The 280,308-nt window shown below is 38.3% G+C and overlaps 3 protein-coding genes across 3 annotated transcripts; 1 reads left to right on the plus strand and 2 right to left on the minus strand.

Annotated features, from left to right (window-relative positions):
* Nucleotides 1–29,778: 29,778 nt before the first annotated feature.
* Nucleotides 29,779–36,174, plus strand: LOC134529545 (uncharacterized). Its single transcript, XM_063363747.1, has 5 exons — nucleotides 29,779–30,364; nucleotides 30,894–31,036; nucleotides 32,403–32,612; nucleotides 32,877–33,007; nucleotides 35,782–36,174. Exons 1-5 carry the CDS (start codon nucleotides 30,141–30,143, stop codon nucleotides 35,893–35,895), a joined length of 822 nt encoding a protein of 273 aa, XP_063219817.1. The 5' UTR covers nucleotides 29,779–30,140; the 3' UTR covers nucleotides 35,896–36,174.
* Nucleotides 36,175–51,614: 15,440 nt separating this feature from the next.
* On the minus strand, nucleotides 51,615–138,160 carry LOC134528943 (anoctamin-7-like). The gene is made up of 18 exons (XM_063362611.1): nucleotides 138,125–138,160; nucleotides 137,821–138,035; nucleotides 132,313–132,442; nucleotides 125,840–126,130; nucleotides 123,767–123,877; nucleotides 118,399–118,535; nucleotides 116,643–116,811; nucleotides 108,827–108,995; nucleotides 104,298–104,555; nucleotides 94,363–94,583; nucleotides 86,960–87,155; nucleotides 81,472–81,638; nucleotides 76,514–76,642; nucleotides 72,473–72,563; nucleotides 69,937–70,142; nucleotides 58,918–59,142; nucleotides 54,184–54,315; nucleotides 51,615–52,236 (listed from the first exon to the last, which is right to left on the minus strand). Exons 1-18 carry the CDS (start codon nucleotides 138,158–138,160, stop codon nucleotides 51,982–51,984), a joined length of 3,138 nt encoding a protein of 1,045 aa, XP_063218681.1. The 3' UTR covers nucleotides 51,615–51,981.
* Nucleotides 138,161–162,439: 24,279 nt separating this feature from the next.
* On the minus strand, nucleotides 162,440–189,926 carry LOC134529547 (uncharacterized). The gene is made up of 2 exons (XM_063363752.1): nucleotides 188,471–189,926; nucleotides 162,440–163,472 (listed from the first exon to the last, which is right to left on the minus strand). The coding sequence occupies exons 1-2, from the start codon at nucleotides 189,537–189,539 to the stop codon at nucleotides 163,189–163,191; spliced, it is 1,353 nt and encodes a 450-aa protein (XP_063219822.1). The 5' UTR covers nucleotides 189,540–189,926; the 3' UTR covers nucleotides 162,440–163,188.
* Nucleotides 189,927–280,308: the final 90,382 nt, after the last annotated feature.

Consider the following 280,308-nt stretch of genomic DNA (forward strand, 5'->3'; position numbering starts at 1 on the left):
TGGCACTGCGCAACTAGGTAGTCTGTACATGCATTTAATAAAACAATCAAAAACTAAAACTTTTAAAATAGCCAATAATTATTGTTAATTAACTAATCATTTTGTAAACCAATATCGTTCACAAAACTGGCCGGAATCATCTTCCCGCGCTCCGCAGTTTCCCGCGGAATTTTCCCCCTCCCTGGCCCCAGTGGCCAGGAAGGTTAGTCAGTAGTGATCTAGCTCTCACCTGGGCCGGCAGCCCCGCGGACGGGGAGCACTCATCTTTCGCGCCATCTCCACGTTAACAGCAATAGGTAATTATCTTCAAACCTTTTCAACAGCTCCCCGGTCGGCCCGAACCGGCCGTAAGACATTTCGTGTGGTCTTTCGTTAAAATGTGTGACTCGCCAGCGAGTCTTTCCAGTGATACGTATGTGTAATTGTTTAGGTGGCCCGTCGTGGCGCCTGCACCTCACGCTGTTAAAAAACTCCTCGGGGAACTAGTTCATAGCCCACGTGGGGCGGCACAGTGCCGAAAGCGAAACAGAACTTAATAACGATTCATCACCTGGGATGTGCAACGGTCGCGGACGAGATATCCCGCATGATTCCACCGCGCCCGTTCCCAGCATAACGTGGCCCTCGCCATCACGCGGAGTAGCCGCCTTTGTGTGACCACCTGAGTGGGACACTTGAACTTTGCCCGAACTCGGACTAGCCCTTAGTGACTCTAAAGTAATGTTCCTTTGTTAAGTGACCTTGTATAACCAGTCGTTAGCGTACCTCGTGTTACGTCCCACACAAACTTTCACGTGTGCAGAAACGGGCTTGCTGCTCACCCGAACATTCGTCTCGCAACTCGCCGGGTAGCTACCCCTCTTAAAGTACTAGCCACCGGGCTACCGAGCGACCGTAAAGAGTACCGGCAATTGAGGGTGGTGTAGGCTGAGCGGAGGTCGACGATGATGCGGCCAGTCGCGTGAGAGTGCCATATGTGACGTAGAGAAGTGTAACGTGTGTGACGTAATAAATCTGTTAAACGTACGTGTGTGTTTTCTCTAATACTGCGTCCTGGGAGGCCATAACAGCCCGGGGAGCCCTTTGCCGACGCGTCCCTGTCTGCAGCTACGAGGCCAGGAACCCCGCCCTTGAGATCAAAATTCTTTAAAACCTTTTTAATTAACGTAATTTCAAAACATGCAGCGGGGACGGCGTCAAACTGATTCCTTATTCTTTCTCTGAAATCGGTTACTAACGATTCTGAGACTACCAAAACCACAGATTTAACTAAAGAAATTTAGTTTTGTCCCGAATGATATCAGTATCTAGTTCTCTGTCAGTATGCTCGGGTTCAGGACTTTTTAATATAATATTGTCTAATTGGTATTTCCATTGACGTCAACCCAAGTGTCTCGCCGGCTCCAGGCCGTTATGCCTCGCCAGCACCCTCTCTTGCATTATAAGTGCACCGGGAGTGTGGTTGGTGCTGTGCGACGCGCAACTTTCTGTCAAGGATTTGACTTTATTTTTATTGTATATATTTTTGGTTTTATTAATCGTAAATAACTATTCCATTTGAATTTTATGTGTCATTGTTGTATTTTTTCACCGGGCACCTAGGCCGTGGTCTCCGTTTGTGACCAATCCGCGTGTTCCGCGGGCTCGTGGGAGAGGGGGAAGACACGTGCGCTCGGGCACGCCAGGCGGAGGAGGAGAGTAGTCATGATCTGGACTCGAGAGACAGCGATCACGGGAGCGGCTTCGCTCCACGCTGGTGGGAGCGCAGTCGTGGACCCGGCACGAGAGGCAGCGGACGTGTGAGCGACGTCGCTCCGGGATGGTAAGAGAGGACTCAAACGGGCGCGGTATTATCAGTAGCCTTGAGCTGTGCCTTGCGGGAGTAACCACAGTTTTCGGTCGCATAGTTTTCCTGTCGCGTCTTAGACATAGTCATTTTCTCACGCGTGTTCTCAACACAAGTTTTGCGAGTCGTGGATTATTTTTGTAAACTGGACGTTAGCCGTCAAAAGTATTGTTTTCTTACATGTCTCCCGAGTCAATCTGTTGTACAGTTGGACAGTTATCATATTGAACGCGAGACATTGTGTATTTAAGTCTTTGCTGCTTGGGTATTTATCGTCACGGGCGGGACGTCCCATATTTCAGTATAATAAAAGTGCGCAGAACTGGGCTACCCCCTATAGAGATTGTCACAGGCGGATCCGCCGCAGCCCCATGTAAAGTGTTTGCCCTAATGTACATAAAGGACCTGGAAACTTTATTAGATTTTTTTTTAAATTCTGGAGACTAGATCCCTCGGCCACGCGGCCCGAACCCCCCTCTACCGAACCCCTGAGTAGCCAGCAATTCCGAAGCAACTTCAGGGACTAGTCCCCAGCATACACTGTGTCTTGATATTCATTACAAAAAAATAAGGGTTTTCATAAGATTTTATTAGAGACTAAAGGTTGTGACGTGTCCCGGCAACAGCATCCAGTGGTGGAGTGGTGTGAGGTGGGATGAAAGACCCCTTGGGTGTAGTGCACTCACACATTGTCGCCGAACAGCTCCTGCAGGCAGGTAGTGCCCAATGCTGAAAGGGGCTATGGAGGGGAGGGGTCAGGTAAGGAACAGGGAAGGGGTGTCAGTCGGAGCCCTAGAGCGAGCTCCCGAAGGTTTGCTCCAAGGGGGTGGAGAGGTAGGAATCCTAGAGCGGACTCCCAAGGGCCGCTCTAGAGGAAGGGGGAGGGAAAGGATTTTAGAGCGAGCCCCCGAAGACTGATCCAGAGGAAGGAGGTTAGGATTTCTAGAGCGAGCTCCCGAATGGTGCTACAGAAGAAGGAATGAGAGCCAATAACTTTTCCCCTACAATATTTTCGCTCTATCAAGTTTATTAACCAATTTTAATTGGTGAGAATATGTCTCCGCTGCCGATCCATCATATTGCCATCCGGGGCAGTTAGTGTGTGCGAGACCAGAAACCGAAGTTTCTATAACTCGCTTAGTGCACTGTAAATCAGGTGCACCCTACACTTTTGTAAAATCACTTGGATGAACGGGCGGAGCGCGTGTCTTGTTGGATAAGTTTGGCACACGGGCCTGTGTGTGCGCTGGTAGGTTGTGTAATGCTATATAAATTACGTGTACCTAATTCGGCGGGGGAGAGAAGCTCCCCACCAGCTAGATGGGCTAGCTGGCGTGATGTAGTGTCATGTTGGTGTGCATTAGAGGCTTGATAGTGTGCTGTAATTTCAAGTGACCTAGTTAAATTCGGGTGTGGCATGTAGTGTAAAGCTGTGCAAGACGCTCCTACGAACCCCTGGGAACACAGAAACATGCTAGGGTAGTTAGCCTAGAGGTGGGTCGAAAAGTATCAACCTAATACTTTGTCACTGATACACGCCTATATCAGGAATGGCAAACGAGTACACTTGAAAAGTATCAAGTACTTTAGTATCAGTTCAGAATTCGCCTGGAACAACACCACGGCCAATGTGCGCAGAACCCGATCGCAAATGACGGTCACTTGGGCGGAGCTTGTGAAAGGGGAGGGAGCAGGAACGACGAATAAGGGATAAAGAAGGGAAATAATATAGGGGAGGAAGCGCAGGGGAAGGCGTTGAAGGAGAGGCGCAAAGCGAAATTGTTACGAGTCGTTTGGTTATTGTCCCACATCAAAGTATGCTCAGGGCGCAGTGCGTGCAGTCTCGTTTAATAATAAAACTAATGAAATTTTAATATTAAAAAGTACATTAATACAAGATATAATATTTATATTTGTGTACCTAACATCTATGAAAATGCAAATAAATTCTCAGTTGACAATAATAACAGATGTAATCAACATATGGCCTTTTTTTTTTCGAAAACAATTAGTAACTAGTGTTTTCATACATTAAAAGATTACGATTTTATCAAAAATTAAAAATAAAAAAAACAGATACGTACATTAGTGAGCATACTATATCAATTTTTACGTTTCAAATGTTTCTTCAGATTAGTCGATGATGATTTATAACTCAGTTTTTGTTTACACAAATTACAATTAGCAAACTCATTATTTTCCATAAAAAAATTCCACACAAATGAAGTCTTTTTCCTGCACTTATCCATTCCTTATTTCACTATAAAGATACTAACTACAAAGCATGACAGCCCGCAACAATGTACATGGTGGTAATTAATAGACGGCCAGGACGAACTGCAGTGAATGTTGAACTGATTGATACTGGCTGTATCCGGCGGGCATGAGAGTAACAGAGGTAGAGAATTACCGGGCGTGATGAATAATGTATCAGAAACACCGATACCTTTTTTCGCTGGTGATGACAGCAAGGAGGATGTGTACCCTGTAACGAGAATGCTGATACCTTGACGCTTCCTGGGACCGCTACTTCTCTGATACAAAAGTATCAGATACTTGTACCTAGGTACATTACTGTATCAGTATAAGGTTGGAACAGATACCGAAAATTGCTGTAACAACCCACCTCTAGAGGTGGGTCGAAAAGTATAAACCTGATACTTTGTCACTGATACGCGCCTGTATAAGGAATGACAAACAAGTACACTTGAAAAGTATCAAGTACTTTAGTATCAGTTTAGAATTCGCCTGGAACAACACCACGGCCAATGTGCGCAGAACCCGATCGCAGATGATGGTCACTTGGGTGGAGCTTGTGAAAGGGGAGGGAGCAGGAACGACGAATAAGGGATAAAGAAGGGAAATAATGTACGGGAGGAAGCACAGGGGAAGGCGTTGAAGGAGAGGCGCAAAGCGAAATTGTTACGAGTCGTTTGGTTATTTTCCCACATCAAAGTACGCTCAGTACACAGTGCATGCACAGTCTCGTTCAATAATAAAACTAATGAAATTTTAATATTAAAAAGTACATTAATACATGATATAATATTTATATTTGTGCACCTAGCAGCTATGAAAATGCAAATAAATTCTCAGTTGACACTAATAACAGATATAATCAACATATGGCTTTTTTTTTTCGAAAACAATTAGTAACTAGTGTTTTCATACATTAAAAGATTACGATTTTATCAAAAATTAAAAATAAAAAAAAACAGATACGTACATTAGTGAGCATACTATATCAATGTTTACGTTTCAAATGTTTCTTCAGATTAGTCGATGATGATTTATAACTCAGTTTTTGTTTACACAAATTACAATTAGCAAACTCATTATTTTCCGTAAAAAAATTCCACACAAATGAAGTCTTTTTCTTGCACTTATCCATTCCTTATTTCACTATAAAGATACTAACTACAAAGCATGACAGCCCGCAACAATGTACATGGTGGTATTTAATACACGGCCAGGACGAACTGCAGTGAATGTTGAACTGATTGATACTGGCTGTTTCAGGCGGGCATGAGAGTAACAGAGGTAGAGAATTACCGGGCGTGATGAATAATGTATCAGAAACACCGATACCTTTTTTCGCTGGTGATGACGGCAAGGAGGATGTGTACCCTGTAACGAGAATGCTGATACCTTGACGCTTCCTGGGACCGCTACTGCTCTGATACAAAAGTATCAGATACTTGTACCTAGGTACATTACTGTATCAGTATAAGGTTGGAACAGATACCGAAAATTGCTGTAACAACCCACCTCTAGAGGTGGGTCGAAAAGTATAAACCTGATACTTTGTCACTGATACGCGCCTGTATAAGGAATGACAATCAAGTACACTTGAAAAGTATCAAGTACTTTAGTATCAGTTCATAATTCGCCTGGAACAACACCACGGCCAATGTGCGCAGAACCCGATCGCAGATGATGGTCACTTGGGTGGAGCTTGTGAAAGGGGAGGGAGCAGGAACGACGAATAAGGGATAAAGAAGGGAAATAATGTACGGGAGGAAGCACAGGGGAAGGCGTTGAAGGAGAGGCGCAAAGCGAAATTGTTACGAGTCGTTTGGTTATTTTCCCACATCAAAGTACGCTCAGTACACAGTGCATGCACAGTCTCGTTCAATAATAAAACTAATGAAATTTTAATATTTAAAAGTACATTAATACATGATATAATATTTATATTTGTGCACCTAGCAGCTATGAAAATGCAAATAAATTCTCAGTTGACACTAATAACAGATGTAATCAACATATGGCCTTTTTTTTTCGAAAACAATTAGTAACTAGTGTTTTCATACATTAAAAGATTACGATTTTATCAAAAATTAAAAATAAAAAAAAACAGATACGTACATTAGTGAGCATACTATATCAATGTTTACGTTTCAAATGTTTCTTCAGATTAGTCGATGATGATTTATAACTCAGTTTTTGTTTACACAAATTACAATTAGCAAACTCTTTATTTTCCGTAAAAAAATTCCACACAAATAAGGTCTTTTTCTTGCACTTATCCATTCCTTATTTCACTATAAAGATACTAACTACAAAGCATGACAGCCCGCAACAATGTACATGGTGGTATTTAATACACGGCCAGGACGAACTGCAGTGAATGTTGAACTGATTGATACTGGCTGTTTCAGGCGGGCATGAGAGTAACAGAGGTAGAGCATTACCGGGCGTGATGAATAATGTATCAGAAACACCGATACCTTTTTACGCTGGTGATGACGGCACGGAGGATGTGTACCCTGTAACGAGAATGCTGATACCTTGTCGCTTCCTGGGACCACTACTTCTCTGATACAAAAGTATCAGAGACTTGTAACTAGGTACATTACTGTAAAAGGTTGGAACAGATACCGAAAATTGCTGTAACAATCCACCTCTAAGGGCCGATATTATGACCTCCGGCTAAATCCTCAGGTTAGCTAGCCTTCAGGTTAGGCTAGCCTCCGGTTAACGAACGAGGGGTGTATTATGACCCATACTTAGCCTGCGGTTGGCTAACCGGAACCTGACGAAGCATGTGGTGTAATAATGGGTGTGTTAGTAATGAAATAAACCAGAATTTGGTAACTTTTGTTGCAAGACAGTTTTTTTTCTGGTAGAATGTTAGTCAGCTGTTTGTTTGTATTGTGATTCGGAATGTTTACAGCTGCAGTAAAGAAATATGCCGCGAACTTTATCTTGCAACAGATATAATTAAATTAACCAAAAACTACTTCGACGTCAAAACTGCTTTGTATTAAACAATAAAATTACAATTTACGATTCAAAACCGTGTGTTTTCAACTTTACTCTTGTATTGAAACTCATGATTTTGTTAGGTTATATATTAAGCCAAAACTAACGAAGTAATTCTATACAAACAAATAAATAGGGATGACATTTTTGCTAGAGAACACTTATTTCTTTCATAAATTTATTTCATAATCAAATAATATAGACCCTGTTTCGGGAAAATACCTACTTGTAGATTTTCATTTCACTGGTGTAAGTTTCATTTTTGTACTAATTGTTTCGTATCACGTATCCAAATTAATCCGATCCTGATGGAATTAGTTTGTGGTATAGGATGCTTGCTGTTTTAATTTAGTAGTTGGATAGATCCTAGACATATTCACTGGGGAAATAATTATGATTGTAAAATGTATACGAAAGAAATATATTTTTACAAGACCTGACATAATTTGTTTGCATCGTGATATGTTAGGTATTTTGTGATATGTACAGGATTTTTCAACATTCTAAATTAAAACAGCAAGTCTAATGTAAAACAAGACCAACATATAAAGGGTCATGCCGATAGGATCAAGGGATAAACTTGGATACGGGAAACAGAATAATTCCAGTGCTGTTTTCGTTTTGCACTTGCGTGGCAGGTAGATAATAAGTACCTAAAGGTTTGTAAGATAGAGAAGGGATAATTGGGTAACATTTATTTTCACATTCAATTGTATTCATTGAATTAGAACCACGTCTGAAGTCGTATGAAGTTCATTTCATTCCCGGCATATGTCCACTGAATTACGAATAAAAATTCACAGATACAACTTCCACGAAAACACGCATTTTATAGGTAATAATAACCCTCATTTTGCAATTTTAAAATTCACTTATTTACACATATTCTTAAGCAGGAACATTTAAGTTTATATACATTGCATACATTTATGTACTTCATGATCAATTAAAGTCAAATAATAATACACGACTCGACGAGAATAGAAAAGCGTGACTACACTTGACGTCGTCTGGCCGACGACCACCCCAGAGCCCGACCTGCACCCGCCAGTATACGCTCCCGCTAACGGAACACACCCCTGGCCATGGCCCAACCGAGTCAGGCGACCCGAACAGCAATTAAAGGCAAAGCCGCAGAAACCTGAGTAGACAAGAGAAGAACCGTACCCATTCCTCCTGAAACATTAAATTAGGATTTTAGCGACAATAAAATCTCTTCCAGACACACCCGTTTGGAGTCTAGCGTAATGAGGTCACGCCTGGCGCGAGAGAGGCCGAGCCTCCCTCGGACGCCATGCCAGTTCGGCAGTTCAGCGCAGCTCACGGACCGGGGCAGACCTACGTCCCACGGAGAGGCAACATCCTTTGTCTTCATCGAAAGTAACGTCCGGTAAATATAGTCACTAATTAACAGAACCCCTTTTATTGCTTAACCTCTCCGTGAGTACCCGGTCCCTTTTTTCGGTCCAGGACCTAATCCGGCCGCATCAATTTAAAGACACCCCGCACCACACTTGGTCAGCGGGGCTGCTCTTCAGTATACGGCACGGGCCGCCTCCCGCAACTTAAAGAACTTTATTTAAGGTCACGCGCACGGCGCTGACCACAAACCCGCAAGGGAACTTGGACAAACTTAATTGCGGTGCGTGTTTCACCACAGTGGGCACAACACCCGCGCCGAGACATTTGCATACGGGATTGGCCGTCTCCAATCGTCCACCCCCTTAATTCAGTGTATTTTTGTATCCCGTATTTTGTATTGCTAACTTACGTTACCCGAGTAACGAGTGCCACGTAACTTGTGCGCGCCCCCTTAATTCAGTGTATTTTTGTATCCCGTATTTTGTATTGCTAACTTACGTTACCCGAGTAACGAGTGCCACGTAATTTGTGCGCGCCCCCTTAATTCAGTGTATTTTGTGTCCCGTACTTTGTATTGCTAACTTACGTTACCCGAGTAACGAGTGCCACGTAACTTGTGCGCACCCCCTTAATTCAGTGTATTTTGTGTCCCACCTTTGTGTTACGAAATTACGTTACCCGTGTAACCAGTGAGACGTATGAGACGTAACAGCGTCCGAGGCCACGTAACACGGAACACAAACCATACGGCGCCACGGAATAACGTGTAAAACCCCCCCGGGGACCTCTGTAGAGTGTTGTATTGTGTACGACTCGTTCCTATGAATAAAAGGTACGACACCACCAACTCAACTCCACGCCTATTATTTAAAATCATCTCACGCAACACCGCCGCCGGCCATAGTGGGCCACGCAGGGGCACATACATCCACGACCCCAAACTCACGACTAGAACCGAGCTAGTCTGGCGCCCACCCGGACAACACGTAGCAAGAACCGCCTTTTCCCACTAGGAGCCACACCGGGACTCGAGCCCGAGATCCCGGACGACGGCACACTTTCATGCCATGTAATTTTTAATAAAACTTTGACGAATACGGCGAAGCATTTTATATTTAGTAATAAATTATTCCATCGCATCCTGTAAATATTCAATAGAATTCCTCAAATAGTCATCATCACTATCAACAACTAACCTCGCCTGATACATCGCCATTTTATTTTCTGTTGCTTAGCGGCCGGTTCATCCACCCGCTAGGTTAGCCGGAACTTTAACTGGAAGGTAGACATTAACAGGGAGTCATAAAATCTAAATAAGATCTAGCCTGCAGTTACATTTTAGCCGGGGGTCATAAAACCAGCCCTCAGTTGTCCTATTATTGCATGTAACAGGTAATTCAGACTGTCACTTGTACAGGCATATCATCGTGCTGTTGTGTTGGTAATACAGTAAAGGAAATTACATAGATTAGTTAGCCACTGGCCATTTTAAGGACCGAACTATTACATTTCGATAATGTTCGATCTAAGTTTATACCTAGTTTAAATACAACTCCTCCATACAATAGTTACTGATACAAGCGATAGACATTATAAAAAAGGGTCATCATTTGTCCCTCCAGTAACCCGCAAGCAAGGACACTATTTAGTTATTACGATCACATAGCACTGACATGCATCTTACATTGTACATCAATTATAAAATACATACGCACTGTAATAAATGTCAATAATGCTTGATGCAACATAGGTTTGGGTTACAGTACCACTCGTCGCCTATACACCAAGGCTTGCGTAGAGAAGCCTGTGGGATACTGCTTTCTTTGGGAGGCGGCCATGTTGGTTTCAGAGAGGAGCATGTCGCACTCGCACAAGGGGCCGAGGCCAATTGCAGGACACGACAGTTGTGTTCATTGACAGTCTTAAAAAACGATAGGTTAACCTAGTTTTTTCACAATTCATAACCATTTTACCTCCTAAAATCGCCGTATTAATTTACATACATGGCTATCTAATGAAATACACAGAAATTGTCTTTATTTAAAGTGATAACTATAAATAGGTACTGCAAATACACAATTAGGAATGTACAATAATTATTAGTGCCTTCAAAAAATCAACTGTTCTATTCTAGCATACATGGGTGCACAAAAATTAACAAGAATGGTATCTAAACTAAACATATCTCGAGGCCTAAACATTTAAGGTGCTACACTTGATTTAATAGTTATTCATCCTATTTATTACCTTTAGTACATCTGACAGGCATCAGGACGATTTGAAAAAAACAAGAACTCTAACCTGAATGTAACCTTTGTTGATTCGCATCTTTATTTAAAAAAAAAATCATTAAAATTGTTTCCTCAACACTAAAATGTTGTACGAGTTAAAATAAACATATTTAGAAAATAAAATTACATTTTGTTCATGAATCACATTATTAAAAAATTTATAATTTAGCTCTGAATTTAAAGGACATTCTAATGTTGGTAAATACGATTATTTAGTGTTGAATAAGTGCATTTTAGGCCCTATCTAGTGACATCCCCCTGCTTGTGTTGACGTCGTACCGACCATGGCCGTTAAGCCCGTGCTCCGCACCACCAGTACCGTATCCCGTTTTCGGAGCGCGCCCCTCGCCCAGCCGGATTGAGTCAAGCGAGTGCCCCGGGCGTGACCTCAATTAACTGAATTAAAACAACAGGACACGAAACCCCGGGGGGCTCGACTACGTAAAACAATGCTCAAACAAGGCATTAGGACGAAATTAAGTAATCACATGCAGTGAGCAAGTGCGTCGTAGAGACTCCGCGCGTGCACGGCTCGCACGGAACAGAAAACAACCCTCGTTACTAGCCACAGCGGCTACGGGCCTTGATTAATTGGCCTATGATAGTGGTCTAGCCAAACTAAGGGAATTCAAACCCAAACAGTGCACATTGAGACAATTTGTAGTTAAATTTACAGTCGCCAACTTGGTGCCGCTTTTTAAATTAATTATTCAAGTAAAGCAATTGTTAAGCCTTAGGCAAATATTTACCAGGTGCAAAGTTTTAATCAAGCACCTGGAGCATGACTTTTACTCATCATATAATCAATTAAATTATTATAAGTTTTTGGTGCCGACTCACAAAGAAGAGAAAGTTTTTCTTCTTTGCGAGGCGGCCATGTTCAGCAGTCTCCAACCACTCCGCGCCGGGAACAGACATGTGTCCGTGGGCAGCATTCAAGTTTATTTCATTGATTATTTTTATTCTGTACTACATCTTAAAATTTAAATCCTTTTATTAATTCACCGCTGCCCACGTCGACTCAGCGCGTATTTTGCGGAACCGGGCCTATCCCGACCATCTTCAGTGTGATACCGCGCTACGTATCGGATCATGGAACGTACGGTACTGGCCGACTTCAGCGAAAGTATTTTTAATTAAGGACGCCGTGCATATGCCTGCCGGCTGCACTCACGTGTTTCTCCGAACTTAGGAGCCCGCTTATCGAGCCCCCCCTGCACCCGTTAACTTTCGGCGCTGGCCGTCTCCAGCGAGCATCGACCCACATCCCGTGAGACTGCCGCGGTAACATTAGTGTCGCGTAGTGTTGTGTTTTTTCGTGTTAATTGTGTAACCGCTTGACGTCGCCAAGTGTTGGTGAGAGTTTTTGTAGCGGGACTAAATTAAAGGTAATTCTCACCAATTCGTGTACAATAATTTTCCGTAGTCTCCCGTCCTCCACATGGCCGAGCGGCCTTCACAGTCAAGGGAGAACCATTCAGGTTAGATTCAAGCCGTGTACCTGGCGGATCATGCGGAAGCAAAGTACCCACGACCCAACATCAACGGCCTAGCAGTCCGCTAGCCTGGCGCCCCTCCGGACAACAGCAGCATCGCGACGCCCGTAGCGCCCGTCAGGTACCCCCTGGACCTTTCACAGAGGTCGGGTGACGGCAGTTTGGCTAGTGTGGGCAGTCATCTGCTGGTTGCATGCGCAGATGGAAGTGGCACATATTTGCTCTGCGACTCGCATCCTTCTGCGCTCGTGGATACCTGTTTTGATGGTTAATATCGCATATCTTCTGTTTGATTGAGTTTACTCCATGCTAGGTTTTTCGGGTTGTTATAGTACGAACTAATTCAAACTATCACTGCAAATTAACTGTGTATGCATGTGTGTGTGAGTGTATATATATATATATATATATATATATAGTAAGAGTTATTCAAGGATATTAATGTTATTAGTGCAAGTAGCGACGACATTATTTAGAGTCATTAAATAAGAATTTTATATTCATTGTCATATATTTATTCAAAGTATGTCTGAAAGTCTACAGTCAGCTTACCCTGAGTTAACATTAAAGCTTTTCAGTGGCCTGTTACTGGACTCGCGCCTTAGTTAGTCTGCCACATTCAACAGCCCTTAGAGCCACATTTGTTAACCCACCCCCTGAGCTGGTGCCTGGAATTAACTTTCCAATTGCACAAGCTGGCACTTAACACTTTCACCCTTACATTCCCCACTTTCCAACAACCTTAACCTAATGGGAGTGGTATATTCCTGATAACTACTGGAAGATATGTTGATTGTTCACTTAATGTGATGATATAATAATCCTGAACTGATTTTGTTATTGCGATTCTCATACTCTTGACTCTCGTTATCTTCACCAAGATCGTTTGTAATTGAATTTAAGATTGTGTGGCACCATAAACATTATTCATTGCCAGACTGAAGCTATCTATCCACCAATTCTTGTTCTTGGGTGAAATAAATTTTAGTAATGGGTGAGTTACTGTTAGTTACTGTTGAGAAGTTCAGAAGAATTACTTTAGCCACCTAAGTATCACCATGGAGGTCTGCGGCTTTTTGCTTTACTGTCCTGGAACTGGATGACCTCTTCTGTATTCACAATATGCTACAGTAATTAAAGTCCCTTGACACCAATGTGGCTTTTGTGAAAGTCACACATAAGGAAGTGCTTTGTCAGGATATTAAAATAGGGAGATAGATATTGCATTACATTTCCATGTGTAAGACTAGATAACTACAAGGTCAAGAATGGCAATGACATCCTCGCCAACGTACCCATAATTGTAATTCCTGACTATCATGATTTTGAAAGTCGCTGGTGTATTCACCATGTAGAACAATACGGCTCAAAGCACCCACCTGGGATGTTGAATGACCCTTTTTGATGGAAGTTGGGGTATACTAGAACCTGCCGATATGCAGACTTAGGATCGATTAAGTAATATAAGTTAGTAATAAACTAATATAATATATGGTAATCAGTTGTTATTTTATGTTGATAAAAATTGTGGTATTAAATGTTAACATAACTGATTGATTTAAAGCACACACACTTGAGGAAGTTACCCTTATTTGTGGTCTAGTTATGGACATTTGTAATTACATTTTTTAGGCCTTATGACAAAGTCAAAACATTCTGGTTACTTACTCCGAATGGTAGTCAGTTCACAAAGGGAAAAGGTGAAAATAATGGTGAACAGCTGTTTTAAGAAACAATGGAAAAAGCATTTTCAGTTATTACATTCCTGCACATCACCCAGTTTTTCCACTACCTGGGGATGTTAAAAATGGGGCGTGATAAGGGCTCACATTAAGTTTGTAAATACACGAAAGTAAATACTAGGCAAGGTAACGGAGTAGTATAAAGTAAGGCCTGGTAACAACACTAAGAAATAAATTCATAACAAAGGGGACATTTAAACTTTTCTTTACTAAGACTCTTCTTATTTCTCATCAAGGTTTCAACAACAGGGAATGCTAGAAACGATGGCATATACAGGTAGGTACAGACTAGTTACTCACACTGGGAACACTTATTTTTTTCGAGACTAGCACCTCACTCTAACAATTTACCAGAGCTAGTTTTTCCCTTATCATATAGCAGGGCTGCCACAATACTACCATACACATGTCATAATATTACAACCTTTCGCATGAGGTTCCATAACATACATCCAATGCCAAAATCACATAAACAAATATATAGGTACACAAATATTTATACAAAAATATTTAACATTCAGAGGAAAGGCTTTAACAGTATTTATCATATTAAATAAGCCTCTGTACACGAAATCAATACAATTAGGCTTCATATGGTGCATAAATATATTGCCTTACACATCCAAGGGGTATTAATTCAAGAAACAAACCGGTACTTAATACTCAAAAGGTACAAATTGTCGCCCAATAATATTATGGCAATACTTGATTTTTACCAATGACATTGTAAACTGACGTCGTCCGACCGAAGGCCACCCTAAAGCCCGAGCTGCAACTGCCAGTATCCGACCCCGCTAACGGAACGCGCCCCTAGCCATGGCCCACCCGAGTCAGGCGAGCGCCGCGGAGTAAAGGTAAACCCAACGCCCATGACTTAATCGACCAGACAATGCGATGTACGCACATCTTAAATTCAATACACATTAACGGTCACATCATTTTTAATTAACAACCCCGTACAAGGGAAGTGCGACGTAGAAGTGCCTGGGTCACTCACGTGTGGTTTTTTAGTAATACAGTTGTGAGTGCTCCCCTTGCGGCCTTCAGCCTAATTTCGATAACGTAATGTGTAATTTAATTAAAACCGCCCCAAATTTCCGTGTATCATTCGCCACTGGAGCAGTCATCAAGCGACCAACAGTCTCCAGTGTGACCCAGATTATTTAAACTTATTTCATATAAACTTGTTAAATCTAATTTCCATAACATATATATGTATTAGTTTAATTGTTAATTTTTAATGTGGGAATTTAGAGCCTCTTACAATCATTTGTTTATATAATATTTTACGAATAACGGAACTTTAGAAACTCTGGCGCGACAGGATGCTCACCCCTCCCCTCGCGCCAGGGCCAGACGCCAGTACAGCGCGACTCGCGGACCGGGATGGACGCACGTCCCACGGGGAGCCATCATCCCTTATCTACACTAAACTTCATTCTGGTAAATATAGTCAATCTTCAAAATCTTTTTTAATTACTCCCCGTGTGCGCCTGGTCCTTTTACGGCATAGGGCCTATCCCAGCCGCGTAAATATAACACTCCCCGCACAACGCATTACGCGGGGCAGTGCAATATACAGCACGGGCCGACTCCCGCAACAACCGATTTTCAGTTAACTGCCGCAGTGCACAGGCACCGGCCACACCTAAGTGAAGACTTTAATTAACTTCATAGCGAGCCGCGGTCCACACAGGTGGGCACGCGCGTCGCCGTTTGCAAATTACGGGATTGGCCGACTCCAATCAGACTCTCCCCCTCAACCTCGACTGGCGTGAGGACTTAACTTTAGTGACGACGCGTCAGAGCGTCCAGTGTACTCGTAGTGTACTTTGTGTAGGGAACTGTAAATGCAAGTGTAGTTACTGACGTTAATTAAACATCCACTCCGCACACTCTGTGCGCGACGTGTATGCAAACCAGACTCATGTGTGTTATTTGTGGAACCTCCCCAACCCAGTTAGGGATCAGCGTGCTATGCTGTGTAGGGCCAGTAGTGCAGCAGTAACTAGGGAGCCCTAACACCACGACAACCGCCTCCGTTCCTAGTGGGCCATGAAGGGGCTATCGTACCCACCGACCCATCTCGTGGTTAACCTGTTATAGGTGGGGGCCTATTAGGGTTGGAGGGAGACCAAAACCTGGCTAGGACTGGGGTTTACGTGACTGGAGCAGTTAGGTAAGCAAGGTAAATGGTTTCAGGTACACAGACATTTTATTCAAATTCAATATTAATTCAAGATTAATATTACGTTAACATTTATGATAATGTTAAGTTTAAACAATGCAAGGTTGAATACATAAGCATGAACAAATTCTGACAAAGCGAGTTAGTTGACAATTATAATTTGAATGGGTAAGCCGGCTACACAGTAAGCGATTCAATCAACGATCGTCAAAAAGAGACATAATTTCCACGAATGAAGATATATTAAAAAAATTGAATTTACCAAACTACTGCAAAGTGCAGGTACAAGAAAGAAAGAAGTTACATTATTCTTTAAAAAAACTTTAACAAACAAATATGTGCAACGACGTCTCAGGGGGAGACAGTTACAAACAGAAAAACGGAATCGAAGGTTAAGTTAAATTTAAAGCAAATAATCCAAACAATTTTTGATGGTGGCGGCCGAAAAGAAATTTAGACAAATTCAAACATAATTGATTCTACATTAGGGTGAGGGCCACCACCTCACAGACGACTCGATCCAACTTACATTTCTCCCCTGAGGTCGCACATGCACGAAGTAGAGGCTCTCGGACTACATGCTAGTAAAATAACAACAGGTCAGCTACTGCTGACAACCAAGCCTGACCAAGGCAACCAGTAGAAGAAGGCCCTCTACATGGCTGCAGCTGAATTTATAAACTCGCGCCGCAGCGCGCGCATGCGCATATTGAAAGGGTGGGGGAACGAGTACAAAATTGAACAAACACTAGGAGGGGGGAAAAGGAGGGAGAAGGATGAGGGGAGTGGAGTGCCGGAGGCCCGCGATGACGCGCGCAGTTTGAACGTGGCGGGCGTAAACGCTACAACTCCCCTGCCCTTAAACCACAGTACCCGCCGCCTTTTCCAATGTCAATGTCACTGTTCAATTTTTAGGACAAACACACAATTATTGTCAGTACAAAATTAATATGCCGTATATATTGGCCAAGGATTCTTGAAGGATTACAAAGGTCAAATACAAAGACCAAAGGGAGCATCTTCAGCGTTGAAGACTTTTCTTGATCTTGAGGGACGTCCCAGGAAAGTTCACTTTTGGTTAGTATATGTAGCAACGAGCTCCAAAGCTCGTACGTCGACAGACAGACGCAATTCCGGACGTAACCACTGCAGGCGTCCCCGCAACAGCTGATGCCGATGGCGCCTGGCAGGATCGACTCTTCACCAACTCCCCTGTTGAGCGGGTTGCATGCTCACAGGGGACGAAGGCTTCCAGGTGCCATTGCGTGCATCGTACAGGCTCGCATGCGGCATGCATCACGGCTCCAGACTGGCGGGACGAAGTCTAACGCCAACACGCCGGCACACCAGCACGGCTGAGCAGCCGGCCGCTCGCTCACCGAGGGACAGCATCCATCAACCGCGGTGACTTCAGTAGGCGCCTCAGGGCGAGCCATGGAAGAGCCGCACAGCAGCATGCTGATGCGGAACTCCGAATGACGGAGTCGCATGGACGCATCCACGGACTCAGACAGCGAAAGAGGCGGGCTGCCTCGTAGACGCAGCGAATAGCGGGCGGGCACCAGTGACCACGACGGAGTGGGCAGGCGGAGGAGCCTCAGGTCCGAAGCTGCGTAGATCCTCTTGGGGGCACGGCATCCGAAACGTGGAAGGAGGGGGGAGGAACGATAACCAAACCAAACTGAAAAAAACAACACAAAACCAGACGCGCACGCCAGAACAACAGCAAACCCTCTAATTAAGTATTAAACTTTTTTAACTGCGAGACATGAGCCTTTCTAATTTTTTTAGAACCATTCGTACTGTGCAACAACACAGTATTCTCTCTAAGAAACCTATTAATAATAAAGGGTCCCACAAATGGTGGAATTAATTTAACATTAATCTTTTCAGCTAAATTAGGTAGCACAAAATTCTTTACTAGGACCAACTGTCCAACAGAAAAATCATGGGGCTTCCGGGAAGCGTTATATGAACTAGCCACTGCTTGACGAGCCTTCGTGAGATTGCAAGCCACGCTATCCAGCACGGCCTCCAGTGACTCGTCATCCGAGGCATCCTCCAGGGGTGGCAGTCCCCACAGGTTAAGGAGGGGGTGGGTAAGCTCCCTACCTAGAAACGGAATTGAAGGAGGTAATCGAGTAGCGGAATGCACAGCTGAATTAAGCCCTACGTTGATAAAATCAAGATCGCTGTCCCATAGCGACTGATCATCCCTGTAGAAAGCAGTAAGAATGCTCTTAAGCACTTTATTGACTCGCTCGGATTGGTTTCCCTGGGGACAGTAAGGACTACTGTAAATAGGCTTAATGGCCCATTGAAAACACATGTCTTTGAACAGTACAGAGCGGAAGTAATGTGCGTTATCACACGTGAAAATGGCCGGAGCACCAAAAAATTTCCATACCTGATCTCTTAAGGCTTTAACAATACTGTTTGCTTTCATGTTCTTTAAGGGGATGAGCAACACAAATTTCGAAAAAATATCCAGAATAACCAAAATACAATTGTTTACTTTTTTAGAACGTGTTAGGGGACCAAAAATGTCAATGTGAAGCACATGCCAGGGGGCAACAGGAGCATCAGCACAATACAGGCCGACTTTAGCACATTGCGGCGGTTTCGAGACTTGACAATCTCGACAAGTTCGCACGTATTTTTGTACATCAGCTACAATTCAGGCCAAGCTAAATGTGCAATAATTGGACGGAACGTTTTGTCCATGCCCAACTGTGCACCCAATAAGGAAAGGTGAAAATACTTTAGAACCATAGGGCGTAGGGATGCAGGAACAACAGCCTTCCTTTGTCTACCAGTTGTCCCGGTATAGTAAACAACACCCTGTTCTTCAAAATATGGCACGGCTTTACCGGCACTCAAATCCTTCCTGATTTGAACACACAAAGGATTCTCCTCTTGACACTGACGAATGCTAAGAAATGATTCCGGAAATATTTTGCAAACAGCTGCACAAATCGGCTGTGTTTCATCCGCGGACGAAACACGAGTCGCAAATTCATCGGGCGAAAACATTCGCGAAAGCGCATCTGCCACAACGTTGTCACTACCCTTAATATGATGCAGTTTGAATTTGAAGCGGGACAGTCTTAACACTCAGCGCCCTAGTTTACCGAGCTGATTCGGATGGTTTAGCAGCCAACTGAGCGCTTGATTGTCCGTAAAAAGATCGAACTCTTGACAATCGAGATATGACGCGAATTTCTCGATGCCAAACAAACATGCTAAGGCTTCCTTTTCATAGGTACCCAGACGTCGTTCCCCGTCAGTAAGTGTTCTACTGGCATAGGCAATAGGGCGCAACCTATCGTTTTCAATATGCCCCAATACAGCACCTACCGCGATGCTTGATGCATCTGCCTGGAGGGCGAACCTGCGTTGAAAATCAGGTAGAACCAAGACAGGGGGAGAAGAGATTAAGGCCTTAAGACTGTCAAAGGCCTTCCGTTGAGCGTCGCCCCATTTAAAAACAACATTCTTTTTACGTAAATTATTAAGTGGACCACATACTGCGGCGTAATCGGGGATGAAACGATAATAATATCCCGTCATGCCGAGAAATCTCTGAACTCCTCTGACATTCCTAGGAGGAGGAAAGTTTACGATGGGTGAAACTTTATCGGGATCCATTATGAGTTTGCCTTGCGAAATAATGTAACCTAAAAATTTTACGTAATCTTTTCCCAGATGAATTTTGTCGGGATTAACTGTCAAGTTAGCGGCTCTGAGACGATCAAACACTTGACACAAATGTTGCTTGTGTTGTTCCAGGTTATCACTGTAGACGATAATATCGTCAATGTAATTGAAGACTGATTTAAATTTTAAGTCGCTTAGAATGTGATCTAGCACTCGGCTCATAGCCTGGCTACCAAAAGACACACCCATAGGCACACGATTAAATTGAAATTGCCCCCACGGGGTAGAAAATACAGTATATTTATGACAATCAGGATGCAACAAACATTGGTGGAAACTAGCATTTAAATCAATGACGGAAAATATTGCGGCTTTCCCTAAATGTTGAAGCGCGCTCTCTACGGTCGGCAACTCGTAGCTGTCCTCCTTAATTTTGTCATTCAGTTCCTTGTAATTGTGTACCAGCTGGAATTCCCCCGCTTCCTTTTTAGGGACTAAAAAGGAAGGCGAACAGAAATCGGAAACAGAGGGAGCAATAACTCCTGCTTCTAGGAGTCGATCGATAATGTTTTTCAACTTTTGCAATTTGGGAGGAGAAATTTTATGTCCTTTAGCCCTAACAGGAGTCAGGTCCTTTAAATAAAATTAATAGGGCATGACGTCACACCTGCCTATCCGGTTGTTAATTACGTCAGAAAACCTGTTCATGACGTCAGCAATGACCGTGTCCCTACTAATGACGTCAGTCTTGTCGGCGCACGACATGACAATAGGAGCAGAGTCATGATGAATAAGTTTAATTTTACGTGTAGGATGAAAACCAAAAACCAGTTCCTGGTTAGCGATGTCTAGCAAACATCGCGTCTTTCCCAGAAAATCTATACCTAGAATAAGCGGGTGACATAACCCGGGAACAACATTAAAGTGCCAGTTCCAAGAGAAACCCGCGATCTTAATGTGCATTTCAACTTCTATGTCTGACATAACAATTACGCCGTTGGCGACACAAATTTTCACGTCAGAGCCGGTACAAACACGGCTTAACAAATACGGATGTTTGATGCAACATGCATCGAACAATTCGGAACTAATCAAGGAACGGGTAGCACCGGAATCAATTAAGGCCGGAATATTATTTCCAAAGAGACGAACGTGTACAAAATTATTGTACGAGTAATGAGCGGCTTTCCTCAAGCGACGACCGTGGCGACCACTCGCACGCCCGGTCAAGGCCCGTTTCCCGGACATTGATTTCTGTAATGCCCAGTGCGCTTGCAACGAAAGCATTTTCGCTGCTCACGGCTCACAGCGGGCTGCGTGCACTCAGACACCGCGTAGCCGTAAGTACAGCAGTTGGCACACCTGGGACGGTTGGAGGACAGGCCGGGCGCATTAGCCGACTCATTACGTCTGCCGGCGGCAAAACTCGCCCCGACAGAGGGATCACTTACACTAGCCGCACACTCAACGGGCCGCGATGCGCGCACCGCGCGAGCGGGTACGGTGTTGACTTGAGATGTAAACTGAACATTAGGAGAATTTAATTTAGAATTAGAATTAGAAACAGGAACAAAACTACCTGGAGAGGCCTTGGAGTGAAAATCCTCGTGATATTTTTTGACAGCTAGCAATCTATTTTCCACTTCTGCGCTCCACTTATGGAGAGCACTCAGACTAGAGGGAGGGCTAAGCATGGCGCTATGCTGTAACACTAGCGGAGACACGTTGCTAACAATAGTTTGCGTTAATTCCGCCTCAGGGAGGTTCAACTCCAGTACCTCAGCATAGGCCGCAACAGAATTAATGAATTGCAACAAGGGCTCCTCAGGCCTCTGAAACCGGAATACAAGTTCACGTTTACACGCTTCTAGCACACTAGACGGACAGGCAAACTGTAGCACAGACGTCTTGAACTGTGCGAAGGTCTGATTCTGATTCATGACGTCAGTGAGCAGTGGCAAAAATGCCGGCCCACACAGGCTCAGGAGAGCTTTCAAAAACTCCGCCTCACTGACTAACTTTAAACCAGCTAAATGTGCCGCGGCACTCAGAAAATCAAGAAATGCACGCGGTTCACAACTATCAAGACATGGTTTCAAATTAGAAAAAAAAATCTTTTCATTAAATCTAGAATAATTCTGAACTGGATTAGCGGGGGTGGGGACTTGCCGAGACATTTCCTCGTCTGACGACTCCCAGGCGCCACGCACGTGCCTGACCAGCAATCCACGAAGGGTCGCCACATTTGCGTCCTCCTCGAAAGGAACGGCTTCCTACGTCAAAACCTGGATGAGGTCGTCTCTCCGCAAACGGTAAATCCACCCAGTTGCCGGAGTCCCCATGGTTCATGAAAAAAAGAACAGAAATATGTAAGTACACACAGTCCTGCAGCAGAGTTGCGCAGTTGTAATAAGTGGGGGCCTATTAGGGTTGGAGGGAGACCAGAACCTGGCTAGGACTGGGGTTTATGTGACTGGAGCAGTTAGGTAAGCAAGGTAAATGGTTTCAGGTACACAGACATTTTATTCAAATTCAATATTAATTCAAGATTAATATTACATTAACATTTATGATATAGTTAAGTTTAAACAATGCAAGTTTGAATACATAAAGCATGAACAAATTCTGACAAAGCAAGTTAGTTGACAATTATAATTTGAATAAGTAAGCCGGCTACACAGTAAGTGATTCAATCAACGATCGTCAAAAAGAGACATAATTTCCACGAACGAAGTTATATTACAAAAATTGAATTTACCAAACTACTGCAAAGTGCAGGTACAAGAAAGAAAGAAGTAACATTATTCTTTAAAAAAACTTTAACAAACAAATACGTGCGACGACGTCTCAGGGGGAGACAGTTACAAACAGGAAAACGGAAGCGAAGGTTAAGTTAAATTTAAAGCAAATAATCCAAACAATTTTTGATGGTGGCGACCGAAAAGGAATTTAGACAAATTCAAACATAATTGATTCTACATTAGGGTGAAGGCCACCGCCTCACAGACGACTCGATCCAACTTACATTTCTCCCCTGAGGTCGCACATGCACGAAGTAGAGGCTCTCGGACTACATGCTAGTAAAATAACAACAGGTCAGCTACTGCTGACAACCAAGCCTGACCAACGAAACCAGTAGAAGAAGGCCCTCTACATGGCTGCAGCTGAATTTATAAACTCGCGCCGCAGCGCGCGCATGCGCATATTGAAAGGGTGGGGGAACGAGTACAAATTGAACAAACACTAGGAGGGGGGAAAGGAGGGAGAAGGATGAGGGGAGCGGAGTGCCGGAGGCCCGCGATGACGCGCGCAGTTTGAACGTGGCGGGCCTAAACGCTACAAACCACCGAGTTAGCCTGGCGCCCTCCCGGATACGTTTCATGTAATAAACCAACCTTCCCGCTAGGAACTACGCCGGATCTCGAACACGAGAACCCGGGCGACGGCAAAACACATTCGGGTAAATAAACATACCTATCAATTAAAAATTAAAATTTTATTGTAATTTCTCTATGCCCAAACCTAACATTCTTACTCACAGAGGCAGCTATCCCTACACAATTATATGATCGATTTCAAAATATAAACATATGTACTCTATACACCAAATTGTCCACCATTACTATTAAAGAAAACTAACATGTTTCAATAAAAATCTTGGGAATCCTCACCTACCAACATTTTACCATACAATGTTTTGTTTAGTACTGGGCCAACACCAATAACAAATCAGGAAGCTATATCAACCTATATGCTAAGTTATTTAAAGACAAATCATACTAGCATATTCAAAACATAGAAATTTCAAATAATTTATAAATATGAATAATCATATGTATATATGATGTATACAATTTTTGGATTGATAACTCACTATTAATATTCATCATACTCAATAAGTATTTCGTATCAGAATATAATTGTTTGTTACCTCAAATAGTAAATTTAACTTTTTGGAAATATTTTCGCTGTCAGCATTATATATATGAAACAAATATAAATACCAAATTCTAATAAATTACAAAGCTGGCAATTGGTGTGCCTCATACCTACTGTACTAGCCTTTTTTATATTTGGGCGAGAACAGAACAACCCCAAAGCAAAATGCAATAATATTCCAATTGTACCACATAAAATGGGAAAGCAGCTTGGAAAATGTAGAACACCCCCCCAAAAAAAATTACAACAGCAGGATAACTTTCGCCTGTGGTTGTGGGGGGGGGGGGGGGGTAGGGGGAGAAGCATCACTCTCATGCACGTCATCCTGTAATATAATCTGCTGGGCCATACTCATAGTTCACACAAAAAAGGAGAAAGACTTACAGTTGGTTGACTGGAACAGAAGTTTCGTAAAATGAAAAATAATTACGAGAGGTAAATTCTCTCGCACACTGGGTCAGCTATCATTCACAAAGACTTTGTTACCTACTTCTATTAGCAGTCAAATGGGCCCAGAACACAGGCAACTGTACAGGAACCTCAAAGTTTTCGTAGCTGATGACATCTTGCCTTCTACATCCCTAATCTTCACAATACATTGAGGCTAACTTGCGCATATTTTTCACACATCTAGTATAGGCTTAATGGCTCACAACTTCAACATCAAAACTCTATAGCACACCAACCGTGTTCGATAATCACTATATGCCACCCTATATCACCATTGACATGGAAAAATACCAGAGCTCAGTAAGACCTTCTCACGCACAAAGGAAAACCATCGCAATAACTAGCATCACCAATAAACCTTTAACTAGCTTTGAAGAAAGTTACTTCGCTTTCCTACACAGCTAAACCTTTTCCCAGTGTGCTCAATGATTATGCTACGACACAATAGCATTCGCATAACACACAGTCAGCTGTTCCTTCCAACCCATGTTCAAACATCCTTCCCATTGTTCTTCTTGACCCACACACCGGTAGACAGCAACCCTTCTCTCCTCCCTCTCTCTCCTCCGACTCGGTCGCTTCTTCCCAGTCTATCCCATCCTTAGTGGCAGGAAATTCAACAAGCCTCGCCTGCCAGCCTAGCATGCTCGAGAGTTGCTGCACTTTTTGCGTCCGCCTGCCACACTATCAGCACTCTCAGAGGAGCCAAATTCAGACAAAATATACCAGCAGGCAGCAGAACAACCAAACGAACAAACTATGGCTTACCCGGCCGCGGGAGTGACACCCCAACAAACCTCCAAAAAGTGATGTGACGAAAGACATGTCATACAGTGTTACTGATCAAATGGTACATCAATGAGGTGGTAGCACTGGGGGACACATAATTGCAGAAGTTTGCAAGTTGGAGAAGTGGACCTTGAGGGTGAATGTCAGTCATTCATGCCATAAATTGAAATGCATATTCTCCTCCTTTATATCGATGGTGACATTCTCTTTTATGATCTCGGAGAAATGCAGTATAAGCTTATTTTTGAGTAACTTCCACAAATAGGGAGCTGGTGGGAATAAGCTGATCTTGGACATTCATGAGTGCTACATTAAATCTGACAGAAGTGGTGATAGCATCGAGGGTCGCCAGCTCACTGGCCTTACCTTGACCACCAGATCAGTCTCTGGGATTAAGTGATGATTGCGTGGCGATGTGCAATCCATTCAAAATAATAGGGTCTCTGTCCTGTTTGCCTGTCTCTGGCCTTTTTGCCTGCCTCTGGCCAAACACTTCTTAAGTGTGGAAAGTTTCGCATGTAAGCAAGCATTGGGGTCACAGATTGAAGCAGTGCGGGTACTGCTTAGCGTTCCTTCCCCTCCTTTCCCCTCCCCTATCCTCCTTTCGCCTTCCTCTCCAACTTCCCCTTCCTACCCCCCCTCTTCCTCCCTTCCCCGCCGCCCACCAGCGCACTCTGCCGTGTATTGTTCCCGGTTTATATAACCTCGGCACCCGGGCTATTTGCTGCAGTCTTCCGGTCATTTGACACGAGGACTGTCACTTGGAGTTGGCGTCGTGTTGGTATGTACTCGGCTGTGAAACTTAACGTCTGTAATTTTCAGTAATTAGTATGATTTCTTGTTCTTGCTTGCGCGTCGTGGCCGTGCTTTCACTTTTTCATTTTTGCCATGTTTAGTAATGTTTGTAATTTCTCTTGGACCCTTCAGATCAGTGCTTAACTGGATTCTTTGCCTTAGTTTCTTTTGATCACGCCGAGTACTACCGGTAGCTTATGTAACAGTGTTTTTCTGCGGCTGTATATGAGCATGCCATGATGGCTTTGGACACTTCCTGTCACGCCGCATCGTAACGGTAATTGTAAATGTAATCTCTTTCTTTCTTTCTTGTTGTCGCCTAGCGGCCCATATGATTGTGCTACGTTAAACGCGTCGTCAGCTTGCCCCATTTATCGCACCGTTGTTTTAACCTGTATTCCCGCGGGAATAGAATTGTTATACGCATATTATATGCATTGTATGCATTGTGATTAATAAATTGGATTGCTTGTTATTTCGTATTTTTTGACTTTCTTCTTGTAGCACAGCGAATTTCTGCCGTTGGTCGTACTGGAACGACCCTTTGTTGTTTATGTTGTTTTCAGTTGTAGGTGCGGCTGCAAGATGATGAAGACTAGTGATGAAACGGATAGCTGTTTTGCCGGATACCAGTTACCATATATCCGCATAAACTGGAAACAGGATAGTCGGATATCCGGTGGCTAGGTCTTAATTGATCTATGCCATGATATTATTCATTAATAATGAATGAAGCATACTACCCTTCCCCTTAAAGCCAACCGAAGGCCTTCTTCTCTTGCGACAACAAGGAATCATTCTGCATACGAAATAAAAATTAAACTGTACTACATATTTACTTCAACACAACATGTGGTGACATCTCGTAGTAAGAATCGGAACTATCTGGAATATGTTTCGTACATGAGACAATACATTCTCGCCAATGAAATATATATACCTATATTCACAGGTATAAGAATATAATCTGTAATGATTGAATTTATTTAAATAAGTAAGGAGCTTACGATGATTAATCAAGAACAATCAGTGTGGCACATAAGCATCAACTGTGTCATTTTTACCATAAATATGTCGGTAGGTACTGAGGCATTTCGTTCATTAAAACCATCAATGATCGTGGTCGTGAGAAATGACACTGTGCAAAGAGATCTAAGTAGAAAATGCTAAGTTGTGATTAGTACTGTGGTTAGTTTGGGCAAGTGGTAATTAAAAACACATAAAGACTTGTGGAGGTGCAATTTATTCGTCTCCTGAAACAATGTTAGTTTTATATCGGAGTCTATGTGGAATTGTAAAAAATCTTCACACTTGGTCATCTACAACATCTACAATGATAGGTAATGAGATTCCAACACAGAATAAATTGAAGCAAGACACTGTACTGTGCCGGAAATTAGGAATTTCGACACGTTTTTTTTCTAATTTTATATAATTTTACATAATTTTTGGAAATTTTATTTGCTCTATAATCTGGTTACTAAAGGGTGATTTACACTTTGTTAGGCTGGTGTACTCACCTAAGTTAAACTTTGTGCCAGTAGTCTGAAGCACCTTTCCCAGAGACGTATCGGATCTTCTGCAGATCTAAGACTTTGTTGGCAGCCCGTTTAACATTTCCCTCGCTTACAGGCACGTCCCAGGCCTGTAACGTTACTTCACTTCATGACTAAAACTGCATACAACAGCTCTGGACGAGTTGTTACCATTTCTCAGAGACGAGCTGACCGTAGCCTTTACCGTCACGCAAACGTCTTAGGTTCACTCCCCTGGAGTCACGTCATGGACGCTAGTTCCCAGCGTCGTTGCGCTTTTGTCCACCCCCCTCCCCTCTTCAGTTCTTATAATTCGCCTAAGACCAATGACCGGTCATAAACCCCAGCAGACAGCGACCGTCTCCAAGGGCGACTGGCATAAAAAAATGTGTGTGGAAAGATGGACCACACATGACATCTAGCGGCAAACTCGCTAACCGCCCAGCCAACTTACCCTGTAGGCCGCCAGAGCGCAGCACCTGACTGCCCCTTTATTCCCTTGTTAAAGCAGATGCCTTGGGCGAGTCGATTCTTTTATATTTCAGACACCCCTCAACAGGTAGCGCTAAGGTCGGCCAGTGCTACCAACTTCGAGACATCAGTTAGAGTTTTTTTATGATGCCCACTCGGGGAACTTCGGAACCTTTCGGTCCAGACGTCCCAGTCCCTCCCACCACTTTTGATTGAACCTTTACTTTTAATAACGAGACACGGTTCTTCGCGTGACACTTCGCGTCGCGACTGCAGACGGACCATTTGCGATTATCGGCGAGTCGACGAGACACTGCAAGACTTCCATCCGGCTGCAACCGACTATGTAGTCGCCTAAATAAGGGATGCTATCCCTATAATCTTTTTCAAGTAGTTTAGTCCGTCTGCGTAGTACAAAGAGTAATAGTTATTTTTCTTTTAAATATATTTTTTTGAAATAATGAAAACATCCACGCCCAGCCGCGCATTCGCGGGATCCAGTTCCTGGCTGGCGACGCATCGGTAAATAGAAGCCAACTCCCCTGTCTGGTGAGTGACGATGCGCGACTTTCCTCAACCTCCCCTTAACTTTTCCGGGCATTTTCTGCCCCGTATACTGTCTGTGTACAAGTTCTGATCAGTTTTGATTTGGACTGTTCGCAGACAGGGTCCGAGAGCCGGACGCCGATTTGGCATTTTCATCTCCCTTCCTCAACGGCACACAGGCGCCCTGGCATCATGTTCCCGTGTGATCTCCGGGAAACGAAGCCCCGACCTCCGGCGTTACTGTTTCTTTCAACCTTTTTTTTGAACTTTCCTAAATTACGCCGTCAGACGCAGTTCATCATATAAACATAATTTCTGGACTTTCAGAATACTGGGATGGTTTAAACATATTTGTATTTTTTTATTGATTTATGTATTTTTAAATGAAACCTTTTTATAATTTCAATTAGGGCTAGCCCATATTTTTTCTTTCTGAATATACCTGATATATGTTTAAGTACGTAATTTATATTGCATGTTTTTATTTTTAATATCTGTTATAAATTTTCCTTTAATAAATTTGACGTAATTATATTCAGACGGAATCACACCTTGTTTCTGTTCATTTCTAATAACTATGTGAAACCTAAAAGATCCTCAGCACAGTTCTATAGAAAGAAATTGTGATAGGCTTTTTAAGACGAAATGTGAAGGAATCGGCCTTTGTAAAGAAATTACTGATTGTTTTTTTGATGCAGTTTAAAGGATTAAGTAATACATTAAACTATGCCAGCAACAGTATTACAAAAAATGAGAGAAGCATGTGAGGCTGACAAAACAGAAGACTGTAATGAGGCTCTAAGATCAAAATGATGGAATCATCGCGATAGATTAAATGGTAATTATATTGGTCATGGTCATAATGATCATTGGAATAATGGCAATGTTAAAGCCAAAAATGCTAATGATGTGATTTTCATTATGGATGACACCTTGGATATCTGTAATTTTTAACATAGAAATTTGGAAAAAATTTCTAAAATTATAGTAAAATTTTATTAATAAAATTTTAATAAAATACTATTTAAAACACACACACCTTGATGTCCTCGGTTCGAACCCAGTAAGAGCAAAAATAAAAATAATGTCGATAGATCCTTCTTCCATGAAAGCCACCTGCCGACTAACCCACCAATACCAAGGTATATATCATTATAGTCCATCCACGGTAACCTCCTACTTTTTTAAACGAACCTTTGAAAAAACACACCAGGATGCAGCATGTTTGGTTCGTTTGCAAAAATACTTTCCGTCATATGCATATTAAACATGCATTAACACTAAATTACCGTATAATGATGTTAAATAAAATTTTACAAAAAAAGTAACTATCTATGTACAATATTATTAATATTAATGATCTCGCATGTGTGTAAATGAAACAGTAAGAGAAGTGGTGTGTTGGCAATGATTAGAACGAAATAGTTCCATAGCCAAAATATATATTTTTTGACTTTCCGCGTGTATTTAAGAATTTGTGTGGGTATTTGTTAAGTTTGAACATTTTTTTAAATCTCTGGTGAAATAAAAACGTTATGTTAACGGTAAAAAAATATTACGTGCCGAAACCGTGGTCGCGCATTAATAATGTTAATAGTCACTTGATTGTTTTCTCTTTCAGCCGTTTGCAGTCTGCACAGATTACGCCATATTGCAGTGTGTTTTAATATATTACTGACCGTGAAATAACGTACAGTTTGTGTTTCAGGATTTTGTGTTAATATTGTGTATTTTAACTTTGTTATATTATTTATTATCTACTATTGTAATGATGGAATTTGTTATCGTTTTGATATTTTGTGTGGTTCTTGTGATTGCTGTAATGGTAATTGGTTCCGGAATGGGGAAAGCTACTTCTTCGCAGCGTCAGATGGACATCATTAACGTCGCTCAGAACTTATATGTTTTAATTAAAAAAGGCGACTTGAAGAAATGTGACGTTACGCAGACGACCGCGTTTCTTCTCAACATCGCAAAGTCAACTGTTCTCAAGTAAGTAGGCTTTTTTCGTTTTCATGCACGTAAAAAAAATATCGACTGTGTCCTAAGTATTGTCGGCCTGTGTTTTAACTCACGAGGTTTTTTGTGTTTTATTTCCAATTTATATTTTTTGGTGTGAGACAACACCGCCATGTGGCGTCTCTGTTGAAAAGTTAACCTAAAATCATATTAGGCCTACTCAGGTCCTAACAATAACAATATAGGCACTTTCAAGTATTTTTATGGGTGTGATACACGTTTGCTTATAACGATGTTTATAAACTTTATGATAGGTTTAACTATAACATAAGGGAGTGATTTTATAATTTGCATTTAATTAGTTTTTCATCTGTTTGGGAGATCAAAAAATAAATAAAAAAACACTTCATTAATTTCGTGGACAAAGTCTGTCATGTTTCCATTTAGTGACCACAAAGCAAATATTTGTGACAAAATGCCATATTTGGAACACTGCCTAACTGCGTATTGTGAACGGGTCCCCGGAAAAGTGTTATGACAAATGTTTTTTTTTTTTGGTTAGGTACTACAAGAAAGACATTGAAGAAGTTTCAACACCAGGAAAAAAGAGGAAAAAAAGGCCACAGGAAGGAAAGTCACTTGACACAGTCGACGATTTCACAGTAAATGCAATCAGGAATGCAATTTACAGGATGTACGCTGAAGGTAAAAATTTGATACTGAAGAGTAGTTTCAATATCACTGGGGTAGGCCCTACTTAATTGTATTCATTTCATATATCCATATGCAGATTGACCGGTTCAGTTTTTTTCCCGATATCATCTGTCCTTTAAAAATACTTAACATTTTTGAGTGGTTTGTTAGGTTTCTTTATTGATATGGTATTGATATATAGAATATTGTGCAACATATGAAATAGGTACACGTCCTTTTAAGGTTAGGTTAAAGATAGAAAGAAAATTGTTACATTCTAAAACTACAAGTAATGTTTATATTGTTATACACAGTATACATATTAAATAACCTCAACTTTTATGATGTATCAGAAGGTTAAATAATGACTATTTCCAGTATCAATAATATCCAGTTGTGCGCTTTAGCAGTAATTGGTTACAAATTAGTGAGTTGTGGTCTAAGCAAGCATGGTTATTAAAAAAAAAATTGGGATACTTAATTGGCTAAATTGTACTGTGTGGCAGGGTCCAGTACAATGTATATTCTATTGCAAAATAGTGTCATGCCCCGCCTAACCCTTTAGAAAATATAGGGGTATTGTTATTTTATAAACAATAGGCCTACTTCATTGTAATGAAGTATCATATGAAAACACAACTTAGCCAGACAAACTGTGTGTTAGTGTATGAAGTAACAGAAGGTTATAAAACAGAAAAAGTTTAGTATCGCGTATCCGATTCGATACATTGATCCTGATCGCATGATCCTGCAAATATTGATCCTGTGATTGATGATGCTTGCTTTTCTAATTTATTACGTTTAAAAATCCTGTACAAAACCAAAACTAAAAACCTGTGATGTAGTAATGAGTTATGATTTAAAGTTGAATAATAATGAAAATATATATGTTTTATTAAACTTATGATAATTATTCTTGCTATACCACAATATTTGATTATGTTCAGGATCTTTGATCTGAATAAATGAAAAAAAGCATGCACCACACGATCAATAGGATGTACAGGTTCATGCATAAAGATCTAGGGATCACATGGGATACACGATACAAAACATTTACCTATAACACAGTGTAGAGCTTGTAACTTATTGATTGCTAAATTGAATGCTGAAATAATAATGTTTTACACAACTTCAATACAAACGCGCAATATAATCGTCATATCATTGCAGACAAAAATACTGCAATGTAGAATTCCTCTAAGCAAACTACAAAATTTAAATTAATTTAAAAGTATTTTTGAAATGTAAGTTTATTAAAACTATTTAATAAATGTAAATTGTGCACTTAAATTACCTTCTACGGGGTTGTGGTTTCGCTTAGTTTTGTGTACCTCTGTTATTTCATGTATTGTTAATGTATGCAATAAATTTACAGGTTTGAATGTTACAGTCGACACCATTTTGAAAGAAATCAGGGAAAGACAAATAGATTATTATGGTGGAAGATCAAGTCTTCATAAATTGTTAAAGAAGATGGGATTTTCATGGACAACTGTTGATGGACGAAAAGCTTTGATAGAGAATGAAAACATAGTATTGAAGCGAATAGATTTCTTGAGAAAGTATAAAGAAGAAAAAGAAAGAGGTGCCAATTTCATATTTGTTGATGAAACATGAATTTTCCAGAGAGGCAAGGCATTAATTTATTTGAAAATTTGTTCTGTGGTCCAATACAAAGTATTTCATTTCCATTTCATATATTTTTCAGGAACTGTATCAAAGTCATGGCAGGACAAGAGTCTACAATCTGCGAAGAGACGTACTGTTGGAGATGGTAAAAGGTTTATTGTTGTTAATGCTGGAGGGCGCACTGGCTTTGTGCCAGGAGCAGGATTACTTTTTGTTTCAGGTCAGAAGACTGCAGACTACCATGGCGAGATGAATGGGGAAACTTTCTTGATGTGGTTTGAAGACATGTTGGTGCATCTGGAGGAACCCAGTGTCATTATAATGGACAATGCTTCATATCACAGCACCCAGGTATGTGCAATGGTAAAGCAGTGTCTTTTTATTGCTCAAATTGTAATGTGAAAAATTTACATGTGTATAAGTACGAATATTCGAGACTAATACATTTTGCCAGCAATAATTGTTATCTTAATAGTATGCCTACACTACATTTTTTTAAACTATAATGTTTGAGCTGAAATTGATTACACACACACACAGAGATATATATATATATATATATATATATATATATATATATATAATGTAATTGAATTACATCATAGTGCAAACTAATTTAGTAGAGGGTTTGAAATACCAAATAAAATTTTTTTATTGCAAATAGCATTTGAAAATGACATAATTACTTGTTTGGTAAAAGGACCCACTTTATGAATGCTCTGTTGCCCTACTTAATAAATTAAAATAATATTTTCAAAAAAATTTCTAGTCACTAAACTAACATGCTTTGTTAAATTTAGAAATTCATTACGACAATATGCCAAAACACATGTTTGCTTTGCATAAGTACAGTAGAACCCTGTTATAATTTGTTTTTAAGGGGCTACAAGAAAAAAAAAACATAAACAGGAAATTCAATTTAGTACTTTTTAGTGTGGATTTATTGCCAATGGACTCAACAAGCTGCATAAAGATATATTTGATGCTCCAATTTGCTTGTAGCAAGCCAAAAACAATTTTTCTTTAACATCATAGTGCTTCCAGCTTCTATCTGCTTTGTCTTTACTTACACATTGTCTCATTGCTGTAAAATTGTCTCATTTCTGTATAATTGTCATAATTCACGACAGTGTTTACAGTGGAAATGCTTAAGTCCAGTTCTTTTGCCACTTGAACATGTGATTTAAGTGAATACATTTGAAAACACACAGAATGGCTAAAAATTTATGAATTTATTTGTTTTCCAAGGGTGTCAACAGGCAGTTAACTGCTAACATACACATATACATAGACAGTATAGACAAAGGCTTTTAATTTTTTTCGTCTTCTAAAATTTTATGAAGTGAACATTACAAGCACGAAACGCATAATTTGTGAAACATTATATCCAGGAATTAAATACATTGTCCTTATAGGGAAAATATTGGACTTGAAAAATAATACATTATAGGCAGGAAAACTTTATAAGCAGTAAAATTGTAACAGGGTTCTACTGTCATGAATTCTTATCAGCTACTTGAGTATTTAGTTAAATGTTGGCATAACGTAGGTTGAGAAAACACCTACAACAAACTGGACCAAGGATGCACTGATCGCGTGGCTGGAGAAGAATGAGATAAAACATGAAAATAATTTGTTGAAAGTGGAGCTGCTGAGAATAGCTAAACAAAACAAGCCCCGAATACGGTATATTATTTCGTTTTTTTACAGCATTTCTTTAAAAGTGAGATAGTTGCAAAAAATTACGTATACGCCTTGTTCTAACACACTTTTCAGATATGAGGTAGACGAGTTGGCTTGTAACTATGGCCACAAAATTCTACGACTCCCACCCTATCACTGCCACTATAATGCAATCGAACTAGTTTGGGCTCAATGTAAACACCATTACAATAGTAACGTGGGGCGAGCCAAGAGATTTGACAATGATGCAGTTGCAGCCATCTGGAAAGAGGCTCTTGATGCTTCCACACCAGAGAGGTATTTTCATGTTGCATGACCAATGGGGTATTCCTTTTGAAGTAGAAATTGTTTTATTTTCCTGTAGAACATTCCTCAAGCTTCAGCAAAAACCTTACCATACATTTTTACATAATACGTAAGTATTGTTGCCTAGCAGCCTGGTCCTACCATTCCTTTTGATAACTTTGTGTGCTAGTGTGTGTATAGTGTGATTATCATTTTGTGTATATTCATATACCAGTAATACAGTTTTAAAACAATTGGTAAAAATAAGTGGTTTGAATTTGTGTAATTGTCGTTTTGAAAATGTGTTGCATGTATGTGTTTGTGTTCGTGTTTGTGTTTGTAATTTTATTCCCATGTGATTCATACATATTTGTGTAGTTTCTAGATCTAACAGTGGTGACTTATTTGCAAGGTTTTTTTTTTGTAATTGCAGTCCATTTGCAATTGTTTCATTTCCATAAATAGTTTTGTATTTATTAGTAATTGTGATATTACTTTCTGTTATGCTTAATCTTGTGTCAATGACTTTAAAGTTATGGTGGGTTCAGTGCTGTAGGCAGATTTCAATATTCAGATAAAATTTCAACGTAGAGAATTTTGAATATTTTCATCTAGCGAACTTGAATAGGTATTTACACATGTAGTTCTTGCACATTAGTATTTTCAAAAGTTATGTTATTATAGTGAAATACATATACAGTAAATCATCAAAACTATTCAAAAAATTAAATTTTCGCTATATCTCACTGTTTTTTTCTGGGACAAATTTTAACCAAAAACAAACACAAAAGTTATGAAATAAATATTTTATCATATGCATTCTAAGCCTTTATTGATAACATAGAAAATATTTACAGCTTTATTATATCTTGAATAAACCACTCAAATTTTTTTTTTCAGATAACATAAAACAAAACATGTTACTTCAAGTATTAAATAATAGCTTTGATAGTTGAGGAAAACACATTAAATGAGTTTTGTTGTGTTTAAAAATAGTTTCTTGTGGAGTGAGTTCAAAATTGTATGTAATAAAGAGCATGCCATGCATTGTTTACTATGCCGTTTTGACAGAAACAAACATATTTTGTTATAGAGTGGTTTTTGCTATAAACAGGTCATTTATATAGAGGTTTTACTGTATACATTAATTTTTTTAGATGGGCGAGGTGTGTGGATCACGTGGAGAAGCTAATTCAAGCAGACTGGGAGAGAGAAGTCCACATAGACAGCGGCACCATTCCTCCACTCATCATCCACCTCGGCGAGGATAGTTCAAGTGAAGACTGTGACAGCGAAGAATTTGAGGTTACGACACAGCAAGTAGATGGAGACAGTGAAGTACTGGCAGTTCCTCTTGATGATTTACCCGGGTGTTCTTATTGAGGTCTGTATGTAATAAACATCTGGGCAACTGTAAGTATTGGGGTTTGAAACATTTTTTTTTTCTTTTATGCATTCCCATTAAGTATGTTGATTACTGGAACTTTATGTATTAACTTTATATTACACATATTATAAAATTAATAATAAATTTCATTTCTGGATTCGTATAGGTGTATGTGAAACATTTTATTTTGTTGTGTCTCTTCATTTTTCAGTGAACTTACTTGGAAAACAAAAAGCCAGTCCCCATCCAGGGCCACAAATAAATAATGCATATAAGTGGTATAGAAATTACTGTCAATTCTTTACCACAATTTTACTGTTCATAAAATTATGATTTTGTCTAATAAGTATACTCAGGAAAATGTATATAACCATATTTTTATTTGTGGCCTTAACCGGCAAAATGGTAGGGGTTTATTAAATAAAAGAAGAAAATTCATTTTTAAATGTTTTCATCTGAATTTGTTAATTTTATTAAACCTTCAATCTTTAGTCTTTTCCTGATTGCTTAGATGGACAGCCATATGTATAATTTACAATACTTTTTTTTTCAGATGCAGAAAACTGTGTTGAACTGTACTAAAGGATGATATTTACATTTATTTGCTTACATAAATGTTGTAAATTTATATGTTCTCCTAAAAATTTACTTTAAATTATATGTTATTTCTTTAGCTAACAAACTTATTTTTTAATATTTTTACCATTGGGTATCATAAATGTTATGCACATATACATGTATACTTAGATCATATTCAAATTACTTATATATATATATATATATATATATATATATATATACATACATACATACATACATACACACACACACACACACACACACACATTGTTTTGACAGCTGGTGATTGTAAACAAACCATTTGACATTTGTCACATGGCAATGTTTTTGTTTACATACGGCGGAAGGATACATAGTGACATTAAAGTAGATCCGGTGAAAAGCAGGGCTTCAGAAAAGTAGGAGGTTACCGTGGATGGACTATATCTGGTATGATGTCATGTCCGCCATATTGTCTTCGTCTGCTGGAGGCAACCATCTTGTTTTTGGCTCCTAGAGTGCGCTGATGCCGTGTTAGTGTAATTTTTACCCACTAGAGTGCAGTAAGAATTTATTATTACCGTGGCACCCATCATCTTGAAATTTGGATGCCATATTAAAATAATGTAATTATTTAGCTAGAAATTCGGGAAAAATTCCAAAATTCATCAAAAAATCACACATTTATATACTGATTGATTCGATCAATATCCGTTCCTGGTTCGATCTCTGAACGAAGCTAAAATAAAATTTAATTAAAATGCCAGAATAGTGTGAGGTTCGATGAATTAAACACCGCAAGTTATTTTACAAACGTAATATTTGATTACATAATTTATATTCTACTACAGGAACATTTGCGATAGTTATCAATTTTATAATCATTTAGGCCTGCATAGGCGTGAAATGACTAATTCATAGCTCCAATCGGTTTGTACCAGATTCTTTACAGACATAGTCCTCCTCTTCTTGACAGAGTTTCTGGATACCGTGTTTATCAGTTTGCTTCGCATCGTCAGAACTGTAAATTACTGCAGCCGATATCTTGAATTCACACCTCTTCACTTTGTCATCGAACGGATATGGCTTTCCATTTATACAGTCCAAACACAAGTTATATTTGAAAGGTCCGTTTGTTACTACGTCATCAGTAAGCTGATTGATTATGTTCTGTCTAATATCGTCAAGAAAATTACAAATGTCTTTTGACTCACTAATCGTATTTAGATAATAGTAGTCCTTCAATGTTCCACGAAATGCAGACTGCGCCAAGTAGAAGCCATTATCATTCACCTGTAGAGCACCAATAACAGTCTTAGGTTTAGTTTCACGTCCAGACGTCATACCAATCGGATACTGCCCATCTGTTTTTTTGCTTGTACGCTCACGGGTCTTCAACCTAAACCGAGGAGTCGAAATTTCTGCAGGTAGTTCATCAGGAGGCACGCGGACTTTACCGTTGCATTTTTTCGCATGTCGTCGCAAACTATCAATTCGAGAAAACCATTCATGGCACTCATCGCAACGAAATTTCATACGAGAAGGTTTCTTCTTGCATTTACTCCGTTCATGTCTCCGTGTATCATGGAAAAATGCGAACGTCATATCGCAGTAGCTGCAAGGATACCGTGCTGATGAAGACGAACATTCCAGACCCGAACCAGATGACGATGTTACTGCATTTGTACCATTTCCAGAAATACTCTTATGCACATCAATCATTAGATGTTGTACCGAAACCTTTACTTTCTGCCGCGCAGCTGGACCTTTGCATGTCTTCACATGCGTTTTCATATTATCTTTTCTGGCAAACTGCTTATGACATTTCTCACAAACAAACATTTTACGATATAGGTTATTGGCACATTCGCTCTTCTCGTGTCGTCGAGCATTGCTGTTGTTTGAGAAAATCTTGTCGTAGTAACAGCACCTTTGTTCGTTAGTTGTTGTCGAATCAGCAGCCATTGAATTCTCCATCGAGGACGAAACGTCGTTCATCGCGGTTTCCTGCACAGCCAGCTCTGAAGTCATTAAGCTCTCTTCTGCTGGTGGTACCAAGAACGATGAAGTCTCCTCCAATGTTGATGTCGTCGTTGCCAATAGGATCTGCACCTTCTTCGTCGTCGCTGACGTCATGGTTCCCGTAGACGATAGTACAACGTCCATCAAGTTCGTCGTTAAAGTCGGTAAAGATGCCATCGAGTTCACAAGAACATGTAATTACGTGACTTATGTACTAGATGAAACAAACTAGGTCATCCTTACACCGTCGATGTCAGTAACAAACTGAACGGTCTGCTGTATAGGACACGCTTATATACATGCACCCGATGGAATAATACACTAGTCAAATCAAGAACTATTTACTATAATACACGAGTCAAAACAAAATTTGAAAAAACGATCATATTATCGAAAAAATTCGATGAGGTGTGATACCTTCTCGTCTCATGAATTTGATCTCACCCATATGCGCTAGGCTCCAAGAGCTTCAATTCGTGCCATCATACCCATCTACATTTGGCATCAAGGGCTACAGTTCGCGCCATGAGATCCATGTACATTTGGCTCCTATGCTCCAATTGACCATCAGCTTCAAGTGGTCCAACAGCTCCAAAAGCTCCAAAGATCCAACACGCAATGTACGCAATGTACGCGCAATACACGCAATTTTCGCGCAATAAATGTAATGAACACACAGTACACACAGGAAACGGAACGAACACGTAATGTTTTCGCAATTGACGCACAATACACACAAAGTACACGCAATGTACGCAATATACGAAATGTACACACAATGACTACGCAACGTTCGCGCAGGACAAGCATTTAATAAAAACGAAGCACGATTTGGTCGGAAATTCTACAAAAGAAAGCTCATTTAACAATAAGGAGGCGCAGTCCCTCGTTCATTCAACTCGGTAGGATGCGATAGTCAATGATAAGTTAGGATATAATGTCTCCAACAGTCTATGAATCCAACAGTTTTTAGTTCCAAAAGTCATTGGCTCAAATAGTCATTGGCTCCATCTGTCATTGACTTCAATAGTCTTTTGACTCTAAAAGTCATTGGCTCCAACAGTCATTGGCTCCAACTGCCCTTTGCTTCAACAGCTCCAATGATATTTGGCTAGAATGCTACGAGTCTAAGAGGCTATGAGGTTACAATTCTATGAGTATACAAGGATCTAGCAGGTTACGAGTTATACATGACTGCGAGACTGCATGGCTAAAAGGCTGCGTGGCTACAAAACTACATGGCTATGAAGCTACATAAATACAAGTCTACTCGTCTCCAAATGACTGCGAGGCTACTTGGCTACAAGGCCACTTGGCCACAAAGCTTCAATTCTACTAGTCTACAAGTCTCCTCCTACTGCCTACGAGTCTACAAAGCTCCAACTGCTCCAGCAACATTATGCTAAAAGATTACAAGGCTACTTGGTTACGTAGCTAAAAGTCTATGAGGCTACTTGCTTATGTAGATACAAGTCTACGAGGCTCCAAAGCATCATGACTACCTGACTACCAGCAATGAGGTTACGAGACTACGTGACTACGAGTATACATGTTTACGAGACTGGGAGGCTACAGAGCTACGAAGCTTCTAGAACACAAGGTTACGAGACTGCGGGGATACAGTATTACAAGTCTACAAGATTACTTGGTTACGTAGCTACAAGTCTACGAGGCTACTTGGTTACTTTGCTACAAGTCTACGAGGTTCCAAGGCATCATGACTACGCGACTACGAGCCATGAGGTTACCAGACTACATGACTACGAGTCTACAAGTTTACGTGACTGCGAGGCTATGAACTACGAAGCTTCTAGAACACAAGGTTACGAGACTGCGAGGATACAGGACTACAAGTCTACATGAGTACTTGACTACGAAGCTACAAGTCTACAAGGCTCCAATTGCTACATCTGTCTAAGGCTGAATTTTCTATTTGGCTCCAACTGCTCCAATAGCATTATGTTATAATATTTCAAGGCTACTTGGTTACGTAGCTACAAGTCTACAAGGCTCCAATTGGTGCATCTTCAACGGAATTTTCTGTTTTGCTCCAACTACGCCAACAGCATTATGTTATAGGATTACAAGGTTACTTGGTTACGTAACTATAAGTCTAAAAGGCTACTTAGTTACGTAGCTAGAAGTCTACATGGTTCCAAGGCATCATGACTACACGACTACGAGCCATGAGGTTACGAGACTACGTGACTACCAGTCTACAAGTTTACGAGACTACGAGGCTACAGAGCTACGAAGCTTCCAGGACACGAGGCTACGTGGCTTCGAGACTACATGCCTCTAACTGACTACAATAGCACCATTCAGTGGTGAGAGTTAATTTATCTCATGTAAAATAACCCGTTTAAAGTAGTGTCGATTCTTGGCAACAGATGACACCACATGTTGCTTATAGGTAAATATGATTTCTTTCTTTTATGTGAGATGCAGGATGCTCACTAACGATCGCAAAAGACGGATGGCTTCACCAAGCACCAAGGAGAAGGAAGTTTGTCTTGCTTATTAGTGATTCTCAGATGTCTCAGAGCTTATTATTATATATGACTGAGTAATGGTATTTTCGTTTGAATTCCACCTGATAAAAATATTACAAGTGATGATTTAGTAGCAGAAATTCAATTAATTAAATTTAACACTGAATAAATTGAGATGACTCATTAAGTAAAAAATCCTTCATGCTTAGATCGGTTTCTCAGAAGCAACCAGGAGCACACGGAGAAAACCAAATATTGACAAGAATAATCGGGAGTACACGGTGAAAACCGACATACACATTCCTTTGATATCAAAAAATCACAGAAAAATATTCAAAATAACAATAAAAAAAAATAAAAAATAAAAAAAAGATAAAAAAATTACAAAATTTTTTGGCTTGTGCTAGAACTCTATCCTTGTTCAACAAATGAGAAGTTCACAAGCTGTCACCTGTCAATTGGAGCCTTGAAGACTTGTAGCTACGTAGTCAAGTACTCATGTAGACTTGTAGTCCTGTATCCTCGCAGTCTCGTAACCTTGTGTTCTAGAAGCTTCGTAGCTCTGTAGCCTCCCAGTCTCGTAAACTTGTAGACTCGTAGTCATGTAGTGTTGTAACCTCATGGCTCGTAGTCGTGTAGTCATGATGCCTTGGAGCCTCGTAGACTTGTAGCTACGTAACCAAGTAGCCTCGTAGACTTGTAGCTACGTAACCAAGTAGCCTTGTAATCTTTTAACAAAATGTTGCGCAGGAGCAGTTGGAGCTTTGTAGACTCGTAGGCAGATGGAGGAGTCTTAAAGACTAGTAGAATTGAAGCTTTGTAGCCAAGTGGCCTTGTAGCCATGTAGCCTTGCAGTCATTTGGAGCCGAGTAGACTTGTATCCATGTAGCTTCATAGCCATGTAGTTTTGTAGCCACGCAGCCTTTTAGCCATGCAGTCTCGCAGTCATGTATAACTCGTAACCTGCTAGATCCTTGTAGACTCATTGAATTGTAACCTCATAGCCTCTTAGACTCGTAGCATTCTAGCCAAATATCATTGGAGCTGTTGAAGCAAAGGGCAGTTGGAGCCAATGACTATTGGAGCCAATGACTTTTGGAACTAAAAACTGTTGGATTCATAGACTGTTGGAGACATTATATCCTAACTTATCATTGACTATTGCATCCTACCGAGTTGAATGAACGAGGGAATGCGCCTCCTTATTGTTAAATGAGCTTTCGTTTTGTAGAATTTCCGACCAAACGTGCTTCGTTTTTATTAAATGCTTGTCCTGCGCGAACGATGCGAAGTCATTGTGTGTATATTGCGTATATTGCGTACATTGCGTATATTGCGTGTACTTTGCGTGTATTGTGCGTCGATTGCGAGAACATTATGTGTTCGTTCCGTTTACTGTGTGTACTGTGTCTTCATTTCGTTTCCTGTGTGTTTTGTGTGTTCATTACATTTATTGCGCGAAAATTGCGTGTATTGCGCGTACATTGCGTACATTGCGTGTTGGATCTTTGGAGCTTTTGGAGCTGTTGGACCACTTGAAGCTGATGGTCAGTTGGAGCATAGGAGCCAAATGCACATGGATCTCATGGGGAGAACTGTAGCCTTTGATGCCAAATGTAGATGGGTATGATGGCACGAATTGAAGCTCTTGGAGCCTAGCGTATATGGGTGAGATCAAATTCATGAGACGAAAAGGTATCACACTTCATCGAATTTTTTCGATCATATGATCGTTTTTTTCAAATTTTGTTTTGACTCGTGTATTATAGTAAATAGTTCTTGATTTGACTAGTGTATTATTCCATCGGGTGCATGTATATAAGCGTGTCCTATACAGCAGACCGTTCAGTTTGTTACTGACGTCGACGGTGTAAGGATGACCTAGTTTGTTTCATCTAGTACATAAGTCACGTAATTACATGTTCTTGTGAACTCGATGGCATCTTTACCGACTTTAACGACGAACTTGATGGACGTTGTACTATCGTCTACGGGAACCATGACGTCAGCGACGACGAAGAAGGTGCAGATCCTATTGGCAACGACGACGTCAACATTGGATGAGACTTCATCAGTCGTGGTACCACCAGTAGAAGAGAGCTTAATGACTTCAGAGCTGGCTGTGCAGGAAACCACGATGAACGACGTTTCGTCCTCGATGGAGAATTCAATGGCTGCTGATTCGACAACAACTAACGAACAAAGGTGCTGTTACTGCGACAAGATTTTCTCAAACAACAGCAATGCTCGACGACACGAGAAGAGCGAATGTGCCAAGAACCTTTATCGAAAAATGTTTGTTTGTGAGAAATGTCATAAGCAGTTTGCCAGAAAAGATAATATGAAAACGCATGTGAAGACATGCAAAGGTCCAGCTGCGCGGCAGAAAGTAAAGGTTTCGGTGCAACATCTAATGATTGATGTGCATAAGAGTATTTCTGGAAATGGTACAAATGCAGTAACATCGTCATCTGGTTCGGGTCTGGAATGTTCGTCTTCATCAGCACGGTATCCTTGCAGCTACTGCGATATGACGTTCGCATTTTTCCATGATACACGGAGACATGAACGGAGTAAATGCAAGAAGAATCCTTCTCGTATGAAATTTCGTTGCGATGAGTGCCATGAATGGTTTTCTCGAATTGATAGTTTGCGATGACATGCGAAAAAATGCAACGGTAAAGTCCGCGTGCCTCCTGATGAACTACCTGCAGAAATTTCGACTCCTCGGTTTAGGTTGAAGACCCGTGAGCGTACAAGCAAAAAAACAGATGGGCAGTATCCGATTGGTATGACGTCTGGACGTGAAACTAAACCTAAGACTGTTATTGGTGCTCTACAGGTGAATGATAATGGCTTCTACTTGGCGCAGTCTGCATTTCGTGGAACATTGAGGGACTACTATTATCCAAATACGATTAGTGAGTCAAAATACATTTGTAATTTTCTTGACGATATTAGACAGAACATAATCAATCAGCTTACTGATGACGTAGTAACAAACGGACCTTTCAAATATAACTTGTGTTTGGACTGTATAAATGGAAAGCCATATCCGTTCGATGACAAAGTGAAGAGGTGTGAATTCAAGACATCGGCTGCAGTAATTTACAGTTCTGACGATGCGAAGCAAATTGATAAACACGGTATCCAGAAACTCTGTCAAGAAGAGGAGGACTATGTCTTTAAAGGATCTGGTATAAACCGATTGGAGCTAAGAATTAGTCATTTCACGCCTATGCAGGCCTAAATGATTATAAAATTGATAACTATCGCAAATGTTCCTGTAGTAGAATATAAATTATGTAATCAAATATTACGTTTGTAAAATAACTTGCGGTGTTTAATTCATCGAACCTCACACTATTCTGGCATTTTAATTAAATTTATTTTTAGCTTCGTCAGTGATCGAACCAATCAGTATATAAATGTGCGATTTTTTGATGAATTTTAGAATTTTTCCCGAATTTCTAGCTAAATAATTACATTATTTTAATATGGCATCCAAATTTCAAGATGATGGTTGCTACGGTAATAATAAATGATTACTGCACTCTAGTGGGTAAAAATTACACTAACATGGCGTCAGCGCACTCTAGGAACCGAAAACAAGATGGTAGCCTCCAGCAGACGAAGACAATATGGCGGACATGACATCATACCAGCTAATGATATATATATATATATATATACACACACACACCTTGGTATTGGTGGGTTAGTCGGCTGGTGGCTTTCATGAAGAAGGATCTATCAACATTATTTTTATTTTTGCTCTTACTGGGTTCGAACCAAGGAAATCAAGGCGTGTGTTTTAAATAGTATTTTATTAAAGTGTTATTTATAAAAAATTTTCTATAATTTTAAAAGTGTTTTCTAAATTTCTAGCATAAAAATTACGGATTTCCAAGATGGCGGCCGTAACCGAAAGTGCAACGGTGTTTTAAAGTTTTTTATTTAAATTTAATTAATACATTTTTTATAATTTTTAAATGTTTTCCTTATTTTCTGGTTTTAAAATTACGGATTTTTAATATGGCGGAAATGATGTCATACTAACTGATGATATATGCTATGAAAAGTGGTGGGGGTCAGTCTGCCAGTAGCCACCATGAGGGAAGGATCAGTCGCCATTTTTATTATTTTTTTGCTCTCACCGGGTTCTAACCGAGGACTCCGAGTTCCATGTCGTAAATGTATGTTTTTTTGAAATATTTTTATTAAAATTTTATTATTGAATTTTTTTATGAATTTCAATTTTTTTCCATTAAAATTGGATAATAAATAAAGATTTTCAAGATGGCGGCCGTAACAGAAATTGCAACGGTGACGTCATACTCCTAGATGGCGTCTGCGGCTTAGAGCGGCTAGCTCTTAGAACTTTTAAGCCGCTTATACTCTTTTAGGAATTTGTGTTCTTTCTAAGACATAAGTATTTTGAGGTTTTTCGAAATCAAAATTTTTGAAATTTTGAGGAAGAAAACGAGAAAGTTTTCCTCGAAAAGAGAAGTTTTTAATTTTTCAAATCTTTTGAGAATTTCCGACGGAATTTTTTTCCAAAAAACTGGAAATTTCGGCTAATTTTGGCTAATTTTGCCAAATTTTGAAGGTCAAATTCAAGGTCAAGTTCACGGTCAACCAACATGGCCGCCGTGACGTAAGAGCAATCGGCCGGCTCCACGGCTCCAGCTCCACACCCTGAACCCTATGCCTGGAGGAACCAAACTATACTACTTACAATCAATGTTATAAGATAGGATATGTTGGGATATGATGGAATAATATCAATGGGATACGATGGGGTATTCTCGATGGTATAAGATGGGATTCGATGGGAATTCTCGATTGTATAAGATGAGATACAATTTTTGGGATACGATGGGATACTATCGGCGGAATACTATAGGAAACGATCATATACACAATGGTATGTGGATCTATGCTAATTAGTATGCCTGCAATCTTTAGTAGTTCAACTGTCATTGCATTTTATTAACTCACTAAAGTGACAACTGTTGATGGAACCAGAATGATTAAGTAAGGGAATTGGAAGCAGGTGTTGGAGAGGGTTGCGGATGCAACAGATGGACTGGATTGGCATTTTATGATAAAACTATGGAAGGAAAAGAAGAGAAACACTTGCTGGCTGTGGAATCGGCGCCCCTGCATGGGTTCGGTGCCGGGTACTAGTAATCGTCCTGTCACCGGGGACATGCGGGGTGATTCCACGTGGATTGATGAGGTAAAAGTTTTTATATATCCACCGCCGGTTTATATAATTGTGGACACAAGAAATGCATATATATTTGAAAATTTGACAAAGCTATAACCTGGCTGCAGCGCCGGCGGTGAAAACAGGTTGGATAGGTTATTCTGGTTAATGGCCCTCGAGTGACGAAAATCAAGTCACTCAATGGAAACATGGGAATATAGGCCAAAAAATTGGGAAATTAAAGTAGTGCACTTGGTACACCCCTACTGGGGTTTAGTTCCAGGTGGAGGAGGTGGTGAGGCTTGGCCGGGCTTTTGCCCAGAATAACTTGTCATTGCTAGGTTGTTTTAAGGTCTTAGGCTATAGTAATTATAATGAAAAACCAATGTGGTAACTAAAGGCTCCAAATTCTGAGACTGTGGTTTATTTTGGCTTAATATATCATATATGATCATATATGGTGTGCATAATACATAACTAGTATGGCTGGCTCAATGGTATGTGTAGTGTGTAGCCAAAAGTTTGTTACTTTTCTTTCGTTTGTATCCTTGCATACTTACTTGGATCTGATGTTTCCATGGTTCAGGGTTTTTTGGCCCTATAGTTATTGTAAATAATGTTGAGTATGATTAATTTAGGAATCTGATTGAATATAATTAGTGAATTATCAAAATATTGTCTATAGGTTTAGCCCTGTAATTCATAGAAATGGTCCTAGATGTTTGAGATACACCTTACAGTATTCGTTAAGTATATCAGGTTTTGCCTTTACTGTAGGTCTGGCAATTCAAATACTCTTGTCAATATGTTTTATGCTTTTAGTAAGCATAAAGCATATTGAGTAACTCAGCACAGTAGGCCTTCTGGTACAGAGACTCTCGGCCTATTTTTTGACATTAGTCATGACCTGGTTGAAAGGCTTGGCCTATATGCTTGTATTTGGTACTGTTGTAGTCATAGGGTAAATCAAATAAGCCTCCATGGTAGGCATAATGATAGTAACATATTTATTCAGTCAGGTAATTATCTTGTATAGAAGCATTGCTTGTAGTGAGAATAATTAGTATGCTCGTCCAAAGATAATGGGGGAAAAAGAGTTTTAATAATTACTCAGGCTTAAACTACATTTTTGATTGATCAAGGATCTAACCAAGACCACAATCGCTCAAATTAATCAATATATTAATAAGTTTTAATAATTAATTTAATTTTTTACGAATTTTTCTTGGTAATTACGAATTTTAATAATGGTGGCCAAGATCGCTGACAAAATTTCAGACAATATGATAGCTATCTGATGATTAACACTAGTACACTCTAGCGGGTAACAAATGAAGCAATATGGAGGTAGTGCACTCTAGCAGACAAGATAATCCAATATGGCAGCCATGATGTCACCTCGGTTGAAGAAATATATGTCATAGTACAGAGGTTGGGGTTCAGTTGCCTGGTAAATATTGCAGAGTAAGACTCGAACTCAGTATCTCCGAAATACATGATGTAAGTTATTTTAGGTATTAACAATTTTTATATATTCAACATTTTTTTAAAACTTTTTAATAATTTTATTAAATTGGCCTTGTTGGGTAAGAACTGGTTACTCTTTACCCGATGGTGTACGAAAGAACTTTTATTTAAATAAGTTTTTATATTTTTAATATTTTTATAAAAATTACTTTTTAATTGTTTGGTAAAAGGGTAATTGGGGGGACCAATTTAATTTGGGCTATCAAATATCACTCGTGGTCAAGGTTTAAATGTCAAGGTCATGACAGAGTAGCTTAAATTTTTGATTTTGGGGAGTAATAAGCCTCTTTGGGGAACAAAATGGGAAAAATTTTTTCAGAAAGAAATTGGGAAGTTTGGGACATTTTAGGGAATTTTGAGTAATTTTTGAGGAATTTCGAAGGTCAAAGGTTTTCATAGATGATGACTGTAACATCATTTATGGTAACAGCCGGTAACGGACCGGCACCACACTGCACCAACACTTTTAAATCTCTGTGCCAGAAGATCCTATGCAGTACAACACCACACTTTTTTATTTTATGTATCAGTCTGGAAGTTAATTGTGCAAAATTACAGCAGTTTACTTGTTTATAGTTTTAATGTTTATAAAAAAGGTAAAATGTATATGTGCAAGTATGTGTACATTGTGCAAGTGAAATTTTTTCAGTGCCGCAATTTTAGGTACTCCTTTTTTCAGAATATGCGTTGGTGCTTCAGTTCTTTTGTTACATGGTGGCGCAAACTGATTATGGCAGGGCCTGTTATACGAATACTTGACGTTCCGATGTCTGGTGTTGGCTCAGCGGCTGGCTGGCTGGCCGATGTTATTGGTGTCGCTGTGGCGAAATCGTTGGCGCTACACCCACATGCGCGTGCGAAATGTGATCTACTCATATGACCTGAATTGCGGTTATGAAATTTGTGTTAGGTGGCGCTGGACTGCTCTGGAAGGATGGGTGGTAGGGTTTTGAGCCGATGAGATTCTTTGGACGGAGGTCACTAGGGTGCAGGAGGCCCGTGGTATCATGATCAGGGATCGAGGTGGCAGAATACAAGATGTAAATCGTGTAGTTAGTAGGGCTCATTTGGCGCGCGTGGCTCCCGAGGTAAAAAGTTGAAGTTCGTGAAGTTGAACCTCATATATAATTATAGTCTATTAGGTACTCAGTGGGAGAGGCCCCTCTGATAGCATGTGAGGAGGTTCATTCGGGAATGAAGGCCCGCGCCAACAAACACGTTGTTCCAAACGTATAGGGTGCTAACATCGTTTAACCCTAGGTTTTACGTCCTTCAATGAAGACTGGCTTCATTGAGGAGGATTAAATGTTTAAATGAGTTTGTAGCTGGAAGATAATTTTAAGTTTTCGCCTTTGAAGTTAACGACAGCGGTATTGGCCAATTCTTCTCAGGTTTTGGCATTAAGTTTAGTTTTTAAATGTGGTGATTACATCGGAAGATAGTTGGTTATTTGGAAAATAATAAGAGTTCTTGAGTGGCAATGGCAATAACGTTTATTTGTAATGTTAAGGTTTTGGCTGATTTTTAATGAATATATATTTAATAATTTAGCTTATAATTAGTTATTGTTAGTTAATTTAATATTTTGACCTTCCACCAAAATCAATCCGTATGGGATGGGAAACTATTCGACCCTATAAGTCCTATGTTTAGTAAGTGTTAGATATCTTCCTGCACGAGTGCTCTTATGAGTTACCTACTTAACACTTCCTTCCCCTTACACTTTCCAATTCATTGTCAGACTTTATAACTTCCACATCATCATTGAGACCTTTTGTAAAAAAAAACACACACACATATATACATTTGAATGTGTAAATAAACTTTTGAGTCAGTGATGGTTTTGAGTTGTATGGACCATGAAACTTAAAACTAAGTAGACATTTTCCGGAAGTCGGAAGATTATAAAGACTGCAATAAATGGTATATTTTCGAAATCCACCTAAAACCTTCCCAGATGGCTTGCATACGTGAGTGTGTCTTTTCTTTGGATCCTGCGTGGAAGCTCTTTTTATGGGGAGTTCTCCTTTGGGGAGGACGGAGATTTGTAAATAAATGCGGGTATATTTAGTTTTTATTTAAATGGGAAAATGTAAGGAGTCAGGTGTCTACCTGACGCGTGTAACGTTTTACACTTAGAGATTATTTTGGTCCGTCTGTCCTTAACATTATGAATACAACTACAATCATACAGTTTTACGTCAATTCAAAACTAATTATGACATTCACTAGATCAAAAGATACTCATTATTGAATTTGTTAATACTTTTTTTTATGGTTTTATTGTATCAAGGGTAAGAAACTCTCTATGATTATTATTTTGTTTTGATAGGGCATTGTTACGTTGCAAGGTTAGCAAAACTTAAGACAACGGAACCACCAAGAAAATAGTCGGCTACTAACTCACTTGGATACTCAGTGCTCATGAATATGTGTCTGTCAGTTGTTGGGACCCTCGCCTCAATGAGCGTGACGCCTTAGCGACTACGGCCACCGAGGAAACTTGAATCTGTGGTTCAAGTGCAATTTCTATTAAAGTAATTCATAACGGTTCAGTGACAACGCCATTATCAATAAAGCGAAAGGTGAGTGGCGGGGGTTGGGTTTGGGGAATTCAGTTCCCCATTCCTGCTAGACGAGACGAGGGGAAAAAAAAACTGAAACTGGTCTTAGCATCTGAACATTACCCGTCACTACTTGAACGAGCTCAATCATCCGCTTCTCCCCAAGGTGAAGTGAACATTTTACTTGGACTGAGAAATCTACGCCAGAACGAAGTAGATTGAAAGAATGGCCTATCTGAGATCCAAAGGGGCTGCGGTGACTGAGTGGTCAGGTGACTCGCCTTCCACCAAGGCGGCCGGGGTTCCAACACCAGCGGGGTCCAACACGGAACACTGGCAAGCGGGGAAAGTGGCCGACGCTGCAGTAAGCTGGTGGGTTTTTTGGGGTACTCCTGCCTGCCCCTGTTCGTGCATTCCATAACTGCTCCACTCTCACCTCATTGCCTTTCGTCATCTCTATTGTGCCCGAAGTCTACCAGATGTTAACCACATCGATCCTGGATGCACCGACCGTCGACTGAAGCCTTCATCTGCATGGCCACGCGGTTAAGTCTAACTTTTGGCGAACATCTACCACCAAGTCAAATCAAACTATTTATCTAGGTATTAAATTGCTTCATTGCTTCACATGTACAAATATTATTTTATTGTTTAACGACACTTAGAGACAACAATTAATGCTCAGTGCTCTTATCCGACACAAAGGTAGCTTTTTTAAAAGACATTTAAAATTAATCAATTTTTTTATAATGGGCATAGAGACAAGTAAAAAAATTGTAATTTGATACACCGTATGTGTATTTAATTGTTTTGTTTACGTTATTAGGTAGAAATAATTTAAGTCTGTTCTTAACGTGAAACATCACAAAACCTTGAAACCATACATAATGTTTACGTTTTATTTCGCAATGATTTTTCAGTATTTTCGAAGACACAAAACACTTATAAACTTGTGGCTAAATGCAAACGGGCTTCTAATATCAGAAAATAAGCAAAAAAAAGTGTTTTTAAATTGTAATGATTCTGGAAAACTTCCATAAGACTGCACTTGCTTCATCATTTATGTGGTGGCTTTTCTAATTCTTCACACGCTTGCATTTGACTGACGCAGACTGCGTTCCATAACATAAGAGTCCTGGGAAATGATAACATGTGATGTACTCTGTTTTCTATTCAATGCATTGCACTAACAAGAGGTGGACAGGATGTCAAATATAATATTAAAATATTATTTTTTTAAATCTTTTATTGGCTTCATCTAAACTCTCGTAGAAAATTAGAACAGCTTTACATTGCAGCAATAAACTTTTCGAATTATTTCACTGAAGGCCGCTCACATACTGGGAAAACATTTTCAACATTTTTCTATCACCATTGTTGCCAAAATAAATAGAATTTATAAATGAACGATGATTTTTAAACTGTGAGGGATAAATTGGAATAAGAAGCGTAATCAAATACCCTACATTCAGCTCGCGAAGATTTGACAGTAACATTTTCGAGACGTAGTTGATTGGAAGTGCTAGAAAGATACAGTTATTGACTCTTCAAAGGCAGTAGTAGACACCAAACATTCAAAGGACGGCACGATGACATCATGTACTGTTCTGGCCGGCGTCACTGGAATCTGTGTTCTTGCGGTGGCGCGCCACGAGTTTCGGAGTCGCCGAGGCCTCCGTGAAGTTGGTGTTCTCGGAGTCTGTGGACGTGGTGTTCTTCGTGTCAAAAATGTAGCTCGAGAGACGAACAGACGACTGGCTCGTGGCTTTCCCGAGGTCTGACGTCAGGTCGAGTATCATGCCTTTGCTGCTCTCCAAGCCTTCGCTATTGCCGACTTTCTGGTTCGCTACCTGCGAACAAAACCAACCAACAATAGACGTTATGAGTGAACGTTATAGTTTAACAACACGTCGTGGTTGGTTTGTACGAGTTCCGGAGACAATGTTTATGCACAGTTGAAAGACAGATATATTTATACACCATGGTATGTATGAGCACAAACCACGAGTAGGAGTTACACGCCAAACTTCTGCTGGAGACACACAGAATAATAGAGAAGGAAAACTAGAGATGGAAAAATAAAAGGATTAAAAATAATTTTTATGTTTAGCAACAGAAAACATTTTATCATCATTGTTATTCAATGTGAACTCACTGAAAAAAAAAACACGTTAAAACTAGAAAGTAATTACACTGAAGGATGTAGTGCCATATCATTAGTTTACAGGTCGTTTGGAGACTCAAACGAAAATATGTGTTTCGGGAGGTGATAACTTATGGGAACTTAAGTAGAGTTTATAAAGGTCACTTACAACCTAGCTCAGTTCATTATAAAATTATTATTTTTTATTTCTGTAAAGTATCGAAACCTTCAAAAGCTACAATTCCGTGGACAATGTTTTATTGTATGGAATTTATAATCCTTGTGAAAATTTTTTGATGAAAATCAGAAAATAATAATATGAGAAAATAATAAGGGGTAGCAACATATTATTACATTCCTATATGTTATGGATATTTGATGCCATTTTTATTGAAAACTAGACTAGCTGCGCCCGAATTTCGTTCACGTAGAGTAGTTTCAGAGCGATGCATGCGAAAATAAAAGTGTGCACGATGTAGCACATCATAGTGATGAATTTCGTGAATATAACTTCACGACACGTATTAAATCGTGTTAAATTTCCTCAAAACCAATTGGATAATTTCAGCAAAATTATGTACCGAATTGAGAGAAAATTTATTTAAAATGTGGCTTCTGCCCGTGTATTACTTTTTATTACCGATACTGTTACTATTAAAAAATGTTCCACGTAGTGACACTTCTCCCTTAAATTTTTATTACTTTTTATGTATTATGACCTAGAGAACAAAAGTACCTTTAGTTGAAACTGCTTGAAAGACACAGTTTTTTTTAGGGACATGTGGAAACCAACAGTGGCATGAATTGTCTGCTCTGTTTTCATAGTCATCCTAGAGGCGAACACGCTCAAGATTTCTAGTTTTCCAGTGTTTGAAGTGAAAATATTTCATTGGAGTAAATATTATAAGATTTATTTATACATTTTAATAATACTTTTTTCAATATTCTAAAGAGCTCTTATACCCTGAAACATAATTTTATTGAAGTTCTCCTTCATTACCTTAGTTCTTGCCCAACAAAGTTCTTTTTAATATTTGCATGCATCTTGGCAGGTAGTCAAGGACAGAATCATAAATGTTTTCTTAGTAGTCCAATGTTACGTGTTTTGAAGAGTCACACGTTTCTTAAATGCGTGTAGTGTGTAGATATTGTAATAGTAACTTGTTTTATCCATGTCACTTTCGTTCACAATTAGGTAAGTTTAAAACTCTTAATTAGTGCTCTTAATCAGGCACTCATTATTTTGAAATACACCGGATCTTCTATACTGGATGTAAAATAAACTTTGATTACATCCAGACCAAACTGCACAACCTTCATTTAACATCGCCAGCACATTCATCCAAGCTGAACGCATGTACAGATGCTGTGGTATACCCATGATAAAAGGCTGATACAACAGTATAAATTATGGTAAGCAAAATCAAACACCACAAATATAATTATAAAATCTCTTAAAAATTAGATAGTTATATAATGGACATTTGTTTTTAGCAAAGTATTGATAAATACACATTTTAATTGTCAGTTTTAATTAAAATGATTAAGCAGCATTTAAAAGCTAATTGACATTATGAGCGTTCTTGCAGGATAACTTATCTATACCATTCTTGGTTACACATACGTACAAGTGAAGATATTACTTACTACTTACTTTCATGATGGCATCGGAATCTTGCAGTGCTTGTTTAGCTAAATACCGTTCCCTCTTAATTTTCAGTTCCAGGCTCTCTGGTATGTCAGGCACCAACACATCAATCAGTCGGCACACTCCAAATACGACATGCTGTAGAGAACAAATAGAAACAAAAACTTATATTTGCTGACGTCCTTGCTAGGCTACGGGAATACGAACTCTTGAGTTATTGTGATTGAATGAATTTGGTTATACCTATTGAAACAAAATGGTTTACACAGGAAGGCTTCACATGTTCGACAAGACATTCGGTTAACAGCTAGCTGTCTTGAAACCACTAGGCTATAGACGCGAAGATTGAAATCAGAACCATGAAGGTGGTGTAGAGGATAAAGTCAACCACATTGAATTAATAGCTGGCTTGAAACAATTAGTCTACAGAAGTAAAGTTTCAAATCATAGCCATGAAGATGGTATAGTTGATAAAGCCAATCACACTGGATTTGCTGACTTGAATCTACTAGGCAACATACACAAAGTTTCAGTTCAGTGTTATGAAGGCCGTGCAGTTAATAAAAGCAATCCCATTGAGATAACAGCTGGCTATAAACCACTGGGCTACAAATGCGAAGTTCCAATTACGAGCTATGAAGTGACGTAGTGGACAAAGGCAACTACACCGGGTTAACAATTCGCTTGAAAACACTAAGATACAGATGCGAGGCTTTAATTACGATCCATGTGGTGGTGTAGTAGATGACAATCATACTGGGTTTGCTACTCGCTTGAAAACACAAAGCTACAGATGCGAGGCTTTAATTACGAGCCATGTGGTGGTGTAGTGGACAATGCCAATCACACTGAGTTAACAACTCGCTTGAAAACACTAAGCTACAGATGCGCGGCTTTAATTAAAAGCCATGTGGTGGTGTAGTGGATAATGACAACCATATTGGGTAAGCAGCTGGCTTGAAATCACTAGGCTACAGACGAGTACGGAAAATATTATTTAAACTGCGGCATCAGACGCAATTCACGAGCGCTCGGTAGAAGTGTTTCAAAACATACCTACTGTAACACTGAATATCATGTCGTTAGGGGGCCTTTTGTGATTTAACAAGTGACGTATTACACAATTACATGAAAACTGAGAATTACTTTCTCGCCTTAGTCAGAGACGGGCACGTCTTTAATGAAAAAGGGTAGGGGGAGGGGTGCTCACTTTCCATCCCACCATTTTCAAGCTTTTATGGAAAGGTAGCATAAATAATAATTAAAATTAACTTATTTGATATTTTTAAGTTAATAATTTTGTGCAACCTGAACAATGTACAGAAATGAGATATCTTTGGTGACAAATACAGTGTATGTATTACATATGAGGCAATATCTAAAATGTAAACCACATGTTTGGTGTATCATATACCGTGCACTTGATATATCGTGTGTAACTACTGTTCTTACCAAACATCTTAAAGAGTCGCTTTTATATTGCCTAGTTTCCCCCTTATCGTGACGAACCACCCCGGTGGTGAAACCACGCCCCTACACAATAACATGCCAGTAGGTTAACACCTGTCCTGCAAACATTAGGCTGCTAAATTCTAACTTAAACTTACGTTAGGCCTCTTCATTAAATGTTATTATTACCATTATAATAACGGTTCTAATTTACTGTATATAAATCTATTAAATCGCTTTGGACGTTTGTCACTACATTATTAAAAACGATAAATGAAGCGAGATGTTTTTAGAACAGCACGAAGTACTGAGGCGGTGCGTGACCAAATGGTATTCCTCCCCTACTTCTCCACGAACCCCTTTAAAGATGGTCTTCCTCACCCTCGCATTAAAAACTTTTACGACTCGTAGCAACAACAGTACATTCTGACTAATACCTTCCACGTAATTTTCTATGCTGTCTATGCATTTCTGACCTCTGCTGATTTTGGCTTGTTTTCTGTGTGTTTGTGTAGTCATATTCAGTGGCGTCCCTGGAATTTGCGGGGCCCTGGGCTATTTACTTTTATGGAGACCTTCCTGCCTGCGGAAAATTAAAAAAAAAAAAAAAACTCTTTCAAACAAAATATTAAGCCATCCGATAACTTGAAATTTGACGATGGTTTTGCTAATTTATCTGAAGAAAGGTTGATATTCTTTCCTAATAAATTATCCTCGGGTCGGTCTTATAATGCTTACAATAAAATTCCGGTGGAATAGCGTAATTATATGTGGCAACAAACACTTAGCAAGTTTTTCTAATATAATCTCATGAATTGAAATTTTTATTGACCAACACTTAAGTTTCATGTTAATGAAATTTTATTTTCACTTTTGCCATTAATGTCTCTATTTAAGCAAGACATTGGACAAACAAATTTTAAAAAAAATTAAAAATTGGCGTGGAGCCCCGACTGTAGCGAGGCCCTGGGCGATTGCCTGGCTTGAACTGCCCTGGAGACATCCCTAGTCATATTTTTTGGTCAATTATTGAGATTTCTCTATGACATACATTATAAGCCAGTAATGGCACTTGTTCAAAAAAAGTTTTAAATCACTCTTCCCCACTGCAAGAACCTTTTAAAGAACGTAAACATTGTCCACTGAAACGGCTCAAGCGATAAACAGAAGAATTTCTGAGCATATGTGTACTTTAACGGGGCATACGCCCGTTACAGTAACACCATCTCCTGGCCAATTACACATAGTTTGTGAAGTATAATAAGCGGTAAATTGTTGAAAACTCGCTTTGTGTAATCCAAATTTTAATGTACTGGAATCGAAACAAATAACTCTAACGTCATCAGGTCGGCAGGTATGAGTAGCCACCCAGCCAGAGGTCGAGCAGCCTTTGAAAAAAAAGACATACGAGACTCCGACCCAAGGAGATGGACTCTGCAGGGCGTACATGTTGTGAAACATGTTATTTTTTAGTGCCTGGTTTCTAAAGATGGTTTTGTCTTTTTCTTTAGTTTGAGGTGCTGCTGGAAGCTGGGTTGCTGGTGAATGCAGCCATCCACCATCAGGGGCGCTAGCGTCCATGGTTATTCAAACCCAGAACTGGATAAAATACGAAAGCTGACCTTGAGTCTAAGTTCCCCCACCCCCGCATGGAGGACTCTTTTCTACTCTGATCAATTCTTCATCCAGACCATCCTTTGTTTCATGTAATCTCCTACACTTAATGCATGCAAATTTGCACCCCGCATGTCTGTGCGCAGGGTTTTCCTTGTTCTATGCAGGTTTTACCTGTGCCCAATTTAACCAGTTATAGTCTCTAGTTACGAGTTAGGGGTGCTAGTTATGGCATCAATCGCTGTCATGGCTGGCCAATCCCCTCCTAGCACACGATGCATGCGACCCTTCCCTGTATGGCTAATCCCAGCATGACTAGGCATGTAGGCTTCAACTTGAGACGCACCTAGGTCCCTCCCTAACCCGGACCCCTTTTACAAATACACTTAGTTTCTTGTTAGGTTAAGAAAAAGCGGCCAAGGAGCCATGCAGGAACGACGAGTCGCCAACGAACAGCAGGCTGGCGGGCATCGCGATCAAACCACTGCAGGATAATTTAGTCGGGATCCCCGGACTACTCGTCGAGCGAGTGCAGGAGTTGGCATGGCAAGTGGAACTGCGAGTGTGACTCGTCCCTGCTCGCTCCTGTCCCAGTCGAGCCTGGCTGGTTGGTCGGCGCTGTCAGCGAGCCCGAACGCCAGTTTTCTCGGTCAGCGAGTGGGCACTGGCAAAAGAAATACAGTAATTGAGGATGACAACACGAGAAACTCGCACTCGCCCAGCAGGTTTAATCACGTGGGACGAGCCACCAGATCGAGAGGACAGCCTCTAAAGGGGGCTACCGGGATGGTGTGGACTAGGTGAGTGGCGATTTGCCCAATCCAGAGGGTGAATGGAGGAGAGCAGTGAACTCGCTAGGTGAGCCGAATCAGCGCCGAACAGCTGAGGGACTCGCTGCAAATTCCGCGTAGACCCAGTGAAGGAGCCAACTCACCCAGCCAGGAGAACCTGAGCGGAGCAACCGAGGAACTAGCCGCGGAAGGCGGGAGATCAACGACGGAGCAGCAGGTGGGTGCAGGCAGGCCAACATAAGGCGAGTAATCTTCTAGGGTAAGTCCATGTAGTCGGTGGGGAATTCAGCACTACTAAATAATTGGCAAAACTGGCAGTTGAATTTAAACACACAAATTGTATAGCTTCTGTTGACGAGAAACTTTGGACATCAGGCCTAGTTATTGTAAATATTATCAAAATAAAGTTAAGTTTTGATACGAACCAAAGATTTCAGAGTAGAAGCAAAATGTGATAAAGTACTGTTTTCCTTCAGCTTATCTCCGTTGAGAGCATGTAAACTTTAATCTTACTAAGTCGTAATGTTTATTCAAGGTAAGTTCAAAACATTGCCGGCTGCCATTTAGTAAATATTTGTGTCACTTTTAGTGTATGTGTAAATAATCAAACTCAATATTTGTCAATGTCCTGTGTGCGCTTTGACAAAGGTTACTGACGGGGATTGTGTTGTGTGCCAACGAGATGGAATTTAATGTATTATTATATTGTTGGACGAATATATTAACAATCTTACTTATTTTATTTTAATTTTGTTGGCAATAATCCCAACACATGTTCTGCGTATTATGTACAAATAGTTTGGCCATGTATTTTTGACACCTGCATTGTGTTTATACCTATGTTATAAATATATCAGGCTCGCCACCACCGCAAAACTAAACTCACTTCAAAGATGATGACGAAAGCCAGGCGCACCGCCAGCAGCCGCCAGAAGAAAGACGTGTGGTTGCCCTCGTTGTCACGAAGGCCCCTGTAGCGACACTGCTCCTTCATGGTGTGGTTCGGGGCGTACGCCAGGGTGAAGTTGATGTAGCCGACGAGGTTCCAGTCGTACTCGTACTGGTACAGAAGCTTCGGCAGGAACTCGGACGTGAAAGCAATCAGAAACGCCTGCAAACCAAATATCATTCATAAGTAGAGTACTGTAACCAGGATAGACTCCACGTTCTTGTACAAAATCCGAAAAGTATAATTTTTTAATTGGCTGCTACCACATCGTACCTTCTATCGAGATTGGTTAACACACTGTTTGCCAATTTGTTATTGACTTATTGTCATTCAGGGAGCGTCAAATATACCATGGACCAATGCAGAGGTCATTAAATGTATCAGTTTTTTGCAGTCTAGTCTTTTGCCAAATAATATCTCGAAATGTTCATGTCCTTCTGAGAACTGGTTCAAATAGAAGCCCAAACAGTGTTTTTCGGCATCGTTAAATTAGGGACTTAAAACCAAAATAAAATAACGATGATTGTATTTTGGGGTGCTGTTTGCGTTCCTTAAAGAACCACAAAAAGCGCCATTGTTTTTCATTCTGACACATCTCTCCTCCTGCCCTTGAGTCAAAATATTTGCCACTCTTCTTCTCCAAACATGAACAGAGCGAAACAAGATGGCAACAGCCTCTCTAGCAGACAACATATTTACTATGTAAAACTAGCGCTCCTGGAAGTGAGTATTCAAAAATAAAAGATGGCGGTTCGGTCTAGAACAGGTGAAACCTACTCAACACACTTGTTGCTGTTGGTTTTCACCGTTCGCAACGTAATAATGATTCCGACGATGTTTTGGAAGTTAGTCTCTAATCATGATTATAATGGCAGAACAGCGAGAAGTTTCTGGTGGCCTACCTTTCTGACATGCATCATCTACAGCTACCTCAAGGCTCTTCCGAGTCGTGTGGGTGGAGAGGGAACCACGTGCTTTGTGACCTGAATTCATCACCCCTCCTTCCTCCCGCAGAGGGGGGAAAGTAACTTAATACTTCTGGATGGTTCGACAACGAAGTGGATAACAGCCCAATGAGTATATAAAGTCCAGGGTGTGCTCAGAGTGCTCAGAGTGCTCAGAGTCTTCGGAGCGGGGGATGATGAAGCTCTCACACCCGACACCCCCGACACCACCCTGCTGTCAGGCTGTCCGTCGCCACATCAACCAGGAACGTCACTCTGCCCGACACTACACTGAGCTGTATGTTGGACTTAGCCTCAGAAGTGGGTAAGCTGGACTTTAACTTTTTTTGCTAGTGAGTTCGGACTTATCTCGATCAATGTCGAGGTGCCAACAGGAGATAGCCGAAAGAAGAGGTAACATGTCACTCGTTCAGAGACTATTCGATGCTACTCACAGATCGAATAGTTATTCGCTGAGCGAGAAATTACTGAAAAAACCACTGAGTGGAATTGCGACATTTGGGTAAGGGCAAGTTGCAACCAAGGTACGAAAATACTCGTCGACGACTTATTTGTTACTCGTCGAGGGAGTGCGAGTGAGCGAGTGGAAGAGATTATTTATTATATAAGGGCACATGTCGCCGGGGGCTATAAAGATGACTTAGTGTGTGACTTGGGCTGTGGCTGACATAAAATGGCAGTGCAATAATAACGCGATTTTGACTTTAAAAAATACTTTGAACTTGGGTTTTCGACGAAGTTGAAACTGGTGAAGTGTGACGAGTTCATGTCACTGTCAGAGCTTCGAAAAAGGGAACAATGTGAAGGGGTTTTCATTATGGTCATTCTCCAATATGAGTGTGACAGGTCACGTGAAGAGTGGGGCGTGGCTGCTCTTTCGCCCAGACATGGAAGTCATCTTCGGAACTTGGTGTTCCACACTTAGTCCATGCCACCAAAGTCCACGTTGATCGTCGGTAGGTAGGAGTGCGCTACACGGCAGTACTACGACTACGAGACGACTCGCTGCAGTGGGGCCCTGGAGTGGAACCTGAATTTACACGATATTTAATGCGAGTGTCCAACGAGTCACCACCCGGTTAACCGAGGGGTTCACGTTTGTGTAATTTTCGTTTTCAAATCATACATATCTAATATGAGCTAGTTTGATAAAGGGTGCAATATAACAAGTGTTTGGTGTAACGAACGTGCAGAATTTTAATATTTCAGTAACTATTAATACTTTGTTGTTTCAGAGCCACAGTCACCAAGTTGCTTTAAGGCTCCATTAAGACTTTTAGGAGGATAGTTGTAATTTTTTTACTATTGTATTAATTGAACTTTTTCACTTCACGATGACGAACCAATCAGGGCCGGCGCGACCATATAGGCGAACTAGGCAACCGCCTAGGGCGCCAAGTATCTGGGGGCGGCGCAGCACGACACATAACAGCTGATATAATATGTTTAACGATTTTTGAAACTACATGAAAAAGGATTTTTGTAACAGTTTGGAATGTTTATATTGATATAAGTAATTATTTAAAGTCCACGGTGACCTGTTTATGATTTGTAATAAGTAAAAGAGTAAAAAAAAACACAAGCCTGCTTACATTTGATTGTTGACAAAATCTTAGGCTTACGTGATGTATTTTGAGGCAAGTAAATTTTTTTTGTGGTGTCCGTGGAGGGGGGGGGGCATTAAGGTTTTTCGCCTAGGGCGCCAATTGACCTAGCACCGGCCCTGGAACCAATATAAGTTTTCATTTTAGAATTGTGTAGATAATTTGTTTGTATTCATGATAAGGTTAGACACTCTGTTGACTTTAACATTACTTTGTTTAAGTTTGTGGAAAACTCCCAGTAATCGCACGCATCTGTACTTATCTTCAAGAATACACGAGTGGTCGTTTATTTGACTTTGTAAACATTTCGTGTTTTTCTCACAACACTGTTTAAGTGTTCGCTCTAATAAGGCCTTCTTCAGGTTACCTCTATAGGGGGGCAACACAAACATTGTTTAAGACTACCAAGTGAACCAGCATTTGCAGTATCTTAAACCAAACACTGACTCACCTTAATACACAAGTTGTGTGAACGAGCATGTACAGTAGGTTGTACAAAACACCGACCCATCTAAATCACTGCATATGACCGCCAAGTTCCAGCTTGTCCAGTATTGTGAACCAAAAACCGACCCACCCTAATATTCACGTTGCTTATGACCACCAAGTGCCGGCATGTGCAGTATGTATAACCAAACACCGATCCACCTTATGCCAATAGTGTTAGCAAGCGCAGTATATTGTACCAACCACAGACCCACTTTATAACACATTTTGCTTAATATCGCTTATTGAGCCATAATGTACAGTATTTTAAACGAAACACAACTCACCTTAAAACTCATTTTGCTTAAGACCACCAAGTTTACCAAACATGTGTAGAATTTTAAACCAATCACTGACCTACCCTAATACTCACATTGCTTATGACCATAAAGTGGGTCGGAATTCGCTGTAAATTGGGGTGCTTAAGAAGTCAAGATTAATGTTTGCTAAAGTTTAATGTATGAACAACTGCGTCATGATTACAGCTTATTCCAGCACAAAAGGTTTACGACCACATTTTGCAATTTGCACATGACACCCAACCTTCATTTTATGTTTGAGTAAAAGTACCCACATTAGGCCTAAGGATAAGTAGTTTCTTCCTTTTCTTCGGTATTGGTATTATTTTTCTGAAGGGCAAGGATTAATATTAATTTCCTTTTTTTGGCATTGTCAGTTTTTTCGCTAGTCTATGTACTTTTTCTTCTTCTTAGCATTTCTCTTGTCTTTTAATGATCTTGAGTTAGAAATAAGTTTGGCATTTTCTTCCATCTATTTTTTAAGCATCTCTGTTATAAATAGACTATTACAAATCATTTATGCATAGAGAAGAAACAAGAATTGCAGGTTTTCTTCTTTTGCCATTCATCCTTTTTGTATTTTGCTCCACTTTTGTTTGGAACTGGCAAATGCATCTTGATAACACGGAAAGAAATGCAGAAGTTTTAACAACCATCAACAAGGGAGTCTCTGGCATCCGTGAACGTTGTGGCTCAACAGGAACATCTTCAACTGTGGAGTTATTTTCCTCGCAACTTTCCACATTAGCACTTCCTACAGCTTTGATTTCTGTTTCTGGAGGACGGTGGGCCTCTGGTAATGGTATACCAGCTGTTGCAGCTGGAAAAATGTACTCTGTGAAAACACTCATATTTTTAGGCCAAATTCCTCCTTATTTTCGAACACCATGATGCCTGTTTCATCGAAGCTGCGTGAACATGAGCAGTACCAAACAGGGATGAAATTTAGCACATGTTATGACTTTTATGGATTGCACCTTAGCCATTTTATAACCTCTTCTTCATAATAGAGACTCAAAGGTTTCATGAAAGCGACATGTAAGGTTTGCAGCTTATGTAACACAAGTGGAGATAAATACAGCAGAACTACACACTTTTCCCTGGTCATGTCTTTGATTTGAAGATTTCTTGTGTGAGCTAGTGACCCCCCAGAATGAGGAGAACAAGATACTTTTTGCTGGCATTAGCTAACTTTACAAAACTTATTGAACCACAACACAAACAATTCCGAAGTTATCCAGCCTCAATCACTTGCATCCGCCCATGAACCAGATAGCAAGTCTGTCTTGAACTCTTTTCGGTTTCTTTTCTTAGGGAAAATCAAAACTGATGCAGAAAAACTTATTTCTGCAGTTACTGTTTCCTCATGTTCTGTTAGCGTCACTATCATAACTTACCGCTGGCTTTTGGTAGCAATAACCTTAGAGTTTGCTTTTGGATTGCCAGTTATGCTTGGTTAATCGACTTTAAATATTTGGGAAGCTGTTGCCTTGTACTTATCAATAACATCTGCCGGAATACTGAAAGAGTTTCCTACAGCTACTTTATTAAATACCATAGTTCTAACTCTTAAAGTTTATATCACAGAAATCTTTTCACCCAATCTTGGCCTGCCATACCGTCCAAGCCAATGAAACGATTGCTCATACCATTACATTCCACTAGCTGGTACGCAAACAGGCGCAGTTCTTTCATGATTAAACAAAAAATTATTTTTCCATGTTTTTATGATAATCTACCAACTCTAATGCCCGTTCGTTAGAAAAAAATCATTCACAAATTTTTGTCCCGACATTTCTAAAAAAATAGTCTTTATAAGTTTTTCTCTTTTTATGTAATTTCCTAAAGTCGACAAAGGCACATAAAACTGTAGTACAGCATTTTTGTAGCCCATTTCACCAGAAATTACTGATGTAACAGCATTATTCATGGATTATGATGATTTAAGCTGTCTGTTTGTCTATCTTACATATATTTGAACCATATATAAATGTTAAATAAAATCTATTTCTACAATGCTCAAATATTACTCCAGGCAGAATGGGGTTCTACCCCGTTTTGCCCCAACCCAATGTGCGCCAGTTACATGAAAGAGGTTACAAGCAGATAACACTTCCAATACACCACATTCTGTCTTAAATTAATACGTTAAAATATTGCTTAAGGTAGGTATTATTTATGCTTGCTATCCATGAGAGAAATAAATTTTGAGACTTACTCAGTGGCGCAGCGAGGGGGGGTTTTGGGTGTTAACCCCCCCCCCCCCAGAGCCAAAATAATAATGGTAAAAAACTATTAATGCCGAGAAATCAGTACGTCTACAGTGCTAACAGGCTACATTATTTACAGTCATTAAATAAAAATCCAAGATGGCGGATATTCATCCAGCTTAACAGAGTAGAGTTGGCTGGTCTTTGTGTAGCAAGTGTTTGCTAGCCGTAGTTCAATATATTGCCAATAGATGGTGAGCGAATGCACTTGGCGTCGCTAGGACAGCCACTGATATTGTTCATTCTGTGAGCATCTTCTAACAAACTGTTATCTATCTGCAATCTCATATTACACTGATGGTTTTATCACTGTTATAATCATGTACAAGTTTTTAATAAAAGCAAAAAAATGCAAAAGAGAAAACATTGATTCAGCCGCAACAGCATCAGAAGCCAACCCTTTAGGAATAGCGATCGTAAGTACCTAGGCTACTGCTACTGCAGTTATAAGTTGGTGTCAAATTTTGGTTGAAGGATAAGTTATAATGTTTTTAGATTGTAGCATTTGGTTACCGAAAATTTATTATTATAATTATTTTATTGCATTTTCTCTCATGTGATAGTTTATTGTGTTATTTAAAACGAGACTCTAATCATCTTGTTAAAAATACTTTTCAATGTAAAATTAATCAGGTTAGTTATTGAACGCCCAATAGATAAGCCAAAGTTTTGTTATTGTAACCAAGTTAGGTTAGGACGAACATCCTTATTATTTACTTTGTTTTCTTGTTATTTATATTATTATAGCTTCACATATTATTCTAAATTCCATCGCAAATAATTGTAATTAATATATTTAAGTTTTGCATAAAAATTAATATAATCTCAAACCCAGACTGCCGATGCGCGAGTTTTTGTTGTTGCTGGCAAACGCGGGGGTCGGAGATTAATAATATTGGGCGCGTTGTTCAAAATTACGTCATTGAAAATGTTTGAAGTCCATCATAGATTAATTCTTTTGAGGAAACACTATGGAAGTGGTTTAATTTAATATTTTGATGCGACATTTGAACTACGCTACAGGCTTGGAATATTGGTGTTTTTCTTTGTCCATAGGATTCTAGAAATGAACACATGGCCATGACATCTACAGCCAACATTGAACAGCAGAAAGATGTATCGAGTATCAGCTCCTTTCCACATGCTAGCACATCCAAGTTTTCGAACGAAAAAATGGACACATCTCAACTGGGGAATTTATTTGCCCCATCTTCAAAGGATTTTGGACTAGCCATGAGCAAGCCTGTAAGTACTATTTTATTTTTACATTTTTTCTGAGTATTTTTAATTGACATGAACATTATGTCCAAATATTTATATGTAATATTTCAGATGGATGATGCAACTAGGAAGGATCTATTAGAAAGCCCATGGACACCAGACTTCAACTTCAAATTCAAACCATCAGGAAAACGCAATCTGAAATTCCAGCTGAAGTGGATGACACAGTGGAGATGGTTGGTCTACTCACCAGAACAGGATGGTTCATACTGTAAGTACAGCAGCTTATTTGCTACTACTGTAGGGCATCAGTCTTCATATGCAGGACAATTAGTGAAAAAGCCATTCAGAGATTGGAAGGATGCAAAATCTGAATTTAACAAACATGCTAACACTCGGTATCATGCACAATGTATGGAAAGAGCTGCCAACTTTCTGGCAACTTACACAGGTTTGAAAGAAAGTGTAGACATTAGTCTGGACAGAGAACTTAAGTCACAGATTGAAAGGAATCGAGAGTGCCTTAAACCTATTATTGAGACTGCTATTTTCCTTGCCAGGTTAGGCATTGCATTTAGAGGCCATCAAGATTCAGGACCCCTTAATTTGGAAGAGCCTCCTAAGAAAGGTGAAGGTAAATTTAGGTCTCTTCTAAAATTTCGAGCTGAGGCTGGAGATCAGGCATAAAAGGAACACCTTTCAATAGGAGGTTCAAATGCCACATACATAAGCTGGCAGTTGCAGAATGAAATTATATCATCCCTGAATGTCATAATTCTAAATAAATTGGTTGAAAGAGTTAATCAAGCTAAGTTTTTTTCAATAATGTGTGACGAAAAAACAGATGTAAGTGGAACAGTTCAACTAGCAGTGTGTGCAAGATTTGTAGAAAATTTCGTAGTTCATGAAGAATTTCTGCAGTTCATCTCAGTAAAGGATTGTACTGGGGCTGGCTTAGCAAACACAATTTGTACAACAATGGATGAAGTGGGGCTAGAAACAAAAAAGTTGGTCGGCCAAGGTTATGATGGGGCAGCAGCTATGAGTGGTGCTTTGAGAGGTGCCCAAGCAATTGTTCAGCAAAAACACAAGAAAGCCCAGTATGTTCATTGTTCTTCGCACTCGTTCAACCTTGCACTGTCTCAAGGTTGCAACTTACCACAAATAAGAAATTGCATGGGAACTATTGAAACTGCATGGAACTTTTTTAAATTCCCAAAAAGGCAGAATGTACTTCAAGACGAAATCAATAAAATGCAAGAGATGCCTAGGGCACAGAAACTGAAAAGAATGTGTCCTACTCGATGGGTTGAACGACATGATTCTCTTCGCTCCTTTATTGAATTGCTTGAGCCTATGTTGGCAGCTCTGGACGTGATTGCAGGGTTATGGAGCGACAGAAAGACAGCTACAGATGCAAGGATGCTTGCATGTGCGATATGCAATTGTGATTTTCTTATTGCCTTGTATGTAATAGAGTCTGTTTTTGAAATTACATTACCACTCAGCAAGTACCTTCAAACTGTAAATTTGGATCTCAGACTTGCAGTAAACTCTGCAATGAGTCTGAAGGCCTCACTGGAAAACATGCGCCAAAATGCTGAGGAATGTTTCCACACAATATTTAAAAAGGCTTCAGATGTCTGTAGAGAATTTAGTGTAGCAGTTGTGCAGCTCCGTGTTGTAGTTCGTCAAATGCTAAGGTGCAACACACCAGCTGACACTCCAGAGGAATATTACAGGAGATCATTTTATATTCCTTTTTTGGATGAGACGGTGTCAACCATTGATGACAAATTTCTTTCTCACAAAGAACTACTTCAACCTTTTCAGTCCCTTTTAGCTGCAGTAGGTCCTGGTACAGCAGGGTTTCCCATTCCAGATGAAACTGTCAGAGAACTGATGAATTTGGCTGAATTTTATGATCTTCCTACTGATATCAAAGGGGAGGTCATCCTATGGGTGCACTTTGTTCAGAGTTTGAAGCAAATTCCACAAAGTGCCATTGATGCATTGCAAAAATGCAATGTAAACATGTTTCCAACTGTGCACGATCTTCTCACCATAATGGCCACTCTCCTTGTCACAACATGCACTTGCGAAAGGTCATTTTCAACATTAAAATTATTGAAAACTTACCTGAGAAACACAACAGGAGAAGATCGTCTGAATGGGCTCGCTTTGATATACATACATGACAACATTTCAGTATCGGCAGAAGAGGTACTTGACAATTTAGCCAAAAAACCAAGGCGTCTTAACATCCGACTGCGGTAAAATCTGCAATGTATGTACTCAAGTTTCTTAATTTGTCAGAATCATAACAGCAGCTAATAATTTACTTCAATAAAAAATTATCTGTTGTAATGATTTCAAGATTGGTTTTTCATTATTGGAATCCTAAATCCTACGTTTTAAATTGTAATTATGTTATAATGTTTTCAGGTTTTTGTTATTGGTATACTATGTGATATATTGTAATGTATATTGTAATGGTTTATGTTTTATTTGTTGGTATCCCATGTGATAAATTGTAAGAATGTTATAAAGTTTTTATTTTTTTCCTTTAAAGGTATCCTAAGTGTTAAATTTTAATTATAAACAGTAAATTGTTTTTCTTTATTTTGTCTTGAAAATGAAACCCCCCCCCCCCCCCAAAACCCAATCCTGGCTGCGCCACTGACTTACTGTATATAAGATTATCTTGAATATTGCAACTAAACATAGAAAACTTGGTGAACACTAAAGAACTGAGAAAAAACACAGGGTTCAGCGAAAAACTGACCTTTGTCAAAGCAAGAGGACAAGTTGTTGCAGTCTCGGAAAATTCCCGATAGGTTACAGCATTCTACAGCCGAGGTTAGTACTAGATCCCGTTATGCTCCGCTACCCCCTTCCAGCCCGAGTTATCCTTTGATGAACCAAACACCAACCTAACCTTATACACACACAAGCTGCCCGACCCGGCATCGCACGGCTATACTAATGAAAAAAATTAAGCCACATCTCCCATTTACAGTAATGGTAAATTAAAAAATTTCTGTGAAAATTTATTACAATGCTGTATAATGTACCGGAGAGAAAATTAACAGCACCGATGGTTTCCCGACTCGTGCACGCAACGTACAACTGATATACCCGTACTTCGCTACGGCAGTCTACAGGCAGATCACTCTTGCGCCGCTCATTATACATGCCCCTCCATGTGGGTACGCCACTGCCGCGCGATGCCCGTTGCCATGGAGACGCAGAAGGCATGAACAATGCAAAATCCTGTTCTCATGCAGATAAAGTACCCACTGTTGCCTGGTTTTAACCACCCATGGGATCTAATTTTCGGAAAATGTCATCCTGCGTAACATAAGGAACATTACTGTGAAGTTTCAAGTCTGTAAAATATATATACTTGAAAAAAGGGCAATAAAAAACAAATTAAACACAGAGAGAGGAAAAAAAAACAATAGTTTAGATTTGCGATTTAAAGTGATAAAAATTATTTATTTACTAATTGAACTCTTATGAGGGAACTGATTGCTTCGTTGTTAATATCACATGGGTGTTTTTTACTTGTATAGGAAAATTAAGAATGATAAGGCATCTAGTGCATGGCAACGATATTAATAGGCAATAGGAAATAAACTTATAGCTCCTGCGGCATTGTCAACACACACTTCGTACGTGTATTGCATGTTGTATCTAACCCCCTCCAACGCATTTGATTCTAAATTGGACTTTTATTAAGGATCCCTTATGTTGTTGATAATATAATATAACCTATAGCCTTCCTCGATAAATGTACTATCCAACACTGAAAGAACCTTTCAAATCGGACCAGTGGTTCCTGAGATTAGCGCGTTCAAACAAACTCTTCAATTTTATAATATTAGTATAGATTGTTGTTGATGGCCAAGTGGGCCAGTATGTGTAGTATTTTTAATAAAACACCGACTTACCTTTATCAGCACTTTGCTTATGACTGCCAAGAAGATCAGCACGTGCAGCATGTTGAACCGAACTCTGACCCACTCTTATACACAAATTGCTGACGACCGCCAAGTTGGCCAGAATGTGAAATGTCTCGAAGCGAACAAGGACCCACCCCAATACTCACGTTGCTTATGACCGCCAAGTGGGCCAGCATGTGCAGTATCTTGAACCAAATGCCGATGTTTTCGGCACGCTCGGGAACCACGCGTCTTGTTTCGCAGACAAACTTCTGCGCGTCGAGTCGTATCTCCACCCAGTTGTTGAGGAGGGCGAACAACGGCGCCAGCGGGAAAGCTGCCACGAAGATCGTGATGAACCCGAACTGAAGAACTGGAAAATAAACAAGAAAAGTCGCGCCATCTTCATTATCATCGTTGGTCAACTGTTTAATCTATACATAATCATAATACGTATTTTCCAATCTATATATGTGCTTCTTTTTCAATTAAGTATGTATTCTATAAATGGGAAAGGCAATAGGAATAAGACTCAGGAAGGATTTTAACAATTGTATTAGTTCGATAGCACTAATGTTAGATTATGAATATGCCCCAAATATTTATGGAAAGCTATAAGATTTGGCGTAGTCAAAATTGAGAAAATTTAAAACCAAGCAAGTTATGGTACTCAACATTTTGAGACATGCCGATAGATGGGGCTCATCTTGAGACATACACCACAAGATAGACACTAAGACATATCGTATTGCTAGTGATTTTCATTTCTAACGAGGTATCCAGTTGTCCATTGTTGAATTAATTTAGATTGTTTAAGAGCTTATTGAAATTTCTTTGAATAGTGACAATAGGCATTTAAAAGGCAATTTTTAGGTATTTCTGACGTCAAGAAAAATACTCAAAGCTATGATTTAATCTTATTATTTAGTTGTGCTAATGTTTTAAAATAATTCCACAGAGAACTATGGCAAAAAAATGATATATATAAATATTATTTTTGAATTGAAATGAATTTAAATGACAAGTGCAGCCTGAAGTAGAAGGATTTTAATACGTTATTATTAACTCGGTTTCTTGTATGTCTGTTCGGTACAAATTTTACGATCGATTTTAAAGTAACTTCCTAATGAGCTTAGGACTTGAAACTTTGAACATTGCTCAGAAATGGATGACAATGCAATATTATCTCGGTTTCTTTTCTGCTTGTTTGTTTATTTTCTCAGTAAAAATGTTTTGGTTTTGTTTAACAATACCCCCGGATTCGTGGCGTTAGGCTACGAGCAGAACAGTATAGTGTTGCAAGTTGAATAACGCAGCACACCGCAGGCGATGCCTACATCACCGACTGCTCCAGTCAATATGTTTGAAATCGATTGCAAAATTTCACACACACATGACTAAAAAGCAGTAAAAATTATTTTAAAACATTTTTATCATTTCACATTTTTAAATGGAACTAAAATTTATAAAATAATATCTCCTAGCTCCATACAGATTTATAACTACATTTAAAACGAAAAACAAAGGGGGGCGCATGCAATAGGAATTAGCTTTCGTTGAGAAAACTCACACAACAGTTCATAACATTGGCAGTGAAATAAGATTGTTAGTGACTTAGGTGATCTATTCGTGCATCAATGATCGATTACATGGGCCCCACTTTTTTTGTTTTGTTTTAAATCTTCCAAGTATTTTCATAGCTATTAAAAAATTCACAATCATAAATTTTCAGGACAATCTGTATTGGGGTTAGGAATCTATATGGGGTTATAAATCTGTATGGGAAGAGGATAAATTATTTTATACTTATAGTCCGTTTTAAAAACGCGGTATATTAAAAAAAAACCGTTTGATTATTTTTGCCATCTCTTCAGCTTGTTAATTCTCGGGTGTTAGGAGGGGGGAATGCCTCCCTCGCCCTCCCACGGGACCCCAACTGCTTGCGTCGAGAGCCGGCGCGCAGCCAATCACACCACGGAGCTTGGCACGGGACATGGAAACACAGAGAGTGAGTCTGAATTCGACCGACAAACTTTCGCTGTAGGTTTATCACGACGAAATAAATAAAAAAATAACACAATAAGATTTATGGTCTAAAGTGGTTCCCAAGGCTGGTATACGTCTTTGAAGTTGGCGCGGAACAATAATTGTGGTAAGTTATATAGAAAGTATTTTATATGGAACACTCAGCGTCTGGGCTACGTTTAGTCGAAGGGATTTCTAAAGCCACCGGGAAATTTGTGGCTGTACCAATATTGTTTCATTGAAATAATTGGAGTAACACCTTTATTTTACACATATTTTTGAGGCGTTTTACTACCTCTAATGATTTCAACGCAATAATAATTTTCCTACAACGACAAAATTCGCGGTTTTTTAGAACTCCTTCCAATGAAAGATAATCCAGACGTTCAGTGATACATGTTAAATAAATATTTTTTATCATTTATTTAAAATTAAAATGTTGTTCAGCTCCATATTTGAAGACATACACCACCCTTGAGAAGCACTTTAGAGTATAAATCGTATTATGTTTTGAAGTTATTTTGTCATGATGAACCTGCAGTCCAAGTTTATCGGTCGAATCAAGAACTCACACTGTATGGTGTTTACGTTAATTTTTGGACGAGAGCCAGCTCTCTACATGTTGGTTCTCTCTCGAGGAAATTGTTTCGCACAGTTAATGCGAACACCTTTACGTACCCATTTCGAGGTATTCTTGAAAAAGCCCTTCACTATCAATCAGCTGATAATCTTCTTCCCAACGGTTTCTGGGGTTTTTAGACAGCTTTACCTGTGGGAAAAATTTCGAACAGACATGAGTTTACACAAGGCAACTACAGTAAGAATGATTTAAATTTTACATTCTTCTAATGTTTATAATTAAATGAAAGCACGCAGTATAGAATATTGAGAAGTAGGTAAAATAAATATAAACTGATAAAAATAACCTCGAATGTGTACAGCTCACAAAGTTAAAAAATTAACATATTTTTCTTGTTGGAATGTACACACGCGCACAAAGTTTTGTTTGTTCGTACCGAAAAAAAAAAAAAAACGAAAAAAAAGTTACAAAATCAAGCTAGTAAGTCATACAAAAATACATTCGGCGGGATCAGTTTTCGGGGGGGGGGGGGGGGGGGAAGAAATGAGTTGCAAATGTAAAACAAGCTCACAAATGTTTCTTTGATCGAGAGAGTCACTCACATTACAAAATAATATTCATCATCACGGAGCACACAATTTTTCAGACATATCCGAAAAAAATGTCAACTTCCTGAAATATTGGATTATTTCTGCAATGTAAATAAACAAATTTTCTAGCTTTAAGTAATTTTTTATTGAAGTTCTGATGCAAAAAATAGACGTGGGCCTTTCAAACTTGACGATAAAATAATTACACCCGCTGAGTAGAAACGTACTCTTCATTAGGGCACTGGAAAAACTATTTTAAAAACATCACAAAATATGTTGTCAATATAAACGCCATAGTATATTTTTTTGGTTTCAGCCAATTAATTTCGTAGTCTCAGTTAAAATATTTATAACTGGGAGCAGAATTTTTCTGTCAGTAAGTAAGGCACTTTATGTTTACTATAGAATTATTTTGTTGCCTTCACGGTATTTGGTAGTAACTATTTTGCCGAATATTTCATGACTGCCAAAACGCATTTTTTTAAAAATACAGATACTCAGTAGTTGTGTCTGTATGATTTATATATGATAATGTAGGAAATATATAAAATTTTGGCAAAATTATCTGGTCTCATTTTTCCAATTTTTCCCCTCTATTGAAAGATTTTATTTGACAAATTTGTTTGAAAGGAGGTAAGCGGAACTGTACAATGTTATCGCGAATTTATCAAAGTTCTTTATTTATCATTTAATTATTTTTCATGACAGGGAATAAATAATTATTTGCTCAGTTTCAGACGTTATTGCGGTGGTAATTTTCTGAAAAACTTCCGACCTGCAATAGCCAGGACAAAATATTTGATTTCGACATGTGATATCCATCACAGAAGCGTTCGAATGTTGGCTTTATAAAATTCTAAAGAAGTTCTTCCAAGACTCGAAGTGCGATGCCAAATCTGTATTGCAAGTGTTAACTAATTATTTGAAATAAAGTTCAGGAGAGTGGGGATTTAATTGCTCTTGGCGTTTTTATCACATTTTAACGTGCTGCTTTCAGCACGTTCCGCACTGATCACTCCTGTAGGGATACACACTAGACCAGACTGTAATTATTATTGCGCATTGCAGTGATGGCTTGAGGTAAAGCGAGTTAGAGATTCCGATGTTGTGTGCGAAAAAACAATTCATAAATCACCCTGGACCAGACAAGTTCCATATCATTCGATACGCTGACACCATCCATGCTCTAGATGCCCATCCTTTTAGCACTCATGTTGACATAGGCCTATATAAAGCATTTAATTTTTTCTCTTATTGGCATGTTTTTAATTTTTAGTTAGCTCTAGAGTCCCGGAAATTTCGCGGATTCATCTGGCCTCAGGATAGAATTCAAAGTTATAGGTGTGCTCGACCCATGTTTACTTTCCCATTAGTTGATTTCTTAGCGAGAACATTTTTATCCTTGTTATTTGGCACTACCTGATTCGCTTACTTCTCTCCTAGCTGGACATCGTTGGCTCACGGTCGTAGAGGGGCGTGTCCAGATAACTGCGGTCCAATCATGAACACAGTGCGACAGTGTGAAGGTTTGCATTCTAGCTTGCGACTAAATTAATGCGCGAAAATTCCGTGGCTCTACTCATTACTAATTTTTGGCGGCATTAGTGCATCACATTTTTCTTCTTTCTTCTAAGATAAATAAATCCGCCAATAAATCATTTTATAATATCTTAGTACTATTTTTTTGTACGGATATTGGCTATTACTTCATTACATCCTCGTTCACACTTGTATTCACCATATCATCCCCCACTCTCTTCTTACTTGAGTAATAAGATCACGGTGTTTTCCGATTCTATGATCGCCCTCAAAGTAATGTCTCTCTACCCCATCCCGTTATTAGGTGGTGCAGCAAGAATCTCAGAGTGAATGCAGAGGTAGATACCGGGCGAGTCTGTAATGTACAGTAATTTTGTGGCCAACATCTACCATACCTACAAACACGTGACGAATTCGCTTTACCAGTCAGCATTAAAGATGTTTGTCGCAAAATAAAATGGCTTTAAACATTTTTTTCGTCCGTGTAAACACAACCATGCCAATACAACTCAGCCTGTACATTAAAGCTGCTTAATACGTATTATTTCACCTCATGTTAATATTTAATCAGAAGAAAAAAATCATATATACTAACACCCAACACCAAGGAAAAAAAACTGTTGGAAACCTGGGAAATTCCATACATGATTAATTTTGTTTTTAATTTCTAGCACTTGTAAACGGAATACACCACTACGCGTGTACGAAGAAAATAATACGTGATTACCTACACAGTTACTCTCATCTTGGCACGGTACACAGGATCCCAAACCCACTCGATGTAGCCTATGTACGTACTCACTCTACAGAGAGAACAGTAGAGAATTCGCATGGAGAAAAATTAACAGTATATCGAACTAAAGTTATTGTTACACTGTAAAACATGCGCTTCAACATCTTCCAATAAATTTGATCAAATAACATTGAAGAGTTATGACGTCACTGCAAACGTCACTAGAACAGCCATGTTTGTTTGACAAGTTAGATTACCATAGTTTCCATAAAATGTTTCATGTAAAGGACTGGCTATAAAGTATGCTGAATTTTTAACGCAATCAGCCTATCAGAATCATGCCCCGCCAAAATGGAAATGACGGACGTTTTCACCACAAAGAATTTTTCAGTGAAAAGAGCATTAATATGTATAAATGCATAAAAATCGTACAGATTTTCCATCTATCACTGTAATGCATTATTTTAATGACGAAAAGTTCAAGCCAGCTCAGTCCAATAATGAACTTTGATAGTGTGACAGAACTTAATATGTGTTTGAGGTTACCTGTTCATATTTATTTGTAGAAAAAAATTACTTAATTACCTAAGGTTTGATATACTAGGTTATGGGTTATTGCTAAACAGTATAGAAATGTTTATAATTTTAATTTTTAATGCCTTTTAAAAATAATACTTCTTCTTATTCTGAAGAGTAAGTTCTCATTGTGAAATTTACGTACAAGAGTACCTATCTAAGTTAATAATATAACAACCAATATAAATTTTACAAAAATATTAATATGGTGGTGTTTATTATTCTTCAAATGTAACCTAAATGTCTCCCTCGTGTAGGGTACGTGAATTGTTTGCCTGCCAGGATTAATATCAAGCCACAAGACTTCTCGAGAATTGTTAACCAGTAACAAAGCCTTTAATTTCTCTTGCTTGGAGCATTCAGAGAAAATGCACTAACAAGAACATTCATTCATCATTTAAAATTGAGGACTATTTCATGGGTTTCAAAGAAATTTTTTATACACAAAATAAGTATTTAAAATGGACTCCTGCTACTGGAGCCGATGTCCGCCATCTTAAATTGTGACGAAACAACGGTTATCTTGGACTTATCGCTATTGAATAATGCACTTATTATGTTTAAGACAAAATATTTTAGTATGTGTCAAAAAACTTTGGAAAATAAAAAAAAATTGCATTCAGCATTTTCATAAAATAAAATGGAAATTTAAATAATAGCTAATGTTGCATGCGTAAGTAATTTAGCCTTGTGATCATTACCTGTTTTTTGTGCCACCATGCTTTGAGTTTAGGCACAATTATTTCTTGCGCATTGTTTATTATTTGTTTACCAATCATGATGACTGCCAGTTGCTGGGCCAACTCGATCAGGCATCCTCCTGCACTGCACTGGTTCAAACAACATTTATTATTAAAATTTTGCAGCAAATATGTGCACTATTTGAAGAAATGGTCATATTATTGTAAATGATTTACCCATGTTACATTGACAAGAATATTCTAAGCGTTACAGTTGGAAAAATATCGACTAATCAGAAATACATAAAATAGTTTAGATTATGTTTTTTTTTAAATTAATTATTTCCTTGGGGAAAACTGATGTAAAACAGTTTTATGTACATAAGCCATTACAGATTAACACTGAACCTATGTCACAGAAAAACCGTAAGAATGGATAAAAAAAGATAAATATATAAACACCTGGAGAACAGGCCAAAATCAGCTGTGCAAAACTTTATCTAAGTCCGAACATAACTACTGCATCACCAGAAAAGAACTTCCAGCTGTAGTTAAGTACTTGCAACATTTTCACAAGTACGTATATAGGAGAAAATTCATTGTATCCAATGACTATGCTGCACTTTAGTGGCTGTAACAGTTCAAGAACCCAGAGAAAAAACTCGCTAGGTGAATTGAGTAGATATGGCAGTATGATTGCCGAATCGAATACACGAAGAGCCAAGCTCATAGCAATGCTGATGCACTCTCTCACACCTTATGGCTCTTAAAACCTTCGATTAGCGACGAACGGAATGACGAGAAGATGCGACTTGAAGACTAGCTCAACCGGATTTCAGGAAGGCGATATGGTGTGGCTGTACAATCCGCAACAAAAGAAAGGCAGGTGTCCGAAGCTACAAGCAGTGTAGAGAGGCCCATATGGACTGTTAAAATGTATAAATGATGTGGTGTACCACATACAAAGAGGACCGATTGAGGGAATACGCCGGGAGCGACGTTTTACCTGTCCGGGACGAACGTGGATAGTGAATAGGGCAACGAGGCACGACAGCTCACCAACCAGCCCGCGTGTTCGCGTGCAGGTAGGGCCCAGTCCATTACCGTTACACCACCTTATAGGATTAGCAACGGTGCCTCGCTACCCCATCCCTTCTACTTCCCCATTCCTCAGAATATCTGGAGGGTTACATTTCCAGAGCCCAGCCAGCGTAAAGTGGTGTAACTAGAACACGATTGTTCTGGGTGCTTCTGGTGTCAAGTTTATCCTGATAATGCGACATTTCAAAGGGGTGCGATACCATTCTAGAAGGGGGCTGAGGGGTTTAAAAGTAACGATGCCAGTCTCCAAGGCAGTGAAGTGAGGGGGGCGAGTGAATTTTGGTGAGAGAACGCGGACGACGAGAGACGGGCTTCGTGTGCGGAGACTGGTGCATAGGGACCGTGTGTAGAATTTTGACTGTTTTTCTAAATATACTCTAATTGACCTTTAACTTGTGTGTACATATTTGCTTTTGTCTATGACATGTTACTTTACATGATGAGTGTTACAAGTAAATTTAATGTGCACATGACATGCAAATAGTATACTGTACCAAGTACTCTGTCCATCATGTATATATATTCTGTGTGCATACATGGTTTTAACTATTTAATGGTACTTTGTATAAAGAGTGTTACAATAAACAATTTTGTGTACGTAACATGCCTATAATGCATTACACTGAGTACTTTAGCCATAATATATTCTGGTGTACATATTCGCTTGTAACTATTACACGGTACTTTATGTGATGTCACAATTAAACATAGTTTGTGTACTATATAACAAGGACTCTATTTGTATAGTGTATACCAGCTGTGTTTCCGAAATTATACATTCGAGTTTGTATGTTTATTAGCCCCGTACACTTGTGAGCGAGAGATTTCAAATTCAATAACACCTGAAAAGGTATATAGTATGGCCTTGCACTAATGTTACTATTGTTCCATAAGACCACAGAGAGCAGGTTTGATCCTGTCGTCTGTTGAATGTAGGTTTCACTGACAAGAACTCAGGTTGGTACCTGACTGGTAGTCTGTGCACTTGTTACTATAGTTTCCATGGTCGCGGAGCATGGGACTGAACCTACCAGACTAACGCAGGTGTTCTATAGCGAGAGTGCAGGTTGGTACCTACTTAGCATCACAAGTCTGCCAGTGAACGAAGGATTACCATGATGTTAAAAAAATTCTACTTTGTAAAAAAGTATCAATTTGTACTCGCAACACACATGTTGCATAACGTAATGTTCTAAGTGGTAAAATATGGAAAACAGTTTTGTATCTTTAATGTATTATCTTGAAACAAAACAAAAATTGTATGTTGGTAAAGATATAAGAAAATACAAATATGTAAAACACTTGAGTGCAGTTAACTGTATTTTGTTTGCCAGCTACTGTGCTTTCAGGCCCTTTCCCAAGGACTCCGCATAACCAAAATCCATAGAGTCCTCCAGTTCCGGCAGTCAGTATACCTAAAACCTGAACACAGACAAACTTCAGCCAGCACAAAATGACTTTAAATTCTTTAAGCTGTGTAATAATTTTTGCTATGTGAAACTGATGGAAAATCATCTCAAGCATCAGAATATGGAGTTGGTGTACAGCAAAGATCATCTCCGCTAGCTCGTTGCACGCCCCACGTTCAAAGACCGCACCGTATACGATGACAGTCTAGCAATGATTCGTCTCTCCCAAGACACCATAGTTTTTAACAAACCGATCTATTCTGGCTTTGCAGTACTCGATCTGTCGAAGAGCCTTATGTATGATTTTCATCACTACATGATGAAACCAAAGTGATAGGTTTGAACTGACCCATATGGATACTGATGGCTTTATATACAATATTCAGACGACCAACTTCTACCAAGATCTCCAGAACGACTTTGCACTTCTGCAGGAATTCGACATGAGTGGCCACCCCTTTGGTCACACAAGGCACTCGACTGCCAATGCGAAGGTCATTGGTAAGTTCAGAGAAGAGTGTGTTGGGAGGCCCATGACCGAATTTGTTGAGTTGCATGCAAAATTGTATGCCCTTAAGTGTAATGGGTTAATCACCAAGAAAGCCAAACATATTCAGAAGTGTGTCGTCAAGAACGACGATTACATGAGGGCTCTTGGGCAGGAGGCGAGGCCGCGCGTCTTAGTACGTACCATCCGTTCGCGCCAGCATGAAATGTACTCGGAATGTACGAACAAGCTGGCGCTGACATGGACGGATGATAAGTGCATCATCACTGACGATGAAATTGACATACTGCCCCACAGTTATGCTAGCTACTCGCTACAACTGTGTATATATCTGTTTTTGTGCTGTACCTTTTTTGTGTACTTGATATGGTAAGGCCACTTCTTCCCGTCTTCGTTTTCTGTCATACTTTTGTTGTTTTTGTAATAATTGTTGGTATGTTTGTTTCAGCGATAGGAATGTATGTTTATATATTTCCCTTAGTTTATTGTATTTAGATATTTCTCCTTCTCTTGTGTTTGTGTTCCTTATGGGAATTTTCAAATTTTCGGCTTCGTGGAGTAACGGGGCCTTGGATGGTGCTTGGAGCATTGTAATCGGATAGATTATTTTGTTAAGAAATACAAAAGAAAGGCCATTCCCTTGTATAACTCTTCTGGTACCATACTTGCCCAGTGTCAAGCCCGGGGAAATATCGTGTAGGAAATGCGAAGCTGAATTTTTTTTTTCAGTTGTGTGAGGATATGGTGTGCTTGTTACAACTTGTCGAGGCTACAACTTGTCGAGGCTACACGATCGTCCAAGATGGTTGTCACTGATGCTGACACACTCCTATGTGTATCCATGGGCAGTCATCATTCCAGGACGGAGGGGGTTTCTGATGCTGGCATATGATGGCGGCTCTAGGAGACACCTTTAGTATTCAAACCTGCTCTTCACCATGGTCATTTTGATACACAACTCGACACTCTGATACATTTATGACGTAAGTGGAATAGGAGAGCAAGATAAATGTTTTCAAAATGGCGGCTTCCATCTGACCACACTTACTAGCGCACTCTATTAGCGGTGAAACGAACTATTCGTGAATTCATTTGATAACCAACTCGACACTGTCTTATATGTTTATGGTGTAGGATAAGAGAGCAAGAAGATTTTTTCAAAATCACGGCATCCACCAGACCACACTAAATGGTGCGCTCTAGTATCGACAGCACGAAATTTTCGTGAGATCAGGTAAGGGAGTTCATCGTCAGGCGAATTATAGACTCCCCCACTCCTCCCACTGTCCTACCCCTCACCCATTACCCTGCCGAATGAGCACATCAACTTCAGACTCCAGTGCCTGATGTTGAACTGCCATTTTCTATCTACTTCAAATGGGTAACTTAAACGTGTATAATAGTGAAGATTGCATGAAATTGCTGTCAATGTAAATAATTGTCTGCCGTAAACGAATTTCATTGTTTGTAAACCAGTTTGTGTTAGTGCCAAAAGAATTCGGATATCCTTTCACGTGGTTTGATTTTGGATGCAACCTTGAAATTGGATATTTTTGTTAAGGCTGCATCAGTAGAGGTCACATCTTTACAATTCAAACACAGCATACATAGAAAATTATTTAATATAATGGGTTTTAAAATCTAAAAACTAAATTTCTCATAAAATAATTCAATATTTTTGCAAAAGAGATATAGATTTTGAGTTTTAAAGAAAATAACTATTTTAACTACACGTTTACTAATGCACTTAACTTAAACTATAAAATGAACTTATCTTAATGTAACTACCAAATCGAATGACGTTTTAAATAGGTCTAGGCTTATAGTTAGTAAATAAGTAACATGGTTTTAAAAGCAAAAAAAAAAAAAAAAGAGTTTAATATTAGTGTCTATATTTGTAGCGCAGTTTAAAATAACAAAAATCTTAGAAATAAAAATTTAATCTAAATGGTGGTACTTACATCTTCATTTCGCAATCCCAGTATGTGTGTGTATTTGCCTGGATAACCAACAAATCTTCCTTTAAAGAACGCAATATAAAATATCGAGGAGTAAAAATTTACGAACTGGAATATAAAAACTTTGAATGTAAGGTTGTCATCGAATTCTGTTTGTGTGCGATGCATCTCTGAAAAAGGAAACTGGTGGAATTACTGTTGCAAAATAACAATTTAATGGAATAAATTATTACAGGTTCACAACATGCTACTACAGAAATACATGGTAACAAACACGCTAATAATCACTAAATATAAGTTTTTTCGCCAGTGGCGTAGATAGATGATTTATGGTGAGGGGTGGGGGTTCACAATTTTTCACAGTAGGGACCTAGAAAAAATTTGCAAAGCCATATGAGTATAGTGTATATTGGCTGGTTCTGGCGTAGGCTGCAGTTTGAGAAGCGAGTTGCCGGTCAATGATCGGCCGCCATCTTGGATTTTTAAGGAAATTTTCCGGTTTTTTACTCAACAATGACTCAAAAATCTTCTAAAAATGACAACAACTCCTATTTCAAAAGAAAATTTCCTATTTAGAGGACCATTATACATTTTATTCCACAAAAATTCAAAGACATAAAATGTCTGCAAAGTGGCTTGAGACTCTGTAAATTAAATATCGATTTAAGAAGCTAAACCTGGATCTTAACTTTTGAATCACTTGAGGTCTGATATATAACACCTCTTGTGTAATTTGGCTCCCTGATTACATTTCCCCCTTAAAATTCTATCCTAAATTAGTTATAACAATTCTTAAAAATTAAATAAAGGGTATTTTGTACATCATAGAACCCTGGTGTCTTGGGTTCGATCCCGATGGGTACAAAATATATTGAATTTATAACAAATGTATTTATATTACACATTTATTAATATTGTAATTAATAAACCACTTACGTCACGGATTTCAGAGGTACTTTGTTCGATTCACGATGGGAGCACTAGTAAAAAAAATGTTAATATATGCTTCCTCTACAATATTTACCAGGCAGCTGACCCCCACCACTTAAATCAAGGAATATATTATTTCCGCTCTTATAACGTCAGGTCAGCCATCTTGATCTTGATGACAGCGACGTCAACGACCGCGAAGACCGCATGGAAGTTGTACCATCATCACCGACAACACTAGAGGAAACTTTGACGTATGCATTGCCGTCACCAGAGGAAACATTTATGTCACCAGCATCATCAAATAGTTTGACTATGGTGAACCCATCGACGATTGGCACTTCAGGTGCAGCAATGTTTTTCCAATATCTATGTCATTAATGTTGAAATAAGTTCTCGAACAAGTTTGTCGACACGAGAAGAGAGAATGTGTTAATAATTCATCTTGCAAGAAATATAGCTGTCAGAAATTTTGCAAGAGTTTCGCAATAATTTTACATTGAAAAGACACTCAAGACATGGAAAGGGCATGCTGGTTGGCACACAGTGCAGATATCACCTCAACAGTGATACATCAATGAGCTTAAGAAAACACTAAGCATTAGTGCAATAGCAGGAACATCAGCATCTGGCTCTAGCCTTAAAATTCGTATTTAACAAATATACATCCTTACTGCTACTGTGATATGTCGTGTGCATTTGCCCATTATGCATGAAGACACGAGAAGAGTAAATAGGTACACGAAAAGTCTTTCTCGTATGAAGTTTCGCTGTGACAAGTACCATATGTGGTTTACTCGTATTGATAGTTTAAGAAGACATGCAAGGAATTGTAAAGGCGAGATTCGTTCACATACTCTATAACTAACTGCGGACACTTTCAAGCCTCAATTTATTTTTAAGACTCTTATGCCAAAGAGCTCTAGTAAAGAACATGCGTAGCAACCTATTGCGATGATACCTGTACACGAATCTAAACCTAAAACTGCTCTGAGTGCATTAAAGATGTATAATGGGTTCCACTTGGCGAAATCTGCATTTCGGAGTCTGTTTGAAGACTACTATTATTTAAGCAACTTAAGTGGAGCAAAAGATAAATGTACTTTTCTTGACGATACAAAGCAAAATGTAATCAATCAGCTTACGGATGAAGTATTGATGCATGGAGATTTATTATATAGTTTATGGTTGGACTGTATTTACAGTAAACCTGAGCCACATTTGAACCAAGTGACAAAACGTGCTTTCAAGACATTAAACACTGTCATTTACAATTCTGACAATGCAGAGTAGTCTGTATATCAGGCATCGAGAAACTCTGCTGGGAAGAAAATGATTACATAGGAAAAGGATCTGGCTGGACGCTGACTGTGGTGAACCGACTGATGATGAGGATTAGACATTTCGACCCATTTCAAAAGAATATGCATATACTGGTTGGTTTACTTTTTCATTTATACACGTTGTAAATTAGATCTCATGTAATAAATAATGTTTGTAAAATAGTTTATTTTATAACTGGTATTCTCATGTAAAACAACCTGGAACTTTAACTGTATAGGTGAGAAAATATTAAGTATTTTATACATGGACCGGTGGTAGAACCAATAAGGTGAATCTATCGAGTTATTTTATAAAAAGGTAATTTTTAATTTTTTTTTTTAATTTTTCCGAATTGTTTGGATGATAGTAACGAAATTTCAAGACGGCGGCCAAGATGGCCGACATGATGGCTGGCAATATTTGACGTTCTGCTGATTAACGTTAGTGTGCTTTAGCGAGTAATTAATAAACCAATAGGGAAGCAGCCCACTCTAGCAGACAAAAACATCATGGCAGTCAATATGGCTGCCCAGATGTTATAATAATGGAAATAATACATTCCTTGGTATAAGTAGTGGGGGTAAGCAGCCTGGTCAATATTCTAGAGGAAACACGTTAACCAATTTTTTTTAAAATGAATCCACTTGGAATCGAACCCAGTACCTCTGAAATATGTGACGTAAGAAGTTTTTAAACTAAAAATGTTTAATATTTTAAAATATTTAAAAAATATATATTTGGCACCCATCGGGATCGAGCTCATGACCCCAGACTTGATGATGTACGAAATATATAGGCCTATATATATTTTAAAATTTTTTTTAAGAATTTGTTATAACTAATTTTGGATAGAAATGCAAGGGGGAAAAGTAATCAGGGTGTCAAATTACACAAGAGGTGTCATATTTCAGACATGTGGGTCAAAAGGTCAAGATCCAGGCTTAGCGGCATGAATCTCATTTTTGCGGAGTCTTTAGCCGATAAACGTACTTTACAAGCCTTCGATATTTTTATGGAATAAAACGGGGAAATGTTTCCTCGAAATGGAAAATTTCCCCCCGAAATAGGGAAGTTTTGTGACTGAAGAATTTTGAGTCATTTTTGAGGAAAAACCAGGGAATTTTCCCTAAACATCGAAGTTAGCGGCCGGTCATTGACCTACATCTCTCTCCTCAGTCTGAATCTTGCACCATAACCCCTACCCATATGCAAAAAAGGTTACAAATCAAGAAATCTTTCCCATTGTTGTCCTGTACTTACGGCTTACACCATTTCTTTTTGATTTCATCAAGTAAAACTACATTTAGTTAAATATAAGATGAATTGATTTTTAGTCTCTTTATACCTGAGATTTTTCCCCGTTGCTGATCATTAAATACTTTTAGTTCTGAAAGCCTAAACAGGGACGTCTTGCAACATTCACGTAGGTTTAATATAATTACAACAGAGTTGTCACTTTATACGTGAAAATTTTCCCGGTTTGCTGATTATTTCTTTAGTTTGGTTCTGAATGACTAAACAGGCACTCCTTGCAACACTGCGGCAGAGTAGCGTAACACTATAAATCCACGAATCTTAAAATTTTTACATCAAGTGATCAAGTGAACTTGCTGGTATTTTTTTTTTACTCATTGCCAAATAAACTCCCATTCCCCAAGTTTTTTTCCATTGAGTTACCTTTTATCTAAAGCCGTTTTATAAATGAACAAGTGTTTTTCTCAATTAGGTTTTTGGTATTTTTGTTAACTTGGTTGCAAAAATACTTAATAGTTCAGCTCTCGCAACAGTTAAAGCGGCTATGAAATAAGTATAAATTAATTATAACGATATCAACAGTTAAGTTGAGTTAATTTAATGTAAACCGCCCCGAAATGCACCTTACATTGCTAATTGTCAGTTAATTTAAAAGAAAATAATAATTTTTTTTTAAGTTTTAAATAAAATTATCCAGCTCATACATACTATCTCAGTCTATTACTGCTTCAATTTATTTTACGGTCGGAGAGTAAGCACAATTTCATTTTTAGGTTTTTTTTGGGTAGGGGGTGGCAGAACCTTTTTCCTGCTTTTTGCTTTCAAATTCTTCCGTTTGCCTTTTGTTTGTGGGAATGATAGAATTTTTTATGGATTTGTTAGTATTTCGGGAGGGGATACATCCTGCCTTATCCCTCAATGGGCACGCCACTGTTTTACGATAACCACGCAAGTTCTCTCATTTAAATGAACTAAACTTTTATTTTATATAATAATCAACTAAACAACTTTGCTTTGGTTAAGAAAATTTGGTAACGTGACTACTGTATCAATAAAATCGGTCAATTCAAACACTGTGGCCAAGATCACGAGAACTTAAGAGCTGCAAATAAGACGCCGCAAACTTGCGTGATGAGAGAGACATATCTGTACGGGCAGAAATGATTCTACACTTCAAATGTTTTAGGTTCAGCATTGTATTTTGTTGCATATACAAACAATTATTTGTGATTGTGAAAAAAGCTGTTTTTTTAAGTACAGCCATTACGACCGGCCAACCAAACTAAATACTATAAAAGTACAAAAAATTATGGTTCGAAGTCACTTCGCTACTTAATAGAGTCTGTGCAACGAGTCTAGAGTCTAGGCAACGATCAGTGACTATTTTTGTCTGGGATTATTGGGAGGTTGCATGGTTAATTCAGTGCCACGATTATGCTACTTTCTCCCTCAGCTACCTTTCTTCACTTTATTTCTTCACATATGACATAGTATTCAGGATTGCAATATTTATCAGACAGTCTTAACACAGAAAAATGCCAAAATTAAATCTAAAATTGTGCAACCTGCATCAAAGTTGCTTGATTGGTTGCATTTTATTATTATGAGTCATGAGTGCAAATACTGCTAGAACAGTTCACTCATTCGTCATACTTCTCGCAAAATGTTCGCAGAAAAGTCTGAACGAAATGGTTGGTTTTCAAAGGATAAACAAAAAATAAAGCAGCGAATGTTTGTCAGCAAAGCTAACATTTTCCTCACAATAGATTATATCTCTTCACAACACCACATATATTTAATTAAATATTTCAAATATACTTATTTTTTTGTTAACCTTAGAACCTAATTATGCATTTTTTCCCCTGTTATTGGTAATGCTTAAACATTAAAGTTTTACACCACACGTTGTAAAACTAAATCAGTAAAAGTTTAGTGAATTTGATGGAATGTAAAAGAAACAAAACTGCGTTACACTGTTACTCACCCCAAGTGGTGAGCCTGTACGCCAACTTCTCGTACACTCGGCTCATGATCATTATTAATATTAAGTTGACCACAGCTCCGGTGACGTTAGCTATGGCTTGAGCTTGTGATCTGAAAATTGAGTTCTGAAAGAGCGGTATCGAGACCAACACCCTGTAGATGATCACTGCCACGATGAATATTATAACCAGCGACATCTGAAACAATTTACGAAGGAAAGCCTGCTACATGTGACAAGCAATGCGTATGGTATAATTTTGTAAATATAAGAAACACATACTTCAAAATTTCTGGTAAGTTATCACTGAAAATTCATATCAATTAAGCATATATGATTTGTTCTAGATATTTTTAAAATTTTTTTTTGCATTAATGAAAAAATCTAAACTGTAATAATATAAGCCGGTTTAATAGGAGCAACCAAAGTAAATACATCATAAAAAACTATGTGTTTGTGTCATTAAAAGTTAGTAAAAAATTGTGGGAGTTATTAATATAACCTAAAATTAAGGATTTTTCTAAAAAAAACTATTTTTTATTTTATTATTCCCGCGGAGCGTTCTGTCACTGCGCAACGTTCACGCATCCTCTCAGCCAGTAGTGTGTCTCCCTGAAGCCCGCCAAATTCAAATTTTCGCGCTACTGTTCGCGCCTGTAACTTTGCAGGTTTTCGTTTCCAGACTTATGTTACTTAATGAAATAGGCTTATTTTGGAATTTTCTGCTACCAGTTAAATTTGTGCCCCGAAATTCGTGAACTTTCTGCACGATTTTATTTTTGGTATAATTTTTTTTTTAACTAATTTAGTAACTAAACAGTTCACTGTAAATTGAAAAACCTAGAGCTCATTGATTTTTTAGGAGCTGGCGTTATGACCATCACTTTGTTTGGCCTTAGAGAAAGATAATTTTGACAGCGTAATTCTTAAAAATGGTGAATTTGAGTACTGCGCATAAAAAATGTCACACATCGCAAACCAGTTTACTCCGTTTATCTAAGTAATCATTGCGTTAAAAATAAAGCGTTACATAAAAAATAACACTCCATTTTTATAAAAAAAAATTTCTAATTTTTTTAAAAGTAATTATTTTCTAAAAAAACTTACTTTTATATTTTTCAAAAAAAAAGTAAATAATAAAATTGTGTTTCGTGGTTTTAGATTAATTTAATTTTACACGTACTACATTATTTTTAGGGACGCGAGTTAAAAATATATATCAGTTATATCATAGGCTACGATATGGTTTAACATATACGTAGATGTAGGGAATAAATACAATACAAAAAGGCAAACAAAAATAACCTAAATAAATTTAAAGTTTAGTAATAAAATAAACAAGAACTTAAGTTCTTTTAAATTTATAAACACGAACAAACCTGCTATTTTTACTGATCAAATTAATTTTTAGGTTTATGTATTCATCACTTCAAACGCACATTTCACTATTCTCTAAGTCTTCTTTACTGTAAAATTCTAACACTACAATATTATCACTAGTGGATAAATTACCTGATTTAATAAGTGGATCCGGTTTTTATAGCATTAGGTTAATCTTTGATGGCAGACTTGACTTTTTTCGTTTATGTTTTACATGTCTTTATAACACTTTTTCAATGTATTACATAACTGAATGCGCTGTTTTAAGAAGTCGCAATACGGATCGTGTCTAACTTCTGCCACATTCTCAAAGACAATTTTACTTCTGATGGAAATACTTACTGAGGCAGGATATGAATGAGCTCATTATGTATGCAGGGAAAGAGATTTGTTGTTTATTAAATGCTTCTTTGTCACTAATGAAATGCTGTTTTGACACTACTGAATTTTAACCGGGTTACTTAGTCAATAGTCTGAAATACTGTCATTTTATCAGTTTCACTTGCAAACTAGTTAGTTACAAACTGCCAAGAAATAATCAATTTCGTGCATTCTCATCAACCGTTACACCGAAAAGTACCATTAGTTTTATGTTTGGGTGTTTCAAGGTTTTCATCAGCATAAAGAGCGTAAAATGGGGTTGATCATCTTCCACGACAACATTAGGTAGGTACCTTCTATAAATTGCTTTTAAATCTCTGGATAAGATGACTCCAAGTTTTCGATATCTGAAAGATAAAGGATGTATATACGTGCATAGTTCAATCAATAAAATGTAAATTATATTACAAACTCACTTTAAACAGTTTTTGAAAATGAAGCATTAAAAATTTTAAAATTTTGGGATATCAGTTTTATCAGTTTTATATATATATATACACACACTCACATATATACATATATATAAAGTCGAAAACAGGGGAAAAGGGTGAGGATTGATAATGGGGTCAAAGACCAATCCACCATATCGGTTTGTGACGTCACAGTGGCCATCTTGGATTACCTTCACCGTGACCTTTGACCTTTATCTTCAAAATTTGGCAAATTTCGCCTAAATTAAAAAAAAATTAATTTTTATAGGGAGAATTTTCGCAAAACAATTTAAAAATACCTGAAAATTCAAACACCTCTATTTTAGAGGGAAAATTTTCCACCAAAAATTCAAATATTCTAAATTATAAACTTCTAAAAGTATTTTTACCTTGACCCTGGCCGTGATTTTTTATTTCGCCACCCATGTAATTTGCACCATTTTGTTTTCTATTACTCTCCACAAACAAGCATAAAACATTTTTTCAGGGATTCTCGCTTCTAGTAGGTGTAAAACATGCTTAGTTTGTTGGCCTGGTTTCTTGGAGAAGATCCGTGATTCGATTTGCGTGGTCTGTACGCCTGATATTGGAGAGGGTCTGGCCTCGTGGTTCGTAGACACTTGGTTTATATGTCTGGTTTTGGACTTTACCTGGTTGAAGGGCATGCCAAGTACCGAAGAATGTTTCGTGTTTCGGAGACACTTGTTCTATGTGCTCGTCATTGGTTTTTACTTGGGCATATTGCATAATTAGTACTGAGAAAGAGGACCACGTGGTTTGGAGACACTTAGCCTATATGCCTGTGGTTGGTACTCTAGTAAAAAAGTGCACCAATTATGGCCTCCATTTAGGCATAATATCGAATAACATATCTACTCAGCCGGGCAGGAGTCCTTGTTTGCGGTGACGATGATTAATTAAATAAATATTTTAGAGCATAAATTACTTTTTGCATCGACTAAGGATCAAGCCAAGGACTGAAAAGAATCGGACCAATCATTACATTAATAGTTATTTTTTTAAATTTTTAGATTTTTTTTCGAATTTATAGGTTAATAATTACGAATTTCTAAGATAGCGGTTAATATGTTATCATCGGCTTTCTGGAGGCTGATAGATAAGGAGATAATGCCTCTTCTAGAATTTTTTACAGCATTAAATAAGTTTGTTTTTACCTAAAATAAACATTTTTCTATTGAGTAAGGATGTAACCAAGGAGATGAACCGTTCAAATAAATCAGTTTATTATTTGCTGGTTTTTTGATGATATTTGAAATTTTTCCAAATTTATAGCTTAATAATTACAGATTTTCAAGATGTCAGCCAAGATGGCCACTAAGATGGTGGATGTCACAATAGTTAATGCTGCTGCATTCTAGTGGGTAAGAGTTAAACTTATATGGTGACAGCACAATCTAGTAAACGATGTGTGTACTATATGACACTAGTACTCCTAGTATCGAGTACTGAAAACAAAGGTGAAGCAATTATTCCTTCAAAATTAAATAAATTTACTTGTCAAAATATGTGTTATTTTTATAAACATTATTTCTCTGACTGGTAAATGTCTAGATGGCCGTTACATCAAAGGCGTAGGTTTTCCAACCCAGAGGTTCTAGCTGTCATGGTTCAAGTCGCATGACTTTCAATGTATTTTGTATAAAAAAATAATATTAATATGTTAATAAGGGTCATAACAACACTGGCAAGTAATGGAACATCAACCTTACATGCATGAGACAGAGTAATATTGGCACACTGTCGGAACTAACCGCAGAAACCAAGATGGCAGATATTAATTGATTCAAGATGGCGACTTCCAGCATAATAAAAAAAAACATGGCAGCTGTGATTTCATCTAGGATGGTGGCCTCCAGCAGACGAAAACAATATTGCCGCCGCAACATCAGGAGATATGGTGGGCGTATATAAAAATTCCGAAAAGCGTAAGGTTTTACCGTAACATAAATTACAAAAATCGTGGGTAGGGCACTCGATTTCAATATGGCGAAGTTCTAGATGGTAGAATCCAAAATGGTAGACGAGGTTGAGTATTAAGATCAGTGGTGAAGGTCAAATGTCAAGCGCAAAGGTCAAGGTCAAATTTCATGGTCAAAGTTCATACAAGATGGCTACGGTGACATCATAATCAAAGATGGCCGGCATCGGCTTCACCTCGACGCTCCGGGTCCTGTCCTCGGAGGAACATTTTTATACTAGGTACTCTTATTTAATATTTTAAGGTTTTTTAAAATAGGATAAAACATTTTTGAGGAAAAAATTCTGATAAGATAAGTATTGTTGGATTTTTATTACGTATGTTGATTAGGGATGCTAATTAGTTCTTATAATTAATGTTTATCACCCGTTTTTTCACAAAAAATATAGAGCATCGTGTTGAAAATAGACAAATGTATTATTTATTGCTTTGTTTTAGTTAAAAAATATCTAGAAGATTTACTTAAATATATTTTGGATAATATGTGAAAATAAATTCATTACCACATAAAAATATCAAACTTCAAGAGCGATCCAGTCGTTGAACATAGGTTCATATAACTGCCACTGAGCATTGTGGGTTTATATCGACCTAAAGTGTGCAACAATGGCTTGAGTATTGAGACACCATTTTAAAATTATGCTTTAAAACATTTTTAGAAGTATTTGAGTAATTTTTTCTTTGACTATTTGATCCCAATAACCTTACTGTAAGTTGTCCACATCCATAACATTAGTTGAGAAGGGGAAAAGCAGACAGTGAAAACTTTCGTGTGCTCTTGTAGGATGGCAGTTAAACTTGGACTTCGGAAGGGAGGTGGATGAGAGACTAGCAGAGGCGCTGCAGGAAGATCTGAAGGAGTCGTGGTTGGGCAGGGCGACCAGCGGGGAGGTGCCATGGATAGTGGAAGAGTGGCGTAGTGTCCGGAACACGATCCGGAAGATAGTAGCATCGTGGATCAGACACACCTTGGTGACGCCGCAGTTCCACCCGATTCATAGTGAAGGGAAAATGCAAGGACAAAACAGCAAGGGGTCACCAAGTACTTCAACCAGCTCATAGAGGACATGGACTGCGGCACTTCCAAAAAATTGAAGAGACTAAGTCACAAGAATCTCGTGGTCCGAAGAAAGCAACAGTAGTTGGATCCACCTCTTAGATGAAATTTATGACGAAAATTCATATACAAACATCATTTTGACAAATAAATTAACAGGAGGTACCTGTGGATTTATTTTCATAGTACCACTTTAACTCTTCTACACGGAATGCTTGTAAGGAAGCTCTGCACCGTTTGTTGCTGACGAAGGGTTATGTAGGCTCCGATCGTTTTCATTTGTCCATGTTAATGATTGAGTAAAAATGCGGAACAGTGGTTGACAGAACCTGCTGTAGGCCCTACTCCCGTCTCCCACCATGGGAACGGAATAAAAAGACCGGTCAAATAAATATGAAGTAATTACGAAGAGCATTTTATAGCCGCTATGTAAAAATAAATACCAACCATTAGGTTATCTACTAACTCCCAATCATCTTAATAGTTCCTTCGGCAGGTGTTTTAAAACTAGAATAGGTTGAAGTGCTGTAAGTAAACTCCAGAGTGGATAATAAAGTCTACTTAATGTATGTTAGGCCCAAAGGTTCAGCTTCAAGGAACTTCAAATAGATTCATATTTTGTAGAATTCAAAAAAATATGTATTTCATTTCATGCTTCTATTTATTTACTAATGTCCTGGGCACGTTGTACCTTCTGGCCTCGCATACTTCTCAGAGCGGGCCTTCTATAGCGTGTCTATAGAATTTATCATTTACTTTCTTTTTCCAATGCACAATTTCTGCCATTAGCGCTGTAATTATTTCTGTGTGCTCTATTGCCAGATATAAGTCACATATCGCAAAAGTTTTAGACACAACTATATAATGCATTCAATTTTTTAAATCTATTTAAGAAATGGTTTTATGCTAAGTAAAATTTGGAATGAGCATAAGGAAATATATATTATCTTGTAGTAATTCATCAAGAGCATAATTTGATAATAATAAATTATAATTCTGAGGAGTCATAACTGAAATATAAAAATCTTGGTACCAACAGTTTTTCTCAAAAATGATTTTTATATTATTCAATAATAAAAATTTTTGGCCCTGTTTTAGCATAGTACAAATTTAAATAGAACACCTTATAATATAAAAAGTTACGGAATGCTACAAAAAGCTTCTCATTTGAGATAATAATCGGTATTTAGCATAGAAGTTATTTTATTTAGAATGACCTACAACTTCAATAATGCTGTCAATACACAGTATTAAATTATCTTAGAGAAATCAACAAACATAAAAATTAAGATTTTTTTAAAACTTTCTATCGTTTACAATGGTATTGGAAATAAGAAATGTTTATGTTAACAGTGTCGATCTGGCAACAGCGGGCGTTATTTACTCTGAACTGCAAACTAAGAGCGAGACACCCCATAGCCGTAGACCGTCATGATTGGGGAGAGAGAGAGAGAAGATCGTGACTGACCATGAGGGAGATGATGCCGATGCCAGCAGCTACTCTCTTGTGCCGCAACGAGCTGGGGAAGCTGGGCTCCGGTATGCCTGTCACGGTTTTAGAGAGAGAGAGAGAAGACCGTGACTGACCATGAGAAAGATGATCCCAATGCCAGCAGCTACTCTCTTGTGCCGCAGCGAGCTGGGGAAGCTGGGCTCCGGTATGCCTGTCACGGTTTTAGAGAGAGAGAGAGAGAAGACCGTGACTGACCATGAGAAAGATGATCCCGATGCCAGCAGCTACTCTCTTGTGCCGCAACGAGCTGGGGAAGCTGGGCTCCGGTATGCCTGTCACGGTTTTAGAGAGAGAGAGAGAGAAGACCGTGACTGACCATGAGAAAGATGATCCCGATGCCAGCAGCTACTCTCTTGTGCCACAGCGAGCTGGGGAAGCTGGGCTCCGGTATGCCTGTCACGGTTTGAGAGAAAGAGAGAAGAACGTGACTGAACATGAGGAAGATGATGCTGATGCCGGAAGCCAATCTCTTGTGCCGCAGCGAGTTTGTGAGAGAGAGAGAGAGAGAGAGAGAAGACCGTGACTGACCATGAGAAAGATGATCCCGATGCCGGCAGCCACTCTCTTGTGCCGCAGCGAGCTGGGGATACTGGGCTCCAGTATGCCTGTCACGGTTTTAGAGAGAGAGAGAAGACCGTGACTGACCATGAGGAAGATGATCCCGATGCCGGCAGCCACTCTCTTGTGCCGCAGTGAGCTGGGGAAGCTGGGCTCCGGTATGCCTGTGACGGGGTTGCGCCCCATGAACGGCGCCTTGGCGGCAAAGTCGGGTCGCGGCCGTTCCTCCTCCTCTTGGAAACCCATGCAGTCCCAGTGGTGCGCCAGGCAGGCCGACTTGCGCTTCCAGTACTCCAGGAACGTCACCGCTGGAAAACAAATAACGACCCTCCCCGTCACATAATGCGCTCAGCTTCAGTTAAATCCACCTTCAAAAAGAGTATACTCCTAAAACACATTTCATTCATATGTATTTATGTATAAATCATTCAGCATCCACAAATACAGCTTACTATATACAGGATATCCTTAAACTCAACGTCGAGCCGTGAACAGATAAAATTCTAATCAATTACAGTTCAGAATCGAAAAACCAAAAATTAAATATTTCGTAGTCTTCAAGTCATTGACATTTTTCAAAAGTTTTTAAATTCCCACCCTGCACCAAATTATTTTATACTGTGACTAAAAATGTTTGATGTGCAATCATAAATAACCCTTCTTTTTATAACGATTAAGAAATATGGCTAGTTAATCAAATACTTTCTAAGTTACCAAAGTAATTTTTTTTAGTGTCAATAGCAATGTTAGCCGAATAAAAATTTTTGCCCAAATGTCATGCGCAAAGATTTCCCCCTCCCCACCAAAATATAGCATGTTTGATTTTATTATGAATTGTTATCAATAGTAGTTTTATTTATGATTGCGTAGCAAAATATTTTAGTCAGAGTTTCCAATAATTTGGTGCAGGGAGGGGATTTAAATATTTTGAAAAAAAAAAAAACAAATGTCTAGATCTTGACAACTACGACAGTTTTTGAACTTTGTTTAAAATTCAGAACTGTATTTAATTGGTCTATAAACAGTTATCGGCTTGACGCTGAGTTTCAGACACCCTGATGACATTCATCTCTAAAACATAAATAAAACATCAGTAGCACATACACACACAGACATATACATATATAAATTTCGTCAAGGATAGTGTTCAGGTCATGGATGTGGATTGATCTCTATCTTAGACCCATATATAGGGTTATGTGAACTTGATAGTTATATTGAGCCACATTACCCTCAACCAGAGACTTTAAATGAACTGAGTTGTGACACCACTATGACAAAAATTTAAACATTAGAGTAATATCACTCCTTTTAGTTCAGGCCAACATATACATGCTTGAACTTTTCCATTCAACTTCGATCGTAGCCAAAATTTGGTTTATTTATATTAATAAGTTTAAAAAAGTAATAATGTACATAAATTATAATGTTTCTATGAATTAATTATCAAATGTCATTTAAATATTTCACATGTTCTACCATTTGACTTGACCTTCAAGATCATGCTAAAAAATATATACTTACATTATTTATGTCATTTCATTCATTCTTGGATGTCTGCTGCTATTTTGGATTTTTAATACACTTAAAAACAATTAGGTGCTGTTTGACCCTTCAGTCAATATACCGAGTGATTGTTTTGTGTATTTGATACTGAAGCATTTCTGCGCTGAAAGTTTTCGATATTATGGTGTTCAAAAACTATTGTCATTTTGTGTTGTGGTGCATCTCATCTAACATGCTTTCAGGATTATTTTATTTGGTGTCATTGTACATTTGATATTAGTGGTGCCATCTTTTTACCTCCAAGAGAAACAAGAATGATAGGTACAGTTGTGGGGATGATCGTAGTGCGCCTGGCCATTTGCGAGGAAGTGTTATTGCTTGATACATGTAAGTAAAATAATTAATGTCTAAGTTCCGTAGAACGGTCCACGTTGATGAAAACAGTTTATTATCAGTTATTGTCATTTTTTATGTAAGAAACAATGCACTTCACTCGAAATGAATAACAAAACACAATTTAGCACAAGTGATTGCCAAAATTTTGTGGTGCTGTTGGCTTTCTGCATTTTAGTAAGCAGAAAGAAACAAGTAAGAATTAGGTGTGGGTATGTTTTAGATTCCAGATCGCAAATGCACCACTATGCAGAAGTGGAGCCTTAAGTTGGGTTAGTCCTCTGACTGATCCATTTTCTCATCAGCTGGAGAAGCAAAATAGTAAGTTGACGAAGACAGACGTCAAAAGTAGCCAGCGACATGTAACAACCGACATGTAACAACAGCAGAAACAAGCACTAAAATAATATGTATGTAAAACAGAATGGCATACGAATGATGGATCACATAAACTATTTTATAATTGCCTATCACGAACTATGGTAACATAAAGTGACTCGTAGCATAAATAAGTCCAAAAAAATGTGAAATCAATAAACATTACTACAGCTTAAATTTATGGGCCAGTCTCACACGCAATGTAGAATATTTCATTTTCTCGTCAGTACTATTATTCAAGGGCTATTTCCTAAATTCTAACAAAATTATAACACGATATCTCCATTGTATTTGCTTTTATGCAACAAATATTCCCAACAAATATTCTCTGAATGTAACATATTGGGTGTAAAATGTTACGCAAGTTATATAATAATTAGGAAAATTTGCGCGACATTTTACATTCATTATATTACGGTTAGCAAATATCTGTTGGAAATATTTCTGAGAAAACAACAATACAAAGGATATATTTTGTCAAAATTTTGGTTTTAACCCTTAAATAATGATAATGGTTATAAAATAAAAAAGTCTACTTTGTGTGTGAGACCGATCCTTAAACAGCAGACAAATAAAAAGAACGTGCCTAAATAATTACACGGAAGCATAAAAACTTAACAGAAACAATCGGAGCTTATTAATATGATGACTAAGAACAGACATTAAAAACTAAATCCTCGAAATTACCAACAAAATGAACATTATAATATGGCGACCTAAAGAAATATGAAGCAAAGCAGCTGACATAAACGGCAACAAACATTTCTGTCTGACAATTACTCCGAGGTCAACATCACAACCAGTTGAAGACAAAACTACCAAGGAGCAGCATCAAACTAAGCAAACATGTGACAACAGCAGAACAAAGCACTGCATTTTAAATCACCAAAACACTCACGAAAACCACATCATTAAGGACACTAACTCACCAGAGGAAATGAAAACAGGCGCGTTGCAGCTCTGGACCGGCGTAAATGCTGCATTTAATTCCAAAGTTTGCCGACGAGCAGAGATGCTGTTCTCACGTATGTCTCTCGCCGAGCGTATTAGACTTACATTTTCTGAGTGAGGAAAACGAGGAAGTGAAGTGAGGGCAGGTTTCATGAAACCTTTCGCAATGCATCAGCACTAACACAAGACACTATCTTATGTGAAGAAACATAGTTATTTTCACTCATGTGCAGCAAAAACATCTACAAACCTGTGCAAGTAGTATATAATAAGGACTCCGAGCTCATTTTCATGAAGGAGCCGAGGAGCCAACCACCATGTTATATTGTGATTTCACAGCGGCAATCTTTGATGACCTTTACCTAGACATTCGATCTTGACCTAGACACTGGACCACCAATTTAGTTTCCACCAATGTGTTTTCCAGACGATTCCACCATCTTGAATTCCGCCATTTTAAATTCTTGAACTTTAAGCCATTTTGTTTTTTTCTGCTGGAGGTCGCCAACCTTGTTACTACTGTTTGTTCCTAGAGTACACCAGTGTAGCTCTATATCAAGCACATAATTTCTATGATCCATTACCTACCAGATTGTTATCACCCTTAAGGACAAATTAGGTTAAATTCTTTATGCGAAAATACATCGACAGCGAGGTGAGTCGAACCATGACAGGTCGGACCTCTGGTATAGAAAACTTACAACTTTGACAACATGGTCATCGAGACATAGGTAAACCAAACTAAGAATTGTCGAGGGTATATCAAAATATAATAATACATATTCAGGCATGTATTTTTTAAAATGGAGAATTTATAGCAGCTTAAATTTGGCCATATTGTCTACCCTATGGAAAATCCGTAATAATCTAAAACTTCCCAATTCGAGCAAATATTTTCCATTTCGAAGGACGATTTCCCTATTTTTCCCTCAAAACCTTTTTGAGGCTTAGTTTTACACAGAGAGGATTAATTTTTCTCAGTGAGGGTATACTCCTTAAACTGGCAGAAAATCAAGTTTCTGAGGTTATGAACTTGATTTTCATGATCTTGTTATTTTTAAATACAAACTATTTTTTTTAAATGTATATATCATAAAAAATCAATTATTATATCAATTCCTGTGCTTGGTTTGATCCTTAATCGATTCAAAACATAATTTAAGCTAAAAATCGTTATTAAATAAATAATCGACACTACGAACCAGGATTCTATAAAAGAAAACTCACTGACTGAATAAACAAGTTACTAAATACCATTATGCCTAATATAGAGGCTGTATTCGGTGCACCATATGATTACTAGGCTGCCAGTTACAAGGATATAGGCCAAGCGACTTCGCCCACGAAGATTCTTTGTCAGTACTAAGTATGCAATACGCCCAAGTAACAACACATGTGAATCATTTAGGACAAGTGTCTCCGAACCACGAGGCATTAATTTTCAATACTTGGCATACCTTTTAATCAAGTCATGTCCAATTTCAGGCATATATACCAAGCATCTTAGAACCCCAGGTATTCTTTTTCGATTCTTGGCATACCTTTCAACCTTTCAACCAAGTCATATCCAATGTTAGGAATATATGCCAAACGTCTCTGAGGCTCAGGACATTTTATTTCGATACTTGGCATACCTTTCAAACAAGCCATGGTAAATGACAAGCACATAGGACGAGAATCTCTAAACTATCAAGTCTACAGAAATAGCATAACCTAATGTACTAAATTAGTACTGTAAGTTGTATTACAAGCAAATATACCAAAAAATATACGAATTTCAGGGATGTAACTAAAGTAAATACTATTTGAATATTGCTCTAACTAGTCCAATTGCTCCAACTGATCAAACTAACTTCAAATGCTTTTAATTAATACATGACTCAATTTGCTCCTATTACTCCAACCGACTACAATTTATCCACCTAATAAAAGTAGCTTCATTTCATTTAACTAGATATATTAGCGCCAATGCTCCAATTGCACCAATTGCATTTTTCTCCAACTAACTTCAGTGGCCCCAACTGCTCCATTTACTTATATTGCATATGACTCCTATTTACTATATGGCTTCAAATTCTTTAATTATTATAACTAGTTACAAATGTTCCAATTGCTCCAACTAGCTACAATAGCTCCAATTGACTACAATAGCTCCAACTGTCCCAAATGGCTACAATAGTTCCTATTGCTCCAATTGGATACAGTAGCTCCAATTGCTCCAACTGCGATAAAAACACTATCCCCGATCTCGCTAATGATTTGGAATTGAAAGCTAACGAATATTTGGGGAATACAAAAGAAAGTAACATCTTAATGATATAAGAAAAATAGAGGAATTTACACCAAACTCTAGTCACTTCCATTAAATCGAGAACAATATAGAAACACATGCAGCTGCTAAGTTCGAAGGACTGTGATAAAGCACTAAAACCAAAACTACTGAAACGATATGTAAAAATAGATATAAATGATCCTAATCATGGTTTTGATAATGACGATCACTGGGATGATGATATGAGGTTATTGTTAAAACAGAAATCTTTAGAGATTTTTAAAAAAAAATAGTGACAATAAATATGCAAGGAAAACGACAGCAGCAGAAGAGATTTATTACACGTCATGAGAAAATACTAATATATTGGTCTTCTTAAGACTTCAACTTGCTTCGCAAAATGCCGAAAATGTATCTATTACCAAAGAAAAATGGACCATACTTCGTGAACTATAAGATATGCGGGCTACATACAACTAATGACTTGTACGAACTACATTTGAATAAAATTTAAAAATGAATTGTTTTTTTTTTAGATTTTAAAAATGTTTTACTTCTCGTTATATTAATTCTAGCTTAAAGCAGTAAAAATACCACTGTCAATGACTTACAAAACGAGAAATCCAATCGAAACATTGAAACCAGTTGGCTAAATGTGATTGGAACCATATATCCATTGTAGTTAATTGGAGCCTAATGCAATAGGATCAGTTAGAGAAATTAGAGCCAAATGTAATAGGAGCATTTGGAGCTATAAAACTATTTGGATCAAAACTCAATTAGATCAATGAGAAATTGGAGATATTGTAGCCAGTTGGAGTAATTTGAGCTTTTGTAGCCAGTTGTAGTAATTGTAGCTACTATAGACAGTTCGAAAAATTGTAACTTTTGCAGGCAGTTAGAGAAATTGGATCATTTAGAGATAGTTAGATAAGTTGTAGCAGTTGACGCCACCTAGCAAATTGGAGCCAAATTTAATTGTAGCAAATAGAGTAGTTGGAGCTACTGAAGCTATGTTGAGACATATGCAATTGGAGCAATTAGAGCTATTGTAGTCGGTTGGAGCAATTGACGATATTTTAGCCAGTTGGAGCAATTCCAACAATTGGAGCAAATACAGCTACTTGGATAAATTGGGGCCAGGTGGAGAATTTGGGGTGAGTTTGAGCAATTGGAGCAGTCGAAACGATTGAAGCAGTTAGAGAAAATGTAGATACGTTAGAATAATATTAACTCTAGTTATTTACTCGCAGTTCATAGCATTTTTGGGGTTTTTTGCTTATAATACAGCTTACAGTACTCATTGAGCACATTCGGTTAATCTAGTACTGTGAACCTGGCAGTTTATATGTTATCGTCATTTTATGTGATTCACAATAATTATGGCTTGTTTGAAAGATGTAACAAACTTTAAAAAATAAGGCTTTGTGTTTCGGAGACGCGTGCCCAATATGCCTGACATTGGACATGACTTGGTTGAAAGGTAAACCAAATATCGAAAAAGAATAAATACCTCGTGGTCAGAGACACTTGACGTATTTGCTTGCCAATGTTTTTTACTTGTGCGTTTTGCTTACTTAGTAGTGAGAAAGGAGACTACGTGTTTCAAAGGCGCTTTGTCTTTATACTTAGGTATCATTCCCTAGAAATAGGGAAATGTTTAGGTTGGTAATTAAAGATTTTCAATACAGCTGACAAGATGGCAGATGCGACGACACCTGACGTACCGGTGATTGACACTACTGCAATATAGAAGGTAAAAACAGACCATTATGGTGGTAGTGCACTCTAGCAGATGAAAAAATACACGACTACTAGCACTCTTAATAGCAACCACTGAAAACAAAGATGGCAGTAGCGCACTTTAGCAGACTCAGTGTACAATATGTGGCAATAGCGCTTCTAGTAGCAAGTATTTAAAACAAAGATGTAGTTCAGCCTCCAACAGGTGCGGCCATAAATTCTCCAATTTAAAAAAAATGCATGTATGAAGATGTATTATATTTTGATATGCCCTTTACAATTCTTAGTCTGGTACATGTCTCGAGGACCATGTTGTAAATGGTGTATGTTTACCATACCAGACGTCCGACATTTCATGGTTCAAATCACCTCGCTTCAAACATATTTTGTATAAAACATTACCTTGATATTTCTCTAAGTGTCATACTTACACTGGTAGGTAGGTAATGGAGCATCGAAATTATATGTACGAGAGAGAGCTATGCTGGCGCACTCTAGGAACAAACAGTAGAAACAAAATTGGCGACATTGAACAGAAGAAAACAAGATGGTGAAAAGATATATAATTAAAATTGGCAAAATCTAAGATGGCGGAAATTTCTAGGATCCATGAGTGGGATCCAAGATGGCGGAAATTTCTAGAAAACAAAATGACATAATCCATGAAGTTGGCCGGGTCGAGGTCAATGCCAGAGGTAATCTAAGATGGCATCTAGGTTCAAGGACAATTCAAATGTCAAGTTCAAGGTTATCCAAGATGACCACCGTGGCATCACAATCCGAGATGGCAGTTGGCTTCTCGGCTCAACTAAAAACCAGGACTAGAAGGTTTTTTAATACAACTTGTGCACACTCTGAAAAATAAAGAAATTGCATCAGCTCTGAAAACTTAATTGTTTTAGAACATTTTATCAAATATGTCCGCAAAAGTTTATGTTCCATGTATTTCTAGCAGATTTTTCCGAATGTCAAAGCACATATCAATTTTAAATAGTTAACAATTTTTTTTTGTAAACTATGAGCATCATAATATTTGGCTTTCCTTGTTAATAGTGTGGTAATGCGATTGTCACAATGTGAAAAGCCGAAAGTGAGTTTGTCCTGAAATTTTACTTATATTTGGTATCTAGAAGAACTCAAGCGGGTGTTGCAGTGTAAATCCCAGTACGCATAAGTCTCTGTTATAAGATTGTGACAACCTTCTTGTACACTTCGACTTTCAGCGAACGTCTGTCGTGTTATCAGCCACCGAGTAACATAGCGACCTATACAAGGTCAGGTATATCTACTACCTAGTGCTCTAAACTGAGAGTTATATTTTTAACTGTTTTGCTTATACTAATTAAATGTAAAATGAATATTTATCATTTATTTTCATCACATGTTAATTTTTGTCAATTTTAGTAGAAATTTATTCTTACTGTCAAAAAAAAATAAGCACATTAAGTTGTACTTTGAAAATAATTTATTGTGTGTCTTGAGTACTACCTGGAATTGTACGTAGTGATAACTTTCCTGTTCATCACTACCGTGCAAAATTGCAAAAAAAAATTAAGGCCCATGTGTAGACTAAATTAGGTACTATAACGTGAAAGTCATACCATGGGTGCATAATGCTAGGAGACTTAAAGCAGCTCCAGATAGATGTGGGCAAATCAAGAGGTGGAGGATCTAAGAGACCTACCAGCCGAAAATCTGCAGGGGCTGGTAAACACACACCATTTGGCCCTGAGACGCACCGCACATTATTTTTAGGAGGTCCAACTCTGGTCAGAGCGACTTCCTGGCAGGCTACCGTGAAGCTGGGTTGATCAAGAGTAGGTATGAGGTTCTACAAAAATTTAGGCTAGGCCCTGGGGTGGGGGTTTTATTGCATTGGCATCATGTGGTGCCTGAAGTAAAAATTTATCCGGGCTGAACGCTCTGAGATCAACCGGGAAAGCGAAAAAAAAAAAAAAAAAAAAACCTTTACTATATAACCAGGATAATAAAACATGAAAACAGTTTATATTTTTTAACTTTATATTTGATATAATTTTTTAAAATTTGAACATGAAATGCATCCTGAGAAAGTAAATATATGATAGAAATTACAAGTTCGGAAATAATTTTTTGAATGAATGTTATTTGAATGTAAATTTTAGTGTTAATATAATACAATTAGAATTTATTGAAAACTTAAAATTGGTCTGTGATTGAACCTTTATATTGTTTTCAAGATTCCCCATAGCTTTACACATCTACCTTCAGTAATCAACCACTTAAACACTAAAAGTAATCTACTTCAATCTAAAATATGGTTTTCAATGATATCACAATAATTATAAATGTAATTGCTTATCAGATACTGCTTACAGCATTGTTGCACGTCTGTCAAGCAGCAGCTAAACGAGTATTCTCAGAAGTCTTCTGATACATAGTCTACTAAATAACTTGTATATTAATAGTTGATTTTTTTCCCTTGGTCACATTAACAAAACACTTTCATGTAATTTAAAATGGATAAAGAATATAAATTGTAATAATGCATGAATGTGCAGTAATTTTTTCTGTTATACAGCATACATACGAATATATCTTGAGCCAAAGGGTATAATGGTTAAGTTAAAAAAATTTATCGATCTTAATACGTTTAGTCCTTACGTGGAATGAAAACCTGAGGTTGGTAGTACGCTGACCATAACTATTACAGAAGGAAGCTAAAGAGGATTTCGAGTTTCACAGTTAATTTTAGTGTTTATTCACAGTTTAGAGAAGTCATGCATTTTAATTGACTCACCCCAGAATGATACGAAAATAGCGTAAAAAACAGTTCCTGGATGGTCAAAAAGATATGCTAGCTTGGCATAACCACATACATCGCTTAGATCCCAGTAATTGCAGCCGAATGTTTCATTGCATAAAGGGCACATTTTGAACTCCCCATTACTGTTGCAAACTTCAATGGCCAGTTGGTTATAATCCATTGTACAAACGCCATACATGAATACAAGAAGGCCTACAATAGCCGCAGGGAATAACCATCCTGTGTAGAAACCTGTAAAGCAAAGGAAGAAACACATTATTAAAACACTTTAAAATAAATGTTCGTACCATTCTTTGCCAGACTCTATATTTAGCCTGTTGCGCATAGAAATCAAACATACTTTGCATGAATAATAACCATAGTTTAAACTTAGTGGCCCTTGCTCACTGAGGTTGAGAGGGTTCAGCAAGACACATCAAGAAACATAATTTCAAGACGAAACTGGGGCACTGCAGCTATTCCAAGAAAATAAGAAAAATAAAACATACAATAAGTGAGCTGAAGAATTAAAGGAATCTCACAAAAAACGAATGCAAAAATATTGGGAAAAAATTAAACTCAAAGAAACAAACTTGGTTACCAGTTGGCCAAGACGAAGAAAGAAGAAACCGAAATGTAAATTAATAAATGTTTACAATTATATAAATATTTTCTGTGATTTTTTAAAATTATTAATGGGATGCGTATGTAAATTGTAAGAAAAGTGAATTGTTTCTGGGAGCATTTATGAATAAAAGATGTAATTTTAAACATATGGTAAGACTATAACTTATAGGCAGCAAATTGGTCTATATAGTTTAAGCCTACCAAATTTAAAGCACGTAATATGCCTTAAGATAGCTGAGAATCAATATCATGCAAGACGAACTTCCCTCTCCTTGATGTCTAGCGAAGACCTCCTTATCTTGCGATCGTGAGAGAGCATCCCGCATCTCACATGAAATATCGACTGCCTGTACAATACAGTATGTGGCGCCAATTGTTGCAAGAATCGGGACTACTTGCAACAAGTTATATTCATGAGAAAAATTAACTTTGGCTGCTGAATTGAGCTATTGTAGCCAGTTGCAGACTCGTATCCTCGTAACATCGTAGCCATGAAGTCTGGTTTGTTGCCTGTAGCTGTATCAAAGGGACACTACTGTAGATACTGCGGCAATGAGTTTACCTTGAGAAAAAATGCTAAACATCATGAGAGAAGCGAGTGTATTTTGGGTCCTTGCCAAAAACCATTCAGATGCAGCCAGTGTCAAAAATATTTTGGTCGAAGATACTTTTTGAATAGACATTGCAAGACCTGTAAAACTAAGCTGACTAAAGATAATGAGGACTGGTCTACAACACCGAGGAAGAGGAATGAAGGCAACATTTTAGATGACTATAATGATTATGAAGAATATAAAAATGCTAATGCTAATGCTAAAAATTCTATCCCAGTTCTCACTAACAAATTAAAATTTAAAACTAACGAAGAAAGTAGAACCTTCATGGGAAATGAAAAAATATTTACACTAAATTTTATTTGCCTCCATGAAAGTGCGAACAACGAAGAACGACCTGAAGCTGAAAAGATCGAAACATGTGATGAAACATCTGAAGCTGACATGATCGAAGACTATGATGACACATTTGAGGCTGACACGATTGAAGACTGTGATAACGTAACTGAAGCGCACAAGATCGAAAACTGTGATATGCATTGAGACCAAAACGTTGAAAACGATGTGTTAAAATAAATTATTTTGATCAAGCTTGCGATGATCACTGGGTCGATGACGAAGTGGCCTTGAAGCTGATGTTAAAACGGAATACTCCCGAGGTCTTAATAATATTTATTATAAACATGCGAGGAAGTTGATAGAAGCAGAAGAGATTGATTACACATGATGGGAAGATCCTAAAAATTGATCGACAGGTTAAGACATCTACATGCTTCGCTTTCTGCAGGAAACTATTCGCACATCAAAGAAGTAGCCTTCATACACACAGAACTGAGGGAAGCTGGCTATATACAATGACTTATATTACTTGCATGTGTATTATATATATATATATATATATATATATAGGATTTCAAAAGTGATTGTTTTATTTTTCTAAATCTGATTTCTAAATAATACCGAGTTCTCGTAATGCAACTTCTAACTTAATGATAAAAAAATCATCACCAATTACTGACAAAATGGAGAGTAATAATAAAGCATACCAGCAATCAAGCCAAGTTATATTTAAAAATGCAATTGAATTTGATTGGAGCCAAATATAGTTGGAGCAATGGGAAAACTTAGAGCAATTGGAGCACTTGGAGCAACTGGACAGTTGGGGCTGATAGAGCATTTGGAGCATTTGGAGATTTGAAACACTTGAAGCTCTTGGCCAATTTGAGCAATTTGAACGATTGGAGTAATTAGAGCATTGGATCTCTTGGAGCAACTGTAGCATTGGAGCACTTGGAGATTTCAAGCACTTGGACTTGTTGGTAAATTAGAGCAATTGGAGAATTGGAGCCACATAGAGCAATTGAAGCATTGGAGCACTTGGATGTGTTGACCAACTGGAGCATTGGAACTATTGGAGTATTGGAGAACTTGGAGCTTTGGGATACTTGGAGCTGTTGGTGAATTTGAGCAATTGGAGCATTGGAGCTGTGGGTCAATTGGAACAATTGGAGCATTGTAGCTCTTGGAGCTGTTGGAGTCAAAGACAGTTTGAGCCATAGACTGCTGGGGCCAATGATTTTTGAGCTAAAAGACAGTTTGAGCTAAAGAATGTTGGAGCCAAAGACATTTGGTCGCATTGTATTCTACCGCATCTTGCGACTGATCGTATCCTACTGTTTATTCTGGATCGTTATGTCTGTAGTCAAGTCGTTTGGCCTCGTGGTTTGGAGACATGTGGTCTATAGCGTGAGATTTTACATGCCTTGGCCTAGTGGTCCGAAGACACTTGGTCTATATATCTATCATTGTATAAGACCTGGTTGGAAGGTATTCCAAGTTACGAAAAATTAGACTTCCATGGTAGGCACAGCAACAACGTATTTATTTCGTAAAGTAGGTATCTTTTACAGTCATTTTACTTAGAGAGAAACTCCACAATAGGAAATGGGAAACAATTTAAAATTTATTTGAAGCTTTAGTTATTCATATTACCAACTGAGAATTGAACCTGGGGTGGGAATCGATCGAGTCAATCATTATTTTAATGATTAATTGTTTTGATGATTTTTTTAATTTTCCCAGAATTTCTAGCTTAAATAAATACATATTTACATGATAGCTGTCAATAGGGCCGACCAGATGGCAAGCGCCCTGGCAATAAATAATTACTGCACTCTAGTTGGTTACAAATTAAACTAATATGGTGGTATCGATCTCTAGCAGACGAAAATTTAATGTCGGCAGCGACCTCTAACATACGAAAACAATTGGCGGACATGACGTCATACTAGTTGGCGATATTTATATACCATGACATTAGTGGTGGGAGGTCATTCTGTCGTTGGCTTCTGTGGAGGAAGGATCCAACGTCATTTTTTGTTCTCTGAATGATGTAATTGCGTTTTTTATGAAAATTTTATTAAAGTATTGTTTAAATAATTTTATATAAATTTTTTAATTTTCCCAATTTTCCGATAAAAATTACATATTTTCAATATGCCGGATGTGACATATTTTTAAAATGCCGGAAGGGACGTTATAATTTTAAAATTGCGGAACATTTTGATTAAAATTTTTATTAATTAAATTTTTTAAAAAATTAATCTTCTAGAATTTCTATCATAAAAAATAAGAATTTTTAGATAGTTGGGCGTAACGAAAATTGCAATTTTTAAGTAACAATTCTTAATGGCGGCTTTGACATCCTAATGGTAGAGATTATTAGATTCGGTGATTTATGGCGGCTTGCTCATGGGGAATTAAAGCTGCTTTGAGGACGATTTGTTTTTTGTAAAACAATAATTATGAGGTTTTTGAATCCCAAGTTATTGAATATTTTGCGGTTTTTGTCTCGAAAAAGGAAAATTTAAATTTACTTGATTTTTGAGATTAGTGGTCAAATTTTTTGACTGAAAACTGGAAATTTTGGCGGATTTGGGCGAATTCTTGACAAATTTGAGAAAATTTGAGTAATGTTTTGAAATTTTTGGAAAATTTTGAATGTAAACGTCAAATATCAAGGTCAAGGTCTTCCCAGATGGTCGCCGTAACGTCAGAATCAAAGATGGCGGACATCACCACCACCTCCATCACACCCTGAACCCTTTTTCCAGAAATACTTTTATATTCTACTCACTATATAAATAGCTGTTGGATATATTTGTGGCAGGAAAATAAAATACAAGGGCTGTATAAGTTTAAATTTTAAAAATAACCCTTACATAAAAGTAAAATCGAAAAAATAAAAATAAATAAATAGTTTAAGAACGAGCCTTACGATCAACTCAGCTATGAATTCGCGAGCTCATTAATTAATTAAATATCACAATGAATTTTACATACCAAGCCAAGCAAAATAAATCGCTGTTTTCTCTCCAAAATATTCTCTGATATGATCCAATGGCTGATATTTGTTCCATTTCCCCCATCTGGCCCAGTAGTAGTACAGCACCTGGCGTGGGTTCATGGGCGTTTCTTGGACTCCTCGCTTCGTGTTCACTTCAAATGGACCCTGAAAGAGGTTTTTCAGAACTGTATACTTTACAGTGCATACAAAAACATTTCTCAATTTCAGAGCTTGTACTTTTGATAAAAGCGTAAACACAAACAATTATTTTGTGAGATTTCATGAATGTAGAAGATAAAATAGGAGTAAATATGGTTCAAATATTTGGAACATGCGGCTGACTTTTAAAATTTCAGCCTTTAACAATTTATTAACGTATTCGTGATGCATTTTAAACTTTGCTTTTTTAAAGTGAGGGTACTAGCTGATATTTCGGAAGATAACTTATGATTTGTGATTTGTTTGAGAACATGCACTTATATTCTAATGCCAAGTTTAAGTAATGTATTTAACAACATAATAATAATAATGCATGCGTGTTAAATGTCACAAAATCATAACTACTGTACCTGCATGATACATTTTAGAAAAGCCCACAACGTTCAGAAAATAATATATTACCTACATATAACACTTATTATGAAAATAATTCTTATACAAAAAATGTCATAAACGTTAAGCATACTAATTGCACGATATCAACGGACTTAATTCTGTGTCTTAAATTTTGCTTTCTATTCTTCAAAAAAGTCACTTAAGGAGATTTATTTTGATTAATCGAATAACGCAATGAATTTGAGTTCCTAATCAAGAAAATTGATTTATGTTCCTTAGTTTTTTAAATTGCCTGAAAAAAATTGATTTTTTTAATTGAAAATATAACTATTTTTTTTAGATTATATCATAAACTAGCTGCAGTACCCAGCGTTGCCCGGGCTGAACACAGGGTGAAGGGGAACTGTTTAGAGATCAGATGTAGTTAGTAATTGTCTTCTTATTTGAATGTCAAGTGTGCAAAATAATTTATATCACTTTCAGATCCCGACAGACGTTGTTATGCCAGTGTATAGTTATTTACCTGGTATGTATGTAATCTAGACTCTATAACCCAATATAGAAAAAAAAAACTGACAAATAAGGGACTACTAATATTGAAAATATTCCATTATCTAGCTAATGCTCGGCATGAATTGCAATGCCTCATTCAGTTTTGTTTTGTAATATGTTTGAAGTAGTTACACATATACAAATAATATATCCATGTATCTAAATATATATTTATCTCTATCTACATCTATAGTCCTTTATATCTATGTATCTCTCTATCTGTATTTATCTCTTTATATCTACATATATACCTCACACTATCTCTATGTATTCTATATGAGGGTACTGATTGCTTCGTTGTTAATATCACACGGGTGTTTTTAACTTGTATGGAAAAATTAAGAATGATAAGGCATCTAGTGCGTGGCAATTTATAGCGCCTGCGGCATCGTCAACACACACTTCGTACGTGTACTGCATGTTGTATCTAACCCCCTCCAACGCATTTGATTCTAAATTGGACTTTTAGTAAGGATCCATAATGTTATTGATAATATAATATAGCCTATAGCCTTCCTAGATAAATGTACTATCCAACACTGAAAGAATTTTTCAAATCGGACCAGTGGTTCCTGAGATTAGCGCGTTCAAACAAACAAACTCTTCAGCTTTATAATATTAAGTATAGATAAACTACAAACTCTTGAGTTTTATAATATTAAGTATAGATAAACTACAAACTCTTACATATATGTCAGTATTAAAAACTACAAATAAAGCTGTGACAATTCCTACGAATTGGCGAATTGATCCAAAGGGTCAAGAACAAGTCAGCAAGTAAAAATAGTAACAATTTGTGTGAACTTATTTATGTCATTTAGATAACCGTGTTGAATGAAAGAAAATGACAATTTTTGGTAGTTATTTAGGTAATTTTTGTGCTGCAAGAACCTAACAATATATGTGCCAATATAAAAACTCTCTCATTATAATGTTTCTGATTAATGATGAGACAAATAAATGTCAGTTAAACATTTATGAAATTTATATATCAAAAATGAGAACAGCAATTACTATCCTTTGTAAATGAAGCATGCATTAAACGAAATACCATTCTGATGATGAATGTTTTCAGTTATTCCAGTAATTTAACGTTAAATAAGTTCGTTAGCAATCTACTTGCATATGAATTTTAAGAGATCTAAAAATTATAAATAACATAATGATTTAAGGACAATAATTAATTTTTCATTAAAAAACCTTTATGTGTTTAATAAAATAAGAGGAGAATATATTCCTCTTAACATTGTTTACCCATTTAGTTGAAATCATGAGCAAAACCGTACATAGTTCTTGCCATCAATTTGTTAGCTATAGGTTTCACACATTTTTCACACATTCTTTTTAGTCACACGCAACTCTCATAATAACAATATTAATAATAAGAATTACCCATATTGCTATGTGTAAACTTAAAAATTTAAATTCGTTTGGCACTCAATTAACTTGTCTCATATTTAGGTACTCAGTTCTTTGGTGATATACTGTATTCTCTCTTCAGACGCTTAGTATTCAGATTAATCTCCATCAACAGCTTAACGAATTATTTTTACTCATTTTCTAATGTACCTAATGTGTACCAAGGCACACCATATCCGACATCTGGCAGACAACTGTCTTTCAGAATCACTTGAACTTTTTTTTTACCATTTTACAGCAAAATTAACAATTATCTTTGAAGTGGCCAATGTCGCAACAAATGGAACATTTATTTAGTTACTAAGCGAGGGGGTTAAATTTATTGTAAAGAACGCGTGTAGTATATGAATGGGACTCCGAGGACATGTTCCAGGACGTGGTAGTGGAGATGTATGCTGCCTTGTAACCTACATTTTGAGTCATGATGTAACAGCCGCCATCTTGGAACCGAGCCCTTCACTCACGAACGTTGCACTTTTTCGTTACGCTGACATTGTGAATTTTACGTCATGGCGGACATATTAAATGACACTGACATTTGACCTTTACCTTTACCTTGACTTTTACCTTGACATTTCACCTTGACTTTGAACTTAACCTTCTGGACTATGAACTTTACCTTGACTTTTACAGTGACCTTTGATCTTAGTCGCTATGTTGGATTCCGCCATTTGAATTACGCTAGCTTTAAATCAAGTGCTCCACACATGATCGTTGCACTTTTCGTTATGGTAGAACCTTCTACCATATTTAATTTTGACATCACATCCGACTTATTGAATTATGCCATCTTGAAATCAAGTACCCCACTTACAAATGTTGCAGTTTTCGTTACGCTAGAACCTTCCGCCATACTGAATTCTGACATCACAGCCGCCACCTTGAATTCTGACATGACAGCTAATTTTTCGAATTCTGACGACACAACAGCCTTTTGTTTTCCTCTTCTGGAGGCGACCATCGTAGATAATGTCACAGCCACCATCTGATTTGCTTCATACATCTCACAATCACATCAGGTTAAAAATGAACAGACTAACATCTGCTATCTGATGCTTTTCCAGTTTTCCTCCGAACCGCTAATATCCACTGACTATTTAATGATTTATCCAATGGAAACCCGTAAAAATATTTAATTTAGGTGTAATTCATATTAACTGAATGACGAATACTTAAAATGTATTCAATACCCGGCTCAGTTTTATCTCAAACCTTTATGTTGGTTTTAAATTTAGTTAAACTATATTTAAGTATTAAAAACAGAAAAAGTAAATCAAATCACATAACTTGGCTGTTTTATATATTTTTGAAAAAAAAATATAATGGACATGAATTCACAATACATTATTTATTACTCAAATAAGCGACATTGACAATGTTTTGGGTATAATTGGGGGTATGGCACATGCTTCACATATCCACCGTTAGGGCGCCTCCTCCCTACTCCTTGGGTTGCACGGATAAGTGTTGCAAAATAGCGGGGTTTGTTAGTTGCGTATGCACTCCGGGTGTGGCAGCACCCAACACTGCGCGGACGGATTGTTTTTTCTAGTAACTAACTGTTTGTAAAACTTTCAAAATTTTCCCGTCAGAAGATTTTCCCCGTCGTTGTTTGGGGACGGAAGGTTGGTTTATAAGCGGTCTTTAGAATACCTCGTGGTCTTTTTTCTACATTGGAGACAGTGATGCTGTCCGTCAGCTACGAAGCTACGAAGCTACGAGGCTGCATGGCCACGAGGCTACAAGGCTACGAGGCTAAAGGGCTGAAGGGATAAAGGGTTAGGGGATAAAGGTCTACATGATAACAAGGCTACATAGTTGAAAGACTGGAAGGTTAGAAAGCCTCAAGGTCCCAAGGCCACACGGCCACATGGCCACAAGGCCACAAAGTTACAAGGCCACAAGGCCACAAGATGGCGGCTGTGACATCAGAATATAAAAAGTGGCTGTTACATCATAATCCAAGATGGCGGACGTGACGTCAGAGTTCAATATGGCAGAAGATTATACTATAACTAAAACTACAACGTATATGAGTGGGGCAATCGATATAAAGATGGCGGAATTTAAGATGGCAGAATCCAAGATGGCGATTGAGGTTAAATTTTAAGGTCAAATTCGAGGTCAAGGGTGAAGGTTAAGATCAAATTCAAGGTCAAGGGTGAAGGGAAAGATCAAAGATAAAGATAGTCAAGGTAATCCTTCGCCATATGGCCGCTGTGACGTCAAGGTCACCATGTAAGCGTAACGAAAAAAAAAAGGTTCGTGAGGTGCTCGATTCCAAGATGGCGGTTGTGACGTCATGATTCAAAATTTAGGTTCCAAGGAAGCCGTCACCACCACCATCCAATTCCTGGAACCTATCCTCGGAGCCCCATTCATATACTACTGTCACGTCACAAAACGTTCGCTTCCAACACATTCCGATATGTTAGTCCAAATAATGTTGAAGGGTTATGACGTCATCGAAAACGTCACTAGCGCAGCTATGTTTGTCTGACTACTTGGATGACTTAAGTTGCCATAAAATATTTTGTATATTAAACAGGTACTTAAATATGATATATGTTGAACGGAATACACCAATGAGAATCGTTCTCAGCGAAAACGTATGTAAATGGTGTCTGTTTCCTGGAAATGGCAAAGAGCATACGGACGATTTAAGATGTTGTATAGAAAAACTAAAATAATAATAATATGAATATCGTCTGTAAAATAAATTTATATTAAAAAAGATAATAATATTTCTATTACTTTTAAAAATAGTATAACTTTAATTTTATTTTGTAACGAGCATTACGGCGTTTGAATTGATTTTTTGTTAAGAAATGGACAAAAATCCGAAATAGATCAAATTTTCTATCCGTTTACGTGATTAACTATTTATATTTCAAAATAAGATTAATGATTAAAAGTTTGAGCTAGCTCAACAATAGTAAACATTGATAGTGTGACAAGACTTAAAATATATGTTTGTGAATATAAGTACAAATTTATTTGTTTGTTGAAAACGGAAGCTATTTTTTTTCCCTACATTTACCCTCCAACTCTGTTGTCAAATTTGGCAGTGCGGCAGGGCCTTAAGATGTTGGAGTCACATTTGGGATGGCTCATGTTTCCCGTGGTTTCCCCGGCATCTCTACACTGGGATGTGTCCTTGTATAGTTGTATAGGGCACAGGACCGGGCTGACCCCTTCCTCAGAAGTACCTGATGACGCGCCTTCGTGTGTGTACGTATGTCGTGACCTCGCCGCCGTAAGGCGAGAATCGCTGCACTATATATTTTAGATTTGCCCAACTTTTTAATTTGTGTTCCGTTCGGTCATTACAAAAAATATGTAAACTTTCCAATAGCTTATGGTATGTGGGGATGCATTGGGATTAGTCCTTGTACGAATTGTGATTTATGAATGTTGGGTGAGTGAGCTTATAATCGACTTTTGGCTATGCTTTCGTTTCATAAGCCTCGCTGGACTTCTGGTTTCAATGTTAATGCAGGATAACTATACCGACAATTGACTTTGAAGAATGCTGATATATTAGTCTGTGTGATATAGTTAAGGAATAAGATAAGAATAATTAGAGGATCAATACAGAGGCTATGCTTAAGATACAAAAGGCTAAGCTCGATATTGACATGAGACGGGATATGGCGTCAACAGGCCAGATCACAAAAAAACATACACGAACAGTCCTCTGGCGTGGTGTACGAAGTGTGTTCATAAAGTAACTGGAATTTTATAATTTCGCGGATTGTATTTGTTTTACTATCGAACTTTTTTTGTTGCTTGTTGGTTAACATGTATGAAAATTATATGCTCATTGTTAGCCATATTAAATGTTGAGTTTGTTGTGAGCTGCCAAAAAGTTTAAATGTGTTTTGGTACCATCGGCGATTTGTTATTTTAACTATTTGTTTAAGAAAATGGATCAGAAAATTTGCATTGAATGTTGTTATAAGAATGTAGTAATGTGTAGCGATGTTTTATAAATGTTTACTATTGTTTTTGCAACATGAACAGCTTCAGACGAGAGCTCAAGTCCGAGAAGCAAACGCAGGGCACGCGCCAGCAAGTGCGGCTACCAGCAGAGTGCCAGCGTGCGACGGGAAGTCGCCAACCAGGGGTCCGGCCTGAGATGAATTTTTTTTGTTAGTGTTAAATTATTACGTTCTGACTGCAAGAAGAAAACTCTCTATTTATATCTGTGTGTATGTTTGTTTGATTAGAAACTGATTTAGCTTACAAAAAAAATTACGATATCACAGCAAGTGACAAGACAATATGATGTAAACTGGTAAGATACAGCGTAATAAATAGTAACATGTTTTAGTCAATTTTTAAAATAATACCATCACAAAATATGCAGATAATTAAATATGATGAATGAAAGGCAATTCAATTCCAAAACCATATTTTTTTTAAAATATTGTTTAGTTTTTGGATTTTTCTGAAAATTCCAAATGATTTAGTGCTAAAGTTAAAGCTATGTGTGTGTCAAATATATGGTTGTGTCAATATTATTTTTAACGGAACCCTTTTATTTGTTAACTACCAGCACATAAAGAATACGTTAACTCCTACATAGATAAAATGTAATTTTTATGATATAGAATTTGGCAATTCACCCTGCTTGCTGAACCACCAAAACATTCTACTAACAAATTTATATAAACTGTTAGGGATTTATTTTAAAATAAGCTTTCTTCAATAAAAAATAGGGGTTGTCTGTAAAGTCGGTTTACGGACGATAATTTTACGTGATAACGTCATAAGAAAACATTGATAAAAAATTGCATACTTTTTAATTTTCAAACATTATTTACAGTTTTTGCAAATTTAATTAAAATAATTTGTTTAAATATAATCAAGAAAAAATAGTTAAAAAGACCGCCTTAACCGTTTTGATGTTATAGAAGATTTTCTCGCACGGTGGTTGGCCGGTTCTTGCAGGCTCGGCTCAGGCGGAACGTGACACTTTTTCGTGCGTGCAGCCGGCGTTCATCGATTTATAAGACGTTATCACGTCAAAAATACGCTTTACACATTTTACAAATGAATCACTGTATACTGTTAAAATGGCAATAATTCCACTTTTGTTGGAATATTGTTTACCGAATTTTTTTTATTGATATGGTACTTCAAAAATAAGAAACTAATCTTGTTTTTGCCATCTGCAGCTCTGATAGCATTCTACGGATGTGACACGGACACACTTGAACACTGCGAAGACACAGCTGAAGGTGAAGTCAACGAGGCCAGTGCAGCTGGCAGCGGGCCACTCACGTCGTGAAGAGGGAAGGCGGCCGTGTAAGCTCCTTCCTCCACCAGCCGGTCAATCCCCACCTCGCCTTTCTTCTTCTTCCCGAAAATGGCGGTGGACAGTATCTCGAACAAGATGCGACTTCTTTGGCCGTTGTTGAAATACGTATCCGGGTTGTCGCTGCCAAGAAACCTATAGAAAAGTGAGAAATTTTTTTTATGCGGGACTTGTTGAGCTCCGCACACCACGCTGCTGCCAGTCTGGAAGACAAAAGAAATAATAAACACGATAATCTGTTGTGCGCTGCACTACGGAAACTTGGATACGCGCTGCTGTTACAGGAGTCTAAAAAAAATACAGAGTCTCTAATTTATAATAATATTCATATTTTTAAGTTTAGGCCTATTGTAGAAATTTCTTAACAACAATTTACTTAGTTTGCCATTGCTACAGGAATTGTTATTTTGTTCGTAACGGTTTTTCAGGTCAGTATAGTACCTGGCTCGCAGTCACCTCGAGGTATCGGAGAACATATATTTTCTAATAACCTATCACGAGCAGCTGTCGTCACGGCTCATTGACCGATGAACACAGAAGTGTCCTCCAATCCACCGGCCAATCACAGTCCACCGTCAACTTTCTCTTCTCCCTGGTAACAGCAGTCCCGGGGCCGAGATCACTACTTTAGTTATGTCTTAGGTCACTTAAATATGACATTTGTTGCGAACTTGGGAGGCAAGGGCGTAACGCACGCCAAGTGCCTGGCGGCCCCGCACGGCCAATGACGTCATGTGCGCATACCTTCACGGATTATAGCGGCCCGGCTTCGCCATCCCCCTGTCCCCGCGCCACCTTCCTCGGCGCTGTTATCTATCCCTCAGCGACCTGGGAATTCCGCATGGAGTGGTGTGAATAAGCACCGTTATTCTGGATGCTTCGAGCGTCGTGTTGGCCCGAGATGACGCACAACCACACCAGTCGGTTCCAGAAAGACTGCCAAGGATATAAAATCAGTGACGCCGGCCTCCGCGGGAAATCCGGGAGTTCTGAAAAAGCGAGTTGAGTGAAGCGTGAGTTTGGCGAAGACGAGAGACCCCAATTGCCAGCGGCGCGACGAAGGAGCGACGAGACCATGCGAGTGCGACTGAGTGGCGTGAGGCTGTATGTGGACAGGTGCGAGGTAAGGGGCGAACCACTGTTGAGCCTAGCTCCAATGAGGAGTGTGAACTGTGGACTGGACAGATATTTAGTGATTAATGAACATACATGTTTAAGTGCAAGTGATTTGTGAACAGACATTAAGTGCGATGATTGAATTAGTAATGTAAATATTAGTAGTAAATAAAACTGTAAAAAATTAATTGGCCTATTTTTAGGCACCCTTTTTCTCCACTAATCACACTTTAATTCCCTTGCACGGAGGGTAGGAAATTATAAATTTGATCATTTAAATATTATGGATAATATAACACTATTAACATTTTATAGTAGGTACGTGAGGTTTTGGAAACTTACAAACTTTTAAAATTTTTTTTTCAGAAATTATTTATTGGTGGTTGTGTTCGATCATGCCACTGGTAACCATGCATTAAATGTGAATACTGTATGTAATAACTTCCAAACTAGAAGAGAAATCCGCATGAGCAGTAAAAACAAAATGGGCTGTATAAAATACTTAAAATATAGCTTAACAGAAATCTGTTGTAAAACCTTTAGCTGAATAACTTAAGAGCCGGGTTTTGTTACAGACTACATAAATATGCAATAGTTATTAATTACCTGTCAATTTTTGACTTCCTGAAAGGGCATGTGTAGTAGTTGAGGGGCTTGTTGGGAACTTCTTCGTACATGATGTTTGGAATTTTAAACGACCGCAGCAGAACATCAGACCAATTTATTGAAGGATTCGGATGTGCCTGTAAAAACGAATAGCAGGAATTGAGTTACACTGAGAAAACGTTAAAAACAAAATTTTCGAAAAACATTGCTACGACATTTTAAAACTACCACGTACGAACCAATAAAAAAATGTTGAAAATGCAATTTTTTAGAAGCATTCAGTGAACACTTTATTTCCCTGATAAGTTTGAACAATTTGTTTAAAGCACGTCATTTTGGGGCCCAAGTAACAGTAGATTACAGTTTGAGCCAATCATTTTATGTCAACATCAACAACGTTTTAGGCACCTTTATTTGGATGTACACCATTTTATTAGCATGTCCTCAACTCTTGTATATTTTGGTTGATTTTGCATAGAATTGTTTTTTTATTATTTTTAGTAATCGTGTTTCTGTCCGTGCGTCTGTGTGTACGTAGTCTACGTAGAGTATACATGTGCATTGTGCATATGTATAATATTTCTCATTGCATATTTTCCTATCATTTAAACGAATAGAATAAATTTCCACAACAAAGAGATTAAGATTTGACCTCTGTACCTCTTTTTTAAAAAAATGGTTTGGAAACATATTTCTTTTACTTTGTCATAAATTATACATTTAAAAATATGGGTCTCATAAAAATAAATACCTAGAAAACAATTTTCTCTTGTTATTTGTCCATACATATAATTTAAAACATTTTTAGGAATTAAAATAATTTCTACAGATTTTTAATCCTCATATGATTTTTTGTATTGTATTAAATTAGAAATGTAATAACTTGGAAATTTTTCTCAATAAAAATAATTATTTACAAGCATTTGAAAACCACTAGCTCCTTCGTAAATCCATAAATTCCATAATTTACAATAATTCCAAAAATGTTCATGGCAATAAAAAATTATAGTTATGACAAAAAGTGTCTAATTATATTGATTGCTGTAGTAATACAGAAACTTTGTTTAATTTTTGATCCATTAACCTCGCAGACTAATTTCATTAATTAAAACGTTCTACTTAACTGATTCGCATACACTGCAATACCTTCCAAATAAGCATATTAGTTAATGAGTAAACAATAAAAGTTGTTATAGCTTTGATTGTATATGAAAATAATATAATGCGATTTTTAATAATTCGCATGTTTGATTAAAATATATGAATACGTTATTGTAAAAACGTAGGGCCTAGTTGAGAGCCATTTAGGAATATGTGTAAACAAATTGAAAAAAAAAACTGATTTACAAAAAAACTTTTGGTCTTATCAAGTTGACATGTCAACACAAAAAGAGTGTCTTTTATCTCAAAAGTTTAATTGGAAAACTCAAAATGTCATTATTTTTAGCAAATTCTCATATTTTTAAGCAAAGATCATATTGTTATCTTTAAAAGATTTGTGCAATGGGAGTGCATGACTTGATGTAAGTTTTTGGACATACGCCATTGCTAAGAACTTTTTCTGTTGAAGAAAAACTAATAAATAAAATAAATAAATAAAAATAAAAATAAAAATACTCAAAAAAAGATACAAAAAACACACAAAATTAAGCAAACAATTGCTGTTGTCAACAAGGATATGAACACCACAAAATATTCCGAAACAGGAATATGGTCAGCAAACAAAGAAAAAACAAAGAAAAATGTACTAAGAGAACGAAAAAATCCCCACAAATGATGACAACACAAAAATATTGAAACCCAAAATAATTCAGCACAACAGTTGAAGCGAGACAAAAAACATGACAAAACGAAAAAACAAACAAATACAATAGTTTTACCTAAACAGAAACAAGCGACGTTTCGGGAACTGCTATCTGCTCCCGTCCTCAGGCAGAGACGCACATGGTACGGAAACACAGGTGCGACTGTGTTTCCGTACCATGTGCGTCTCTGCCTGAGGACGGGAGCAGATAGCAGTTCCCGAAACGTCGCTTGTTTCTGTTTAGGTAAAACTATTGTATTTGTTTGTTTTTTCGTTTTGTCATGTTTTTTGTCTCGCTTCAACTGTTGTGCTGAATTATTTTGGGTTTCAATATTTTTGTGTTGTCATCATTTGTGGGGATTTTTTCGTTCTCTTAGTACATTTTTCTTTGTTTTTTCTTTGTTTGCTGACCATATTCCTGTTTCGGAATATTTTGTGGTGTTCATATCCTTGTTGACAACAGCAATTGTTTGCTTAATTTTGTGTGTTTTTTGTATCTTTTTTTGAGTATTTTTATTTTTATTTTTATTTATTTATTTTATTTATTAGTTTTTCTTCAACAGAAAAAGTTCTTAGCAATGGCGTATGTCCAAAAACTTACATCAAGTCAAAGATCATATTGAAATTTTGGTGTTGGCAAACCTCTTTGTCAAATATTTGGCTTAAATTACACGACTTTATTTGCAGTTACTTAAAATATGTTGTGCGTTCAACATTTACAGACTATTTTTTTTCAATCCTTAAAATTAAAATTTTTAATTTTTTTAAATATCTGCATACCATTCAATTAAATTTTATATATTATTTTTAATCTATAAAAAGATTTAAAAAAATACAAAATTTATCTTATTATCAATAAAAATATCCCTATTTCTTGATTTACATTGGCAATTTAAGTAATATTTCTATGTAAAAATTACACACTTAAAAAACCATTAACTTAATACAAAATGTATTATGAAATCAAGACTATTAAATTATTTACAAGTTTAGTAAAAAAAATTCTTTCTTTTTAAAAGCCATATTAACATTTTAAATCAAACTTTTTTTTGAATAGTGATTTTTTATTGATTTTTTGAATTTTGGTATGTTACAAAATAATTTTCGAAACAATTTTTTTTTATTAAATCACTTAAAATTTGAAATAGGAAACGAAATACGCCATTTGTTTCAACAGTTTTTATGTCTTAACAAATTTATATCGTTTAATTTTGCAAATTTGCCATTGTTAAGAGAGCGATCACGCATTAAGAGATATAAAAAGCTAATAAGATTGTAGTCATTGACAACGATTAAAGTTGTGTTAATTCTCAAAAATTAATGAAATACCAAAAACCAATGACTTCACGCGGGAATATGGTACTTCACTGTCCTTCGGATCCGCTTCCAAGACCCGAGAACAAGGAGCTGGCGAGGAGCCGTGGTGGCTATGCGGAGGGGGTGATGTCTATGAGGAGTGAGTGGAGGCTACGATGAAAGGGTGAAGGCTATGAGGCAGGGGTGAAAGCTGTAAGAGGGTAGTGGATATGAGGAGGGTTGGAGGCTATGAGTACGGGGTGGAGGCTATGAGAAGGGGTGGAGGCTGTGAGTATGGGGTGGAGGCTATGATGAGGGGTATATGCTATGAGGACGGGGTGGAGGCTATGAGGAGGGGTAGAGGCTATGAGGATGGGTTGGAGACTATGAGGATGGTTGTAGATTATGAGGAGTGGGTGGGTTATGAAGAGCCATGGAGGCTATACGAAGGGAGGTTAACAAACACAGGAGTAGCACACCGATGCAGGCAACGTCTCAAAACTAGAGGTCGTTCGCTTCTCTTGCACATCTTGTTTTCACGGGAATGAGCCACGAACATTAGGCACAAAGTCAATGCGTTCAACATTTCATGTGAATTGGCGTGTCTCGCTCTGTTCGGTGTCGTGGATAACTACACTAAGAGAATGAGAAGAGTATTAACAGAACATTAGTCGCACTAAATCAACTTAAAACAAATATTGTGGATCTTTTGTTTGTAGTACGATTTATTAAAATATTTTCAGTTTTAATATCTCAAATAAATCTTATTTGCACTAAGAATAGTCTGTAAACCGGGTTTCAACCCAATGTCTGTCTCTTGTCCTAACATACGTCAGTAGCATAAATGGTAACCTAAAGATACGACGCTTCTGTGCCATTATGGTGAGGAATTATTTTGCGACACTTCCAAGCTTTATATGATGCTAGCTAAACAAGAAGTGCCTGAGCGGTTAGAATGGTATCAGAATTTTACAGACACGCTAGTTATAAGGCATCATAAAGTACTAAAATTTTCTTTTTCTAAACGAACGCCTGCCACACAGCTCGAGAACTTGTATGGATGAATGTGGCGGCCGATAAACTTTTTCCCATTCCCTATGAATGGTTGGACGAAGAATAAAGATGTGATTGATGTAAAATCTAATAATCAAACAGGTTTTGTGTCACTATTACAATGCACAGCAGTCGTAGAGAACAATTAAAGGTGTAAATATGACAAGGACGGTGGAACAATTTGTTCCCTAGGGTGTACATCAGCGGTCCAGGGAGAGCAAAATATGTGTGTTTTAATGGTGAAGGTATTGCTACCTCCATTTCACTTTTATGCAAATAAAACCTTTGGTGCCCAGATATTTAGTTACATAGAAGTTAAAATCAATCTAAAATACTAATTATATAAAATTATAAAAAATATAAACAAATACTTAAGTTTTGTTGAAAAATAGATATTTTTAAAAAATGGTTTTGAATTGTACTTCCTTGGGAGCGTTTTTGGGAGGGAAATTTTAGCTTTTGGCTGCTTGCGCGTTTGCGCGAACGGAAGTACTGGCGAAAGGAAGTACTTGCGAACGGAAGTTACACTTTAGGGACATAAATCTTGAAAAGAAGGTTGGATCGGCGTGATTTATCCGTATATATTGCTTCCGTGAAAATCACAGAACATACACATCCTACAATCATTAATAAATAAAACTTCATAATCGCAAAACAATCATGTAATACTTTTTGTTATAATATAAAGTCATAACAAGAAATAATGGTAACTTAAAAAGTACGTTAGAATGCTGGCATTAAAATTAAATAATCCTGTAGTAAACATCATAAGTAAGAGATAGAGCAGCATTATCATACTGTAGAGACTCAAGGAACTGTTATATTTATTCTACGCCTATTTGAATGAAAGAATTCCGTGATGACATTTTTTGCGTTTAATCCTCAATGTTCAGTCAGCTCAATAAGGTTAAGGTTTGTTTGTAGGAAGTATTTACAGCCTGATTTAAGTCACTTAAGCAAACACAAATACACAAACATAAACCTAGTGATATAGTATGTATTTTAAAATATTTCAGGTTAATTTTTTAGTAATGACATAGAAGTGTAACTTCTAGCGCGTGTACACAAGTACGGCTTTATATTACCACATACCCATAATCTATAACGTATTATTGATAATGTTAAAGGTTGCTTACTTAATAAACATGTATTTGACTATTTCATTTGATAGGCACTATTCAACAAGCAAAAACACAGAAAAAAAACAAATAGTACCTGTAATGGTGCTCTCATATTCAGGTCCTCTGCATAGTGACACAGCACAGACCAAGGCGCATGTAGTTTAATGAAATGTATTAGCTTCTTATTACCACATTCCACTATATCCTGAAAAAAATGTTCCATGAATTAGTATATTTACAGACAGAACACTTACGACAACACATATTCAGCGCAAGTGCAAAAGAATCCAAAAATATGTGTTGAATGTGACACAAGTTTAAAAGCTCTAAAGCTCAGGCCTGAATGTCGCTGCTAAGAACGAAGAGACTGTGGCTGTCCTACGCGATGTTAAATAAATATCTCGTATCAATCTGTGTAATAGTTTAATTGCTATACTATGTTCAAGTAAATTAAAAATGATCAATCTCTGTATAGCAGTGGATGTTTTATCAATACATTTAAATAGATTTCATATATTTAATAAATACCTTTATTAATAGGGGGGGGGTGATAGGAACAGTTAACCATCTAGGTTTTAATAATTTTAAGGCCAAACCAATTATTTTTTAAATTTAAATTTTGGATATTTGGACCCGTTAAAGCATAGAAAGTACACAATTGAATGCCTGAAGCTAACAGTGACCAGCTACTACAAATAGTTGGTCCCGTGAGGTCACTGGAATTTAGTAATTAATTTTTTTCTTTATTTTGAAATGACTAAAACTGAAATAACTACCCCAATAAGGACCCTGTGTTAACGCTCTGAAGATATTTCAATTGTGATCCCTGCCGTAACGAATCCAAATTGTGAGTAATAAATAAACGATACTATTTTTTGAAGTGAAACTTCTTTGGGCGCAATGAGAGTAAAATTTCAAGGCCGAATTTGAAGAATTTGAATGTAACTTATTCGTGACACATTGTTTTGCCACGTTTCTGACGTGAAAACGACAAGAATATTATGTGAAATGGCATTTCAACATATTAAGTATTTTACCAATAATTAACAGTTAAATGATTTAGTTAGGTCAGGTAAATGATATTTAAAATACGATAAATTTGTGTAAATGCTCGGTTAGGTTAGATTATAAACGTTAAAAATATTGTAAACAAAGTGTGAACGGTTGCTTACGTACATTTCATATTTTGGTTTCCATGAAGCTATAATATCAATATTTGTGTAAATATCGAGGAAATAAATCCCTAATTTAACTGATATTTTTGCTATAATGTTTTCATTTTGATCCTTTAAATACTTTCCTCAAGTCCTATTAATAGTATAAGTTATCTAGAAAATTGTCTGTGTTCACTCTTTCTCTTTCTCTTTCTCTTTCTCTCTCTCTCTCTCTCTCCCCCTCCCTCTCTTCCGTTTTACCCCTTATATAATTGCGAGTCGAGATTTGAATTACTAAAGAAGTTTCACTTCTACCACGTGTACTGAGTTACATGCGCTCTTTTGTAATGGACATAATAACTCTTGAAACCATTGTGACATCTTTATGTTCTTATTTCCCCCTTAGGACCGCTTGTGTAAATTCCTTCGTGTTTTAAAATGTCGTAATGTAATGCGGATACATACTTAATCAACATAAAATACAATGAATACATTTAGATTTACTAGGCTTAAATATCCTATTTATTTATTTAAATATATTATAACTTGTCTCACTCGCATAATACTAAAATAAATCCACTGTTGAATAAAAGTGATTTTAAAAGTGAAAGTATATAATATTTTTAATTTATTTTATTTTAATGAAAATTCCACGTAAAAATATCGCAATTAATGTTAACCCTTTTTTATTGTGATTCATAATTTTTTGTAATGTATATAGGTTTCACAACATTTTAAAATTTTTAAAATTATACGCAGAAGAGCCATATGTGCTTATTAAGAGGATTTTTCAGTGATCTAGAATAGTAATCCAAGGTTTTCTCACTAACCTGCTTTGTTTCAGAATAATTTTGTCCAAAACAAAACTTACAAAAATGTTCAGAATTCAACAGTAAAGCGGCATACGGTCCCACAGAAGAGAATCAAAGATAAAACCCCTGAAGATGAATCTAACACACAAGCGTTCACCACAAAGCGCAGGCAAGTCGGCGCTAGTATGCTGCCAGATGTACCTGCTCCATGTCCAGGCCAGCCTGCACCAGGCTCTGCATGAAGCGGCACCTCCACACGGTGTGCTTCTCGCTGCGCTTCTTCAGGCACTTGTTCGAGCCGACGCCCTGCACTGCCTCCACGGCCACGCTGGAGCGCCGCCTGGCCGCGCCCTCGCCGCGAGCGCACGTCTCCTCGTACACCAGCACGAAGTCCACCTTGCGGCGCCCGTCGCTCAGGTACGTGCTGCGGTCCTCGCGCTGGAGCGGTAGCGAGCTGCCCATCACCAGGCCCTGGTCCGAGTCCTCTTCATCCTGCGGAAACAAACCCATCTGACTGCCGCTCAGGAATGAGGAATGGTCCTCGTGCTGGAGCGGCAGTGAGCTCCCCATCACCAGGCCCTGGTCCGAGTCCTCTTCATCCTGCGGAAACAAACCCATCTGACTGCCGCTCAGGAATGAGGAATGGTCCTCGTGCTGGAGCGGCAGCAAGCTCCCCATCACTAGGCCCTGGTCCGAGTCCTCTTCATCCTGCGGAAACAAATCCATCTGACTGCCGCTCATGAATGAGGAATGGTCCTCGTGCTGGAGCGGCAGTGAGCTCCCCATCACCAGGCCCTGGTCCGAGTCCTCTTCATCCTGCGGAAACAAACCCATCTGACTGCCGCTCATGAATGAGGAATGGTCCTCGTGCTGGAGCGGCAGTGAGCTCCCCATCACCAGGCCCTGGTCCGAGTCCTCTTCATCCTGCGGAAACAAACCCATCTGACTGTCACTCAGGAATGAGGAGTGGTCCTCGTGCTGGAGCGGCAGTGAGCTCCCCATCACCAGGCCCTGGTCCGAGTCCTCTTCATCCTGCGGAAACAAACCCATCTGACTGCCGCTCAGGAATGAGGAATGGTCCTCGTGCTGGAGCGGCAGCGAGCTCCCCATCACCAGGCCCTGGTCCGAGTCCTCTTCATCCTGCGGAAACAAACCCATCTGACTGTCGCTCAGGAATGAGGAATGGTCCTCGTGCTGGAGCGGCAGTGAGCTCCCCATCACCAGGCCCTGGTCCGAGTCCTCTTCATCCTGCGGAAACAAACCCATCTGACTGCCGCTCAGGAATGAGGAATGGTCCTCGTGCTGGAGCGGCAGCGAGCTCCCCATCACCAGGACCTGGTCCGAGTCCTCTTCATCCTGCGGAAACAACCTCACATGACTGCTGTTCAAGTATGTGGTGCAGTCCTCGTGCTGGTGCAGCAGCGAATGGCCTATCACCATCCGTTGTCCTAGTCATTTTTATCATGCGGAAAAACCTTATACAACTTTCACTCAGGTAGGTGGTGCAGTCCTCTTCCTGGGGCGATAGCCTGCTGTCTATCAACAGTCACTGGTCTGAGTGGTTTTCATACAAAGGAATAACTTCATATGATTGCTCTTTAGGTATGAGGTGCGGTCCTCGTGCTGATGCGGCAGCGAGCTTCCCATCACCACGTCCTGTTCCTAATTCTCTAAACCCTGCGGAAACAACCTCACATGACTGCTGCTCAGGTAGGTGGTGTAGTATTTGTGCTGGTGCGAGAGCGAGCTGTCCATCACCAGATCTTGATCTGAGTACTAATAATCGTGCGGAAAAATGTATTTTTAATTGAGTTACTGCAGTCTTTGAAATATATAGAAGGGAGCTTGGTATAACTTGTGCATAGTGTGATCATGAAACTAGAACTTTGTACACTTTTCGCAACTCTTCATATTTTGATTATGCTGCGCGTCGCACCTCATATTTTTACTGGGCTATAAATTTCTTCAGGCACCTGCTAGAAACTAAAATATGATAGTTTTTCGTTAATAATTGTACACCTAACCCATTGGGACTATGAGTAACGTATCATTTGGTCTCAATAATTCTAAACAGACGTGTCAGTTACTAAGATATTGAAGAAATAAAATGTAATGGATTATATAATTCTGTAATTATCGTTTTGGTCTGTCTTAATCAGGGTGGAGTATTTCAAGCAGGTGTTGACACTCATGTTCTTTCTTAACGATTGAATAAGCATTTTGTAAATAATTTGGTATGCGGTTGTAGGTTAATGCATATAGAAAATATCAACATACTTATTTGGTTTTTCGCTGGTACAAAATTCAATAGTTAAATTTCTATTTATTAAAAATCTGTTTCTTAGGACTAGAGTTGTTCGAAACGAAATAAGTAACAGCTTAAACCTTGGGAAATGTTAATATAAAAAACTTTAAGAACATTTCCACAAAATTAAATTTACCTTCAAGGTAACAAAATGACAAAAGGGACATAAAAAATGTCAATTTTTTTAAAAGTTTTTAATATTAATTCAAATTTATAATAGTTTTCATAGTGATATTATTGGTATTTTTATGTAGATTAATACTGATGCATGTTTTTAATAATATTAATAGTAATAAATTTTCCAGTTTTCAGACATTGAATGGATTCATGAGGACGAAGGCGTGGTTGTCCAGGCTCCCTTCCATCGGACGGTGTCTGGCCTCACGCAGCAGTGGGCCTCTGCAGGCGCCTACCATGGTGCAGGTCTCGGGCGATGGCGCAGAGGCGACCCGGTGGTAGTTGGGAATCGGCTGTCAGTGGAATGTGGAAATGAGATAAATGGTGGTAGGTGGTAGGTGGAAATCAGATGACTGGTGGCAAATAGGTATCAACAGAGCTGTGGCACATGGGAATCAACTGAGCGGTAGCAGATGAGAATCGGCTGAGCGGTGGAAGATGGATATAAGTTGGGCAGTGGCAGGTAGGCACCAGCTAATGGGTGCCAGGTGGAAATCTGCAGCTGAACTGGGATGGATGGAAATCGGCTGAGCTGAGGAAGATGGGAATCAGCTGAACAGTAACAGGTGGGAATTAGGTGGGCGGTGGCAGATAGAAATCAAATGTGCAGTGGCAGGTTAGAATCAGCGGAATGATGGAATGTGGGATCAGCTGAGATGTGGCAGTTGGGAATTAGCAGGAGGTTGCAGATGGGAATCACCTTGGCAGTGGCAGATGGGAATCTCCAAACTGTAGCATATGGAAATTAGCTGAGCAGTAGCAGGTGTAAATGAGCTGAGCGGTGGTAGATGGAATTGAGCTGAAGCAGGTAGGATTAATCTAAGCAGTGGTATACGGGAATCATCTAAGCTGTGGCAAATGTAAATTATCTTAGCACTGGCATGTGGGAAACAGCTGGGCTGTGGCAGTTGTGAAATAGTTTAGCATCGGCGGATGGGAATCAGCTTAGCGGTGGCATGTGAGAATCACCTAAGTGGTGGCAGGTAAAAATAGCCTAGAGGTGGCAAATGGGAATTATCTGTGCAGTGGCAGGTTGGAATTAGCTGAGCTGTGGCAGATGGGCTCTAGCTGAGCGCCAAAATGAAGGAATCAGTAAGGCGGTGGCTAAAAACTGATTGGTGACAGGTGGGAATCAGAAGGGCGGTGGCGAATGAGAATTATCTAAATATCTGTAGGTGGGAATCAGCTGAGTGGTGGTAGGTGAATATCAGCTGACTAGTGGCAGATGGGAATCGGCTGAGCATTGGCTATTGGGATTAAGCTGATTGGTTTAAGTTGAAAATCAGCTCTACGATTGCAGGTGGGAATTAGCTGAGCGATGGCAGATTGTATCAGCTGAATGGTGGCAGGTGGAAATTGTCAAAATATTTGTTGATTGGAATCAGCTGGGCAGTGGCGGATGGCAATCAACTGAGTGGTGGAATATAGGAATCAAATGGACGGTGACAGATGGGAACCAGCTAGGCAATGGCATTTGGGAATTAGCTGAGCGATGATAGGTGGGAATCAACTAAGCTGTTGCAAGTGGGAATTAGCTGGGTGGTGGCAGATGGGAATAAGCTGTGGTGATGGCAGGTGGGAATCAGCTGAGTGTTGGCAGATAGGAATTTTTCGAGCGGTGCTATATGGGAATCAGGAGTGGTGGCAGATTATAATCAGCTGAGCGGTAATAGATGGTAATTAGCTGAGCGTTGGTAGATGGGAATTAGCTGAGCGGGGGTAGATGGGAATCAGCTGAGTTTGGTATAGCGTATCGCATGCTTAGATTGCAGTGTGAATTTAAATGGGAATTTTTTCTCTTGTCAATGCACGATTTCTGTTTTTGCGCTGTCCACGTTTCTGTGTGATTTGTTGCTAGATGTATACCATAGAACCCAAAAGTTTCAGTCACAACTTTATACTGTAATTAATTTTTTTTAATATACTGGAAAAATTGTATTTTGTAATGTAAAATTCGGAATGAGAATCGTGGAAATACATTTTCCTGGTGTATTCCACGGAGAGCATTATCTAATAATTTATTTTTTTTATTTATAAGGATATATAATTAAAAGATTACATCTTGGTTTCAAACCTTTTTGTTTACATTGTGTTTATACCATTTTATTTTCATTTCATTTTCTCTTTTCAGCATTGCACATACTTTCATATGATTCCTTGTTATTATTAGTGACTGACGGTTACAAATAGTTTTTCCTGTGAAATAATAATTGGTGTTTAGTAATTATTGTTATCTTTCAGGATGATTACATTTATATTAATACTGTCAGTAGACATTGTTTTCTCGTCTTAGAAAAATATTAAAAATAGTATCATTTAAAAAAAATATAAAACTTTATTATGATTAATGATAGTATACAGAATGAGACTTGAAATTTTAACAGTCTGGGCTGTATCAACTTAGCAACCGTGTTAGCCATTTACTCTGTACTGCATTATAAGTATGAAACGGGCTATAGATGGGAATCAGCTTAGAGGCGGTAGATGGAAATCAACAGATGGGTTGTAGATGGGAATCAGCTGTGCGGTTGCATTAAGGAATCAGCTGTGCGGTGGCATATAGTAATCAGCTTTGCGGTGGCATATAAGAATCAGCTGTTCGGTGGCAGGTGGCAATCAGCTACGAGGTGGTAGATGGAAATCAGCTGAGCGGTGGCAGATGGGAATTGGCTGAGCGGTGGCAGATTGTAATCAGCAGAGTGGTGGCAAGTGGTAATCGGCTGAATGGTCACACTTGGAATAAGCTGAGCGGTGGCAGGTGGGAATCAGCTGAGGGATGGGAGGTCATTCGGACTCAGTCTGGTCAGTTATCAAGAGGCCCGTCAGTGTCTGTCACGATGATAGTTATAATTAGTTTATAACACTCGTTTCCATAAAATATGTTTAGCTGTAAAAGTCTGGTTCGTACGATTAATTGTTGGTTTGTAAATGCATATGTTTAATCTGAAGGATTGTCTTTTTATTTAAAGTATTTTGTTAGACATTTTACAAACGTTAATTTTTTGTAGTTTGAAGTAGCTTAGTTTAATTTAAGAACTAATGTTACTTTTACACAATCCACTAACGTTCTGCACAGGGCGGAAACCAACGGTACATTCGGTAGCCCCTAAGGTTTATACTTAAGAAATGTGTTCACCACTCGCACAATGGCTCAATTGCTACAGAAGAGATGAGTTCTGTGAGATTCGAGTTCCTTCCTAAATAAATAAATTAAAACTTAAAAAATAGTCGTTACTTGAAACTGTCATATTTTATTAATGGAAATTAATTTCACTCTTATTACAATAAGCATTTAACTACTTATCTGAGTTTATTTATTTGAAACAAATTTTATGTATTTATATTTTTGTTGAGTACAAAAGGCCTATGAATCGTCATATGTTTGTAGATGAATTTACATTAAACAATTTTTTTTAAGAACTTCATAGAGGGTAATTAAATAATAACAAAAATAGATTGTAAATGATAAGCGAATTCAATCTCGCAAATTAAAAAGAGGTCATGGACCATCACATGCTGCCCAATACACACAAAATATAAATAGTATGGTAAATGATAAATTATAAACCCAATACTTGCATTCATATATTTATGTTTGTGTATGTTTGTGTATTTGGTTAGCATAGTGTTTTATAAATGTTACTTCAATTACTTTGCGTCAGCTTAACAGAAATTTAAGAAAATTTTTATTTTTAATATTTTCACAGATGCCAACTGTTTACGTGGTTTTATAATCCACAATTTTGTTACACCTTATAACCAAGTAGTTTCTTGTATTTTAAATGGTGATTTGTGAAAAGTGAAATTCAACTACATCTTAAGCTCTTAACTTCTTGCTTCATAACAAAAAAAAAATTACAAACATCTTTGGTGTGATAATCATTTATTACAGTAAAATTTCTAAACCGTTTTAGGAAAAAGTTATTTTTGTAAATATTCAGAACTAACTATAGATACGACGTGCTGTATACATGATGTCTGAGACATTCTGCATAGTGTGGATTACATTCATTTTAAAACATAAGAAAAACAAAAATAATATTTGGCATATTTTAAAGCATAAAATAAGCAAAATTATTTTGCTCATATATCTAGGCACTAAAGTTATTATTTTATAGTGCTTGCTTGTATTTTATAAGAGTATTAGTTTTCAGCGTTTCACAAGTCTCAGGCGCTAAAATTAATTTTTTACCTGCAAAATTATTCTCTGATGTTCTGTTTCACGTTCGGTATTGATGCTCCCGTAGTCTGTGTCGAGAGGAAAATCATTCTTTCGACGTAATTCATGTCGTTCTTCCTTTCTGTAGAGTTCTTTCATGGTTCTGTAACAAATAAAGTGAAATTTTCACTTCAATTATGATAAACAAGTAGCTATTTAAAATAATTATGGTGACACATAAGAAATCAACTAAATATATTTTTTTCCAAAATAAAGTTTATTCCTTTCTTTCCCATAAAACGCATAAAAAAGCACGCTCATTTGTGGTCACTAAATAATTATTGCCAAATTTAAATATTTTAAACGGTTTTGAAAAGTCAACTTTAACTTTGCATTTTAATTGTTGGATCACGATTTTAAAAGCAAAATTTCTTCATTGTGTGATAAGGTAAAGTACAAGTTCAAGTGGCAAACACAGGGACAGATAGAGATGAAACATCCCCTCCCCCCTCGATCTTATGGAAAAATATGCAAAATATCAGTTAAGACAGCATGTCACTTCGTGAGAAGCCACTTCACCTCGCAGGTCCATATGCCAGTGGCTTAGTGTCAGAAGTAATGTAAGTTTTTTTGAACACACGTGTTCAAAATTTTTTTTAATATTCTTTTCAAAAATCTCCCCATTCCCGAAAAAAAATTTCCGTATTCACCATTGAGTCCAATTTAAGCTAGTTGTTATAACGTTCTAATTGCTTCTCAGAAAATATCAACAAAAATAATTCTAAGGAGAAGTGATACCTTTTAGTACGTTAGTTGCGTCTTAGCAGGAAAGACTCAATGTGTTAGTGTACTCTGATGCGACCGGTAAGTTTACGTCCCGAAATGAGTCAGAAATACTTGCACACCGAAGTCTTTCAAGGCAGTGCTATGAGAGAACGCCTTCGTACGCCGTTAAGAACAGTTTCCTTTACAGTTTACGAGTAGTTTCCAAGTCTGGATGAAGAGCTTGTTATCGCTTGTAGCACGTTTATTGCCACTTCGTAGAAAACACTAGAAGGAACGTAATTCACATGATTAGATATCTATTTTCCGCGAAATAATATTTTTTTCCAAATAAAATTACTTTATTTAAAGCAAACCCGTATCACTATATATATATATATATATATATATATATATATATATACACACACCTACACACATATATATATACATATATATACATTTATAAATTATCAAGGATGTAATCATTTTGTTTAGTAAAATGTCTACATAAAATATTGTGACAAAACGTTGCAAATGGTTTTCTAATTCAAATATTTCATTTTATGTTTATGGAGTTCTATTAAAAATTTTGTTGAAAATGCATGTTTTGGGGACTTTTGGCGAATCATGTAATTAGGAGATTTGCAATGTGCTAGTGTGTTTGAACCTGTCTCAAGGAGATTTGTCGTTGAGAATATAGTGTCTTGCTTTATCATAAAACTTCATGCAATTTATTTCATATAAGTGTTAATTTAAAATATTAGTGTAAAAATGTTAAATATCTCGATACATATTATATGCTCTTATACTTGATCACTCTGAAACCACTATTTTATATGAATTTCTGGTATAATGCTTGTTTTTACGTATATTTTTACAACGAAATTTTTGGCTTTATTTTAGCCGTGGAGTTTGTGAGCCAACTTTCATAATGAATTATGTTTACTGAGAGCATAAAATAATAACTAATAACATAGTTAAAACATTAGGGAATAGGTACATTTTTGATATATATTTTAGATTATTAAGAAAAAATAATATTTTTATGTGACGCATGTTTTAGAAGTTACTAAGGAATATGTGATCAAGAACTTTCTTAAAGTGCGAGCGTTTTTAAACTTATTTTAAACAAATAATCAATCATCAATTCCAGAAAATAATAATATTAAAAATAAAAATTTCTTCGTTTTCGGTTAAGCGGAAGGAAAGTAATTGAAGTGACATACACAAAAAATTCTTTATTTACCTTAACATACAAATGCAGGGTTTCATGATTATTTTTACCATTCAGTATGTGAAGGTCAGTGACTTTTTGCAAAAAAAAAAATTGATGCCGTTCATAATATATTTATTTGTGGTGATTATTTAATTTTCACATTATCTATACACACATAAAATTTATCAAATATACCTAACTGTAAACGGCTACTTAAATCCTATTGAAATTAACTAAACCTAAAAAAAACAAATTCAATTACATTTACATTGACGATATAAAACACGGTGTTTATTATGTTGAAACGCAGTACATTAAAAAAATATATGATTTTTTCTCGGATTATGGGTAATGTTGTTGTCCCTCCAAGAAGTCTCTAAAATACCAAACGAAACAGAAAGGTATTCTTTTTACTCTCTGTCCAAATTTAACTGTAATCAAGCGCAAAATCAGCTGGGAAATCAAACCACTTTCGACAGCCTACCCTTTGTGAATCAACTGTTCAAAACATTAGTCGATGTCATCCACATCTCACGTAAAATCTAACCGACATAGATTTGTAGAAGAATTTTTTTCCTCGCATCAAAAACACTCACGTTGGCTTGTACTACAATCAATTCACCTGCGATGGTAAAAAAATTGAGTAGATAAAGGTAGGAAGTCAACGTCACAAGGCAATTCATAGTGTCTCGGGCAGGGGGGGGGGGCGGATGGGGGGGGGGGGGGGTGGAACGGGAGACGGGCACCTCGAAACCCACCATCTTGAATTTTAAAACATTAATCCTCAACATGCAATACAGTTTCAGTTTACAAGTTTTTTGCTTGACATGGCAAGTTACCTAGCTATGGAACTCGTTAAACACAGGGTTCATGGAATGGGGTATGAATTATAAATATGTTTTCATTTACGGTAAGGGCAAAAGCAAGTAGGGGGGGGGGGATATATCCCCGGCACACGAAATTGTAAAAACAAATGGAACGAATTTGAAAGCAAACACTGGGAAAAGTGTTGCTATTGCACACTCCCCTTGAAACAAAAAAAGTAATGCGTGCGATCCTGAATCTAGGTGGTTACAAATTGAGGTATGTTAGAAAATATCCAGTTTCAACAAGGTTTAACATATTGGGAAGATAATATTTATGCCTCGTAATTCAAATAAATTTGATAAATAGCTTAAAATTTAAGTCAAAATTAATGATTAAAAAAATCGCAGACAGCCGGGGAACGGCTTTGTAATTAATATCACTTGCGCAATTTTTTACACCTGTGATGTAACACTAATTGTATATCTGTTGGAAATATTTGTGCGCAAAACAACAAATGCAAGGACGGTGTGGAGTTAAATTTTTAGAAACAGCCCTTAGATAAAAGTAATAAAACAAAGAAAAACAAGCATGGCGAGTGAAACCTGGAAGAGAACCCTTGCAGTTCTGCAGAACAATGAGTGCTCCACTATACCGAGATCGAACTGGGGACTTGGCCCGTTGCTGCTTCCTGGCCATTTGAAAATGACAGCGGACTTATATGCTTCATATGTACATAATAAACCAAAATGTGTTAAAAATATACCATCTCATTAATTTTCGTAGAAGATTACAGTTCAATAATTTTTTTCTTACTTCAAGTACTTTATCAACATATGCTTGTTTACTCGTGCCTACGTTTTGTTTAATTTGCGTAATGCTGTGTCTGTAAATGTTTTATAACTGTTTAAGAGGCCCTTTAGTAGTAAAATACTACACCAATCATTAAATTAGCGATATTAACTATTAATACAAATCCCATTTGAATGTCACTGGGGGCGTTACGGCTTCAGAGACCTGTATAAGAGTGGCCAAGTTATTGATTTTTCACTCATATCTTTTTGGTAACAGTTAAATGCTTTCAATTTTTTCTGTGAAATTCTGTGATTCCTTACTATTATTGTGTAAAAAATTAGCCAGAAACTGTAGTTATGAAATTTATTTCGATGGTTAGGTTTCTCCAAACATAAGAATTCATATGTTATTTTGGAAGAAAAAATGCAAAACCAAAACAAAACAGTATCATAAATAAAAAATAAAACATATTAATCATATTGTTACGCGGAAGGATAGACTAAAATACATCATATTATTGTTGGCAATAAATTTTCACATCAGATATGATTGTAAGTAAAATCAAGAAATTTCATTACCGGCAATAGAGTAGGAACAAAGGATAAAAGGATAAAAATTACCCCATTTAAAACAAGTGACAAATTTGCACTTTAGTAAACACCTAAGAATTGCGAAGAATAAAGTATAGTGATATAATGAATTTGCTACTGTGGGCCTGTTATAATACATATGTCACCAATAACGTTTACGAATTATTATTTTAGAATATACATGGCAACATAATTTAATAAAATAAAATTTGGCATCAAGCTTTCCTCAAATAAGAAACAATAAAAATAATGTAAAAGACTTGTTTCAGTTTGAGATTCTTTTCCTGGTTCAAATTCAAAATTACTTTTGTGTACGTTTCCAATTTTCACTACGTGTTAAAGAGATTATTTGTTTAATGTTTATGTGTACTTACGAAATGTTATGTTTAATTATTCTCCGAACCATTATGCAATTATAAAAACGATGTTAAAAATTTGTAATGTCATTAAACCGGAAACATTATACAAAGAATATCTCTGAAAAATCATTAAGTTAGTTACAACGTGTTTAATGGGTTCATTAATTTTATTTTATTGTGAATTTTACTAGGAAACTGCCACATACGTATTCGCACAGCAACAAGGGACTTAACATTTCACTTTTTCTTGAAACATCTATTTTTGATGCTTTCCTTAAAAAATAAGATTCTGAGAAAGTTTCAGTTTGAAATTGTAATTTAACTTTATATTGTTTAAAACATATAACAGTAAAAAATTTTTAATATCATGAAATACTGTGCAGGTTGTACTTGAAGTGTGTGATATTTTATGATATTTGCATTGTATAGTCATACAGAAAAGTGTTAAATTATATTGTAATTGCTTGAAAACCTAGTGTACTTATAATCCGCTTTATGTACAAATTAATTTTTTTTTGTTCTTTCCTTTATAAATATAAAAAAATAAGTGTTATGCAACCTAATCTGATAATATGACAGGCTCGAGCGTTTTCCATGGCCATGGAAAAGCACTTTTGTTACGATATGCTTTCGTCACATGTAACGTTTTCAATAACACAATGCGACCTACAATCTAATAAATACGTGGATGTTACCAACAGGTGTCAAACAAAAAACCTAAACATAACTTTAGAAATATAACAAAAAAATGTTCGGAGGAAATTAATTTCGCATAACTAGTAAAGTATCGGAATTGATTGTTTTAGCAACATAAAAAAAAAAAATCTTTGTCATACTATTGTGGTTTTACAAGGAAAACAAAATATTTTCTAGCCATTAAATAAACTTCAGTAAATGTCATCGGACTTATGAATAGTCAAATGCAGGGGAAATAGTAAGTTTCATTCAAGTGAATCGCTACGCGCCACACAGACTTGCGCGTTGTGTCGGGTGACGTGAGCCCCCGACTCACCCGGGACGAGGCTCCAGAAGCAGCTGGCGCCTGCAGCCGCAGCGGCGCAGGGCTGCAGGACGGCGGTGCGCGCTCGCCTCGTTGTTTACCCCGCGCTGGCCATGTCGCCCGCACCGCGCGCCGCCTCGTTCAGGCGAGCGCGCGTGGCTCGAGTCACGGCACTGCGGACTCTGACGCCCCCTCCCTTCCCGCTTGAACGCCCACGTCATACTCCCCTGCTCCGCCCCAGCCCTCCCCCCGTCCACTGCTGCGCACCTTCCCCTCTCCACTTCCTCACGTGCAACCTCCCCTCCCACCCCCTCACCCTCCTCACGAGCTCACGCCGCACCACATCGCCCATCCTCACACCCCCTCCACCCCATTCCTTGAGCGCGACCACGCCACTGCGCGCGCGTCAACAGGCGGCAGATCAATATGGGCGGCGCAGTCACCCCAACGCACCCGGCGTTGTTGGAGGTCTGGGTGTTCGTTACGATCGTCTTCCGCGGCCAAGCAAACTTGCGCTTACACGTCTTTCTGCTTAAAGCAGGAGTGTACTGAGAATTTTATATAGCGGAGGGGTAGAACCAATTTGCCCGCTATTTGCTTGATGATAGAATGTTTGGGAGTTTCTGGAAGCAGTGGGGATATATCCCTCCTCCCCTTAAGCATGCCACTTGCCTAAAGTATTGTTGCCTAAGCTCTAAGGAAAAACGATTTTGGAAAAATTTCTGTCAGAGAAGTTGATTGGGATGGGAGGACTCAAATAAATATAATGCCTTTAGGAAAAACGACTTTTTAACTCAACGACTGTTGCAAAAAACCAAGTTTCTTCTTCGTAATTAATTACAGAAATGTGATTTTCAAGGTAAAACGACGACTTTAGGCAAAATTACTAAAAACAAAAATAATTGTTAGGCAGTATGATTAAGAAAAAAGTCTGTAGGCACAATACCAGCATTAAAAGTGGACAACATTAACACAAATCTACTTTAGGATAAACGACGCACTTCCGGAGGCAAATTTCCTTAACTCGTGGTCATGGGTTTGAACCCCATCTGGAGCACGGGCAGCCGTCTTCCTATAAACCTTTCAGAATAAGGCAGGGGTTTTAAAATATATTTTATCATAATCCCATTGCGATGTGACGGCAGCAAGAGAAGAATTTGTGGCTGATTTCTAACTTCATATCATTTATTGCCATTATGTTACGTTTGTCAATACATTCGCTATAAATAAATATAAATATAGTAAATATAAAACACCTTCATCAATTCAGCAGTAATCCCATCACGACCTCAGTCTTTCTGGTTCTCAACTTATACACAATATCCATAAGCTCCTCCATTTAGAAGGGATAAACATGATCCACATCACATGGTATATTCACTAGTGACCTTGTGCAAGCATGTTAAGGCTCCTCTCAAGCAAGATAGTTATCAGGGAGAAGTACCTGCAACAGCTCCACTAAACTTTCACCTATATCAGCACAGAAACCTGCACTCATACTCCGAGCATGCATGGGATTTAACACTCTATATTTTTGGGCTGCGAACCTATTTACTATGCCTCAAGGATATTTTTTACTTTCGATTTCCACAAATCACTTTGAGGACTCAAGCCTGAACTCTCGGACTCTTTGGCAGTGATAATGACAGTGCATTCGATACCTCCTTGTTCTTCCTCCCCAATCCCAATTACGTCCATTCGGTCCAGACATTGCAGGGAGGAATGTCGGTGGTAGTAAGCCCTTAACCGGGTACAAGCCTCATGCAGTTTATTCGTACTCCAAGCATTGCCACCCCTGACCTGTTTGTGTTTCTGAATCCCTTAAAAAAATTGACTGTGTTCTTTCATCAATGAAACCATTAGCTAGTAATAGCTGATAATCCATAATAGTTATAAAAGTGTACCATCAAACTTACTCCTGTCTTTTCCCTTGTAGAGACCATTGAAAATTCATTATCCCTCACTCTAATGACACCAATTGAGAACTGATTCAGTGTATTATTACTATAAAACTAATTCGTCACAACCCAATCTCTTATCTGATCATTTACACTATTGGTACACAAGTTCATATTAAGGCAGGATTCTCTTTCCTGAGCAACATACACAAAAGTGGGAAAGTTCCCTGGTTGATTTAGCATGTATAGTCCATGAATCAGCAAAAATTTATTCACTTCTTCACCCTTGGCATATGTTATGGCTGAATGCCATAGCTCTGATTTGGCATTTATATCGGCTTGAGGCAGATGACACGCCTCATGACTTGTGTTTTGGCTAAATATATATTTTTTATTATTTAATATTTACCTTCAAGTTACACTAGTTTTGGCACCTTGTATTTTTAGTAACTTACTTTCTTTACTTATAATTATAGGACTGATTATTTGCTTCTCAAAAATATTGTCATGTTTTGAAAAAATAATTTTAGTAATTTTTATAATTTTTATTAAATAGAGTAGGGGTGCCACAAACGCAGGAATGGCATACCGGAAGAGTACAAGAAGTATGTGCGTGGGTGTACCACCCTGTGCTGAGACTCTTACCAGAATTCCGGTGTTATTTGTGGAATGTGCGAGTGGTGTGCTCTGCGCATGCGCGGCGCCCGAATTAGTCTGGTCGCCAACTCATTATACCTGGAAATGTTGGAGGACAAAGATGTTTTGGCTGATTCTTAATCAGTTTTTTCCGCTGATTACGAATCTGCCGGGTGCCACTTTGTGACACGTGGGCAATCGCCGCCATTTTGAAAAAATGGCGCCCGAGAACACTTTTTCGATCATATTTAATTAACCGTTGGTCTTACGTAAATTTCTGTAGTTACATGAAATAAATATCGTAAATTTCTTCACAAAAATGATGTCTTTAATATTTTTGATAAACTTTACGGTTTTATTGCAATGAGAGAAATTAATGTTGCAATTTAAACATTTTTTCTTTTATTCGACCTGAAATACTAAAATAATGTCCCAAGCTGTTAGGTCTTCTAGTTTTATTCTTATATAGTATGTTGTAAATGATATCTAGAAAAATGTTTTAACAAATTACAATTTGAACATTGTTTATTATGCTTATTATGATCACACTACCACATTCGCCTATATTTAATTAAATGTCATCGAAACTACATTTAAAAAACCAACATTTCCCTCAAAAATTAATTTTCATAATATGAATTGTTGTTATAATAGGTTAATTTGTAATTTACACGCGTATCATATTAATAAAATTTTATATTTTAAAGTGTGTAACAAACAATAACACATGGTTATGTTTATATGAAATGATATACCATTCCTCGGAGCATTTAGATGTCACAGTATTTGAATGTTATATCTTCCTCTTGATTGTTTTCATTTAAATTTCTTGTATGGAGGTTGAAACACTGTTTGCCATAGCACTTACAAAATAAAGTACATGGAAATTTTCCGGCACAAGTACATCTGATGGAAGAGCAAGGTTTGAATTTGATAACATTCAGGATGTCTGCTGGAACAACTGCAACTTCTTCAGGCAATGCAACAGGCTTCAGGCTCTTCATTGTGTCATCTCTTGCCCAACCATAGTTTGTGGGGTCGATGTCAGGAGGATCTGGATCTTCAGCTGAATACCAGTGCATGACTTGCAGATGAGCCCGTTTTACATTCTCAACGAAAGCCTCCGTTGTAGGAGGTAGTGATATTAGAGGTGGAACAACGTTCCTAGCACTCCCAGTTCTTCTTGACCACACCACAACGCGAGCTTCGGACATTGTCGTCACATTTCTGGCTCCGTAGCATGCTGCTATTAGTTTGGTTGCCTCTTTTACAATGTCCTCCATTTTAGATTCTACTTTGCCCAAGTTCTCTAAACTCAAGTCTGACTTCACTTGTCTGAGAATGGTGACCTTACCCAAGCCATACAGATAAGCAACACTATCGCATCCTGATATCGCATGAGCGCATAATATTTTAGAAACTATTGGTAAATGGTTGCCAACTGTAGCTCCTATGTCAATTGTTTTTCTCTCATGGCTTGTAGATGTCTGGTAGACTTCGCATGTCATATTCAATTTTTGGTAGTAGTAACAGAGGAGCAAGAACACATCTGTATCATCAGAAACTACGATTATTCTCTTCACATTGGTCGACTTTACAATGTTAATTAATTGATGCACCATTATTATGTCATCTTCTTCATGAGTTGATTTTAAATAGACCTCTGGCGTGATAAGGCCTTCCATTATTTTGACTGGTACTGGATCTCCACTCGTTGCAACCAATTTATGGCTTAGTTTTAAATCTTTACAATTTGCCACTAGTACCTGGCAAACTGGACTTTATTTTTGGTATTGTTTAGAATAATATTTTTTGGAGGAAGACTCAGAGTCAAGTGAAGCTGGAAGTTTCTACAGACTCCTTTCTTTCTTGATTGTCTGGTTGCAGACTTTATGCTGTAATAAAAATACCTATCAAATACAATATACACATCACTTTGTACAAGGAACTGGATCACGTACTTATAAACATTATTAGCTAGATCAAATACAGTGCCTGAATATGGCAAGTGGACGACCCAAAGTGTAGCACACCCATCGATGACTGTTACATCGGGAGAAGGTATCAATCTTGAAAGATCCATGGAAGCCAGTTTTTCTTTTAGCGCACTTTTTCCCCACTAATTCTCATATTTCCATTGTTGTCGAACATACTGCTTGGTACTGGCGCGAGCTCGTAACACAAAACTTTGTCAATCGATAGAATACGTAATAAGACCAATGCACTGACTCGGCTGTATATCAGAGCAGTATCAAATACAAATGGATCACCAACTTTTACATTGCTTTTCATGGTTTGCATCGAAACCACTGTTTGTTTCAAAGATGCATGAAATCCGCCTGGTAATGATTTTTTTAAATCTGTTAATCCAAGACTACCTAATTCGATAGCTTTCTCCACATTCACCTTTTCCGTTGCAATTGAACCAGTTACAATGTTAAATAGTCTATTTGGATGTTCACTTGGATTCAGAGGATTAATACGTGTTTGTAGTTTAACATGTATTTTCTGTCGATCTTCCATATCCGACTTTATTCTAGGTTTACTTTCTTCCTTGTGATGATTCGCGTCAAGTGTTACACTTTTGTCATTTAAATCACAAAGATCTTTCACCAATTTGCTATTTGTATTGAGGTTGAGAGCCCAAGTATTGATTGTTTTGGGCTGCGTTGTTATCCCTATTAGTCCTCCTGGTCCTTTTCCATACCGCATGAAGGTTGTTTCTATAAACATGTCCGACCACATTCCATTCCAAAGCCCTTTTGATGTCGCATGACAAAATTGCTTTTTTACATAATCGTTTTTAAGATGTCTCTTGATAAATTTGACATTTGGATAATGTACACAAGACCATAACGCAAGTAATTCCAATGTCCCGCACTAAAGAAGTACGGAACATTGACTCTGCTGCCCACATATACAAAGGCCAATCACCTTCCCTTTCTGCTCGTACGAAAAGCATGATAATGAACATAGGTTTAATGAGACAATCAACCCACAAACGTGTAGTTCAACTTTGGTTAGCTGTTTCTTCTAATGTGTGTATAAAATAGCTTCCTGTTTCTAGGGTGGAACGCAAAACTTCTTCAGTAATAAGCCTAAGTGCCCTGACATTCTGTGGATATTTCTTTCCCAGTAACATTTGGATTACTCCTCCAAATGCTGATTGAAGACGACACACACACACAAACACACACAGGAACAACAGTTTCGGGAAACTTTGGAACGAATTGGAAATGGTCTTTACTAAGGAATCCATCCCAGCATTCGCCTGAAATGATTTCGGGAAAAAATAAAAAACTGAAATCAGGATGACTAAACCCGGGAAACAAACCTGGGTCCTCCCTAATGCGAGTCCAACGAGCTAATCCTTGCACCAGCTTGCTTGGTTTTCATTGAGGGGAATTTTGGTTATTTAAATGTAGTTTCGATGACATTTAATTAAATATAGGCGAATGTGGTAGTGTGATCATAATAAGCGTAATAAAATTTGGTTCAAATTGTAATTTGTTAAAACATTTTTCTAGATATAATTTACAACACAATATATAAGAATAAAACGTGAAGACCTAACAGCTTGTAACATTATTTTAGTATTTCAGGTCGAATAAAAGAAAAAAATGTTTAAATTGCAATATTAATTTCTCTCATTGCGTTAAAACCGTAAAGTTGATCAAAAATATTAAAGATATCATTTTTGTGAAGAATTTTACGATCTTTATTTTATCTAACTACAGATATTTACGTAAGACCAACGGTTAATTAAATATGATCAAAAAAGTGTTTTCGGGCGCCATTTTTTTCAAAATGGCGGCGATTGCCCAAGGGTGACAAAGTGGCACCCGGAAAATGCGTAATCAGCGGAAAAAACTGAATAAGAATCAGCCAAAACATCTTTGTCCTCCAACATTTCCAGGTGATGCTAAATTTGATGGTTTGGCGACCAGACTAAATGTGGAGCTAATCGTCGGAGCTGCATGAGACTCTGCTTCGTAATGCCTGGGGGTGAGCACACGTCGGAGAGTGGGGTGCTCAACACCTTCGTTCGCCGGAACATCTAGTGCAGACAGACTGCACCACCTCCAGAGAAACGAGTACCACCTGGACTCTGGCTGCAACACCTCAAGTGCCAAAGTAAGATCCGCCCAGTATTTTGGCCTCAATGGTGATGGAACAATTTTCCTGTAAAAGTGCCTTTCCAGTTTGCTAGTGCCGGGGCATAGAACTAACATTGTTTGATGCGGCACAGTATTTTTGGAAACTATCTTAGAAATATTTTGCCAGTTTTTCACAGCCCCGCAACTACTTCATTTTAGTTTTGGAACTAGTGTGAAAGCATGACTTCTGTTGCATTTCCTCGCGCCTCCAACACGAGACAATTTTATGGCAAGCAGTGCGCGGGAGTGCGCGCCCAGGGTAATCTAGCCGCGCGCATTGGACTGCGAGCGCGGCGCTCGCATGCAGTGTAATCCCTGCGGTAGCCACTTGTGTGTCTGGAGTGGGAAGGAGGTGGGCGTGGGGGAGTAACAGGCTCTCTACACTAAGCCTGCACTACCAAAACAGTTGCGAAAAACAGTTTTGACATTTTCATATTTTTGCATAATACTGCAGTTTTACTACGAACTATTGCTTCAGTTCTCACCCCGGACCTGTCTAAGCAAATCTTTTAAATTTTGGAGCCATCGTCCATAAACCATTACGTCACCTTCTTTTCGTTCACGATTCGGTCAGAAACCCGATCGCACACACGCAAGTATAGTGCTAATTGGTGGCACACTCAAAACATAGACTTAACAGAGACTGTAAATATTTAGACAGTACCACCACGGCGGACTTCCAGTGGCGCAGGAGCTGTCTGGCGGGCATCATGGCGCGACGTGCTTTCCCGCGAGACGGCCATCGTCTGTCCAATACCCGCCCGCTCCCTCCACCTACCGCGCAGGATTGAACCAGATACAGTCGACTTCCCCCCCCCCTCACCACTCCCCCCGGGCACCGCTCGGCGTCTGGACACCTCTGTGTATGCTGTGGGGTCTTCCTCCTCCTCCTCCTCTAAGGGCACTGTGACATCCTTCTTTCTTCTCCGCCGTGCCTGCAGGACATCCGAGGGAGTATCCAGCTCGAAACGGAAGTCACACATTTTGCTCTATAACTAAATACGTTGATAAATTCAGTAAGAAGTCAAAACAGTTTATTTCATTACGAATGGTCTTATCTTCGCTCTCTGTTATTTTTTGTCCCCCCTATTCACTCTGCAGTTTGTAACACACTTTCTTTTGAATTTTAACGTGTTCAGCATTTTTCATGTTAGTTAACATTTTGTGTTTTTACCCCCTGAAGGAAAGAAGGGGGAGGGGGTTCACAGGCTCAAAATACCACTCTCTTATGTTCAGTAACTTCAAAAATGCTTTCTAAGTGCCCACAATTTACACATATCTGATAAGAAAACTGGAAATATGAAGAGATTACATAAGCAACCTCACAGCCAACACCCAATACCTGTACCACTACATAATGCCAGTTGGAGTGGTGATCACACACCAGTAGGTCCAGAAACTCATCGCACACCAAGATGGCTGCCATAAGGTGTACACCAAAGCGTACCTTCTTTACTTTCAACCCAGGAAGTTTTCCAGCTACAGAGTAAGGTTCCTGCACAAATGCGATATCTATCTCACTTGGCAACAAATAGCTTCCAGCTCTGCTGAGTCTGCCAAGGACCTATGCATGTTACGTTTCACATACTTAACCATAATCGATGCATGCAGCCTCCATAGAATTCATATTTGCCAATATGGGGTAGGTGCATGCAGTGACCTCGTGATCCACATCCTTCATACCATCTCTGTCGCAGTTTGCACAGCAGACCTTAGTTGTTTGGATTTCCTTATAAGTATGTCCCTCTAAACCACATTGCTTACAAGTTTGAACCTGCTTAAAACTTCCATATTGATGTCCATAACACTGGCATTTATAGCACTTGGTTATAATAATACATAATAAAAACACATTCCGTTATACCGATTGTCCATAAAAGAATGTACCAATTTCAATGGTATATTACAACAGTATAATTTAAACAGTTTACAACAAACCATACATCAAATTAAATGCAAACCACCCTAGCTTTTCTTACAAGTATTCAATATGTGCAATTTTAGTTATATGGTACACATGCAACCTAAAGTCCGATTCTTCCCACACTTTGGTTAACAAGTCCAAAGTAATGGAAGTAATAGCCTCTTCAATTCTGTGTCTCAAAAGTGGCAAATCAGTAGTTAGTTGCAAAATGTAAACAATGTCTTTTATAAAGCTCCAGAGGAAAAAAATTCCATGGCTTTTTGTCAGGTGAACGTTGAGGCTAGCAAAAAAGAACTCATCGCCGAACACCACACGATCAAGAAAGTCATCTTCCCTCTCAAACGCTTGAAGTGCCAAGTTACAATACACACCAGAGTCATTTGGCTTTAAAACATGTAACAACAGTAACCTGTTTGAACACATGTGTAAACGTGTTCTTAAAACCTTCCACATGGTCACCTTTGGCAAATGAAATTCCATACATGCTTTCCAAACAGATTTATTAGGACTATTCAAGAAAGATGCTCTGACATAGTCAATATTCTGTAAATACACTTTTGGTCATCCCATGCTTTTCCCTTTACAAACACATAGCTGGTCGTTTCGAATCGTCTATACCATCGGTGGATGTTTTTGCCACATGAAGGATCACAATTAAACTTGAAAATAAATGTACATTGAACTGAAATAACAGATTCACTCTTAGGAAATTGCTGAACACAAAATACTTTATGCTTAGGAGTCTCCATTTCGTATAGGTGGTTCTGCAAGCGAGAAAACAACAAAGCAATACTCGTACATGCGCTTATCTAAAACCGTTTGAGTTAAACTTTAATTGTGACCTTGAACCAACACACTACAGTTGTTACTATTAAAATTTATAACTGGGACATTATTTTATGGACATACAGTATATATAAATATACATATATAAATACTTATATAAATATACATATATAAATTATATATAAAAATAATAAATGGTCAGTACATCGGCAGGGTGTATAGACCATATGGACTCAGCCAGGACTGTATCAACAAATGCACCTTCTCTTTCTTCCTGTCCCCCAATGACACATCTGATCTCGAATTCTGTCTGAATTGTTCCAGAGTCATCTGATAGGAATTGAATTTAATCTCAAATATCAGGTCTGCCAATTCACTACTAGCAAGATTGTTTTGGAAAATTGTACTTGATAACCAATAGGAACAACTTCCTAAGCTTATGGACTCGCACCTCCGCCGACTCCTCGAGAGCAAATATCATAGCTCTGTCAAAGGGCTTTCATCCCCTGCTTCGACAACTACATTATTGGTCACACGTCTTATGGCCTTGATTTTAACCTCCTTAGTTTTTTCTTCAGTCCTTCCACTATGGTAGCCTTGGTTGTACTCCTGAGTGTTATGTTGTCAACAGAATGGACTATCAGCACCTTCTTGACGGGTTTTATGGACACAGAACCAGAAGGTGTCTTCGCTGCTTGAACGGGTTTTGCACTCTTTCTATCTTGTTATTAAGCTGCCTTAGCACAGGAAGGTCGCTCCTCAACTGGTGCGCTCACCTGAACCTCATGTTTGCTTCAAGACGACCAGCCGGAAATAGATAGGTATGCACCATCCGATGTACTACCATCTGCAGTGTTTACCACTCACTGGTTGATTTCCATAGCCGCGAATAGCTCGACCAGTTCATTATTTAGCAAGATGCTGTTCAAACCCCCCACGAAAGTTTTTGTGGTGAGAGCCAATTGGCTCAAACTGAAAGTACTGTCAACCACTGATCCCTGTTTTTTGTGGCACTTCCTTATCGGCAGGCAGACTGCAAGGTTACCTAGATTCATTAGTAGATAACTCTCCATCATCAGACTTACCTGTAGGCACTTCTCCTTAAGCCCAAGCTTTTCCTTACACTTTTTTGGCCGAATATGCAATACCAGCTTTCCTCGCTGCCACCTTGCTTCTGGTGTACAACTCATTGTCACTTCCAGAACTGTCGGAGACGAAACTCACCTTGCGAGACTTCTTCTTATCCGGATCCTAGGGGCCTTCATTTGCAACAGACATATACACCCGAAACTTAGATGGAGTTATAGCAATCACTTACTTTAGAACACTTTGACTGATAAACTGCTTTAGTTACCATCCAATATCATGAGATGGTGTGGTTCATGTACGTACTTCTTCTGACTTTCCTTTCCTTTCGCAAGCACTGTCCTCAGCTCAAATCGAGAATTGCAACTGTGAACAGAACTCAGTTTGGCCGTCCCAGAATACTCCATGAAGCACGTATTGAAAATATGAGATACCCTGAGAAAACATAAAAAAAGAAGAAAAAAAAGCCTCTCAGTGTAAAGGCCCAGTTGCTCTTGAAATATCAGCATCTGAGTAATGTCAATGATACACGCGATACACGCACCCACCTCCCCCTTTTCCGCTAAAAGGGAATCCTCCAGATATTTTCCTTTGCTATGCATTAACTGAATAATCAACTATTTTTAACACAAATCTGCTTCTTAACACACATTTACTCACGAGGATAAACTGTTTGAATTCAGCACGCTTAATACGGTGGCCAAGATAAAATTAAGTTTAACAAGGAATCTAAATGTAGAAAACCAACTTGTTCACTATAAAGTCGGCGTGGCCTGTCCATTGACGGTTGTCACATTTTACCTTCTGTCAGAGTTGCACACGATTCACTCGTGTGGTTTTTGCAAGTTTGTTATTTGCTTCTGTTATTTCAGGGCATGCCAAATAATAATTAATAAACATACAAAGCTCATTCAAACGTACAGAGGGTGTCCTAATACAGCAACATTCCTAGGTATAGGCCTACATAGGTATCGTGAGATTGTAAAATGTACACAAAGGATTAAATGTCATAGCGATTTCAATCAATTATTTGCGATATATCTTTTTTAATTTCCTCATATTTGGCTGGTGTGTTATTTTTTAGTCCGGCACGTGGACGGAATGTAATTTGAGGATGTCGATTAATTTACAGTTTCTTGGTGCTCTATATTTAATCGCCCTGGTTGTGGGGGAAAAATGGGGGAGGGTTATGATGTGGAAGCACTCTGGTTTGTTTTCAAGATTTGTTTGAGGAGTCGTATTCATATTGCTGCCAGAACAAACAAAGGAAACAGATTTCCGCTTAGCCTACTTAAAATTTTTGCTTGTAAGTTATGTGGGGTTGCAAAATTGAAGACACAATTAATGGAAAGCATAACTAGTTTCAAATAACAATTGTTAAATATTATTTAATTTATAAAAATAAAAATTTATTCAATTAAAATTATTCCACATACCACAATAACACGGTTCAAATGCAATGGCTATTTTGCATAAATATATATTTTTAATACTTTTCCCTTCATTTTAATATTTGAGGATGTGTGTACTACATCACATGAAATACTTTAACTTCAATTGTTAATGGCCATTGATTCTGTAAGGTGCTCCATTTAAGTTCAATTACTGAATTCCCGTACCTTAATTATACACATCCAACAAAGTTCACAGAATTACAAGCTAGTAAAAACTCGTATCAGAATTTTTATGCAGTATCGTTTCACTGAGTTTAAATTACTGACTTAGAGTTTTAGCCTTATTTGATTAACAATTAGCTCATAAAAATGTTCGTATCTGCAGCGAAAGTGTTTGTATCTTAAAAAAAAAAAACAATATGTGTGAGCACAGAGGCTCAGAAATTTATTCGATAACTAACTTATAATTGGTGGCAGACTGAATTCACATTAGAATACAAGCATGATGATAACACAAGCTGTGTAAAGGAAATGTATGTCATTGTACTCAAGAAATTTTGCCATTCATACTGCCCACCATAATCGGCTTCCTAACAGTCTTTTGTAAGGGATACTAAACATGGGTTATTGCCTGTTTGCAGAGAAAAAGATGTACTTCCAAATATTTCAAAAAGATTCAAGCTGTTCTGAGTAAAGGGTTTTGCACGTGAGGTTGACTGGTCAGGAATCTCAGATTTTTAGAAGTGGGGAAACGAAGCGGACGTTTCTGTTAATCGGTAGAGTTTCTTGGTGTGCGGCTGTTTCCCTAACAATGAATTCCATCACTGCTTCCTTAGCCAGTTCATAAAAGATAACGAAACTTCATTTATTTTATTTCAAGATAAGTGTTTGTGATTAAACTTTATATTGTACAATAATATTCCAGTGATTTAAACAATTCCCCTGCTGCAATTTTTGTGTAAAAATTATTTTTGATTTGAATTTTAAAATTTAAATAATTATTCTTTAATTCATTGCTATTAGTTTAAAAAAAACAATGTTTTAATAATTGAAGGAATTGAAAATTTTTCAAATGGTAATTTAGTAACTTGTACAATAAATTACCACTTAAAAATGCAGACTAATTAAAAGTAGTTTAAATGATATTAAATTGACCAATTACGTAAAATTTAATACGTAAATAAACTAATTAATTTATTTTAAATCATAGCGGATTTTTTAAAAATTAATTTTGGGTTATTATATCTGAAAACATCTAAAAATAAAAAAATGCCAGTGATTTAAATGAATATTTGTTATAATATTTTGAAGAAAATTATTTTTAAAATTTTATAACATATTTTCAAAAATATTTTTAATGCAATAAATATATGCATTTTTATAGCTTAAGAAGTTGAATTGTTTAGATAATCTAAAGTGGTTTCATAAGACAATTTACTTTTAGCCATTAGGTCGCTCTTGCTCGTTTATGTCGTAAAAATCTTTATGGCGTCGCTTAGTGCGAGGTTGGGGTTCCCAAATCCGGGAGGGGTCAAGGAAGAGAGAGAGAGTAAATTTATGGCCCTTTGTTTTCTTGAAACAATCCACAATCCACTCAGTAAACGTCAGCCGAGCTAACAAATAACTGCAATACCCGGACAGTTACGATCGTATAAGCGAGATTGATTTTTTTTAAACTTTATTTTACCGAATCTTCATGTCTGTTCGACAGTGAGGTCACAAGTTACGAACGAATGCCACTGAGGAAGTGCAGGGATAGTGAAGAATAACTCGACCGTGGTCTATGGCGAGTGTCCACCTCACAGCCCCGAATTCAGAAGAAAAAAAGTAATAAGTAATTATATACACTACAACGCAACATCACATGAAGAAATTCCCTCATGAAAAGCTTAGCAGTAAATAATGCAGGATATTGTTAATGGATCACTACAAAAATGTTATTGTTCAGAAAACTAAACTGTTACAATTACCAATTACAATGTTTTTAGACGTTAATAATGTACTGGTTTTGTGGTTGAGCAAAAGTTTTTTCAGACAAAGTGAAACTTTGTTGGACAGGTATTACAAAGAACATTTAGACTTTCAAAAGTAAAATTGAAGTTATAATCAAAACAAACACATTCATGAATACACCATGCAACTTATTGTGTATCAATAATACTCTTCGTTATTTTATAACAATTTTTCAGCTGAAATCATCGACTAAAGCAGGTTAATTGTTTCCAAACGAGTGCCTGTGTGTGAGTTTGTGTATGTTTGGTGTCTGTGTGTAGGCGCGGCAAAAATAAACAAATTAGTGTAAAAATGTGCCTTTCTTGCGCGTGCTGCCTAAGAGTTACTTCACTGCCCTTCCGCTTGGAGCGCTGAACCTTGTCCTCAGTGGTTAACATTGGATTTTCCGTTCTAAACCTTCCCTTTTCTATGGTTAATTCTTATGCGGTTAGCTCGTGTGTTAACGTTTTCTCCAAATATTTGGTTTTCTCTGCTTGTCTGTCAACTTGTTTAATCTGTAGCTCTGTTTATTGAGTCATGGAGCTTTTTAATAGCTGTGTATCTGCGATCATCTGAATTTTGTGTTCTGGAATCTTAATTTGTTACTAAGTCAACTGTATTCATAAATAAAAGAGAGGCTTCTATTCAAAACTAATTTTTACAAAAAAAAAAAAGAGTGTAAACAGGCCTGTTAGTGACAGTGCTGAAGTTGACTGTGCCAGTGACAATGTTTCTTCTGGTGTTGCAAATACCAGTACCGTTGATCAGGACCCAGTTTCAGGGGACTTCAACCAAGTAAGAAAATATATATATTTATTTATTTATATATGATAGTGGAAACTATTGCCAAAGCATTTCCGTTCGTTCACTAACACGTGAAGAAAAAATTATCGCTTGTAGAAAATGTTTGGAAACCTCAAACTGTATACAAATTTTCTTCTACTTCTAGTAGTTCCAGTTCAAACCATACTAGATCTTTTCAAATGAAATGCCTAGAAGTATTTTAGTGGTTGGCTTATTCTGAAGAAAAATCCGGATCATTACGTAAATATTGTGTAATATTTTCGCACTCCAAAAGTATAGGAAAAGGAGATCAACAAGTAACACGGACATTAGTACACAGGCTTTAAGTGATTAAAAAAAAACGCAAAGGATGAAAATTGCACATATCAAAAAACATCAGTTTTTATTGCTAAAGACACATAATCCATTGCTACAAAAAACTGAGAGTGGTTTCAAAGCTCAAAGAAGATTAAATAATGAAAAAAAAAACAGAGAAGACTTTCACCTATAATACAAAATATGATATTTTGCGGAAGGCAGCAAATAACAGTAAGAGGTCATCGTGACGGTGACCAGAAAAAAAGACGGAAATTTTCGATCACTGCTGAGATACAGAGCTAACAGTGGAGATGATGACATTGAGGACCAGTTAATGAACAGTGGTGTGAGGAGCATGTACACAAGTTATTTTATTCAAAACGAGCTCATTAGCACGTTTGGTTAATTAATCCAATCTCAAATTGTGACAAATGTAAATAAGTTAATTTTTTATTCTGTTTTAGCAGATGAAACAACTGAAATTAACCAAATAGAACAGGTTTCTCTTTGTGTACGTTATGTTGAAGACCAATCATACAACATTAGAGAAGATTTCCTAAATTTTTCCCCCATTTATGACGTTACTGGTGCAGGCTTAGCTAACACAGTGTTAGAGACCTTGTCAAGTTTAGGGCTTGACTTGAAGAAAATGAGAGGTGATGGATACGATGGTGCTGCCGCGATGAGAGGGCAACTCAGAGGGTACAAGCTTCTATCAAAGAAAAACCACCACTAGCCTTATATACACATTGTTCTTCACATAGTCTAAATTTGTGTTTGTCGTTTGCAAGTAACATTGCTTCTATAAGAAACTGTATGGGCGTTATCAAAGAAGTCTGCGGATTCTTCCATATGTCAGCCAAAATAGCTGAAATACTGAAATCAACATCTAACTGCTGTTCTAAACAAAAAAAGAGAAACTTATTTCACTATGTGAAACACGATGGGTGGAAAGGCACGATTCGGTGTGTTTATTTGAAGATATTTTAGAACCAATACTTCTCTCTCTTTTGAAAATAGAAGAAAAATAAAGTGACTCAGCACCCAAGGCACATGCTCTAAGTAGTTCTATCATTCAATTTCAATTTATCGTCAATCTTTTTCTTTTGAGCTGGATGCTGTCAACTACTATTAACTTATCTGAGAAGCTTAATAAAAATATATTTCTAAAGCCATGGAAAATGTTACTAGTGTCTCAGATCTGCTATCGAAACAAAGGATAAATGATAATGACAACTTTAAGACCCTGTATGCTCAATTAAAGGAATTCGCTGCAAAATTTGACAGTAAAGAAGAGTTTTCAAGAGTTTGTCACCTTCAAACAGCCTGAAACAATGTCCCTTACAACACAGAAGAAGAATACTATCGGCGAGCTGTTTATGTACCTTACCTTGATAATGTTTGTAATTCACTGAAGAAACGCTTTGAATCTCACAAGGAAACAGTAGCATCTTTACAACACATCCTTCCAGAATTTTGTACCAAAACACATTTCTGTTTATTGGAAGCTGCTTTTAATTCATACGCAGAAGATTTGTCTCATAAAAAGGTCGTGCAAATTGAGTTTATGCTGTGGAAAGAAAAGTGGAGTCAGAAAAAAATCTAAAAATCATCCCAAAACAGCCATTAGTTATCTATAAAAACATGACAAGACTTTCTTCCCTAACATTCATATTATCTTGACACTACTAGCAGTTCTGCCTGTTTCTGTAGCAGCCGTGGAAAGAAGCTTCTCAAGCATAAGAAGACTGAAGACTTACTTAATAAATACAACATCAGAAAGTAGGCTTAATGGATTAGTATTGCTTTCAATCCATAGAGACATTAAAATAAGCGTTGAATAAGTTCTTGATAAGTTTGCTAGTATACCAAGAAATAGGGACTTTGATTTACATATAAAAGTAAACTTCTTTTTTCTATGTATTCACTGTATTACACCATATTAATATCTCAAAAATAATAAACCAACATTCTTTTTCGTTGTATAAAATTTACTTTTGTTGGGTTGTTGGGACCAGAGCAAAAAAAAAACTTCATAAAAAACACATTAAGTAAGTAAAAAAGTAAGGGGAGCGAGGAAAATAATATTAACGGGAATTTAATTAAATCTTAAATACGCGCGTGTCATAAAACAGCGCACTATTATAAGATAACTCATTAGTTCAGTTGTTATGGAAATAAACTGGAAACAAAATAATAATAAGAACTAGATTTAGTCCCAACATTTTGTTTGAAACCCCTTGAAAGTTATCCTTAATCACTGAATGATAGTTCACTTTAAAATAAAACAAACGTAGCACAAATAATAGTTAGTTTGTTCACAGTTCCCCTCCCCCTCCCCAGAAATTATAACCTATATATAGAGACCGGAAAAATTCGCGATTTCAACGACCTGTAGGATATACTCCATGATCCTCTAAGCACGCGGGAAAATTACATTTGCTCATTGGCTACTGACTCGTGACACCTGTTAACTGGGACGCTAATGATTCGATACTTCTTTTGTTAAAGGTTCTTAATTGGCCAAGTGTCATTCAGATAAACTGTGGCCCAATCACTGATGCAGTAAAAAGGCAAACGTTTTCGGATTCTAGTCTATCACGAAATGAATCCGCGAATTTTTCCGGTCTCTACCTATATACGACACTGATCCACCTACAACTATGTAGTCTACCGGGATTTGAGTCAGTACTCCTGAATTTGAATACAGTTTTTTACCATTCAACATTAATAACTGAACAGCTACGTACAGGGCCCATCTAGCCCACACCGTAGTCATGCCAATTAGTAGAGACCCGGAAATTTCGCGGATTCATTTAGTCGCAAGTTAGAATGCAAACCTTCACACTCTCGCACTGTGTTCATGATTGGACCGCAGTTATCTGGACACGCCCGTCTACGACCGTGAGCCAATGATGCCCAGCTAGGAGGGAAGTAAGCGAATCAGGTAGTGCCAAATAACAAGGATAAAAATGTTCTCGCTAAGAAATCAACAAATGGAAAAGTAAACATGGGTCGAGCACACCTATAACTTTGAATTCTATCCTGAGGCCAGAAGAATCCGCGAAATTTCCGGGTCTCTACCAATTAGTTTGTCACATTTGGCTTCGTTATGTTTGTAATTTTGGGACTGCTCAGTACGTATTCGTTGAATCCAAAACGACCGTTTAACAGGTTTGAATGCTGGAGCAAAGAAAACACTGATTAGCTGCGCCTCAGCTATCTTCGACAAGTACACAACCTCAGGAAACAAACTTCCCTTGCGCGCTCGCTTACTTCCTCTGCGATACCAAACGATTCAAGAGCAGCGTCCGGGTGTAGTTGGATATATCCGACCGCTTGTACGAGGTAAAGTTCCGTTATTTTATTAACTTTAAGTCTCATGCAAAATGTTGGGCTAAAACATTTTTCCTATCAAGTATTTCCTGTACAGACTAATGCCCAGTTGTTATCATTCTGTTCTTCGATCCGCGATACAATGATCTTAGCCCAAGCATGATCTAAAGATCATTCCTCTGAACTTTGCGCCAACACTTACTGGGACTACGTGATCTTTGTTCGCGTGAACCGAAATTCATACATTTCCAACCTGCGACTACAGGCAGCAGCAGTGTCATAGAAATATTAGGTGCATTTCTATTGGTGGGCTGGACCAACATGACGTCGTTATAATCGCTTTTGACACGGTAAACAAATGATTGAGACGATTTCCGCAAGATAGCAGCACATACAGTCGCTGCCTCATCTTTTGAATTTTAATAACAACTGAAAATACATACTGGTATTTAAAAGTTTATACAAACGAAGCTGTTGGAAATATGGATAGAATTGACTAAAAACACGATTCTATTTAATATGGAAGGTATTCATGACAAAATAAAATATTAAAACATTAAACTAAAATAACAAGCATTACAAAAATTTAAGATTGGTTCTTTCTCGTGAGAACGGGTTGCAACAGTATTTTTTTCTTACTTATACAAGATATGATCTGAATTTTGTAAATAATATTCTAATAGTTATGTTTGGTTGGATTAACGTCCATAAAGCCCGTGAAAATGCCGGCCATAGATGTATCCGAATACTAGCCCAATGGAGCCCTTAGCTAAGGGATCCATTAGAATTGTATCGTAGTGGACGCAGCCATATTTTCGTTGCTTCCGAATTCTCACAAGGGATGCGTCGGCATCCCTACATACGTCCTTTAAAATCGAGGTTTCTAGGGATGCGACACTCGCATCCACTGATGCGTCCCTACAGCCATTAGTTTCGGAATCGTGTTTTGTTTGTATATAGGTAATATTTCATTATATTTTTTGCATAAGATGTTTCCGACGTTATAAGCATAAGTGGTAACTCAATTAGAGACCAATAAAAACCGTAATAAAATTACCGAAATGGAACTTAAACTTACAGGAGCATTTAATTCTCATTAAAAGTATTTTTAATATTTTTATATTCATAACAAAATTTTTATTTTGATCGCTGACATTTAAACAATCACGCTATATTTTTTTAATTAATCGTTGTTATTTACGTATTGCTGATTATTCTTGGAAATTACGACTCAAAATGGCTACGTGCACATTAGTATGACCAATTGTAAACAGGTGGTGTTAGCAGTACAAGTATTCGGATACTATACATCCATTAGAAATGCGTCCACTACATTGTGTGTACAGTTGCTTAGGGATTTAGGGATGTAGGGATGTAGGGATGTGTGTGCTATACATGCATCCCTATGTATTCGGATACAGCTTATGTCTGCTTGCGCAGTGTCAATCCGAGATCATTGCCATGAACCGATCTGAGGGTCGGTTCACATCGAATTTAATGATCTTCGTTCAGCGCTCACAACTCAATGGTGAAACACAAAAATTGGTCGAGATCACACCTCAACTCTGATGGTGCAACTGGCCATAAGTGATCATAAAAATGATGACGATGAGATGACGAAAATGCTCGCGTCCGAGCACTGCGATACTCAGGCAACACCGCGATGGCGGATGGCGGAAGCCACGGTACACCCGCGGTTTTAATTTCAGGGTGATACTGCGATGGTTTGGCGTTTCCTTTCGCAGTATGGAGATGTAAGTAACAACATTACAATGCTAAAACCAACCAGAAGTCAAAAACTTTTATTTATTTCTATTAATTACATATTTTGAACATATGGCTCGTTGTTGATTTTTCATTACAAAAGACCCAACAGTATTCACTGTTTGAAAGGTTTACTGTCTTCGACAGATTCGTGACCAATTTAAACGACACAAACTAACACCCACGCCTCACCGGGATTCGAACCTAGAAACTCTCGCACTGAAGGCCAACGCTCAACCAACTTACTGCACTTCGGTCGGCTCTGAGCCACAAGGTCGGACACAGATAGGAGTGTCCTTGTGAAAATCAAGTTGTTGGTGAGCTGATATAGATGTAACTGTTATTTAAAAAGGTCATGTACAGAAACTATTATTTTCGGCTGCTATATCGGTTAACACAATATCGCAATTTCAGTTACATGTGAACCTGGAACTTCATACTAACCAAAAACTACATGTTAGCAGTCTTCCAGTAAAAAAAAAAATTACTTTACGAAGAAATTAATTTTTTATTATACGTATTATCTTCTTCAATGGATTACAACTTATTTATTCATAGTTACAAAAATAAATTATTTAAAGGCTTAATTTTCATCAGGTAGGATTGGTTTAGCTAATTCACAGTTTTATGTGAAAATAGTACGCAAACACTATAAAAAGAAATTCAGGCAGTACCTATTTTTAATTACAGAATCATGTAAATTTTTAATGGTTTAAATTAATAAAAAAGTTATAAAATTTGTCAAAAATTTTTTTTAGCTGTATCAATGCCTAGCAAATTGTTAAAGGACAAGATATAAAATTATTTTAAGTTTTAAAATAATGTAAGGTATATTAAATCTAACAAATACAAAGATTATTTTTGATATGTCATTCCAATGAAGATGAATTCGGAGGGCTATAGGTAATATGTTTTTCTAATGTAAGTAGTATGAGCTCCAAGTTCAGGGTTCAGTGTGTGGAGCTATTGTGGTGCCCGCTGTATTGTATTTAAGTGATGTCATGGTCGACAGTAGTATATTAATGTATTTCCTGAAATAGGAGTTGGAGTTGGAAGGAGGATTGGGATTGTCGGCCGCCATCTTGGATTATGATGTCACAGCAGAAATCTTGTTGACCTCAACCTTTGACCTTGACCTTGACCTTTACCCGGGCGGTCATTTTTGATTCCGCCATTTGGTTTTCCGTGATTTTGAATTCTATAACTTACCGCCATCTTGAAATATATAATCCAACACCGAAAGTTGCAGTTATCGTTATGACTGCCATCTTGAATCCTAATGTCATGGCCGCCATCTTGGACATGATGTCACAACCACATTTTTCGATTCTAATGTCATGTAACCATCTTGTTTTCGTATGCTGAGGCCGCCATCTTGGATGAAATCACGACCATTACCTTGTTTTTTCTTTTCTGCTGGAAGCCGCCATCTTGGATACCGACATCTTTATTTCTGCTGTTTGTTCCTAGAGATCTCCAGCAATGCTCTGTATCGTGCTCGAGGTCGATGTTCCATTACCTGACAATGTTGTTGTGGTCCTTATCGACAGAATAATTTAATTTTTTAAATACAAAATACGTAGGAATCTCAATGATTCGAACTACGACAGCTTGGACCTAATGTATAACGACTCGCTTTGCCTTCTAAGAAGATTGTAGGAATTGAGAAATGGTGGTAATTTGTTACTTTGTTTGTACTTGTAGGTATTATGTAATAACTTTTTCTTTCTAATTTTATTGTTTTTTGTCGAACCTGTCTTATTTTGGTAAATTGATGTGATATTAAATTAAATTTTTGCATCAGTCAAGGATTGAACCGCGGACGTTTCAATCATTATTTTAGTAAGCAATTTATTTAATGAATAGGTATTGAATTTTTTCCGAATTTCCTGCTTAATAAATGGCAATATTTCAAGATGGTGGTCTATGCCATTTTTGGATTACTGGAAGCTGGTAAATGACGAATTTAAGCCACTTTTAGGAGTTTGACCTTGTATCATTAAATATTTTTTTAAACCTAGAATATACATTTTCTTCATTGTACAGGGACCGAACCAAGGACAGGAATTGATCATATCAATCAGTAAATTAATGAGTGATTTTTTGATGATTTTTTTCTAATTTTTCCAGAATGTATAGCTAACAAATTACAGATTTTCAAAATGGTGGTCAAGACGGCCGACAAGATGGCCGATACCATGCTGCCACTACTGCACTCTAGCGAGTAAAAATTAAACTAATATGGCGACAGTGGTACGTATGCAGAAGATATTGAATCACAATTGCTGGGCTTTATTCTATGTCAATAATAAAATGACGTGAACCAAAGAAGCCGCTGTAAACATCCGCGCGTTTCTAGTATCTGAGAACGTGGTGCAGCCGTCGCCTGACGCGTGATTTGAAGTGGACCGTGCAGACAGCTCCATGCCACTCTGTGGCGTCAGCCCACCACAGACGCGCGCCACCGTCGCGCGTGTGGAGGGGGTCCCACGTAAACAATGGCAGCTTATGGCTATCTCCTAACTTGCCACTCTGTGGCGCCACAGAGACGCGGGGACCCGCGTCAGCCCGCCACAGACGCGCGCCACCGTCGCGCGTGTGGAGGGGTTCCCGCGTAAACAATGGCAGCTTATGGCTATCTCCTATCTCGCCACTCGGAGGCGCCACAGAGACGCGGGGACCCGCGTCATCCCGCCACAGACGCGCGCCACCGTCGCGCGTGTGGAGGGGTCACGCGTAAACAATGGCAGCTTATGGCTATCGCCTAACTCGCCACTCGGAGGCGCCACGCATGTTGCTATGAGTGAGACATTACGAAGGAATAGAAATATAAGACTACTCATAAAGAAAAAAAATGAATATATAAATAAATCAACGGAGCTCACGGCTGGTAATTGCTATTGCAATGCTAATTCTGCAGAAATATATTATTTTTAGAGGAATACACAATGTAAAGACTAAAACGTAGCCATCTGCAAAGTAATCATATATATGTCGTCAGCTTCGGAAATTTTCCTTGGCACAATCACGTTTCCAATTTTTTTTTTTTAGAAACAGTCTAGTATTTGGGATGATTACGCCTAATTTAGTGTTTGTTTTTAAGGTAGTTTGAAAATCTAACACGGTGGGCCTCGTCTCTAGTAACGTGATGTTACAATTTAAAACGCCATACATAGCCATGCCTTACCCGGGATTCTAAACAAATGCCTGTAAATTGAAGCTAGTGCATTAACAGACTGTGCTCAGAATGCATTTAGAATGCATATTTGATATGAAAATGCTCCTTCCTAATATGGTTGTACTAAGAAAAGAATTATTATATTTATTAATTAAATAGTAAGCATCATATCAACCTATACACAATATTTATAAATATTTAATGATAAATCAGAGATATAAAATTACTCGATCGTAAGTACCCAATCAAATGATATTTTAAGGAATGTATGAATCCTTTAAATTAATGCTTAAAAATAATATTTTTATAGGAAATACAAGAAATGTTAAAAGATTACTTGTGTTTAATGTTACCTATATTTAACAAAGATGTAAAATATCACCAAAGTTTGTTTTTAGCAGTATTTCCTTTATCAGTAAAACTAAGGGATAATTTTTTTTGTTTCACGATATGTTTATCGGTGAGCTGCAATCAAAATTTTAATATCATTAAAAACAGCAAAACGCTTTGAAGCTTACGCACATAGTTCGATGCAGTACTTTTATTCCAGTTGATGCAATTTATATTAATTTTTCTAATAAGAATTGAAACTTATTTCATAGAAACGTGTTTGCATTTACAAATTTAAGAAATATTTACACGTCATAAATATGTGATAGAGTGAAAGTGGACAAGTATCAAAACGTCCACAGTTTACGCTAGTATGTTTCTTATTTTATCTCAAAGAAGAATTATTATCATGCAAGTAAGCAAAGTAATACGTAAAAAGTTGTTTAATATGGTCAATGATTAAAAAACTTTCATTTAGGTAAATTGTTTTTATAGTTCTTGAAAATGTTCAGATAGGTACGCTTACTTTTATAATTAATCATACCATTATAGTTTTTAAGAATTATATAGTGTTAGATGGACAATGTAATCTGTTAATATTATAATTCATTTTAAAATGTGACAATAAGTTCGATTATTCTATCCGGATGTGCATTACATTTATTCATATCAAAATACATTCAGTTCTCTGATACAAAAGACTTCTGTAAAGATCACTTATTTATAATGTATTTTATTAATTACATTTATCAGCAGAGCAAGCGAAAATAATAATAAAAATTAAAAATGGCAAGCTGACTTGTTGAAGAGTTTAACTGCAGTTATGAAGCGATGTGGCGCTCGTGATCCAGAGAACATGGGTTTGAGTTCCAATACACCCATCATGAAACCGGTTTTCCATAGTTTAGCATATGCCAATGGGGAAAATGCTGGAAATATTCATGTAACCATGGCAGATTACTTTCACAGTATACCTGGTGTATTTGTTGTGTGTTATGACCTCGCTTTCAAAGAGAATTCAAGCCAAAAAAAATAATGTGATGCAGTTATCAATGAAATCTCATTTATTTGCATACATCATTTGTGAGACTAGACATGATTCATAATTTTTTTATATTATGACCATTGTGTATCTCACTCATTTTAATATCTAAAATATATTCTACAAAACATAATTGTTGTTTATTTTTTGTAACAATTTACTGACCATGACAATCAAACAAGTTATACAATAGTTTTGCCAAAATAATGTTGATATAAATGATTAAACTATAAAAATAAAAAAAATTCGAAAAAGATATGTCACGTTAGGCACATTCATAAAAATCTATAAGATTTTAACCCAAGTTAAGTACAAGCAGTAAATACATATTAAACTGACGAAAAAAACCATCAGTAAAAAACTTCCAAAGAAGATTTGAAAATTAGAGAATCCTCTTGCACGAATTATTGGCCGCTGTTCATGCGAAGCAGTTCTGACATCACAGCCCATAGACTAACGATGGATGTAGACAGTGTACGCCGAAATTCTCAGAAAATAATTTTTGTGGCCCCAACACTGAATAATTTCTTTACCAACAAAAGTGCCTATAAGATGCAGTTTGGCAGACAAAGCTGTTGCGTTCTTAATGATATACATGTTACTATTTCTGAGTTTTAATGCAGAAGGTTTTTTGACATTTTATTACATACGCATGACATTACATACAGGTACATTAGCAATATACGACACTTCTGTTGGCAGATCAAAAAGCTAAGTCGGGCGTGTACACAAATACAAGGGTCGGTTTATCCATCATTAGTCCACGTCACAGGCAGTGCACGGTTGCCCCTCACTCGAATCGGCGGTGTAGGCTTGCTCCAGCTTGGCGGACTGGTCTTCCAGGCTCCTCTTCAGGCCCTCTATGGTGTGAAGGAACACCTGCCTTCTGAGGTGCGCAACCTGCTCGTGGTACTGCGCACTGTCGCTGGCACGCTGTCGCTCCTCCTCCTGTGCTTCCAGCACCGCGGCCTCCACCACCAGCCGCTCATGCTGTATCAGCTCCAGCTTGCTGCTTAGCGTCTCGCCCCAAGGTACGGCATCTGGAACAGTTATTACATATTAGTGCCTTCCCTATTACTCCTGTGCCTCCAGCACCGCGGCCTCCACCACCAGCCGCTCATGCTGTATCAGCTCCAGCTTGCTGCTCAGCATCTCGCCCCAAGGTACGGCATCTGGAACAGTTATTACATATTAGTGCCTTCCCTATTACTCATGTGCCTCCAGCACCGCGGCCTCCACCACCAGCCACTCATGCTGTATCAGCTCCAGCTTGCTGCTTAGCGTCTCGCCCCAAGGTACGGCATCTGGAACAGTTATTACATATTAGTGCCTTCCCTATTACTCCTGTGCCTCCAGCACCGCGGCCTCCACCACCAGCCGCTCATGCTGTATCAGCTCCAGCTTGCTGCTCAGCATCTCGCCCCAAGGTACGGCATCTGGAACAGTTATTACATATTAGTGCCTTCCCTATTACTCCTGTGCCTCCAGCACCACGGCCTCCACCACCAGCCGCTCATGCTGTATCAGCTCCAGCTTGCTGCTTAGCGTCTCGCCCCAAGGTACGGCATCTGGAACAGTTATTACATATTAGTGCCTTCCCTATTACTCCTGTGCCTCCAGCACCGCGGCCTCCACCACCAGCCGCTCATGCTGTATCAGCTCCAGCTTGCTGCTCAGCGTCTCGCCCCAAGGTACGGCATCTGGAACAGTTATTACATATTAGTGCCTTCCCTATTACTCCTGTGCCTCCAGCACCGCGGCCTCCACCACCAGCCGCTCATGCTGTATCAGCTCCAGCTTGCTGCTTAGCGTCTCGCCCCAAGGTACGGCATCTGGAACAGTTATTACATATTAGTGCCTTCCCTATTACTCCTGTGCCTCCAGCACCGCGGCCTCCACCACCAGCCGCTCATGCTGTATCAGCTCCAGCTGGCTGCTTAGCATCTCGCCCCAAGGTACGGCATCTGGAACAGTTATTACATATAAGTGCCTTCCCTATTACTCCTGTGCCTCCAGCACCGCGGCCTCCACCACCAGCCGCTCATGCTGTATCAGCTCCAGCTTGCTGCTCAGCATCTCGCCCCAAGGTACGGCATCTGGAACAGTTATTACATATTAGTGCCTTCCCTATTACTCCTGTGCCTCCAGCACCGCGGCCTCCACCACCAGCCGCTCATGCTGTATCAGCTCCAGCTTGCTGCTTAGCGTCTCGCCCCAAGTTACGGCATCTGGAACAGTTATTACATATTAGTGCCTTCCCTATTACTCCTGTGCCTCCAGCACCGCGGCCTCCACCACCAGCCGCTCATGCTGTATCAGCTCCAGCTTGCTGCTTAGCATCTCGCCCCAAGGTACGGAATCTGTAACAGTTATTACATATTAGTGCCTTCCCTATTACTCCTGTGCCTCCAGCACCGCGGCCTCCACCACCAGTCACTCATGCTCTATCAGCATCAGCTTGCTGCTCAACTTCTCGCACCAAGGTACGGCATCTGGAAAAGTTATAACATATCTGTGCCTTCCCTACTCATCCTGTCCCTCCAGCACCATGGCCTCCACCACAACATGATTGCACTCTAGTACTGCCACCTTGCTGCTCAGCTTCTCGCCCCAAGGTATGGCATCAAGAAAGAGTTATTACAAATTATTGCCTTCCATAATTCTCCCGTGTCTCCAGCACCACGTCATTCATCACCAGATGCTCGTGCTGTACCAGCGTCAGCTTGCTGCTCAACTTCTCGCCCCAAGTTATGCCATTTCGAAAAGTTATAACATATATGGGCCTTCCCTACTCATCTGGTCCCTCCAGCACCACGGTCTCCACCACAATATGATCGCACTCTATTAGTGCCAGTTTGCTGCTCAGCTTCTCGCCCCAAGGTATGGCACAAAGGAAGAGTTATTACATATTATTGCCTTCTCTAATTCTTCCGTGTCTCTAGCACCCCGTCATTCATCACCATATGCTCGTGCTGTATGAGCACCAGCTTCCTGCTCAACATTTCTCCCCAAGGTATGGCTTCTGGAACATTTATTTCTTATCATTGCTTACCCTCTCCTCATGTATATTTATCACCCCCACCTCCACTACCAGCTATTCCCAGTTAACACAGTGTCTGCTTGCTTTTTAGCTTCTTACTCTAGATTAGGACATCTTAAACAGTTATTTCGTATCACTGCTTTCCGCACCAACACTTTCACTACCCTATGCTACAAATGTACCAGAGCCTTTTTTTTTCTCTACTTATCGCACCAGGGTATGGCATACACATACTTTTTTTATTATCAGTGCCTTCTATTTTTCTTTTCAGTGTCCTGCAGCCCCACCTCCAATACCAGCTTCTCCCAATGTAACTGCCCAAGCTTGTTGCTCATTTTCTTACCCCAGAGTAAGGCATTTGGAACAGTTATTTAGTATCAGTGCCTGCCCTTCATCCCCTGCCATTCAGCATCACAATCTACACTACCAGCTGCTCCAATGTATCAGCGCCAGCTTGTTGCTTAGCTACTCGCTGTACCAAACAGCTTTTGGAACATTTATTTCGATATCGCAACAGTGTTCTTCATTTTGTATCTCCCACGCCATGGTCTTCTACAATATTATCTGTAGATGCATTAGCATGTGTTTGATGCTGAGACCCTAATCTAATTGCAAAATGATTATTATAATTAGTAGTGTGTAAATGGGCCTCCGGGGACAGGCTTCTAGGCTGTGGTGCTTGGTGCCAGGTCAATGACCAACCTCTCTGATGTCACGGCGGCCATTTTGGATGACCATGACCTTTGACCTTGACCTTGACATTTGACCCGGCATCTATTTTGGATCCGCCATCTTGAAATAGAGCACCCCACTTACTAATGCTGCACTTTTAGTTATGCCTGCCATCTTGGACGTGTGTGATGTCACCGTTGCACTGTTCGTTACGGCCGCCATATTGGATTAAAGAAAGTTGCAATTTTCGTTAAGGCCGCCATCTAGAATTCTAATAACATGTCTGCCATCTTGGATTTGATTTCACAATCTTTTTTTGGATTCTTTTATCATGTCCGCCATTTTGTTTTCATCTGATGGAGGCTGCTATCTTGTATGACGACACGTCCACCATCTTGTATGACAACACGTCCACCATATTGGTTTTTTTCTGTTCCCATGGCGGCTCCATCTTTGATACCGATGTCATTGTTTCTGCGGTTTACTCCTAGAGAGCACCAGTGTCGCTCTGTCTCATTACATAAGGTCGATGTTCCATTACCTACATTACATTACTGTACTTAGCATTGTCATCGACTGAGTAATGTGTAATGTAAGTATTTGTTCAAGTAACACCTAACTGAAATATTAAAATTTCAGGTTTTTTAAGAGTTGTTTGCAAATAAAACTAATTTCACTCAATTTATCACAAGTACGATACGGAAAATCTGCACGAAGGATTGATGACTCAAGAATAACTGGTAGGTCAATAAATGTGTGTCCATTTTTCGAATGTACATTCGTTATGTGACCTAGATGTCGAAGGTGTGATGTCAATTCTGTAGTGAGGGCTGAATATTTAATAGTTTAGAATCATCTTTGCCCGGTAGTACGCATCATGAAGTGGTTTACTGTAGAAATCTTTCTTTGGAATATGATTAGTCAATATATGTAATTTAAAATTCATAAAAAGGAGACTTATAAGGTTAAAATATTAGATGCAAAAAATAATAATTTTGGATCTTATGACTCACACATAATACCAGTGACCACGAGTATATAAGTGGGGACCATTAGGTCCTCAGTTAGCCTGCAGATTTAGCAGGGATGAGATCAGCTCTCTTTGCTTAGTATTCTGATATTAAGTTGAACTCAGTTTCCAGTGTCGACTTCGATGGAAGATGTAACTTCGTCAGCAGAGATTCCGATGGCAGCGACCACAGCAACAGCGAAAATCCCAGGAGTAGCTGCACCGATGAGAACCGCGGGGATCCCGATGGAATATGTACCATCGTCAAAGAAAATATCTATGGCAACGATATGAACGACTGCTGAGATCCCAATATAAGGTGTTACAATGTCACAGAACACACAATAGGAGACTTTAATGGCTCCAGTGCTGTCTGCAACAGAAACCTCACTAAATATATTGCTTTATCAGTAAAGGAGACTTCGATGACTAAAGTACTACTAGTGTTAATAATTACCACTGAAGATGCATCGATTTCTTCCGAGCATCGATATCGACACCATGGAAAGATGATATCAAACAATAGTAATGCTCGTTGACACGAGATAAGAGAATTTGCTGAGAATTCCTCCTTGAAAATGTTTGGCTATGAGAAATTCCATAAGCAGTTGGCTAGAAAAGATAATATGAAAACACACTTGAAAACATCCAAGGGCCGTGCAGGGAGGCAGAATGTAAAGATTTCGCCTCATTAGCGATGCATAGATGTGAATTATTACGACAGCAGCAAGATCAGCATCTGGCACAGGCCTAAACGATTCTCCATCATTGACTAGACATCCTTGCAGCTGCTGTGATATGTCGTTTGCATTTGTCCAAGATGCACGAAGACACGAGAGGAGTAAATGTTCGAAGAATCCTTCTCGTATGAAGTATCGCTGCGATGTCTCCTATGGTTTTCTCGTATTTAAAGTTTGAGAAGATATGCAAAAATGTGTATTGTTGACATTCGTTTGCCTACTGTGGAACTACGTGCGGACATTTCGACTCCTCAGTTTAGTTTGGAAACTCGTATTTGTACAACCTCTTGTAGTAAAACAGACGTACATCAACCGATTGTGTAGACACCTTGACATGAATCTCAACCTAAGAATTTGCTTGGTGCATTACAGGGATATGATAATGGGTTAAACTAGGCGGGATCTGCATGTCTTGGAAACTTGAAAGAGTACTATTATTTCAATTCCTTATGTGAGTCCAAATACGTTTGTACTTTTCTTGGCAAATATCATTCAGAACATTGTCAATCAATAGCTTACTGATAAAGTAGCAACACACCGAACATAAAAATATAACTTATGATTGGACTGCATGTATGGTAAACCATATCATTTCGAGAACCAAGTGATGAAGTGTGCTTTTAAGACGATGAATACTGCTAACTAAAATTCCGACGAAGTGAAGCAGTCTGTAAAACACAGTATCCAACATCTTTCCAGGAAGAAAAAGATTATATGGGAAAGGTCAACCTGTTAACAAAGTAGAGGTATATTAAGTCGCTAATTATTCCAGTGATCTGAAAGTAGAATCGAATTTTAATTAATGAATAAGGTTTTTGAAAACGTTTTTATTAATTGTTTCCGGAGATTAGACTGTTTTACAATTGGCCATTTTTTATTAACTCTGTTATTGTCTGGTATCGAATTAAGGACAGTAATAAATGAAGAAAATCGTCTGATTGATGGGTAAAATTTCTTAATATGTTTAAGAATTATTTCAAAATGTTTTGGTATATAATTACAGATATTTAATATTGCCTACAAGATGCATGACAAGATTTCTTGAATAGTGGATTTGGTAACTGAAGCTACTTTGCTCCAGCAAGAAAACAAAAAACCTATATGGCAGTAGTGCACATTCTAGCAAGCGAAAACAAAATAGCATTTCAAAGATGGCCGGAATGACATCATTTTTTTGGAAATAATATTTTTTTTTATTAGCAGTGAGGGGCCAGTTGCCTGGTAAATGTTGTGAAGGAAGTATATTTTGAAATTTTGCAAGTTCATAGACCGGAAATCGGATTCAGTACCTTTGATTTTGAATAGCTTTTTATTTTCAAAATTTTTCATTTTTACGAAATTTTTATATTAGTATTTTATAAAATGGTTTTTACCTCTAACGTATTAGCGTAGGAATGTTTTATGAAATATTTTAAGGTTTTAATTGTTAAATATATACATATAGTGATTTTAGGTAAAAATGTAATCGGGATGTCAAGTTTCAGTCGAGGTATATTTTTTCAGATGTCATGAGTGTCAAAGGTCACGATCCATGCTCAGCGGTTTGAATTTAATTTTTTCAATGAGTCTTAACTTGCATTTAGGACATTTGCTCATCAGGCATTTTTTGTCCAAAAGTGGATAATCTTTCCTAAAAATGGGATATTTTCATTTTAAATATGGAAACTTTGTAACTATTTTAGGATCAATGAGACTTTTTGAGGTATTTTGAAGGAATAATAACACCAAAATGGTCACCGTGACGTCACAATACAATATAGCGGACCCACTCCTCCACTCCTTAACGTTTAACCTTCGCTAGGACCTGCCAACACATACTACTTTAGGCTATCCAACTTTTTATTCCAGAATGGTATAGGTGAAAAATATCTGAAATTTAATATATCTCTTTATTTAAATCTACGTCTATTTATAATTTACACGCTTGTCTTGCTTTTCCGCACACAAAGATTTAAATTATAGACATCTGTCTAAAGTCTAGGTAAATGTGAATATGAAGCTAATTATTCATATTTGACTTATGCCAGCGAAGTTCGAACTCGACAGCACTTCGCTCGTTTGAGTGTCCTTGTTGGCACACTGCTGTCACCGAGCACTCTCTCGCCAGTAACCTGTGGCACGCCACTTCACCAACGCCGCTGCAGGTCTCAGCTCGTCTCTGGAGCCAGCAGGCCAGGCGTCTCCCCGCTCGGGATGCCGACATTCACTCGCACGCATCGCTAAACCGAACTGGACCGAATTGGTCGGCCGACATACGTATAACAACATTAAACATTTAAGACGAAGTTTAACAGAAGCAGCAGTATTTAAAAAAAAAAAAAAAAAAAATTAAAGTCAAAAAAATATATTTTTGGAAACCAGTGTATTCCATTTAATTACAATAATAAAAACAGTACTATTAAAAAAAACAACTTTGGTATTAATTCAGAACTTGCATACGCGCTCATACCAGTTCCAAGTGAGTAGTATACGAATGTATGTTCTGGCACTGGCTTCTGGCTGTGGAGCGGGGAGCCGAGCCACATCTCTGACGTCACGTCCATCTCTGACGTCACGGCGGCCATCTTGGACTCAAAAATTCCTCAAAATTCCTCAAAATTGACTCAAAATGACTCAAAAATTCCCGTTTTAAGAAAAAATTTCCCGTTTTCGAGGGAAAAATTCCCGATCCGAGGGAAAATTTCCCATTTTATTCCTCAAAAATCCCAGCGGCTGAAAATTCCTAAAACTGGCTTAAGCATCCTTAACTCAAGCCAGCGTTAAGCCATTTATAGGATTATGACGTCACCGTTGCAATTTTCGTTACGCCCACCATCTTGAAAATCCGCAATTTTTATGTTAGAAAATCGGGAAAAATTTTAAAAATCATTAAAAAAATTATTTGATCGAATTAAATAAAAACCTTAAAAACCACTGTTGCAGTTATCGTTACGGTCGCCATCATGGATTGTGTCGTCACGGCGGCCATCTTGGATAAGCGTAACGGGACTCAGCGTAACGGGACACAACGTAACGGGACACAACGTAACGGGACACAACGTAACGGGACTAGTAGATCATGGAGGCCATCTTGGATCCGCCATTTTGGATGACATCATTTTATTTTCTAGAAAATTCCGGCGATGTGTTGTCCGCCATATTGGATGATGACGTCACCGTTGCAATTATCGTTATGGTCGCCATCTTGAAATTTAGACGCCATCTTGAAAATCCGCAATTTTTATGTTAGAAAATCGGGAAAAAAATTTTAAAATCATTAAAAAATTATTTAATCGAATAAATAATAAAAATCTTAAAAACCACTGTTGCAGTTATCGTTACGGTCGCCATTTTGGATTATATAAATGATTCATATTTCGTTACACCCGCCATCTTGGTTGAGTACCATGTCATTCTTACACTTTACGTTATGACCACCATATTGGATCCTATTAATGTTGCAATTAACGGTATGGTCGCCATCTTGAAATTTAGACGCCATCATGGAAATCCGTAATTTTTATGTTAGAAAATCGGGAAAAATTCCAAAATTCATCAAAAAATTAACTTAATAGAATTATGATTGATTATATCGATTCCCGTCCTTGGTTAGAAACCGGTGAGGGCAAAAAAAATAAGATCCTTCCTCCACAGAAGCCACCTACAGACTGACCTACCACCACCAATAACAAGGTATTTACCATCAGCTGGTATGACGTCATGTCCGCCATCTTGTCTTTGTCTGCTGGAGGCAACCATCTTGTTTTCGTCTGCTAGAGTGTGCTGGAGACATGTTAGTATAATGTTCTGTTCTCCATACCTTTGACCTTGTATATTGACATTAAACTTAGACCTTGACCTTGAACTTTGACCTTGACCTTGAACTTTGACCTTGACCTTGAACTTTGACCTTGACCTTGAGCTTTGACCTTGACCTTGAACTTTGACCTTGACCTTTAAATTTGACCTTGACCTTGAACTTTGACCTTGGCCTTTGACCTTGACCGTGAACTTTGACCTTGACCTTAAACTTTGACCTTGACCTTGAACTTTGACCTTGACCTTGATTTCCATCACGGATCCGTCATTTTATGTTCAGTACATGCTAGTGGTCATTGCCACCATCATGTTTTCGTCTGCTGGAGGACATCATATTGTGTGTACTCGTCTTACCATCATGATAGTTTTATTCTAACATGCCACAGTGCAGTAATCATTTATTATTACTGAGGTGCCCACCATCTTGAAATTTGACCGCCATCTTGAAATCATGTAATTATTTAGCTAGAAATGCGGGAAAAATTCCAATAGTCTCGAAAAAATCAATTATTAATTTACAAATTGAATCGATGGATCCCTGTCCACGGTTCGATTCTTGACCAGAGACAGTTGTAACTAATTATTAAATAAATGTTAGGATCTGTTTTCCATTACCTTTCGCGGAGTTTATTAATCATTCACTCTACGAAAATCAACTCAAGTCAATATACCGGACCAACGAATTAATACAGTGCCGATTAGCCTATTATGAAAGTCTAATTTTTCAATAATCTGAATAACATACAAGTCCTTCATGTACAAAGCCACACATATTTATCAATTGTCTTCAGTCCATGAGACCGAGTCATGTCATTATCAGACGTATAAGCTAGTATTTCAGGACCACATGACCTTCGTCGTTAGCTAATTATATTCAATTATTCCATCGTGACATTTTTATACATTCTAAAGGAGCAAGTAACCTTGAAAAATATTTTAGTAACACCAAGAGGTGATAAACTAGTAAATATTCAATCACTACATTTTGTACTACGCGCAATCAACAAAAAAGGAAGCACCAACAACGAAAAGACAGCACCACCATCGAAAAGACAGCTCATTTGGAAGCACCGACAACGAAAAGACAGCACCGCCATCGTAAATACAGCACATTTGGAAGCACCGTCAACGAAAAGACAGCATCGACAACGAAAAGAAAGAACATTTGGAAGCACCAACAACGAAAAGGCACCACATTAGGAAGCACCGACATCTAAAAGACAGCACCGCCATCGAAAAGGCAGCACATTTTGGAAGCACCGACAACGAAAAGGCAGCACCATCATCGTAAAGGCACGGACCGCAAGGCCGGGTCATGTCAATATCAGACATATAGACCATGAACTCAGTACACACAGGAAAAAGGAATGTACACGCAGGAAAACGGAACGTACACACAGTACACACAGGAAACGGAATGTACACGCAGGAAAACGGAACGTACACACAGTACACACAGGAAACGGAACGTACACACAGAAAAACGGAATACACACACAGGAAAACGGAACGTACACGCAGGAAAAACGGAATTTACACTCAGGAAAACGGAACGTACACGCAGTAAAACGGAACGTACACGCAGGAAAAACGGAACGTACACGCAGGAAAAACGGAATGTACACGCAGGAAAACGGGAGGTATACGCAGGAAAACGGGAGGTACACGCAGGAAAACGGGAGGTATACGCAGGAAAACGGGAGGTATACGCAGGAAAACGGGAGGTACACGCAGGAAAACGGATCGTACACGCAGGAAAACGGAATGTTCACGCAGGAAAACGGATTGTACACGCAGGAAAACGGAATTTACACGCAGGAAAACGGAAGGTACACACAGTAAAACGGAACGTACACGCAGTAAAAACGGAACGTACACGCAGGAAAACGGAACGTACACGCTGGAAAACGGAACGTACACGCAGGAAAACGGAACGTACACGCAGAAAAACGGAATGTACACGCAGGTAAACGGAACGTACACGCAGGAAAACGGATCGTACACGCAGGAAAACGGAACGTACACGCAGGAAAACGGAATGTTCACGCAGGAAAACGGATCTTACACGCAGGAAAACGGAATTTACACACAGGAAAACAGAACGTTCACGCAGGAAAACGGATCGTACACGCAGGAAAATGGAACGTACACGCAGGAAAACGGAATGTTCACGCAGGAAAACGGATCGTACACGCAGGAAAACGGAATTTACACACAGGAAAACAGAACGTTCACGCAGGAAAACGGAACGTACACGCAGGAAAACGGAACGTACACGCAGGAAAACGGAACGTTCACACAGGAAACGGAACGTACACGCAGGAAACGGAATGATCTCAGGCTCCAAAATTCATTGGCTCCAATATTCATGACTCCAATATTTATTGACTCCAATATTCATTTACTCCAATAAACATTGTCTCCAATAATCATTGGCTTCAATATTCATTGGCTCCATCAGTCATTGTCACCAACAGTCTTTTGGTTCCAAAAGTCTTTTGGCTCTAAATATATTTGGCTAGAATTCGTCGAGTCTAAGAGACTATGAAGCCACATGGCTACGAGTCTAAAATGATCTAGCTATTTACGAGTTATACACGGCTTGCGAGGCTAGAGCTACGAAGCTTCTAGTTCACAAGTTTACGTGACTGCGAGGATACAGGACTACAAGTCTACATGAGTACTTGACTACGAAGCTACTCGTCTACAAGGCTCCAATTGCAGCATCTGTCTTCGTCAGAATTTTCTCTTTTGCTCCAACTACACCACCAGCATTATGTTATAAGATTACATGGTTACTTGCTTACATAGCCAGAAGTCTACGAGGCTCCATTACATCATGTCTACGCGACTACGAGCCATGAGGTTACGAGACTACGTGACTACGAATCTTCAAGTTGACGAGACTGCGAGGCTACAGAGCTACGAAGCCTCTAGAAAACGAGTTTACGTGTCTGCATGGAAACAGGAATACAAGTCTGCATGAGTTCTTGACTACGAAGCTACTCGTCTACAAGGCTCCAATTACTACATTTGACTTCGACGGAATTTTCTCTTTTGCTACATCTGCTCCATCAGCATTATGTTATAAGATTACAAGGCTACTTGCTTACGTAGCTTCAAGTCTACGAGGCTCCAATGCATCATGACTACGAGACTACGTGCCATGAGGTTACGAGACTATGCGATTGCAAGTCTTAAAGGTTACGTGATCGCGAGGCTATAGGACTACCAAGCTTCCAGAACGTATGGTTACGAGACTGCATGAATAATTGGCGGCGCGGCTACGAAACTTCATGTCTCTAACTGACTACAATAGCACTATTCAGTGGTGAGAGTTAATTTATCTCATGCAAAGGTACTTGCTGCAAGTAGTTCCGCTTTTCAACATCAGATGACGTCACGTGATGCTTGCAGGTAAATAATATTTCTTATATGCGGGATGCTCACTATCGATCGCATAAGAAGGATGGCTTCGTTAGTCTCCAAGGAGAAGGAAGTTCGTCCTTCCTGCTAGTGCTTCTCAGATTTATCACGGTCCGCCATCATGGATTGCGACGTTACGGCGACCATTTTTGATGGGTGTGACCTTGACCTTTGACCGAAACCGCAGGAATGATCGCAAGCACTCGGATTAATCATCAAAATATTGATAAGAATAATCAGGAGCACACGGAGAAAACCATCATAATATTGGCAAGAATAATCAGAAGCACACGGAGAAAACCGCCACAAGTTTTCTTTGATATCATAAAAATACAAAAAAAAATTAATAAAAAATTAAAAATAAAAACGAAATAAAAAAAATTCAAACATTCTGCTAGCTTGTGAACTTCTCATTGTTGAGCAAAGATAGAGTTCTAGTACAAGCCAGATTGTTTGAATTTTTTTTATTTCGTTTTTATTTTTAATTTTTTATTAATTTTTTTTTGTATTTTTATGATATCAAAGAAAACTTGTGGCGGTTTTCTCCGTGTGCTTCTGATTATTCTTGCCAATATTATGATGGTTTTCTCCGTGTGCTCCTGATTATTCTTATCAATATTTTGATGATTAATCCGAGTGCTTGCGATCATTCCTGCGGTTTCGGTCAAAGGTTAAGGTCACACCCATCAAAAATGGTCGCCGTAACGTCGCAATCCATGATGGCGGACCGTGATAAATCTGAGAAGCACTAGCAGGAAGGACGAACTTCCTTCTCCTTGGAGACTAACGAAGCCATCCTTCTTATGCGATCGATAGTGAGCATCCCGCATATAAGAAATATTATTTACCTGCAAGCATCACGTGACGTCATCTGATGTTGAAAAGCGGAACTACTTGCAGCAAGTACCTTTGCATGAGATAAATTAACTCTCACCACTGAATAGTGCTATTGTAGTCAGTTAGAGACATGAAGTTTCGTAGCCGCGCCGCCAATTATTCATGCAGTCTCGTAACCATACGTTCTGGAAGCTTGGTAGTCCTATAGCCTCGCGATCACGTAACCTTTAAGACTTGCAATCGCATAGTCTCGTAACCTCATGGCACGTAGTCTCGTAGTCATGATGCATTGGAGCCTCGTAGACTTGAAGCTACGTAAGCAAGTAGCCTTGTAATCTTATAACATAATGCTGATGGAGCAGATGTAGCAAAAGAGAAAATTCCGTCGAAGTCAAATGTAGTAATTGGAGCCTTGTAGACGAGTAGCTTCGTAGTCAAGAACTCATGCAGACTTGTATTCCTGTTTCCATGCAGACACGTAAACTCGTTTTCTAGAGGCTTCGTAGCTCTGTAGCCTCGCAGTCTCGTCAACTTGAAGATTCGTAGTCACGTAGTCTCGTAACCTCATGGCTCGTAGTCGCGTAGACATGATGTAATGGAGCCTCGTAGACTTCTGGCTATGTAAGCAAGTAACCATGTAATCTTATAACATAATGCTGGTGGTGTAGTTGGAGCAAAAGAGAAAATTCTGACGAAGACAGATGCTGCAATTGGAGCCTTGTAGACGAGTAGCTTCGTAGTCAAGTACTCATGTAGACTTGTAGTCCTGTATCCTCGCAGTCACGTAAACTTGTGAACTAGAAGCTTCGTAGCTCTAGCCTCGCAAGCCGTGTATAACTCGTAAATAGCTAGATCATTTTAGACTCGTAGCCATGTGGCTTCATAGTCTCTTAGACTCGACGAATTCTAGCCAAATATATTTAGAGCCAAAAGACTTTTGGAACCAAAAGACTGTTGGTGACAATGACTGATGGAGCCAATGAATATTGAAGCCAATGATTATTGGAGACAATGTTTATTGGAGTAAATGAATATTGGAGTCAATAAATATTGGAGTCATGAATATTGGAGCCAATGAATTTTGGAGCCTGAGATCATTCCGTTTCCTGCGTGTACGTTCCGTTTCCTGTGTGAACGTTCCGTTTTCCTGCGTGTACGTTCCGTTTTCCTGCGTGTACGTTCCGTTTTCCTGCGTGAACGTTCTGTTTTCCTGTGTGTAAATTCCGTTTTCCTGCGTGTACGATCCGTTTTCCTGCGTGAACATTCCGTTTTCCTGCGTGTACGTTCCATTTTCCTGCGTGTACGATCCGTTTTCCTGCGTGAACGTTCTGTTTTCCTATGTGTAAATTCCGTTTTCCTGCGTGTAAGATCCGTTTTCCTGCGTGAACATTCCGTTTTCCTGCGTGTACGTTCCGTTTTCCTGCGTGTACGATCCGTTTTCCTGCGTGTACGTTCCGTTTTCCTGCTTGTACATTCCGTTTTTCTGCGTGTACGTTCCGTTTTCCTGCGTGTACGTTCCGTTTTCCAGCGTGTACGTTCCGTTTTCCTGCGTGTACGTTCCGTTTTTACTGCGTGTACGTTCCGTTTTACTGTGTGTACCTTCCGTTTTCCTGCGTGTAAATTCCGTTTTCCTGCGTGTACAATCCGTTTTCCTGCGTGAACATTCCGTTTTCCTGCGTGTACGATCCGTTTTCCTGCGTGTACCTCCCGTTTTCCTGCGTATACCTCCCGTTTTCCTGCGTATACCTCCCGTTTTCCTGCGTGTACCTCCCGTTTTCCTGCGTATACCTCCCGTTTTCCTGCGTGTACATTCCGTTTTTCCTGCGTGTACGTTCCGTTTTTCCTGCGTGTACGTTCCGTTTTACTGCGTGTACGTTCCGTTTTCCTGAGTGTAAATTCCGTTTTTCCTGCGTGTACGTTCCGTTTTCCTGTGTGTATATTCCGTTTTTCTGTGTGTACGTTCCGTTTCCTGTGTGTACTGTGTGTACGTTCCGTTTTCCTGCGTGTACATTCCGTTTCCTGTGTGTACTGTGTGTACGTTCCGTTTTCCTGCGTGTACATTCCTTTTTCCTGTATGTACTGAGTTCATGGTCTATATGTCTGATATTGACATGACCCGGCCTTGCGGTCCGTGCCTTTACGATGATGGTGCTGCCTTTTCGTTGTCGGTGCTTCCAAAATGTGCTGCCTTTTCGATGGCGGTGCTGTCTTTTAGATGTCGGTGCTTCCTAATGTGGTGCCTTTTCGTTGTTGGTGCTTCCAAATGTTCTGTCTTTTCGTTGTCGATGCTGTCTTTTCGTTGACGGTGCTTCCAAATGTGCTGTATTTACGATGGCGGTGCTGCCTTTTCGTTGTCGGTGCTTCCAAATGAGCTGTCTTTTCGATGGTGGTGCTGTCTTTTCGTTGTTGGTGCTTCCTTTTTTGTTGATTGCGCGTAGTACAAAATGTAGTGATTGAATATTTACTAGTTTATCACCTCTTGGTGTTACTAAAATATTTTTCAAGGTTACTTGCTCCTTTAGAATGTATAAAAATGTCACGATGGAATAATTGAATATAATTAGCTAACGACGAAGGTCATGTGGTCCTGAAATACTAGCTTATACGTCTGATAATGACATGACTCGGTCTCATGGACTGAAGACAATTGATAAATATGTGTGGCTTTGTACATGAAGGACTTGTATGTTATTCAGATTATTGAAAAATTAGACTTTCATAATAGGCTAATCGGCACTGTATTAATTCGTTGGTCCGGTATATTGACTTGAGTTGATTTTCGTAGAGTGAATGATTAATAAACTCCGCGAAAGGTAATGGAAAACAGATCCTAACATTTATTTAATAATTAGTTACAACTGTCTCTGGTCAAGAATCGAACCGTGGACAGGGATCCATCGATTCAATTTGTAAATTAATAATTGATTTTTTCGAGACTATTGGAATTTTTCCCGCATTTCTAGCTAAATAATTACATGATTTCAAGATGGCGGTCAAATTTCAAGATGGTGGGCACCTCAGTAATAATAAATGATTACTGCACTGTGGCATGTTAGAATAAAACTATCATGATGGTAAGACGAGTACACACAATATGATGTCCTCCAGCAGACGAAAACATGATGGTGGCAATGACCACTAGCATGTACTGAACATAAAATGACGGATCCGTGATGGAAATCAAGGTCAAGGTCAAAGTTCAAGGTCAAGGTCAAAGTTCAAGGTCAAGGTCAAAGTTTAAGGTCAAGGTCAAAGTTCACGGTCAAGGTCAAAGGCCAAGGTCAAAGTTCAAGGTCAAGGTCAAATTTAAAGGTCAAGGTCAAAGTTCAAGGTCAAGGTCAAAGCTCAAGGTCAAGGTCAAAGTTCAAGGTCAAGGTCAAAGTTCAAGGTCAAGGTCAAAGTTCAAGGTCAAGGTCTAAGTTTAATGTCAATATACAAGGTCAAAGGTATGGAGAACAGAACATTATACTAACATGTCTCCAGCACACTCTAGCAGACGAAAACAAGATGGTTGCCTCCAGCAGACAAAGACAAGATGGCGGACATGACGTCATACCAGCTGATGGTAAATACCTTGTTATTGGTGGTGGTAGGTCAGTCTGTAGGTGGCTTCTGTGGAGGAAGGATCTTATTTTTTTTGCCCTCACCGGTTTCTAACCAAGGACGGGAATCGATATAATCAATCATAATTCTATTAAGTTAATTTTTTGATGAATTTTGGAATTTTTCCCGATTTTCTAACATAAAAATTACGGATTTCCATGATGGCGTCTAAATTTCAAGATGGCGACCATACCGTTAATTGCAACATTAATAGGATCCAATATGGTGGTCATAACGTAAAGTGTAAGAATGACATGGTACTCAACCAAGATGGCGGGTGTAACGAAATATGAATCATTTATATAATCCAAAATGGCGACCGTAACGATAACTGCAACAGTGGTTTTTAAGATTTTTATTATTTATTCGATTAAATAATTTTTTAATGATTTTAAAATTTTTTTCCCGATTTTCTAACATAAAAATTGCGGATTTTCAAGATGGCGTCTAAATTTCAAGATGGCGACCATAACGATAATTGCAACGGTGACGTCATCATCCAATATGGCGGACAACACATCGCCGGAATTTTCTAGAAAATAAAATGATGTCATCCAAAATGGCGGATCCAAGATGGCCTCCATGATCTACTAGTCCCGTTACGTTATGTCCCGTTACGTTGTGTCCCGTTACGTTGTGTCCCGTTACGCTGAGTCCCGTTACGCTTATCCAAGATGGCCGCCGTGACGTCACAATCCATGATGGCGACCGTAACGATAACTGCAACAGTGGTTTTTAAGGTTTTTATTTAATTCGATCAAATAATTTTTTTAATGATTTTTAAAATTTTTCCCGATTTTCTAACATAAAAATTGCGGATTTTCAAGATGGTGGGCGTAACGAAAATTGCAACGGTGACGTCATAATCCTATAAATGGCTTAACGCTGGCTTGAGTTAAGGATGCTTAAGCCACTTTTAGGAATTTTCAGCCGCTGGGATTTTTGAGGAATAAAATGGGAAGTTTTCCCTCGGATCGGGAATTTTTCCCTCGAAAACGGGAAATTTTTTCTTAAAACGGGAATTTTTGAGTCATTTTGAGTCAATTTTGAGGAATTTTGAGGAATTTTTGAGTCCAAGATGGCCGCCGTGACGTCAGAGATGGACGTGACGTCAGAGATGTGGCTCGGCTCCCCGCTCCACAGCCAGAAGCCAGTGCCAGAACATACATTCGTATACTACTCAAGTGGTATAATCAGTTGTCTCGGGAATTTGTTCCACTGCCTATAGATGCCACATAATGTTAATAACGATTTAGGTTTTGTGCTTGTTTACCAGCCAATCCTTGCGTGAAAACTTTATGGACTTTGTATGTGTAATTTAAAAATTGTGACGCAATATTACTAGTTTATTCAATTACAATCCCAATTATGTGTATGCACTGAACACATACAAAGTGCTGTGGTTTATACTCCCATGGGAATCTGCCAACCAGTGAACACAGGTGAAATAATTTTTCAAAGTGACAAATGGCTCATTCAACTTTCATGCATCACGCACAGCCAATCCCGGCACAAAGCACATGATGCATGCGACCCTCTCCCTGCATGGCTAGTCCCAGCATGACTAGGCGTAAAGGCTTCGGCCTGAAATGCTCCTAGGTCCCTTCCTAACCCGGACCCCTCCAACAAATACACTTAGTTTTTAGTTAGGTTATGAAAAAATACCTTCTCTTGGGAGCGATCTTCTTGTGACGTTATAAAGCATTTCTTGTAACAATACTATTACTTGCAATATTAAAAAACATTGTCTGCGCAGCTTATAATCTCCTTTGTATAAATGCAGCATTTACTCTGTATTTTCCCCGGAAATATGCTGTTAGAATTTATTGCATTTTACTTGTGATTTTATAAGAACATTTATCGGCAAATGGTTTTCAAAAACATTTCTTGCAACGTAAAAAATCTCTTAGCTTTCCAATTGAGTTCAGCTGCAAACAAATATATTTTATCTGTAGACTGAAAATTGCTAGATTCTCGTTCGTTATTGCATATCTGATGAATTTCGAGATCATGTTGGTTGGAGGTGAGAGTGACCAGAAATCCATAGATGTGGAGGGCTAGTTGTGACAGCCGTGAGGACAAGGAACCTACGTTCTTTGACTGATTTTTTTTAATGGGGAATATTGATTTAAATCATTATTTAGAACATACGCCATTGTAAGTTTACACTGTATGACATACAAGAAAACCCATAGAACGGATAAAGAGAGATGGACACACAAACACACAGAAAACACACCAAAATCAGCTGATGTCACATGTAAATGTATAGACAGAACAGAGAACTGCATGGAATAAATGAGAAAATATCACAGGACAGGCGAAACAGTTGGCTGACAACGAAGAGACAATTGTAACAAAAACAGTAAATACAGACAAACCACAACCTTGGACAACACAGCGACAGACAGAGGAACCCAACGACGATTCAAAAAATAAACTGGACAAAACACCGATGCACATCCGAACCCATTGATGAAACTAAACAGTTATTCTGACAACATAACGACTTCAGCACAGACAACAACAGAAGGCTTTCTATGACAAAACAGTTACGACGTTTCGGGAACTTACATGTGTTCCCGTCATCAGGCACAAGCAGACTAGTGCTGGCAGCGCGCGGAGGACTCAGCGTTGGAAGACACAGTGTTTCATAGACAGCCGGCGCCAAACATAGGTTGACACGGGAAATTCAATCACTTGTCGTACACCTGGAATATCGCAACTATCACCACACTATGATAATTGTTAATAAATAATATGTAAACATTTACCAGTAATATATATTGGAGTTGAAGTTGCTTGGCTTCTGGGTTATAGCCGCGTCGAAGGCGAAGATATCACCGACGTTTCGGTCGATGTTGCAGTCACTATCATCAGGGAGCAGTTACCTACTGAAGTTATTGCAAGTTATTCTGCCTTTAATAGTCTAACCTCAGCGGGGTATGTTTCCCAATTGGCTGCAACTGTGGGCTAATCAGAGACTTCCTTTCTTCTTGTTGGCCTGTTGGTTTGGCCAATCGAAGCTGGGCTTCTATGATTATCTGGGAATGCTGTTCAACCAGTGCCCTCTTGATTTAATGAAGTATAAAACAGTCTGTTTGTGCCTGATAACGGGAACAGAATTCAGTTCGCGAAACGTCACAACTGTTATCACTGGAAACCTTCTGTGTTCGTCAGTGCTATCGTCGTTGTTTTGTCCATAGTACTTGTTTATCTTCATCGTTGTGTTTATATGTTTGTTGCATTGCCTGCATTTAATCTGTCTCGTCGTTGTTAGCCCACTGTGTTCGTCTGTGTTGTTATATTATTTTTTATGACTATGCTCCTTCAACGGAATTCTTGTGCTGTCTGATATTTAGATGTTGAACATTTTTTGTCCGTGCTGTCGTCGTTGAGTTGTCCATAATACTTTTTTCGTTTCATCGTGGGTTCCGTTTGTCCGTTATCAGCTGATTTAGTCTTTCTTTCTGTGAATTTTATAGATTCATATTTTTTATTTATTTATTTTTGGAATTTTTCCATGGCAAATAGTGCAAAACTGCAATGGCGTATGTCCAGAAAACTGCATTAAATCAAAATTACCCATTGCATAAATCATTTAAAAAACGTATTAGTGCCCTCTTCACTTCTGGTTGGCTGGGATATTTGGCCAACCAAAGGCGATCTGTCTGTTGTTGGATGCAGAGATAAATTTTGAGTATTTATGAAGAATGATGATGGTGACTGTAACGTGGACCGGAACGACAGCGATATATTCGCCTTCGACGCGGCTACAACCCAGAAACCAAGCAACTCCATACACAATGGACGCAAAAGCCTACTATATTTATTAAGTAATATACAGTCTGTCCATAAAATCTTTCTCTCATTACAAACATTAATAACATGAAAACTACAAATGCTAGCAAAATGCGGTATGGACGAATGTGTAGTGTAGCGTGCTAAGTTTTTTTGTGTGTGTGTTTCAGGTAGGTGGTGTGTGAAGAGTAAAAAGTCACAATGACCTCCATGCAAGAAAAGGCTCAATGTGTTCTGTGGTATCACGAGAGCAGGTCTCCTGTTACGGTTCAGCGCAATTTCCGAAGGGAGTATGGATGCCTACCACCTGATCACAAGAGCATAAAAGCTTGGTATGAGACATTTAAAGAGACTGGTAGTGTGGGCCACCGTTCGCGAACAGGTCGTCCTTCTCTAACAGATGACACTGTCCACGCTGTTCAAGAAGCATTCCAACGAAGCCCCTCCAAATAGACACGTCAGGCTTCCCGTCAACTTAGTATTCCACATTCAACAGTGCACAAAATCTTACACAAAAGACTTCATTTGTATGCGTACAAAACTCAAATTGTTCAAGCCTTGCAACCAAATGACCACACACGTCGCGCTGAATTTGCGACAGAAATGTTGCATCGTATTGACGATGATAATGCATATCTACAGCGTGTGTGTTTCTCCGATGAAGCAACATTTCATACGTCTGGTACAGTGAATAGGCATAACTTGCGTACATGGGGGTCCGAACATCCTCATTCAATTGTGGAACATGAGAGGGATAGCCCAAAAGTCAATGTTTGGTGCGCCCTTCTGTATAAGAAAGTCACTGGGCCGTTCTTTTTTTTTGCAAAGAGCTTAATAACAGCGTACATCTACCTAGACATGTTGGAACTCTATGCAGCACCTCAGCTACAAGAGTTTCAGCCTTGGGTTGTGTTCCAACAGGATGGTGCACCACCACATTGGGGATTGAATGTCCGTGAATTCCTTAATGAAACATTCCCAGACCGTTGGATTGGACGCGATGGACCAACATCCTGGCCATCGAGATCACCCGATGTTACACCCCTCGACTTTTTTCTTTGGGGATTTGTTAAAGATAAAGTGTATGCAACACGTGTACCTGATGTTAGAACACTGGTTCAACGGATAAAAGAGGCAGTCGCTTCTGTTTCAGACGAAATGTTGAAGAAAACGTGGCAAGAAATGGAATATCGCCTTGATGTTCTGCGGGCCACCAACGGTGCACATGTAGAAGTTGTCTAGTCTAGTCTGGCAAATAAACTTTATGAGTTACACAAAAGGTTCGTCCAAACCGCAGTTTGCTAGCATTTGTAGTTTTCATGTTATTAATGTTTGTAATGAGGGAAAGACTTTATGGACATCCTTTATTTATGGTTACTATGTATAATTGGCTCGTAACTTTACATTAAGTTTACAGCAATATTAACTAACTTTGCTACTGAGTGTTTGTTTCTCTGTGATAATGAAAATGCAAGCTAGCTTTTATTGAGTGCAAGTATAAAATTGAAGGAAATTTTTGATTGTTGCAAAAACAATTTGTTGTAGCAAAGAAAATGTTTGTATAATGTATTTACTATTAAATAAATTTATGTAAATTATCTGCTGCCATGATGACAGGAAATTTTATTATTACAAATTATTTTTAACATTTATTTTCAAAACTTTCAAAATTTATAGGCCTTTGAAATTTTGGAAAAAATTTTCAATTTCTAAAATAAAATCTATATTACAAAACATAATGTGCAAAGTTTATTAAAATAATGTTATAACATTTTCTTTGCTACTTATTTCCTATATTATTCTAATCTTAATCTTTGTTATGAAACTGCTCTTAAAAGATCAAAGTAGTTTAGTTTGGTATGTCCTGCGCCTGGTTCCTGATTGTGGAGCATGGAGCCGATCTGCCATCTTGGGATTCAGGGATTCTCGGTCCTTTAGTAAGCGTAAAACATGTTTCTTTGGTCTAATTGCTTGTGTTTGATTTTATCGATACTTTTGGTCTGACAGTTCGGAGACTTTGTCTTGACTGCTTGAAATATGTTATATTTGTTATCAACGAAGAAGGCCTTGTAGTCTGGAGACATCTGGTCTATACACCTGACGTTGTACATTGGCTGTCTTTGTGGTCCGAAGTCACTTGGGCTATACCCCTAATATAGTACAAGACCTGGTTGGAAGATATTCCAAATATCGAAACATTAGACTTTCATGGTAGGCACAGCAACAACATATTTATTTTGACGGACAGTTATCTTGTAGAGAGTTTTTTTCGTAGAGAGAAAAATAATAAACTCCACGAAAGTTAATTGAAAACTTAATTTTAAATTTATTTTAAGCTATAGCTTCTCTTAACACTGGCTAAGAATCAAACTAAGGATGGAAATTCATTAAGTAAATCATTATTTTAATAAGTAAACTTTTTGATGAATTTTGGAATTATTTCCGAATTTCTAGGTCAATAAATACCAAATTCTAAGATGGCGGCAATATGCCATCATCTGCTTTCTGGAGGCTGGTTGACTAGGAACCTAAGTTGCTTTTATTGAATAAAAAATGTTTGTAAATTTTTTTGCAACGATCAAGTATCAAACAAAGGATAGGAACTGATCGAATCAATCAGTATATCGATTGCCTGATTTTTAAAATGAATTTTGGTATTTTTCACGAATTTATAACCAAATAATTACGAATTTACAAGATGGTGCCCTAATTTAAGATGGTGGTGGCCACAATAATAAAAGATTACTGCACTCTATTGGCTAAAATTAAACATATATGGTGGCAACATCCTCTAGCAATCGTAAACAATATGTTGGATCCAAGATGATGGCCTCCAGCAGACGGAAACAAGATGGCGGACGTGATATCATACTAGCTGGCGATATATAACTTGGTTTTAGTGGCGGGAGGTAAGTTTGCGGGTTGCTTCCGTGGAGGAAGGATCCGTCGCCTTTTTTTTATTTTTGCCCTCACCGGGTTTAATTGGGGACACCATGAAGCAATTGCGTTTTTAAATTAAAATTTAATTAATTAATTTTTATATTTTAAAATTTTTTCACGATTTTCTATCTAAATAATTATGGATTTTAAAAATGTCGGTTGTAACGAAAATTAACATTTTTATAATCCAATTGGCGGCCGAAACGAAAAGTACATCGATGACATCATACACAACTAAGATGGCATGTGTAACGAAAATTGCAGCATTCTAGAATCCAAGATGGCGGGAGTTACGAAAAGGGTGACGTTCTAGAGTCCAACATGGCGAGCGTAACGATAAGTGCAATGTTAAAAGTAAACAATTTTTGAAAATTTTTTTAAATTTTTTTGGCATATCTAGGTTAAAAATTAAATAATTTCAATTTTACGGTCAAGGTCAAAGCTTCCCACCAGAGGCTTATTGGAGGCTTGTAAATATGGATATAAATAGGGGCAGGCATATTTCACGAAAAAATCTGAACGCCTATTAGACTGCAAGAAGGTATACACGCACCAGCGGTTTTTTAACCTTGTGATTGGTGGCCGTCTACGAAAGAAGTCGTTGGTTGCCTTATTTGACGGAGCCACTCAGGTAGGGTTTGCTTCCGCATTGAATAGCTGTGATTGGTGTTGTAACAATCGACATGAACCCGAAAGAAACCCAACCATTCACGAAACACAGACGATGCTACAGTGTTTTAACTCTCAACTAGTGTTGGAATCTTTTCGTGAAATATACATGGCCCTAGATATTAGCTTTAATGGGGAATTTTCATTTTTTCTAAGGCAAATGTCTTTTGAGGTTTTTCGAATTCCCAATTTTTGAATTTTTGAAGTAAAAAACGGGTAATTTTATATCAAAATTGAATTTTTACCTTGAAATATGGAAATTTCTAAGTATTGTGTGACATTTTCAAAGGTAATTTGACACCAAAATGATCGTCGTGACGTCACAATCCAAGATGATGGATGGCCTCACGCTCCACAACCAGGAACAAGGTGCAGGACATACCAAACTATACTACTGAATAATATGTTCATATTAATACTTTGTAAATAATTCTGCCACCATCGCGTTGTTTAGCTTTTTTTGTTGGGGCATTAAATTTAGTATTTAATCTTTGATAAAACATGTTTATCATTCGTTGTTAAATTTAATTTTTATTAAAGTGTGAGAAAAATCCAAACTTTATAAGTAAAATATTTGATAAAATTTTATTTTATTCAGTCCGGTTTGCTTGAAGTAATTTTCTTCTATGAGCTGTACCTGCATGTAATATCAGAAAACCAGCGTTGCGGTGATGTTTATTCCTCGTGCGCTACCACAAATAAAAGGATAGCAGAAGGGCTCGTGAATTAAACTTTTAATCAAACACAAATTGAGAGAGCCATAACCAATCAGGGGCAAGGCGTTCGTTAATGGAGTTAGAAGGGGAGCGGCAAATGAATAATTAGGAACGACTGCTGTAGAGTAGATTGGGATGGTAATCGGATGAAAATAAGGGGTGGAAAAATCATCGCTGCTTGGTTGTGGTGAAGGGGCGTTAGTGATGCGAAATATAACAACTCACAGTTATCGTTCTCCAGAGAAGATGCGCAATGCGACGGGAATCTAGGTGTACAGTAGTTTCAGAGCTACTCAGTAAAGACTCAGTGCGCATACACGTGAAATATGTCTGACAATAGGTGCGTGGAGAATTGACTATACGTTTTTACCATTCGTAGGTGACCCAAAAGTTACGTTTGTAAGTTTTTTTAATATATAAATTCACACTACACCAACTGAGGCTAGATAAATATTATTATGTACTGAAATAAATAATTTTCAACCCCAAATACTATATTATTAAATTCATTACACAAAAAAAACATACTTTATTCCAATGAAATTTGAAATAAAATTAGGGGTTTTATTAACATTTCAGTAAAATAATGATTTAAAACAGCGAAATTTTGTCATATATTTGACCCACTGATGTAAATAAACGTATGTAGTAAATTGCCAATGAAAATCTATTTTCAGAACTTTATCATTGGAAAATTGATTTAACTTTTTGCTCAAAGTTATAGCTCTAATTTGTAATTGAAATCTAAATTTAAAGTTTAATATCAATTAAATAAATCTGTACCTACCAGTTTGACTGGCGTCCTTTTCTTTGTCTAGATGATTTGGGCCTTGAGTAGTAGTGTTGTCCTTCCTGAGTGACATCTGTAGTTTTTTAAGCATTGAGCTGCCGGAATAAACTTTTCTTTTGACTGGCTCGCTTTGTGGACAGTAACCTGAATCGCTCAAACAATTGCCTAAGTCTATAGACTGAAACTGCAGTAACTTGCTACACTGTCGTGGTGAATTCGCGCATATTGTAGAGCTGTTTGGTAGTAAGCTCCTGGAATTTTTTAGTTCATTGTGTTTGTTGTTGTCCAGGGAAATTTGACTGCCAGTTCCGCTAAAGGTTTGCTGTGTTTCATTGTTACTGAATTCGTTTGACAATTGCTGACACTGTCTCCTTGTGCTTGATCGCACGTCTCGTCTTTTTCTCGAACAGCGCTTCGAAAATAATTTCACATTTTGATTTTCTGAAATGTTGTCACAGCTTCTTAATTTTTTCATAGTTAATTTTCTAGACAGACTTGTAACACAAGCTTTAGATTTCATACTACCACGAGCACTTTGGGTAGCATTATAGGTTTTGAATTGTGTATCTGTTCTCCTGTTTTCCTGACTAAACTCATCGGGTTGTAATTGAGGCTCCAAATCCAAGAATTGGTTATTGTCAGTAAGCATGTTTTCTTTTATACTCACCAAAATGTGTTCAGCTTCTGAAATAAGTTCCTTGTATTTGCGTGTTGCCTCTATGTCAGCCTCCATAATTGCTGCTTCTGACGATACATTTTCAATTAATTTAGGCTGTTTACCTGATTTTAATAGTTTATCTTTCGGCGGTGAGTGATTTAATGAAAGCGCACGTTTGGCTTTCATGAAATCCGAGCATTTATTTTCACTTCCTTTACTGAGACTAGTTGTATTTACATTGGAAATGTAGTTTTTTAAACCACATAAATTTGATCTATCTTGGCAGTTTTTTTCAGTGTGGTTCTCTCGGTCAGCTGAAAGTAATTGTTTTCGCAGAGCAACGGGTGTGTTTCCTGCACTCTGACTCCCCTTTCCAATGTAAAATGGCATTAATCTTTTGATAAGCATTCCATTTAGATTTATGTGACGGGTTTTCAATATTATGCTCTCACAGGAATCACTAGGCGGTTTTTCTTTGCAAGTTTGTTTCACTTCACAGTTTGTTTCTACTCTGCTTAAGTTTTGAATAGATGGAATATTATTTCTAATCTCACTCGGCTGATTTGGAACATTATTACAAATAGAATCATTTTTTCTCTTCTCGAAAGCATGCAATTTGTATTTTCTATATCTAGTTTTTTCTTTTGAGCCACTAGAAAAATGAAGCTCGTCTTCCAAATTTTTTTTCACACTAGAACGTCTGAACGATTTAGAATTGTGTGTAGATTCGTCTACACTGCAAGATAGCACACTCGGTGGTTTCGGAAAAGACTCGCAGAATAAAGAGTCTTCAGAAGAAACGGGAGGCACATAGTAAGTGCAATGGCCTTTATTAACCAAGCACTCGAAAGGGTCATATGATTTAGAATTTCTGGTGTCCGGCTCCTTTATGTTCAACTCCACCACGGAACAGTTGTCGATGAAATCGAAGTCGTCGTGACCTTGAGCTCCACGCTCGCCCTCGTCGTAGTTGTCGAGGTCGAAACCTGTGTAATCGTAGTCCTCGTCGCAGTCGGTGGGGTCGCTGTCGCTCAGAATGTCGGTCTCCTTCTCGTAGACGTAGCTCTCGTCGAACTTGCCCAGGATCTCGTTGAGCGTGAGGTCGGCGTCGTCGTCCAGCGAGTCGGAGGAGGCGGTCGGCGACAGCTGGTGCGGCGTGCGCGAGCTCTCCGAAGACGACGAGGACGACATGGCGGCGCGCTGGGGCTGCTTCGCCGACGAGAACCGGCTGAGACGAGCCTCCGTGAAGCTCGGCGACACGCTCCAGCCGGGTCTGGCCCTGGGAAACCACGCAACACCTCACACGTCTGACAACATCACGTGCAATCGACCTGGTCACAACACACTTCCATACATTACGTATAAGACAGATAACCCAGATTCCAACCAGTCAATCAAAAAACAGCACACAGAGAAACTCGGCGACACGCTCCAGCCGGGTCTGGTACTGGGAAACCACGCAACACCTCACATGTCTGACAACATCACGTGCAATCAAGCTGGTCACAACACACTTCCATACATTATGTATCAGACAGATAACCCAGATTCCAACCAGTCAATCAAAATACAGCACACAGTGAAACTCGGCGACACGCTCCAGCCGGGTCTGGTCCTGGGAAACCACGCAACACCTCACATGTCTGACAACATCACGTGCAATCAAGCTGGTCACAACACACTTCCATACATTATGTATCAGACAGATAACCCAGATTCCAACCAGTCAATCAAAATACAGCACACAGAGAAACTCGGCGACACGCTCCAGCCGGGTCTGGTACTGGGAAACCACGCAACACTCGCACGTCTGACAACATCACGTGAAATCAAGCTGGTCACAACACACTTCCATACATTACGTATAAGACATATAACCCAGATTACAACCAGTCAATCAAAAAACAGCACACAGTGAAACTCGGCGACACGCTCCAGCCGGGTCTGGTCCTGGGAAACCACGCAACACCTCACATGTCTGACAACATCACGTGCAATCAAGCTGGTCACAACACACTTCCATACATTATGTATCAGACAGATAACCCAGATTCCAACCAGTCAATCAAAATACAGCACACAGAGAAACTCGGCGACACGCTCCAGCTGGGTCTGGTACTGGGAAACCACGCAACACTCGCACGTCTGACAACATCACGTGAAATCAAGCTGGTCACAACACACTTCCATACATTACGTATTAGACAGATAACCTAGATTACAACCAGTTAATCAAAAAATACAGAACAGAAAAAAAAACAGAAAGCCACTTAAAATCATTAATGAAAAGGTTCGTGACTAAGATAAAGAAAATATTATGCATGTACAGAGTAGAATAATTTTGATCAAAATATTGCCACGAATAAAAGATAAAATCATATTTTATATACGATTAAAATATTACAAAATAAAATTCACATAACCCAATGATTATGGGTAAAATATTTTACTTAAAAAGAAAAAAAATTGCATAAAATTATTTATTTATAATTTTTAAAGAGCCTTTTGATGCCAATGCCAACTAAATGTACTACGTTTTCACTTAACTTGCGCATTAGGAGTTGATTAACGTACAACAACATATATAACTAATTAAGGTTTTTACTTTTGTTTTAATATGGTCTGCTCATAATTGTTAATAATTTATGTATAGTTGAAAAAAATTGGTTTGTAAGAGTTGGTAAAACTTTCTGCAAAAACTAACATATTTGGGAAAATTTTGTGAGTAATGTATCTGAAAAAGCCGTGGAGGAAAACATCTGGCACCACGACTGCAGGGTCACAAATAAGCTGAGACTGCCGACAAATACTTGATGTAAGTTTTTGGACAAACACCATTGCTAAGCACTTTTTTCTGTAGAAGAAAACTAAAAACTAAAAATAAATAAATAAATAAAAATACCCAAAAGACAAAAAACACAAATTAAGCAAAAATTGCTGTTGTCAACAGGATATAAACACCACAAAATATTCCGTAACAGGAATATGGTTAGCAAACAAAGAAAAACAAAGAAAAATGTACCAAGAGAACGAAAAAAAAAAAAAACCCACAAATGATGACGACCCTATTCCTGTTACGGAATATTTTGTGGTATTTATATCCTGTTGACAACAGCAATTTTTGCTTAATTTGTGTTTTTTTTGTCTTTTAGGTATTGTTATTTATTTATTTTTATTTTTTAGTTTTCTTCTACAGAAAAAAGTGCTTAGCAATGGCGTATGTCCAAAAACTTACATCAAGTCATGCACTCCCATTGCACAAATCTTTCAAAGATAATGGCCGACAAATAGTTCCGCGAGCGGACCAAAGAACTGAAACTGAGACATCGCTCGGTCTTCTGACTTAGAGGTGAGAGTTGTTAAATCGCGTTGGATTTTGAGAAGTTAAGTCAGGGAAGATAGCAAAGTGCATATAAGTATATGTTTCTAGGTTAACTACCAGTTCCCTTCTCTTCTGTAGATTTGCAAATCGATTTGTCTCTTGTCTTCTTCTGGAAATAAGAGGTGGTAGGTGTACCCAAGAGTTGATTCAGCTAAATCTTCTGGAAACCATGTTTCTATAGTTCTAAACAATCTGAATTATGAAAATCACACAAGTAAGCCACTTGACTTAACTAATTCCTCGGATACGACTTACAAAACTTAAGAGTCAATTAATGACACCACAAAACGTATTCTTTAAGGATAAAATGATTATTCTCGCAAAAAATTCTCGGCCCGTTGATTGAATCAAGAGACATACATGTTGGTAATTTCCGTCCAGTGTCTATCGGGAGAAAATTGCACAGTATATCTAAATATGTTATTAAAATTTCTTGAGCTGACCAAAATAAGATCAAAATAAATGTAAAATAAGCCCAGCTAACAAATAACTTGGAAAAAAGGGACAAGCTCATACAGGAAGATTTAATTAGGCGTTTTCCACTCTCAATTACACATTGAGAGCGACGCACTTGTGAAACACCGTTAGACTAAACAAATGAAAAAAAAAATTAAATGAAAGAATCGATGCCACTTTTTAACTAATAAACGTCAAACGTATGATGAAAAAGGTGATCACAGAGAATGAAAACGTACTGCAATCAAACGAACTAATCTGTCTCAATTAAGGCCAATCGCTCCCAGATTTTTTAATCGTTTATTATACATCTGTATCCTAGGTAAAACCAAAAAGGAATCAGTTATGCAATGCAGCAATTTCTTTTGTTTTTTTACTCATAAATCTACTGACAAAGAAAACTGCCTTAAATAGGAAACCGAACTCCAAATCAAAACAGTAATATCAAATCTCAATAATATATATATATATATACATACATATATATATATATATACACACACACACAACATTCGGCTAAACAAAATGTACTGGAGGAGACTACATCACATAAAACCCACACCAAACGGAATACCATCATACTGTCCACAGGAAGCAAATAATATTTAACCTATTTACCTACAATGACATTACCTTCCTTTAAAAGCGATGGGGAAAAAATTAAAATTAGCTTATGAGGTATGCAAGCTACTACCCGCCACCTTAACATCCTATGCTTGAACTCCACTACGTCTAGTTGAAATTCTGAGTCTACAACTTTTTTTCTCATACTCTCAAGATATAATTTTAACACTAGTTAAATTGTATGGGGCTTAGAATTCTCATATGCCATACCTATTGATATATCATCTTGCCCTGCAAAACAGAAATGCAGAATAAAAAAAAATTATACTCTATTGCATTTGAAGGTCTATGCCTGATAAAAAATATTATTTTATTTTATCTAGGAAAAACAAGAGATACTTATTTTTACATGCAAACGAATTGATCTTCAATTGTCAACATTAACATACTCAATCAAAAACTGAAAATTGAAACATCTCAACAGCTATCTGAGAATATAACTGCATGGACAATTAACGTGAAAATTTGAAATGAGATGCATGATCATCAAAATCAACGAAGCTGTCAACATTAAAAAAAATTCTCATTCAAACTCTTTCGAGTGGTGACCCCAAAAACCCTTTTCTACTTGTATACAATAAGTTATTCTTTTAAAACTGCAGCAAATATGAAAAATAATGACCCAAGTCCGTAATAGATATTTAACTAAATTACATTATATACAAAATAACTGCTTATAAGATGTTTAAAAGCAATAATATCAATATTTGCAGTTCTTCAAGCAGAAGCAAATATATTTCCCATTATATTCCATCAAAAAAATATAAACCACTTTTGGATAAGGTCCTGACAAAATAATTTTTAAGCCCCTCTGCAATATTATAAAAACTTAAATTAACAATTATACTATTCCTCGAGAAACATACCGACAACTCTATTACCATTAGCGGAACCACCTAAATATTTTTCAATTAAATGAAAAAACTATTTTGTAATTGGGGTATATAAGTGTAAAAATATGGCTACTAACAATGAACCATATATATGTATATATTTTATGGGTCTTTAGTATTAATGACCGATGCTTCGCCAAAGCTTAAATTGCAAGCACGACCACTTGGTGAATTTGGCTGAAGAGGACCGTGCAAACGCTAACTAAATATAAAATTTAGTTTATTATATTTAAATTGTTATATAATAAGTATACATATTGATTAATTATTATTTGTAAGAAAAATGTTTTAATATTATTTTTTAAATTTTTGTTTTAAAGATTTAGGCTTTTGATTCATTTTTCATTATGGTTGTTATTATAACTTTTTAATAGCATAACGAAGTACTTTGTTTTAAAAAAAGAATTATTTTTGTGCCAATATAATTTAATTTTTATCACTTGAAGGAAAAATTCATTGTTTCACATTATATTTAAGTTTTATATTCAATACTGTAGCAAGTAGCACAAAATTATTTGGTGTTAGAACATTTTATACCAAAATGCTGCATTACCATTAAAAAAAATTAGAAACATTGTAAGAAATAAATAAATTAAAGAAAGTTCTAGTTATTCATGGTTGAGGTCCTACATGAAATTATATTCCCATAATTTAGGAATTTGTAATTGGTTAACTATGCCATCAGGAAATATTAAATTAAAACTACATCCTTTTCACGATTTCGATTTAATGGCAACAATATATTTTAGGGAAACGTGAGTTGAATGTGAAAAGGTTATAGCAATTGTTAATATAGTTCAGAGTATAATTTATTTAATTAAAATTTAACATTTAATTTTAAAAATCACTTACTGTAAACACATTTCCAAAATTTAACACATTAAATTTATAAACAAAACCTAAAAAAAAATTAATAATAATAGACCAATAAACCAATTTAAACATCTTTCGGAAACAAAATTCTGACACGGATTTTATTAACGCCACGCCCGCGACCCGATGGAATTAGAAAATATTTCTAATAGGGAATTCTGTGGCGTCAAACATTTTGTTCGCGCTGACGTCATAGATGTGTCGAACGTGAATGGTTATAAATTTTCGCATCGCCCCCGTCACACTATTGTGATTACAGCACGAAGCTTAACATGGACTTAGGTGATGGTTAGATACCAGTGAGTATGTTTTTGAATAAAAAAACTTCACGCATAAATATCATACGTAGAATATAACTGTTTCAATAGCGTTTAAGTAAGGTACTACCGACATGATTCATTGTTATTGACCGTAAACAGGGAAGTATGTCCATAAAATAATGTTCCTATTATAAATTTAATAGTATCAACTTAAAGCGCTGTTCTTGGTTCAAGGTCACAATTAAAGAGTAATTTAAACAGTTTTAGATAAGTGCATGTGCAAATACTCATTTGCTGTTTTCTCACTTGCAGCGTGAAAGAATGGCTCTTTCCCAACTTAATATAGGGTGAATCTGTAAGCTTTATTTGGCAATAGGATGGAGCCCCTCCTGATTGGAATCTTCTTACGAGAGTGGTAGAACGTCGAAGTCCCTGACCGTTGGATTGGTCGTAATGGTCGAGACGACAAAGCTCTTTTTCTCCTGGCCTCCACGTTCACCTGACATAACGTCATGCGATATTTTTTTTTTTTCTTTAGGGCTTTATAAAAGATCGTGTCTACGTTCAGCCATCTACCTAACGATTTACCAGAATCGAGACAGAGAATGGAAGAGGCTATTGCTTCCATTGAAACGGACGTGTTAACCAACGTTTGGGAAGAATTGCACTTTTAGGTTGGATGTGTGTCGTATTCCTAAAGGCGCATATATTGAACATTTGTAAAAAGAAAAAGAACTAGGTTAGTTTACCTTCAATGTGTTGTTAACAGTCTGTTATGATTAGGGGCGCAACAACTAAATTTCCAAAGGGGGGGGGGCAATATACCTTTTTATAAATAATCATCGATCCCCCCTACTGAAGCGGGGGGGTCCTCCCCCGGGAAAGTTTGTATTTCAAGGTGGAAAATGGTGCTATTTAAGCAGTTTTATTATCTACAAATTTATTACACAGCACTTTCTTTGCCGCCGTTTGCCCCCACTTCAAGGTTTTAGAGGGGGGGGGGGCAAAATACCCTTGCCCCCCTGCTGTTGCGCCCCTGGTTATGATATGCCATTGAAAGGGAAACATTGTGTATCGTGCCAGTACTCACGGGCTCGCGCGGGACGGCGGCACGGCGCACTGCTGGCCTGCGCGCGCGCGCTGCGACATGTTGCTGGCGTCGTGCGACATGTTGCCGGCGTCGTGCGACATGTCGCTGCTCCCCTCGCACGCGTGGATGCTGCCGCTGCTGCGCAGGAGCTCGTGGCTGGCGGCGAAGCGCGCGCTCGCCAGGGAGGCGTTGGGCGACAGCCACGGGTTGGTGCGGATCCTGTTGCGCTGCCTGGGCGAGCACGTGACCAGCACAGGGGAGGGCACGCGGCCCGCGTCGGCGTTCAGGTTCTTCAAGTGGTTGATCACTTTGGGCTTGGGGGAATTCTTCACGAAGCGTCTCGAGGCGACTTCAACCATTGACGTCGTGACACTTTTGCTTTGTTGACAATCTTCTTTGTGGCAGTGCTTCCGAGCTGCAGAAGTGGGGTCTCGAGACGAAATATCACCACGTCTTTCCTGCGGAAGTAAAATACAACAAATTAATGTTAATAATGTGACCCGGATAGTTGCATTAACACATTTTCCTGTAGCAAAATAATACATAGATTGTAAATAAAAAAAAAACAATCGAAATTTTAGTTATAATATTGCGTAAATAACAGTTTTTAATGAGACTAAAAAAATTGAAGTACTAAAATTTTAATCTTCTACAAATTAGAAGGCAAATTTATCATTTGTATAGTTGTAAATTGTAAATAAATAAAACAAGAGTATATTTTAGGCTATTTTTTACCAGTAAATATTTTGTGTTTTATAGAATGTGTAAGATATTTTAGTCCAAGCTGCAAGGCACTTAGTGACTCTGAAACTGAGGCTCAAGAATTTACCCTTAATACTCTTAAACACGAGAATTTTTAATTTTTTTTTAGTTGGGTTGCAAAAGTTACTTGTTGAGAAATACGCACGCATGCATACAGTGATTAAGCTCACAATTTACGACTAGGTACGGCAGTGACTATATGATAACTTCTTAGAACACAGAAAAAATTCCTTCTGCAATATGTCTGCTAGTTATGATTCAGAATGTCAACAGTTTTCATATAACCCCCCCCCTCCCCCCCAAAAAAAATTCTATAGAGAGAAAGTTAACGGTTTTGTAATAAAGTTCTTAATAAATTTCTCAGAGTTTTCGGAGATTTCGTTCAACCTTTTTTTCTGATTCCATATTTATGGGCTATACTAATTCGTATGTCTCTTGCAGCTGAAAGTACAATATATTACGATATATCTCTACCAATACATATACATTTCTTGAATGAAAAAAAATGGATGTATTATTCTAATTTGTCTTTGAAATGTATACGCGGACGTCCAAGTGGTCTTTTCCTTTTTCGCGTTTCTTCAAAACATCTTTATTTGTTTCTTTTGAAGTAAGAGTCCCAAATTCTTACAAATGTATGCCAGTAAGACATATTTTAGAATGAAACTGAAATGGAAAATATACACTGCATAATGTTAATATGCAACTGATTATATGAATTCGCACAATAAGATGCATATGAAAAGATGAAGCAGCAGCATGTGGTTCTATAATGTTGCAGTTTTTCACCTAAGATTTATGAAGAACACTGGTTAAAAATTACGCAGGGTCCTAATAACATTATGGATATCTTCATTTATTAACAAGTACAGAGTTTACTTACTATAAACATGAACTCACAAACATCTTATTGGAGATGCAACAAAACTTTTCAAAACTACAGCAAACAACTTCCTCTGTATGCACCATGTTTACAACAATAAATAAACTTTATCCCTCCACATATACCTACCCTGTTTATAATAAATAACTTCATCCCTCCTTGTGCAACCTGTTTACAGAATTCACTCCTTATCCCTCCATATGTACTCTGTTAGTAAAAAAACTCTTCATCCCTTTATGTACAACCTTTATACAAAAAAAAGTCTTCATTCCTCCAGCGCACCCTATTTAAGACAGTAAAATCCTCTCATCCATCCATGTACACCCTATTTACAAGAAAAACACTCTCCTCACCCCATGTTCACACTATTTACAACAACAAAATACACTATTCGTTCCTCCATGTGCACCCTGTTAATAACAAAAACACTCTTCGCCCCTCCATATGCAGCCTGTTTACAACAAAAAATAACATTTGGTAGTTGGAATCCGGCAGTAATTCTATGAAATTCCAGTTATCAGAGACAAAGAAAAATCTCCCGTGAATTATAAGTGCAAAATTGAACGTGGTAACGTGTGAAGATAAGATGGAAAGCTCTACTAGTTGTTTTCCATAATTAAATCCAACCATCTTCGATGGGCAGCATTCAGGTAACGATTCAAGGCAACTGCAGAACAAAATGGTTGGAGTGGTGAAGATAAAGCAATAGAACTAGTTTTAGTCCTGTGTGTACATTCACTCGAGCTGCTTCAGACAATACTTGTTCGGACTTGGAAGGACTACGAAGTATTTGAGGAAGCTCTCGAGCTAAGGTTTGGCGAAGACGCATGAGTAAATTGTGCAAAACTGTTTTGAAGACATGCTAACAATGATCATCGGTAAAATTACAAGAATTTGAGGATAACAATTAAAATGTTTCATCAGTATTTAATTACTGTTGACACTGGAACAACGGCATATTTAGTTCGCACAGACACTTTAAGTAGCAAACAGCTATTAATTTGAATTTTCCCTTGCCATGGAAGAATAGGTATTGCATATAAGAGAGTAAAATGTATCATGGTTTACTCCAAAAAAATTAAAAGTGCCTGTAGCATAGATAGTAATTGATGGAACTATTTAAATTCCAGCAAACCGTGAGCAGATAATGGAAGATCTGATAATGGGAGACCCAAGGGTTCACATAAGTTACATAGTCGAGCCAGATATGACTAAAGAATGAGATTAACTCTTGATTTGTTGAAGCATTGCTAAAGGTGGTGAGGTTGTACCAGTAAGGGGTTCAACCTATATTTGGTAACGAAAGTTTTTAAGCAGGGAGAGCCAATAGCTAATTGTGAGATAGTCCTTTGGGTACGTTAGCTTATTGTTTAACTTTTTTACTTAGTGGGTGAAGTAGGTTTTTACTTATCCCTGAATCGGAATAGTTAATTAAGCAATCTCAAGAAATACATGCACTAGAAGACATGGGGAAAAAATTCTGCTGTTCTTTTTATCAACCAAAATGGATCCTCCATGGGCGAGACTGACCTTGGAAGGACATGCCTAGTCTACCACCTCATCAACACAGAAAATGCAGAAAAAATCTGGCAGGCACAAAGGCAGCTGCCTGTTGCAAAACAATATAAGGCAGGTAAGATGATTACAGATATGATGAAAGAAGGAGTAATAGATTCATCAGCATAACATGGGGCTTTCCCAGTTGTCCTCATAGTAAAGAAAGACGGCCAACATAATTATGTGTCTACCAGAAGCTGAGAGGCATAATTAGAAATGAAAGCTACCATTTCCTAGTACTGATGATACCCTTGACACACTTGCTGGCACCAGGTGGTTCTTGACAGAGTTGTAGAGTTGTTACAGCAATTGCTTTTGCATACAAAGAATAAGGCGAAGACTGTTTAATACACAGAGAGTGTACTGTTCAAATTCACTGTACTGCCATTTGAGTTATGTAATGCTCCTGAAACCTTTGAGAGACTGGTGGAACTTGTGTTATAGCCTTGACTTGGAAGACATGGCCAGTATAACTGGCTGATATAACTGTGGTAGGACATACTGCGAAAGAGCATTTACGAAATCTCTGAGAAGTTTTTATAGGGCTTCACCATACGCAACTGAATTTTATTTTTAAGAAGTGCTTATTGTTATAGCACTGTGTGACATTTATTGGTTCAAATGGTGTCAAAAATAGCATACTAAATGATCCTGAGAAGATATAGTCCATCAAAGACTTGCCTGAAGCTATAAATAAGTATAACGGGAGAATTGTATTGGGTCCCTGTGGCTACTATAGATGATTCGTACATGGCTACTGCCAAGCAAATGCAACAACTACCAGGGTAAAAGAGAAAATTTCCGAGGACTTTAGCCTGTAAGCTGCCTTTCAGAATCCTAAGAAAGCACTGTAGTCTGTTCCATCCTTGCCTATCCCATCAGCATGTAAAGAATTCAACTGATACAGATGCAACCAGAATTAGGTGGGGCTGTTCTTTCCCAGGTTTAAATTGGACATGAACTGGTTAAGGAATACTTCAGTTATGTTTTTTTCTATGTCCGAACATAACTACTGAGATATAGGATGAGAACTTCTAGCTATAGTAAAATTTCTGTAAGATTTTAGCAATTATATTTTAATGCGAAAAATTTTCTTTTATGTGCTGACCATGCTACATTAAGGTAGCTGTTACAGTTCAAGAGCCCAAAGAGCCAAATTGTAGTTTGTTTCAACATATATTGCAGTATGATTTCTGTACTTAGCACAAATGAGTTCACAGTAAGGCCTATGTTCTCGTTTTAACAATCATGTAATAAAGACTGCAAAAACTACATAAAACATAGAAAAAGGATCGAAGACACTTTTTTATTAACAGTGAAGATAAATTGAATACTACCGGCTTGAACGTGGCACAGTGACAAGACCCTGGCCTAGGACCCATTATAGGCAAGCAACAGAAGGGCATAGGACGTCCATCATGGAATGAGATATCCACTAACTGGAAAGTTGTAAAAGCTTATTGAAAGATGCCATCTTCATAGCAGATGTGATAGTATAGCTTAGTCCGTCTGGAAACTGGGTCCTGGGTGCGAGGTGCCGACCACCATCTGACTTCATGACAGCCATCTTGAATTATGAAATCACCGTTGCACTTTTCCAATATGCTGCCATCACGACCTCGACATTTGTTTTTGACTTTTGACCTCGAACTCGACCTTTGACCTTGACCATGAAATAGGTTACCATCTTAGGTTCCACCACCTTAAATTCAGCCTTTTCATTATGGTGACATTATGACCTTGGCTCTTGTCCGCCATCTTGGAACTGACATCACAGCCACTTTTCTGATTCTGACATAATATCCGCCTTCTTGATTTAGCCTGCTGGAGGTCAGCATCTTGGATGATTTTATCGCCACCATACTGTTTTTTTATCTTCTGAAGTCCGCCATCGTGAATATTGCCATCTTTGGTTCTACTGTTTGTTCCTAGATAGCGCCAGCATCGCCCTTTCTCGTGCATATAAGGTCTATGTTCCATTACCTACCAATGTTTTAATGACCCTTGTCATAATATTAAATTTAACTTTATATACAAAATACATTGTAAGCGAGGTTATTCAAACCATGTCAGCTCGGACCTCTGGGTTAGAAAACATAGGCTTTTGAAACATGGTCATCGATACGTTTATCAGACTGAGTATTAAATAAGCTATACAAAAAATAACACACACATACGGAATTGTAATTTTTTTTTTCAATTTAAAATAATAATTGCATCACTTTTTGGAGGCCATACCGCCATCTTTATTTTGAATACTTGTTACTAGGTGTGCTAATACACACATCATCTGCTCCAGAGCGCTGCTGCCATCTTTGTTTTCAGTACTTCATACCAGGAGCACTAGTGGCATGTGGTACACATGTTTTCTGCTAGAGGGTGCTGCTACCATAAAAGGTTTAATTTTTACCTGCTAGAAAGCAGTAGTCTTTACATTTATGGCTCCACCACCTTGTCGACCATCTTGGCCGCCATCTTTAAAACCTGTAGTTATTACATAAAATTTCGAAAAAATTTAAAATTAATCAAAAAGTCATCTATTAAAATATTGACTGACTCGATCGATATTAGTTCTTAGTTCGACACTTGATATATGCAAAAAATAATAATTTTTTAGTAAGGCCATTTTATTTCATTAAATATGGTGACAAGTTCTAAAATATGCTTAAATTCCTAATCTAACCACCTTAAATAAGAGGCCGATGCTATAATGTTAGCCATATTGAAAATCTGTAATTATAAAAGAAATTCCAATAATCATCAAAAAACCACCAATTATTTAATGGCTGTTTGACTCGATTTGCGTTCTTGTTTCAAATATTGGCCAGTGCTAAGAGTAATAAAAGCTTACAAATCATTGTTTAAATTCTTTTTCCTACTATCTTTCGTCGGGTTTAGGACCAGCAAGGACTCTATACAAGACAATTATTCGATTAAATAAATTAGTTACTCACAATTACTATGTTTATAAAGGAGGATTACATTTTGATATTTGGAATACTTTTTAAACATGTCCTTTACAATGTCAGACATGTAGACCAAACAACTCCCAAACAAGAGGCATTTTTCGTCGAGATTTGGCATTCCTTTCAAGCAGAACATATACAATGTCTGGCGTATAAACCAAGCATCTTTAAACCACAAGACTTTCGTCAACATTACCTCGTATATCTATCAAACAAATATTATGTATTTCAAGCAGACGAATCAAGAATCTCGGAACTATCAGACATACATTATAAATATTATCTACTACAATTAAATAGACCAACTAACTAAGCATGTTTTATGCTTACTATAGGACCAATAATTACTGAAAAATACTTAATGCTTACAACAAGACCAAGAGGTGTTAAGCTATTAAATCATTTTACAGACTTGGCTACGCACATTTAACGAAAAATACACCGAATAAACAACAAAGGAAGCACATTTGACAGAAAGGAAGTACATTTGGAAGCATATTTGACAAAAAGGAAACACTAAGTACACTTTACAAGGACGTACATTTGTACGAACATTTAACTCAGTAGGATATGTTATCATTAAAGGGATACGATCTCACCAAAGGGATACCTTCCCATCAGTTGGATACGATTTGCAAAATACGGTAGGATACGATCCTATCAGAATGGATACGGTAGGATACGATCCCATCAGTAAGGATACCATCCATCAGTGGGATATGATTGACAGGATACCATAGCATACAATACCATCAGCAGGATACGATAGGAAGTATACAATCGCAGGGTATGGTAGGATTTGACCCCATCAGTAGTATACGATCAGTAGGATATGATTGGAGGATACGATAGGATACAGCCCTATCTGGATACAATAGCTCCATCAGCTCCGATTGCTAGAACTGAATTTGGCTCCAACTGGCTACTTTGGGCCCCAATTTGCTACACCTGACTACAATGGTTTTAAACTAAAATGACTTATGGCTACAATTGTTCCAAAAACATTTTAGCTTTAACATCTTCATTTTGGTTTTAGCTACATCTGGCTACAACGACATTTGGCTACGAATCTCTATGGCTACAAGTATACAAGCACAAAAGGCTATGAGGCTGCATGTCTACAACTGGCTGCAATTGCTTCATTCAGCAGCGAGAGTTAATTTATCTCATGCAAAAAAAACTGGTTCCAAGTAGTTCCTATGTTTGTCATTAGTTGTAGCCAGATGCCACATGCTGTGTTGTACAGGCAGTCACTGTTTTATGTGGGATGTGAGATGCTTACGATCATAAGAGAAGGAGGCTTCGCTAGACCTTAAGGGGAAGGGAAGTCGTCTTGCATGATAGTGTTTTACAGCTGTTTCAAGGCATAGTAATCGACTGAGTAATGAATCTATCTGTTTGTTATGTTGTACAGGCAATCGCTCCTTTTTGTTTGAATTCCATCTGATTTAAGTTGCAGCCTCTTAGGACACGTGATCCTAGTAGCCTACAAATCGCGCCCGGTAAGATCATAAGTATCCACAGCCCCTTTCTAGTACGGGGAAGGCAGAGAAGTGACCGGTGTTGAGAAACCAAACAAAAAGAGAATGGTAATGGCGAACAAGATTTAACATTATAAGAAAGAAGTTCAAAAATTTATTCATTCTCATCGGTAATGACAATAACAATCAAAACGAGTGGTTTGACTAGATAAACAGCAAAGCTCGCAGGCCGCAATATACAAGGATAATTTCAAACAATTTTACATAAAACGCATAATTCTTTACAGAGAACACATTACAAGTGAAGAGAGAATTTAACAAATAAATGGCCCGACAGCAAGGCAAAATATTCAAGGAAAAAACCCGCATAGTTCGCTGACGCACGTAAAAAAATCAGGCGTCTTAAACTCCAGAATAGCAAACCAGATCAGTTTAATATTTCAGAACTAACAAGTTAATCACATGTGTCTAACATGTCATATTTAAGTTAACCTACGCTTTTACAGAATGATGGTTTCATTAAACATATCCTGCTATAACAATCAATAGTATCCTGTTTTTGGGATCGTATACTTCATATCCTGTCGATCGTATCCTACTGATAGGATCGTACCCTACCGTATCCTGTCGCTCGTTACCTACTGATAAGATTATATCTATTTTATGAGATCGTATTCCTAATGATATGTTCGTATCCTACCGTATCCTGTCGATCGTATCCTACTGACAGGATCGTTTCCCTTTGACGAGATCGTCTCCCTACTATCGTATGATTACTATCTTGTCGCTTGTATCCCTACTGATGTGAAGGTATCCATTTAGTGGAATTTTATCCCTCCAATCGGATCGTATCGCTCTGATGATACAATATCCTACTGAAATGAATGTTCGTACAAGTGTATATTCTTTTCCATAATGCAGGTTTCACAGTTCCGAGACTCTTGACTTGACGGCTTGAAATGTCATATTTGTTTCAATGATATAAGAGGTAACATCAAAGAAGATTTCGTGGTGATAGTGATAGGGAAAAACATATTTGTTTCATCGGACAGTTGTTATTCATACCAACCTTGCTCCTAGTAAACTGGACGAAAAATAACGGTGAAAAAAGTTTTAACAATTATTTTAAGCTTTATTACGTTCTTCACTGAACAAGAATCGAACCAAGAACGAGAATCAAGCTAATCAATCAGTAAATTAATGGGGGATTTTGGATGGTTTTTGGAATATTTTCAGAATTGTTAGGTTAATAATACTGATTTTCAAGATGGCTACTATTATGACATCAGCCTTTTATTGGAGGCTGGTAGATTAGAAAATTAAGTCTATTTTAGGACTTGCCTTCATGTATAAAGAAAAAAAAATCATGTTAATAATTTTGCATCATTCAATTATCGATCCAAGGACTAAAAAAGATTGAATTAAACAACATTTTGTTAGGTGATTTTTTTATGAATGTTCGAAATTTATTCTGAAATATTAAGTAAATAATTACAAATTTTAAAGATGGCGACCATGATGGTCAGCAAGATAGTGGATGCCACGGTAGTAAATACTACTGTACTCTAGCGGGTAAAAATTAAACCAATATTTTGGCAGCCCCCTCTAGCAAACGATGTGTGTATCATGTGCTACTAGCGCTACTGATATCGAGTACTGAAAACAAAGATGGAAGCAGTGCTCTCTAGCAAACGACGTGTGTACTAGCACTCCTAGTAGCAAGTATAGAAAATAAATATGGCGACTCAGCCTCCAACAGGGGAAGTAATTATTCCTTCAAATTGAAAAATATTGCAAGTCCAAAAATGTGTGTTTTTTTCAATAACTTTTTTAAGTCTCAGTCTGGCAAATGTCTCTATGGCCATGTGGTCAAAAGCATATGATTTACAACTCAGAGGTCCGAACTGACATAGTTCGAATCACCTCGCTTCTAACGTATTTTGTATAAATAATTAAATTTAAAATGTTTATAATTGGTTATAACAAAATTGGTATGTAATGGAACATCGACCTTACGTGCATGAGACAAGCGATGCTGTCGCTTTTCAGGAACAAACAGCAGAAACAAAGATGGCGGTAATTAAGATGGCAGCCTCCAGCAGAGCAAAGAAAAATATATCAGAGATGACATCATCCAAAATGGCGGTCTCCAGTAGACGAAAATCAATATGGCGGATATGATGTCAGAAATTTAAAAAGTGGCTGTGTTTTTAGAAACAAAATGACGGAAGTTATGTAGAATTCAAGATGGTGTATATGATATCAGAATTCAAGGTGGCGGACATGAGCCAAGGTTGATGTGTCACTGTAATGAAACGTGTAACGTATGTGAATGTGGCGGTCGATTTCAAGAATGGGACCTAGGTCAAGGTCCAGATCACAGGCCGAGGTCAACTTAAAGGTCAAAGTTAAAGGCTATGTCATGATGTCAGAATAACGAATAAGTGTAATGGCTGTCGTGACGTCAGATGGTGGTCAGGACTTTGCACCTTGACCCAGGACCCAGTTTCCGTACAGTCTAAGCTATACTGCAGATGGGCTAGTCAATAATGTCATTTTAAAATTGGTTTTGACAAAAGAGTGGCACTCGGACTAGCAAAGGTTAATGGGTATAAAGAAAAATTGGACCGCATGCTTACGCCCTCAGTCTGATGACATTGTGAAGAGTTTCAACAGAACACTAGATGAACACCTTGTTAAGTTAGTAGCTGACCTACACCTAAACAAGACTGGGACAATCATATAATTTATTCCTGTTGACAAACAACATTAAGGGCTTCCTTCATGTTTAGATTGACTCCTAATATTATTTTAATTGTATAGGAGTTGAGGCTACTCTGCGACATTAGGTTAGGCTCTCTTCAGCAATAACCACACAGGACAAAGAACTATGCCTATCACATGGAGGATTGTATGACAATCATACATAATGAGGCTCAAAAAAAACCTTCGAGTGGCTGCGAACCAGAAGACGAGGTAAGCCCTGAAGTTTAACTCGACCGTATTTCAAGAGTAATAGTTATAGTTGCAAAGGAAGAAAGGCAAGTGCTCTAAAATTTAAGTATAATGGCAAGGCTCATATAAAGTTTTAAGATGTAGTGACCATGAAGACATTTAATTTGGACTGATTAAGTTAATACCCTGAAGATGCGTGTTACACACCCAGGACGAACAGGTTTTAGAGGAACCAGTGTTACAAGAAGATATTTTCTTAGGCGGCCAGGACACTTGCCACATATGTGAGACGGTGTACCTTGCATGTGCCACGCTGCTAGAAGGCTGCGATATCATTGCATGGCTGGTCATGCAGTCTATATGAAACCGCCGTCCATCCGGGTGGCAGTCTCTCATTTTTATGATACCAGTGAGTAATTTGGTGCGACGACTTCGAATCTTAAAGTGACTTCATGGACGAAGAGGTAGAACCGAGGCGACATCAGTGAGGTGGAGTTTGCGTAACAGCGCAAGAAAATTGATGTGGATAAGTGTTCAGAGACAGTGGTGCATGCACAGAGACTAAAAATTGACTAGGTACTCTACATAACAGACTATTTAGGTTATAATTATTATTTGAACATATATAATATTATCATAAGATTCTAGGTGAATAGTGTAGTAAGTAAATAGATTAGAGAGTAAATAGACGTAACCTGTTTAACTAGGTTATCCTTGCAACAATACATTTCAGTATATAATTTTAAAATTCTTTCTGAGAATCTATTTATGCTAAAAAAAATGTTTTTGAAGTTATACTTCTTTAGGTGCGTTAAGAAAAAAAAACACGAGGATAAATGTTTACGATGCGCGCGCAGAATGAAATAAAAATTGACAGTATAAAAAAAAGGCTACATACAAATAAAAATTATAATTGTGCTTAAAAATCACATACTTTAGTGATTGATATTGAATAATAATCCATATTATTAAAAACATTTATTTATTGTAAATATTAGTAATAGCAATTGTGTTTATAAACCTTTTAAGTGTATTTATATAAGTAAGGTTATGTTCCCGTATGTACAACGATGACAGGTTGCGTGTAAGCTTACATTTTTGCTGGCAGGGAGTGTCTGTGGAAGGTTTATTAGTTTCCTTGCAGTTTCCATGGGAGTGTTTGGGATGTTATGTTCCCGTATGTATAATTTATTTGCATAATAAACAATGAATTATTACATGATTTTTAATAAATAATTGAAAATTGTAAATTGGAATAAACATTCAGCATATTTATCGATTTTCATTATTATTTAAAATATATTTCGTTAATTTTACTACATTAAATATTTGTTTTCACACGTACTTATATTAATAATGAATACTGAGTATTTATTTTTTAAAATTTTCAATTCGATTGAATTAATACTTTACCGAACGTATTTATAATATCACTCCAGTCCTTTTATTAATTAATTATTTTCATGCAAAATTAAAGTAAGTTTTTTTACCACGCCAGGTAAGTTTAACTTCTAACTCGCGGTAAATAAGTAAACACGTCCATTTTTTTTTTAACAATAAGAATGAACACTTGTAACACGTGCAAGATGTTAAGAGTTGCAGGCATTACCGGTGACTTTTTGCTGCTGCCCATGAAGAACTTCTTGAAGGTGCTGTCGTGCCGGCACGCGTCCGACCAGTGCTTGCGGCGCGGGTCGGCCTTCCTGTCGCCGCCGTCGTGGATGTAGTGCGTGCCCGTGCGGATGTTGATGTAGTACTCGGGCGGCACGGACGCTCCTGGAGACGTGCCGTCCGTCGAGTAGCCCGTGGAGTAGGCCGACTCGGGCGAGGACAGGTTGGCGCCGGAGCTGTAGCCGAGCTCGTGCGACGCCAGCAGGATGGAGTCCACGGCGCGCTGGCGCCCTGGCGTCGAGCTGTCCTCATGTTTGTCCACCTGCGGGATGGAGTGTTGGGAAGCACTGCGTCACCGGGCCGTGGCTCGAGGCTTTGAATATATATATATATATATATATATATATATACTGTATAGAAGTCGCGAGTAGATAGGATTTACTCTACGTTTTTCAGAAGCGTATGATGAGCAGCTTGGGAACTTCACCGCTGCAGTGCGCTGCCGTAACGCCCTGTATCGTCTTAGTTGTTATGTACACGTTAGAGCGCAGCACTGTCGCCCGAGGTCATTCCCCGCACCCCCCATCTATCATTCACTGCAGCTCAAGGTCGTTCAACGGGAGGGGGAAGGGGTGTTTGAAGAGTTCGACACTTGTCCGCTAGGGACCACCACAAGTCGATGCCCTAGAGATGGTGGCGATTGCGGCGGTGAATTAACCAACTACCTCAAAACCGTATTAGAAATTTTAACCTGGGCTGGCGACTTCTATACAGTATATATATATTCGAAGCTCGAGGTCTGGGGGAAAAAATATATATATATCTTAAGGGGCCCGCCTCGTCAGGGGTGTATGTGTGTTAGTGAGGCTGGATAATAAGCGCGACGCTCGCCGGTGCTTCTAGCGCGGTATCGCCTCTGAACTGGCGCGCAGTCTTCTCGTCGTCACAGGATAACTGTGAAATTTGAGCGGTGACCGTAACATTATATGGCTGAGAAATGACGATAAAGGCGTAATGCAAGTCCCTTAAGTGCTTTCAAGAATCTGTACTGGTTGTTTTACGCCTAAAAATCACTCTGAAAACATGCATTTTAGCCATTTTAACTCTTCTAAAAATACAGTTTAAAAACTTAATCCGAAATCAAAAGTACTTTTCGGCCCTCAGCGAACTCCAAATTGCTTTTCGTAAACAGACCCCACTCGGATACCTTGAGTAGTTTTCAAATCGCGTTGTTTTTCCTGAAGCTCTGCTCACCGTATGTGTGTCCGGGTAGCCGGAGCCCTTAAGAGGCCACTCCAGTGTTTCAGGGGCACTACGCAACCCGCGTTAACTTCATAAGATTCAATGCTATTTTCATTTTGCTTATAACTAATTAACTAATATAGATTTCGAAATGATGCTTGCTTGATATGTAAGAGAACGATGCTCTTACCAAAGCCCCTTTCTTCAAAAACGTGCATAAATTATGGTTCACACCTAGAAAATACACTTATGCATATTAGTAATGATTAGTATAAAACCATAATTTAGGTACGTTTTTGAAGAAAGGGGCTTTGATAAGAGCATCGTTGTCTTACAAATCAAGCAAGCATCATTTCGAAATCTATATTTTTTAATTAGTTATAAACAAAATTAAAATAGCATTGAATCTTATGATGTTAACGCAGGTTGCGTAGTGCCCCTGAAACACTAGAGTGGCCTCTTAATGGGTTCTCATACAGGATATCCAAGTATACACTACGTATACATCCTCCACAATGTTCACTCTTAGAACTGGCGAATGTGACCTTATTTAGAAATAAAATTGATTCTCACATAGCATTTTTCAGTGAATTCTGGGGTAATAATCCACCATAGTCAGATTATTTCTACAGGTGACTGGTTATGTGCTGAGAATTTCAGTTAGTTTAAACAAATGAAAATAACGACACTTGATTAAAATCCACTATTTTGTTACATATAAGTAATGGTAGCTCGTTTCAGTGGTTTATTATAACATTTTCATCTAGACTATTTGCAACAAAAAATACACCAAATCTAAGGTAAAATAACATAGTTTTGCTTACAAATGTTCATTACGTGCACCTTTAGTTATACGGCACACAACCAACCTAATGTCCAATTCTTCCCAAAATTTGGTTAACACGTCCGTAGTAATGGAAGAAATAGCCTCTTCAATTCTGTGTCTCAATTCTGGTAAATAATTGGGTAGATGGCTGGACGTAGACAAGATATTTTATAAAGCCCCAAAGGAAAAAATAAATCGAATGGCATTATGTCGGGTGGACGTGGAGGCCAGCGAAAAAGAGCTCTGTCGTCTCGACCATTACAACCAATCAAACGGCGTGGGACTTGGACGTTCAACCACTCTCGTACAAACGAAACGCACGTTGAACAGAAATTACAGTTTCACTTTTAGCATATTGCAGAACACAAAACAATTTACGCTTAGGAGTCGCCATTTTGCGTAGGTGGTGCTGCAAGCGAGTAAACAACAAAGCAGTAGCCTACTCGCGCATTCACTTTTATAGAACTATTTCAGTTACTCTTTAATTGCGACCTTAAACCAAAACTCTACAACGCTTATAGTTGATACTATTAAAATTTTGTATCTGGGACATTCTTTTTTTGTACATACTAGTAGTATAGGAATGGGGCTTCTGGGACATGGCTTCTGGCTGTGGTGCTTGGTGCCGACCGCCATCTTGGATTGTGACGTCACGGCGGCCATCTTGGACTCAAAATTCCTCAAAATTCCTCAAAATTGACTCAAAATTCCTCAAAATTGACTCAAAATGACTCAAAATTTCCCGTTTTTAAGAAAAAAATTCCCGTTTTCGAGGGAAAAATTCCCGTTTCGATGGAAAATTAGGATTTCGAAAAACCACAAATGTCTTTTGCCTTAGAAAGAACACAAATTCCTAAAACTGGCTTAAGCATCCTTAACTCAAACCAGCGTTAAGCCATTTATAGGATTATGACGTCACCGTTGCAATTTTCGTTACGTCCGCCATCTTGAAAATCCACAATTTTTATGTTAGAAAATCGGGAAAAATTTTAAAAATCATTAAAAAATTATTTAATCGAATTAAAAAAATATTAAAAACCACTGTTGCAGTTATCGTTACGGTTGCCATCTTGGATTATATAAATGTTACATATTTCGTTACACCCGCCATCTTGGTTGAGTTCCATGTCATTCTTACACTTTACGTTACGACCACCATATTGGATCCTATTAATGTTGCAATTATCGTTATGGTCGCCATCTTTAAATTTGGACGCCATCTTGGAAATCCGTAGTTTTTATGTTAGAAAATCGGGAAAAATTCCAAAATTCATCAAAAAATTAATGTATTTAAATTCTGTATGATTATATCGATGTCGTCCTTGGTTCGATTCCCGACGAGAGTAAACGGTCGATCCTTCCTCCATGAAAGCTACCTAGACTGATCTACCACCAGCAGTACCAAGGTTTATATCATCAACTGGTATGACATCATGTCCACCATCTTGTCTTCATCCGCTGGAGTCCACCATCTTGTTTTCGTCTGCTAGAGTGTGCCGATACCATGTAGTATAATTATCTGGTCACCATACTTTTGTCCTCAACTGTTGACATTGATCATTGACCTTGGCCTTTGACCTTGACCTTTAAATTTGACCTTGACCTTGAAATTTGACCTTGACCTTGAAATTTGACCTTGACCTTGAAATTTGACCTTGACCTTGAAATTTGACCTGGAAATTTGACCTTGACCTTGAAATTTGACTTTGTCCTTGAAATTTGACTTTGTCCTTGTCGACCATCATGGATCCGACATTTTATGTTCAGTACATGCTACCAGGACCTACCACCTGCCAGAGTACTCCATCTTGTGTGTGTACTTGTATTATGGAGTACATTTCCATCTGGTTAATTTTATTCTAACCCGCTACAGTGCAGTAATCATTTATTACCGAGGTGCCCCCGCCATCTTGAAATTCGACCGCCATCTTGAAATCATGTAATAATGTAGCTAGAAAAGCGGGAAAAAATCCAAAATTCATTAAATAAATCACTCATTATCTTACATATTGATTCGATCCGCTCCCGTCCTTGGTTCGATACCCGATCGATGCAATAATGTTTAATTTTATGAAAAAATAATAATTTCAATATACCATGTTCATCATTCTTAAAGAGACTTTAAAACCTCTACTAACATCATCCTATCAGACATCAAGACCACCATATTGGAAATTCATAATTGTAATGTTAGAGATTCGTGAAAAAGTTCAAAATTCATTAAATAAATTTGTAATCTATATACTGATTGATTAAATCGACTAAGGTCTTTGGTTCGATCCCTGGCCGATACAAATCAACTTTAATTTTAAAAAAGTACCAGAAAAGTGTAAGGTTCGAGAAATAAAACACCTCAAAGTCTTTTACAAACATAATATTTATTACACAATTTCTATCCTACTACAGAATCACTTGCGAAAGCCAGCAATCTTATAAACATTTAGCCCTGCATAGACGTGCATCGACTACTTCTTAGCTCCAAATGGCTACAAATGCTTCAAAAGGCTCCAAATGCTCCAACAGCTACAAAAAAAGGCTCCAAATGCTCCAATAACCACCAAATGCTTAACACAGCTCCAAATGGCTCCAAATGCTCCAAACGGCCTCCAAATGCTTGACAGCCTCCAAATGCTTGACTGCTCCAAACGGCTCCAAATGCTCCAAATGTCTCCAAATTGCTTCAAATGCTCCAAACGGCTCCAAATGCTCCAAATTGCTCCAAATGTTCCAAACGGCTCCAAATGCTCCAAACAGCTCCAAATGCTCCAAACGGCTCCAAAAGCTCCAAATGTCTCCAAATGCTCCAAACGGCTCCAAATGCTCCAAATGTCTCCAAAAGGCTCCAAATGCTCCAAACGGCTCCAAATTGCTCCAAATGCTCCAAACGGCTCCAAATGCTCCAAATTGCTCCAAATGCTCCAAACGGCTCCAAATGCTCCAAACGGCTCCAAATGTCTCCAAAAGGCTCCAAATGCTCCAAACGGCTCCAAATGCTCCAAATGCTCCAAATGTCTCCAAAAGGCTCCAAATGCTTCAAAAGGCTCCAATTGCTCCAAACGGCCTCCAAATGCTCCAAATGGCTCCAAATGCTCCAAATGGCTCCAAATGCTCCAAATGGCTCCAACAGCTCCAAAAGGCTCCAAATGCTTCAAAAGGCTCCAATTGTTCCAAGAGCTCCATCTTCAATTGATTCCAACTGATTCCAATTACTTTTCTTATCGAACTTGGCATGGTTACTAACATGTCTTTATTAGTATACATTTTGACTGGCAGTGGTAACGTATTTTGTACCTTTAAGTTATAAGTTTTATTTAGAAATCAGATTTCGATAAATGATAGATACCATTTGGAAAGAAAATATATTAATTTATCTTCAAGTTTATACACATTTAATTTAAGCCATTATTGTATGTAGCCAGCTTCCCTCAGTTCTTTGAGTATGAAGGATATTTCTTTAATGTTCGAATAGTTTCCTGCACAAAGCGATCCATGTAGTAGTCGTAGCCTGTCAACCAATATGTTAGGATCTTCCCATGAGGTATAATCAAACTCTTCTGCTGCGTTCATCATCCTTGCATGTTTATAATAAATATTATTATCTCTGGTGTCTATCGTTTTAACACCAACCTCAAGGTCACTTTCGTCATCGTGACAGTGATTATCACAAGCTTGATCAGGATAATTTATTTTATTACGTCGTTTCCGTCGTTTTGGTCTCAGACCGCCATCACAGTCTTCGATCTTACCTGCTTTAGGTGCTTCAGTACAGTACTCAATCATGTCAGCCTCAGATGTGTCACCACAATCTTCAATCATGCACGCTTCAGATGATTCATCATAGTCTTCGACCTTGTAAGCTTCAGATGGTTCTCCATCTTTCTCATTTTCATGGAGACGACTAGATATTGGAGTAAATATATTTTCATTTCTAATGTGGTTACAACTTCCTTCGTTTGTTTTAGATTTTAAATTATTATCTTGATCTAGATCAGTAATTTTAGCATTAGCTTTTTCGCCTTCGTTCCTCTTCCGCGATGTTGTAGCCCAGTCTTCGTTATCTTTATTCATCTTAATTGTACAGGTCTTGTAATGTCTATCCAAGTAATATCTTCTACCAAAGGATTTCTGACACTGACTGCAATGAAATGGTTTTTGACAAGGACCCAAATTACACTCGCTTCTCTCATGTCGTTTAGCATTCTTTCTCAAGGTAAACACCTTGCTACAGTATCTACAGTGATGACGTTTCGATACAGCGTCAGATCCTAAATCGGAATTCATATTAGTTACCGAGACTAATGCCAGATGCAAACTAAGAGTTTTAAATTAGATATATTACTTAAATAGAATTTTTTAATTATTTCATCAGCGAGAATTAATTTATCTCATTCAAAGGTACTTTTTGCAAGTAGTTCTGCTTTTCAACAACAGATGTCGCCACATGTTACTTGCAGGTAAATAATATTTAGTTCTTTTATGCGGGATGCGGGATGCTCACTAACGATCGAAATAGAACGACGGCTTCGCTAGACTCCAAGGAGAAGGAAGTTCGTCCATCCTGTTAGTGCTTCTTAGATTTCTCAGAAATTATTTGACTGAGTAATGATAATTTTTTTTTTTTTTTTTAATTTCCGCCTGATAAAAATATTACAAGTAATGATTGAGTAGCAGAAGTTCACTAATTATATGCAACCTTGAATAAAAAATGACATGCTTCATTAAGTAAAAAAATCCTTCATGCAGAGATAAATTCCTCATCAGTAACCAGAAGCACTCGGAGAAAACCATCAGATGTATAGTCAGGAATAATCAGAAGCACCCAGTGAAAACCATCAAAATATTGTCAAGAATAATCAGGAGCACACGGAGAAATCCATCAAAATATTGTCAAGAATAATCAGGAGCACACGGAGAAATCCACCATAATACTGTCAAGAATAAACGGGAGCACACGGAGAAAACCGCCATAATATTGACAAGAATAATCGGAAGCACACGGAGAAAACCGCCACAAGTTTTCTTTGATATCATAAAATTTCAGGAAAAAATAATAAAAAATAAAAATAAATTAATAAAAAATTTAAAAAAATAAAATAAAAAATACATAAACAGATTCTGCTAGCTTGTGAACTTCTCATTGTTGAGCAAAGATATAGTTCTAGTACAAGCCAGAATTTTATGTATTTTTTATTTTATTTTTTTAAATTTTTTATTAATTTATTTTTATTTTTTATTATTTTTTCCTGAAATTTTATGATATCAAAGAAAACTTGTGGCGGTTTTCTCCGTGTGCTTCCGATTATTCTTGTCAATATTATGGCGGTTTTCTCCGTGTGCTCCCGTTTATTCTTGACAGTATTATGGTGGATTTCTCCGTGTGCTCCTGATTATTCTTGACAATATTTTGATGGATTTCTCCGTGTGCTCCTGATTATTCTTGACAATATTTTGATGGTTTTCACTGGGTGCTTCTGATTATTCCTGACTATACATCTGATGGTTTTCTCCGAGTGCTTCTGGTTACTGATGAGGAATTTATCTCTGCATGAAGGATTTTTTTACTTAATGAAGCATGTCTTTTTTTATTCAAGGTTGCATATAATTAGTGAACTTCTGCTACTCAATCATTACTTGTAATATTTTTATCAGGCGGAAATTAAAAAAAAAAATTATCATTACTCAGTCAAATAATTTCTGAGAAATCTAAGAAGCACTAACAGGATGGACGAACTTCCTTCTCCTTGGAGTCTAGCGAAGCCGTCGTTCTATTTCGATCGTTAGTGAGCATCCCGCATCCCGCATAAAAGAACTAAATATTATTTACCTGCAAGTAACATGTGGCGACATCTGTTGTTGAAAAGCAGAACTACTTGCAAAAAGTACCTTTGAATGAGATAAATTAATTCTCGCTGATGAAATAATTAAAAAATTCTATTTAAGTAATATATCTAATTTAAAACTCTTAGTTTGCATCTGGCATTAGTCTCGGTAACTAATATGAATTCCGATTTAGGATCTGACGCTGTATCGAAACGTCATCACTGTAGATACTGTAGCAAGGTGTTTACCTTGAGAAAGAATGCTAAACGACATGAGAGAAGCGAGTGTAATTTGGGTCCTTGTCAAAAACCATTTCATTGCAGTCAGTGTCAGAAATCCTTTGGTAGAAGATATTACTTGGATAGACATTACAAGACCTGTACAATTAAGATGAATAAAGATAACGAAGACTGGGCTACAACATCGCGGAAGAGGAACGAAGGCGAAAAAGCTAATGCTAAAATTACTGATCTAGATCAAGATAATAATTTAAAATCTAAAACAAACGAAGGAAGTTGTAACCACATTAGAAATGAAAATATATTTACTCCAATATCTAGTCGTCTCCATGAAAATGAGAAAGATGGAGAACCATCTGAAGCTTACAAGGTCGAAGACTATGATGAATCATCTGAAGCGTGCATGATTGAAGATTGTGGTGACACATCTGAGGCTGACATGATTGAGTACTGTACTGAAGCACCTAAAGCAGGTAAGATCGAAGACTGTGATGGCGGTCTGAGACCAAAACGACGGAAACGACGTAATAAAATAAATTATCCTGATCAAGCTTGTGATAATCACTGTCACGATGACGAAAGTGACCTTGAGGTTGGTGTTAAAACGATAGACACCAGAGATAATAATATTTATTATAAACATGCAAGGATGATGAACGCAGCAGAAGAGTTTGATTATACCTCATGGGAAGATCCTAACATATTGGTTGACAGGCTACGACTACTACATGGATCGCTTTGTGCAGGAAACTATTCGAACATTAAAGAAATATCCTTCATACTCAAAGAACTGAGGGAAGCTGGCTACATACAATAATGGCTTAAATTAAATGTGTATAAACTTGAAGATAAATTAATATATTTTCTTTCCAAATGGTATCTATCATTTATCGAAATCTGATTTCTAAATAAAACTTATAACTTAAAGGTGCAAAATACGTTACCACTGCCAGTCAAAATGTATACTAATAAAGACATGTTAGTAACCATGCCAAGTTCGATAAGAAAAGTAATTGGAATCAGTTGGAATCAATTGAAGATGGAGCTCTTGGAACAATTGGAGCCTTTTGAAGCATTTGGAGCCTTTTGGAGCTGTTGGAGCCATTTGGAGCATTTGGAGCCATTTGGAGCATTTGGAGCCATTTGGAGCATTTGGAGGCCGTTTGGAGCAATTTGAGCCTTTTGAAGCATTTGGAGCCTTTTGGAGACATTTGGAGCATTTGGAGCATTTGGAGCCGTTTGGAGCATTTGGAGCCTTTTGGAGACATTTGGAGCCGTTTGGAGCATTTGGAGCCGTTTGGAGCATTTGGAGCAATTTGGAGCATTTGGAGCCGTTTGGAGCATTTGGAGCAATTTGGAGCCGTTTGGAGCATTTGGAGCCTTTTGGAGACATTTGGAGCATTTGGAGCCGTTTGGAGCATTTGGAGACATTTGGAGCTTTTGGAGCCGTTTGGAGCATTTGGAGCTGTTTGGAGCATTTGGAGCCGTTTGGAACATTTGGAGCAATTTGGAGCATTTGGAGCCGTTTGGAGCATTTGAAGCAATTTGGAGACATTTGGAGCATTTGGAGCCGTTTGGAGCAGTCAAGCATTTGGAGGCTGTCAAGCATTTGGAGGCCGTTTGGAGCATTTGGAGCCATTTGGAGCTGTGTTAAGCATTTGGTGGTTATTGGAGCATTTGGAGCCTTTTTTTGTAGCTGTTGGAGCATTTGGAGCCTTTTGAAGCATTTGTAGCCATTTGGAGCTAAGAAGTAGTCGATGCACGTCTATGCAGGGCTAAATGTTTATAAGATTGCTGGCTTTCGCAAGTGATTCTGTAGTAGGATAGAAATTGTGTAATAAATATTATGTTTGTAAAAGACTTTGAGGTGTTTTATTTCTCGAACCTTACACTTTTCTGGTACTTTTTTAAAATTGAAGTTGATTTGTATCGGCCAGGGATCGAACCAAGGACCTTAGTCGATTTAATCAATCAGTATATAGATTACAAATTTATTTAATGAATTTTGAACTTTTTCACGAATCTCTAACATTACAATTATGAATTTCCAATATGGTGGTCTTGATGTCTGATAGGATGATGTTAGTAGAGGTTTTAAAGTCTCTTTAAGAATGATGAACATGGTATATTGAAATTATTATTTTTTCATAAAATTAAACATTATTGCATCGATCGGGTATCGAACCAAGGACGGGAGCGGATCGAATCAATATGTAAGATAATGAGTGATTTATTTAATGAATTTTGGATTTTTTCCCGCTTTTCTAGCTACATTATTACATGATTTCAAGATGGCGGTCGAATTTCAAGATGGCGGGGGCACCTCGGTAATAAATGATTACTGCACTGTAGCGGGTTAGAATAAAATTAACCAGATGGAAATGTACTCCATAATACAAGTACACACACAAGATGGAGTACTCTGGCAGGTGGTAGGTCCTGGTAGCATGTACTGAACATAAAATGTCGGATCCATGATGGTCGACAAGGACAAAGTCAAATTTCAAGGACAAAGTCAAATTTCAAGGTCAAGGTCAAATTTCAAGGTCAAATTTCAAGGTCAAGGTCAAATTTCAAGGTCAAGGTCAAATTTAAAGGTCAAGGTCAAAGGCCAAGGTCAATGATCAATGTCAACAGTTGAGGACAAAAGTATGGTGACCAGATAATTATACTACATGGTATCGGCACACTCTAGCAGACGAAAACAAGATGGTGGACTCCAGCGGATGAAGACAAGATGGTGGACATGATGTCATACCAGTTGATGATATAAACCTTGGTACTGGTGGTGGTAGATCAGTCTAGGTAGCTTTCATGGAGGAAGGATCGACCGTTTACTCTCGTCGGGAATCGAACCAAGGACGTACATCGATATAATCATACAGAATTTAAATACATTAATTTTTTGATGAATTTTGGAATTTTTCCCGATTTTCTAACATAAAAACTACGGATTTCCAAGATGGCGTCCAAATTTAAAGATGGCGACCATAACGATAATTGCAACATTAATAGGATCCAATATGGTGGTCGTAACGTAAAGTGTAAGAATGACATGGAACTCAACCAAGATGGCGGGTGTAACGAAATATGTAACATTTATATAATCCAAGATGGCAACCGTAACGATAACTGCAACAGTGGTTTTTAATATTTTTTTAATTCGATTAAATAATTTTTTAATGATTTTTAAAATTTTTCCCGATTTTCTAACATAAAAATTGTGGATTTTCAAGATGGCGGACGTAACGAAAATTGCAACGGTGACGTCATAATCCTATAAATGGCTTAACGCTGGTTTGAGTTAAGGATGCTTAAGCCAGTTTTAGGAATTTGTGTTCTTTCTAAGGCAAAAGACATTTGTGGTTTTTCGAAATCCTAATTTTCCATCGAAACGGGAATTTTTCCCTCGAAAACGGGAATTTTTTTCTTAAAAACGGGAAATTTTGAGTCATTTTGAGTCAATTTTGAGGAATTTTGAGTCAATTTTGAGGAATTTTGAGGAATTTTGAGTCCAAGATGGCCGCCGTGACGTCACAATCCAAGATGGCGGTCGGCACCAAGCACCACAGCCAGAAGCCATGTCCCAGAAGCCCCATTCCTATACTACTCATACTGTACTGCTCGTATCACCTTATATTCTTAACACAGAAACTTTTAATCTTGCTGCCAGACAAAAATCACTCAGGATCAGAAATTGTATGCATTTAGCATTTTTCCAGACCATTACTGTGATAAAACATTTAGCAGTTTGTTATTGCTAAAGCCCAAGATTTATATATTTTTTAATATTAAAATAGTCTAGCCTCCGTCACTAACTGGTCCTGGGGCAGAGCACGCCACTGGTCACCCACATTGGACCCACCTGTACATTCCATTTGAAATACGGAAATGTTGCTTGTGGCATAACCTGAGTACACAGAAATAGAGAACGACAGGACAACACAACCCTTGGAGCGAGCAATGGTTCAGTTACATGACGGAAATGTAACACCGAGTTACTGAAATTTTTTGATGTTTATGGGATGTTACAGAAATGTGTGTCTGAAACTTTATGGAAAACAACCAAAAACTTCAAGGCCAAAAAAACTTGGGCTAAGGAATCAACAGAGATTCTACAAGTCGAACAGAAATTGAATACACACCAGACATAAAAACATTATAAAAAATTTATTAGAAGCAAAAATAAATCCTTGTCGATAAAAATGGAAAGAAGAAATAAAGTGTGCGTGGAGTCCACGCGTGGCAGAAGTGAAACTTCTTGCTTATTATATTATGTATTAGGTATAGGAAACGTAATTCTCTTTGGCCGTGTTCACAGATAAGTTATATATATATGTGTGTGTGTGTGTGTGTGTGTGTGTGTGTAAAGTGTGTACCTACGTACACACTCAGAATCGACGGTGCCCCTGACCGTCTGTGGATGCCACCCGCGCAACACAAGAGCGCGGGGGCTTTGAACGCTGCGGCTGGTGGTCGGGCTTCTTCGGAAGCGGTCGGGCGTCATCGATTGCGCGCCGCTTCGCCGGAAAAGGAAGTCGGCCATCGTTCCCCCAAACGTACGAGACTATTCTGTTTTAGCCTGGGAAGGAGACCAGCGAGTATAAAAGGGCATGCTTCGAGTCAAGAGAGGCAGAACAACTGGGACTTCTCCGAGGCAGGCCGCCCTACGCTGTCAACATCGTGGAATTGCTGCCGCCTAGAGACCCCGACATGGCATAAACATTGATAGAGACAAGAAAAGGAAGAAAGTGTCGCTTTAAAAGCATAAAACTCTAAATTCAAGTCTCAAGTTAGAAGTCGTAATAGGCGAGTGCAAAGGCAACTTCCAGGAGGGCGAGCGAGCGGGGTCTACAGAAACATTTACAGAACACAACACGTAAATGCAAACACTGACGTCGACAGAGAACTCCCTGCGTAACGAACACCGGCAAACGTACCACCGTCACAAGATAAGTTGCTGTATGAGCACAGGTCACGACGGGGATAAGAATAACAACGGGGAATACGTGTGACTGGGGTGATAGCGAAACATTTTATGGACATAATTAAAACTTTAAACCAACTTCTACGGATATTACATAAGTGATGTACGTGATCAGCAATATTATCTTTGTTCTATTTGTTCAATTGTTCATAATCTTTATGTAAAGCTCACCCAGTAAATCTAAGGCAAACACTTTGTGATTGACGATGTATGCGGCGTAGTTTGAGCCGAGGCAGGCGACTTGATTAAGGGTGTTGCTTTGATAATTTATCAGATTGTTCATTTTTGTGTGTTTTGTGTTATAGCCGTCCGCGACAAGTATTCAAGCCCACCACTCAGGGGTGCCGCTTCAAAAGATCAATGTCAGTTCGAGAAGGAGATGAGCAATTGTTAGAACCTTGCTGTTAATAAAATGTTGTTTTTACGAAATCATCTGGGCACCTAATTCTGACACACTCGCATCCGTTCTTTCCTGCCTTGTTAGGGTTTCCTATTCCTCTAGTGAAACCCGCGACACATATATAAGTATGCGAGCTCTAAATTACGCTATTGCGCAAGTGTGCATGTGTAAAGCATGCACGTGTGCAAATATGCACGTGTGAAAGTATGCGAGTGTGCAAGTTTGCAAGTGTGGAAGTATGCTGCGTCATTTCTACCTCTCCCTGCCGTCTTCTCCTCTTTCGGTTTCCCCACCACGTGCCTAACTATCCCCCTCTTGCGATCGTAGTTTCCGTAACGCTCGAAAATTGTAGGCACCTCAGCAATGGAGTTTCACTCCAACAATAAAGATAACCATGCGGCTAACTTGTCTTTTCTCCTATTCGAACACGTTTTTTTTTCCCCCTAACCTAAGTTAAAACTAAGTGTGTAAGGGAGGGGTCTAGGTAGGGAAGACTGAGTGCCACAGCAGTTGAGAGACTGCCAGCTGCGAGTTGTCTCTTGCTGGGCCCGCAGTTGGAGGTTTGCTAGGCTTGATGCGCGCTGGGTATCGTGCCGCCGTGTATCACACGTAGCCGGAAATGGCATGTTGGGAGGGGGGTGGGGAATTATGGGGAGGGGGAGGAAGGTTGGGGGAGGGAAGTGGGGTAGGGGGAGGGCGAGTGTAACGGCAGGAAGGGGAGGGAGGGTGTGGGATGATCTGTCACAGCGTATCGGGCTGACAAGTGCGCTCTTTTCCTGGAAGCCGAGGGGTCGATGAGAGGATGCGCGTGCCTTGTTCCGTACCCTCGGCCGAGTTACAGCCGTGGACCGAGAGTATTCAATGCTGAAAGCTGGAAGCTGCTCGGTTGTGGGTCAACCGTGACATGTTGGTGCCGTGAATCGGCGTAGTATTTGAATTACATTGTTTTAGGTACTCAAAATTTACTTCAAAATAAAATTATTTCATACGTTTAATTTATTTGCTAAACTTTATCAATTAAAAACCTAACATAAGTATTCAGCAAAAAAAATTAAGCTATAAAGTTTATTTCATCTTTAAATAAAAAATTAATGAATTTGTTGTAAAATTCAGTAAAAAAATGGATAAAATCTTGTGTCTAGAAGAAAAAAAACTTATGTATATAGCCCTAATCCTTATTTAGGTGTATTAAAAGTTATTTTTCCATATTTATGAAAAAATTGTTTCCATGCTTGCAATAATAATATTTGAATTACTTTTTTAGTGGCAACACGTTTAACGTAACATAATTCATAAGAAGACTATTTTTTCTAATATTTTCAGTTGTTACCATTATAAAGATTTTATTTTTTTGATACACACAAATTAACACTAAAATCTAGTAGAACATTTATTATTTTAGTATTATGTGTATATATATGTTAAATATCCATGATGAGCAATTTTTTTAAAATGCTAAACATATTTAGTAATTATTCATAAATAATCAATTATATAAAATTCATTTGACCCTTGTTATTCTTGCTCGAATTAATTAGAGCAGTTAACGTTTAATGATTTTATATTTTTAACTATTTCAATTTTTAATTTAATGAACCAAAAAAAAAATAATACAATATTAAAAGTCAGTTAGTAAAATTGCTGCAAAAATTTTAATGTACTATTTTCAATCTTTTTATTGAATTAAAATTTTATATTTCCATGAAAATTAACTTGTTATTCTTTTAACATTTTATTTAAAATATAATTTTTTTTTAATATTTTGCATGTAAATTTATTGTTTAATTATGTTCAAATATTTTGTACAAAAATTTATTTCCTTTACAAAATCACAGTTTCGGTAACTTTTTTCACGAAACATATAGCTGTAATTTTTTTCTTTTGTATCAGATTTTAATTTACTGCATTATTTTGCAAAATTTCACTGTTTATTAAATTAACAGGGGGAAAAAATGGCAATTTTTTATTATTTTTTTCATTTCCTTGTTTATTTATATGGTTGTTAAAGTTTTTTTAAAATACTCTTTCATTCCATGTATTTTCTTGAAAATAGATAATTTTAATAACACATTGGTTATGTTTGTTTAAATACCAATCAAAATTATTCAAGTAAAGAATAAATTTAAGGTCATAAATTAATTAGCACCTTGGTCACTTGCAATATAATTAAATTTCTTTTAGCGTTGTTAATGTTTGACACGATTTTTATCGTTGTTTATTTGCTCTAATTAGTGATTTTAAGTAAATTTTCTACGCTAGTTATATTTTTTATACATTCTATTTGTTTTTAATATTATTATTTTTAACTTTTGTGTAGTATATATTTCATAGGCTTCAGTTTTGCGCGAATATTACCGTTGTAAAATAACTGTTGCATGCGGTGACCGCGGAACGTGTGGCCGAAATGGGTGATGTCACGCAGAACTCGGCTCTGGAGGTGTGCAGCGGAGAGCTGGGACAAGTCACGACCTGTCGGGAGAGAACGGACGCGTGTGGGCCAGCGCTGCGCAAAACGGGAAACGGAGGCTCGTCAAAATCTTCCGCATGCCTTGCATGCAATTTCGCAGAGTGCACCTTCCTGTTGGAGGACGCCACGTCTACACTAACAAGGTAACACTTCGGCCCTAGGAATTAGGTTGACCCCTCCCCCCCCCCTGCCCAAATCAATGTGAACAAACACTACTAGAAACTTATAAATTTTGAACTGAATTCTTTATGGAGTAATGATTTTTTTCCAGCGAACCCCGAAACAGTTTATCAACATGTCAATAAAGCACATTTTAACGTGAAAAAGTTTTTAAAAAGGCTTCCCTACTAAGGTCTCGCCAGAGTTGGCAATACCCCCCCCCCCTTTTTTTTTGTTGCCAAAAAATGAAATACATCTCGTGATGTAATAGTTGTATAGCCAACCGTTGCATATATTCTGAACATAGACCACTGTTCATTGCCTGTTAGTGTGCATTTACACCATCGTGCCCTACGTCATTGAGCCGGGTTGGGAAAAAAATAGGGGGGGGGGGGGGTTACAAAGAACCTCGAATTTCACTCCGCGCGACCAAAGTATAGTCATAAAACTCCGCAACGGAAAATAGTTACACGAGTTATCTGTGCGTCGTCGTGTGGATATTGAGGTGCTCTAAAACCTTAGTTGAGCAGAAATAAAAAAAAATAGATATATATGTCGAGTGAAAAGTTGTGCCGGGTGACAGTTGACAAAACTTTATAAAATTGATTGTTTCAGGTGATGCCGCGCAGTTACCAAGCGCGGCTCCTGAAGGGGGGTGGTGGGGGCGGATAGTCCCTCCCGAGACCAATTTTATTGATTAGTGTATATTCATGTTTACTTAAATATTTAATTTCATATGTTAAACTTTTATCTCATCAAAAGTTGCATGGAGCTGCTGAGGTTCTGTATTTGAAACCTGTAATTCGTAAATAATATTCCAAGGCCAATATCTGACCACTTTCATTTTTTGCAACTACGACCTTTCTTTGTGCGATAGCCCCTCCCGAAAAGTCATCCTGAAGCCGCCATTGGCAGTTACAGGAGTATTCCGCGCCAGAGGCGGCGGGAAGGACTCGAGCGCTCGGGTCGGTTCGTGCCGAAAGAAACGAGCGCCAGAACTTACCAACAGAGCGAGCGAAGCGCCTTCGCGAGCGCAGTAGACTTGAAGCCCTGGGCGCGGTTGGTAGCCACCCGACTGCGTCGACAATGTATTAAATGTAAAGTAAATATTTACTCACACTTGTAAATGCGAGATTAAAACTAACCGAAAACAAAATTTAAAATAATACATTCATAACAATGTGAGTTTCATTTCGTTCCTCTTAAATTATACCTGATGGTCCATGAGAGACATTTCACGCAAAAAGAAAATTTAGGTAGTGTAGCAATAAAACCGACCCCGGTTTTTTGTAACACTGTCTCTGTCATGCCGAGTTTTAAGTGAGACTTTTATTCAACATTTTAAATAATTGAACATAAACTGGCTTTACTCGAGTTTTAATGGTCGCCAATAAACGTTACGCTGTACGTTAGCGAGTTATTAAGAGATTACGGTGGCATCAGTCTGACTGTACTACAACTACGTCACGCTACGACGGGCCCTGTTCTACGATTTGTGAACAAGGCCAATATCAGCGATCCAAAGTGTGGACTTGCGAAACCAATCTCGGGCTAGAGAAGCAATGCTAACAAGATCTTGCAATGCAATTTTCAGTACTGTTTGGTGGATTGGTTGCCCGAGCTAATGGTAGCGGGCTCAAATGCATTTAGACACGTTGATTTTAAATTGAGTGTGCTACGCGAAACCAGTTTAAGGTATTGTAAAAAATTTCGTAATTTTTATAATGCTTTTTTATTTTGCGGATTTTAACGTTATTAATAAATGTATTTTATAATATTATTTAACTAGGAAGTTCATTGCCGCTATATTAAGGCTGTTGCTTACACTCTGCTCCCAGTTACCAGCCAGTAATATTTTTAAAAGGGTGAGTTTTTGTTAGGTTTGTGCACATTTGCCTGATATAAATAATGCTGGTATTCCGTGTGTATTTAATTGCAGCCCTCGTACAGATCTACCTGTTTGTTTTAATCTCTGATTTTTTTTTTGCCTTTTCTTTAATCTCTGCTTCTATAACTTTCGGCTCGACATCGCAGATTAGGGCGGGGTTGAAATTAATATTGGGCAGCAGTTGGTTGGCTTCTGATTGGTTGATTATCTCAGTAAAGTTTTTTTCGAATCCAGTCACAATTACTTCCACAGCTAAAGTATCGCGCGCCGCACCGTATCATTAGCACATGGAAATAATAATGCGGATGACGTTTTATATAGCTACGCCTATTTACTTGTCATTATTTTTTAAGATGACAAGATGAACTAATGAACTGCTGTTTACAGAAACAAATTATGTTTAGAAGCAACAAACATTTTTTCTCAAAACTTGTAAAAAAAACATTTAAAAAACAAAATATAAAAAAAAATGTGTGTGTGAGACTTTCATTACTCACCAATTATGTGTAAACATCTTACCTTGGTAACAAGTAAATTTATGTGTTCTCATGTTGTTCAAGTTGCGAATAAAGCTATAATACGTAACTCGGACACGAAATTTAAAGGTTTAACTCTCTTTAAAATAATGCCGAGAGTGATAAATAAACTGATTAATAATTATTTTTTTTTGCGTGGAGTCCACATTCGACAGAACGTAAACTTCTTGCTTATTATATTATTAGGTAAAGGAAACATAATTCTCTTTATATATGTAATTACGCAAGCGCTAAATTATGCTAGTGCTCAAGTATGCATGTGTGAAAGCATGCAAGCATGCAAGTGTGCAAGCATGCAAGTGTGTAAGTATGCTCCGTCATTTATACTACTCCCCTGCCATCTCCTCCTCTCCCGATTCCCTCACCACGTGCCTAACTATTCTCCTCATGCGATCGGAATTTTCGTAACGCTCGAAAATTGTAGCCCCCTCAGCAAAGAAGGTTTACTTCAAAATATTTCCTTTTCAAATAAAAAAAACTGTGTGCAAATGACACGTTAAATTTCATCGCCCGCAGATAGAATTCGCTGCCTGAATCGTAAACTTTGCTTGCCACGATCAAACGCAGATAGCAGCCAGGGATGTGTGAAATTGTTATTTTCGAATACCAGTTACGGCAGTTATTGTTCCGATTGAATAACTGGTTATTTAGATGGTTAAAGTTATCAGTTATTGGGCATGAATGGCTGTTTTCGATCATTCACTATTACAATTGCAAAGAGCTAATAAAAATCCATTACAGCCATTAAAAATTATGGCGTAATTTTAATAATGACATTGTAAATCGTTTTTGTTTCATTCGAAAGAAAAATAATATTTTGTTGTGGATGCAGATGTATAATAATATATATATAATTTTATTTAAGCACCTTATTTTTTGGATCATTACGAATAAATTTTTACCATCTGAATGTAGGACACATTTTAGATAATTTAGCTCATATTCCGCTCAAATTTGACGCGCTGAAGCTATAACCTATTGACGCACACATGAAACAACCTTAAATTCTTAATCTGTTAAAACCAAATAATTACGAAATAATTAACAACGGCCACTTCCTGATAGTTGTCAAAATAACTGAGAATAGGTTAACATGTCTGTCGCAAGCAGGGAACTGTTCCTGTCGATCGCGAACAGAGAACTCTGGTACAAAACGTTATTTTGAAGTTTTGCCATTACTTGAAGTACTTAAAAAACTGCTTAATTACTTGAACTTAAAGATGTCAACTGCTAAGCGATTATTCTATAACCGAGAACTGTGAGAAGGGAAAGCACGTTACAGATAGTTTCGTTCAGAATCAGCTTTTTGAGAATAGATACTGTGTATAGCGAGAACTGGTCTTTCGCTAATGAAATGCACATATCGCTGTACCTAGCGGCAGCACAAGAGATTAAGTTGCAATATTTTATTTCCTCGCTAGATCGGGTGATGTGCGCTACAGTCCAGTTGTGTATTAGATTCGCTTTCTTCGATAACCGGTTATCAGAAACTTAGCAACATAACGAAACGGTTATTGTTTCATAACCGTTGTCTATACTTGTTATCGTAAATACCGCTCATCTCCACTAGCAGCACGAAACAACAGGAAATTTATACTATTATAAACGGCACCGGCTTAGGACATAATTTCGACGAAGAATTTTATTAAAATACTACCCATCTTTTTAAAGTTCACTAAACCGTTAATACTATAAAGTTTTAAAGTTTCTGCTCACGTTAAAACTTATGCTTCTTTGGCATCGCTAAAATATTGATATTAAACATGTTAACGCACGTATTATAACATTAAGTATTTTTTGTAATTTTATTTAGCTTAAAACGACTGAAATCAGTCTATAAATTCTTCATTCAAACAAACTTTAAACCTTTTAAACTTATTGAACATTATATAATGTTATTAAAAAATATAAAAATATTCCAACATGAAGTTTTGAACCACGTCCCTTGAGCTTAATAAGCACGTGCTTTACTCCTGATCTACTTAGCAAATTGGGAATTCAGAAAGACTTTATGCATTATAAATTGTTTTGCCAAATTTCTTGGGTATTTAAAACTTCATATAACTCTTTACTATGACTATTTTAATTTTACAAATAATTTTCAGGGTAGTTTCACTATCATAAAGTTTCATTTGGTACAACAATACGTTTGGAATTTTCCTCGATGTTAAAGAAAGTGACTATATACGGGGTTATTTTGCTATATATACGTGGGTCTGCCATCTTTGTGCCACATGTCCGTTCATCGACTTCCGTTCCATTTTCACGAAATTATGCCTACCATATGCCGCATACCGAGAGCTAAGATGTTTACACATAAAAAACGTTTTAGCACAAAGTAATTAAGTTAAAGTATTTAATTATAACACTCAATGTAAAGGAGGATTCAAACAGTTACGGTAACAAGTGTGCTACCATACTTGCTTACTAAACATAATCTTCATCTTAATTTTAGAGGTTATAAGCAAAAATAACTTTCGCTAAAAAGTGTGTAAGATGTAAACCACTGACACATAAAACCGTACACAGCGCACGCCACGACGTCTCACGAGGAGCGCGGAGGGCTATAGGTTGTATACCGACACAAAACACCATCAAGAGAGCGCGCTGCGACTACTTACAAAGGGCGCGGTGAGCCTCAGGTGGTATACAACTGATACAGAACACAGCCTAGAGTGTGCGCTGCGACTGCTCACAATTGTTGCGTCGAGCCCCGGAGTCGTAGACCACTGACACAGTAAAAGACAAGAGCACGTGTTGTTACTACTGACAATTAGCGCAGCGAGCCCCAGGTTGTAGATCACTGCCACAGATCACGACCAAAAACGCGCGCTGTGACTACTCACGAGCGGCGCGTTGAGCCCCGAGTTGTAGTACACTCACTGACAAAGATAACCACCAAGAACGCGCACTGGGACTACTCACGATGGGCACGGCATGCCCCGAGTTGTAAACCACTCACACAAAACACTTTAAAGAGCGGGAGCTGCGACTAATCTGGAGGGTCACGGGAGCCCCAGGTTGCAGACCACTTACACAGAACTCCGCCATTAGTACGTGCTACAACTACTCTCGAAGGGCACGGCGAACCCAGGGTTCAAGACCACTTACACAGAACTCCACTATTAGTGCGTGCTGCAACTAATCTCGATCAGCACGGTGAACACCAGGTTGCAGGACACTGACACAGAACACTGTCAAGAGTGCGCACTGCGACACATAATGATTAGGGTGTGCCACGGGTTGCAGACCACTAACAAAGAACATCCTCAAGAGAGTGTTCTGCGACTACTCACGAGGGGCCCGGTGAGCCTAGGGTTGTAGGCCACTGGAACAGAACACTGTCACGAATGCTAGATGCGACCACTCTGAGGGTCACGGCGTACCCCGGGTTGCAAACCACTGACACTGAACTCCGCGAAGAGCGCGCGCTGCAACTACTCACGAGTGGACAAGCGAGCCCTGGGTTGTAGACCACTGACACTGAACACCGTCAATAACGCGCACTGTGACAAATCACTAGAATGACGGTTGGCTGCGGATTGCACATCACTAACAATAACACTGCTAATAGCGCGCACTGCGAAAAATCACAAGGATGTGGGAGGGTCGCGGATTGCAGACAACTGACAAAGAACATTGCCAATAGCGCGCCCTGCGATAACACTAGGATGAGGGTGGGCCGCGGATTGCAGACAACTGACAAAGAACACCGCCAATAGCGCGCACTGCAAAAAATCACAAGGATGAGGGAGTGCCACGGATTGCAGACAACTGACAAAGATCACCGACAATAGCGCGCACTGCGATAACACTAGGATGAGGGTGGGCCGCAGATTACAGACAACTGACAAAGAACACTGCCAATAGCGCGCACTGCGATAACTCAATGATGAGGGAGGGCCACAGATTGCAGACAACTGACAAAGAACACCGCCAATAGCGCGCACTGCGACAAATCACAGGGATGAGGGAGGGCCGTGGATTGCAGACAACTGACAAAGAACACCGCCAATAGCGCGCACTGCGACAAATCACAAGGATAGTGGAGGGCCGCGGATTGCAGACAACTGAAAAGAACACCGCCAATAGCGCGCACTGCGACAAATCACAGGGATGAGGGAGGGCCGTGGATTGCAGACAACTGACAAAGAACACCGCCAATAGCGCGCACTGCAACAAATCACAAGGATGATGGAGGGCCGCGGATTGCAAACAACTGACAAAGAACACCGCCAATAGCGCGCACTGCGACAAATCACAGGGATGAGGGAGGGCCGCGGATTGCAAACAACTGACAAAGAACACCGCCAATAGCGCGCACTGCGACAAATCACAAGGATGAGGGAGGGCCGCGGATTGCAAACAACTGACAAAGAACACCGCCAATAGCGCGCACTGCGACAAATCACAGGGATGAGGGAGGGCCGCGGATTGCAAACAACTGACAAAGAACACCGTCAATAATGCGCACTGCGACAAATCATAAGGATGTGGGAGGGTCGCAGATTGCAGACAACTGACAAAGAACACCGCCAATAGCGCGCACTGCGACAAATCACAAGGATGAGGGAGGGCCGCGGATTGCAAACAACTGACAAAGAACACCACTAAGTGCTACTCACGAGGGGCGCAGCGGGAACGGTGACTTCAGGGGCGAAGCAAGACTCGCCCACGTGTAGCAGTCGTCCTCGAAGCTGTTCGTGCACTCCGTCGCTGTCGGCGCGGGTCCTGGGTTTTGAGGCTGGCTGCTGCTTCTTTCGAGGCCGCACTAGGTGCGTCTCCATCCATGACTTCAGCTTCAGGCCGAACATTTATATCTAACTTGTTTAATATTTCAAATATAAAAATATCGGCATTATCTTCTCTTAATTATAAATATAATCTTAATATTCATGTTATATATAGAGTACGTAGACCACTTTCTTCAGTATAATGTTAGTCCTGAAACAAAAACAAATTCTCTAAAATAGGCTTATTTCAAGATTAACAAACAAATGCAAAAATACATATAAGCTATATCTGTAAAACGTAAATTTAACACTCGTTCCTAAATACTGTTATAAATAAAAATCTGAATAAATAAAGTATTTTATGTAATAATTATTAAATTAATATATATTTAGTTTCGACGAACATAAATATCTTTACTGTATTATTAGGTTCAATTTTTGGATGAGGGAGTTGGCCATAGGTCGATTTTCACGTATGCTATCTCTATATCATTCCGTTAGCAATCAGTTATACGCACGCATATTTTACATCCATGCCATACCCAGGTCTCGAACCCAGGACCCCTCGCATCGTAAGCCGGTGTTAATCCGACTACTCTACGGAGATCGGCTGGTTTGAAAGTTGTGTTTGACAACGAACTTTACGAGAGAATCAATTATCACTGTTCCCAAACTCGTAACATTTAAAACGATACAAACACTGTTTTTAAGAAAGAAACCGAAAGATGTCAACTTAGTTTCAAAAATTTTATGTAATTTTTTTTTTAAGATTTGCAGTTTTTTAACATGTATAATCAAAAGTAAATTACGGAAAATGAGAGTGTGATTTAAAAGTGGACATGATAATTGTTTTCAATAAATTTTATGAAATAATAACAACTTATCTGCATCATAACTGTTTCGAAACTAACGAAAGCATATACAATGCACCAAATTTAAGAAAAATTTTAGAAAATAAATAAAAATTAGCCTAACCTAATCTGGGTTAGGTTGGGTTCGGTATAACCAAAGCATCGTAGCTGTTTATAAACTACTTACAGAGCATAAAGAGCACCAACTTTACATTGTGTTTTTCAAGCCATCCTGCCAACACCAGTGAACGAACTGCATCATAACTGTTCCGAAACTACCGAAAGTGCATAAAATGGACCGAATTTTCGAAAAATTGTAGGAAATAAATAACAATTAGCCTAATATAACCTGAGTTAGGTTAGGTTGAGTTGGGTTAGATTCAAACCAAATTATTGTAGCTGTACCGAAACTAACTGCGCCGCATCAAGCGAACTAACTTTACTTTTGTTCTTTTAAGCCACCCTACCTACGTCCTTTTCATTCAATGTGCTTACTTTTTTAATGTGCATCCTTTTTTAATGTGCTTCCAAATGTAGTTCCATTTTTTTGAGTGTGCATCCAAATGTGCTTCCTTTTTTAATGTTGTTTTGACTCGCGTATTAATGTTAATGGTTCTTGTCTTGACTCCCATAATATGCCAGTGACCATAGTATATAATTGCGGAATCTACGATGTGACTCAATTTGTTACTGACTACGACGTTGTAAGGATCATGTGTTTTGACTCGTTTGATACAAAAATCAGTAAATGGCTATTTTTGAAAACTTGATCGCATCTTTACCATCTTTAATGCAAACTCGATCGTCGATTGAAAATCTGATGGCAGCGACGACGACGGCAACGCAGATCCCATTGGCATCGTTGACGGAACCATGAAGACCTTGATGGAAGTCGTACCATTGTCCATGTGAACCCTAATGGCAGCTATGACGACGATTAATTACATCATAATAAAAAAAGTACCAACGACATCGGGGACCCCGATGGCAGAGCAGATCCCATTGTCATCTTTGACGAACACTACAAAATACTCAATGTAATATGTACCATCGACGTCGGGGACAACATTGGAGACGACTTCAACAGGCGTGGTTCCACCAGCAGAAAATACTTCAATGCTTGCAGTACTGGCTGGAGAGGAAACCACGACGAATGACGTTTCGTCAGCGAAGGAGAATTCAAAAAATTCTGGCTTGTACTAGAACTCTATTCTTGTTCAATAAAGAAGTTCACAAGCTGGAAAAAACAGATTTTTGTATAATTTTTAATTTTTTTTTATTTTAATATTTATTATTCTTGTTATTTTTATTATTTTGTTTTTATGTTTTAATTTTGCTGTGATTTCCTGATATTAAGGAAAACGTGCATTAGTTTTCTCCATGTGCTCCTGATTATTCCTGCCAATCTTTTGATGGTATTCTTTGTGTGCTCTTTATTACTCCTGTCGAGACATCTGATGAAATTCTCTGAGAGCCTTAGGTTATTTCTGAGGAATGATCTCTGCACGAAAATTCTTTTTACTTAATGAGTCTCGCATTTTTATTTTGAGTTACATTTAAATTGTGAATTTTTGGTACCGAATTATCACTAAAAATATTTTTTATCAGGTGGAATTCAAACAAAAAACATCCATTATTCAGTCAAATAATATGCCTTGAGACAGTTGAGAAGCACTATTGTGCGAGATGAAAATTCTTTTCTTTGTTGTCTAGTGAAGTCTTCCTTCTCTCTTGCGACCGTTAGTGAGCATCCCGTATCCCACTTAAAAGAAATAAATAATTTTTACCTCAAGACAACACATGACGACATCTGTTGGCAAGAATCGGGACTACTTGCAACCAGTTTTTTTTGCATGAGATAAATTAACTCTCGCAGCTGAATGGAGCCAAAGACAGTTAAAAGCCATGAGTAGCCTCGTAGACTTGTAGCCTCGTAGAATTGTAACTATATAGTCTCGAATTCTCGTAGACATGTAGCCTCGTAGCTAGTTGAAGACTGGAAGTCTTGTAGTCGTGTAGTCTCATAGATTCACGGCCTCCTAGTCTAGTAGCCAAATAGCAGCTAAGCCTAAGATGTTTTGGAGCCAAATACTTTTGGCGCCATTGACTTTTGGAGCAAAAGGCTGTTGGAGCCAAAGACTGCTAGTGCCAATGACTGTTGGAGCCAAAATACTTTTTAAGCCAAAGACTTTTTGGAGTGAATGACCTTTTTAGAGCCAACGACTGTTAGGGCCATAGATTGTTGGAGCCAATGACTGTTGGAGCCAATGACTGTTGAAGGCAAAGACGTTTTGGAGTCAAAGACTGTTTGGAGCCAATGACTGTTGGAGCCAATGACGTTTGGAGCCAAAAGGCTGTTGTAGCCAAAGACTTTTGGAGCCATAGACTAATGGAGCCAATGACTTTTGGAGCCAAAAGACTGTTGGAGCCATTGACTGCTGAAAGCATTATATCCTACCGTAAATTGGTGTTCGCATCCTACTGATTTGAATGAACCTGCTCATTTACGTCCTTTTCATTAATTGTGCTTCCTGTTTGTCAAATTTTCGTCCAAATGTGCGTCCTTTTCGTTAAATGCGTGTCCTGTGTGTACATTACGTGTTCTGTTTGTACATTGCGTGTTCATTACGTGTTCATTACGTGTTTATTACATGTTCATTACGTGTTCATTACATGTTCAATGTGCACATTGCGTTTTCGGTGTGTACATTATGTGGTCATTGTGTGTTCATTGCGTGTTCGGTGTTTGTGTACATTGCATGTCCATTGCGTGTTCATTACGTGTTCATTGCCTAGCATGTATGTGTATTGCGTGTCCATTTATTTAGTTGAATGTGCTATATTTTTTTAATGTTGTTTTGATTCGTGTATTAATGTAAATGGATCGTGTTTTGACTCGCATATTATTCCTTCGGTGGCGGGTATATAAGCGAGTCTCAGGCAACAGGAATTTCAGTCCTCCTGTGACAGCGGTGCAGTGCAAATATGCTTTTTCCTTAGTACGATACCTGATATTTAGTTGTTGTTCTAAGGTCGAACTCGATGGATAGTTTACCATCGACGAAGCAGAACCTGATGACAGCGATGACGACTGTGAAGCAGATTCCGTTGGCATCGTCGACGAAAACCACGAAGACCTTGATGGAAGATGTACCATAGACTGCGGAGAACTCGTCAGCGAGGATGAAGATCCCGATGCAATGTTTATCATCGTTACCAACAAAAATAGAGGTGACTTAAAATGCGTGGTTCCACCAGCAGAAGAGACGTTAATTCCTGCAGTGCTGGCTGCAGAGGAAACCACGATGAACAGCGTTTCGTCGTCAATGGAAACTTCAATGGCTGGTGATTTGTCAACAACTATCGAGCATTGATGTTGTTACTGTGACAAGATGTTATAGACCAACAGTAATGATCGACGACACGAGAAGAGAGAATGTGCTAAGAATATTTCGTGCAAAATAGTAAGCTGTAAAAAGTGTCGCAAGCAATTTACAAGAAATGATACGTTGAAAAAACACTTGAAGATTTTTAAGGGTACTGCTGCGCTTCAGAAAGTAAACAGCGATTGATTGATTTGCTTAAGAGTAAATCGGGAATTATTACTACATCATATGTTAGTGCGTGTTTTATTAAAATTTTTATTTACAAATTTTAATTGATTTTTATAAATTTTAAAATTTTTTCCAATTTTTTCTGATGATAATTATAGCTTTTTATCATGGTACCTGTGACGTAATAATCCAAGATGCCTTAGAGTTTTCATTAAATTTTTTAATTAATAATTTTTTATTTTAAAATTTTACCCGATTTTCTAGCATAAAAAATGCTGATTTACACGATGGCGCCCATAACGAAAATTGCAATGTTCTAGAAACCAATATGGCGGCCGTAACTAAATGTGCAACGTTGACGTATACGCATTCAAGATGGCGAGTGTAACTAAACATGCAACGTTTCTAGAATCCAAGGTGGTGACCTTGAAGAAATGTGCAACGTAGATGTCTTAATTTAAGATGGCAGAATTTTTTATTATAATTTTATTAATTAATTTTTTTTATAAATTTTAACATTTTAATCGATTTTCTAGCATATAAAACGGATTTTTAAAATAGCGGTCGTACCGATAATAACAACAGTTACGTCATAATTCAAAATGGCGGTCATGTCATCCTAATTGTCAAGGTGATGACCTAGGAGGCTTAGGGAGGCGTGTAGATGCGGACTTTAAAACTTATTTGCGGACTTTTCAAACTACTGGAAATCCTTGAAGACCTAAACGGGAAATTTCCTCTCAAAACGGGAATTTTTCTCTCGAAATAGAGAAATTTTTTATTCTTAAATTTTTTTGAGATATTTTGGTAAAATTGTATTTCAAAAAACAGAAAATTTTAGAGGATTTTGGCGAATTTTGGAAAAATTTGGGCAAATTTTGAAGGTCAAGGTCAAGGTCGTTCAATATGGCCGCCTTGACGTCACAATCCAAGAAGACGCCCGACAATCCCAATCCACAGCCTGAAGCCTGGTGCTGGACATACATTCTTATACTATTGGTACTAATGTAAAATATAAACATTTTTTTAAATTATAATATGTGTACGGATATAGTGTTTTACCCTATGAAGGATCATTAAACTTTTGATAATGCTCTTTCGCAAACTCCTTCTTGCATAAAAAATTAGTATATTCCAATGTTATGTATATTTTATGGCGTTGTATAGAGATTTGTGAAGAAACGAACAAGGAAAACCTCCGGTGGCAACTTGTAGGCGCATGCCATGATTCAGCACCTGGATGTGGGCAATACTTCGCTCACGCAAAGCGAACTGAATGTTACCAAATCAGTTGACGGCTACAACAGAAACGTACCACAGCAGTTGGTGTTCGTTGACCATAAACGTGTGTTCCGCAGCAGTGGAGTGAGCATTGGAGGCTCACTTAGAAGGAACTAGACGACATGCAGTAAGATATGTTTACCTTACAGTTGCCACAAAGTAGCCAAACCGTGTGATTCCTTATGTACGTTAAGTAAACAAGCAACAAGAGTATTTTTTTTCTGTTTATCATTTTGTTTCTGTTTATAATTTTTTTTCTGTTGATAATAAGTTGGTATGCGATTCTCCATCGTAAATAATGTGCTTAACTCTGCGTGTAGGGAGGTATTGCCTACGTGGATGGCATTTATTACCGCTTAAAAGTTAGCAAACGTTGTACACCGTAAGAGTCCATACTGAGCATTTGCAACAAGAATATTATTGTTAATTAGGTTAAATAAATTAATAAAATGACATCAACTATCCATACCATTAAATAGAAAACCTTTTTTATTTAATAATATGGTGCAAATTTATATTATTTTAATAAATAAGAGGGTCTATTTTTAAAACTTAGGAAAAGGAGTTTTAAAAATGCGTAAATTAAAGCTACAGCCTCGGATATCTAGTTTATTAAATAAAGCTCACGATATATTTTCACATAAACTATTCCTTAAACTTATTTTCAAGGCGATATAACCCTTAGGAATTGAGCTAGGAAGTAAATGGTGACATAAACACTACCCAAATTTCTATCAAAACCATATTCCGAATTTTTTAAAGTAAGTTTCCTTAAAAATTTTGTTTGCATAGTATATTAAAAATTATTGTATACAAGTCTGGGCACTGTTCTATAGGTACTAAAAAATTGGCGTTTCACTTATCGTTTTCCTCTGAAAAATAATCCCACACTGTTGAGGAGAAAGACGTTTTAATTAAACGGTGCAGTTTTGTGTGTATTCATAGACGGGCTATCAAGAGACAGTCAAATATGAAGCAATTTCCGATACTGTGAGTTTATTAAAAATTTAATTTCTGTTACTTAAAATTATATCACGAATCACTTTTATTTTTCCAAGAGTATTATTAGCTCAATTATAGTTTATTGTCGACACAAATTCGATAATAACATTGAGTGTCATTGATTGCATTTATTCGAAACAAAAATAAATTACAAAGTTACACCAAAACAAACACTTACGTAAAAAAATCCAATAATCGTTATTTTTAAAATATTCGAAATTTTACGAATTTAATTTAATTTCGGTATGAATTTTTCAACACATTTAATTGTGAAAACTTTAAAACGATTTATACCTTAGGTAATACAAATATTAAAATATTTTCTTAACTTGGTGAGTAATATCATAAAGCAAATTTAAATAAATATTAAAATTGTATTTACTGTATATTTTTGACACAAGATATCATTTTAAAATTAATATGAGCTATGATATAATTGAAGTATGACACATAAAATCTTCACAATATAACATTACATTGGAATATTTAAACTGAAAGCTGAAATTTACTTCCTAAACTCTTCCCAATTATATGATACTTCAAAACGGTTAATAATAAGTTGCAGCTTTATCATGGCCGATTGTGGATAGTTGTTTGGAACGAAGCTGATGAGAGAATGAATAGTGAAAGAGTTTAGAAAATCACTTCGCATATCATGAACCATATTAGTGTATTCTGCTATTTCAGCCTGCATTGCGATAATGATTAACATCAATGTAATGTAAATACAGTTTAAAATATAAAAGAATATATATTAATAAATATTTATTCCGTACCAGTACTTTAACATATAATTCGCATAATTGAAAACATTATAGGTTATTAAAACATGTACGTCAAAATACGTACTCTTTATTGATTTTTTTAATACTTGCCCCGGATAAGCAATAAATAACACTGATTTTACATTGTAACACTACAAAAAAGTTTGCAAAATTAGTATTTAAATATTTATTTAACACGTACTTAAATATATATGGTGTTAAATATTAAAAATACAAAAAAAATTATGTATCTTAACTTATTTGATATTGTCTAAGTAAACCAGTTTATTTGGCGCATCAGTACATTTTAATTCTTTAATGTATTAAGTAATTATCATTTAAATTTTCTGTTATTTTAACTTAGTTCTCACGATTTGTATATTCTCTGTGTATTTAATCTAAGCCTCGATCACAGTAAAATGTAAAATGTCTTTATGTTTATAAGTTATTAATCGGCAGATAGAGCATAGTTATACTCTAAGGCTCTCAAACGACTAGGCTATTTTTCTTATGCTCTAATCTAGTTACCTGAAAATGCCGTTTTCTTTATACAATTAGAGTTTAAATTTGAAGCCACGAATATCGTATGTTAAAAGAATTAAAAATAATTTTTACTAATAACCTCGAAGTTCGTTAGTATTACGGAGACACCAGTTTCGTCATTGTACAGAATGAATGCTGACATTTTATGCAATCGTTCAAAAACGTTTTTAAGTGATTTTATTCTATTTTCTTTGTAAAAATTCCACACAATCTTAATTTTTTTAAGAAACAATTTTTTTCTAGAAGCAGGTCAATGAGGAACCTAAATTAATATTCATGCGTTATAAATTATAATTTTAAAATATAAATTTTGCGTGCATACAAAACTATTCAATAGAAGTTTAAGATTAAACTAAAAGTGTTAGTAATGATACAAAAAATAGGCTAGCGGTAAGACCGTTATAATATATATTGGTTTGTAATTTCAAGATATATTCTCTAGTTCCCAAAAAAGGTTTGCTTTAGAATACCTTAAAATAATGTATTTTAAATGTCAACATTTGTGTTATGTCCAGATAAATGCTAGTTTTATCAAGTTTTAATCAAATTAATTTAATAATAATATATGAATTTCATTAACATTAAATATATAACAAGATTAAATAACCGCAAAACTTTTATTTCATTTACAGTGAATACAAGATTAAATAATAAATGTATTTTTAATAATTTTCATTACACCGCGGGAATATTTGTTTAAGCAATTTTAAATTGGTTGTATGTATTTTCCCTTTAAAACATATATACTTTTATATTTCAAATCAAGTAAAGGTATGTAATCAGTTTTGGTAAATTAAGGAATTGATAACAATACATAGTGCTTTATTTTAAGACAGATTTATTAGAATTAATTTTGAACATTTTAGTTCACATCCATTAAATTAATAACGTTTTAAGGAAATCAAGACACGTAAATACATATTTGAAAGTATACGTAGTATGTTTTTGAAAACTGCTTACCAATGTTATAAACGTTAGCAACCTGTAAGTAATGAAAACATATGTTTTATTATAAAGGCCGTGTGTTTTATCTGTGAAAAATTTTCAAACATTATTAACGTAATTGAAAACACGGAATTTTTTAGCTTTAAACCTGTGTATGAATTATTTTGAAATTATAAAATTATATATTACTTAGAAATGAAACGAAAATATTTTATGCAACATTAGTTAGCAAAATTTATTTCAGTTGAGAAAATAATGAAACTTAGTAAAATAGTAAGCATAAATGTATGGTTAAAAATATGTAAATATGATATTTTACATACATTATGAATGAATAAAAGATTAAATAATGCTTCCTGGTTTTCCTTACATATGTTCAAATATTAAAAATAAAATAATAAAGATATTTTGTTATAAGTACTTTATAAATTGTTGTTGATAACGTAATTTAAAGAAAAATTTCAAATGTAAACTAAACAACACTACCTAGATGTCCTACATAATATTTTAGAAACTAAATATTGAACGATAAATAAGTAAAAAATATATCAATTTCATTAAATATAAATTTTTAAATAATACTCTCCCATAAAATGTAAATGGACCATCTTCTATTATAGTTATTTTATTAGTTTTATTTATTTTGGTTTTTATTTTTATTATTTATTAAAAATTGTATACTTTGCGTAAAGAGTTTTTGAAGCAAAGCATGTAACTAAACACTTAAAAAATCGTCAGTGTTTTTAAAGAAAGCTTACGAAAATTCATTTGTATTGAAAAAAAATTATAAAATATTTATTTCGTACCAAACAACATGTATTCCCTTGAATAAAGGTGATCGAATAAAAAAAAATAATCAGATTGATTTTCTTTTTTCATTGAAAAGTGTCGTTGTATATTCTAATAAGGAATCAATTTAAACACATATTTTGTATTAAGTTTTATACAAATGCTTAGTTTTTTAGATATTACTAATTATGAAATGTTGTAAAAGTGTTAGCGATTGTTAATAATATTTTACCAATATTGTGTTGAAAAATTAATTAAAAAGAAATTGATATTACATTTTATTTAAATACATTTCTTTGAATGATTTCGTACCATATTTTTAAAATCATGTAAGTTATTGACATCTTTGAAACAGAATCGTATTAAATTTAACATTTTTAAAATTAATTTTTGATATTATGCACATTTTTGGAGTTAATATTTCTGACTTATTTTAATTGTTAGTGTTCGTTGTCCAAAATTCAACAAAATTATTATTTTTTTGTTGAGAGCACGAAAATTACCAAATACAAATTTTCCTTAAAACCTGCAAAGAATTGTGTTCTTTTAAATCCTTCGAAAATAGTTTTCACTTTATAGGAATAAAAGTTTGAAATTTTCTGCCGTGTTAATGTTTTTATGTGAAGCACATTTCACAAGTTATTGCAGTTTTTTTCACTTCCAGCTTAAGTAAATTTATGGTGTTAACAAAACCTGTTTTGACAAAATCTAAAAATATCAAATAAAAAACTAAAAACTCTTAAACATGAACCTGTAACAAATCGGTTTAACTATAGCAAAGTAAATTAGGACAAACACACATAGATACATACAAAGACATACATATGTAAACACAAAGTTCATATGTTCAGTAAAGAAGGTTAACATTAATATAAACAAAATTCCTTCTATAAAATAAATTTAAAAATAACAATGAATATAAATCACAATAAATGGAATAATTTAATTTTTGACTGAATCAATTAAAGACGTTAGTAAACTGGATGTCCATGGTTTATTATCTTTTATGCAAGCGAATGACAAATGTTGAATATCGTTCGCTTTACTATTACAAAAGTTGTTTTACAGATTCTTGTAAAATCGGGTTTATCTAAAAAGTGGTCTTTGGTAAACATGTATTTAGCATAGTTTTACCAGTCTGGAGAAAACTTTAGTATCGAAAAAATACCTTTTTCTCTTTTTTCTTTTAATCTTGGTCTCAAATAAATAACATTATTATAAGGCTGTTAAAAGATAATATTTTTATTTAATCATACTGAAATAATATTTAGCTATCCATCAGCAGGATATTTTAAAGTTGTTTTTCATTTCCTTACACATCTTTAAAATATAAAGTTCCCAAACATATCCTTCATGAATCATTTTTTTAAATTTTGAATAGGACAGTATTGATTCATTTAAAAATTGTAGAATTTTTCAAGAAATGTTTTTTTGTTTCAATTTGAAGCGTTTATGTCTGCTTGATAATTTCATTACATATCGTATTCAGTAAAGTTTAGCAAACATGAAGTAATAATCGTAAATAATATTAAAATAAGTAAGTAAATAAGATATAAACGCAAATTTAAAATAACTAATAACGTCAAGGCCTTTAATAATAGAGGAAATTTGCAGTGACATATGTATTTTAAAAGAAAAAAATTAAATACAAACATTTAACAGTTAAATAAAACTAATAATATTCTGACAGTGCTTTATGGAAATAAGTTACAAATGAGGAAAATACTATCAAAATGAAAAGAAGTATAAAACTGCTTCGGCATTTGTTTTTTGTACATTCTATTCCTAGCGTACATTTTATTCATTTTACAGTATTAACCTTTCTGAATATAAAATGCATTCATGTTTATATAAATATTGCTTCTATGTATGTTTGCTTGTTTTACTTAGTTAAATCTTACGTCCAGGAAAATTTTTTTTTGCAATGTTATAAGTATGTTTGAAAAGAATTTTATAAACATATTAATGTCACAGAAATAACAACAAAAAATATTTACTTTTAGTGTTCGTGCAGTTAAATAAATGCATATTTGACCGAACCAATATTTGTCTGATATTGCCAGTCAGATTTTTTATTGTTCTTATTATTTTTTAAACTTAGCTGGCCTGGGACAAATATGTGAACAATTAATGTTATAATTGTTGGGCATCTTTATGTTTGTGCAGTATTACATCAGGTTTGATCATCCCACCACTCTGCGCCTCATTAACCTCCTAGCTTAGCTCGCTTTGATATTTCTGTACTCGTCCCAATTGTCCGGACTTGAAAGGCAGCATTACCAGTTGTCAAAGGCCCATTCAACACCGAAGGATCCTAGCGATTAGTTGGGTTGAGCAGACTTTCAAGCCAAATACATACATACATACATACATACATATGCTCACATTCATTTAGCAGTGTGCATGGCTACCTTGCCGATGCATTTGTCTGACACTGTTTAAGAAGGCTGATTCTAGCAGTAATTTATGAGTTAATTTATGTGTTAAATCCTATATTAAAGTTTCTGTCATGGCAGGAAATCAATATAACATTATTTTTTTTTACAGTAATACAGTCGAATATGTATTAACAGACCTGTAACCTCAGAAAATAAATAACAGACTGTTTCACACGGCACCGCGACAAGTTTCAAAAAGATTATACTGTTACCCAACATTGACTTAAAAAAACTGTTTAATTCTAGGGCCGTATTGTTTAACAATTTATAACAATAGAACAATGTAATATAAAACCAAAGCTGCAAGCTGTAGCTTAAAATCTATAAAATAACTCACAGTGTTAGCGAGAGAATCTCTCGGTGTAATGCGGTCTGAGGACCAACATCCCAACTGATACATTTGTATCAAGATACTTGCCAAAAAGGCAGCCGATATTTTATTTTTTTAACTTTGACAAGGACAATATTGATTCATCTAAAAATCGTAGAATTTTTACAAGAAAGGTTTTTTTGTTTCAGATTGAAATTTTTACGTCTGCTTGATAATTTCATTGCTGATCTTATTCAGTAGATTTTATCAAACATGTCGCTTGCTCCGTGTACCCTACGCACGAAACACTTACTGGCATGCATTAATTACGCAGTGAAACAATTAAACGTGAAATGCGGTCGTCCTTTATTTTTTTCTGCACGCGACTGACATATATATAATTTTAATTTTTTTTTAAATTTTTTTTTCAAACATTTTCATCCAAGAGCAATTATAACTTTAAGAAAATCCCTTCCAGCATGCACATGGTAAAGTGATGCATGTGGCCCAGAATGCGCCACACGTAGCGCGGCGAGGATGAAAGGAGGCGGGATCCGCCGCCGTGATCGCTGACCCGTCTCGCTCGTGCGGCGAGGGTTGTGGGTGCGATCCCGGGTCGCGCCCTGACCTAGCTTCACGAGCACCCGGTAGGCGCCCGAGAGGTTTACAACCCTGTACACCTGCGTGTGGTTATGCACCCTAGGCCGCATCAGATGGCAGAATGCTGTTGGGAGCGCAAGGAGATGTGAGATACATTTTCCATTCCCAATTTAAGATACGGCGTCCATCTATTTGTAAGTGCTTCGGAAAAATAATCTTGAAAAAAAAAATTGTGTATCATCAGCCAGTCTGTTTGTTTGGTTTATTATGTTACAACATTCAGCTGTCACGATCCAAAAATTTTCTTACGAAACTGTCAAATTAGAGGCATCTTATCCTAACCAAAGAATTAAAAAAAAATTTAAAATTGTTATCATAATAATGGCATTTGTTTATGGCGATTCATCTGTATATGTTTGAAGTGTGCAGTGGATGATCCCTGGTGTAAATGGACGCGGAAGTGTGTTCGGGAAGAACTGTAGAGCGTCGGTTACCTGGAGCCGCCACGCAGCATGGGTCTCGCCGCGGATGCACTGCCGGTGTGTGCCGTCACCCCACTGCGCGGCGGCCGCGCCGGGTCCAGGCCGGCCCGTCGCGTCGGTCGATGGGCGCGCATGCCCGTGCAGACTCCAGCCCGCGCTCCCACCGCGGCGTCCGGGCGCGCGACAGCCACTCTGCGCACCCTCCCGCCATCACGCCACGTCTCCCGGCGGCCAGGTCCTCCCGTACACCCCCATGTGTGCACGCGGCTGGAGTCCCTCTGTGGCGAACTCCTCCCATCCAGACAGCTTGTCATGCACCGGCGGCCAGGTCCTCCCGTCCACCCCCATGTGTGCACGCGGCTGGAGTCCCTCTGTGGCGAACTCCTCCCATCCAGACAGCTTGTCATGCACCGGCGGCCAGGTCCTCCCGTACACCCCCATGTGTGCACGCGGCTGGAGTCCCTCTGTGGCGAACTCCTCCCATCCAGACAGCTTGTCATGCACCGGCGGCCAGGTCCTCCCGTACACCCCCATGTGTACACGCGGGTGGAGTCCCTCTGTAGCGAACTCCTCCCATCCAGACAGCTTGTCATGCACCGGCGGCCAGGTCCTCCCGTACACCCCCATGTGTGCACGCGGCTGGAGTCCCTCTGTGGCGAACTCCTCCCATCCAGACAGCTTGTCACGCACCGGCGGCCAGGTCCTCCCGTACACCCCCATGTGTGCACGCGGCTGGAGTCCCTCTGTGGCGAACTCCTCCCATCCAGACAGCTTGTCATGCACCGGCGGCCAGGTCCTCCCGTACACCCCCATGTGTGCAAGCGGCTGGAGTCCCTCTGTGGCGAACTCCTCCCATCCAGACAGCTTGTCATGCACCGGCGGCCAGGTCCTCCCGTACACCCCCATGTGTGCACGCGGCTGGAGTCCCTCTGTGGCGAACTCCTCCCATCCAGACAGCTTGTCATGCACCGGCGGCCAGGTCCTCCCGTCCACCCCCATGTGTGCACGCGGCTGGAGTCCCTCTGTGGCGAACTCCTCCCATCCAGACAGCTTGTCATGCACCGGCGGCCAGGTCCTCCCGTACACCCCCATGTGTGCACGCGGCTGGAGTCCCTCTGTGGCGAACTCCTCCCATCCAGACAGCTTGTCATGCACCGGCGGCCAGGTCCTCCCGTACACCCCCATGTGTGCACGCGGCTGGAGTCCCTCTGTGGCGAACACCTCCCATCCAGACAGCTTGTCATGCACCGGCGGCCAGGTCCTCCCGTACACCCCCATGTGTACACGCGGGTGGAGTCCCTCTGTGGCGAACTCCTCCCATCCAGACAGCTTGTCATGCACCGGCGGCCAGGTCCTCCCGTACACCCCCATGTGTGCACGCGGCTGGAGTCCCTCTGTTGCGAACTCCTCCCATCCAGACAGCTTGTCACGCACCGGCGGCCAGGTCCTCCCGTACACCCCCATGTGTGCACGCGGCTGGAGTCCCTCTATGGCGAACTCCTCCCATCCAGACAGCTTGTCATGCACCGGCGGCCAGGTCCTCCCGTACACCCCCATGTGTGCACGCGGCTGGAGTCCCTCTGTGGCGAACTCCTCCCATCCAGACAGCTTGTCATGCACCGGCGGCCAGGTCCTCCCGTACACCCCCATGTGTGCACGCGGCTGGAGTCCCTCTATGGCGAACACCTCCCATCCAGACAGCTTGTCATGCACCGGCGGCCAGGTCCTCCCGTACACCCCCATGTGTACACGCGGGTGGAGTCCCTCTGTGGCGAACTCCTCCCATCCAGACAGCTTGTCATGCACCGGCGGCCAGGTCCTCCCGTACACCCCCATGTGTGCACACGGCTGGAGTCCCTCTGTGGCAAACTCCTCCCATCCAGACAGCTTGTCACGCACCGGCGGCCAGGTCCTCCCGTACACTCCCATGTGTGCACGCGGCTGGAGTCCCTCTATGGCGAACTCCTCCCATCCAGACAGCTTGTCATGCACCGGCGGCCAGGTCCTCCCGTACACCCCCATGTGTGCACGCGGCTGGAGTCCCTCTGTGGCGTACTCCTCCCATCCAGACAGCTTGTCATGCACCGGCGGCCAGGTCCTCCCGTACACCCCCATGTGTGCACGCGGCTGGAGTCCCTCTATGGCGAACACCTCCCATCCAGACAGCTTGTCATGCACCGGCGGCCAGGTCCTCCCGTACACCCCCATGTGTACACGCGGGTGGAGTCCCTCTGTGGCGAACTCCTCCCATCCAGACAGCTTGTCATGCACCGGCGGCCAGGTCCTCCCGTACACCCCCATGTGTGCACGCGGCTGGAGTCACTCTGTGGCGAACTCCTCCCATCCAGACAGCTTGTCATGCACCGGCGGCCAGGTCCTCCCGTACACCCCCATGTGTGCACGAGGCTGGAGTCCTTCTATGGCGAACACCTCCCATCCAGACAGCTTGTCATGCACCGGCGGCCAGGTCCTCCCGTACACCCCCATGTGTACACGCGGGTGGAGTCCCTCTGTGGCGAACTCCTCCCATCCAGACAGCTTGTCATGCACCGGCGGCCAGGTCCTCCCGTACACCCCCATGTGTACACGCGGGTGGAGTCCCTCTGTGGCGAACTCCTCCCATCCAGACAGCTTGTCATGCACCGGCGGCCAGGTCCTCCCGAACACCCCCATGTGTGCACGCGGCTGGAGTCCCTCTATGGCGAACTCCTCCCATCCAGACAGCTTGTCATGCACCGGCGGCCAGGTCCTCCCGTACACCCCCATGTGTACACGCGGGTAGAGTCCCTCTATGGCGGACTCCTCCCATCCAGACAGCTTGTCATGCACCGGCGGCCAGGTCCTCCCGTACACCCCCATGTGTGCACGCGGCTGGAGTCCCTCTGTGGAGAACTCCTCCCATCCAGACAGCTCGTCACACATCTCTGTGCGGCCAGGTCCTCCCGTACACCCCCATGTGTACACGCGGGTGGAGTCCCTCTGTGGCGTACTCCTCCCATCCAGACAGCTCGTCACACATCTCTGTGCGACCAGGTCCTCCCGTACACCCCCATGTGTACACGCGGGTGGAGTCCCTCTGTGGCGAACTCCTCCCATCCAGACAGCTGGTCACACATCTCTGTGCGGCCAGGTTCTCCCGTACACCCCCATGTGTACACGCGGGTGGAGTCCCTCTGTGGCGAACTCCTCCCATCCAGACAGCTCGTCACACATCTCTGTGCGGCCAGGTCCTCCCGTACACCCCCATGTGTACACGCGGGTGGAGTCCCTCTGTGGCGAACTCCTCCCATCCAGACAGCTCGTCACACATCTCTGTGCGGCCAGGTCCTCCCGTACACCCCCATGTGTACACGCGGGTGGAGTCCCTCTGTGGCGAACTCCTCCCATCCAGACAGCTCGTCACACATCTCTGTGCGGCCAGGTCCTCCCGTACACCCCCATGTGTACACGCGGGTGGAGTCCCTCTGTGGCGAACTCCTCCCATCCAGACAGCTTGTCATGCACCGGCGGCCAGGTCCTCCCGTACACCCCCATGTGTGCACGCGGCTGGAGTCCCTCTGTGGCGAACTCCTCCCATCCAGACAGCTTGTCATGCACCGGCGGCCAAGTACTCCCGTACACCCCCATGTGTACACGCGGGTGGAGTCCCTCTATGGCGAACTCCTCCCATCCAGACAGCTTGTCATGCACCGGCGGCCAGGTCCTCCCGTACACCCCCTTGTGTACACGCGGCTGGAGTCCCTCTATGGCGAACTCCTCCCATCCAGACAGCTTGTCATACACCTCTGTGCGGGCAACCCGACGATGCTCTCTTAGGTGAAGGGCCCCTCTTCAAACAAAATCACGCCACCCAAACTGCTTGTCATACACATTCCGGGCAGGTGGCGAGAGATGTTCTTCCTGGATGGAACGCCAACTTCTGGAGAGGTCTTCCCATTCAGACATTTAAACATACAGCTCCATGAGGGGATGGAATGGTTTACTCTCGGTGGGAGTACCCTCTTCCTACGAACATTTTTTATTTTTTGATGGCTAGCCGTACCCAGTCCACACTGACTAAGGTAGGATTTCCTCATGGCTGGTAGTCACTCTCCTGGCAAAGTCCTCTCATTTAGACTTTGGTTCTAATGTCATGACAGCTAGCTGGCGAAGTTAGAATGTATTCCTAGCTGTGGGACTCTCTTCCAGCTAAATCCCCTCATATACACTTTAAACCTTTCTACTCTGTGATGGCGATGGTTGAATGTCTTTTAGTCTGAAGTCTCTCTTCCAGCGAGGTCCTAACATCTAGACAACTAACGAAAACACCCCCTTGCTTGTGATAAGTTATCATTCCTGCTAAGGGTCAATCTTCAAGTGGGTACTTCAATATTAGACTGCTAGCCCTCGCATGTATGCTCTGGCAAAATAGGTTTTCCTTCCAAATAGTAATCCCACTTATGTAGAAGAACTCTCTTCCAGTAAGCTAGTAGTATATTTCAACGCTGATGATAAGAGGTGGTCCTGTAGGCTTGGTGTATCTTTTATATCTAAGTGTGCATGTCCATACTGCTAGCTGCTCCCTGCACTTCAACCAACCTTTTCCATCTTTGTTGCTAAAACTTTATTCCTCCGCGGATATAATAATAGAATATCACTTAGTGGGAAATCCCTCTTCCAGCAAGATCCTCCTCTCCAGACTGCTACCCATACCCTGCATTCTGCCCCCAAAATTCACTAACTGCGCCACCTAAACCCACCGCCTCCACAAGTACTACATGTAGATGACCCTGGCCGTAACTTAAATCTTCTAACAAGGTCCTCCCCGCTAGTCTGCTAGCCATACTCTGCCATATCTAATTGCGCCGCCAAAATACGCCTTCTCCGCACTTACTACAAGAGTATGTCCCTTGTGGAACGTTCCCGTTCCAGCAATATACTTCTCTCCAGACTGCTAGCCATACCCTGCCTTCCAACGCCAAACATCTCTACGGCGCTACTAAACCCTGCCACCTACCCACGTACTACGTGAGTGTGTCCCTTGGCGGGAAATGTCTTCCTCGCCATACTTCCAGCCGTACCCTTCCATATCTAACTGCTAGCCATACCCTGCCTTCCACCGCCAAACATCTCTGCGGCGCTACTAAACTCTGCCACCTACCCACATACTACGTGAGTGTGTCCCTTGGCGGAAAATATCTTCCTCTCCATACTTCCAGCCGTACCCTTCCATATCTAACTGCACCATACCCGGCCTTCCAACGCCAAACATCTCTACGGCGCTACTAAACTCTGCCACCTACCCACGTACTACGTGAGTGTGTCCCTTGGCGGGAAATGTCTTCCTTTCCAAACTTCCAGCCGTACCCTTCCATACCTAACTGCGCCGCATATCTAACTGCTAGCCATACCCGGCCTTCCAACGCCAAACATCTCTACGGCGCTACTAAACTCTGCCACCTACCCACGAACTACATGAGTGTATCCCTTGGCGGGAAATGTCTTCCTCGCCATACTTCCAGCCGTACCCTTCCAGATCTAACTGCGCCGCATATCTAACTGATAGCCATACCCTGCCTTCCAACGCCAAACATCTCTACGGCGCTACTAAACTCTGCCACCTACCCACGTACTACGTGAGTATGTCCATTGGCGGGAAATATCTTCCTCTCAATACTTCCAGCCGTACCCTTCCATATCTAACTGCGCCGCCAAAACCCGCCGCCTCCGCACGTATGACGCGAGGATGTCCCTTGGCGGGAAGCCCTTCTCTCAGCGAGGTCCTCCTGTCCACACTGCCATTCCTCCTCTGCCGGGAGACTTGCTGCTCCGGCCTTCCAACCACGCCGGCAACTCCAAAATCAATACAGCTCGCGCCGCCACACAATGCCGTCACAGTTGCACGTTCGGTCGCAGAGCGTTTTTTTTTCCCCCGAGCCCTGACGGGCGTTATTTCAAGCCACGCTCGCTGCTCCCGGCTGTCATTGCAAGCTGGACGCTCTACCTATTCAAACAGTAAATGTCCAAATTCAAGTTGATTTTATCGGGAGTTAGCATTTATGTTGTCAGTTTTCTGCATAAAATGGTACCATGATTTGTCGCTAACCAGAGGTTATTAAAATGAAGTTTGGAATGCAACCTAAAAAAGAAAATAATAATACCATCGTTGTCGAAGAAAATTAAATAAGCTAAACCTAAAAAAAAATAATACCATTGCTGTCTAAGAAAATTAAATAAGCTAAAATAAATTTCGTGAATACTTTTTCTTTGCAAAAATTTATGTTCTACATATTTGAATTAATTTTTTATTGGTAACTTTATCATTCGATTAAAATATTTTTGAAAAACATTTAGGGTTGAAAAATTTTATTTGAATAAGCTGAAAATATGGTATGTATTAAATAGCAGATCATCAGATTAATTATTAGGACCATAACTAGACCAAATTCCTAATTTTTATTTGTTATACCAAGCTTCATTTCAAACTTGTTCTGTACGGTGTTGAAGTTGGCAACGTTTAATATAAAGCGATGCTGAGCTTTTTTATAGCATATTTAGTTAATTACTACACTGCTTCACTAATTTCAGTTAAAATATTAAAAAAAATATGCATTCTTGATTTCATACAGAGAGCTAAACACGCATAACACTTTATGGTTGAACATATTTATAGACACGCCAACCTGTATAAATTTAAAATGACATATCTTTAATATATATGTGGTTGACCTTTTTTTTATATTTTAACTGAGATTCCATGGAGAACCAAGTGTTTCCTAGCAGTATCGGATGCATGAGAAAAAGTTTGGGATAAGATTACAAATTTTTGCAAAGAAAAACATTAAACTGATCTATGAAAGTTAAGGTTAGTGAACTTAGTTGAATTTGTGTTTGTGTGGGTGCTACACTAGTTAAATGTTATTGTAAAAAATCAGTTTTATAGTATTCGTTTGATTTAATAATACAACTATTATAAATTATAACGTATTTTGTAAGGGATTTGTAATAGTATATACATTCTTTATAATATTACTTAATTTTCACAACATTGTACGGACAAAAGAAGATGATGAATGGTAGCTAGTAAAATTTTTCATTTATAGTTACATTACCGACGGTATTTTAAAAACTATTAAAACAAACATTAATTAAATTAAAAAACACCATATTTTAATAGCAAATTTTTATGTTTAAAATTACTCTGAAAATTTTATTTATGAATCTATTTGTATTAAAGTTTTGTGAAAATGCAGTTTTATAGAACATTTATTTAACCTATTTGTTTCCACCAATAATATTACTTCCACTTGTGAAGAAAAACTGCATTTTTCGCATTTTTATTTATATTTTTCAATGTCGAGGTAATTTTATTTTCACACTGTTATCTTTACGAGGTAGTCCAAACAAATGGTGTAATATTAACAAAATACTTTTTGCAAAATAATTGTATGTAAGAGATAAGTTATATTGTTTTAACTCTTACAATTTCCCAACCAACAAAGTATAACTATTAATTTTTTTAAATATTTTCTTAAATGAATTGAGTTTGATAAAAATGGTTTGCCTCAAATTCACGCTTTACTTGTAGGCTCGTTAAAATTATTGTATAAAATCCCAAAATATTAAAGGCTACAAAAATTTACAAAATAAAACCTAGTTTCAGTTTTGTTACAATAAAGAAGAGCACGCATAGTCACTTATTTTTACCAATACAGACACTATATTGTTCTCTGATTTTAAAACACAAAACTGTTTGTTTAAGAGCTAACTGAACTTTGGACCATTTCTATAAAATAAAATGGCTACGTGTAAATAAGGCATTTAATGTAAATTGATGAACTCTTGTTAATGCTTACAGCATAAAGTGTTGCTGTTATTTCTACAGTCGAGAAGCCACGGTGGCTGAATAGCAGATACTCGCTTCCCACCAAGCAGTTGCGAGTTTCTGCAAGTGGGATACGTGGCGGACGTTGCCATGCTTTGGGCTTTTCTCGGGTACTCCGGTTTCCCCTACCCACTCATTCCGCCATTTCTCTATCCTCACCTTAACACACTCCCAAGTCGCCAATCACTCCTTTGACGATGAAACGTCTACAGACTTTAAAGTATTTAATGAAGACAGTATGTGGTACATTTCATTACATAAAATAACATGTACGTAAAATATCCTCAGTACGAGTGTTTATTAAAATTTAAAAAATATATATCGTAAAAATAGTTTATTTAAAGTACCAAAACGGAAAGCATAACCAGTTGTGACCTTTCTTGTACCATTGATATTTGCCATAAGTTACTGGACAAATACATATTCTCAAACTTAATAATGTTGATGATAATAATAAAGCAATATAAAAATCAGATACAATTACGTTTTAAAGAAAAGTGCTGGTTTTTACATTTCTGCATGTCTCTAGGATAGTTATGAATTAAATATTATTGCACAAACAAATAAAATTCCACTTTAGTTTGTTTCCATGCTATTTTACGTTTTTACATGTAAGTTTTCCATAAACTTATAAGATTGAACTTCTTTTCTTGAAAATATGTTTCTTTTGGTTTTTCCGTTATTTTATTTATATGTAGGAGTAATTTGTGTGTGTGTGTGTATATATATATATATATATATATATCCAAGAACATTTTAAAATAAGTAGTGTAAATCAATTTGTTATTTTTAGCACAACGATAGAATTCAAAGGTCTTGATTTGTAGAGATTTCTTCCAACATGCGATTTCATTTCCTTTGATATACATTATAATATACATACTATTCTTTGTTTCTCATAATTGCAATTATTGTTATTATACATTGCCATATGTAGCAAATCCTGGTTACAGAGCTTTCTTCTCTGTGGCTAATTGAGATAGTTCTCGTTGCTGTTACTGCGAGGCGCCACCAGCAGGGCACACAAAACACTTGCAAGTACGTCACAAAAATCAATGATACTGGCTGTCTAATGAACTTTTATGGGTAACTTTGTTTTTAAAATCATTCTAAAACATCAATTTTTAAATCTATCTAACAAGAAATATTTAGTTTATCGAATCTTTAAAATTTAAAATTTAAAAATAATTCCTTTAAAGTAGAAATTTTATAGAATAGTAATGTAAATACCTGTTTTGATTATTTAAGAGAAATAAAAAAAAATATTTTTAATTGTTATATGATTTTTTTTTAATTTAAAGCTTTGAAGTCTTATATTTATTTTAGAAAAATATTTAAACGTAGGCTATACATTACGATATTTAATAAAAGTAAATACGTACTTTAAAGGCTTTCCGAGTTGCTGCATGTTGTGAAATACTGTCTTCAAACTTGAATTATTTGTCATTTGACTAAAACCCCATCAATTCACGTATAGTTAAAGTTTATGATTTAGGTGGTTTTTTTTTTTTTTTTTTTTTTTTTAGCATTGAACACTTACGCGTTCTGTCTTGACCACACGCCCGTTGCTTGGCAGCGTGCTTTATGCACGGACTCTTTGTTTTTAATTTCCTCCTGAACCTGCAAGCTCTTTCTTGTCCGATAGCGTCAGTTGGCGGCGTCTTGCGTCCCTGCATCGTTCTCGGGGGTCGCGGGTTGAAATCCAACCCCTCGGCACAACTCGTGTCCATCAGCAACTACCTGCACGTACAATGTGAACTGCAGTAGTTGTAGTGCCCACCTCCGTGGCGCAGTGGGCTGCACGACTGCCGTGGTGTGGAGTCTTGGGTTCGAGTCCCGGGTAGGAAAGTGTTTTGTGAATTCGTTATTGTCTTAATTTTACAACACAAAAAAAAAAAAAACACGCCAAAGCCAATGAAACTGTCAAAATGCTAATTATAAGTAGGAGTGTGTATTTTTCGCGAAAAGATTTCGAGACAAGCTGAGAGTTGAATTACGACCGCAGCGTCTGTGTTTCGTAAAAGATAAAGTTTCTTTTAGGTAAAGTTTTACTGTTGATGCACGAATCACAGCCATCCAGTGTGGAAGCAAACGCGTACTGAATGACCTGTTGCATTTGGTCGCCAATTACAAGGAAGAAACCGCGGACGTGGGTATGCCTTATTGCAGTCTAACTAACGTTCAGATTTTTTTTCGCGAGAAATACATGGCGCTAATAAAAAGTCTTAAAAGAGGACATGATCAGCTTGCCAGTGGTTAAAAAATCACTAATGAGCAAACATTAAGGGAAAATAGCATTGGCGTCTCCCTGGACTCCCATCATACTGATTTTCGTTTCCCAAGTTTCCCGAAATAGCTCCAGGCAGAAGCTGGGATGGTTAGCCTATTGACAGTAGCCGATCCTCTCCAAAATGTCTTTTATTGTGAAGTTGCATGGTAGTCTCTGATGACCTGGATGTCCACAGGAAGAGAAAAAAAAATTTTTATTCGTGTGATGTAATTTTAAGTATTTTATGCTCTGAATGGAGGTTTTTGACTCATATTGGCCAACAGATAAACAGTCATAGCCTAGTTTTTACTCAAAGGGAGAAATGCAGGAATTTACGTCAACAATAAATATTGAAAAATTGTAAAGAAACAGAATTGTCAGGTAATACAAACTGGAATACAAAAAATATAATTACTTATAGAATTAAAAAAGGACCACACTAAGGATAGTTATCTTTTGAATTAGTCACTTGATAAATAGGTAAAATTTGAAAATATTTTTTTGTAACTTTTCCAAATTTTTGGATGAGAATTAAAAATGTTCAATGGGACACTCAAGATGACCGACAATATGGCAGAAGCGACAATAGTTGATAGTCTGATGTTTGATAGTACTGCACTCTAGCAGATAAATAATAAACTACGATAGGGATTGCACACTCTAGCAGATGTAAACAAGATGGCTAGTCTAAGGTGGCCCCCATGACATCATAAAGTGTAAATAGTATATGCCGTGGTAGTAGTAGTGGAGGTCAGTTTGCTGCTAGTCTCCATGGAGGAAGTATTTGACGCAATTTTTAATCAATTGACCTCACCGGGATTCGAGCCAAGGACTCCAAGGTCAATGGCATGCGCGCCTTTACTATAAACTTTTTATTAAAATTGTAATTAAATAATTTTTATAATATATTTTTCTGATTTTTATAATAATTATGGATTTTTAATAGGAAGGCTTGATTTCATAATTCTAAATGTCGGAATCCAAAATGACACAAAGTTATAGAATCCAAGATGGTGGAAAGTTATATAAAACAACATGCTGCTGTGACATAATACGAGATGGCGAAACACAAAATGGTGGCCGTGGTCAAAGCCATACCAATTGCAGTTGGGGTCGATGTATAGGAGTAGTGTAGGAAAGCATGTCCGAGCCCAGGCTTCAGGCTGGAGGTGCAGGTGCCGATGTCCGCCATCTTGTATTGTGACATCACGGCGGCCATATTGGATGACCTTGACCTTTGACATTGACCTTAAACCCGGCAGCCATCTTGGATCTACCATTTCGTTTTCTCGAACTTTCCACCATTTTGAATTCTGCCATTTTTGTTTTTTTAGAACTTTCTGCAATCTAGGAATCAAATTCCCCACTCCCTAATTTTGCAATTCTCGTTACGGCCGTCATTTTGAAAATCCATAATTTTTATGTTAGCTATTTGGGAAAAATTTAAAATTTATAAAAAAATTTCAGTGATAAAATTTTAATAAATTTTTATTTCATAATACACTTACGTCATGGAGTCCTATGTTCGAACCCAGTAATAGCAAAAAAAATTGTGACCTATCCTTCCACCATGGAAGCTGCCGGCAGACTAACCTCCCACCACTTATGCCAAGATGTATATATATCGCCAGCTAGTATGACGTCATGTCCGACATCTTGTCTTCGTGTACTAGAGTGCGCCACCACCATGTTAGTTTAATTTTTGTCCACTAGAGTGCAGTATTCATTTATCACAGTGGTGTCCACTACCTTGAAATTTGGGCACCATCTTGAAAATTCATAATAATTTACCCGGAAATTCGGGAAAAATTCAAAATGCATAAAAAAATTACTCATTAATTTACTGATTGAATCGATGGACTCATGTTTGGTTCGATCCTTGGTGAATGCAAAAAAAATGTAATTTAATCAAAAATACCACAAAAGTGACAGGTTTGAGAAATAAAACACCACAAGTTCTTTTACAAACATAAAATTTATTACATAAATTCTACATTACTACAAAAGGCACAAACTATTTATTTAAAAAGTAGATTACCTAAACAAATTCTGTTCAAGATTTATCTCCACATTTAATTTTGTGTAGTTCAAGACACTCTATAGCAGTTAGCCCCGATTTTCGAGGATGATTAGCAATATATTTAAAGTTCAACTAACACACATAAATCATTTGCTGATGTTTTGTAACCTGAGGTCTCAGAAGTCAGGAAAATTTTTTGATGTAACAGTAGTGTGCAACATTGCTTTCATTTGTCACAAGCAACAAATCGAAATGATCTTTTCTAACTTGTTTAGTTACCCGAATCGGGCCTATTACTTTTATCCTCATTTAGCAGATACACATTAACTGAAACTTCAGGGTTACTTTTCTCAAAAGTATTTATCCGATTTAAAGGTAGTGGATAGTACAGGCCATCAAAGTCACACTTATTCTCCAAAGCATAATATCACTTATCAACACGGTTTTGAAGACTTCCTTCGACAAATCTTACCAAAATACTCCATTTAAAACAAAACTAATCGTACAAGTTTAGGCAATTGATTACTGCTCTTTTGTTGACTATCGACTCAGTTCAAGCAATAAATGATGATGCTTGATGGTATGGTATCATACTACCACTTATTTTTATTCCTATGCACATCTTCTGATGACTACTCAGACTGTTACAATGTGAAAAAAAAACCTTATCGCATTTGCCACACTAAATGTCTTCCGAGAGAATGTCAGAGACTTACTGCAGGTTTTAAGATGTCTATTAAAGTTATCATGTCGCCCAAATTGTTTATTACACTTGTTGCATTAAAACAGTGTTCTTTGCAGTACATTATTTGGACACCCACTTCTTTCATATCTGCGCGCACTTGAAGTAGTAGTGAATAACATACCACAGTATTTGCACTGACGCGACGATGAAAAATCCACCGTCCATTGAAGTCTGCAATGTTGCTGGCGAAACTTCAACCGATGGAACAGCACAAGTCGATGCCAGTATCACAGATTGCATCCAAATGTCTGCGGTCGATGGTACCGATGACGTCGGGATCTCCGCGGCTGCCGGCACCGCTGCCATTATCTCTCCGCTGTCGTCAACGTCGCTGCTGTCGCCGCTGGTGTCAACTGGGTCCCCAATGTCAATGGTAGATCATCCATCCAGGTCGACGTTGAAGAAGTCATCGTGTTCTCAAGAACAGCGGACTTATACACCAACTTATACACGAACATACGGCTCTCTTGCGATACAGGCAAGGTGTAAGAACAGCACCATTTAAAGGGCTCTTTTAATGTGTAATGAATCTAACGACATAACAGACTATCTTTTACTCCGCTAAGAGGGTGTCCCTGGGGATCCTGCCAAAAACCCATCCCTGCGATCCGGGCACAAATCCTCATCAGACCAACTAGGGGGACAACAGGACCCGCCTCAATAGTACCACTTTAACCACTAGTAGTATACTTTGGGGGTTACTGATACTGGATTCTGGGTACTGTGTGTGTGTCGGTGTTCACCATATTGGATTGTGACGTCACAGTTACCATCTTTGCATGTATTTTTTTTTGTAATTTTTGTAATTTGCATTTGGAGTTTCGTTAAGTCGGTAAATTCCTGTTACTAAATAAACATTTACAATATTTTAATGAGGTAGAATTCAAACAAAAATATTTTCATTACTCAGTCAAATACTATGCCTCCAAACCGCTGAGAAACATATCATGCAAGCTGATTTCCCTTCCCCTGAGATTTAGCAAAGCCCTCCTCCTCTTGCGATCGTAAGTGAGCATCCCACATCCCACATAAAAAATTAATATTTACCTCAACCCAACATGTGGTGACATCTGTTGACAAGAATAGGAACTACTTACAACAATCTTCTTAAATGAGATAAGTTAACTCTCACTGACGAAATATTAAAAATTCTATTTAAGTAATTGTTCCAATTTGAAACTCTCAGTATGCATGTAGTATTAGTCACAGAGCTATTATGGATCTCGGTTAGATGACTGTAACATTATCTAATAACACCACTGTAGATACTGCAGCAAGGAATTTACCTCGATTAAAAAATGCTAAACAATGAGAGGACCTAGCATATTTTTGGTCCTTGTCAAAAACCATTTAGTTGCAGTCAGTGTGAGAAATCTTTGGGTCGAAGATATTTCTTGAATAAAAATCGCAAGATCTGTACAAACAAACTGATTAAAGATAGCGAGGATGTGTCTACAACACCAAGGAAGTGGAATGAAATCAAAATATCACACAATGACTAACGTAGGGAGAGTGAGGAGATTCTGCTCAACACAAAATGGTATGCAAATTAGGTAAATAATCACTGTCACCTCTCCCCCTTCCCCTCACCCACCACAACCACTACCCCTGACATTCATCAAATATTTTATTCCATTATTATATTATTTTCTCCCCCACTACCTCTGCGGTGCCCCCTCCTCCAACACTCCCCCTCTCACCACTCTCCAAAGGGGCTAAGCCCCTTTAATAATTATTTATTGAATTGGTGTATTCCCCTCCACCACCATCACCCCTTCATTCTCCTTATCCCCTTCTTTATCCTCCTCCTCCTCCCCCCTTCATCCCTCTCTCCAACCCACTTCCCCCTCCAGTGCCTTCCCACCTCTTTCCCAAAGATTTTTTAAATTCCCCCTAGACTTAATTGAGAAGTTGAAAGTAGGTGTCACTGTTGTCGTTCATCTTGGATATCGGCCAAATTGAATGACATCACAGTTAGTTGAGAAGTTGGAAGGTAGGTAGTGCCACAGTCGCTGTAAATTATTTTTATTTTTGAAAAATATGAGTGCAGTGTCTGGGACTTGATCCATATTCACTCCTGTGATCTCGAGGTTCGGAGGCGAACACTTTAACCAATCGATCACAGACTCAATTGAAGAACAGAGAAGTTAATAAGCTATATAAAATAGGAATGGAAGGATGGTTTAAATTTTAAAGTGGAGTGAAATTATTAATGGGGGTTATCAAATTTATTGTGAGGAGGAGAGGAATGTGAAGAAGGGAAGGTGAGAACGAGGGAGGGAGCTGGAAGAAGTTGGGGGAGGGGAGGGAATGATGAAATGTTCAAGTATGAAATTAATGATATTAATGATGCAGATAGCATGGACGGAGGTATAGTAAAAGAAATGGCTACAAGCTTTGCCACCATATGTAATTTTATAAATGGTGGGAAGTTAGACTAACATATTTAATTTTCAAAATGGCTACCAGAATCGCTAGTGTCTTCTTAAAATTGTTGTGTTACATGCCACTAGGGCGTTGTTCCAAAAAAGGTGGTCAGAGCGTACCATAAAATCAATCTTTAGTTGCATTATTAGTCGCTATGATATCAAAATGGCGGGAAGAGCAAGCCATGTGTCATGCTGGAAATGGCATAAACGTTTCAAAATGGTGTCTACAAGTCATGTTACATTCTGTGCAACTGATGCATGCATAATGATATTTAAAAATTTTGGAATACACCACATCGCACTCTCTCACACACACACACAAACACACTAATTTCCTCTGTACCCTTCTGCTTTATTCCTCCACTATCCCATCTTCTCCCTCCTCTGCCTTTTCCTTTTTCTACCTCTATCTTTCCCTTTCCATCCTCTCTCTACATCACATACTCCCTCTCATTACCAACAGTTTCTCCCCCTCTTCTCTATTCTTTCCTACCATAGCCCCTCCTTCCTCTCTCTGTCCCTCTCCTATCCCTCAAACACACTCTTTATTTCTCGCCAACACACACATTTCCTCTTCCTCTCTCCGCTTTTCATCCTATATCCAATCCTCTCTTTCCTCTCTCTTTCCCTCTCTTTCCCTATTTCTCCATCTCATGCACATATTAATATGCACACATACACATAAACATATGCACATACTCCCTCTCTTTACAAACACTCTCACCCACTCTCCTTTATTCCTCCTCTATCCAATTCTCCCCCTCTATCATGCTCTCTTTCCCTCTCCTCTCTCTCACAGACTCCACCCACACACTCTCTCTCCATCACACAGCCATACACACACATTTCCTCTTCCCCTCTCCACTATTCCTCCCCTAACCCATCATCTCCTTCCTCTATATTTCCCTTTACTTCCTCTCCCTCAATATCACACACTTCCTCTCATTACCAATACTCTCTCACCCTTTCTTATTTTATTCTGTTTTTAATCACCACCATTTTCTCTCTCTGTCCCTCTCCTATCTCTCACAAACACTCTCTCTTTCTCTCCAACAAACACACACAGGGCATTTGAATACAGTAGCCGGACTTTGACATATGTCTCGTATGAGGAGTGGGTTCGGAATCCTGCACCTGCAAGTGAGTCGCGCCAGTGGAAGCCATGTTAGTGAGAAGCATGCTATTGAGAGGAGAAGGTCGAGTATTTTCCGGCTATTTGGAAAATAGTATCGGGTTGTACTGGTAACAAGAGAGTTTTGTGAATTTTTCATTAGTGGGATTAGGTATATTGTGGTTTTTTATTTTCCCGAAACCTTTGTTATTATTTTAGTACTAAACAGATTGTTTTCAAGTGTTTTATGAATTTTCTGCATTACTATTCATGTTCCATGTTGGTTAATGTTAAAGCATGGTGCTCTATGCATATTTTTCCTTCGTGCATAAATCCTGGCGTGCTTGTTTTCTGTACAAAATATCATGCTGAAGAATGGAGGCAGAACATTTATTGAGGTAAGAATATCTTTAATTCTCTTTGCATATTTTCAGAGGAGCGTAACTCATGTTTATTTTATCCTGGGGACCACTCAGGTTGAGGGGGAGAAAATAATTGAACAATGCAATAAAATGACTTATGACTGATGGGAGTGATGTTGTGGGAGGGGGAGGGTGGGAGGTGTGACAGTGATTAACTAACTAATTTGCATATCCTTTGTGTGAGGCAGAATCGGCTCGCTTCCCATTTTGACTATAATGATCACGAATAATGTGAAAATGCTAATGCGAAAAATACTAAGCCAGATCTAGCAAATGACTTAAAATTGAAAAACAAAAACGAAAAAAGTAGCATCTTAATGGAAAATTAAAAGTTATTTACACCAAATGCTAGTCGTCTCCATGAAATTGTGACCAATAGAGAACCACCTGAAGCTGACAAGATCTAAGACTGTGATGAAACACCTGAAGCTAACATTTTCGAAGACTGTGATGATGCATCTGGGGCTGACAAGATCGAAGGCTGTGATGAAGTACCTGGAGCTTACAAGATCGAAGGCTGTGATAAAATACCTAAAGCTTACAAGATCGAAGAATGTGATGAAGCATTGAGACCAAATCGATGGATCAAGCTTGTGATCACTGGGGCATTGACGAAAGTGATCTTGAGGCTGGGGTTAAAACGAAAGACTTTAGAGAAGATGACAGCAGCAGGAGAGATTGAAATAAACAACACTGGAACATTCTAACATATTAGTAGATCGTCTGAAACTGTTACTAGCTTCGTTTAGGGCAGGAAACTGTTCGCATATCAACGAAGTAACCTACATACTCAAAGAACTGAGGGAAACTGGCTACATACAACAATTGCTTGTTTTTCTTTGAGGTGTATAAATTTGAAAAATGAATTATATTTTGTATTTCAAACTTAATTGTTTTATTTCTCGAAATCTGATTTCTAACTAAGACTGAGTTATAATGGTACAACATCTAACATAAAGATGTAAAAATCGTCACCAATGACTAACAAAATAGAGATTATTAATAAATCACAGCACTTGGAGCAGTTGGAGCACTTAAAAGCAATTTGAGCAGTGGGAGTTGTTTGAGCAGTTGGAGAATATGGAGCAGTTGGAGCTTTTGGAGAAATTGGAGTTGTTGGAGCCAAAATACAGTTGGAGCAATTGGAGTATTTGGAGCACTTGGAACAGTTTGAGCGATTGGAGCTGTTAGAGCATTTTGAGCATTTGGAGCAGTTGGAGCTTTTAACAGCAGTTGGAGCCAAAATACAGTTGGATCAATTGGAGTAGTTGGAGCACTTGGAACAGTTTGAGCAATTGGAGCAGTTAGAGCATTTGGAGCATTTGGAGCAGTTGGAGCTATTAGCAGCAGTTGGAGCTTTTGGAGTAGTTGGAGCAGTTTGAGCCAAAATACAGTGGGAGCAATTTGATCAGTAGGTTTAATTGGAGCATTAGGAGTAGTTGGAGCCAAAGTACAGTTGTAGCAATTGCAGCAGTTGGTGCACTTGAAGCAGTTTGAGTGATGAGAGCATTTGGAGCAGTTGGAGCATTTGGAACTCTGTGGAGCACTTGGAGCAGTGGGAGCCAAAATACAGTTGGATCAATTGGAGCATATGGAGAAATGGGAGCAGATGGAGCAATTGGAGCAGCTGGAGCAATTGGAGCATATGGGGCAGTTGGAGAAATTGAAGCAGTTGAAACAACTTGAGCAGTTGGAGCCTCGAAATTATTTAGCTAAGTTCGTATATAATTACTTAATCTTAAATTTATAGACAATAAAATTATTACATAAAAAGAATTAAAACTGATTGTTTTGACTCGTGTATTAATGGACAAAGGTTGTTATTTAGACTCGTGTTTTAATGAACAAAAGTCATTATTTTTACTCACATAGTATACCAGCAGCCGCGGGTATATAAGTGAGTCCCAGACAACAGGACCCTTAGTCCACCTCTGGTTGTTGTACAGTGCGAATCGTCTCTCTTCAGTAAGTTTCTTGATATTTAGTTGCTGTTTCAATGTCGACTTTAATGGACGGTCTACCATCGATAATGCAGAACCTGATGGCAGCGATGCAAACAGCTGTAGATATCTTGTAGGAAGTTCTAGCATCGTCATCGTGGACACAGATGGCTGCGATGTGGACTGCACCAGAGATCCTGATGGCAACGAAACGAGGCTAACATCTCCAGAGATCCCGATGTTTGCTACACCTAATGTTCCAGCAATATTTTCACCAGCAGAGGAGAAATTTTCAGGTTCTGTTACACCGGTTTAAGTTCCACCAGCAACCTCGGAGACTTCAATGAAAGACGTACTTTCATCGCGCCAGTGTAAATACTGTTGTAAGTCATGCACCACCACTTAAATGCTCACAGGCATGAAATAGGTGAATGCCGGAATAACGCACAAAGAATACTGTTTAAGTGCAGTAAATATAGTAAACTAATTTAATGTCTAGATAGTTTAAATCGACATTATGAAATCTGCACTGGGTTTGTAAAGTGCAAACCAAATTTCTGTTTGTAAAAATTAAACTCGCTGTTGTTTTGATTCGTGTCTCATGTTTGTGCTGCGAGTATATAAGTGAGGACAGGACAATGCGAATCTCAGTCCACCTCTGGCTGTGATGCAGTGCGCATCGCCTTGTTTGACTATTCTGGTGCATAAGTCAAGTAATTACCTATTCTTGTGAATTCTACGCCATCATTACTATCATAAACGTCGACCTGAATGGAAGATTTACCATCAACAGTGCAGACACCGGGGAGACGACAATGATGTCGCAGGTCCTGTTGGCAATGGCGTCAATAGTTACACATACTGTTCCCTCAGAGCAGACTTTGGAGACATCCATGGTTGAAGTTCCTCCTTCATTGCCAGCAACCTCGGAGGTTTTAACATGTGCAGTGTCTTCAGCAGCAGGAGAATGGATGTCAGCAGTGCCAGCGGCATCGATAAATGATGCCACAACAAACGGTGTTCCATCACCCAACTGTGTGTACTGTGACAAAATCAAAAACTTGATATTTCGCGATTATGTAGTATGCGATTGTAATAAGAGCTCGAAAGGCATTAAATATCAGTGCGATAAGTGTTGCAAGTTTTTAAACTACAGAGGATTAAAAAACACATCAGGAATTGTGACAGACTGGTTAAACGTGCATCATAATCAAACTGTATATTCTGTGGCAAAGCATTTGCACACATAAAATATGCAAGGCATCCAAGAGAAAAAAAGGACAAATGAAAGTGGTACATTTGGACCGATTGAAGGAATACGCCAGAACAGATGTGTTAGCAGTTCGGGACGACCAGGTTTAACGAGGGAGAAGCATTACGAGGATAGTGGATGCGGGACAGTGAGGCATTCTAGCTGCCCAAGTCTGATTTGAAACGCCCCTCGTGCCTCAAAATTAAATTATTTTAATTTAATTAAAATTAAAAAAAAACTTGGAAACTGCTGGGCAAAAATAATAAGCAAAATAAAGTTATTTTCCAGAGGTGGCACGAGGTGGTGAACAAGAGAATTAGTAACTCCCTGTGCACAGGCAACTTGGGAGCTAGGGGATTTTTTAAAAGGAAATGGGTGAATATGAAACAAAAAATCACCAAATAGGTAGGTTGGTCTATAGGTTTCCCCATTTATTCAGCCTAATTAAGTTCAACGTGTTTGTCAATAGTTTTAGATTAATTAAGTTTCACAAAGAAAGATATAAACAAGATTTCAAGCTTGCTTAATGGTGGGCCGGCCCAATATTATTAAAACAATTTATATTATATTAAATACACATCATCACAGAACAAAAAAATTGAAATATTCCACCATATTAGATTCTTTCACTGATTACATTGATTTTCGTTTCTGATAACCTTACATATTCTCGTGGATTAAGTTATTAAGTCACTGTTCGCTGGTTTGCATTTAATTAATTTAGTTCATTGTAAGGGAGAGATATATTTCTAATATCACCCAGGTCTTCAGAGTATGACGTTGGGCCGGGAAAAATTCTCTTCTTAAGGGGACTCGGAGCTCGAGGTCCCGAATAATATGCTGGGAGAAAATTCGTCCCCCAACACTTGGACCCTGTCTGAAACACAAGTCAATTCAGACGAATTAGACCTGCTTCCAGACAGTCAAACGTAGCTGGCACAAGAGGCCAACCAATGTGAATTTGGGGAGGAAAAGTGGACTGGAGTACTCACCAAACAGGGTGTGGCTCCAGGACTCACGAGATCCTTGTGCAGAAGACCAGGAGGCGCGGACCGAAAACCGTGTGGAGGCCGCAGAAGAAACCAAACATTAGGAAAAATTCGAAGATGTTATAGTTTAACTAATATCTAACTTGCTGCCTAATGACAAGGCTGACTGGCTACTGTTCTATTGGGATCACATCCCCTAAAACAGCTGACTACATCTTTAATTGAAGGCGATTCCGTCGTAGTCGCGACAAGAGACGCCGAGAAGGTCTGCCCGACCTGCAGTGCGTTTAGTAGCCAATGTGAAAACTCCCATTACGGCAGCCAACGCTCCTAATTAAAACGGGCGCTAAGGCCCTAGGGAAAAGGAGGGGGAAGGTTCGATTCTAGGCCGAAAATTTCCGAAGGAGTCCGAGGCGGGCGTGACAACAACACAACATGCGTGCTCTCTCCTGGCAGTAACAGGAAGCTACAAAGAATCGACTTTAATTGGATGCGACTTGAAAGCATAGGGGCTTATGGTGCCGCGGAGCTGCTCTCTAGCGGTGTAAAGGGGAACTAACGGAGGAGGTGAGCTGAATCGCCACCAGGTGTCACGGGCGTGGGGTCTGCTTGCTGGCGTCCCGGGCTGAAGTTAATTTTTCTGTCACTAGGTGTCGTGGAGAGCTCTGTAGGGCAAGGGCGAATGTCCTTGGAGTAGGCCACTGCCTTGGCAAGCTCACGTCAGAGCAATGATCCTTGGTTAAATTATCAGAACTGGGGGGGGGGGGTAGATGTGGGGTTGAGCGGGTACAAAAACGCAACGATGGCTGGGAACGGGAGTCCACGGGATACTCGTTCGTGCCGAGACACGCTACTCTCAGGAGGTCTCTGAGAAATAGAGCTTGCAGGCCAGAAGCTGCTCTATGCAATTTTAGTCATGTAGGGAATTAATATTACAAACCGGGGACGTGACTGTAAGCGGGAGAAAAGTCATCCAGGCTGCTAACGTCTGGCAAAAGATCAGATTGGCCCCTGAGACAAAAGGTGCCTCGAACCTCTGCCGCAAAGTTTAACTCAGTAGAGTTCACCAGCCAAACAAAGTGTAAATCACCCTTTTATAACTAAATGATATAGAAAATAAAAATTTCCAAAAATAATTTAAAATTATAATAATTACAATTTAAAAAAATGTGCCGAAATGCCTAATTTCCGGCACAGATTTAAACAGGATTTTGATTATGTCACTCTTGAAATGAGCTACGTTCTCCTGACCATACTTACTCATTTCGTTCGCAACATGTTGCTCAAAAGAAATATATCGATCGCATGGGTTTTCAGAACTTTTTAATAATATTTCATGCCGAATTTTAAGCATTGCATTCTCGTTGAAAGCACTACCTCCTTTTTCTTTAGGGTGGTTGAGGGGTGTGGTACGGTTCTCCCACATGGGTCTATCTTTGACAGATGAGTTTTTGCTCCAACGTACAACACGTTTCGACTTCCATGGGCGCGTGCGCTAGGCAAAACAACAGCGAGGTAAATGTGAGGTAGTCCAGACAGGTAGCACGGCTTGCATTGAGGCAACTTTGATGTTGACGCAAAAACTGACTCCACAAATTTTTTGCCCCGAGACGGCCCCGCTTGAGGCCACATCAACGTGGTCCCTCGTGGAAAGCAGGTATTCACATATCGAGGCTTGCCTCTTGAAGCTGCCACGCAATGTAGATACACAGCTTAAGCAAATGTAGCCTGGGTACAAATGTAGCCATGTAGCCTGACTACAAATGTAGCCATGTAGCCTGACTACAAATGAAGTCGTGTAACCTGGCTACATATGTAGCCTAACTACAAATATAGCTATAGAGCTTGTCTACAAATGCATCCTTACTACACATGGTAGATCCATAATGGCCGTCATGACATCATACTGATTGGCGTAATATATTACTTGATGAAAGTGGTGGGAAGTAAGTTTGCTGGTTACCTCCGTGGAGGAAGGAGCCATTGTGTTTTTCTTACCCTCAATCCATCGATCAGTAAATTAATATGTAAATTTTTTGATAATTTTTGTAATTTTTCTCGAATTATTAGGTTAATAAGCTGGTACTTGCTATTGCTAACTTTAATATAAATAAAGTGTTTAATACATACATGTTTTATTTGAACTTTGATCTCCTTTGTGAAACAGTTTCCGCTACACCTGCGAATTATTCATGTTCTCGCAATGTCGCAAAACAAAATTCCGGGTAGGTTTGATTTATGAATTTCCATCGCGCTGATCGGGAAGGATGTATATGAAATAAATAAAACAATTTAACAAATTTGTAATGTTGCTTTGTTTATTGACGTGAATTCCATAAACGTTTTACTTGATGGCTGGGTGGCCACGCCAGAAAAATTGCGACACCGAACCGCGACAAACACGGCCCATCGTTCACAACCACTGGCTCAACTGACTCTATATACACATCAGAATCATCAGAGAGCATATCCACGTAAATTAACAAACAATTTTCTGCATCCCCCGTCGCTTCTCGCGAGGTAGACGGCTGAGGCTCGCTCGAGCGTAAATTTCGCGTTTCGTTCGGGAGCTCGTTTTTCCCCACTGGCTAATTTCTCTCGGCTACTTTTTGCCTCATTCGATACCAACAATATTTCCCTGCATTTTTAACTGCTCCTGATCGGGTGATTTTGTTATTTTTATCTTTTCTCCAACATAACATGTTTTCCTTAGGAATTTTCCGATTAATGGCTAAAAAAACAAAGTTAGTAACTTTATAGTTATTCATTTCAACTAGCACCATTAAGTGATCATTCAACAGCAACGCAAAGTTTAAATCACGCAAATCAGTTTGTTAATTTCTGAGTTAGAGCTCTCGCTGACTTCAATTCGACTCTTGCCACCAACGCTCATTACGCCATCACTGTAAATGTTAACCAGGTGAGTCATACGTAATGACCACGAGCAAAGTCTGATCTTCTAAGGTAGCTTTCATAGTTTACAAGTTTTAAGCGGTGTTGAATCCTCAGCCAAAGTGACACCCAACCCGAGATTAAAGACATTCATATTCCTGTCGGGAATTTATGTCAAAAAGCTGAAGATATTCATTCAACACGCGGCGCGTCGTTAGAAAGACATGTATATTTTTGAAGTGAACTTCTTTGTTGAGGGGGACTACAATTTGCTAACGTTACGAAAGTTCCGATCACACGAGGGGAATAGTAAGGTACGTGGTGGGGGAACCGGTAGAGGAAGAGAGTGCGTCAGCGACGACGCCACGCCGACGCATGCACTAGCGGTCAAATGGGACGATAGCAGAAGTGGGGAGGGGATAGGTACACAGCTTAGCTTGCTATATCTTAGTTGTAACGGCCGGAAGGGGAGACGGCAGGGGAGATGTAGAAATGACGGAGCAGTGATGCTACAGAATTCTCGTAACGCTGCTTGTGTTTGTCTACTCCTCAGTTTTCGTAACGGCTAACGATTGACGCTACCATATTTATTTTATTTAAAGTATCTACAATTTATTTATTCGTGTGGAAATTTGTGCAATCAACTTTATAAGTATCATTGATTTTAATGTGAATAGTGTAACTGAAAATGTATAAAAGACATATAGACATAAGAGGTTAACTTTATAAGTGTAATTTGTTTTTGGTATGTGAACACTGTGATTTGAACTTTCAAAAGGTCTTATATACTTGTGAGATATACTTTATAAGTGAAATTAATGCTCTATTGGAGTGTTTTTTTATTCTTTCGTTTTATTAAGCTGGATATCATGATTTAGGCTATCATAACGCAAAAATTAATAAAAATGCAGAAGCAAATAAAATATATTTTCAATGGCAACGTGGGAATAAACCGCCAAAAGAGGTGCCAAAAAGTGCCATTGAACGTATGTGAGAGTAGGTATTGGCGCGGAAATAGGCATTTTTTCATATGAAATCAAAACCACGTACTGAATATTCTCAATAATTATCTTTCGTTCAACAAAAAATTCATTCATTCTCTATGCTTAGTACGCAATAAGTTTCACTACTGTCGCACGTGGATTCCACGAACACTTTTCTTTTTAAATTTTAGAAGATACTGGCGGATAGTTATTGAGATTTTGTTGTTAAATAACGGCCACTTAAACGAATCTTTCTATTATTTATATATAATTTTTTCACTGTTTTAAGATAACACATGGCGTAAAACATAAAACATATTTAAATTTATTTTTATTTCAAAGCGAACAAAAATAGTGAAAATCTGTCACGCTCTTTTTTCCTTAGGATGATTTATATAATAACATATTTCGATACTGACAATTCTTCATAGTAAAATATAAATTCGAGTAGTTTATTGATATGTTTAGGTATGCAATCTATTACAGGAGGTTTGTACTTTAGCTTAAAGTTTTTTTATTAATAGGTATAATTTGGCGTGATTATCTCAGCTGCCATTTGAAGTTGAAATGTCGGGCTACGGCACTGCATCGTAATTAAAAAATAAAGTATCACCTTGCATCACTAGTTGATTCTGAGTTTCATACATAATAATATTTTTATTGTAAATTTTTCAATGCATTAATTTTTAATTTTTAATGTCACAGATTAAACTTCTATTACAACAACGATATACATAACACAATCAGTTGTTGTTATTTGACTTGATTCTAATAGTAAGTATTAATAGACTCTTCTAGCAGAGTGGTCCAATACTAAAAATGTTGACTATGTGCACATAATGAAAATGGAACATGTAAGTAAGCGATTTTATCAAACACTGATTATTAATTAAGTATTACCTTTCTTGAAATAAAGGAGCATTGCGTATTTACTGCACCGTTAGCAGTCTAAACTTCCCTAGTGCACCAGAGAAATATATGTTATTTTTACAAATATAATATATTTTCTCAAAAGAATATTATCTAGATTTATTTTTATATATTTTTGGCACAAATGTTTTATGTAAGTGAGTCAACAGAAATGATAATACATAATTACAAAAAACAAGGATACAATGAAAGAATGGGTCATGGCCTACAGTAAGAAACCATCACAGTATTTTCCTGGAGTGATTTAGGAAAACTAGTGGAAACCTAAATAAAGATGGAAGGACTAAGGTTTGAACCAGGGTGGTCTGGAATGCGAGTTCACTGTCTCACCACTGTCTTAACACTCTCTTACCAGTGTCTTACCACTCTCTTACCACTGCCATACCACTGCATCAACTCGCTCCATGACTAAACATAACCAAAATTTAATTTTGACTTGACTTTTATGGGATAGTAATTAATCCACTCGTGTTTTCCTGTAAGATATTCAAGAACATTATCCAATAAATCGTGTTGGTAAAATTGTTTATTTAAGAAACATTTTAATTTTTACGTATGACAGTAAATTCATTTTACAGATACAAAGTGTAACAGACCATTTGACAATCTTTGAATATACTTTACCGAAACGTGCAGCGATTTAACATTTTTAATTCTCTCACAAAAGTTCATCAAACATATATGTGCACTTTGCTGTTAACTTGGCATAACTAGCAGGCTAAACTTGTTTTCCTTAAATATTATCTGGCCTTTGATAATGTGGCTCAGAAATACATCTTACTCTTAACATTTCCTTAAATAGTTGGATTCCCCCATATTTAAAAATGAAATCCCAACTTCTTCAGTGATTATATTCTAAAAGTCACTTTCGATGTTTAATAAAACAATATTGAGGTATTATAAACTGTTTAGCTGTAGTGTCAGTAATTTGTGCTGTGCCGCCAATTAGTACTTTTGGCACCATTCTAAATTAGAATTTTCGAAAAATTCTGTCACCAGTCATTCTTTTGCTGCAAGAACTTAAAATTTGTCAACCTCCTGTACACTCCCATTTAATCTTTGTTAGACCTGTCTCCCCAATCGTTCCCAGCATAAATATAATTTTGCCTACCATCTAATGACCCAGCATGTGCTATCGTCTTATCGCCGCTTTGGCGCACGTACATCGCCCGTAATTCCTCTCCGAGCCGTGACAAGAACTGCTATGCCCTGCAAGAGGAGGCTGTTTCTAAGACCTCGCCTGACGTGAGCACTCCATGGCATGATCTCGAGTCATTTTCACCAAAGTCCAGTCACGTCTCTGGGCTCAGTATACCCTCGTTCCCACTGTCATCGCAGTTTCCAACACCGCCCCCCCTTCTCCAGGCTTTCCTGGGAACACTGCCCAGAGCAGTGACCGGCCAATAACCCCTGCCTGTCTCGAGGCCACGACTCCAGTCTCAGAATGTACCGCCTCTGACCTCTAGTGGCAGAGTTGCGAGTTATTTCCCCTGGGTGTTTGGAACGCCCGCTAAATGCCTGCCCCCTGGCACCGCACGCAAAAAACAGTGCCCCATAGTTCATTTCCAAGACACCAGAGCGCAGCACTAGTCCCCTCCATAAACCCAATGTTTTAGAAGTCGCCTCGTGTAAGTCGATCTCTCCCTGTTTCGGACACGACTAAGTAGGTCGCGCTGACATCGGCCAGTACCATTATCTTCGAGATATCAAAGTTAGTATTTATCGACCACTCCCTTGGGAATCTTCGGAACCTTTCGGTCCAGAAGCCGAAGCCTCCTCTGTTCCTTTGATTGACGTCGTCTTTTAATTACGAGTCGCTGCCGCCCCAAACTTACTTCGCGCTGCCACAGCAGACTGACCCCACCGTTACGCCGGCAAGCAGCACATCAAGACTTCACTCCGATCGTCGGTTTAATGATGTAATCAGCTAGACAAGGTATGTAATCCCTACTACTTTAATAATTAGGAATTAATCTGTCTGTGTACCTCGTAGAAGTCATGCTTCGGTAATAATACTTTATAATAATTTCTATTTATATTAATCATGGAAACGTCCGCGACAACCGCGTGTTCGCGAGCTCCGCACCCTGGCTGACGCTGGAAGCCATCCCCCTGTATGGTGAGATTTGACAAACCTTATTTCCCCCAATCACTTTTGTTAGTAGGCATTTTCTGCCAATTTTTGCTGTCTGTGAACCAGTTCTGAACATGTTTGTTTCGGACTTTTTCACAGACAGGGTCCAAGGGCCGGATGCCGACCTAGACAACACCACCCTCGAATCCTTCCTCCAGCAATCAGGACGACTAAGGCGCCCTGACGCCTCGTTAGCAGCTCAACTTCAGCCAGCAATCGTCAAACCTGCAGTCCTTCAATTTTTTTATATATTCAGAATAACATTAACTTACGACGTTGAAAAGATCGGAACACCAGAAATTTTTCTTTTGGGACTTTAATTGCTCTAAGTGTGCTGGGATTGTTAATAATTAACCTGTTTATTGTTGTTGATAATATTTTAATTGTATCTAATTATTAATGTTAACTTTCTAATCAGGGCCGGCCCATTTTTTAGATAATGTAATTTTAAATCCATGTTAATATAATTCAATCATTTTTAGTATATTTGTCAATCAATTTATCAAATATTATTTTAATGTGAAAGTAATTAGAAGTTAAATAAACATAGACGAAATCATTATTTTGCCTTTTGAAAGTAAAAGATCCACTAGTTACATAAGTCATCAAGAGAGAGTGAAGTGTGACAAAATGATAGCAGAGCTTAGGTTTACTTTTCACTCTGTTATTAATGATGTGTAACAGTGAATAAATATAATTATGCATGTTAATTTTTTAAAAATTCAATATTACAAAATATGTTTCATATTATTTATGTTATATTTTAGTTCAGATTGTAGTTAAAGATAGAATTTAGAAATTGTTCCTGTATAAATCTTTTAAAAATTAGTTAAAAAGTAATTTTTTTAAATTTTGTTTGTAATATCTTAAACATTAAATTATTTTTATTTTATTATGTGTTACAAATGTGTCTTTTTTAATTTATGGTAATTTGCTTGTATAGTTTAAATTAAAATATAGCCTTTGAATGGTAATTTGATCTTCATGGTACCTAATCATTTTTATTTAAGTAAATTTAGTGAAATATATTTTTGGTTTGGTTGTTATATGTCTCTATATTTACGAAATTTTTTTGTGTGTGCCTTAATTTCATGACATAAAATAAGCCTATGAATAAAATATAGAAATAAATTAACGTAAACTACGCTACAGCATGAATACAGAAACTTTTACAGGATGTCCATTTTCTGGTAATCACGGATTCAGCGAAAAATCAGGGAAATTACTTCAAAACGCGGAAAAGGGGTTGGAAATCCTCAGTGATAGTATTTTGAGGAGGGGGGGGGGGGCAACAGGCTTCTTTTAGCCAACACCCAGAGTTTGACCATTTTTTTATCAGATGCTATTTTAGTGCATAGGCATCCACAATGTAAAATTGCGTATGCATTGTTTGGATTGCGATATCTATAATGATAATGAAGGCTGAATTTTCTTTATTTCTTTCAGAAATTGCAAAATAGGAAACTATTTTAAAAAATTCGCAGGGAAATATGTAATTTTTGTCATGGCAAATCATCAAAAAACCAGGGAAATTTTTCTACTGATATGTGATGACACCCTGTTTTGGAAGTTTAGTTTTCTTGATAGAGATTCAAGCCAGTCACTGGCTGGTGCCATGAAGGTAGTAGGGGCGTCTGTCGAATTACTGACCACCGCCACGATTGTCTATATCAACTTTTTATTCCCAGTTTATTGTGTTGGTAGGGGTCCGGGGCTCAAGCCTAGGCTTATACTGCTTATCATACGGGGTTTCAACCATGTGCTTATCAGATATTGGTGAGCTATGGGAGCGATTGAAGCCATGACTAATTTCCCTTAATTAACTGTAAGCTGTAACTATTTTAATCGAGCCCAGGTAAATACCCGAGCTCGTGCATGCGGTTTCAAAGCTGGACAAAGAAGGATGGTCCAGGAGAAGAGTTAGGCTAGGCAGAGAAGTTTCAACCATGCATTTATTGGCCGATTGGACATGGTAATCAGTGCACATAGTCTGGTAAATACACAAAATACACGCGGACTGGGCATGCCACGACACGACTAAACAGGCTCACTTGTACAAATATACATCCTTGTCTAAAAACGCTCCTAAAACAAAACACACTCCCTTTCCAAACACATTACCTTGTCAGAGCACACACTCATGTCCAAACAGGCTCCCTTGTACAAACATGTTCCCTTGTCCAAACAACTTCTCTAGTTAAAAAACGCTCCCTTGTCCAAATACACTCCCTTGTCCAAGCATGCTCCCTTGTCCAAGCATGCTCCCTTCTCTCCGCATGCTCCATTGTGCAAACATGCTCCATTTCCCAAACATGCTCCCTTGTCGAAACATGGTACCCTTGTCCAAGCATGTTCCTTCGTCCAAGCATGCTCCCTTGTACAACCATGCAACCTTGTCCAAATACACACCCTTGCCCAATCATGCTCCCATGTCCAGATATGCTCACTTGTCCAAACATGCTTTCTTTTCCAACATGATACCTTGTCAAAGCACTCTCCCTTGTCCAAATACACTCCCTTATACAAACATGCTCCTTTGTCGAAACTTGCTTCCTAGACTAAGAATGATCCCTTAGCCAAACATATTCCCTTGTCAAAACACGCTCAACAATCTAACCATGCTCTCTTGTACAAGCATGCTCTATTGTCTAAACATGCTTACTTATCCAAACATGTCCCTTTTCCTGGCCAAACACATTCTCCTTTCCAAACACACACTTGTATAAGAATTCCTCTTGTCAAAACACGCTCCCTTGTCCAAATATGCTTCCTTATTGTAAATTCCTCCCTTGTCTAAGCATGCTCCCTTGTTTAAACAAACTCCCTTGTTCAAGCATACTTCCTTGTCCAAGTACATTCCCTTGAAAAATTATGATACCTTATTCAAACATGCTCACTAGTCCAAACTTAATCTCATGTCCAAACAAGCTCCATTTTTCAAGCATTATCCCTCGTCCAAACATTCTTCCTTGCCCAAGCATGCTTCCTTTGCACATGGTGCTGTCCAAATATGCTCACTTGTCCAAAATGCTCTCTTGCCCAAACACGCTCCCTCAAACAAATATTTTCCTTTGTACAATCTTGCTAATTTGTCCAAGCGTGTTCCCATGTCCAAACATTATTCCTTGTAGAAAATATTTCATAGTCCAAGCATGCACATCTTCCACATATATTCAGTTGTCCAAACACACTCCCCTTCTAAACAGACTCCCCTTTCCAAACATGCTCCCTTGACCAATTAATCTCTCTTGTTCAAGCATGCTTCCTTGTCCATGATTTCTCCATTTACCAAGCATGCCCTACCCTTATATCATTCTCTCATGACCCAGCATTCTCCCTTGTCCACGTAAACTTCTTATCGAAACATGCTCCCTTGTCCAAACATGCTTATTTGTTCAAGCATGCTGCTTTGTCCATGCATGCTCCTTTGTCTTAGCATGCTTCCTTTTCAAAGCATGCTCCATTGACCAAACTTGCTCTCTCTGTTTCAAAAATGTTTCCATTTCTAAACATGCTCCCATGTCCAAACATTCTTCTTCATCTAAGCATGTTCCTTTGTCCAAGCACACAACACATTACAATCGTACTCCCTTGTCCAAATACGCTGTATTGTTCAAACACACTCAGTGGACCAATCATCTCCCTTCTCCAAACACTTTCATATGTCCAAAAATGCCCTTGTCCAAACATGCTGCCTTGTGCAAACACATTACCGGTCCAACCATGCTCCCCAGTCCAAACTCGCACAATCGCCTAAACACCCTTCCTTATCCGAAAATGCTCCATTAACGAAGCATGCTAACTTTTTTATGCATGCTCCTTTATCCAAACATGCTCCCTTGACCAAACACACTCCCTTTTACAAACATGCTCCCCTGAACAAGCATGCTCTCTAGTACACACATGCTCCCTTGTCCAAGTATGTTTCCATGTCCAAACATGCTCACATGTTCAAACAACATCCCTTTTCCAAAAATGCTCCACTTTTTAAAAAAATGATTACTTGTCTAAACAAGCCCCCTTGTCTAACACGACCATTATTCAAAAATCTTCCCCTCACCAAACATCCTTCATGGTCCAAACATGATCCCTTGTCCAAAAAATCTCCTATGTTCTAACATGATCCCCTGTCCTAACATGCTCCCTTATACAAACATAGTCGGTTGTTAAATCATACCCCTTTTTAAAAAAATGGTCATGTGTCAAAATTTATTCTCCTATCCAAACACACCACTCTGATCAAAATTGTTTCCCTGTCAAAACACTCTCCCTTCTCCGTACATGATACCATATACAAACATGCTCCTTCGTTCAAAAAGGTTACCCTGTCAAAACACTCTCTCCTGTCCAATAGTGCTCCCTTGTCTAGACACACTCTTCTATCCTAACACACTCACTTGTTTTAAACTTTCTCTTCTAACAAAAAATGCTCCACTGTCCAAAATGCTCCCTTATCCACACACATGCCCTCATATAATAATGTTTCCTTGTGCAAACATGCTCACTTGTCTATACATGTTTCCTTATCAAAACACACTCTTTTCCCCAAACACACTTCGTTGTTTAAAATTCACCATTGTCCAAACACTTATTTGGTCCAAACATACTCCATTGTACAAACACGATCCCTTGTACAAACGCACATCCTTATCCAATCATGCTCCCCTGTCCAAACTTTCTTCCCCATCCAAACATCCTTCCCTGTTCAAATATGTTCACATTTCCAAAAACACTCCCCTGTCCAAACATTCTCTCATGTCCAAACACCTACCATTGTCTATACATACTTGCTTGTCCAAACATGACCCTTGTACAATAATGCTTCTTTGTCCAAACACACTTCTCTTACCAAACATTTGTCCCTTGTCCAAACATACTTCTGGTCCAAGAATGCTCCCTTATCCAAGCACCACCCCTTATTCAAGCAAACTATCTTGTAAAAGCAAGCCCCCTTATCAAATAATACTTCCTATTTCAAGCATTCTTAATTTTCAAAGCATTCTCCATTGTTCAAGAATGATCCCTTGTCTAAACATTCTCCCTTGTCCGAGCATGCTCCCTTGTCCAAGTACAATCACTAGTCCAAACAAGCTCTCTTGTCAAACACGCTCACTTGACTAAACTTGCTCACTTGAACGAGCTCTTTCCCTTGTCCAAGCATGCTCTCTTGTCCAAGAATGCTCTCCTGTCCAGGCATGCTCTCTTGTACAAGCATGCTCCCTTGAACAGGAATGTTCCATTTTCCAAATTTGCTTCATTGTCTAAATATGTTCCCTTGTCCAAACATGCCGTCTTGTCCAAAAATGCTCCTTTGTTCAACAAAAATACTTCTCTAAACATGCTTCCTTGTACAAAAATTTTACCTTGTCAAAAATGCTCCCAGCCAAACATGAACCTTTGTCCAAATATGCTTACTTGGCCTAACATGCTCCCTTGTCCAAGCACTCTCTCTTGTCATAGCATGCGTCTGTCCAAATACGTTCCTTAGTCAAAACATGCTCCCTTATGCAAATATCCTCCCTTATACAAACATCCTCCCTTATACAAACATCCTCCCTTTCCAAGCATGCTCCTTCGTCCAAGCATGCTTCTTTGTCCAAGCAAAATCACTTGTCCAAACAAGTTCTCTTATCTAACACACTCGCTTGTCCAAACATGCCCCTTGACCAATCACTTTCCTTTGTACAAGCATGCACCCTTGTCCAAACATACTCGCCTGTCCAAACATCCTCTCTTGTCTAATATGCTCCCTTGTCCAAGTACGCTCCCTTGTTTAAACACACTTCCTTGTCTAAGGTCGCTCCCATGACCAAGGTCGCTCCCATGTCCAAGGTCGCTCCACTGTCCAAGCCTGCTCCCTTATTCAAGCACCTCTCTTTGACCAAAAACGCTCCATGATCCAAGCATGCTACCCTGTCCAAACACACTTCACTGTTCAAACATGCTTCCCTGTCTAAACACGCTCCTCTCTCCAAACACACGCCCCTGACCAATCATGCTCTACTCTATAAACATGCTTCCCTGTACAAACATACTTCCCTGTAAAAACATGCTTCCCCGTCGAAACACGCTTCTCTGTCTGAACACTTTCCCCTGTCCAAAAATACTCTGCTGTACAAACATGCTTACCTGTTCAAACATGCTTCCCTGTTCAAAGATTCTTCATTGTCCAAACATATTCCCATGTCCAAATAAGCTTCCTTGTCCAAATATGCTCGGTAGGCACGCAGAAATGTATCGGTTGTGAAACATGGTAATTACCATTAAGATACGAAACCATGCAAATTATTCATACTGTAAAACATTGCTTTCAATTACGTTTGTTTTATTTACCTTGTTGTAGACATTAAAACTTAATTTCTGAGTTCTGTCGAATGATTCCAGTTTTCCAACACTCTGAATAGTGATTCAAACTAAATGTAATTGCTGGACCTGTTTATAAACGCCTTTAAAAACAATCATAGATTTGCACTGCGAAGTTACTTTGAATTGTAAAATAATACTATAGATTTTGCAGAGGAATTTTAAAATACTTTTACAAATAAAGT

Source organism: Bacillus rossius, chromosome 2 (genome assembly GCF_032445375.1).
Source record: "Bacillus rossius redtenbacheri isolate Brsri chromosome 2, Brsri_v3, whole genome shotgun sequence".
Lineage (NCBI taxonomy): Eukaryota > Metazoa > Arthropoda > Insecta > Phasmatodea > Bacillidae > Bacillus > Bacillus rossius.

Excerpts from the sequence above, each read along its gene's own strand:
- LOC134529545 (XM_063363747.1), top strand. The coding sequence starts at position 30,141 with ATGATGGAATTTGTTATCGTTTTGATATTTTGTGTGGTTCTTGTGATT. Across the intron at positions 31,037-32,402 it reads TTACAGGATGTACGCTGAAG|GTTTGAATGTTACAGTCGAC; the intron begins GTAAAAATTTGA and ends ATAAATTTACAG. Across the intron at positions 32,613-32,876 it reads TAAAGAAGAAAAAGAAAGAG|GTCAGAAGACTGCAGACTAC; the intron begins GTGCCAATTTCA and ends TTTTTGTTTCAG.
- LOC134528943 (XM_063362611.1), bottom strand. The coding sequence starts at position 138,160 with ATGGGCGATGTGGTGCGGCGTGAGCTCGTGAGGAGG. Across the intron at positions 132,443-137,820 it reads CTTCTGGAGCCTCGTCCCGG|AACCATGAAAGAACTCTACA; the intron begins GTGAGTCGGGGG and ends TATTTGTTACAG. Across the intron at positions 72,564-76,513 it reads CATGGTGGCACAAAAAACAG|GTAAAGCTGTCTAAAAACCC; the intron begins GTAATGATCACA and ends TTTTTCCCACAG.
- LOC134529547 (XM_063363752.1), bottom strand. The coding sequence starts at position 189,539 with ATGCTTATCAAAAGATTAATGCCATTTTACATTGGAAAGGGGAGTCAG. Across the intron at positions 163,473-188,470 it reads AAAGGACGCCAGTCAAACTG|ATGCCGTACCTTGGGGCGAG; the intron begins GTAGGTACAGAT and ends TAACTGTTCCAG.